The sequence below is a fragment of the Oncorhynchus mykiss genome, chromosome 4, assembly GCF_013265735.2.
Source record: "Oncorhynchus mykiss isolate Arlee chromosome 4, USDA_OmykA_1.1, whole genome shotgun sequence".
Classification (NCBI taxonomy): Eukaryota; Metazoa; Chordata; class Actinopteri; order Salmoniformes; family Salmonidae; genus Oncorhynchus; species Oncorhynchus mykiss.
Genome location: NC_048568.1, coordinates 33,340,576 through 33,627,083, shown reverse-complemented (window position 1 = coordinate 33,627,083; position 286,508 = coordinate 33,340,576). Strand labels below are relative to the sequence as shown.

The 286,508-nt window shown below is 42.7% G+C and overlaps 10 protein-coding genes, 2 long non-coding RNA genes and 1 pseudogene across 18 annotated transcripts; 7 read left to right on the top strand and 6 right to left on the bottom strand.

Moving 5' to 3' along the window:
* Positions 1-36,737: 36,737 nt before the first annotated feature.
* Positions 36,738-49,634, top strand: LOC110522520 (lactoylglutathione lyase). The gene is made up of 6 exons (XM_036976142.1): positions 36,738-36,902; positions 38,522-38,604; positions 38,851-38,991; positions 48,559-48,626; positions 48,749-48,838; positions 49,022-49,634. The coding sequence occupies exons 1-6, from the start codon at positions 36,834-36,836 to the stop codon at positions 49,111-49,113; spliced, it is 543 nt and encodes a 180-aa protein (XP_036832037.1). The 5' UTR covers positions 36,738-36,833; the 3' UTR covers positions 49,114-49,634.
* LOC110522521 lies at positions 40,698-42,139 on the bottom strand. Its single transcript, XR_002473336.2, has 3 exons — positions 42,040-42,139; positions 41,180-41,275; positions 40,698-41,094 (listed from the first exon to the last, which is right to left on the bottom strand). It is a non-coding gene; the product is annotated as an uncharacterized LOC110522521 (long non-coding RNA).
* Positions 49,635-50,812: 1,178 nt separating the features above from the next.
* On the top strand, positions 50,813-60,521 carry LOC110522518 (BTB/POZ domain-containing protein 9). Its single transcript, XM_021600966.2, has 11 exons — positions 50,813-51,004; positions 51,988-52,206; positions 52,400-52,763; positions 52,969-53,236; positions 54,612-54,831; positions 55,496-55,615; positions 55,706-55,815; positions 58,016-58,205; positions 58,332-58,439; positions 58,534-58,612; positions 58,716-60,521. Exons 2-11 carry the CDS (start codon positions 52,019-52,021, stop codon positions 58,896-58,898), a joined length of 1,830 nt encoding a protein of 609 aa, XP_021456641.2. The 5' UTR covers positions 50,813-51,004; positions 51,988-52,018; the 3' UTR covers positions 58,899-60,521.
* A 933-nt stretch (positions 60,522-61,454) lies between these two features.
* On the top strand, positions 61,455-74,958 carry LOC110522517 (AN1-type zinc finger protein 3). 3 transcript variants are annotated; one of them, XM_021600964.2, is made up of 7 exons: positions 61,455-61,730; positions 61,826-62,184; positions 64,782-64,822; positions 67,031-67,237; positions 72,916-72,984; positions 73,065-73,241; positions 73,353-74,958. In XM_021600964.2, exons 2-7 carry the CDS (start codon positions 62,120-62,122, stop codon positions 73,505-73,507), a joined length of 714 nt encoding a protein of 237 aa, XP_021456639.1. In that variant the 5' UTR covers positions 61,455-61,730; positions 61,826-62,119; the 3' UTR covers positions 73,508-74,958. The 3 variants fall into 3 exon arrangements, with proteins under 3 accessions (XP_021456639.1, XP_021456640.1, XP_036832036.1); XM_021600965.2 differs by lacking the exon at positions 72,916-72,984; XM_036976141.1 differs by lacking the exon at positions 61,826-62,184 and having other exon boundaries at positions 61,463-61,730.
* A 22,024-nt stretch (positions 74,959-96,982) lies between these two features.
* LOC110522516 (phospholipase B1, membrane-associated) lies at positions 96,983-134,768 on the top strand. Of its 2 annotated transcripts, none has more exons than XM_021600962.2 (42): positions 96,983-97,259; positions 98,389-98,442; positions 98,711-98,774; positions 99,139-99,170; positions 106,179-106,260; positions 106,349-106,400; positions 106,503-106,580; positions 106,698-106,763; positions 106,854-106,912; positions 107,206-107,281; positions 108,763-108,873; positions 109,133-109,198; positions 109,318-109,389; positions 110,546-110,620; positions 110,747-110,807; positions 111,000-111,058; positions 111,240-111,319; positions 111,476-111,519; positions 113,625-113,733; positions 113,914-113,965; positions 114,892-114,972; positions 115,112-115,177; positions 115,419-115,525; positions 116,196-116,277; positions 116,399-116,503; positions 116,638-116,733; positions 119,509-119,580; positions 119,791-119,868; positions 120,599-120,659; positions 123,500-123,558; positions 123,710-123,777; positions 124,166-124,209; positions 124,720-124,822; positions 125,020-125,071; positions 126,978-127,058; positions 127,174-127,239; positions 127,333-127,427; positions 127,556-127,637; positions 129,705-129,809; positions 129,944-130,039; positions 133,898-133,972; positions 134,193-134,768. In XM_021600962.2, the coding sequence occupies exons 1-42, from the start codon at positions 97,001-97,003 to the stop codon at positions 134,457-134,459; spliced, it is 3,492 nt and encodes a 1,163-aa protein (XP_021456637.2). In that variant the 5' UTR covers positions 96,983-97,000; the 3' UTR covers positions 134,460-134,768. The 2 variants fall into 2 exon arrangements, with proteins under 2 accessions (XP_021456637.2, XP_021456636.2); XM_021600961.2 differs by having other exon boundaries at positions 99,136-99,170.
* Positions 134,769-137,280: 2,512 nt separating this feature from the next.
* Positions 137,281-150,250, top strand: LOC110522515 (serine/threonine-protein phosphatase PP1-beta catalytic subunit). Its single transcript, XM_021600960.2, has 8 exons — positions 137,281-137,431; positions 140,170-140,301; positions 141,109-141,339; positions 141,491-141,595; positions 141,681-141,752; positions 141,842-141,993; positions 148,430-148,564; positions 148,654-150,250. Exons 1-8 carry the CDS (start codon positions 137,380-137,382, stop codon positions 148,756-148,758), a joined length of 984 nt encoding a protein of 327 aa, XP_021456635.1. The 5' UTR covers positions 137,281-137,379; the 3' UTR covers positions 148,759-150,250.
* Positions 150,251-151,312: 1,062 nt separating this feature from the next.
* LOC110521085 lies at positions 151,313-157,555 on the bottom strand (annotated as a pseudogene).
* A 102-nt stretch (positions 157,556-157,657) lies between these two features.
* On the top strand, positions 157,658-216,027 carry LOC110521084 (dynein heavy chain 8, axonemal). The gene is made up of 92 exons (XM_036976478.1): positions 157,658-157,813; positions 158,058-158,192; positions 158,343-158,427; positions 158,635-158,786; positions 158,975-159,164; positions 160,497-160,660; positions 160,795-160,971; positions 161,089-161,202; positions 161,291-161,398; positions 161,568-161,669; positions 161,757-161,903; positions 161,996-162,193; positions 162,336-162,412; positions 162,724-162,823; positions 162,929-163,048; positions 163,159-163,294; positions 163,391-163,578; positions 163,655-163,735; positions 163,854-163,970; positions 164,067-164,186; positions 164,763-164,904; positions 165,019-165,116; positions 165,210-165,316; positions 165,464-165,563; positions 165,645-165,774; positions 165,986-166,155; positions 166,594-166,720; positions 166,886-167,121; positions 167,217-167,321; positions 167,449-167,562; positions 168,493-168,555; positions 168,698-168,798; positions 171,477-171,614; positions 171,798-172,038; positions 172,222-172,421; positions 172,539-172,692; positions 175,559-175,722; positions 175,792-175,894; positions 175,981-176,085; positions 176,529-176,690; positions 176,853-177,077; positions 177,197-177,369; positions 177,462-177,640; positions 178,244-178,431; positions 178,546-178,632; positions 178,758-178,865; positions 178,965-179,099; positions 179,186-179,347; positions 179,526-179,772; positions 180,032-180,273; positions 180,583-180,723; positions 180,946-181,177; positions 181,411-181,553; positions 183,100-183,234; positions 186,992-187,114; positions 187,977-188,190; positions 188,779-188,888; positions 192,986-193,149; positions 200,939-201,131; positions 201,360-201,482; positions 201,636-201,766; positions 204,007-204,160; positions 204,496-204,660; positions 204,864-205,090; positions 205,275-205,393; positions 205,532-205,635; positions 205,786-205,962; positions 206,187-206,354; positions 207,289-207,504; positions 207,887-208,024; positions 208,151-208,278; positions 208,442-208,613; positions 208,853-209,008; positions 209,227-209,382; positions 209,553-209,735; positions 209,877-209,982; positions 210,162-210,414; positions 211,753-211,943; positions 212,057-212,178; positions 212,287-212,405; positions 212,564-212,766; positions 212,853-212,926; positions 213,027-213,179; positions 213,358-213,513; positions 213,615-213,731; positions 213,815-213,916; positions 214,035-214,195; positions 214,306-214,462; positions 214,719-214,871; positions 215,051-215,240; positions 215,445-215,566; positions 215,664-216,027. Exons 1-92 carry the CDS (start codon positions 157,658-157,660, stop codon positions 215,949-215,951), a joined length of 13,812 nt encoding a protein of 4,603 aa, XP_036832373.1. The 3' UTR covers positions 215,952-216,027.
* Position 216,028: 1 nt separating this feature from the next.
* Positions 216,029-217,971, bottom strand: LOC110522514 (SAYSvFN domain-containing protein 1). Its single transcript, XM_021600959.2, has 2 exons — positions 217,231-217,971; positions 216,029-217,110 (listed from the first exon to the last, which is right to left on the bottom strand). The coding sequence occupies exons 1-2, from the start codon at positions 217,369-217,371 to the stop codon at positions 216,796-216,798; spliced, it is 456 nt and encodes a 151-aa protein (XP_021456634.1). The 5' UTR covers positions 217,372-217,971; the 3' UTR covers positions 216,029-216,795.
* Positions 217,972-221,114: 3,143 nt separating this feature from the next.
* Positions 221,115-222,675, bottom strand: LOC110522513 (SAYSvFN domain-containing protein 1). Its single transcript, XM_021600957.2, has 2 exons — positions 222,248-222,675; positions 221,115-222,020 (listed from the first exon to the last, which is right to left on the bottom strand). Exons 1-2 carry the CDS (start codon positions 222,464-222,466, stop codon positions 221,703-221,705), a joined length of 537 nt encoding a protein of 178 aa, XP_021456632.1. The 5' UTR covers positions 222,467-222,675; the 3' UTR covers positions 221,115-221,702.
* A 16-nt stretch (positions 222,676-222,691) lies between these two features.
* Positions 222,692-224,963, top strand: LOC118964467. The gene is made up of 2 exons (XR_005051522.1): positions 222,692-222,821; positions 223,188-224,963. It is a non-coding gene; the product is annotated as an uncharacterized LOC118964467 (long non-coding RNA).
* On the bottom strand, positions 224,929-237,212 carry LOC110522512 (cytospin-A). Of its 3 annotated transcripts, none has more exons than XM_021600954.2 (12): positions 236,633-237,212; positions 235,733-235,899; positions 232,680-233,168; positions 230,900-230,973; positions 228,710-229,344; positions 228,418-228,511; positions 228,201-228,276; positions 227,032-227,071; positions 226,844-226,940; positions 226,612-226,728; positions 226,470-226,529; positions 224,929-226,190 (listed from the first exon to the last, which is right to left on the bottom strand). In XM_021600954.2, exons 2-12 carry the CDS (start codon positions 235,785-235,787, stop codon positions 226,101-226,103), a joined length of 1,827 nt encoding a protein of 608 aa, XP_021456629.2. In that variant the 5' UTR covers positions 235,788-235,899; positions 236,633-237,212; the 3' UTR covers positions 224,929-226,100. The 3 variants fall into 3 exon arrangements, with proteins under 3 accessions (XP_021456629.2, XP_021456631.2, XP_021456630.2); XM_021600955.2 differs by having other exon boundaries at positions 224,930-226,190; positions 235,748-235,899; positions 236,633-237,211; XM_021600956.2 differs by lacking the exon at positions 236,633-237,212 and having other exon boundaries at positions 235,569-235,875.
* An 8,901-nt stretch (positions 237,213-246,113) lies between these two features.
* LOC110522510 (4-galactosyl-N-acetylglucosaminide 3-alpha-L-fucosyltransferase 9) lies at positions 246,114-268,128 on the bottom strand. Of its 2 annotated transcripts, none has more exons than XM_021600953.2 (2): positions 267,948-268,128; positions 246,114-247,377 (listed from the first exon to the last, which is right to left on the bottom strand). In XM_021600953.2, exon 2 carries the CDS (start codon positions 247,367-247,369, stop codon positions 246,251-246,253), a length of 1,119 nt encoding a protein of 372 aa, XP_021456628.1. In that variant the 5' UTR covers positions 247,370-247,377; positions 267,948-268,128; the 3' UTR covers positions 246,114-246,250. The 2 variants fall into 2 exon arrangements, with proteins under 2 accessions (XP_021456628.1, XP_021456627.1); XM_021600952.2 differs by lacking the exon at positions 267,948-268,128 and adding an exon at positions 266,752-267,056 and having other exon boundaries at positions 246,117-247,377.
* Between the last annotated feature and the right edge of the window lie 18,380 nt (positions 268,129-286,508).

The window sequence follows — 286,508 nt, the reverse complement described above, 5'->3', positions numbered from 1 at the left end:
CAGTGGTTGTGGTTCCTTTTGTATAGTCTCCTAAACAGGTCTTCTTTTGCCCGACAAAATAACTCCAGTACAGGGAAGTCCAACATTGAAACATCAGTGTAACAAAACAAATAAACAAACTAAGCGTTTCACCAAAAGGCTGTGGCCAAATTGGAAAGCAAAACAACAAACGGCTACTACTGTCTTAGACTATCGTCTACACATAACAGTTACAGAAGGAACGCTTCTCTCTACCTAAAGCCTGCCTTGGTTAACAGAGAGACAAGGTGCCCAGTCACAGAAGCTTTCTCTGAAGTAGGCAATACCTACATCCTCACAGGTCCCCGTCTCTACTCCCAATCCACCACCAGCTCCTCTCCTGGCACACCTATATAGAGGAAGACACAAAGCAATTAGTTGGCCCAGCTCTGTACGAATTGGCTTTACACTGAGTACCTATCCCCTGAGGAGGGTGCTGTCGTGTTGTCTTCCTCCAGCTGGTTACTGATCTCTCACAACATGTTGTAGGCTAAATGTCCATGCCAAGTCTGGGTTCCAACGGGTCATTGCTGTAGCCGACAGAAAATGACATCTTAGTCATCAAAAAGTTATAATATAAGGGGCTCACGTGAGGTTATAAATTACTACTAAAGGACAATAGGAGACACAAGACAGTATAAATTAGTCAACAGTTGAGTCCTCTATTTTTATGAATTTACAGCCTGGTGGGCAGTGAATTAAAAGCTTTCATGTGTCCCGTTTACAGAGAGCAGTACAGACACATGCCACAGTCCAAGCTCGGTTTTTAAAGCTTAACAAGAAATTACAAACAAAAAAAACCTGCAACAAAACACCATGCAAAGGAGAAACGTGCCGAACTATTACTAATTTGAACTTCTACTTTTAAAAATCCACCTCTCTAAAAACACGTCTCTCACCGTTGCCGCCTGCCATTGACCATCCTCTGTCCCCAGCTGTGCTCTGGACACCACATATGAACTGATTGCCCCCCATCTATCTTCAGAGCTCGTGCTGCTAGGTGACCTAAACTGGAACATGCTTAACACCCCAGCACTCCTACAATCTAAGCTTAATGGCCTCAATCTCACACAAATTATCAATAAACCTACCAGGTACCTCCCCAAAGCCTTAAACACGGGCACCCTCATAGATATCATCCTAACCAACTTGCCCTCTAAATACACCTCTGCTGTCTTCAACCAAGATCACTGCCTCATTGCCTGCATCCGTAATTGTTCAGCGGTCAAATGACCTCCCCTCACCACTGTCAAACTTTCCCTGAAACACTTCAGCGAGCAGGCCTTTCTAATCGACTTAGCTGGGGTATCCTGGAAGGATATTGATCTCATCCCGTCAGTAGAGGATGCCTGGTTATTTTTTTTAAATACCTTCATCGCCATCTTAAATAAGCATGCCCATTCAAGAAATTTGGAAGCAGGAACAGATATAGCCCTTGGTTCTCTCCAGACCTGACTGCCCTTAACCAACACAAAAACACCCTATGGCGTTCTGCCTTAGAATCGAACAGCCCTCGTGATAGGCAACTTTTCGGGGAAGCTAGAAACCAATTTACACAGGCAGTTAGAATAGCCAAGGCTAGCTTTTTCAAGCAGAAATTTGCTTCCTGCAACACAAACTCAAAAAAGTTTGGGGACACTGTAAAGTCCATGGAGAATAAGAACACCTCCTCCCAGCTGCCCACTGCACTGAGGATAGGAAACACTGTCATCACCGATAAATCCACTATAAATGAGAATTTCAATAAGCATTTTTCTACGGCTGGCCATACTTTCCATCTGGTTACCCCTACCCCGGTCAACAGCACTGCACCCCCCAGCAACTCGCCCAAGCCTTCCCCATTTCTCCTTCTCCCAAATCCAGTCAGCTGATGTTCTGAAAGAGCTGCAAAATCTGGACCCCTACAAATCAGCCGGGCTAGACAATCTGGACCCTTTCTTTCTAAAATTATCTGCCGAAATTGTTGCAACCCCTATTACTAGCCTGTTCAACCTCTCTGTCACGTTCTGACCTTAGTTCCTTTGTTTTGTCTTTGTTTTAGTTTGGTCAGGGTGTGAGTTGGGGTGGGCAGTCTTTGTTCTTTTTCCTATGGTTTGGGATTTCTGTTTTTGGCCTGGTATGGTTCTCAATCAGAGGCAGCTGTCAATCGTTGTCCCTGATTGAGACCCATACTTAGGCAGCCTGTTTTCACGCTTGATGTGTGGATGATTCTTTTCTGTACTGTGTTTTGTGTATTCACCGTACAGGACTGTTTCATTTCGTTCTTGTTATTTAGTTTTTTGTGTTCATGATAATACATTATCAATATGGACACTTACCATGCTGTGCATTGGTACTCCTCTTCTTCTACCACCAACAATGGCTGTTACACTCTCTTTTGTGTCGCCTGAGATTCCCAAAGATTGGAAAGCAGCTGCGGTCATCCCCATCTTCAAAGGGGGGACACTATTGGCCCAAACTGCTACAGACCTATATCTATCCTACCCTGCCTTTCTAAGGTCTTTGAAAGCCAAGTCCACAAACAGATTACTGACCATTTCGAATCCCACCATACCTTCTCCGCTATGCAATCTGGTTTCAGAGCTGGTCATGGGTGCACCTCAGCCACGCTCAAGGTCCTAAACGATATCTTAACCGCCATTGATAAGAAACAATACTGTGCAGCTGTATTCATTGACCTGGCCAAGGCTTTCGACTCTGTCAATCACCACATCCTCATCGGCAGACTCGATTGCCTTGGTTTCTCAAATGATTGCCTCACCTGGTTCACCAACTACTTCTCTGAGTTCAGTGTGTCAAATCGGAGGGCCTGTTGTCCGGGCCTCTGGCAGTCTCTACGGGAGTGCCACAGGGTTCAATTCTTGGACAGACTCTCTTCTATGTATGCATCAATGATGTCGTTCTTGCTGCTGGTGAGTCTCTGATCCACCTCTACGCAGACGACACCATTCTATATACTTCTGGCCCTTCTTTGGACACTGTGTTAACAACCCTACAGACGAGCTTCAATGCCGTACAACTCTCCTTCCGTGGCCTCCAATTGCTCTTAAATACAAGTAAAACTAAATGCATGCTCTTCAACTGATCGCTGCCTGCACCTGCACGCCCATCCAAAATCACTACTCTGGAAGGTTCTGACTTAGAATATGTGGACAACTACAAATACCTAGATGTCTGGTTAGACTGTAAACTCTCCTTCCAGACTCACATCAAACATCTCCAATCCAAAGTTAAATATAGAATTGGCTTCCTATTTCACAACAAAGCATCCTTCGCTCATGCTGCCAAACATACCCTTGTAAAACTGACCACCCTACCGATCCTCGACTTCGGCGATGTCATTTACAAAATAGCCTCAAATACCCTACTCAATAAATTGGATGCAGTCTATCACAGTGCCAATCGTTTTGTCACCTAAGCCCCATATACTACCCACCACTGCGACCTGTACGCACTCATTGGCTGACCCTCGCTTCATACTCGTCGCCAAACCCACTGGCTCCAGGTCATCTACAAGACCCTGCTAGGTAAAGTCCCCTCTAATCTCAGCTCGCTGGTCACCATAGCAGCACCCAACTGTAGCATGCGTTCCAGCAGCTATATCTCTCTGGTCACCCCCAAAACCAATTCTTCCTTTGGCTGCCTCTCCTTCCAGTTTTCTGCTGCCAATGACTGGAACGAACTACAAAAATCTCTGAAACTGGAAACACTTTTCTCCCTCACTAGCTTTAAGCACCAGCTGTCAGAGCAGCTCACAGATTACTGCACCTGTACATAGCCCATCTATAATTTAGCCCAAACAACTACCTCTCCCCCTACTGTATTTATTTATTTATTCTTCTCTTTTGCACCCCAGTATTTCTATCTCTACTTTGCACATTCTTCCACTGCAAATCGACCATTCCAGTGTTTTATTTTCTATATTGTATTTACTTCTCCACCATGGCCATTTTTTTTTGCCTTTACCTCCCTTATCTCACCTCATTTGCTCACATTGTCTATAGACTTATTTTTTTACTGTATTGACTGTATGTTTGTTTTACTCCATGTGTAACTCTGTGTTGTTGTATGTGTCGAACTGCTTTGCTTTATCTTGGCCAGGTCGCAATTGTAAATGAGAACTTGTTCTCAACTTGCCTACCTGGTTAAATAAAGGTGAAATAAAATACATAAATAAATAACATTACAGTAGCCTTGGCTGGCAACAACTACAATATATTTGAAGTATTTCTTATTTTGTTTTAATATGTTAAAATGCTATATATGTAAGCACGCAATGGTATGGTCTCTGTTAACCAATCCACATGGTGAGTCCAGATAAATGTTTAGAATTGTTTGGTTTAATTCAACCCATTCACATAAAGTGTATCAGTCTCTTATATTCTTCCTTTAGTATTATAGAATGTTTCACATAAACAATGTTCATCCACTAGTGGTATAGTCTTGATAGTCAACACACCAAAACAAAAGCAACAGTATGGTGCCTCAATAGTTAATGTATACAATCAAACACTGATATACTGTAGATTCAGTCTGATAACACTCAGTGGACTGATTTCTCCAACCATCAGCATTAAAGACTCAAAAAGGAAAAGTAGTTTCACAAAACCACATACTGTACAGTACTCAAAAAGGCGTAGCAAAGTATTTCTCACACTCAGTAACCCTCAATAACTAATAGCAAAATAGTTCAACACTAGTTGGTGGAATATCCAAACAGTCACCCAATCCATGACATTGTAGATAATCAACCTCTGATTATCAGATAACTTGAAAGTATGTCACAAATAAAAAAGTAAATAAAATAAAGTTCATTTTGTTTAGACTCAGTCCCGTTTAACAGAATAAACCAGCGACTCAAGCCTAAACTATCTTCCTTGTCAATGTCATTTCATCTCCCATCATAGAACTCCTTTCTTCCATTAGATAAACATGTTCTTTCTTTTAGAGTCACTGTGAAACAATCTCAAGTCTGCTTCTTTCATATCTGTTACCAAACTAATGATCTTCAGCTTCAATGAGTTAGTAATCCGCATCTCTAGTCAGAGTTAGCGATATGCTCCAGCTCATGAGTTTCCAAAATAGCTGAATTTGCTTAAGCTGCACTGTCTGCTACTGTGGCTAATTGTTATTTGTTGCCAACTTCACACCATCTCTGTCCATTCACACTGCCACTATCCTGTTCTATGAATGACGTTGAGTCTAAGTCCAACAGTGACAGTTTTTACTTCCCTTTGCTGTAGTTCAATTGTAACGGTTCTCTTGTTGTGGAGTAGAGGCGGACCAAAACGCAGCGTGGTGGTTGTTCATTGTAGTTTAATGAAGACACTATACATGAACAAACTAACGAAAACAAGAAACGTGAGAACTCAAAACAGCCCAATCTGGTGTAAACACAAAGACAGGAACAATCACCCACAAACACACAGTGAAACCCAGGCTACCTAAATATGGTTCCCAATCAGAGACAATGACGAACACCTGCCTCTGATTGAGAACCATATCAGGCCGAACATAGAACTAGACCAAAACATAGAAAAACAAACATAGACTGCCCACCCAACTCACGCCCTGACCATACTAAATAAATACAAAAACAAAGGAAATAGAGGTCAGAACGTGACAGTACCCCCCCCCCAAAGGTGCGGACTCCGGCCGCAAAACCTTGACCTATAGGGGAGGGTCTGGGTGGGCGTCTGTCCGCGGTGGCGGCTCTGGCGCGGGACGCGGACCCCACTTCGCCATTGTCTCAGTCCGCCTTATTGTCCGCCTCCGTGGCTTACTCACCATGCCCACCCCTCTCAATGACCCCACTGGACAGAGGGGCTGCTTGGGACAGAGGGGCAGCTTCTCGGGACAGAGGGACAGCTGCTCGGGACAGAGGGACAGCTGCTCGGGACAGAGGGACAGCTGCTCGGGACAGAGGGACAGCTGCTCGGGACAGAGGGACAGCTGCTCGGGACAGAGGGACAGCTGCTCGGGACAGAGGGACAGCTGCTCGGGACAGAGGGACAGCTGCTCGGGGCGGAGGGACAGCTGCTCCGGGCGGAGGGGCTCTAGCGGCCCCTGGCTGACTGGCGGCACTGGCGGCCCCTGGCTGACTGGCGGCCCCTGGCTGACTGGCGGCACTGGCGGCCCCTGGTTGACTGGCGGCGCTGGCGCTGGGCTGACTGGCGGCACTGGCGGCCCCTGGTTGACTGGCGGCACTGGCGGCCCCTGGCTGACTGGCGGCACTGGCGGCCCCTGGCTGACTGGCGGCACTGGCGGCCCCTGGCTGACGGGCGGCATTGGCGGCTCCTGGCAGACGGGCGGCACTGGCGGCGCTGGGCAGACGGGCGGCACTGGCGGCGCTGGGCAGACGGGCGGCGCTGGCGGCGCTGGGCAGACGGGCGGCGCTGGCGGCGCTGGGCAGACGGGCGGCGCTGGCGGCGCTGGGCAGACGGGAAGCTCCGATGGCGCCGGGCAGACGCGAAGCTCTGGCAGAGGCGCCGGGCAGACGGGAAGCTCCGGCAGAGGCGCCGGACAGGCGGGAGGCTCCGGCAGAGGCGCCGGACAGGCGGGAGGCTCCGGCAGAGGCGCCGGACAGGCGGGAGGCTCCGGCAGAGGCGCCGGACAGGCGGGAGGCTCCGGCAGAGGCGCCGGACAGGCGGGAGGCTCCGGCAGAGGCGCCGGACAGGCGGGAGGCTCCGTCAGAGGCGCCGGACAGGCGGGAGGCTCCGGCAGAGGCGCCGGACAGGCGGGAGGCTCCGGCAGAGCTGGAGAGGAGGAAGGCTCTGGACGGATGGGCCGGAGAGACAGCCTGGTACGGGGAGCTGCCACCGGAGGGCTGGGGTGTGGAGGTGGTGACGGATAGACCGGGCCGTGCAGGCGCACTGGAGCTCTTGAGCACCGAGCCTGCCCAACCTTACCCGGTTGAATGGTCCCGGTCGCCCTGCCAGTGCGGCGAGGTGGAATAGCCCGCACTGGGCTATGCAGGCGAACCGGGGACACCGTGCGCAAGGCTGGTGCCATGTAAGCCGGCCCAAGGAGACGCACTGGAGACCAGATGCGTAGAGCCGGCTTCATGGCACTTGGCTCGATGCCCACTCTAGCCCGGCCGATACGCGGAGCTGGAATGTACCGCACCGGGCTGTGCACCCGCACTGGGGACACCGTGCGCTCCACAGCATAACACGGTGCCTGCCCGGTCTCTCCAGCCCCCCGGTAACCACAGGAAGTTGGCTCAGGTCTCCTACCTGGCGTAGCCATACTCCCTGTTAGCCCCCCCCCAAGAAATTTTTGGGGCTGACTCCCGGGCCTCCATCCACGACGCCGCGCTGCCTCCTCATACCAGCGCCTCTCCGCTTTCGCCGCCTCCAGTTCTTCTTTGGGACGGCGATATTCTCCTGGCTGAGCCCAGGGTCCTCTTCCGTCTAATTCCTCCTCCCATGTCCATACCTCCTCGCGCTGCTCCTGCTGCTGCTTTTTCCGTTGCCCATTACCACACCGCTTGGTCCTGTTGTGGTGGGTGATTCTGTAACGGTTCTCTTGTTGTGGAGTAGAGGCGGACCAAAACGCAGCATGGTGGTTGTTCATTGTAGTTTAATGAAGACACTATACATGAACAAACTAACGAAAACAAGAAACGTGAGAACTCAAAACAGCCCAATCTGGTGTAAACACAAAGACAGGAACAATCACCCACAAACACACAGTGAAACCCAGGCTACCTAAATATGGTTCCCAATCAGAGACAATGACGAACACCTGCCTCTGATTGAGAACCATATCAGGCCGAACATAGAACTAGACCAAAACATAGAAAAACAAACATAGACTGCCCACCCAACTCACGCCCTGACCATACTAAATAAATACAAAAACAAAGGAAATAGAGGTCAGAACGTGACATCAATGTCCGCTTTCCTCCAGCTGCAACTTCCTGCGCTATTCAATGTCACGATCCTTGACATTGCTGTTCCCGATCCCGTGCTGCTGCTAACTCGCCTCTCTGTAGCCGAAGGCTCTATGGTCCCAGCGCCATTGGTAAGCTCACTAATATTGCTTGCCGCCGCAAAACATTTGTGGTCTCCTCGCTCCACTTGTAGCGCCGATGAATGAAAATAGTATTACACAGAAAGTCTCTCATCCGTTCTCCAGTACACTCTTAGAAAAAAGGGGTCCAAAAGGGTTCCTCAGCTGTCCCAATAGGATAACCATTTTTGGTTCAAGGTAGAACTCTTTTGGGTTCCATATAGATACCTATCTGGAAAAGGTTCTACATGAAACTTAAAAGGGTTCTACCTTGAACCAAAAAGGGTTGTTCAAAGGGTTCTCCTACGGGGACAGCCGAAGAACCCTTTTAGGTTCTTGATAGCACCTTTGTTTCTAAGAGTGTAAACCACTGATTTGAGGTAAGTCACGTTATTTCTAACTGTATTGATTGTCTTCTTCTTTGGAATCTATAGGCTATACTGTACATTTCTGCTTCATAATGCCAATTGCATTTGCATTACATTGTTATGTAATTCATGAGATTATTGTTATATAGCCTTCTCTATTGTACCGATGTGGAAGAGGAGTCTGGCGTATTACAGGCTGACTTCACCGCTCGCATCGCGTGCACGAGCATAGCAAAATAAATTTTGAAATCTATATTATTCAATTATTACACCCACACTGCTCGCGCGCGCCAACAAGCGTCTGTGTTGCCAAGGGCTAAAATTGAAGTCAGTTCTATTTGTGATGCATATCGAGCTGCAAGTCCCGCCTCTCCCATCTCCTCATTGGTTTATAGAAGCAGGTACCCACGTGCCATCTCCTCATTGGTTATACCCAAGTGGGTGACTAAAAGATAAATGAGGTCAGGGGCGGTAATGCACCTATTTTATGAAAGTTGGCAATCGCAATATAAAGTCCAGAGAAGAAAAAGCCTGGAAAGAGGAGAGATGACTAGAAACGATTCGGTTGACCGTTTTATGTGTGGATTAATTGTCGGAGTAGAGGACCTTGTGCATTTCAGGTAAAATAGCAACTCAATGTTTATATCCCAGGACAAATTAACTAGCAACAGCAAGATATCTAAATAAGACAAATTAGCTAGCAAGTGCAGGCTATCTAGCTAAATTGCCATAAATGTTTAATGCTTTTCGACCTGTCCCCAAATTAATGTAATTGGTTCAGAGTTTGTTTTGATATTTTAACCTGCGTGTCGTGATCTCATTTGGTGTGGGGGGACAAAATACATTTATGTACAATGGCGCACGCGCGAAGCCGGTTTGGGTTCCGTGTTAGGGCAGCACTATGTTTGTTCATGGAAGTTATTCCTGTCGTTGTCAGAGAATAAAAGATCAACACCAAGCCTGATCCTTTTGTTGGCGGATCGCGTCCAACTTAAAGGTACATACACCACCACCTACTGCTCTAAAGTGTGAGGCCAGTCACGTCATACATACATTCAATTATCTTCCTTATTCCTGTTCCTAAAATAAATGTAAAAAATTCACAACCAACTAACCCTACACTTATATACCACTATTTTATATAAATATAAATCACCACCCCATGAACTCTTCTGCAGTAAAATCTCATACACCCAGATACTTCTCAGGAGTTGCCACATACACTCATTAAAAATCCATCACCCCATTCCACTACTTTGACCCTATCTGCTCGTTCACCAGGCCAACAGCCTGGGAGGACGGGACACCACCACTCAACACACCCTGTAACTCTTCTGGAGTCAAATCTCGTATACCCAAGTACCTCCCTGTGACTTCCACCACAACATATATTTTCTGTGATTTACTTTCCATTTCTGCGGTACAGTTGATAACCATTGCTATGAATGCTAAGAAGCCAACCTTACTGAAGCATAACTCACTCATTACCCTATCCTTCTGTACTGGCACAGATCTACTGCTCACAGGGATCCTCTCAGCATCCCTCACCCTTTACCCATCCTCCTCCACTTTCGTCACTGCCTCAGCATACAACCCCCTCTGCACTACTCTGACTCTCTCGCACCGGACACTTTAATCTGCCTCTCTCGCACCGGACAATTCTGATCCCCAGCAACATGAGCACCCCTACAATTGACAGACACAACTTTATCAACTGAAACTAAACAATCATCTGTCCCATGCCCTCCTGCACACTTCCCACATCTTAGAATCTCCCTCCTTCACACTGCTGCAACATGACCATAAATGTTGCACCTGAAACAGTGGAACAGTGGATTCTGCACAAAAGCTCTGGCAGGATAACTGATATATCCTAACATCGTCGCACTAAGCACCAAACACCAGGAATGTTCAACTTCAATTGGTCCATCTCCACACTTAACGATACCCCAGAAATCACTCCTTTCAGTGGTGCCCTGCTCCTAAGATCAAAGCAAGAAACAGATCTTGACCCAAGTTGGTCAGAAGAAACACAAACAAATATCACAAGTCCAGTACTGGTTACCTATACTGATTCAACTACACCCAACTCCTTTCTCACCCACCCTGAAACCACAAATGGATCATCCAAAAGACAAGGGTCCACTTTCTCTCAGAGATGTCACAGATTCTTCTTTATCATGTCTGACGCCAGTCTTCCTCAACACACATCTTCCCACTACACTCGGCTCTTCTTCTTCCTCACTGTCAATAAACATGTCTATCCGTTCACCACGCTGTTGCAGAGCACACACTGATGTCATTTCTCCAAAACCCAACTTCGGTTCCCAAGGCCACTTTACAAGACTGGCTATCTCTGACTTCTCCATGCTTTCCCAAACCCATCGTCTCTTCCGCAGTTCCTCCTTTTGTTGCCTTTGCTCTGTGGGCTTTATCATATCACTCTATTCAACATGTGTTTTACATCTGTTCCGCATCGTGCAGAACTTGATCGTTAGTCCCGGTTCTTCTGAATAAAAATGAGTTTTATTGGACCTTGTCACGACTTCCACCGAAGGTGGTTCCTCTCCTTGTTCGGGCGGTGCTCGGCGGTCGGCGTCGCCGGGCTACTAGCCATCACCGATCCATTTTTCTTTTTCTGTTTGTTTTGTCTTTGGTTGGTGTTCATTTGAACACCTGGTGTTGCTTTACTTTCTGTGTGTATATTTACCCCTGTTTGCCGCTTAGGTTTGTGCGGGATTATTTTCATGTTGCTCGTTGAGGTTTTCCTCAGGTTATTCACGTGTGTACAGTGTTGTAGGAAATGTAAGGAGCGTTGTTTTTTCTCCTTCCGTGAGTGACTGTGTGTTCCTATATCTTGGGCGTTTATTGGTATTGCACCTGACCCATTTTGGACTTGCCTATTAAAGACGCTACTTTGACATCTCTGCTCTCCTGCGCTTGACTACCTTAGCTACCTCAGTACAAAGATGCAACAGACCTTCCTTAAAATGTCTTGGTTCTGTTTAATGATTGACTGGTTCAGCAAAGAGACAATGATCTTAACCAATCAACTATTCCTAACATACTGTAGATATATTCCTCTTTTTTTACAGTGTGCGTGTCTCCATCTCTTTCATTAAAATGCTATATAAGTGGACAATATAAAGCGCCATATTTTTTCTAATAAAACAATCGACAGTTTGGGTCACAGTTGTATGCAATTATTTTCTTTTAAACAAACAAAATAGGCTACGTATGGCCCACAAATTCTTGGTGGTTTTTTTCAATATGGCCCATGCACTGATAGAGTGATTAAGGTGACAGAGACACAGGCCCAAAACAAGTTAAGCTACCATAGTATCCCCTTGACCATTTTAGATCACAAAGAGACACACCAGACAATAAACAGAGAGCGGAGCAGAAGAATAGGATATGATGGAGAGAGACACCAGAAGAACAGAACAAGCCATAACAGAAGAGGATAGACATAGGAGACAGTAACAAACAGGAACCTGAGATGGCAACAGACAAAGACACAGACGGTAACATACAAGACACAGACAGAGAAAGTGCCAGAAGAGGGCAGATGGAGAGAGAACAGAGGTGGATTGAGCACGAGAGAGAGAGAGAGAGAGAGAGAGAGAGAGAGAGAGAGAGAGAGAGAGAATGGTATGGAAGGTTGGCAATACACTGTAGTAGAGGTCTTCACGGGCCCATATTTGGTCCCATCATCAAATATGATTACGTAGTACCTGCCTTAGACTGCATAATGTTAGCTAGCTAGGCTAACTGAGGCTGCAGTGCATGTGACTTTTCATAAAAAGTCTAACAACTCCATTCAGTACATTAAGTAGCAGTTGGTTGGTTCTTGGTCGTTGCAACCTATCCTTCTCCTTTAATTTTTAATTCCATCTTCCATTGATTAGAAATCTCCTAACTTCCAGCTGGATGCAAAGACAACTGGGATGTGCATGGCCTATCAGGAGATGTTGCCACACTACCTGGACAACGAGCACAGCAAGAGGCGCATTTTTAATTCCATATACCATTGATTAGAAATCTCCTAACTTCCAGCTGGATGCAAAGACAACTGGGATGTGCATGGCCTATCAGGAGATGTTGCCACACTACCTGGACAACGAGCACAGCAAGAGGCGCATTTTTAATTCCATATTCCATTGATTAGAAATCTCCTAACTTCCTGCTGGATGCAAAGACAATGGGGATGTGCATGGCCTATCAGGAGATGTTGCCACACTACCTGGACAACGAGCACAGCAAGAGGCGCATTTTTAATTCCATATTCCATTGATTAGAAATCTCCTAACTTCCTGCTGGATGTAAAGACAATGGGGATGTGCATGGCCTATCAGGAGATGTTGCCACACTACCTGGACAACGAGCACAGCAAGAGGCGCATCAAGGAGGTACCGTGGAAAATCAGTCTGCCTGACCCTCAGCAGGCTGATGATGACTTCCTGGTCCATGCAGTGGACACAACTGAAGCTTACACAGAGTCAGTGTCTGTGTATGTCATAGTTTAGGCCATGAGGGAGCTGCTCAAGTGCAATGACACCAGGACAAAACAATTCCCCATGATTAAAAACATTCAAATAAAAAAATAAAACATGTAATGTAATTTACTTTCTGATAATTGAGTGTTGTCAAGATCAAACATAATTTTAAGCAAGATTTATTTTCACCTAAAACCAATTATATTTTCTTATTCCTTGTAGATTTTGGAAAAATAAAAAAAACGTATGTTTTGAACTTGACAAATGAAACTTTCTCCTTCGACAAATGTGCTGACTTTGCGGATGGTTATGATCTGATAATGTGGGAAAAATATGGAGAAAAAAACAAGGGGGATATTTCACACATGAGCTAAAAATAATTTGGGTTGACGCATAAAATAAACAATTGGCTTTCTACGCAACAACATGGTAAGAGAAAAATAAAACAATTGCCATATTACCACAAAACAAAAACAAATGTGCTCTATGCATAGCTGTGGGAAGAAGGGGTGCCCCTGATAAATCAGATTTTTTAAAGATTTATTTTTAAATAAAAAATAAATTTGTGCACTGAGCCTGTATTACTCCTGTATGAGTGGACAAAAATAGTTGTCATCCATGCAGGGACAACACAATTCTCAGTACCCCCAGCCCTAAACATCTTTCCCTAAGCCATGGCTCTATGCACATCTTGCCATGGTTGTTATTGCTGCAATGCGTTGAATGATTTTCTATCTATCCCACACTCCCACATTCCCCAGTTTAGAAGCTCAGAATCTTGCGCCGGTGGTTTTATTAAGAAAGTCTTCCATGTGTCCTGCTGCTACAACTGTATCCCCTTTGTAGAGGAGACTTTTACTGTCAGCAGAGGTAAGTCTGGAGTCAAGACGTTTCTTCATTAGTCAAGTTGTCCTCTGTACACTATTTTTCCAAGGTATTAAACCTGTTGAATTATTGCCTTCATGTTGTTGTCTATCTCATGTCTCATTCAGGCACTTCATACCTGAATATTTAAATGTATCCCAACGGTGCCAAATTTAATCTCTGACTTTGTTTCCCTGCCTCTCATACATCCGCATGGCTGCGTGTGTTTCCAAATGGCACTTGGTCCCATAAGGCAGGGTTTCCCAAACTCGGTCCTGCCCTGTGTCATGACGGCTGGGCTAGCAGCAAGCTTTGCGAGTGTGATTGGATTCATACACTCTTAGGAAAAAGGATTCCAAAAGGGTCCATCGGCCCTCCCCATCGGAAAACACTTTTTGGTTCCAAGTAGAAATTTTTGGGGTTTTATGAAGAACCCTCTGTGGAAAGGGTTCTACAGTCGTGGCCAAAAAGTTTTGAGAATGACACATATATTAATTTTCACAAGGTCTGCTACCTCAGTTTGTATGATGGCAATCTGCATATACTCCAAAATGTTATGAAGAGTGATCAGATGAATTGCAATTAATTGCAAAGTCCCTCTTTGTCATGTAAATGAACTGAATCCCCCAAAAACATTTCCACTGCATTTCAGCCCTCCCACAAAAGGACCAGCTGACATCATGTCAGTGATTCTCTTGTTAACACAGGTGTGAGTTTTGACGAGGACATGGCTGGAGATCACTCTGTCATGCTGATTGAGTTCAAATAACAGACTGGAAGCTTCAAAAGGAGGGTGGTGCTTGGAATCATTGTTCTTCCTCTGTCAACCATGGTTACCTGCAAGGAAACACGTGCCGTCATCATTGCTTTGCACAAAAAGGGCTTCACAGGCAAGGATATTGCTGCCAGTAAAATTGCACCTAAATCAACCATTTATCAGATCATCAAGAACTTTAAGGAGAGCGGTTCAATTGCTGTGAAGAAGGCTTCAGGGCGCCCAAGAAAGTCCAGCAAGTGCCAGGATCCGTCTCCTAAAGTTGATTCAGCTGCCGGATCGGGGCACCACCAGTACAGAGCTTGCTCAGGAATGGCATCAGGCAGGTGTGAGTGCATCTGCATGCACAGTGAGGCGAAGACTTTTGGAGGATGGCCTGGTGTCATGAAGGGCAGAAAAAAAGCCCCTTCTCTCCAGGAAATACATCAGGGACAGACTGATATTCTGCAAAAGGTTCATGGATTGGACTGCTGAGGCCTGGGGTAAAGTCATTTTCTCTGATGAATCCCATTTCCAATTGTTTGGGGCATCCGGAAAAAAAGCTTGTCCGGAGAAGACAAGGTGAGCGCTACCATCAGTCCTGTGTCATGCCAACAGTAAAGCATCCTGAGACCATTGATGTGTGTGGTTGCTTCTCAGCCAAGGGAGTGGACTCACTCACAATTCTGCCTAAGAACACAGCCATGACTAAAGAATGGTACCAATACATCCTCCGAGCTCAACTTTTCCCAACCATCCAGGAACAGTTTGGTGACGAACAATGCCTTTTCCAGCATGATGGAGCACCTTGCCATAAGGCAAAAGTGATAACTAAGTGGCTCGGGGAACAAAACATCGATATTTTGGGTCCACGGCCAAGAATCTCCCCAGACCTTAATCCCATTGAGAATTTGTGGTCAATCCTCAAGAGGCGGGTGGACAAACAAAAACCCACAAATTCTGACAAACTCCAAGCATTGATTATGCAAGAATGGGCTGCCATCAGTCAGGGTGTGGCCCAAAAGTTAATTGACCACATTTTTTTCTAATAGTTTAGGCTAACCAAGCCTCCAACTTTGTCGGGCTCGCCAGACCCTGCAGGGCCTGGGCTTCACACTGTGTCTCCTGCTCTCTAATCAAGGCCTTCACATATATATTTCTGGCCTTTCTAGCCTTTGATCCTGCAAAAGAGGAGCGGCTGCATAAGCTTTACAAGCCTCCACTAATCATCATACTCCTACTAATCATCATCATCACTGCTGTCCAGGGGATCATTTGCACCCTCTGGCCAATATTTGAATCTCCCAAGGTAGGCCACACAACATCCCCACAGAGCATGCAAATCCAGCTCCAGTGTGATATGTGCCTCCAACAGGGCTGGAAAGTACACCACCAGGAGGGTAGCTCTCCAGGTACAGGGTTGGAGAGTTCACCACCAGGAGGGTAGCTCTCCAGGTACAGGGTTGGAGAATACACCACCAGGAGGGTAGCTCTCCAGGAACAGGGTTGGAGAGTACACCTCCAGGAGGGTAGCTCTCCAGGTACAGGGTTGGAGAATACACCACCAGGAGGGTAGCTCTCCAGGAACAGGGTTGGAGAGTACACCTCCAGGGGGGTAGCTCTCCAGGTACAGGGTTGGAGAATACACCACCAGGAGGGTAGCTCTCCAGGAACAGGGTTGGAGAGTACACCTCCAGGGGGGTAGATTTCCAGGTACAGGGCAGGAGAGTACACCGCCAGGAGGGTAGCTTTCCAGGTACAGGGCTGGATATTACACCTCCAGGAGGGTAGATTTCCAGGTACAGGGCTGGAGAGTACACCTCCAGGAGGGTAGCTCTCCAGGAACAGGGTTGGAAAGCCCTGGGCTATATTATCTTTAGCATGCTAATGTAGCTTGTGGGTGGGTGGGTTTCATCCCCAACTACTATACATCTTCAGGAGTGAACAGAGCGCCACCACCAAGAAAGGCCTCTGCTATTCTAGTCTCCAACTACGGCATCATCTTCTGACACTTCCTCCCCAGGGGCTCTGAGGTAGATCTACCCTGCACCGGGTCGGAGGGAGGGAAGATTAGAGGATTTTCAGGGGGTTGCGTATCTTTTCCACTAAGTCTGCAGGACATGAGTTGGGTAATACCTCCAGGGACTTTGGAGTCACTCAGCACTAAGATCAGAGGGCCATTCCCTCTCATAGCTCCACCTCAACTCTAGACAGCCCTTGGTGAGGGCCATTGGGCCCACTCAGCCAGAGGTGAGAGGTTAGAGGTGTTCTTTCTGTTGCACCTACTTTAAAATGATAACATCTTATAAAGGCTTCATAAATTGATCATTCAAATACAATAGTGATAGCTTCCAATAAACGTTTTTATAATCAGCATTATACTGTATTTTCATATTGATTGTAAGTAGAGGGGGCTGTTGCCTTTTGTTTAGGGGGGCCATGGATATTGTTTGTATTGCTTCTTTGAATTTTCTCTGTTTCTCTTTTGAAAAGAGTTAAGAAATGTCTTCGTAAGATGACTGACCTGTGCTAGTACATTAAGTATTGTGAAAAAAGAACACATCAGGATTCCCCCTATATGGACATCTGTATTGTAAACAGCTAACTGGGTATCTGTCAAATCAAAATACTTATTCAATAAAGTCATGGTTATTATCCTTAATTTTGGAGACCTACTTGCTTCATTCTATGGTGTAATTCGCTTAGTAACAAAGTCACACTTCTACCTGATTGAGCCTCAAATACAACAGAAAAACAAGTATGCTATTATATAATGGACACCTCCACCTGTATCAAAAACATTAATCTCTGCCTCTCTGTCCTTAGACTCCATTAATACATCAGGCTAATTGTATTGGTTGGCCAGGATTGTGGTGGAGCCAAAGCTTTACACACTGAATGGTTGGCCAAAGCACAGATCAGGATGAAAACAGCTGAGAATAGCCATACAGCATAGCTTACACAAGCACCAGTCACTGCTGTCGAAACAGGGACAGACGTGCTAAATACAAATCGTCCTAACCTAAACTCCAAATTGTAACAGCACACTGACTGCATGTCCTGATGGGAGCACATACTGTAGTTCCCAGAAGACAACATAAAGACAATACATAGGTAGTTATACAAGTCATTATATTTAGAAGAACAATGCTATTTCAGATGCAGTTACTTCTTACGGGTTGATGGAGCCATGCTAAGAGGCTAAGGAAATAACACAAATCGAATCAACATAAATCATGAAAACTCCCATAACAAGGAAGTGAATGAAAAGATAAATGAAAATATATAACGCAAGTTACAACAACAGGCCTGGCACAGGCTAAGCTTGATCTGCTCCCCTAACAGAGAGGTACAAACAGGTCATTTCTCTAAGTCTGTGTTGTACACCTGACTGACCGGGGTTGGCAGGGATTACAGTGGGACACTAACTGCTTGGAGACAGAGCTCAGACTGGGCACTTAGTTTGATTACCCTCGCCTCTTAGCCCTGACTAGGGTTGCAAAGGTATCGGTAATTTACCAATGTCACCGGATTCTTTGGTCATTTTTGTTGATTAACAGAAAATCTATGACAATCTATCGTCACTTTGGTCATTTATACTTGAATAATAAAATATAAAAAATATTGATATACACTGTGCATACCAACCCCCCCCCCCCCCCCTTTGGCCCTCGGAACAATCTCAATTTGTCTTGGCATGGACTCTACAAGGGATCGAAAGCGATCCATAGGGATGCTGGCCCATGTAGATTCCAATGCTTCCCACAGTTGTGCGCCTGGCACCTACTACCATACCCCGTTCAAAGGCACTCGCATTTTTTGTCTTGCTCATTCACCCTCTAAATGGCACACATACACAATCCATGTCTCAATTGTCTCAAGGCTTAAAAATCCTTCTTTAACCTGTCTCCTCCCCTTCATCTACACTGATTGTAGTGGATTTAACAATTTACATCAATACGGGATCATAGCTTTCACCTGGATTCACCTGGTCAGTCTACAGTGCATTCGTAAAAGTATTCAGACACCTTGACTTTTTCCACATTTTGTTACATTACAGCCTTATTGTCACACCCTGATCTGTTTCACCTGTCGTTGTGATTGTCTCCACTCCCCACCAGGTGTCGCCCATCTTCCCCATTATCCCCTGTGTATTTAGACCTGTGTTCTCTGTTTGTGTTGCCAGTTCGTTTTGTTTGTTCAAGCCAACCAGTGTTTTGTGTCTCAACTCCTGCTTTTTCCAGTTTCTCTTTTCTCACCCTATTCGTTTTGACCCTTGCCTGTCCTGACTCCGAGCCCACCTGCCTGACCATTCTGCATGCCCCTGACCCTGAGCCTGCCTGCTAACCTGTACCTTCGCCCCCCTCTGGATTACCAATCTCTGCCTTACCCTGACCCTGCCTGCCGCCCGGTACTGTTGCCATACCTCTGGTTTACTGACCCCTGCCTGCCTTGTCTTGTCTATTGTCTGCCCCGGTTGGAATATTAAACTATTGTTTTTTTGACGGGGTCTGCATCTGGGTCTTACCTTCATACTTGATAGTACGAACTTGCCATGACTGACCCAGCAGACCTGGACTAGCTGCGCAACGCCATCTCCTCCCAAGGAGCCTCCACTGATAGGCATGAGGAATTTCTTCGTGGACTGATGGAGGGGGTCCAAACATTGGCTGAGCGCCATGACCGGGCATTGGACATGCTGCTGAAAAACTTATGCGGGACATCTGGGGGGCAGCCTGCCATGGTGGTAACCCCACCGCCCCTCAGCAACTCGGCGGTTAGCCGCGCCACCCCACCGGCCACTCCACCTTCTCGGGAGCCCCGGTTACCTCCTCCAAAATGCTTTAATGGGGAGCTGAGCACCTGTTGGGCGCGTTTAGCTCAGTGTGCCCTAATTTTCTAGCTTCACCCCTCCCTTCCCATAGGATCGCTCCAAAATAGCCAACCTCATCACGCTGATGACTGGAAGGACTCTCACCTGGGCTACCGCCATATGGGAACAGCAGCCAGCCGTTTGCACATGCCTGGAGGGGTTTGTAGGAGAGGTGAGGAAGGTCTTTGATGCCCCTTTCTCTGGGAGAGAAGCTGCCCGGAAGCTAATACAGCTCCAGGAGAACGCCCGCACTGCGGCCAACTATGCGGTGGATTTCCGTACGTTGGCAGAGGAGAGTGTGTGGAACCCGGAAGCACTGTTTGACATGTACCTGCACAGAGTCTATGAGGAGGTTAAGGACGAGCTTGTGGCTCAGGAGTTACCCACAGATTTGGACTCCCTCGTCGCTTTGACCATCCACATCGATGGGAGATTGCTGGAACAATGGATGGAGAGGAAATTTGATTTCACTCTGTCATGGCGTTGGCCTGGGGGAGGTTTATGACCCCCATAAATACCTTTCCCCTTTTTCCTCTCTCTACTCTACCGATGTGACTATTGAAAATCCCTTTGTGGACATAGAGAGTCTGGTAACATCAAAAGGTGGGAAACTGAACCATATTTCGGTAATCCAACAGTTGAAAATATGCGTTGGTACTTAATGAATATGATGTCAGATCAGTTGGCGTCTGAGACATTATTACTGGTGATAGGACAACATAAAATGTATCTTGGAAAGTCTACACATTCTAGTTATCAGATGCACATGGAATTGTTGTGCAATTTAAATGTTTAAATATGAAACTATTTGTGAAAAGATAAAATGTAATTTTAGCTTCTTAAATGAAAGAACAGTTTGTCATAGAGAAACTCTGCTCACTCAGAGGCCCCGCCCAAGTGAACAGACACTGGTTGTAAACTATGAAACACGCCCTTCTTTCACCACCATATAAACCCGTTGACGAAAATTCAACTTCCTGTTTCAAGGACGTGAGGACTTGCGGTCCCCACGTTAAAAAGGCCAAGGTTACCTACAGAACTAAGCCAACCTCAGCGTGAGCTCTGGTTGAACAACAAGAACCTAACGAAATTAGCATCGAATTTCAACGTGAAGATGACGATCCGCACACCGAAAGGATGAATTTCGACTATACCCGCCAGAATATAGCATGAGCTTAAAGTATGGCAACTTAGTATGAACTTTGAACTCTTATTCACTAAAGAAGTGATACCTCCTAGCCTTTGCGTTAGCGCAGCAACTGTAGATGTGGGCTAGGAGAGGACGGACAGAGTATCTGAACGTACCAAACGACGACGGTACTACCAAGTACCCGTTTTACCACCAGACATTCTTTTTAAAAATCTTTTTTTAAATAATTATTTATTACAAAATACACAAGGAAGGGGTAACATTAAAGTATTAGAACATGAAGGACAAACAATACAGCATCAAGACACTATCAAACATGTATCAGTCTTTCCGCAACAGAGCCATCCTTAAGTGTCAGGGTGCGTGTGCATGATAGTGATATAAAATATATCTAATAGTTTTCATGATCACAATCTTGTGAAGCCCGAACCCTCCAAGATCCCCCCACAGTTCCCCAATAGCTGTCCCTCAACCATTCGAGCACTATTATGTGTGTGTTCTTGTATGTGTTTATTTGAATGGGAGTGTGTGTATATGCATGGGTACAAACACCTGCACGGCATCAGCCTCAGGCAAACCGGCATTAGTTGTAAAAACACTGCCACTTAGTGTCATTCAAATGTACTTTTATTATGTTTTATTTGGACTTTTTCCCCCTTTATCTTCTGACCATTATTCTCTCACCTAGCAGCTCCACTCCCTCTTGTCTCCAATTCCACATACCAACCCTCAGCTTCCCTCAGCCCATCCCATCTATCTCTGCTGGCCATCCACTTGTTTCTACGCAACACATATCTTTCAACTATGCTATGATGTTTAACGTACAATTTCAATCTATATGATCGAATATAATCTACAGATTGCGTGTTGAAGATAAATACTTTTACTAAGAGTATTAGCATATTAGTAATTGACTGACATGGTCTCCCCAGATCTCCTAACAGTACTATTTCTAGGGTCAATTTTTATGGCACAGTTGTCAACATCCTGGTCCTCAAATGAAACTGGTATACTTTCCTATTTATGATCTTTTTATTCCTCCGCCAGTTTTGATCCTTTATATTGGGCAGACAGACTAGTTCCCTACCACCTCCCACTGCCACCCTCCTCCTCCAGTTTTGATCCTTTATATTGGGCAGACAGACTTGTTCCCTACCACCTCCCACTGCCACCCTCCTCCTCCAGTTTTGATCCTTTATATTGGGCAGACAGACTAGTTCCCTACCACCTCCCACTGCCACCCTCCTCCTCCAGTTTTGATCCTTTATATTGGGCAGACAGACTAGTTCCCTACCACCTCCCGCTGCAACCCGCCTCCTCCAGTTTTGATCCTTTATATTGGGCAGACAGACTAGTTCCCTACCACCTCCCGCTGCCACCCTCCTCCTCCAGTTTTGATCCTTTATATTGGGCAGACAGACTAGTTCCCTACCACCTCCCGCTGCAACCCGCCTCCTCCATTTTTGGGGTAATTCTGTAATCAATTGGTTGTACTCTTGGAGTGAGCAGACCTTCCCGTACAATGGCCATAGTGGAGTTTGGAGTGTGACTGTTTGAAGTTGTGGACAGGTGTCTTTTATACTGATAACAAGTTCAAACAGGTGCCATTAATACAGGTAACAAGTGGAGGACAGAGGAGCCTCTTAAAGAAGGTCTGTGAGAGCCAGAAATCTTGCTTGTTTGTAGGTGACCAAATACTTATTTTCCACTATAACTTCCAAATAAATTCATTAAAAATCCTACAATGTGATTTTCAGGATTTTTTTCTCATTTTGTCTGTCATAGTTGAAGTGTACCTATGATGAAAATTACAGGCCTCTCTCATCTTTTTAAGTGGGAGAACTTGCACAATTGGTGGCTGACTAAATACTTTTTTGCCCCACTGTACCTCTACCAGTATGCCATCAAGCCCTGTGGTTTAACCAGACTGAAAGGATTTAATAGCCTCAAAAAGTTATTCCTCTGTAATTTGGCCTTCGCACTGATCTTTCTGTGTATTTGTTCATTTTAAATTTTTTATATTATTTGGAAAGAATTCCTTACCGTATTCTTCATTCAGTGGGAGAGGATGAGATGGAAAAGAGAACATCTGCCTAAAATAATTTGCTTCCTCTTTTAGAATATCATTCGGAGAATCATAGATGACTCCGTCTTCAGTAACGAGTTTCTGCAAATCATTTTTTTAGTGTTCCTGTATTGGAGATTCAGGAAGAATTTGGTGCATTTTTCTTCATATTCCATCCAGTTTGCTAAATTTTTGGAATAGATTACATTAGATCGTTCTTGAATAAGTTCCTCAAGTTCTTTTTGTTTTTCCTCTAACTTATTTTGTATCTCTGTAGTTTCGTTTTTATTGATGTTTCACATGATCATGAAAGAGACCTTGCATTACTCTAGAGATGGCTTCACTACAGTACAAATGTATTCCGTACAATATGTTACTATTCCCCAATGCCCCTATTCTGATATCTTCCCATTGCTTGTTGTAAACATATATAAACTTGTAGACAAATACATAAAAAGATAGATAAACAATTAACATATTAAATTATAAAACAGTTCTCGACAATAAAGAGAGAGGAAGAGAAGAGAAGAGAAAAGAGCGAAAGAGAGAATGAGAGAAGAGAGCGAGATCAGGTGTGTGTGTGTATGTATAAGTTCGTATGTGTAAGCAAGAAAGTAGTTGAGTACGTGTGTGTTCATATCCACTTCATAATGTTCAGATATTTTAAACAGTTCCCATACCTTCTTTTTTTCGTAACCTAAAGTCCCTGTAGAATTTAGTACAGCCGCGGTGTTATGGAGCTGTTTCGGAATAGCTGTCCATCTATAAAGAGTATGTCCACAATGATAAAGGCACACCTACCATCCATCCTTTGTTGTCTTTGTACCGGATACAGTCTCTTACGACATTCGTTTATCTCCCTTGGAAATTGGTCATTTATACCGAATTTGGACCCTTTAAGCTCCTTTCCTCTGCTTTTTGATCAGCTCCTTTTGTTGGTAGTGTTCAAATTTTGCGATGATCGGTCTGGGAAATTGGTCTTGTCGCTCCGAGCTCCAAGTCTGTGTACTCGGTGGAAAGTCACCTTGTTTACAGTCTCTATAGGAAGTTTCAATGTGGATTTCATGAATTCTCTGACCGCGCCCTCTGGATTATTGTATGTGTCGTCAGGAATACCAGAAACAATTTGATTTTCACACATGCTACAACATTATATGTCTAGTAGCGTCTCCTTCATCACCTTGTTTTCCCTGAGTAGACAATCCATGTTGGAATCGTGTATTTTTACCTTGGCTGTGAGTGTCTTCTTTTTTCTTTGGAGCACCAGACATTCTTCAAAAGACAAGCCGGCCTTCCATCTACGACCAACCGATCGAAGCGCAGCTCAGAGTAAATATTTATTGCATATTCCTTTTCCAAATGGGTGGTTATTTAGAATGCATAAGATTCTGTATTTACGATAGATTTGCTGCATACGGCCCGATAGAGACACAAAATCTTTTTGTTCCTCAGTCTTCCCGCTCTTTCATTCAAAACCCAACCCCCTTTCTTTGTGTAACCAGCCGTCATGTCTGTTCCGTCCGCCAGGGACGTTTTCCTTTATGACATCATTTGTAATCAACATATGATCCATTCTGTGTAGATGTAATTCTGTGTGATTATTTAGGTATTTAGTAAATAAATAACTAAACCAAATGTTGTATTGCTGATTCAACTTGTTAGCCAGGGTTCGTGAAGATAACCAATACTTTACAACTTTCAGATGAGACTAAGTAAGGTGACAATTAAATATTGACTGCTATTGAGGTAAAAGATTACCAGGTCTTTAAGGGTTTATTCGGAAGACAACAGCTCTATTAACATTATTTTGTGGTGCCCCAACTTTCTAGTTAATTACATTTACCTGATTAGCTTAACTCGCACGTCTAGGGATTCCAACTCACCTCCGAGTCATCTCGGAAGTCCCCGACGGTCCCGTGGCCGAGAGCACACAAGATTTCATGACTTTCCTCGAGAGTCACCGGGGAGGGCCGAGGCACTGTTTCCCGAGCCCGTGCAACTAGCCAGGGCTGGGCTGTCGCCAGCGGAATAGCAACACCGGATCAACACAAGGAGCTGTCGGTATTGCGGGACTTTTGGTCATTTTGTGTCCTCCTGCCCGATAAAAGACCAGGCTCACCGGTAGGAGTGAGTACTCTGGTGGGCCATATGGGGAACTTTTCTGCTCCCCTTACTCGCACCCCTTTTCATGTCATTCATGGCTTGGTTTTTGCTTTTTTATTTTTCTTCTTTCCGCTTTGTCATTATGGGGTATTGTGTGTAGATTGATGAGTAACATTTGTTATTTAATCCATTTTAGAATAAGGTTTTAACATAACAAAATGTGGAGAAGGTTACTTTCCAGGTGTTCTTAATGTTTTGTATACTCAGTGCGTAGTATTAGTTTGTTATATCTGTGTCTATATTGTCCATGGGTTTCTAGTAGATAGACCATATGGTTCAAGAGAAAATACCCTAATTAATGAAAAAAGCATCTAACCAACAATTACATTATTTTCAATTAACTCTGTAACTCTTACAACTATTGACTTTTTCCACAACTGCCACCAGTTTAACATCAAAACATTGACAATGACTACATGTTGACATATTAATAAATAAGTGTGAAAAATAATGGAAATTATATTTCATGCTGAAACCCTCATACTAAACACCAATGGTATTCACTGAGTTGATGGTTTGTATTTAAGTTGTATTTTTTACAGCTGTCGTTCTATTTTAAAGTCATCTTATTGAATTATTGAATATATTTGACATAATACGGCCACACAGAGGGCCAGCCAGAATTAGACACCTGGACATAGACACCTGGAAGTACCCAAAAGGGCCATTAGATGTCTTGAGATACATTACATAAAATCCATGAAAGATATCAAAATGCTGGTAGTTTACTGGTAAACGTATAAAGCTTCCAGTAATATACCCTCCCTTTTCAACCTTAGCACTGTCATATGCCCAAATGTATGGCCTGATCGAATGCCCTGTCATATGCCCAAATGTATCACCTGATCAAATGCCCTGTCATATGCCCAAATGTATGGCCTGATCAAATGCCCTGTCATATGCCCAAATGTATGGCCTGATCGAATGCCCTGTCATATGCCCAAATGTATCACCTGATCGAATGCCCTGTCATATGCCCAAATGCATGGCCTGATCAAATGCCCTGTCATATGCCCAAATGTATCACCTGATCAAATGCCCTGTCATATGCCCAAATGTATGGCCTGATCAAATGCCCTGTCATATGCCCAAATGTATCACCTGATCAAATGCACTGTCATATGCCCAAATGTATGGCCTGATCAAATGCCCTGTCATATGCCCAAATGTATCACCTGATCAAATGCCCTGTCATATGCCCAAATGTATGGCCTGATCAAATGCCCTGTCATATGCCCAAATGTATGGCCTGATCGAATGCCCTGTCATATGCCCAAATGTATGGCCTGATCGAATGCCCTGTCATATGCCCAAATGTATCACCTGATCAAATGCCCTGTCATATGCCCAAATGTATGGCCTGATCGAATGCCCTGTCATATGCCCAAATGTATGGCCTGATCGAATGCCTTGGTATATACCCAAATGCATGGCCTGATCGAATGCCCTGTCATATGCCCAAATGTATGGCCTGATCGAATGCCTTGGTATATGCCCAAATGTATGGCCTGATCGAATGCCTTGGTATATGCCCAAATGTATGGCCTGATCGAATGCCTTGGTATATGCCCAAATGTATGGCCTGATCGAATGCCTTGGTATATACCCAAATGTATGGCCTGATCGAATGCCCTGTCATATGCCCAAATGTATGGCCTGATCGAATGCCTTGGTATATGCCCAAATGTATGGCCTGATCGAATGCCTTGGTATATGCCCAAATGTATGGCCTGATCGAATGCCTTGGTATATGCCCAAATGTATGGCCTGATCGAATGCCTTGGTATATACCCAAATGTATGGCCTGATCGAATGCCCTGCCATATGCCCAAAGGCCTTGATATGCCCAGTGTATGAAATACAATATGTCGAAACATATATGATCCAAGCATGTGTTTTTGTATGCTTTGTTATCAGTATATTAGGCACTGAGAAAATACAGTATGCCCAACTAAGCAGAATGATAATCTGTTATGGTTATTTTGCTTCAGTCTGTGTAGAGTATCATTGTAATCACAATGATATGCCCAATGTATGACAGAGGCCTTAATATGCCCAGTGAATGACAGAGGTCTTGATATGCCCAATGTATGACAGAGGTCTTGATATGCCCAATGTATGACAGAGGTCTTGATATGCCCAATGTATGACAGAGGCCTTGATATGCCCAATGTATGACAGAGGTCTTGATATGCCCAGTGAATGACAGAGGTCTTGATATGCCCAGTGAATGACAGAGGTATTGATATGCCCAATGTATGACAGAGGCCTTAATATGCCCAGTGAATGACAGAGGTCTTGATATGCCCAGTGAATGACAGAGGTATTGATATGCCCAATGTATGACAGAGGTCTTGATATGCCCAATGTGTGACAGAGGCCTTAATATGCCCAGTGAATGACAGAGGTCTTGATATGCCCAATGTATGACAGAGGTCTTGATATGCCCAATGTGTGATAGGGGCCTTGATATGCCCAATGTATGACAGAGGCCTTGATATGCCCAATGTGTGACAGAGGCCTTGATATGGCCAATGTGTGATAGGGGCCTTGATATGCCCAATGTGTGACAGAGGCCTTGATATGCCCAATGTATGACAGAGGCCTTGATATGGCCAATGTGTGACAGAGGCCTTGATATGCCCAATGTATGACAGAGGCCTTGATATGGCCAATGTATGACATACAGTATGTCGAAACATACATGATCCAAGCAGGTTTTTTGTATGCTTTGTTATCATTATATTAGGCACTGATAAAATACAGTATGCCCAACTAAGCAGAAAGATAGCTGTTGTGGTTCATTAACTTCAGTCTGCGTAAAGTTTCATTGTAATCTCAATAATGCGTATTCTCAATGATGTGCATCTGTCTGAAAAACTTTATCATACTGTATTTATAAACATACTGTTATACACCTGTATGTTATGACTTCTGTCTGCTGATCATAGACTTATACATGTCATCTTAAACTCTGAAAATGTATTGCAATTCAGTATAGACACTTGGCTTGATCAGTTGGTTTGATGTATTATCAAAATTAACTTTTAGATGACTTTATAGCAGTCCTATTCAATTAGTTTTTCAATTCAGTAAATCAAAATGTAAGTAACTTAACATAGATGTGTACATAGAGAAACCTATGACAAGGTAACCATTACAGGACTCCAGGAGGAAAGCATGGTATATGGATAATAAATGGATAATTGGGAAACAAAAGCAAAGTAACTGAACTAGGGAACACAGGTAGCTTCCTGTCTTTGATATTACCTACATCTTGCCTGTAAACAATCCTTAGACAAGGCTAAAAAAGACACCTGATGATGTGGGCCCTGATTACCTTGATGAGCTTAAAGTCTTATGTGTCTGTGTGTGCGCGCAAAATTCACTTAATTTGACCATCTGTGCATGCTAAGGGAGAGAGAAGAAGAGTCCTCCAATCCTATGTGATCCTTTCAGCTACTCAGTCTCTCTGGCTCTGTTACTTGGGTAGGACCTCGTAGCTTCCAGAAGCCTCATCTACGAACCCCATAAGAAATTTGCTTTGATCCTTCTATTCAAGAACCCAGTAAAGAAGATTGATTTAGAGGCTGAGTTTTCGTAAGGTATGCACCCTGCTGAACACCCACGTTTTCAACGGTAATCAGACAGAAGCACCGATGGATGAGCAGGTCTATCCACACTTACTAGGCTAAATATTTGGTTTTGTATCTCTTTATTGAAATCACATCACAAATTTACATTTTTAATCTAAAGTCTTTTTCAACGTCTGGACATAAAAAATGGGTTGTTCCCCATCCAAAGGTCATCTCTTCCTAGGGATCCCAGATGGGGTACACAAGGCTCTGCTGCCAGTACCACCAGAGGTGGCTAACATCAAGCCTGTTGAGGGAGAAAACCAAGATATTGACAATACGGATATTGACGAAGAAGTGGAGGAACTCCCACTATCAGCTGAAGAGGATAATCCTATGGCCGCCCTGGGAAAAGTGGCGGATATGGCCCCCAACAAAGCCATTATTTCAAACCTAGGGGCCGTCTCTCAAATAGAGGTCAAAATGACATCACAGGTGAGAGACACACAGAGTGAGGAGTTACCGGAAAAGCAGGCAAAAAAGGTCAAGAAGCGAAGGAAGAATAAGGGCGTGAAACGAGGCTGCCGAAAAGAAAAGGAGATAAACACCTCAATGATCCAGGGGAAGGTGGACCTTCCCATGCACATGGTGAGAGCTCACCAGGCCGCCTACGAATACCTGACCCCCAACATCTCCAAGTGTGAGACCCTGCTGGGGCTGCTGGACCAGGCCGCCCAGACCCAGCTCTCCCTGCAGCCCATGATGACAGCCATTGTGATGCGCTTCGAGGAGGTCAACCAGGCCCTGGAGGAGATGGCTGAGGAAGGAGAGCTGATGCTGAAGGAGCATGGCAACCACATGGCCTGGCCTTCCGAGATAAGAGACCCAGCTCCCACTCCCTCCAAGCCCAATTCTGACCCATCAGAAACCCCCCCAGACCTGCTGCAGCTGCTGCTCCAGCATTCTACTGAAAAGATGAAGCTGGTGGGGAGCTCGATCCAAGGCCTGGGAGACACCACTCTGGAAGAGGCGGCAGACTTCTTCGCCTCGCTATCTAGACTACTGGGAGAGAGGCTGCAGGCCAAGCGGGCAGTAGAGGAGCGTCTGACCCAGGTGCTGGCGCGCGTGGAGGCAGCTGCCAAGTGCAACCTCGATGACTTGTCCCTGCACAGCGAGGACAGTGGAATCGGGGGAGAGAACGAGTCACTGATGGGATCAGAGCGCCACCGTCGTCAATGTGGGAGTTCTGGGTCCAGTGGCAGTGCACGCCCCACACCCCCAAGCCATTCACCTGACCAGGTATGCCTTAATGAAGGTGAGGAGGGGGAAGAAAACGAGGAAGAGGATGATGATGATGATGACGATGAGGAGGATGAAGAGGAAGAGAGGTCAGGGAGGGTGCGGTCCAACTCATCTCCGCCAGACCCCATACAAAACACCAAGCACAGCAAAGGGCAGCCACCCAAACGACCCCAGACAGCTGCCCCCTTGGGCAGGCCGGTGAGACTACCACGGTCACTGTCCATAGAATCTCTACATGTTCAGGAGCTGCAACAGAAAGACCTGGACCGACGGACGGGAAACAACTCTCTGAGAAGATACTCTTCAGGGGGGCAGAGGGTTGCTAGATATGGACTCAAAGGGTCCACAAAGGCAAACCAAGCACCAAATTCACTACCAGCGATAGCACCACAACCTCCTGGCCGCAACTCCGTCAAAAGACTCATAAACACATTCAGTGGCGGGGTGGACGGCAGACCAGGCCAAAGTCTCCCTAGTGCACACCTTAGGGGGTCTAGGAGCAGTGGAACTCCCCTCTTACCCGACATTGTCAGTGGTAACAACAATAAGAACATCTGGGCAGCAGAAGGTGGGGAGGGCCTGGATGATGACAACCTGCCCCCGCCTCCCCCTGAGGTCCTGATGGACAATTCCTATGAGAGCAATGAGGAAAACCCGGATGATGAGGAAGGGGAAGAGGAGGACACCGACAGTAGGGGCCACCCTGTGCCACGCCAAAGGAGCACCGCCTCTCAGCGCCTGAGGGCTTCGTTGCAGAACATGACGGTACTGCCCAACCGTGGAAGTGTCGGACCAATCAGACAAGATCCTGAGACGAGGGGTGGACAGCATCCAGCATCTGAAGGCGACCAAGAGAGTGAGCAGGCCGCCTCTCTCTACCATAAGGCCCGCAAGATCATCCACTTGCGCAACGCAGCTGAATCCGCTGCAAACAGATCTGACCAGGGGGTTCGAGGACCCCTTAGAGCTGGGGTGAGTCTCAGGCAAGGAAGCAGCAACCCCTATGAGGGGGCGTATTACCCCACCAGCATGCCACCAACCGTCCCACCAGTCTCCAGAGTTCGCCTACCACCCTCTTGTCCCTCTACACACCACAGACTACCAAGCCCCCCTGCTTTCGAACAGCCTAATCCACCCTCACGTCCATCCTCTCCCCGGGTCTTGAGATGGAGCAAGGAGGACAGTGGTGAAGACATGTCACCCTCAGTGTCCTTCAACGATGCCCGATCTGTGTTCTGTCAAAATAGCCAATCCAACTCCCAGAGCTGGACCCCCCACTATAGCTCTACGCTCCCCAGGCCCTATGGTGAGCCCTCCCGGGGAAGGCTGTCCACACGCGGGTCCCAGACTGTCAGTCGGCGCAGCCAGTCTGACCAGAGACCCAGCCTGACAACACAACAACAGGATTTGTCCAACCCAGGCACACCACGGGGCCGGACACGAGGAAGTGAGCCAAATATTTCCAAAAGCAGTGAGAGGTGAGTGTTTCCCTTTACTCCCTTTGTCTAGCTACCAGTTTAGTGGGTATTAGACCAAAGGCTTCCAAATTCATGTAAATGCAGAATTATGATCATATGTTAGAAAGTAGCCAAACAGAAAATGGCAGATAAGAGTGAATAGAAAAAGAAACAGATACATGAGTTAACATACAAAAGTAGAAATTCAACTTGATAATATCTCAATGAACTACAGTATCTATGATCAAATCAAACTTTATTTATATAGCACATTTCTTAAAAGGTGAGAGATAAAAACACAAGACGGTTTCTAAATTAGGAGACAAATACTATAACAACAACTGTGAAACTATGAGCTTGTTTGTTTTGCATGGCTTCTTCCAAAGGTCAATACTTTTGACTCCAAGTAGATGGTATCTGATTCCATCAGCTGTCACTCAGTGGGTGGGTGTATGTACTGTAGCAAGGCTCAAGCCATGCCCACCAGTAGTCTGTGACGCTAACAGACCTAGCCATCACCCATAGACAGTGATAGAGGCATCTAGCGGCCAAAAGGCCGTATTAGCATGGCCAGCACCTTTGAGGGCTTCCACCATTTTAATGTTTTCAACTGGGTGGGACTTCCAACTTCATTGGCTGATCCATCATGGTGACCCTGTGTTGGAGTCATGTCCAACTTATCGTGAAGGAGAAAATGTACTATTTTGAAATGGAGATAGCCTCAATGGCGCTGCCCATGCTGTCACAGACACTATATATGGAACAGATTCAGAGAGTAGTCCTCTATCTATCTCTATGCTATCACCTTCAGTTTAGAACATCATTCTAAAACAGAATGTGAATCCACAGTTGGTAAATTAATTTGAGCAACAATTTAGAATTACCATTCAGGAATTTAAATGCTCAATATTCAAATGAAAAGACACATACACACTTTATTTTGGATTTCTATAAGTAAAAAAAAAAGTTGATACAAGAGCCATTCAACTAGAAATAATCACAACAACCTAGCTAGAAGTGTTTACTTGATACAAGAGCCATTCAACTACAAATAATCACAACAACCTAGCTAGAAGTGTTCACTTGATACAAGAGCCATTCCGTAAAATTAAACATATGTACACTTTAGTAGCCCTAACCATTTTGATAAACAGATGTGACATGAGATTTAACTTAGAGGCAAAACAAAATAAGTAGAACAACAAATACGTGACACAGCTTACACATATGGCAGCCTGCGCAATTTTCAAGCTTCTTTCAATTCCTACAGACGCCTGAGGATTCTTCATAGGTGTGGTAACTGGTGTATTCAATGGCAACTAGAGCGAAACAAGTTCAGTGGCATTTTGATGGATCAGTTTTCCAGGTAGTGGGTGTGATCATCTGATTATTTCAGATTCATCAACTTTGTCTATGTGGGTAAATAATCATCATGTCACAGTAAATTCCAAAGTCTGCATAACAAACGTGTGCTTAACAAGTTAGTCAATGGTCAAGTATTGAGGAACACAATCGTCAAAGCAGAGTGCTGATTATCGAGATTGGATGTTAACATAGCAGTTGAGAGCGTTGAGCCAGGTGATAAAAAAAAATGTTTTAAAATCTAATTTGGTCGATGTGCCCTTGAGCAAGGCACTAAACCCTAATTGTCCATTTAAGTCGCTATGGATAAGAGCGTCTGATAATTGACTTAGATGTAAAATATATATATACATATATATATATATATATACAGTGGGGCAAAAAAGTATTTAGTCAGCCACCAATTGTGCAAGTTCTCCCACTTAAAAAGACGAGACAGGCCTGTAATTTTCATCATAGGTACACTTAAACTATGACAGACAAAATGAGGGGAAAAACCCCCAGAAAATCACATTGTAGGATTTTTAAATTCATTAAATTCATTAAAAATCCTACAATGTGATTTTCTTCTCATTTTGTCTGTCATAGTTGAAGTGTACCTATGATGAAAATTACAGGTCTCTCTCATCTTTTTTAAGTGGGAGAACTTGCACAATTGGTGTCTGACTAAATACTTTTTTGCCCCACTGTATATTAACACAGTAGGCCAGAGAGTATCACAGGAATGTGGACACTTCTTACTGTAAAAAACTGAAGTGACACTTCTCAGCATATGATGAGGTGCTATAAGTTTAGCCTAATGTTACAGCAGACGATCAATGTCAACAATGTATTTTATTGGTACATTTACCCTTCTTGAGTGTGAGTAATTAAACATGGGGGGACTGAGGACTGCAAATTGCAAGAACTTTAAAATCTTTATTTGAACCCTTGTTATCAGTGTTTCCATCACCATCACTCACTTATGCTACGTACTGCCTCCAGATTTACACTGAGACAAACCACCTATTTGGCCTAATCCTGGGTAGATTAGCTCTCCTTCCTCACTGCATCTCTCAGCTACCTGGTCCGCTACCCCATAATCCACGAAGACATCCACAACTAAAGCCTCTCCTTTTCCTGTTGTCTTATAGGATGGTCAATGGTCTTGTGATGGAAGGGGACAACCAATCAGATCCAAGTGCTGTTGATACTGATTTGGATCCTGAGCAGTAGTGCATGGCAGTCTGCCAGGGCAGAATCTACCGAGCGAATTAGAGGGTGAGGACTGAGCATAGAAAGGGATTATGGATTAAGAGGACTCTTAGCCTTAAGACTTCCCTTCTAATGAGAAGAGAAGGGGCTTATTCTAAGAAAGTGTGTTAGGTAATTGACCATGCTTCTCCCTCAGATTGCTTGACTGCAATGGAGAAAAGGTTGAAATACATTGTACATGTTTTGGTCTATCTATTACGTCCTCTGATATTATGTTTTGTAATACAATAATTACTGAAAACAAAAATCTATTTTGGCATATGTAAAATCAATGTAATATACTGTATTGAGGTCTCCCGGGTGGCGCAGAGACTCTGGGTTCGCGCCCAGGCTCTGTCGCGTTGTGTATCGGAGGACGCATGGCTTTCGACCTTCGTCTCTCCCGAGCCCGTACGGGAGTTGTAACGATGAGACAAGATAGTAGCTACTAACAATTGGATACCACGAAATTGGGGAGAAAAAGGGGGTAAAAATTCAACAACAACAAAAAAAATATATATATATATACTGTATTGACAATGAATAATTATATATTGGTGAATAGGTCAAATGATTTGTTTCTTGTCCATGTCATACTGTTTTTGAATTAGCATTTTGTGTTTGAACTGTTGGTATTTTTGTTATACAGTAACTACAGTGTTTGTTTACAAATGTTGTTTTGTTATTATTTCGTAGTTTCACCTTTGTATTTTGTTTATTTCCGTTTTTTTCTACCTGTTCCCAATAAAAAAAATAAAAAAAATATTCTGCCAACAGAGAGGTGTAACTTGAACACATTACGTCACCCAGCTATAAATAGCTCCCCAAATCGTCTCACAATACAGTTCTCTCTGAGCATTAAAATAATTATAGGTTATATTCTGTGTTATTATGTTAGGCCCATTTTCTTTGGGGGAGAAACGAGCATGTATTACAAGGGAAATAGTCAACTGCTCATTTGAAAAAAACATTTGCATCGTTACTGATTCCCACACCCTTGCTGTGCATAAAGGATAAACTCATTAGTTGAGTCAGCTATGAGATAATAAACCTGTTGTCCCACTGGTCCATTTTTTATAGAACTACACCCAGAAACGTGAAATACTGTAGCAAATTGCAGATTGTAGCAGACTGTATTTTCATAAAAAGTCAAGCTAGTCTGCACCAGAACATGAATTTGTCTGACTGTCTACAGTAATGATTTACAGAGAGAATGCAAGAGAAAGAGTATGTGAGAGAAAGAGAAGTAAAAAGGTTAGACATCAGGAATTTACAGTACATACTGTGCAATCGGGAAGAATTCAGACCCCTTGACTTTTTTCACATTTTGTTACGTTACAGCCTTACTCTAAATTTGATTAAATAATCCCCCCCCCCTCCCTCATTAATCTACATACAAGACCCCATAATGGCAATGTTAGGAATGTTTGCAAATTTAAATAAGAAAACGGAAATATCACATTTATATAAGTATTCAGACCCTTTACTCAGTACTTTGTTGAAGCACCTTAGGCAGCGATTACAGCCTTGAGCCTTCTTGGGTGTGACGCTACAAGCTTGGCACACCTGTATTTGGGGAGTTTCTCCCATTCTTCTCTGCAGATCCTCTCAAGCTCTGTCAGGTTGGATGGGGAGCGTCGCTGGTCAACTATTTTCCAGATCTCTCCAGAGATGTTAGATCAGGTTCAAGTCCGGACTCTGACTGGGCCACTCAAAGACATTCAGAGACTTGTCCCGAAGCCACTTATGCATTGTCTTGGCTGTGTGCTTAGGGTCGTTGTCCTGTTGGAAGGTGAACTTTTGCCCCAGTGTGAGGTCCTGAGCGCTCTGGAGCAGGTTTTCACAAAGGATCTCTGTACTTTGCTCTGTTCATCTTTCCCTCGATCTTTATTAGTCTCCCATTCCTTGTCACTAAAAAACACCTGCACAGCATGATGCTACGACCACCATGCTTCACCATAGGGATGGTGCCAGATTTCCTCCAGGCGTGAGGCTTGGCATTCAGGCCAAACAGTTCAATCTTGGTTTCATCAGACCAGAGAATCTTGTTTCTCATGGTCTGCGAGTACTTTAGGGGCCTTTTGGCAAACTCCAAGCAGGCTGTCATGTGCCTTTTACTGAGGAGTGGCTTCCGTCTGGCCACCATACCGTAGAGGCCTGATTGGTGGAGTGCTGCAGATGGGTGTCCTTCTGGAAGGTTCCCCATCTCCACAGAGAAACTCTGGAGCTCTGTCAGAGTGACCATCAGGTTATTGGCTAAGGTTCCCTGACTAAGGCCCTTCTCCCCTGATTGCTCAGTTTGGCCAGGCGGCCAGCTCTAGGAAGAGTCTTGTTGGTTCCAAACTTCTTCCATTTAAGAATGATGGAAGCCAATGTGTCCTTGGGGACCTTCAATGCTGCAGACATTTTTCAGTACCCTTCCTCAGATCTGTACCCTAACACAATCCTGTCTCGGAGCTCTATGGACATTTCCGTCGACCTCATGGCTTGGTTTTTGCTCTGACATGCACTGTCAACTGTGGGACCTTATATAGACAGGTGTGTGCCTTTCCATTCATGTCCAGTCAATTGAATTTACCACAGGTGGACTCCAATCAAGTTGTTGAAACATCTCAAGGATGATCAATGGAACAGGATGCACCTGAGCTCAATTTCGAGTCTCATAGCAAAGGGGCTGAATACTTATTTAAATAAGGTATTTCTGTTATAATTTTCTTTATATATTTGCACAATTCCTAAATACCCTTTAATAAAGCGAAAACAGGGTGTTTGTGGATTGATGAGGAAAACATTTGTATTTAATTAATTATAGAATAAGGTTGCAACGTAACAAAATGTGGAAAAAGTCAAGGGGTCTGAATACTTTCCGAATGCCCTGTATAAAGTATGAACCCGATTAGACTTTCTGCCAGTTGTAGCCTCCACTGCAATGCACACTTACTTGACACGCATTCGTTTTACACAACTCTGGTGCTTTCGTTTCAAAATGTTTGTGAACCCCTCCTACCTACCAACTTTAGGGAGTGTCATGCTTCGCTGTGAACTGTCTCAACTTGCCAGTCGGCTTTAGGAGCGCCTTTCCCAAGCTACTCAAACAGCCTGTGAATTTCCCTGCTGTCAATTGGGTCTTTCAACACAAAATGACAGACAAAGGACTCACAGATGAGGCTGCATCCGCAGCATGCAAAGAAGGGGAACCTATCACCCAGGTGAGTGTCACACGGATGGAGCGCAAATTAAATAGAATATGTAAGCTAGCATTAATGTATCACTTATTCACAGTAGGCCTATTTTACTTGCTTGACAGTCTGTATCAGCAAACCTGTTGTTGAGCAGGCTATGTTAGTTGTAGGCTACATAGCCAAGCCCTGTGCTCCTTTAGCAAAGAAAAGTGTTTACTAGTAGCTCCAGACATTAGAATGCCATTATTTATACAGAGTAATGTGTTGCCTCTAGTTTGAGTTCTAACTTATCTTCTAGAGTTGTAAACTGAGAACATAGCTGAGGAGGCCAGGGTCAAAACACATTTTGCAATTGACCTCTCTTTCTCTCTAATTCAATTTCAATTCTATTTCAATTTAAGGGCTTTATTGGCATGGGAAACGTATGTTTACATTGCCAAAGCAAGTGAAATAGATAATAAACAAAAGCGAAATAAACAATAAAAAAATGAACAGTAAACATGACTTACAAAAGTTCCAAAAAAATAAACACATTCCAAATGTCATATTATGTACTGTATATATAATGTTGTAATGATGTGCAAATAGTTAAAGTACGAAATAGAAAATAAATAAACATAAATATAGGTTGTATTTACAATGGTGTTTGTTCTTCACTGGTTGCCCTTTTGTTTGTGGCAACAGGTCACACATCTTGCTGCTGTGAAGGCACACTGTGGTATTTCACCCAGTAGATATGGGAGTTTATCAAGTATGGATTTGTTTTCGAATCCTTTGTAGGTCTGTGTAATCTGAGGGAAATATGTGTCTCTAATATACATTTGGCAGGAGGTTAGGAAGTGCAGCTCAGTTTCCACATCATTTTGTGGGCAGTGTGCACATAGCCTGTCTTCTCTTGAGAGTCAGGGCTGCGTATGGCGGCCTTTCTCAATAGCAAGGCTATGCTCACTGAGTCTGTACATAGTCAAAGATTTCAAAGATCTTTTTGTTTTCTCATGATTTGGTTGGGTCTAATTGTGTTGCGCTCTCCCCCCCCCCCCCCCCCCCCCCCTCTCTCGCTCACTGTCTCTCCCCATCACTCTCTCTGTCTCTCTCTCCCCCTGTCCCCATCTCTCTCTCTCCACCTGTCCCCCCTCTGTCTCTCCCCGTCACACGCACACTCTCTCTCTCCCCATCGCTCTCTCTCCACCTGTCCCCCCATTTCTCTCTCTCCCCTCTGTCTCTCGTTCACTGTCTCTCTCTGTCTCCCCATCACTCTCTCTGTCTCCCCGTCACTCTCTCTGTCTCCCCATCACTCTCTCTGTCTCCCCGTCACTCTCTCTGTCTCTCCCTCTCTCCCCACCTGTCTCCCCCGCTCTCTCTCTGTCTCCCCGTCACTCTCTCTGTCTCTCCCCACCTGTCTCCCCCGCTCTCTCTCTCTGTCTCCCCATCACTCTCTCTGTCTCCCCGTCACTCTCTCTGTCTCTCCCTCTCTCCCCACCTGTCTCCCCCGCTCTCTCTCTGTCTCCCCGTCACTCTCTCTGTCTCTCCCCACCTGTCTCCCCCGCTCTCTCTCTCTGTCTCCCCGTCACTCTCTCTGTCTCTCCCCACCTGTCTCCCCCGCTCTCTCTCTCTGCGTCTGTGTGTGTTTCCCCGTCTCTCCCCAGGACTACATGATGCAGCAAACCATGCTGAGGGTAAAAGACCCTCTCAAGTCTTTAGACTTCTACACCCGCATCATGGGCATGACGTGAGTCCCATACTACTCTCTCACACACACACACAATGGGGTTTCATGCCTAGTACCTTACCCCTCTAGAAGATGTCTCACTCTGTGAGTGGAACGAGGAAGGACCTAACTGAATTTGTCTAAAAGAAAGTTTCATTTTCATTGCAAAACCTTTTCCATTTGTAGTAAATGGTTTCTGTTGCTAAATGTTTTGCAAGAGAATCGGCATAATGAATACACCCCAATTGCGATTCCTATTTGCCTCAGGTTGCTGCAGAAGATAGACTTCCCATCAATGCTCTTCACACTCTACTTCCTGGGTTATGAGGAAAAGAAGGAGATCCCTACAGATGTAAAGGAGAGGACAGCATGGACTTTCTCTCGACGAGCCACCATCGAACTCACACAGTAGGCACCCCACTTAAAACCTCAGCACACACAAGCACATAGATTCCAGATCTGCTAGTCGAGCTATGAAGTGCCCTGTAAAAATTGTATATAATAGAAAATGATCCGGTAACATCTAACCAGGGGTCTCCAACAGGTCGATGAAATGATCCTGTAACATCTAACCAGGGGTCTCCAACAGGTCGATGAGATGATCCTGTAACATCTAACCAGGGGTCTCCAACAGGTTGATGAGATGATCCTGTAACATCTAACCAGGGGTCTCCAACAGGTCGAGGAGATGATCCTGTAACATCTAACCAGGGGTCTCCAACAGGTCGAGGAGATGATCCTGTAACATCTAACCAGGGGTCTCCAACAGGTCGAGGAGATGATCCTGTAACAACTAACCAGGGGTCTCCAACAGGTCGATGAGATGATCCTGTAACATCTAACCCAGTGGTCTCCAACAGGTCGATGAAATGATCCTGTAACATCTAACCAGGGGTCTCCAACAGGTCGATGAAATGATCCTGTAACATCTAACCATGGGTCTCCAACAGGTCGATGAAATTATCCTGTAACATCTAACCAGGGATCTCCAACAGGTCGATGAAATGATCCTGTAACATCTAACCAGGGGTCTCCAACAGGTCGATGAGATGATCCTGTAACATCTAACCAGGGGTCTCCAACAGGTCGATGAGATGATCCTGTAACATCTAACCAGGGATCTCCAACAGGTCGATGAAATGATCCTGTAACATCTAACCATGGGTCTCCAACAGGTCGATGAAATGATCCTGTAACATCTAACCAGGGATCTCCAACAGGTCGATGAAATGATCCTGTAACATCTAACCAGGGGTCTCCAACAGGTCGATGAGATGATCCTGTAACATCTAACCAGGGATCTCCAACAGGTCGATGAAATGATCCTGTAACATCTAACCCAGGGGTCTCCAACAGGTCGATGAGATGATCCTGTAACATCTAACCAGGGATCTCCAACAGGTCGATAGCAAGCTATAAGTAGTATGTGTGCTGTCAACGAGTAGCTCGCAAGTTGATACTGATAAATAATCAGTAGCCTACTATTACATGATTAAATCAAATAAATAATTGTTCTAATCAAACCACAGGTTCTAGGCCCATTTATAGGGAACAGTCGAAGGCAGATAGCTTAGCACCCCGTATTATCGGCATATATTACCTTCAACAGTGATATCTTGTGATCAAGCCATCAATGTTTTGTGATTATTCGTGTTGTAAAAATGTTACCCAACGGGTTATCAATTAGTAGTATTTCCACTGAAATGTCAAACATGCTATCAGCTTTTTGTGGCTTATCAAAAAAGTGGCTTATCAAAAAACATAAGTTCCGTATTATTGGCAATACGGTCCCCAGTCATTGGCCACCTTACTATTTGGTTCAATTACAAGATATATCCATTAAAATTGTGTTCAAAAATGAGACACCAACCTCGTATCCAAAGTGTTTACTAGATAGTTGGCTAGCCTTCCTGTAAAAAAAAGAAAAAAGACTTGCCTGTCAACTTTTCATGGCGTAGCCCGGTGCGCCCTCCTGTGGACTCTTTAAAAAATGGTTCTTCACCAACATATTCAGTGTTGTAACCAAATAATGTCTCATAATTTGTTTTACAGAGGAATCTTATGTTTTGAGAAAGTAGATAACAGTTTAATATTAAAATATAAATGAGTATGAATAATTTACATAAAATAAAACTTTAATTTCAGTCATTTGCATTGAAAAACAATTAAAACAATGTTGGAGTTTGTGTTGCAGAGATGCACTTGGAAAGTAAAGGAAGATGGGTTGAATAAATATATATTTTTGACATGTACAAATAAATCATTTTATATGAAAACAAACAAAACAATTAAATCTCGATCTCCATCCCTATCTTGTCACAAAAAATGTCAATAGAATAGAAAATTATCCAACCAGAATGAAAATGTTTGTTTTGTTTTTTGGTAGATACAGTACTGCACCAGAGACTTTTCATCCTCTGGTGCAAGCGATGTGGCTGGTCCACTGCAACAACCATGGGTCACCCTGCCGCTCAGCCTGTCCGCCCGGGTCTGCCGAGGTACACCATGCACCTTGGTAGATAAGAGAATAAAACTGTTACTAGCAGATTAAATTTGCATACACGTGGTAATCTCCTAAAAACAACAGATGCCTAACCTTGGCAGCCTGGCGGATAAACATCCCTGCCACCGCAGTCCTCCACTGCATGGACCATGTCCACCTCACCACTGCTTCCTCTTGACTTTCTCCATGCTGTGGTGGTAAATTCATGTAGCTAAATAACTTGGCATACTATACACATTTTATAAAGATAACTCAATCTGAATATGTATAAACATTTACATTTCAAAGTTAAGGCAATTGAAAGGTGATGAACGTTTTCACAATAACTGAAAGTGTACCCACGTTTTTTATTTGATGTTATCTGTTTATCTGTTATTAGTTTAATATTGATGCATACATTATAACACTTGACTAAATACTGCCTCTATGTAACGTTAGCTGTTGTAAGATTAAACATAGGTGTCAAAAAAGTTCATGGTTCAAAGTTTAAAATTAATTTTTGCAGATGGTACAAAACGCCCCAGAGGACTCTAATTTTCATAAGGTAAAGCTTGACAACTTTCAGTTGTTTACGTGATATGTATTATCTAAAGCTTAAAATGTCTTTCCTTTTTGCTTACTTAGCAGTTCTATCAACATTTGGCAACCAAGCTAGCAACAACGTTAGCAAATCCGTAAACTATATTTCGGAGGTAAAAAATTGGATATTAATAAATTACGTGTTGTCAGTCGCGAATTCGGATTTTACGATATACAGCGTGTCCCACAAAATGTATATACATATTACTTTTTTGAAAACTCTCAAAACCTAACTTGCATAAATTGCAATACAAATCGGTAGTCAGTTAGCTAGAAGGGTGTCGTTCATTTAAATGTTGAGCTCGAGGTGATTTAGATCTCCAACCGCTAGAGAGTGTCCGATGTTGGGGGAAAATTAGCTAACGTAAACTCACCCCATTCCGTACCAATGTGCGTAACCCCAACATTCAAACGAGGCTACAAAGAAAACTAATGGGACTGTAGCGACTGTGTTGACTTCAAAATCGGGGGTGTGAACTAGGTTTCTATTCAAGCGTTGATCGACATGGTAATGGCTCTATAGTATTGGAGAAAAGTTGAAAAAACTGACCCTCCGTTACATCTTGACGTTTCATGTCGTAACGTACAGCGCGCATAAAGCAACTATTTCTGTCTTACAATCTCTCTCCACCAGGTGTAGCACTTCTCTCATCCTTTAAAAACAAGAAATGGACAGTGACTGGGGTAAGGGGGGGGGATACCTAGTAATTTTTTTCATCATCATTGCATGCGATCATCATTCTCAAAGCCGCTGTTTACTTCTTAGATCACTTTAGCACCGTCCTAAAAACCCGATTCAAATTCGACACAAGCCTTCAAATAGGTATATAATGACACATTATATAAACTCTTTATAGTGTTTTATTTACATTTTAGAGGCGATAAGGTGATAAATTGGACAGATGTAGTGAAAAAAAGCTATTTTCCCACACAACATCTCTCCTTCTCACTACCAAACATTAGTTTAGCTTCCCCACCAGTCATTTAAAAAAAAGACCCGACGGGGCTCATTGCCTGCTTGAATTATGCAGAAACGGGTAGCGTGGGGGTCATGTAATTGATTATGTTGGAAAGGGGAGAAATTGTGCTTTACAATGGTATTGACATTACAGTTGATCTGGAAGTATTACGTTTTTGGGGCGCTAAAATAAGGTTAATTGTACGGACCAAGGCAATGTACAAAAGTGAGTGAGTTTACGTTATAACAAATGAAAAAGTGTAGAAGTTTGCTTGTTTGAAACAGGATTAACGTTACTGTCAAATACATTACTTCTACCGGACAGATAGTAGTGATGGGCATTCCGGCTCTTTCGGCTCAGCTCACCAAATAGAGCCGTCTCTTTTGGTTCCCAGACTGCTCTTTAAAAATAAATATGTTTTGTATTTTTTCAAGTCAAACAGTTTGCAATAGTTTGACTATGATTGGTGTTAAAACAATTCTAATTAAATTATTAAATGAAATCATACTCTAACTTAACCACAATGTACTTAAAAATGCATTGGTTTGTCATGAAAAATAATGCTATTAAACATTTGCATTTAAAGTATAACTTTTGAATATATAAACAAAGTGCATATAAATCTAACCATTACAAAACTAATACAATCTGAACAGCATCATAGAATATTGCACCATATCAAAGAAAAATAAATACAATTTGCAAAACTGCAGCATCCCACAAATTGAAATAAATGTAACAAAGAAGGATGATATTACACATGTGCATTTAAAGTATAACTTTTTTAATGTATAGAAACAAAGTGCATATAAATGAAACAATTCAAAACAAATACAATCTGAACAACATAATAATAGAATATTGCACCATATCAAAGACAAATCAATAACAATGTGCAAAACTGCAGCATCCCACTTAAAACATTAAACTGGTCCCTCTTTTCTCTCTCTTCTTTATTGCCATGTTATAACCAGCAGCACACAGCAATGCTGACCATATTTTGCTTTTATGATAGATTTGAATTCAGAAATGCAAGCTGCCACACTTTCAAGGGGCTGATGCGGTTTCTTCTCTCAGTAATTATTTGTCCCGTTTTCGAGAAGACCCTCTCAGAGGGAAGGATATGGCCACTATGCAGAGTCTCCCTGTCATGACTTTAGTAAGCCGTGGGTAGACAGAGGCCTTGTTCTTCCACCAGGGGCTCCTCCAAATAGGATCGGACCTCCATTGTGGCGTCTGCAGAGGGATTCCTTTGTGCTGCATCCCCAGTTGCTCTCTCGTCAAACGGCAGACGTTTGTGGCACTACTGCTGGTGGTTCTTCTCCATCTGATCCCTCTTCTTCCTGTTGCTCTGGTGCCTGAGCCAGCTGACTGCTGGGGCTGTCCCTCCCTGCTGCGGAGGTTATTCTTTGAAGAGCCTAATCAATCGCTCTGGCATCACTGAAGGCTAACTTCTTAAACCTGGGGTCAAGTGCAGTAGTTTCTGATAGCACGTGATTATATTCCATTCTGTGGAACTTTCTGTCCATTGATGAACATAGGGTGCCCATCAACTCTATCACATGTCCTATGGTTACATTAGCTTCACTCTGGCGACTGGCTGTGATTCGCTGCAGACCCTTACACAGGAGTTAAATTTTTGAGGCTGTCACATAGCTGAAAAAAGAGAACAGTAACTTATTAGTTCAGGTTCATGTTTTGTCTACGGATACTACATTCTCATCTACTACTCATATACATATACAGTGCCTTGCGAAAGTATTCGGCCCCCTTGAACTTTGCGACCTTTTGCCACATTTCAGGCTTCAAACATAAAGATATAAAACTGTATTTTTTTGTGAAGAATCAACAACAAGTGGGACACAATCATGAAGTGGAACGACATTTATTGGATATTTCAAACTTTTTTAACAAATCAAAAACTGAAAAATTGGGCGTGCAAAATTATTCAGCCCCCTTAAGTTAATACTTTGTAGCGCCACCTTTTGCTGCGATTACAGCTGTAAGTCGCTTGGGGTATGTCTCTATCAGTTTAGCACATCGAGAGACTGACATTTTTTCCCATTCCTCCTTGCAAAACAGCTCGAGCTCAGTGAGGTTGGATGGAGAGCATTTGAGAACAGCAGTTTTCAGTTCTTTCCACAGATTCTCGATTGGATTCAGGTCTGGACTTTGACTTGGCCATTCTAACACCTGGATATGTTTATTTTTGAACCATTCCATTGTAGATTTTGCTTTATGTTTTGGATCATTGTCTTGTTGGAAGACAAATCTCCGTCCCAGTCTCAGGTCTTTTGCAGACTCCATCAGGTTTTCTTCCAGAATGGTCCTGTATTTGGCTCCATCCATCTTCCCATCAATTTTAACCATCTTCCCTGTCCCTGCTGAAGAAAAGCAGGCCCAAACCATGATGCTGCCACCACCATGTTTGACAGTGGGGATGGTGTGTTCAGCTGTGTTGCTTTTACGCCAAACATAACATTTTGCATTGTTGCCAAAAAGTTCAATTTTGGTTTCATCTGACCAGAGCACCTTCTTCCACATGTTTGGTGTGTCTCCCAGGTGGCTTGTGGCAAACTTTAAACGACACTTTTTATGGATATCTTTAAGAAATGGCTTTCTTCTTGCCACTCTTCCATAAAGGCCAGATTTGTGCAATATACGACTGATTGTTGTCCTATGGACAGAGTCTCCCACCTCAGCTGTAGATCTCTGCAGTTCATCCAGAGTGATCATGGGCCTCTTGGCTGCATCTCTGAACAGTCTTCTCCTTGTATGAGCTGAAAGTTTAGAGGGACGGCCAGGTCTTGATAGATTTGCAGTGTTCTGATACTCCTTCCATTTCAATATTATCGCTTGCACAGTGCTCCTTGGGATGTTTAAAGCTTGGGAAATATTTTTGTATCCAAATCCGGCTTTAAACTTCTTCACAACAGTATCTCGGACCTGCCTGGTGTGTTCCTTGTTCTTCATGATGCTCTCTGCGCTTTTAACGGACCTCTGAGACTATCACAGTGCAGGTGCATTTATACGGAGACTTGATTACACACAGGTGGATTGTATTTATCATCATTAGTCATTTAGGTCAACATTGGATCATTCAGAGATCCTCACTGAACTTCTGGAGAGAGTTTGCTGCACTGAAAGTAAAGGGGCTGAATAATTTTGCACGCCCAATTTTTCAGTTTTTGATTTGTTAAAAAAGTTTGAAATATCCAATAAATGTCGTTCCACTTCATGATTGTGTCCCACTTGTTGTTGATTCTTCACAAAAAAATACAGTTTTATATCTTTATGTTTGAATCCTGAAATGTGGCAAAAGGTTGCAAAGTTCAAGGGGGCCGAATACTTTCGCAAGGCATTGTATAATACTGGATTAAATAATGATGTAGTAACTGCTTACTGTACTGATCTCCACAGTGACCTGCTCAAAGGGTTACAGGACTCTGCACACCTCCTCCACCACCTCCCATTCCTCTTGGGTCAGAGCATCAACAGGTGCATTGACAATGGCCAGGGTAGAGATGATGGCATCCTTTGACTCAAGAAACCGCTTCAACATATAAAATGTTGAATTCCACCTTGTAGTGCAGTCTTATTTAGGCCTCAGCTCAGGCATCCCCATCTGGCATTGTGTAGACTTTAGTTTTTCTTACAATGAGGTTGATTGTGTGGGCAAGACATGGATGGGTCCGTTTTAAAATTTTCATGACTTTGGTTATGTTAGCTGCATTGTCGCTAACACAACAGATCACTTTTCCATCTACTTGCCATTCTCTGGCCACTCTCAACAGTTCCTCTGCCAAGTTCTCTGAGGTGTGTCTGTCACTGAACTCAAAGCAGTCCAGAAGACAGCTAGACATCGAAAAATCTTCAATTAAGTGACATGTAACCGACATGTAAGAAGTGGTTACCCTTGATGTCCAGGAGCAAACTGCAGTAGCTTTTTGGACTCCTTTCCCGCCTGCCTGATCATCCTGCCTGGCCTGACCTTGAATCTGTCTGCCCTTCGGTACCTTTTGGACTCTGAACTGGTTTTGACCCTTTTGCCTGTCCACGACCATTCTCTTGCCTTCCCCTATTGGATGAATAAATATTGTAAGACTCCGACCATCTGCCTCCTGTGTCTGCATCTGTGTCTTGATAAGTGTAGGTTGTGCGGCTTTATATGAGATTTTGTTTTGGCAAATTCTACACTGTGCTCCTACATTGTCTACGTTATTAAAATGAATCCAAATGCTACTATGCTTCCAACTCATTTTCCAGCTGTTGTTTTCACAGCTGCCCTTCCTCGGCTGCTAAGTGTGTGACTGTGAGTGAGTTGGCTCGGCCCTCCCTCACGCATCTTTGGTTCATTGGTTGACACTGCATGTCTGATTGACAGGAACAACAGGTGAGGCTGTTAGTCTGAGCAGACAGTCAAAACAAATGTGTGTGCACTTCAGCATTTAGACCTATTTTATATATATTTTTGTTCTTTGAATTAGTTCATTCTATTCATTTAAATCTTTTGATTATTCCTATCTTAATTTTTATTTTATTTTTAGAAATAGATTCGGCTCTTCTGATATGCGAGCCGGCTCCCAACGATCACCTTCAAGAGCCAGCTCGTTCGCGAACGACCCATCACTAACAGATAGCCATGACACGTGTTGAAGTAGGCCTACAACAGTGCTTTCAGAGACTTGACAGAGGTCACATAAAAAGGGCCCAAACACATGGAATACTGAACAACTGAAAACAAAAGACATTACAAAAGACATTACTGCATTGGCAAAACTTGGTCAAACTTATATAAATAAATAAAAACTGAAAAAAACAAACAAACCTTATTACACCATAGCCCAAACATTTCTCAAGGCTGCATGTTTCATATAATGGTTGTGCTCACAAAGACTTGCACAGACTCTACACTGGACATTCAGGGCAAAGCAAAGCGAGAGGGTTTACTCCTCCCAAAAATTTGACAATGAAAGTAAGACCACAAAGTGAGGAATTTTTGTATGACGACCAATTTGGGAAACAAAAAATGTAATTGCTAATTTGCTACCTGAGGCTTATTTGATCAAATACAAGTTTTGTGATGGATAGGTTGTTACGAATGTACTGATATAAGTGGACGCATGTGGCATTTCGGCAACAATACTACTTTATATCGGAGTTGTACATGTTGTTCATACAAATATTTGTAATGTTTTTATTTAACCAGGCAAGTCAGTTAAGAACAAATTTTTATATACAATGCTGGCCTACCGGGAACAGTGGGTTAACTGCCTTGTTCAGGGGCAGAACAACAGATTTTTTACCTTGTCAGCTCAGGGATTTGATCCAGCAACCTTTCAGTTACTGACCCAACGCTCTAACCACTAGACTACCTGCTGGAGTGAATGGTGGCCCTGGCTAGAATGGTCCCACCCCATCTCGCCTCCTCCAGCCTGCTATCTATCTTTTTGGACATGTATTTCCATTGTTAGAGCGGTCACTCGACTATATTATAATAGAACATTTTTGACAACGCTCTCATCTGAGCAGGTTTAAGAAGGGGTGCTTCATGTGATTCATGTTTTTTTGTATTACATACATTTTTCGAAATTCACAAAAAAATGACATTAGCTGATGAAGATAATCTCATAGAAAATAACGTATAAGATCTCCACGGACCTTATTTTCGGCATTTATCCAAAAACCTTCCAAAATTCCATTAATTTTCCTCATAGGCTTTATCCAAAGAACCATGGCGGAGTTGGTGTCTAGAAAAGACGCCATCAATATTTCTCTCTATACCTGTTTAATGTTCTTCACTAATTACTTTCTCCTCGGAAACATGGACCGAAACTATGGTTCCTACCCTGTCACAATACCATGATGGTGAAGATGATATACTGTATTTCTCACTTGACTTTTCTCACTTCTCTTTTCTCTGTTCTCTATAAGCAACTGGGGCTCTGAGTCAGATGAAAAATTATCTCTTCACAACGGAAACTCTGAACCGAGGGGTTTTGGTGAGAAAACGATATGATCTTTTTAATTCAACATTTGAATGTGGTACAGCCATTGTGTTTTTCAACCATGAGACAATTCCACATTATTTAAATTGTCCCACTCCACTTTCTCTATTATGCAGGGCACATCGGCATTGCTGTACCTGATGTTTATGCAGCCTGCAAAGTATTTGAAGAACAAGGAGTAACATTTGTTAAGAAACCGGATGATGGTATATTTTTTTCCCCTCTTCTTTTCCCTCTCTCACATTATTTTGTGTTTATGTTTAGGGTCTCTGAGAAAAACAAATTTGTGTATAGACTATATTACAGTTGACTAGTCATCTTTATCAGGCTGTTTCATTTGTATTTTCTCAATTTGTAAATGTAACATTCCATTGTATTTTTCCACACAGGTAAAATGAAGGGAGTGGCCTTCATACAGGATCCTGATGGATACTGGATTGAGATTTTGAGCCCAAACAACATGTTCTCCTTAACATCATAGGGAGGCAAAACTGGGCCAGCACAAACTGACTGGGTTCGGAAAAAAGGAGGTGATATAAAAATAAGAGGGAAACTGAATAAGGTAACAAAGGGGGTTATGTGAGGAAATTAAGAAGTGAAGATTGAGTTTTTGCTTACGATTGGGATCATATGCAGGTTCCCGCAGTACTATGGACACTCGAGACAAAAGACGAGATAGCCGTAATATAAAAAAGAGACAACACTGTTGGAGCAAAGAACACAAGCATTTCGCAACACCCGCAATAACATCTGGTAAAAATGTGTATGTGACCAATAACATTTGATTTGAGATGTTTGGAAAGGACAAACTGACAATGAAGATGACCAGGGTAAATCACTGCTCCTAATGTGGTCTGACTGAGATTGATATTATCCCAGCCTGGTCAACATATTTGCAATAAACAGATGTGGATCATCCTCGTATTTTCAATTCCTCTGTCTTTCTATTGAAATTGTAAAGGTTTAGCCAACGAGACCACTCAGCCTATTTACTTGGCTGAACATTAGAATTTGGAGCAGTAATCCCCTTGGATTTACACAAACAGATAACCAAGGTTGTCTCGTCAGCACCATTTCCTCAGTAAAATATGAGTGACTGTGGAAAATAAGGCTGGCAGACAACCATAGCTGCTAAAAGAAGTAACCATAGCGTCAGTAGGTCATATATATATATATATATATATATATATATATATATATATACAGTGCCTTGCGAAAGTATTCGGCCCCCTTGAACTTTGCGACCTTTTGCCACATTTCAGGCTTCAAACATAAAGATATAAAACTGTATTTTTTTGTGAAGAATCAACAACAAGTGGGACACAATCATGAAGTGGAACGACATTTATTGGATATTTCAAACTTTTTTAACAAATCAAAAACTGAAAAATTGGGCGTGCAAAATTATGGAATAGCCTTAATTTCTCAGAACAAGAATAGACTGACAAGTTTCAGAAGAAAGTTATTTGTTTCTGGCCATTTTGAGCCTGTAATCGAACCCACAAATGCTGATGCTCCAGATACTCAACTAGTCTAACGGTGCTAACATAATTGCAAAAAGGGTTTTCTAATGATCAATTCGCCTTTTAAAATGAGAAACTTGGATTAGCTAACACAACATACCATTGGAACACAGGAGTGATGGTTGCTGATAATGGGCCTCTGTACGCCTATGTAGATATTCCATTAAAAAAATCTGCTGTTTCCAGCGTCAATAGTCATCAACAACATTAACAATGTCTACACTGTATTTCTGATCAATTTGATGTTATTTTAATGGACAAATAATGTGCTTTTCTTTCAAAAACAAGGACATTTCTAAGTGACCCATAACTTTTGAACAGTAGTGTATAAATATTTATTGTTGTACTTTTAACCCCTTTTTCTCCCTAATTTCGTGATACCCAATTGGTAGTTACAGTTTTGTCCCATCGCTGGTCGAGAGCCATGCGTCCTCCAAAACATGACCCTGCCAAGCCGCACTGCTGTTCTTGTATAGAATTGCAGGAATTTGTTCTCGTGGTACACTTTTAAAACTATTGTATTGTTGGATTAAAATACATTTGAAAATTGTTGATCATTTTTGCAAGTGTCAGATTCACCACCTGCATGTACACGGCTTGTCCTATTCCTATACACAAGGGGCGCTGTTTTTTCTTTGAACATTACCGTTTTTCCCACCCAAACAACATCCGGGTTGTGACCCAATCCATTTGTGTTTGTGATGGTGGATTTTTTTCAGTCCGATTGCAAATTATTAATTTACCATTAATTCCCACGATTTTGATTGAATAAAGGGGAAAAGAACTTCAGGAAATAGTTATCGTGGAAGGGAGGACGAAAGGGGATAGCTAGCTACGCTTATTGTGCTGGTATGTCACACAGGTGAAAGTGAAACCCAAGCGTTTGTGTCTTTGACTGCGTCATACAGCTAATCTCACGGTTTTGATTGATTCGCTAGATTATTAGTGTAATCTATGTATGGTTATAAACCATGTGGTTCTAGCCCTGAATGCGTATTGGCTGAAAGCCGTAGTATATCAGACTTTATACAATTTATTTAACTAGGCAAGTCAGTTGTGAACAAATTATTATTTTCAATGACTGCCTAGGAACAGCAGGTTAACTACCTTGTTCAGGGGCAGAACGACGGATGTTTACCTTGTCAGCTCGGTGATTCGATCATGCAATCTTTCGGTTACTAGTCCAACGCTCTAACCTGCCGCCCCAATGGGTACCTATGAACAGAAAAAATACTACTTACTGGTATAATTAAGTTGGTAACCAGTTTATTAATAGCTATAAAGCATCCTCGGGGGTTTGTGATGGAAATATGGCCAATGTCCAACGGTAAGGCCTGTATCCAGGGAGGTGCGTCGTGGGTAAGAACAGCCCTTAGCCGTAGCATATAGGCCATATACCTTATTGCTTAATTATCTAACTACCTATTAAATGGACAATATCATTGTTGCATTACACAGTAGATAACGTTACACAGCTAGTTATGTCCAAGTTTAGCCACCTGCAGTTATGGAATGCTCACAAGTATGATTCAATTGGCTGATGACCCGATGGAATCATGTGATCCTTCCTTAACCCATAGAAAATCACAGGCCACCAGTTGACTACTTAAACATGGTGAAAGTCCTCAATGGTGCTGCCCGTGCTAAAACTGTCTTTTGGTCACCTGAGGCCTCATTCTCTATGGAAGGGTTTGAATTTGACAAATATAAACTATTGTTTGCGGTTTCCAAATTTTGGAGTAAACTGTTTCTGTTGCAAAATGTTTTGCAACAGAAGCGTAATGAATACACTCCAGGTTGTCAAACTATGTTTTCTTCTCTTCTTGTGTCAGATGTTAGTGAGACACCTCCAGTCAAATCACAATGAGTAACAACAGCCATCCTTTGCGTCCACTGGCCTCTGTGTCAGAGATTGACCACATCCACCTGCTGTCAGAGCAGCTGGGCGCCTTGGTTCCAGGTGAAGAGTACAGTGATGTCACCTTCGTTGTTGAGGAAAAACGCTTCCCCGCCCATAGGGTCATTTTAGCAGCACGATGTCACTACTTCAGGTACACCTGTTTGAATGCTTTTTTTCTTGTTCTTCTTTGCAATGCATGAGGTCTTTGGCTTCCCATGAAATGTCAGATGACTGGCTCTGTCGGACAGTTGGCGATTAAATATAACCTTAAAGTTATTTTAGGTAATAGTGTACAATGAAGACTAGGTAACAGTGTATGAAATGTCTAACAACCTTTTCCCCAGAGCTCTGCTGTATGGAGGGATGAAGGAGTCCCAGCCGCAGGCGGAGGTGACACTGGAGGAGACCCGAGCCGAGGCTTTCTCCATGCTCCTCCACTACCTTTACACGGGCCGGGCTAGCCTCAGCTCAGCCCGCGAGGAGGTGCTGCTGGACTTCCTGGGTCTGGCCCACCGCTACGGCCTCCAGCCACTAGAGGACTCCACCTCTGAGTTCCTGCGCACCATCCTGCACACGCACAACGTGTGTTTGGTGTTTGATGTGGCCAGCCTGTACTGTCTGGGTGTGCTCAGTGAAGCATGCTGCGCCTACATGGATCGGCATGCCCCGGAGGTCCTGGCCTCGGACAGCTTCCTCACGCTGTCCAAGGTGAGTAGGAAGGTTCACGTTCATTAAAATCTAATAGAAGAACATGGATCGAAACAGGAAGGGGACTACCTGGACTTGCTATAAAAAATCAGTTGCAAAATGTTTTCAAACGATTTTCATTGTGTGTGCCCCAATGAACAAAACCCAGATGACTGAATCAAAAGAAGTAGTCTTAACTGAATCTGCTTCTATCCTCTCTGTGCAGACTGCTCTGCTGACTGTGGTACGGAGGGACTCGTTTGCAGCGAGCGAGAAGGAGATCTTCCAGGCGCTGTGTCGCTGGTGCCGGCAGAACGGCGAGGGTGGCGCCACGCAGGAAGTGATGTCGGCCGTGCGGCTGCCGCTCATGAGTCTGATGGAGATGCTAAACGTGGTGCGTCCCTCGGGACTTCTCAGCCCAGACGACCTGCTGGACGCCATCAAGATGCGCTCAGAGAGCCGCGACATGGACCTCAACTACCGCGGCATCCTCAGTGGGTCTCAGTCTCTGCTGGTCCTGTTCTAGTAGTCAGCAACTAATAGTTTTGTGTGTGTGTGTGTGAGAGAGACACACAGTTGAAGTCGGAAGTTTAAATAGACTTAGGTTGGAGTCATTAAAACTAGTTTTTCAACCACTCCACAAATTTCTTGTTAACAAACTATAGTTTTTGCAAGTCGGTTAATTTATAATTCACTGTATCACAATTCCAGTGGGTCAGAAGTTTACATGCAGTAAGTTGACTGTACCTTTTAAACAGCTTCGAAAATTCCAGAAAATGATGTAATGACTTTTCTGATAGGCTAATTGACATAATTTGAGTCAATTGGGGGGGAACCTGTGGATGTATTTCAAGGCCTACCTTCAAACTCAGTGCCTCTTTGCTTGTCATCATGGGGAAATCAGCCAAAACCTCAGAAAAATAAACCTCCACAAGTCTGGTTCATCCTTGGTAGCAATTTCCAAATGCCTGAAGGTACCACGTTCATCTGTACAAACAATAGTACGCAAGTATAAACACCATGGGACCACGCAGCCGTCATACCGCTCAGGAAGGAGACTCGTTCTATCTCCTAGAGATGAATGTACTTTGGTGCGAAAAGTGCAAATCAATCCCAGAACAAGAGCAAAGGACCTTGTGAAGATGCTGGAGGAAACAGGTACAAAAGTATTTTTATCCACAGTAAAACGAGTCCTATATCGCCATAACCTGAAAGGCCACTCAGCAAGGAAGAAGCCACTGCTCCATAACCGCCATAAAATGCCAGACTACGGTTTTCAACTGCACATGGGGACAAAGATCGTACTTTTTGAAGAAATGTTCTCTGGTCTGATGAAACAAAAATAGAACTGTTTGGCCATAATGACCATCGTTATGTTTGGAGGAAAAAGGGGGAGGCTTGTAAGCCGAAGAACACCATCCCAACCGTGAAGCACAGGGGTGGCAGCATCATGTTGTTGGGGGGCTTTGCTGCAGGAGGGACTGGTGCACTTCACAAAATAGATGGCATCATGAGGATGGAAAATTATGTGGATATATTGAAGCAAAGTCTCAAGAAATCAGTCAGGAAGTTAAGGTTTGGTCACAAATGGGTCTTCCAAATGGACAATGACCCCAAGCATACTTCCAAAGTTGTGGTAAAATTACTTAAGGATGACAAAGTCAAGGTATCATCAAGCCCTGACCTCAATCCAATAGAGAATTTGTGGGCAGAACTGAAAAGGCGTGCGCAAGCAAGGAGGCCTACAACTCAGTTACACCAGCTCTTTCAGGAATTGTGAAAAACTGAGTTTAAATGTATTTGGCTAAGGTGTATGTAAACTTCTGACTTCAACTGTATGTATTCAATGTGATGCCTTTTGTGTTACAGTCCCAGAAGAGAATATTGCCACTATGAAGTACGGGGCCCAGGTGGTGAAGGGAGAGCTGAAGTCAGCGCTGCTGGACGGAGACACCCAGAACTACGACTTGGACCACGGCTTTTCAAGACACCCCATAGAGGAGGACGGCTGCGCTGGCCTCCAGATTAAGCTGGGCCAGGCCTACATCCTCAATCATATCCGCATCCTGCTCTGGGACAGAGACAGCCGGTGAGAGAGACATCCCGTGTGTTTTAGGGGATCCGTTTGAGCAAAGCACAATCTCTTATCTTTATGAAGGAAGTTATTTGGGATGCAAGGTGATTTACAGATCAGTGATTTTGATCAGTTTTACTGCCTTGTAATCAATCACGCACATTCCTTTCTCTCTGAAGGTTTCGCTCAACTGATGAGCAATGTTTTCATAGTGTTTTATATATTGAAGTAATGTTCATATCACATTACTGTCATAAAGATAGAGATACTCTTCAACATTGCTTTGGGGCAATTCCACGTTAACAGAGTGATGCTGTATGTCAAACAGAAAAAGTATGAAATGGAAAAGAGCATCTGCTAAATAACTAAAATGTCAAATATAAACAAAAACCAATGATTGCGAAGTTTAACAAATCATACAATACTTTGCATAATGACTACTTTTAATAATCTCCACAGAAAATTTTACAAAAACACATCGACTTGAAGAACAGTGCAGATGCAAAGTTTGGTAACGGAATGATGGTTTGTACTTTTTGTGCCGTCATTCTGTTACCAAACTTTGCATCTGCACTGTTTGGTGAAAAATCTGAGTCCTAGTATCACTCTGTTACTGTGGAATTGCCCTTTGGTCACTGCGATATGTATGGCCCATCACCCTCTCTCTGTATTTGAGCAGGTCTTATTCTTACTATATTGAAGTGTCCATGGATGAGCTGGATTGGATGCGTGTTGTAGACCATTCCAAGTATCTGTGTCGCTCTTGGCAGAACCTCTTCTTTACACCACGTGTGGCCAGGTAAATCTTTACCTATGGTTTTCTTATGGTTGGCACCAATTTTGACTTTTGGTTCCACAACATAGGCGTGATTGTGTCCTTGTGTCCCAGGTACGTGCGCATTGTAGGGACGCATAACACTGTCAACAAGGTCTTCCATCTAGTGAGTTTGGAGTGTATGTTCACACACCGCTCATTCACTCTGGAAAAAGGTCTTCTCGGTAAGGCAAGAATATCACCCAGTATACCAGTGTTATACAGTGCCTTCAGAAAGTATTCAGACCCCTTGACTTTTTGTACATTTTGTTACATTACAGGCTTATTCTAAAATTGATTAAATAAATAAAAATCCTCAAGCAATCTACACACAATACCCCATAATGACAAAGCAATAAAAGGCTTTTACTTTTTTTTTGTAAATTTAGAAATAAAAAACAGATCCCTTACTTAAGGATTCAGACCCTTTGCTATAAGACTCGAGATTGAGCTCAGGTGCATCTTGTTTCCATTGATCATCCTTGAGATGTTTCTTCAACTTGATTGGAGTCCACCTGTGGCAAATTAAATTGATTAAACATGATTTGGAAAGGCACACACCTGTATGTATAAGGTCCCACAGTTGACAGTGCATGTCAGAACAACAACCAAGCCATGAGGTCGAAGGAATTGTCCGTAGACTCCAAGACAGGATTGTCAAGGTATAGATCTGGGGAAGTGTACCAAAACATTTCTGCAGCATTGAAGGTCCCCAAGGACACAGTGCCCTCCATCATTCTTAAATGGAAAAAGTTTGGAACCACTAAGACTCTTCCTAGAGCTGGCCGTCCGGCCAAACTGAGCAGTCAGGGGAGAAGGGCCTTGGTCCGGGAGGTGACCAAGAACCCGATGGTCACTCTGACAGAGCTCGAGAGTTTCTCTGTGGAGATGGTATAACCTTCCAGAAGGATAACCATCTCTGCAGCACTCCACCAATCTGGCCTCTATGGTAGAGTGGCCAGATGGAAGCCACTCCTCAGTGAAAGGCACAAGACTGCACAAACCTGGCACCATCACTACGGTGAAGCATGGTGGTGGCAGCATCATGCTGTGGGGATGTTTTTCAGCGACATTGACTGGAAGACTAGTTAGGATTGAGGCAAAGATGAATGGAGCAAAGTAGAGCAAGATCCTTTATGAAAACCTGCTCAGGATGTCAGACTGGGGCGAAGGTTCACCTTCCAACAGGACAACAACCCTAAGTACACAGCCAAGACAACACAGGAGTGGCTTTGGGGACAGAGTCTAACACGGAACCCAAACCGGCTGCGCGCCTGCGCCATCGTGCGCTATCGTGCATAAATTTGTTTTATCCCCCTACACCAAACGCGATCGACACACAGGTTAAAATATCAAAACAAACTCTGAACCAATGACATTAATTTGGGGCCAGGTCGAAAAGCATTAAACATGTATGGATATTTAGCTAGCTAGTTTGCACTTGCTAGCTAAGGTTCATTTGTCCTATTTAGCTAGCTTGCTGTTGCTAGCTAATTTGTCCTGGGATATAAACATTGAGTTGTTATTTTACCTGAAATGCACAAGGACCTCTACTCCGACAATTAATCCACACATAAAACGGCCAACCGAATCGTTTCCAGTCATCTCTCCTCCTTCCAGGCTTTTTCATCTTTGAACTTATTTGGTGATCGGCATCTAAACTTTCATAGTATTACCACGACGACCGGGAAAACAGTTTGTCTTTCAATCACCCACGTGGGTATAACCAATGAGGAGATGGCACGTGGGTACCTGCTTCTATAAACCAATGAGGAGATGGGAGAGGCAGGACTTTAAGCGTGATCTGCGTCAGAAATAGAAAGGAGTTCTATTTTAGCCCTTGGCATCGCAGAAGCTCGTTGGCGCACACAATAATTGAATAACATGGATTTCTACATTTATTTTGCGATGCACGCGACGTGTCCGGTCTGGTCAGCATGTAAGAGGATTTGCAGAGAAGAATGGGAGAAACTCCCCAAATACAGGTGTGCAAAGCTTGTTGCGTCATACCCAAGAAGACTCGCGGGGGAGTCTCTGCCGGAGGTGCTTCAACAAAGTACTGAGTAAAGTGTCTGAATATTCATTTTTTTTATTTAAAAAAATAAATACATTTGCTGAAATTTCTAAATTTGTTTTTGCTTTGTCATTACAGGGTATTGTGTGTAGACTGGGGGGGACTAATGAATCCATTTTAGAATAAGAATAACGTAACCAAGTGTGAAAGTCAGGGGGTCTGAATACTGAATGAATGCACTGTATATGATTTAGAAAATACATTGATCAACATTTTAGACTACATTTATACATATTTAAATTGCTAATAAATATTTCAAAACTTCTCTCGCCCAATTCTCTCTTTCTCTCCCATCACTTTCATGTCTGCAGTCCCCAATGAGAACGTGGCTACCATCGCGGCCTGTTCCAGTGTCATCGAGGGGGTGAGTCGGAGCAGAAACGCCCTGCTCAACGGGGACACCCGCAACTACGACTGGGACTCTGGCTACACCTGTCACCAGCTGGGCTCTGGGGCCATCGTCATCCAACTGGCTCAGCCTTACTCTATAGGCTCCTTAAGGTGTGTGTGTGTGTGTGTGTACGTACACGTGTTTTTATTTGTGTGTGCGCTTTAACTGTTGCTGAGTTTTTGTATCTGTCTGCACAGTTGATACATTTTTTGTTTTGTTTTCTTCCATCTGGACAGACTACTGCTGTGGGACTGTGATGAGCGATCCTACAGTTACTACATTGAGGTCTCCACCAATCAGCAGGAGTGGACAAAGGTGGTGGACCGCACCAAGGTGCCATGTCGGTAAGACTCCCAGTCTCCCTTTCCCATACTCTTCAGATAATCTTTGTACAAATCAAATTTTGAGATCTTTTAAGTCTTGTTTTTCTTCCAATAGGTCGTGGCAGACACTCAAATTCGACAAGCAGTCTGCCTCTTTTATCCGCATCGTAGGAACTCACAACTCCGCAAACGAGGTGAGAGGATTGCGAATATGCCATTTTTTTTTATCTGCTGTCATTTTTGTGTTTATACCCTTTGTGTTTATAGCCTCATTCTCTGTTTGGCTTTGTTTTTCAGGTGTTCCATTGTGTCCACTTTGAGTGTCCTGCCCAGTCTGACGCGGAGGTGAAAGAGGGCAGTCCTGGGCAGGAGTCCAGTTCCACATCCCAGAACCCCAGACCTGTTCGGCCCTCCCGTACCCACAGCCTGCTCCCCTCCCTGCCCTCCTCATCCTCCACCTCCTCACAACCCCACCTCTGAGAGAAAAGGAGAAACCCTCAAGGCCACCATTTTGCACAACCTTTATCTATCACACAGGATGCACTGCTAAAATGCTGCTAAGCATACTATCCATTTTGATAAAAGATTGGCTTCTATTGCAATGATGAACATGTTTTTAGGGCGCTCATACAGTCCTCCCTGTCTGAAATTATAGGCAATGTTGGGGAAAAAAGGCTATGGAGTAAATTTGTCCATGCATTTTCCATGAAGATATTGGCTAAAATTTGCAGCCAGTTTAAGGGAACTCAATTAGAACCTTTCAAAGCCTATGGGCCAGGTGCTATCCAGACAGTGGAGGTGTAAGCAGTACTGCAGTACAGATTAACCAATGGAATACAGCAGTGATGTTGGAAATAATATCACATTAATGTTTTTCTTCTCATTTAAAAAAATGAACAATCACAATTGGAACAAGTTTTTACATTTGTCATAATTTCTATGCTTTTTAAGTAGTTTATTTGCACTTGTTGGTTAACTAGAATTATCATGTTTACCTATGGTTTTTATTTGCTGAATTCATTCGCTTCACCCCCCTTGGGCTAAAAGACTATTACTGTCTTGGCTTACAGTAGTATGGCTGAGCAGCACTTCAATGTCTTGGTTCAAATTGTTTGGTATATTCCTAAGCAATATTTATGGTTTATTTGCAGAGTCTAACTATATTTGTCACTTTATTGTTCCCCATATTTACTGTAAGAAAGTTGTCTAGGTCTACTAACACAGGAGAACTGTACAGTGCGGGTAATCGCTATTTCCATTAATGGATTTGTTTTTGTCATTTTATTATCCTGACCTTTTGATTAACATTTCAATTGCTGCTTGTGTTTACTGCTCACTTGTCAATGATTTTGTTTGTGTAGTTTTATTTTGGCTCAACGATTTATCAATGCTATGCTTCCTATCCTCCCTCACATTTTCCCTCTTTAGTTTCCTAGCTCTTAATATGGCTCTTTCCTCTTCCATCTCCTTTGCTATTTTTGTAGCTTTCATGTAAATTTGACCAATCTTTTTGATATTTTCACAATACTGCTATTGCACAATGGATGAACATTGACTTAAAGTAAATTACTGTTAGTAGAAAGCAGATTACCTTTCTCATATCTATATTTTCCGTTCTCGTTCCTGAATAGTTTTGATTGCATTTTGTTGTATTTTCTTAGAATAATAACGTCATTACTGTCGGTTGCTTGTGTGTTATTCTATATCACTGCCATTACCATAGTGGTATTTCTTTTCAAAAGAGGTCTCTTTTGTAGATGTTGATAGAAATTCAGCAGAAAGGTCTCAATGTTTCACTGTTCAAATAATGGTGATTGATTTGTAAAGTAAAAAAAGTTTGCACTACTGTAGTGGGCACCAAGAAATTTTTTTTTTCAAATATTGCGTATGGAAAAATGTATGGAAACGGCATTATGTCCTACGACTTATTTTGCAGTACTTAGCGTTAGCAACCCTCAAACTTGAAAGACCAAATGTTTTTAACATTGCTGATTAATACAGGTGTTGAATGCAGCCTTGGACATCCATCCTCATGACACCCTACCAGCAGGCAATCAAGCTTTTAAACAATGCTGTATTAAACTTGTCATCGTGACTCATGTATGTCTTTGTTTTTTGACATGTTTTACACGACACTAATATAATCAGAAAGCTGTCCAACTCTCTTAAGGGAGGAGTTAGACCAGTGTTTCTCAAACCTCTCCTCAGGGACCCCAAGAGGTTTCACAATTTAGTTGCAGACCTGAACTAGCTCATCTGATTGGCCTAGTCAAGAGCATGATGATTAGGTGGCAAATTGAATCAGTTGTGCTAGCTGTGGAATAGATCGAACGTATGGAAAGGCTGGGATCCCCAAGGAGAGGTTTGACAACCACTGCGTTAGACTACAACTGGGAGGGAATCAATTATTTATATCAGGGATGGGAAATTCCAGTTTTCTGGGACTTGATTGGTGTCACACATTTTCTCCAGCCTTATTGCTAACACACCTGATTAAACTAAGTATGTTCTAAACTGAAGACCATGATTAGTTGATTATTGGAGTCCGGTGTGTTACCTGGGAGTAAAAGTTTGTCGCCAATCAGGCCCAGAGGACTAGTTTCCCATCCCGTATTTATATATACACACACACGTCATTGGGGGGAATAGATTCCAACACTTTCTCTGAAGAATGCATTTCAAGCACTGCATTTACAACTTTCACAATATATTTTTTTATATACTTCGAATAATATGTGTTGTGTAATTACTACTCTGACGTGGAATTGATTTTGTGATCCTCCTGCTTCAAAGCTGATCGATGTTTTGGGTTGTCCCAAACAGACCAAGGGGGTTGGAACATATTAAATATCGCACTTCGTAATACTTATTGTTCAATTTAAACCGTGAAATAAATAAACTGTTTTATATTACGTGTGTTTAAAATGCATAAATGTAAATAGTTGCTTCTGTGTCGGCGAGCATACATTCGTTATCCCCCCCCCCCCATAATGACCATAATGCCTCTCGTCCCAGTTGGTTCCTATATAGTTCATTGCCCTCGTTACGCATGAATCTGAAACACTGGGGATTGTGTTCAAAGCACGCCATTTTGATTCTATTGATAGGGCACAGTGCACGTTTTATTCTAAATGTGAGCCATAATGAGGGTCAGGTACCCGTAGTTTCCTGATCTGATTACTTTGTACATGTCGGCCCGCTGTATAATACGTATCGTCTTTGAGGCCAGACTGCCCCCACAGGCAAGATAAATAGGGTGGTCCCACGGAGAGGGACACAGCACACGGTGTATTATAGTGGAATGATAACGAGGTAACTGTTTATACGCTGTGTCGAATACGTGTGATAATATTGAGATTGTTGGAAATATTTATTGTAATGTTGAATTTGTGTGGTTCATGTTACAGGTTGGATAAAGCACTGACACCCCCTCTGGCTATTCGTAGTAGCCGAGCGCCAGCTGATTACGTTGAGTCCGGTGTGGACACTTGAATGCTCAATTAATCCAAACTGAGCCCTTTATGACTATTCGGATCCCTGTGGCCGCTCGTGTCGGCAAAGCCATCCACCTTCTTTGTCCAAATTGACCGAGGACTATTTATAGAAGCGGATATCATATATTTGAGTTGGCTGAAGATCCTTGACAAAGACAAGGCCCCTGTCTCCTCCCCAGCCTTGCGTACCATCATTTTATTGAAGACATGGGGGATACTGGTAGTGAGCGCAGCAAACCTTTACCAACTCGGTGTCCCTGTGGATTTTGGGGGTAAGATCTCGTTATTTGTTGTGGAGATGGGTTAATGTGGGGATGGTAATTAATGTCGCCTAGACTAAATCCATTGTTGTTCTGTTGGGCAGATCGGGTGGGGGTTGGGGATAAGTTGATATCTGAGCTAGCTAAACAACTGATCTGAATGGTTTTATACATCTCCCCTCTGTCCGTGAGTGTAGTTCTATCAAAGCGTGAAATCTCCAGAGCAGGACTTTACAACTGTGGTTTTGAATGTTTTACGTTTTCTGGTTAGAATCTGACGTGGTCTAGGTTATTATTCGGTCTCGTTCGTTTAGCTATGTCTCCTTAAATGGAAATGTAGCCAGTCATATAGCTGTGATATCCTAACTGAAGATGAAACGTTGGACACTTTATCCAATGTTCTCCCGACTGTCATTACAGTGTAAACACAATCATCGAGTTACAGCACGTTCCTCCCTCACATTCCAGTCTCCTTTGTGAAATAGAGGGACCAAGCAAAGATTATAGGCAATGCTAGGAATAAAAAAAAAATAATTGTTGATTTGTTTGAACTGGGCAGTCAATCCTGTATGTGCAATGATGGGGAATTTTATTACCAAAACCCTGCCCATCTCTTTCGGCCCATGCACTCTACTAGTCACACTGATGCTCTTCAGGGCAGGTAGCCTAGTGGTCTGCTGTTTTTCAGCGGAAAAGGAAGCTAGGTTGAAAATGGTTGTATCCCTGAACCGGAACATCCGGTTGTTGGCAACTTTGCTTAGGCTACATGTGAGCAAACTGAATTACTCACATCTGTCAACGTCAGGTGACGCAATCGGCAGCCTGTTTACTGCTCCTGCAGTCCACACCCGGTTTGAGGTGTCTGAAGCTTGTCAGTTTTCCCCTCTGAAGGCCTCTCAGGCGTTATTTCCTTGTAGGCTTAACACACAAGGGAAGGGCTATCTCTTTTTAGAGTATGTCTGCTTACATCCAGAGCCATGAACACATCCTGTTCAGTTTGAGTATTGCTGTTGAGTATGCCTCATTAAACATTGGGAGGGGTGTCTATCTCAACACTGCAGGATATAGGCTTTGCATTTAGAAGTTGGCTAGTTTCAAGAAATCCGGGATGAATTTGCAGCGCCTTTCTGTTTTTGGTCAGTTCTTACCTGGTGCATAAAATTGTGACTGACTGAGTGCAAAGGACAGTCTTTGATAATGACAGGCCCATAGATTTCTATGGACACTGTCCATTGGACAGACCATTCTAGACTGATTATGTTTTCATCATGTTAGCTCAGCGGAAGCCCGTAGGAAGACGAGGCATTCGGTTATAATGCGTAAACTGAAAGTGGGTAGGCAGACAAGTCTTCAATGTAGTGAAAGGATTCAAGGATTAAGCTAGCATGGGGCTGGTCATAACTCACTTCTATGATGGAGGCTTTTCTAGGTATAGGCTTAGACACTGCCGCTGAATGACACGTGATGTACGTGGGGAAATTGCTGTTAAAGTCATGGTAGGATGAGTTCTAAATGTATCCTAAGTCAATTGGAACACTGCATTGGTCACGTTCCCTCCAAAGGGTACAATGGGCTGAATACCTTCCCAGCCTCTCCCATATTGACAGTGATCACAGAGCCCTAAACAGAAACGTCCCAGCATTGTGAGTGTCAGAGATGTCCAGAATGAGAACAACCATTAGCCAACCTCTGGAAACATGATGTCATTGAGGGAGGGATTCAAAGGAAAGCCTGAGAAAATGTTGCATGTTTAGTGGGAGATGTATTTTTTTGTTGGGTTGAACATGTTTTTGATATTACATGGAAGGGTTTGGTTTGTTTGCATGCATGTGTCATGGAGTTTAGTCTGCCATGTGTTGAGTTGGACTTATTCTACATGATTAGGATTGTGAGAGGAGAGAACCTGCCTGCTTTGATGTTTGGTTTTCTATATATGCCTAGATTTTGTCTAGCCTATTTCTGACCAAAACATCTTGTAATGTATACAGTATTGCAAAAATGTGATTGATCCACAACGATCTTGTGTAGTTGTTGGGCCTATCCATGTTGAGTTAACTAGCCTACTCCAGTCAATAATGACCCCTCACTGGCCAGGTTGGTCAGTTGTCCTAAAAGTCAAAGCCTGTCAGGATGGCCTCTCCACACATCTGCTTAGCCTGGACTGATTAGCTTCTTAACCAATGAGGGATAAGATCAAAGGGATGTTGGTCTACCTGTCACTCATTTGTTGCTGTAAAAAAGATCCACTGTATTTTGTGCTCCTTCCATTTTGAACGATTTGTGACGCCCTTTACATTCCCCTCCCCCATAGCCTTTGTTTGTTTCCCCCTTCTCTTCTTCCCTGCCATGACTTTCTGTCATCTGTCACCCCTGCCATCAGCTTATTTTCACTCACTCTGTAGCTATGGCAACCTCGTAGGTCTATAAGACTGTCTGGGTACAAAACATAGCTCATGTTTGAGTGTCCTGAGAGGAATTGAAATAGTCATGCATGTTTTTATGTTGTTTAGCTGCAAATAAGAGGGGCAGATTGCGTTGACAAATTGTTTAGTGGGCTTGGTACCATCTTTCTGTGACTGATTTTTTTTACAATTTTTATCTCTCCCCAGGTCCAGTAAAACCATGAACCTCTGCTCAAAATGTTTTGCTGGTAAGCCTTCCCATATGTGTGGACAATGGGTTTCTGTTATGTGGCAGAGCTCTGTGTGTACCTGAGACATCAGGAGGGGGTCTCTGCTGTTTCTAACACTTTCGATTAGCCAACTTAGTTCGTTAGACATATTTTGTAGAAGTAAAGTGTTTCCCCTTATGGTATAAAAATCCCTATGAAATATTCCATAGGCATGCTGTAAAAAAACATTAGGCTATTTTCAGAATCCAGAAAGGGCCAAAAACCTATTTCCAGATGGATTTCTTACTGGCATAATAGTGATCTCTCAAGAATGAGTAAGATGGGTGTCAGGGAAAATATTCACCCAGGTCTGATATCATGCCTGTATGTCAGGGTGTTGACTCCCAAGCCTGCTGTGGTAAATGATTGCAGCTCTAAAATTGAGATTTTGACTGAAGTTTTGTGACTGGCTTCGGTAGTCCTTTTTGGGAGGCGTGGAAGAGAGAAAGTATGCTGGAACTCTGGCAGTGTCCATGGAAACGAGTGAGCTCGGTGAAGACGGTACCTAAAGGGGCAGCATTGCTTAGAATATATTTGATACACAAGAGCACAGCAACAGCAGAAATGAGTTCTATGGAGGATTAAGATATGACCCAGCTGCTTTTTGAGCTTGTGCTGTTATGGTATGGGGAGTTGATGGATAGACTCTGGTAGCCTAAAACACGGTCATTCTGAGCCATTCCATCTGAGTTTATGATTGGTGTCTTGGGGGTGGTGATGCATGCCCCGACATGTATGTTTGTGTGCCAAATCAAATGTTTTGTCACGTGCTGAATACAACTGGTTTAGACCTTAATGTGAAATGCTTACTTACAAGCCTTTAACTAACAATGCAGTTCAAGAAATAAAGCTAAGAAAATATTTACTAAATAAACTAAAGTAAAACAATTTAATAAAATCTAGAAGTTAACACATTAACATTACTTAACAAATACGAGGCTATATACAATGGGTACAGGTTAGTCGAGGTAATTTGTCAAGTGACTGCATAGATAATAAACGAGTAGCTGTAGTGTATAAAACGAGGGGGTGGCCATTTTGATTAATTGATCAGCAGTCTTATGGCTTCGGGGTAGAAGCTGTCAAGGAGCCTTTTGGTCCTAGACTTGGCGTTCTGGTAGCGCTTGCTGTGCGGTAGCAGAGAGCAGTCTGACTTGGGTGACTGGACTCTTTGACAATTACTTTGGTCCTTCCTCTTACACCGCCTAGTATATATATCCTGGATGGCAGGAAGCTTGGTCCCAGTGATGTTCTGAGCTGTACGCACTACCCTCTGGAGCGCCTTACGGTCAGATGCCGAGCAGTTGCCATACCAGGCGGCGACGCAACCGGTCAGGATGCTCTTGATGGTGCAGCTGTAGAACTTTGAGGATTTGGGGACCCATGCCAAATCTTTTCAGTCTCCTGAGGGGGGGAAAGGTGGTGTTGTACCCTCTTCACGACAGTCTTGGTGTGTTTGGACCATGATAGTTTGTTGGTGATGTGGACACCAAGGAACTTTAAGCTCTCAAACCCGTTCCACTTAATCCCTGTCGATGTTAATGGGGGGCCTGTTCGGCCCTCCTTTTCCTATAGTCCATGATCATCTCCTTTGTCTTGCTCACATTGAGAGGTTGTTGTCCTGGCACCACACTGCCAGGTCTCTGACCTCCCTATAGGCTGTCTCATCGCTGTCAGTAATCAGGCTGATTACTGTAGTACAAACGGAGTTTGTCATCAGCAAACTTGATGGTGTTGGAGTTGTGCTTGGCCATGCAGTTGTGGGTGAACAGGGAGTACAAGAGGGGTCTAAGCACACACCCCTGAGTGGCCCCAGTATTGAGGATCAGCATGGCAGGTGTTGTTGCCTACCCTTACCCCCTGGGGGGCAGCCAACCAGGAAGTCCAGGATTCAGTTGCAGTGGGAGGTGTTTAGTCCCAGGGTCCTTAGCTTAGTGATGCGCTTCATGGGCACTATGGTGTTGAACGCTGAGCTGTAGTCAATGAACAGCATTCTCGCATAGGTGTTCCTTTTGTCCTGGTGGGAAAGGGAGGTGTGGAGTTTGATTGTGTCATCTGTATGCGAATTGGAGTGGGTCTAGGGTTTCCAGCATGATGGTGTTGATGTATTGAAGCAGCTGGTCTGTCAAGAGCTGACGTATGTGGTGCTTTGGGGCTCTAAAAAGCATTATATTTAATCTCTTTCAGATATCGAGAAGAAGCAGACAGATGAGGACTGTGCCCCAAAACCCAGCCCGAGCACTGGGAGTACCCAATCGGCTGTCTTCAATAGCGAGATGAGTAGTAGCAGCAGCAAAAGTAGCCAATCCCTATTGTCGTCGCCACTCACTAACTCCGAGCAGCCATCTGCATCAACCGAAGACCCTGTCCCCATGTTATCCAATACACAGGACGGTAAGATGAAGGGTCCACAACTTAGTTTTGAGATGTTGCACTTTCTGGAACCTTTGAATGAATTACTATAGCTGAGTTCATTTTCAGTCATTCAATCTGACCTGGGTTCAAATACTATTTATGGTATTTCAATACGTTCACATTTTGAAGGAAGTATTTTAATATTCTTTTTATTTGAAAATGCAAGTAGTTGAATATTTGGAAATTTATTAGGAAATACTTAAGTGTATTTTTAAATACTCAGATTTGAACCTAGGTCTGTTTGGTCCTAGGGATATTTGGAAACATTTATTTAGAGTTTTGAATAGTATTTTATATTAACTTATTTAAATACTTAAATTGAGGAGACAGACACACACACCCACCCTTCAAACCCCCTATGCCCTGTTTTAAATCTCTTTCAAAGTCACTGAGATCTCTTCTAGCCATGCTAGCCAAGATAATGGTCAACTGACCATTTTTATGCATGACACCACCCTGCATCCTACTGCTGGCTTGGGTGTTATGAGGTGGGTGTCAATGTAAACAGTGGCCATCTGGGTGGCCATTTGATTCATTGTTCAGCAGGCTTGTGGGTAGAAGTTGTTAAGGAGCCTTTTGGACCTAGACCTGGTTCTCCGGTACCACTTGTGGTGCAGTAGCAGAGAGAACAGTCTGACTTGGATGATTGGAGTCTTTGGCAATTACTTTGGGCCTTCCTCTGACACTGCCTAGTATATAGGTCCTAGATGGCAGGAAGCACAGTGATATACCTCTCCGTTTGTACTACCCTCTGTAGAGCTCTACGGTCGATGCCAAGCAGTTTCCCTCCTTTTCCTGTAGACCACGATTGGCTTCTTTGTCTTGTTCGCATTGAGGGAGAGGTTGTTGCCCTGGCACCACACTGCCAGGCCTCTGACCTCCCTATAGGCTCTTTTCGGTGATCAGGCCTACCACTGTTGGGTCGTCAGCAAACTTGATGATGGTGTTGAAGTTGTGCTGGGCCATGCAGTCGTGGGTGAATGGAGTACAGGAGGGGACTAAGCACGTACCCCTGAGGGGCCCCAGTGTTGAGGATCAGCGTGGCAGATGTGTTGTTGCCTACCCTTAACACCTAGGGGTGACCCGTCAGGAAGTCCAGGATCCAATGGCAGAGGGAGGTGTTTAGTCCCAGGGTCCTTAGCGTAGTGATTACCTTTGCGGGCACTATGGTGTTGAATGCCGAGCTGTAGTCAATGAATAGCATTCTCACATAGGTGTTCCTTTTGTCCAGGTGGGAAAGGGCAGTGTTGAGTGCGATTGAGATTGCGTGATCTGTTGGAGCGGTATGTGAATTGGAGTAGGTCTAGGATAGAGGTCAACGGATTATGTTTTTAACACCAATACCGATTTATTGGAGGACCAAAAATAGCTGATACCGATTTAATCGCCTTTTTTTAAATATTTTTTTGTAATGACAATTACATCAATACTCAATGAACACTTGTTTTTACTTAATATAATAGATAAATAAAATCATTTTGGTTTAAATAATGCAAAAACGGTGTTGAAGAAGAAAGTAAAAGTGCAATATGTACCCTGTAAAAAGCTATTGTTTAGGTTCCTTGCTCAGAACATGAGACCATATGAAAGCTGGTGGTTCCTTTTAACGTGAGTCTTCAATATTCCCAGGTAAGAAGTTTTAGGTTGTAGTTATTATAGGAATTACGACGCATAGACTATTTCTCTATACCATTTGTATTTCCTATACCTTTGACTATTGGATGTTCTAATAGGCACTTTAGTATTGCCAGCCTAATCTCGGGAGTTGATAGGCTTGAAGTCATAAACAGCGCTGTGCTTCAAGCATTACAAAGAGCTTCTGGCAAACGCAATGCTGTTTGAATGAATGCTTGCGAGCATGCTGATGCCTACCACCCCGCAGTCAGACTGCTCTATCAAATCAGACTTAATTATAATAAACACACGGAAATACGAGCCTTAGGTCATTAATATGGTCAAATCCAGAAACTATCATTTCGAAAACAAAACGTTGATTCTTTCAGTGAAATGCGTAACCATTCCGTATTTTATCAAATCTTGCTGTTACATTGCACAGCCTTCAATGTTATGTCATAATTATGTAAAATTCTGGCAAATTAATTACGGCCTTTGTAAGGAAGAAATGGTCTTCACACAGTTCGCAACGAGCCAGGTGGCCCAAACTGCTGCATATACCCTGACTCTGCGTGCAATGGACGCAAGAGAAATGACACAAATTCCCAAGTTAATATTGCCTGCTAACATGAATTTCTTTTAACTAAATATGCAAGTTAAAAAATATATATATTTGTGTATTGATTTTAAGGAAGGGATTGATGTTCATGGTTAGGTACATTGGTGCAACAATAGTGTTTTTTTCGGCAATGCGCTTTTGTTAAATCATCACCTGTTTGGCGAAGTAGGCTGATTCAATGATAAATTAACAGGCACTGCATTGATTATATGCAACGCAAGACAAGCTACTTAACCTAATATCAACCATGTGTAGTTAACTAGTGATTATGTGATTGTTTTTCATAAGATAAGTTTAATGCTAGCTAGCAACCTTTTCCTTTTCTCTTTAGTTCATTCTCTTGGTTGTTGGTGCTTTTTTTGGGGGGGGGGGGGGGGGGGGGGCTGTGGGAGGGACGTCAAATGGTTGAGTGACAGCTTTTGGGAGAGCAGGGAGGGAGATCTTGGAGGGTTCGGGTTCACATTTTTTGGCCTGGTGGTAGATTCGTCAACGTGCCCTTGAGCAGGGCATTGACTCTGGATGCTTCTGTGTGTCGCTTTGAATGGGAATCTGTTGGATGACTGGTATGATGTAGTTGTTGAGCGGCTTCAGTGCAAGTATATTGTATGTTTCGGATATACAAAAAAAACTATAAACCTACCGTGGCTCCTTGCTGCACTCATGTAACATGTGGTCAGCCTGCCACAGTCTTCTCGTGGATTGCAACATAATTGGCATCCAAAAATGCTGATTACCAATTGTTAAGAACTTGAAATCGGGCCTGATTTAATCCGTCAACCTCTAGTCTAGGGTTTCCGGGATGATGGTGTTGATATGAGCCATGACCAGCCTTTCAAAGCACTTCATGGCTACCGGACGTGGGTGCTACACGGCTGTAGTCATTTACGCAGGTTACTTTCACTTTCTTGGGCACAGGGACTATGGTGGTCTGTTTGAATCGTGTAGGTATTAGACTCGGTCAGGGAGAAGTTAAATGTCAGTGAAGACACTTGCCAGTTGGTCTACGCATGCATAGAGTACACGTCCTGGTAATCCATCTGGCCCCCGCGGCTTTGTGAATGCTGGCCTGTTTAAAGGTCTTGCTCTCATGGGCTAGGGAGAGCGTGATCAGTCATCCAGAACATCTCATGCTCTCATGCATGCTTCAGTGTTGCTTGCCTTGAAGCGAGCATAAAAGGAATTTAGCTCATCTGGTAGGCTCGTGTCACTGGGCAGCTCGCGGCTGGGTTTCACTTGGTAGTCCGTAATAGTTTGCTAGCCCTGCCACATCTGACGAGCCGGTGTAGTAGGATTCAATCTTAGTCCTGTATTGACACTGCCTGCTTGATGGTTCTTCTGAGGGCATAGCGGGATTTCTTTTAAGCATCCGGATTAGTGTCCCACTCCTTGAGAGTGGCAGCTCTAGTCTTTAGCTCATTGCAGATGTTGCTTGTAATCCATGACTTCTGGTTGGAATATGTACGTACTAGAGGTCGACCGATTTAATTGGGGCCGATTTCAAGTTTTCATAATCTGCATTTTTAGACACAGATTGTGGCTGATTAGATTGCACTCCACGAGGAGACTGCGTGGCAGGCTGACTACCTGTTATGCGAGTGCAGCAAGAAGCAAAAGGTAGGTAGCTAGCTAGGTTTAATGCTAGCTAGCTAGCTAGATATCTTATAAAAAAAACTATCAATCTTAACATAATCACCAGTTAACTACACATGGTTGATATGACTAGTTTATCTAGCTTGTCCTGTGTTGCATATAATCAATGTGGTGCCTGTTAATTTCTCATCGAATTACAGCCTACTTCGCCAAATGGGTGATGATTTTACAAGCACATTTGTGAAAAAAAGCACTGTCGTTGCACTGTGTACCTAACCATAAACATCAGTGCCTTTCTTTAAAATCAATACACAAGTATATATTTACCGCTAACATCAATGACAGGTGGTATACTCCTGAGTGGTGCAGCGGTCTAAGGCACTGCATCTCAGTGCTGGAGGCATTCACTACAGACCCTGGTTCAATTCCAGGCTTTATCGCAGCTGGCTGTGATTGGGAGTCCCATAGGGCAGCGCAGAATTGGCACAGTGTTAGGGTTTGATGGTGTAGGCTGTCATTGTAAATAAGAATTTGTTCTTAACTGACTTGCCTAGTTAAATAAAATGAATGCCATTGGATGAATCCCGGAACATGGCACCTATCGTAAGAGTGTTAACCCGGGTGTCCTGGCTAAATTCCCAATTTAGCCCTCATACCATCATGGCCACCTAATCATCCCCAGCTTCCAATTGACTCCTTTGCCCCCTCTCCCTGGTAGCTATTCCCCAGGTTATTGCTGTAAATGAAAATGTGTTCTGTCAACTTATCTGGTAAAATAAAAACAATTAAGAAATTAGCATCCCAAAATGAACTCAGTAACCACACGTGTGGAAGCACCTGCTTTCAATGTACACTTAGTGTACAAAACATTAGGAACACCCTCCTAATATTGAGTTTGCCCTCTGAACAACCTCAATTTGTTGGGCATGGACTACAAGGTGTCTAAAGAGTTCCACTGGGATGCTGGCCCATGTTGACTCCAATGCTTCCCACAGTTAAGTTCTCTGGATGTCCTTTAGGTGGTGGACCATTCTTGATACACACTGGAAACTGTTAAGGGTGGAAACCTCCACCCAGCAGCTTTGCAGTTCTTGACACAAATCAGTGCACCTGGCACCTACCATACCCAGTCCAAAGGCACTTAAACATTTTGTCTTGTCCGTTCACCCTCTGAATGGCACACAAACAATCCATGTCTCTGCTTAAAAATCTTTCTTTAACCGGTCTCCTCTCCTTCATCTACATTGCTTGACGTAGACTTAACATGTGACTTCAATAAGGGATCATAGCTTTCACCCGGTGTCTGTCATGGAAAGAGCCGGTGTTCTTAATGTTTTGTACACTCAGTGTGTATTTCATGATCTGTGTTGGCAGAGGTCTGTCAGGTTGGACTGACAGCTTACTTCTATTTCTGCCTCTGGAGGAGTGGTTCTGTGTGTGTCTTACTCTACTGGCAATGCATGCACTCAGCCTGGCCTAGATAGGACGCATAGTGGGGCAACATAGTTGTACTGACCATCTTAAGATCTGCTTGCTTCTCCCAGGATTTCATTTAAGGTTCCCAGTTTTAAACCAACTGCAGTATCTTGTGTTGTTGTATGTTGATATAAACAGAGACTTGGCATGTCAGGATTTTTATATGGATGTTGAAGTTACTTGAGCTTATCTTATTACATAACATTGCCACAAGGTCTTACATTCAAGATTGTTTTGTCTTCAAAGCTGTATCTAATTCCCTGCTTCTTGGTCTAGGTGACACATCTGGGCTCTTGATCAATGAGGAATGTTTCCTGTCTTACACTTTTTTTTTCCTTTTTTTTTTCTCTCTCCACAGAACTATTATCATGCACAGAAACAGCCCAAGGTACCCTCTGTACGCCCCAAAAACGTCCTTGCGAATCAGGTACAGCCTTGCTCCTGCTCCCTGTGTTTGTGCAAAACTGTACGTCGGACTCTGACACGTGTAACCTTCTGTTCTTTCAGCTTCAGGGCTGGAGAGCGAGGCGTCACCGGAGAAACGGGCACGGGGGGACTCTGAGGAGGGGGAGGCGGTTAGCGAGGAGCCTAGCCCAGGACCCAAGCAGAAAAACCGCCGGCGCTGCTATCGCTGCCAAACCAAACTGGAGCTGGTACAGCAGGAACTGGGCTCCTGTCGCTGCGGTAAGTACTGCATGGGAACGACAAACACATCTGCCCTTAGTTTTCATGTCTCCTAACTGCGACTTCAGTCATTTTAACATTGTTCTCCTTCTGTCTTTCTTCCTCTCTTAGGCTACGTGTTCTGCATGCTGCACCGTCTACCTGAGCAGCACGACTGCCTGTTCGACCACCTGGGGCGTGGGCGCGAGGAGGCCGTCCTCAAGATGGTGAAGCTGGACCGCAAGGTGGGCCGCTCATGCCAGCGCATTGGAGAAGAGTGCTCCTGAGTTGCTCCCATTGACCGCCCGTCTCCACACTAGGCACTTCAAGAGAGGGTGAAAGGAGGGAGTGGGGAGAAGGGAAAGTGAGCAGGGGTAGAAGGGAGAGCGAGCATGGTTGAAATAGACTCACAATTTGCCCCACCATTCTGGATCTGAGTATTGTTGATCCACTCCTGTTAGTCTTGACAGTTTGGACTCTGACTTGGACACTGTCACCACGGCAACCTCTGGAGCCACACTGTCACTATCGCATGTTCATTTTCACAGCCTTAACTCGCCCAGTCTTCAGATTCAACAAGGACCCTGTAAAGAAAGAACGGTCAGATTATTTATTTTAGCACACAGCAGCGCCACCATAGCGCACCACTCTTTTTCCCCTCTGCTTCACCGATCACAAAAGAAGACTGTCTGCAACAGTACTTCCTATATGAAACTGACCTCTCTCTCCTTACCGGCTCCTTAGTTGTCTTTGTCAGCAGGTTTTCACTATGTCAATGGTCACTAAGGAACGGAACATAGATCTGTCTGTCCCTAGACCACTCCTCAGGTTGTAGGAGGGTGGGATATCGACCTTTAACTCCCCCACCTTATTTTCTCTTTTCCTTGCCCAATGGCTCTGCATGGCATTGGATTGAATTGGCTTGTGTGTTGAGTGAGGACATTGTTCCCCAGGTCCTGGGTCAGTTGTTGTGGCCGTGTTTGTTCCTACGAGTCTCTGCCAGAGTGGTTTGAATCCAAACCAGACCACTAACCTTTGTACTGCAGCCAACCTCCTCCTCCGCTCCTCTGTTGGATCAGTCTGAACAAATGGACTGGAGACACACAAGCAGAAGCTCTTCTCTGCCTGCTGCCCTTTGAATGAGTGATGCTGTTCCTGCTCTTTGTTTTGTAATGCACTCTACTCCCTCTTCTGTACATACAAAATCCCTGACTCCTTGGACTATTGAACCATGGCTCTGTTCATATGGCCATAATAGAATACCACTTAGAATGCATGCCTGATACGTTGGTTCATTCTAAGTAGTATACTGCTAGTCTGTTCCATATTTTCTCCTACTACCCTAGTCACACTACTTGACTGTGCTGGTCCCAATGCTCATCTCATTCTTCACTCCATCCCCCTCTCCTCTGCTTCCTTCGACTCTCACTGGTCCCCTTCTGGTGCGAGGGATGATTTGAAGGATGGAGGGAGTGATGTGTAGTGGTCAACAACAAAAAAGGAGCGTACCGTTGTGGCTGGTTTTATTTTGATATTTTGCAATCTGTTCTCGCGAGTGCTAATGGAAGAAATTAATATCTTTCTGTATCTTAAAAGAAATTGTATTTAACCATATGGTTTTGATTTACTTACACACTAGCATAGCGCTGCATATTTAGTTAAATGTATAAAAAATAACTTTGTTTTCTCTTATTGTATTTGGCCTTTTTGCTGAGGATGATTAAACTGGATTAGAGGAGCGGGTCGTCTGTGTGATCTTTAAAGTTGATGTGTATAATGGGTGACTTTATAAGGAGTCCGTCAAACAACGATGTGCAAACCTTATTGTCAATGTCCGTAATGGGAAAAAAGCTCAAATTGACACTTTTTACATGCAACTTGTGTGAAAAGTAGGTATACTTTTGACTGACAAAGGAACAATAAATATCATAGGCTTGCGTCTATGCCCATACCCTTCCGATTTGTGTTGATAACTTAATCTAGCCCTTGTTTTGAGGATTGGCCAAAACCTTTCCCTGTATTAATGTCCTCTATTGCCCCACTTCTCTGCTCGCTGAACATCTCATTCCAAGATCATGGGCATTAGTTTCCCAATACATCTCAGGTGCCGAAACAGTGCCCAAACCCCATCTTGCTTAATGAAACACAGCAATTAAAATGTGATCCCTGTTCAAAATGAGATGCACATCAAATGAATTTAACTTAGGATTTGAATGTCAGTGTGATCTGTCACTATTTCAGTGTAAAGACTAAGAGTGTTACTCTGTACATAGTGCAAGTTATGTATTTCAACTGTATGCAAAAACACAGTAAATATTTTTCATATGTAAAGGAAGAAAAATAAGGCTATTTGCATGGAATAGATAAATAACCTGTCAAAACAGTCACAAATACTCCATTTCGAAAACAATGTAATTTCTGTTTTGGTCCGGCCACAGATAATCAACATCACAGCCGGTATTCTCCTTGGTCCGGGAGAGAATATCTTCTGGCAAGGACTCTGCTGGAATGTCACCACAGGCAGCTTCCATTGCCTAGAGAAGGGCCATATGTTCATGGGGTTTGCGATCATACCACCACCACCATGCTGAAAACGCAATGGGGTTGAGAAATTGAGAATTGTAAACCTGGTATGGTCATGGAAACCGTTGCGAGCCTGATGGAAACTCACATTGTCCCAAATTCGAACATTTGCTGCTCAGGGTCACCTGACCGTCTGAAAAAGATGAATGTAAGGTGTTCAGGAAATTAGAGATGGGCAGTGTTGTATGATCCAAAGGGTGTCATGGCAGTGGAGGACTCCATTGTGGCTCATAACTGCGCATATGGTATAATTTCCCCCACGCTGACCAATGATGTTCCTACCTCTCCTACTAGTCTTTGCTAAATGAATCTATGAATAGGAGTTCATGGGGGATGGGACTTGAATCCAACTTCATGATTCTCTGAAATGAGAGTAAATACTGTACAGTAAATTTCACTGGCAACATCATTGAGTCTGTTTCAAAAGTGTAATACTAGTACATTATTTGTACCGCTTTATCCTTTCAAATGGGACTCAGTAGATTTGCCTCATGATGATTAAGAATGCGGGCTATGGTCGATAAGCTCACTCTGATGTTATGTAAGAGTTTTCAATCATCCGTTGCTGGATTTCCCACATTCTTATGGCATTTTAAACTACCATTTGAACAATGGCAGCCTCCTATTCATTTTTAAATATGTGGTTGTCTTTCAGTTCTCCAAAAACAAAAAATAGCATACATTACAGTATACAAGATTTAACATGTTAAAGTAGTATAGCTCCTAATTTCATACAGTAATACATTAAACATTTGTTTGCCCTTACAGTATGTATTAATCTTTCTTTACTGTGCTTTGTTATACTACTGTAAAGTAGTAGAGGTCCAATGTCTGCAGTACATACAGTTGAAGTCGAACGTTTACATACACTTAGGTTGGAATCGTTATTCAACCACTCCACACATTTCTTGTTACCAAACTATAGTTTTGGCAAGTCGGTTAGGACATCTACTTTGTGCATGACAAGTAATTTTTCCAACTATTTTTTACAGATTATTTCACTATCACAATTCCAGTGGGTCAGAAGTTTACTTACACTAAGTTGACTGTGGAATTTTTCAAGCTGTTTAAAAGGCACAAACTGGTGTCATGGCTTTAGAAGTTTCTGATAGGCTAATTGACATTGAGTCAATTGCCGGTGTACCTGTGGATGTATTTCAAGGCCTACCTTCAAACTCAGTGCCTCTTTGCTTGACATCATGGGAAAATCAAATGAAATCAGCCAAGACCTCAGAAAAAAAATTGTAAACTAAAAAATAACTATTTGGCCATAATGACCATCTTTATGTTTGGAGGGAAAAGGGGGATGCTTTGTTGCGGGGTGCTTTGCTGCAGGAGAAAATAGATGGCATCATGATGGTGGAAAACTGTGGAAATATTGAACCATCGTCTCAAGACGTCAGTCAGGAAGTAAAAGCTTGGTTCCAAATGGGTCTTCCAAATGGACAATGACCCCAAGCATACTTCCAAAGTTGTGGCAAAATGGCTTAATGACAACAAAGTCAAGGTATTGGAGTGGTCATCAGAAAGCCCTGACCTCAATACCATAGAAAATTTGTGGGCAGAACTGAAAAAGTGTGTGCGAGCAAGGAGGCCTACAAAACTGACTCAGTTACACCAGCTCTGTCAGGAGGAATGGGCCAAAATTCACCCGACTTGTGGGAAGCTTGTGGAAGGCTACCGAAACATTTGACCCAAGTTAAACAATTTAAAGGCAATGCTACCAAATACTAATTGAGTGTATGGAAACTTCTGACCGACTAGGAATGTGATGAAATAAATAAAAGCTGAAATAAATCACTACTATTATTCTGACATTTCACATTCTTAAAATAAAGTGGTGATCCTAACTGACCTAAAACAGGGAAATATTACTGGGATTATATGACAGGAATTGTGAAAAACTGAGTTTAAATGTATTTGGTTAAGGTGTATGTAAACTTCCGACTTTAACTGTGCCTATTCTCATTTTGGAACGTCCAGATGATGGATGCTACGGTGAAGCGGCTCAGATTGGGCAGCACTCTCTGCCTCTCTCAAGGTCAAACCATTGTCATGACGTTGGCCTGGGGGTAGGTTTATGACAGTCATAAATACCTCTTCCCCCCCTTTTCCTCTCTCTACCCTACTGATGTTACATTTGCAAACCCGTTGGTTAACATAGAGATTCTGGGAACATCAGAAGGTGGGGGGAAATTAACTATATTCAGGTAATCCGACCAATTGAACATATGCGGTGGTACTTAATGAATATGATGTCAGTTCGGTTGTCATTCTGAGTCATTCTCATCAATGATAAGATGACAAACTATACAGTGGAAAGTACACATCAGAGTTATCAGATTCACATGGAATTGTTGTTCAATTTAAATGTTTGAATATGAAATTATTTGTGATGGGATAAAATGTGAGATTTGGGTTTTCATGCCAAATCAGTGGCCTGCCCCTGTGAAGGGACATGGGCTATAAAACTTTTCAAACACGCCCTCCTCTCCCTTCCTATATAAAGCCTTGATGACAATGTAACCTCCTGTTCCGAGGATGTGAGGACGACGGTCCGATGTCAGAATGGTTCAGATAATAACTACAGAACGAAGCCAACATCAGCTTGAGCTTTGGTTGTGAATGGTAATTTGCAAATAAATTCATTAAAAATCCCACAATGTGATTTTCTGGATTTTTTTCTAATTTTGTCTGTCATAGTTGAAGTGTACCTATGATGAAAATTACAGGCCTCTCTCATCTTTAAGTGGGAGAACTTGCACAATTGGTGGCTGACTAAATACTTTTTTGCCCCACTGTATCTACAGTACCAATGTTTGTTTTGCTTCACAGTCCCCGCTGTTCCATAAGGTGTTTTTTAAATCTAATTTTACTGCTTGTGTCAGTCACTTGATGTGGAATAGAGTTCCATGTAGTCATGGCTCTATGTAGTACTGTGTTTCTCCTATAGTCTGTTCTGGACTTGGGGACTCTGAAGAGACCTCTTGTGGCATGTCTTGTGGGGTATGCATGTGTGTCCGAGCTGTGTGCCAGTAGTTTAGACAGACCTGTCATAAATAAAAGTGGTGATGAAGTCAATCTCTCCTCCACTTTCAGCCAGGCGAGATTGACATGCATATTATTAATATTAGCTCTCTGTGTACATCCAAGGGCCAGCCGTGCTGCCCTGTTCTGAGCCAATTGCAAAGTCCTTCGTTGTGGCACCTGACCACACAACTGAACAGTAGTCAAGGTGCAACAAACCCAGGGCCTGTAGGACCTGCCTTGTTGATAGTGTTGTTAAGAAGGCAGAGCATCACTTTATTAAAGACTTCTCCCCATCTTAGCTACTACTGTATCAAATCAATATGTTTTGACCATAACAGTTTACAATCTAGTGTTACTCCAAGCAGTTTAGTCATCTCAACTTGCTCATGTCCACAGTATTTATTACAAGATTTAGTTGAGGTTTAGGATTTAGTGAGTATTTTGTTCCAAATACAGTGCTTTTAGTTTTAGAAATATTTAGGGCTAACTTATTTCTTGCCACCCACTCTGAAACTAACTGCAGCTCTTTGTTGAGTGTTGCAGTCATTTCAGTCGCTGTAGTAGCATTGAGTCATCCGCATGCATAGAAACTCTAGCTTTACTCAGTCAGTGGCATGTCGTTAGTAAAAATTTAAAAAAGCAAGGGGTCTAAACAGCTATCCTGGGGAATTCCTGATTCTAACTGGATTATATTTGATAGGCTTCCATTAAAGAACACCGTCTGTGTTCTGTTAGACAAGTACAGTTGAAGTCGGAAGTTTACATACACCTTAGCCAAATACATTTAAACTCAGTTTCTCACAATTCCCGACATTTAATCCTAGTAAAAATTCCCTGTCTTAGGTCAGTTAGGATCACCACTTTATTTTAAGAATGTGAAATGTCAGAATAATAGTAGAGAGAATGATTTATTTTAGCTTTTACTTCTTTCATCACATTCCCAGTGGGTCAGAAGTTTACATACACTCAATATGTATTTGGTAGCATTGCCTTTAAATTGTTTAACTTGGGTCACACATTGGTGTAACTGAGTCAGGTTTGTAGGCTTCCTTGCTCACACATGCTTTTCAGTTCTGCTTACACATTTTCTATAGGATTGGAGGTCAGGCTTTGACGGCCACTCCAATACCTTGACTTTGTTGTCCTAAGCAATTTTGCCACAACTTTGGAAGCATGCATGGGGGGTCATTGTCCATTTGAAAGACCCATTTGCAACCAAGATTTAACTTCCTGACTGATGTCTTGAGATGTTGCTTCAATATACCCATATAATTTTCCACCCTCATGATGCCATCTATTTTGTGAAGTGCACCAGTCCCTCCTGCAAAAAAGCACCCCCACAACATGATGCTACCGCCCCCGTGCTTCACGGTTGGGGTGGTGTTCTTTGTCTTACAAGCCCCCCTTTTTCCTCCAAACATAACAATGGTCATTATGGCCAAGCAGTTCTATTTTTGTTTCATCAGACCAGAGGACCTTCCTCCAAAAAGTACACGCTTTGTCCCCATGTGCAGTTGCAAACCATAGTCTGGCTTTTTATGGCAGTTTTGGAGCAGTAGCTTCTTCATTGCTGAGTGGCCGATCAGGTTTTGTCGATACAGGGCTCATTTTACTGTGAAAAAATATACTTTTGTACCTGTTTCCTCCAGCATCTTCACAAGGTCCTTTGCTGTTGTTCTGGGATTGATTTGCACTTTTCGTACCAAAGTACGTTCATCTCTAGGAGACAGAACGTGTCTCCTTCCTGAGCAGTATGACAGCTGTGTGGTCCCATGGTGTTTATACTTGCGTACTATTGTTTGTACAGATGAACGTGGTACCTATTTCTGACCCACTGGAATTGTGATACAGCGAATTAAGTGAAATAATCTGTCTGTAAACAATTGTTGGAAAAATGACTTGTGTCATGCACAAAGTAGATGTCCTAACCGACTTGCCAAAACTATAGTTTGTTAACAAGAAATGTGTGGAGTGGTTGAAAAACGAGTTTTAACCTAAGTGTATGTAAACTTTCGACTTCAACTGTAACTCTTTTATCCACATAATCAAATCAAAGTTGTATTCGGCGCACATGACAAATAAACAGTTGTAGACCTTACAGTGAAATGCTTACTTACAGGCTCTAACCAAGTGCAAAAAAGGTGTTAGGTAAGTAAATAAATAAAACAACAGTGAAAAGACAGGCTATATAAAGTAGTGAGGCTACATACAGACACAGGTTAGTCAGGCTGATTGAGGTAGTATGTGGGGGGGGGCCACACAATGCAAATAGTCCGGGTAGCCATTTGATTATCTGTTCAGGAGTCTTATGGCTTGGGAGTAAAAACTGTTGAGAAGCCTTTTTGTCCTAGACTTGGCACTCCGGTACCGCTTGCCATGCGATAGTAGAGAGAACAGTCTATGACTGGGGTGTCTGGGGTCTTCGACAATTTTTAGGGCCTTCCTCTGACACCGCCTGGTGTAGAGGTCCTGGATGGCCGGCAGCTTAGCCCCAGTGATCTACTGGGGCGTACGCACTACCCTCTGTAGTGCCTTGCGGTCAGAGGCCGAGCAATTGCCGTACCAGGCAGTGATCTCAATGTTGCAGTTGTAGAACCTTTTGAGGATCTCAGGACCCATGCAAAATCTTTTTAGTTTCCTGAGGGGGAATAGGCTTTGTCGTGCCCTCTTCACGACTGTCTTGGTGTGTTTGGACCGTTCTAGTTTGTTGTTGATTTGGACACCAAGGAACTTGAAGCTCTCAACCTGCTCCACTACCCATCGATGAGAATGGGGGAGTGCTCGGTCCTCCTTTTCCAGTAGTTCACAATCATCTCCTTAGTCTTGGTTACGTTGAGGGATAGGTTGTTATTCTGGCACCACCCGGCCAGGTCTCTGACTGTCTCGTCGTTGATCAGGCCTACCACTGTTGTGTCGTCTGCAAACTTAATGATGGTGTTGGAGTCGTGCCTGGCCATGCAGTCTTGGGTGAACAGGGAGTACAGGAAGGGACTGAGCATGCACCCCTGTGGAGCTTCAGTGTTGAGGATCAGCATGGCAGATGTATTGCTACCTACCCTCACCACTTGGGGCGGCCCGTCAGGAAGTCCAGGATCCAGTTGCAGAGGGAGGTGTTTAGTCCCAGGATCCTTAGCTTAGTGATGAGCTTTTAGAGCACTATGGTGTTGAACGCTGAGCTGTAGTCAATGAATAACATTCTCACATAAGTGTTCCTTTTGTGCTGGTGGGAAAGGGCAGTGTGGAGTGCAATAGAGATTGTGTAAAGGGGGTGTAAAGCCATAACAATTTTTTTCCAGCAGCAGACTATGATCACAGACAAACCACAGACTTGGTCCACTCACACAGACAGCATCGTGAAGAAGGCGCAGCAGCGCCTCTTCAACCTCAGGAGGCTGAAGAAATTCGGGTTTGTCACCAAAAGCACTCACAAACTTCTACAGATGCACAATCGAGAGCATCCTGGCGGGCTGTATCACCGCCTGGTACGGCAACTGCTCCGCCCACAACCGTAAGGCTCTCCAGAGGGTAGTGAGGTCTGCACAACGCATCACCGGGGGGCAAACTACCTGCCTTCCAGGACACCTACACCACCCGATGTTACAGGAAGGCCATAAAGATCATCAAGGACATCAACCACCCGAGCCACTGCCTGTTCACCCCGCTATCATCCAGAAGGCGAGGTCAGTACAGGTGCATCAAAGCTGGGACCGAGAGACTGAAAAACAGCTTCTATCTCAAGGCCATCAGACTGTTAAACAGCCACCACTAACATTGAGTGGCTGCTGCCAACCCCCTGACACTGACTCAACTCCAGCCACTTTAATAATGGGAATTGATGGGAAATGATGTAAATATATCACTAGCCACTTTAAACAATGCTACCTTATATAATGTTACTTACCCTACATTATTCATCTCATATGCATACGTATATACTGTACTCTATATCATCGACTGCATCCTTATGTAATACATGTATCACTAGCCACTTTAACTATGCCACTTTGTTTATATACTCACCTCATGTATATACTGTACTCGATACCATCTACTGTATCCTGCCTATGCTGCTCTGTACCATCACTCATTCATATATCCTTATGTACATATTCTTTATCCCCTTACACTGTGTATAAGACAGTAGTTTTGGAATTGTTAGTTAGATTACTTGTTGGTTATTACTGCATTGTCGGAACTAGAAGCACAAGCATTTCGCTACACTCGCATTAACATCTGCTAACCATGTGTATGTGACAAATTTGATTTGATTTGAATCAATAATGTCAAAAGCTGCACTGAAGTCTAACAAGACAGCCCCCACAATCATTTTATCAGACAATCATCAGTTATTTGTTTAAGTGCTATGCTTGTTGAGTGTCCTTCCCTATAAGCATGGTGAAATTCAGTTGTCAATTTGTTTACTGTGAAATAGCATTGTATCTGGTCAACAACAAAAAAATCCAGAAGTTTACTGAGGGTTGGTAACAGGCTGATTGGTCAGCTATTTGAGCCAGCTTTACCAGGCCTGAGGGCACACACACTCTCTAGTAGGCTTAAATTGAATATGTGGCAAATAGGAGTGGCAATATCGTCTCCTATTATCCTCAGTAATTTTCCATCTAGATTGTCAGAACCTGGTGGCTTGTCATTGTTGATAGGCCATTTTTTCACCTCTTCCACACTGACTTTACGGAATTCAAAAGTACAATTCTTGTCTTTCATAATTTGGTCCAATATACTTGGATGTGTAGTGTCAGCGTTTGTTGCTGGCATGTCATCCCTAAGTTTGCTTATCTTGCCAATGAAAAATTAATTAAATTAGTTTGCAATATCAGTGGGCTTTGTGATGAATGAGCCATCTGATTCAATAAATGAAGGAGCCGAGTTGGCTTTGAATGTGCCGCAATTTTTTTTTACTATCATTCTTTACATAATTTGTTTCATAGTGTAGTTTATTTAGTTTAGTCACATGATTTCTTAAATTAAATTACATTTTTCAATTCCTCATCAATCCAAGGGGATTTAACAGTTTTTTTCTTAATGGGTGGGTGCTTATTACTAACTGGAATAAATAGTTTCATAAATGCGTCAAGTGCAGCACCTGGTTGCTCCTCATTACACACCACAGACCAGCAAATATTCTTTACATCAACAACATATAAATCACTACAAAACTTATTGTGTGACCTCAGGTTCACCCTCCTGACTCTCCCTCCTCTGTTCTCGTCCTCCTAGATGTATCTGCTGCCTTCAACACCTGGAACCATCAGATCCTCCTCTCTACCTTCTCATGGCTGACATCTCAGGCTCTGCACACTCTTGGATTGCATCCTACCTAGTAGGCCACTCCTACCAGTTGACATGGAGAGGATCTGTGTCTGCACCACGTACTCTCACTACTGGTGTCCCCCAGGGTTCGGTTCTAGGCCCTCTCCTCTAAATACACCAAGTCACTCTGCTCCGTCATACTATCATTGCTATGGGGTTTTAGGCTGGGTTTCTGTACAGCACTTTGAGATATCAGCTGATGTACGAAGGGCTACAGTGGGGCAAAAAAGTATTTAGCCAGCCACCAATTGTGCAAGTTCTCCCACTTAAAAAGATGAGAGAGACCTGTAACTTTCATCATAGGTAAACTTCAACTATGACAGACAAAAAGAGAAGAAAAAGAATCCAGAAAATCACATTGTAGGATTTTTAATGAATTTATTTGCAAATTATGGTGGAAAATAAGTATTTGGTCAATAACAAAAGTTTCTCAATACTTTGTTATATACCCTTTGTTGGCAATGACAGAGGTCAAACGTTTACAGTAAGTCTTCACAAGGTTTTCCACACACTGTTGCTGGTATTTTGGCCCATTCCTCCATGCAGATCTCCTCTAGAGCAGTGATGTTTTGGGGCTGTTGCTGGGCAACACGGACTTTCAACTCCCTCCAAAAATGTTCTATAGGGTTGAGATCTGGAGACTGGCTAGACCACTCCAGGACCTTGAAATGATTCTTACGAAGCCACTCCTTCGTTGCCCGGGCGGTGTGTTTGGGATCATTGTCATGCTGAAAGACCCAGCCACGTTTCATCTTCAATGCCCTTGCTGATGGGAGGTTTTCACTCAAAATCTCACGATACATGGCCCCATTCATTCTTTCCTTTACAAGGCTCAGTCGTCCTGGTCCCTTTGCAGAAAAAACAGCCCCAAAGCATGATGTTTCCACCCCAATGCTTCACAGTAGGTATGGTGTTCTTTGGATGCAACTCAGCATTCTTTGTCCTCCAAACACGACGAGTTCAGTTTTTACCAAAAAGTTACATTTTGGTTTCATCTGACAATATGACATTCTCCCAATCTTCTTCTGGATCACCCAAATGTTCTCTAGCAAACTTCAGACGGGCCTGGACATGTACTGGCTTAAGCAGGGGGACACGTCTGGCACTGCAGGATTTGAGTCCCCGGCCGCGTAGTGTGTTACTGATTGTAGACTTTGTTACCTTGGTCCCAGCTCTCTGCAGGTCATTCACTAGGTTCCCCCGTGTGGTTCCGGGATTTTTGCTCACCGTTCTTGTGATCATTTTGACCCCACGGGGTGAGATCTTGCGTGGAGCCCCAGATCGAGGGAGATTGTCAGTGGTCTTGTATGTCTTCCATTTCCTAATAATTGCTCCCACAGTTGATTTTTTCAAACCAAGCTGCTTACCTATTGCAGAATCAGTCTTCCCAGCCTGGTGCAGGTCTACAAGTTTGTTTCTGGTGTCCTTTGACAGCTCTTTGGTCTTGGCCATAGTGGAGTTTGGAGTGTGACTGTTTGAGGTTGTGGACAGGTGTCTTTTATACTGATAACAAGTTCAAACAGGTGCCATTAATACAGGTAACGAGTGGAGGACAAAGGAGCCTCTTAAAGAAGAAGTTACAGGTCTGTGAGAGACAGAAATCTTGCTTGTTTGTAGGTGACCAAATACTTATTTTCCATCATAATTTGCAAATAAATTCATTAAAAATCCTACAATGTGATCTTCTGGATGTTTTTTCTCATTTTGTCTGTCATAGTTGAAGTGTACCTATGATGAAAATTACAGGCCTCTCATCTTTTTAAGTGGGAGAACTTGCACAATTGGTGGCCGACTAAACACTTTTTTGCCCCACTGTATATAAATAAATTTGATTTGATTGCTATGACCTCTCTATCCTGGTTGACAACTCCAGTGTCGCTCTCCCAAAGTGCAAAGAACCTTGGCGTGACCCTGAACACCCTGACGTTCTCTGCAAACATCAAAGCAGTGACCCGCTCCCGCGGGTTTATGCTCTACAACATCCGTAGATTACCTCACAGGAAATGTTGCAGGTCCTAAATCAGGCACTTGTCCTCCCCCGCCTGGACTACTGCAACTCGCGGTTGGCTTGTGCCATCAAACCTCTGCAACTTATCCAGAATGCTGCAGCCCACCTGGTTTCAACCTTCCCAAGTTCTCTCATGTCACCCCGCTCCACCACACACTCCACCGGCTTCCAGTCAAAGCTCGCATCCACTACAAGACCATGGTGCTTACCTACGGAACAGCAACAGGACCTGCTCCTCCCTACCTTCAGGCTATACTCAGATCCTACACCCCAACACTCCGTTTTGCCACCTCAGGTCTCTTGGCACCCCAATAGTGGAACCAGCTTCCCCCTGAAGCTAGGACAGCAGAGTCCCTGCCCATCTTCCTAAAACATCTGAAACCTCTTCAAACCATATCTTAAATAATCCTCCTACTCACCTTGACCCCCCCCCTGAAGAAATAATAATAATAACAACAACCTAACACTTGCATGTGACCCCCCCCCCCCCCCCCCCCCTCCCCCTCCTTACTTTCTATGACTGTGGCATGTGGTTGTCCCACCTAGCTATCTTAAGATGAACTGTAAGTCGCTCTGGATACGAATTTCTGCTAAATGACTAAAATGTTAAAAAATATATATACAAAAGTACAGTGCATTCAGAAAGTTTTCAACCCTCTTGACTTTTTCGTCCCTCATCAATATATACACACACACACACACACACACACAATACCCCATAATGACAAAGCAAAAACGGTTACTTTTGTATTTTTGCTAATGTATTAAAAATAATAAACTGAAATATCACATTTACCTTAAGTATTCAAACCCTTTACTCAGTACTTTGTTGAGTCACCTTTGGCAGCGATTACAGCCTCGAGTCTTCTTGGGTTTGAAACTATAAGCTTGGTACACCTGTATTTCGGGAGTTTCTCCCATTATTTTCTGCAGATCCTCTCGAGCGCTGTCAGATTGGATGGGGAGTGTTGCTGCACAGCTTTTTTCAGGTCTCTCCAGAAATGTTAGACCGGGTTCAAGTCTAGGCTCTGGCTGGGCCACTCAAGGACATTGAAACTTGTCCCGAAGCCACTCCTGCGTTGTCTTGGCTGTGTGCATAGTGCCGTTGTCCTGTTGGAAGGTGAACCTTCCTGAGGCTGAGGACCTGAGCACTCTGGAGCAGGTTTTTGTCAAGGATCTCTGTACTTTGCTCCGTTCATATTTCCCTCGATCCTGACTAGTCTCCCGGTCCCTGCCGCTGAAAAACATCCCCACAGCATGATGCTGCCACCACCATGCTTTACCATAGTGATGGCACCAGGTTTCCTCCAGACGTGACACTTGGCATTCAGGCCAAAGAGTTCGATCTTGTTTTCATCAGAACAGAGAATCTTGTTTCTCTTTGTCTGTCCTTTAGGTGCCTTTTGGTAAACTCCAAGAGTCTGTCATGTGCCTTTTACTGAGGAGTGGCTTTCGTCTGGCCACTCTACCATAACGGCCTGAATGGTGGAGTGCTGCCGAGATGGTTGTCCTTCAGGAAGGTTATCCCATTCCCAAAGAGCAATTCTGGAGCTCTGTCAGAATGACTATCAGGTTCTTGGTCACCTCCCTAACCAAGGCCCTTGTCACCCAATTGCTCAGTTTGGCCGGGCAGCCAGCTTTAGGAATAGTCTTGGTGGTTCCAAACTTATAAACATTTAAAAGGGTCGAGGCCACTGTGTTCTTGGGGATCTTCAATGCTGCAGACATTTTTTGGCACGCTTCCCAATATCTGTGCATCGACACAAACGTGTCTCAGAGCTCTACAGACAAATCCTTCCACCTCATGGCTTGGTTTTTGCTCTGACATGCACTGTCAACTGTGGGACCTTATATAAACAGGCATGTGCATTTCCAAATCATGTCCAATCAATTGAATTTACCACAGGTGGACTCCAAGTTGAAGAAACATCTCAAGGATGATCAATAGAAACAGGACGCACTTGAGTTCAATTTCGAGTCTCATAGCAAAGGGTCTGAATACTTAACTAAGGTATGTTTTTATTTTTCATAGTTTAGCAAAAAGTTTGTTTTCGCTTTGTCATTATGGGTTATTGTGTGTAGATAGTTTTTTTCCCCTCAATCATTTTAGAATAAGTCTAATGTAAGAAAATGTGGAAAAAGTGGAGGGGTCTGAATACTTTCTGAATGCACTGTATGTGGACACCCCTTCAAATTAGTGGATTCTGCTAATTCAGCCACACCGTTGCTGACAGGTGTATAAAATTGAGCACACAGCCATGCAATCTCCATAGACAAACATTGGCAGTAGAATGGCCTTACTGAAGAGCTCAGTGACTCAACGTGGCGCCGTCGACGGATGCCACTTTTCCAACAAGTAAGGTTGTCAAATTTCTGCCTTGCTACTGCCCCGGTCAACAGTAAGTGCTGTTATTGTGAAGTGGAAACGTCTAGGAGCAACAACGGCTCAGCTGCGAAGTGTTAGGCCCCACAAGCTCACAGAATGGGACCGCCGAGTGCTGAAGCACAGAGCGTAAAAATCGTCTGTGCTTGGTTGCAACACTCACTACCGAGTTCCAACTACCCCTGGAAGCAATGTTCGCACAAGAACTGTTCGTCGGGAGTGTCCTTAAATGGGTTTCCATGGCCGAGCAGCCACACACAAGCCTAAGATCACCATGCACAATGCCAAGCATCGGCTGTAGTGTTGTAAAGCTCACCGCCTTTTGGACTCTCGAGCAGTGATGAATCACACTTCACCATCTGGCAGTCCAACAGACTAATCTGGGTTTGGCGGATGCCAGGAGAATGCTACCTGCCCCAATGCATAGTGCCAACTGTAAAGTTTGGTGGAGGAGGAATAATGGTCTGGGGCTGTTTTTCATGCTTTGGACTAGGACCCTTAGTTCTGGTGAAGGGAAATCTTAACGCTACAGCATACAATGACATTGTAGCAGATTCTGTGCTTCCAACTTTGCGGCAACAGTTTGGCTAAGGCCCTTTGTTTCAGCATGACAATGCCCCATGGACAAAGTGAGGTCCATACAGAAATGGTTTGTCAAGATCGGTGTGGAAGAACTTGACTGGGCTGCACAAGAGCCCTGACCTCAACCCTATCTTACTACACCTTTTGGATTAATTGGAATGCAGACTGCGAGCTAGGCCAAATCGCCCAACATCAGTGCCTGACCTCACTGATGTTCTTGTGGCTGAATGGAAGCAAGTCCCCGCAGCAGTGTTCCAACATCTAGTGGAAAGCCTTCCCAGAAGAGTGGAGGCTGTTATAGCAGCAAAGGGGGGACCAATTCCATATTAATGCCCATGATTTTGGAATGAGATGTTCGACGAGCAGGTGTCCACATATATTTGGTCATGTAGCATACCTACTGTAGTAGGAGTAGAAGACTATCACCGGGCTCATCATGGTGAAGTGGAAGGCTCAGCCCGTTGTGCCGGTGAAGCTTGTGGAGATGAGCTCTGAGCGGTTGGTCAGGATGGTGTCACAAGTGGTGCAGGAGAACAGGTATGTTCCACCGATGTGGTCCAGGAAGATCCTTCCCATAGTGGTGTTGTCAGCAGTGACCAACCTTCAGGAAAGGAAAAAAAAAATCTCTATAAAAAAAAAATGGAAAGTCATGTATGACACTAATTCACACACAGCAGCTGAGGAGAGCAGTGAGGTGGGGATGGCTCATAGGAAGCAAACGAAACAGGGAGCGACCTACCCGAATTTGTCCAATAGAAACTTGTTTTGCAACTGTTTAGGCTAATGATTACGGCCTGGTTCACATAAGACAATTACTCACAAAGACACATATACAGTGGGGCAAAAAAATATTTAGTCAGCCACCAATTGTGCAAGTTCTCCCACTTAAAAAGATGAGAGAGGCCTGTAATTTTCATCATAGGTACACTTCAACTATGACAGACAAAATGAGAAGAAAAAAAATCGCAAAAATCACACTAGGATTTTTAATGAATTTACTTGCAAATTATGGTGGAAAATATGTATTTGGTCAATAACAAAAGTTTATCTCAATACTTTGTCATTGCCAACAAAGGGTATATAACAGAGGTCAAACGTTTTCTGTAAGTCTTCACAAGGTTTCACACACTGTTGCTGGTATTTTGGCCCATTACTCCATGCAGATCTCCTCTAGAGCAGTGACGTTTTGGGGAAGAATAAATACTTCAATAAAAACTTTAAAGTACTATGTAAGTACTTTACATCACTAGAAATTACTCAAGTAAGAGTAAAAAAGTATCCAGTCAGAAAATGAATTAAGTACTAGTTACAAATGTAGTTTGGTCATGGTAAATTGGTCAATTGTGAGTGACAGCTAACATTTTTTTTTTGATAACTTACTGCAAATGAATAGACATGCATGTATTATTTAAGCCTAACAGCATCATCTTTCAGATGTCCTCAGCACAGGTAGGCTGTACAGTTTAAATTATTGAAAGTTGACTTTATCTATCAATGTGCTCAATTTCATAAAACAGTACTTAAGACATTGGAATAATTTCACAATTTCAATAGCATTAATGAAAATGAATTTAACAATAGAATTCCAATTACTTGTGATGGTGAATGCGTACTAAAAAGATTTAAACCAAGTGTGATGTTGAATTTTTTTTATTAAGAATTAAATATCCACAAGGATCAGGTAAGTGTTTCAACAGCCAACCAACAATCAATATTGACATTTCACTATCAATCCTGTTACTGGTATGCAAATCAGACAAATTCAGCATGGAATTAAACATCAAGGTAAGAATCATGTAAGTAATAAATAATCAAACCGTGCAGATACTGTATCAATTGCCATAGTTAACTCATATTTTGTTCTACTACGCTCCCATTGGCTAGCTAGCGTTGTCTCGCTCACAGGCGATCGGCACAGAGACAGTGGTCTTCCAAGGTAAGGATGGAAAGTGTAATTATGCTTATTATTCATAATTTTTCATATTTATTAGCTAATCATTCAGTCGAATACTATGCTACGGCCACTGAATCTGTCTTTGAGCGTTTAAGGGACATTATGTTATTATATTTTTCAAATATTGAAAATGTTATTAATCAGGGGCTGAAATTTCACACAACGTGATATTCACTTCCGGAATTGGAGCGCTCATAGCGTTGTAGATAGCCTATCTGAATAACGGGGCGTGGTTTTGGCTTAACTGTGTTGGGGAAAAAGAAAGACGCACGCTCTCCAAGTCCGGAAGTGAGTAGCGCGAAATTTCAGTCGGATCCTTAAGATTAAGTAGTCTAGGTAAATTTAGCTGACCTTCAATTGCGGGAATTCAGAGTTGAGACATTTTACAACTCATTGAAACTCTGAATATAAAAACATGGGCAAACATGATAATAATAGGCAGCTAATTGTTAAATTACACTTTCCATCCTTAAATTGGAACGCCACTGCACTGATCGCCTGTGAGTGAAACAACGCTAGCTAGTCAATGCGAGCGTAGTCGGACGCTCCCATCGGATAATGGGTGTGGTTTTGGCTTAACTACGTTAGGAAAAAGAAACTCATTTACGCTCCATTGTAATTATTTTCCGAACCGTTCCTTTCCACTTCATTCTTCCCCTCTCGGTTCTGTCGCTACACGCTGTAAATAAAATAAACAAATATGGCACAAAAAGCTTCCTGAGATTTTTCATGATATAACATGTGCTTACTAGCTAGTTAGCTTCCTAGCCATTTCATTTGCACTCACATCAAAACACAATTTCAACAGCAAAAGTACATCCGAGAAATACTTATTTTACTCCAGAAATACATAATATTAGAAAGGCAGACGGTAATTAAAGGGGGTTTGACGACAACGAGAGCCAACGGACTTGAGGTGACGTTCTATTTTAAATACATTTCATTGGTCAAGGGGTTGTGACATGTTCATACAGACACATAGGGGAACCAATTGTATCGATTAATAAAATAAGAACCTCATCATTCAATGTGATTTCCATCTGACAACAATGATATAATATAAATATATTGAACTGACATTTTTTGGTAAAATGTAACGAGTTAAGTTACTTCCTTCAGAAATGACATGAGTAAAATAAAAGTACTAGTACCTCAAATGTATCTAAGTACATTACTTGTAACGAGTTACTACCCACCTCTGACCATGAATTCTGCAGTCACTGCCACTAATTTATTTCTCAACTATAAATGGTTTAAGATAAGCTAGGAAACATACCACATTTTCTAAAGAAAGTGTATTTCTGTCATTTAAAAACTAGCCGTCCTTGGTGTAACAGTTGGTATAATGGGACAATTCGAAGTACAACGCATTTCTCACCCCTGGACTGTGGTACTTTTCCCGAGGCATGTCTCGCCCCGACTCTGCAGTGGCTTAATCTAAACAGGAAGCCTGTTCAACTCCTGTGCAAGTGCATAGTATTAATCTATTATGTCTATAATGTGTGATAGCTAACCTTATAATACAAAGCCATCATGTATGTTGATCTCGAAGACACATCGCATACCCAACTTTTTCTCACCGTGAATCTGTGATTTTCGGAGTTCTGTGTCTACACGAATGTTAAAACCTGCTTCGTTGTATTTCCCCCTTGTTTTTGTCGTCGACCCTGTCGATGTGGCGTAACCTTTGTTGTTCTTTCACAGCTGTTCCACAGACTGTATCAACATCCGGTACATGTGACCCCGCCCCCTACTGGGTAGGGGAGCTGTCAGAGAGATCCAAAGGGTGCTGCCGAAACTAAACTGGGTGAGGACCAATCTGTGGAACCACTGTCTTTGAAATTACACTCCCAGTAAAACCATAGACATTAAAGGAAGCTGATAAAACTACACTTTTGCTTTTCAAAAATATATTTTTTAAATGTTTTGAAAGGAGATGAAATGATGAAGCTAAGGTCAGGCTTCATTGTACATTGTGATGTGTAGGATATCAGCTAGTCAAATCAAACTTTATTTGTCACATGCAACAGGTGTAGTAGACCTTACAGTGAAAGGCTTACTTTACAAGCCCTTACCAACAATGCTTTAAGAAGTTGAGAAAAAAACAAGTGTTAAGTAAAAAATAGATCAAAGTAACAAATAATTAAACAGCAGTATGAGAAACTCCTGGATCAGAACCCAGGTAGACTAGCAACATAGCCTACTGACGGTCAGGTAGCAAAGTTTGCATCAAAATACTTTCTGTGCTCAAACAACGCAGGGCAATTTGTGCTCCTGAGTGGCGCAGCGGTCTAAGGCACTACGTCTCAGTGCAAGAGGTGTCACAGTCCCTGGTTAGAATCCGGGCTGTATCACATCCGTCTGTGATTGGGAGTCCCATAGGGCGGTGCACAATTATCCCAGCGTCATCTGGGTTTGGCCGGGGTAGGTTGTCATTGTAAACAAGAATTTCTTCTTAACTGACTTACCTAGTTAAATTAAAAAATGATTGGACATACAGTACACACCATGACAAGAACACAACAGTAAGATCACAGAGAAGATCAAAAAATGATTAATCTCACTCCCATACACTTCCGCCCGATGAAGGTCTGTTGGATCAACTCGTCAATCTTGACCTTTGTTAACCCAAGTATAGGAAATTGTTGGGCATGAGATTACATCGAGAGTCTACTGGCATCTTGAGCTGCACAAACTGTAAAGCCAAAGATAAGCTGGGCTCCTATTGAAGATGATAGCTTGAGAGGACAGTGTCATGAGAATTGTGTGTCCTTGGGAGATAGATAAAGTATTGTGTAAGTACTCTGCAGTTATCAGGATTGAAGTGAGATAGTGATCATTGTGTCAAGTGTCTCAGATTAGGAGTGCTGATATAGTTCAAACTGATCTGAAATCAGCATTCTATATGGTAAGGTTTTATGTGAATTGGGGCACTTGAGTCCAGGCCACTGCAGCAATCATGTCTCAGATTGATAGTATTATTACTGCCACAGAACAATAAGGCACAGAAAGACACATCCAGGTGTTCACATGTCCTGGCCATCTTATGTCTGTCAATAGAGCCCCCCAGTGGAGGTGTCATAATACCCAGAAATCCTAGCGATCAACAGGGAAATGGTTCCAATCGTTTTTCCACCAATCATTTTTCCCATAGAGAATTTCAGAAACACTTAAAATAGGGGCTGGGTTCCATGTAGGCTTACTCTAGTGTGACGTTTTGATAACCTTGTAAATCTCTCTCAGACAAGGTGACTTTAATCAATATATTCGGCTCCATTGACTCTCTGATTCGAAAATGCTTATTAGCATCAAAGTATACACCATACAAGACTACAAATCCCTACAAGCTCCTGCAAGTCATCTCTAGCTGACACGTTTGCTAATAGGTATTGTGTAAATTTAAAACTTGCACAAGAAATTATGCCAATTTATTTATTACTAAATTTAGCTAACATTAGATAGTTAATCCAGAGATTCTTACCTTTGCCTCGATTCAGCAGTCTCGTCCAGATCATCATGGCATTTGTAGTAATTTATGATAGCCACATTAGCAGCTAATAATTATTTAATTACTGGGCGGGGGGGGGGGTAAATATAGTAAAATATATTGATTAAAGTCACCTTGCCCTAGAGAGATTTACATGGTTATCAAAACGTCACACTAGGGTAAGCCTATGCGAAACAGCCCTTATTTTAAGTGTTTCTAAAATCCCCTATAGGGAAATTAATGTTAGAAAAATGATTGGAACCATTTACTTGTTGATGTAGATTTCAGATCTACATTACATTTACAGTACGGTGAATCAAGAAAAATAATGGACTGGATCTTGTTGTTGTGGTGCATGATTGTACAGTCCAGTCAAGCAATTTCATACATTTCAGTTCAGTAATCTGTTAATCATTTTTGATAGAAGAAACGGATAACAGGTTATAAACATATTGTAATCAAGTATAACATATCTCCCTCACCTTTCCTTCTGGCAGTCCATCACCTCTGTAATCAATAGAGACTGATCATGAAGATAAATTATCAAGCAATTTAACAACACACTGTCACTGTTATGAAGCACATATGGCTGGCCAAGAGATGTGCCCTTAGGACAATCTATAAAGAAATTAAATGTGCGCATATTCATATCACCATCAAATGGTTGCCCATTCGTATTACCCATTTATGATGAAACCATGAAACCATGCTCTTTACATTGCTCTTGCACGATACACTATATATACAAAAGTATGTGGACACCCCTTCAAATTAGTGAATCCGGCTATTCCAGCCATACAATCTCCATAAAAAGTGGAAGTGGAGTGGAAGCCTGTTTTCTGGAGTGAATGGATGAATCCGGGTTTGTCGCTACCTGCTCGAATGCATAGTGCCAACTGTAATGTTTGGTGGAGGTGGAATAATGGTCTGGGGCTGTTTTTCATGGTTCGGGCTAGGCACATTAGTTCCAGTGAATGGAAATCTTAACGCTACAGCATGCAATGACATTCTAGAGGATTCTGTGCTTCCAACTTTGTGGCAACAGTTTGGGGAAGGCCCTTTCCTGTTTCAGCATGACAATTCCCCCATGCACAAAGTGAGATCCATACAGAAAGGGTTTGTCGAGTTCGTGGTGGAAGAACTTGACTGGCCTGCACAGAGCTCTGACCTGAACCACAACGAACACCTTTGGGATGAATTGGAATGCCGACTGCAAGCCAGGCCTAATCGCCCAACATCAGTGCCTGACCTCACTAATGTTCTTGTGGCTGAATGGAAGCAAGTCCCCGCAGCAATGTTCCTACATCTAGTGGAAAGCCATCCCAGAAGAGTGGAGGCTGTTATAGCAGCAAAGGGGGGACCAACTCCATATTAATGCCCATTATTTTGGAATGAGATGTTCGATGAGCAGGTGTCCACATACTTTTGGTCATGTGGTGTAGCTATTTCATCAGCCAGCCATTCAACGCCTGCACTCATAATTAATACAAATTCTTATTTACAGATTTATTTTCATACAGTTTGAAATACAGTATGTTTTGTAACAGGTAGTCATTATAGGTTAAGCTCCCTGTCCTTGTAGCAGGAAGTCAGGGATATCACGTATTTCACATATCTCTGTTAGTTATATCACTAGCAATCACTAGAAATCTTTTACCAAGGAAGCTTTTCCTGAAGAGATTGCATAATACAAGATTGTGATTGTGATTTGCATCTATTGTATAAAACCATTGTCAAAGCAGTTAAAGGTGTAGAATAGATGGATAAATACAAATAGGATGCTCTGAAGTAAAAAATAATAATACGACATTGGAAATTGTTCATGTAAAAGTGGGGCACACCAACAGTTACGTATTGTCTTTGTTTTCTAACTACTGCCCGAGTACACATATTTATTTTTGTGAGAACTGGAAGCATACCTGTGAGGGGAGTCTAACTGGTAGTAGTTACTGTTGTAGTTGTTTACCAGTATGTATTCCAAGCATGTGATTTTATTTGACCATAGGGAAAAGAGCTAGTGTATAAATATCGAAATGCAGAATTATTTGAATTGAGCTTCAACTCTTACAAATTCCATCCCTCTGCTGGTGCTGTGCCAGCTCAACTTTTCTAGGTGATACATTATGTCACAAAACACACTTTGTCACAATACCAATAAGTTACTCACCCCACTTATATATTTAGCCTAACCCCCAATATTTGCTCGTCACATGGCATGATATGTTGTTAACAATGATTTTCAGTCAGTTTTATGAAACGTTGTGCAGCGATTACATTTGAAACATAAAAGCAACCCCCATCTTTTCTCTCCCTCTCTCTCTCTCTCTCTCTCTCTCTCTCTCTCTCTCTCTCTCTCTCTCTCTCTCGTCCGTGCTTTCATTTTCTTCCATCCATTCCCTTGAATGTGAGCCCAACCCCTCCCACTATGCATATACATGATGTGTGTGCTTTACCATGGACAGGTATATCTGTAAATCACATCAAACATCAAGGTAGAGGGAAGCAAGACGGTAATGGACAATACGCCAAGACAACGGAGCTGTTAGACAAACAGACAGACAGTCAAACAGAAAGACAGACAGACAGAAGACAACTGGTGGCTGGCTATATGAGGACAAACTTTGGCAGACAAAGGATGCTTCCATTACTGGTTATAGCTTTGCTGGGGTTCCCCACGGCAACAGGTTTCTATACACTTCTATAGCCTATTCAAATGATCTGAACATTTTATATATAAAAGTAACTGGGTAAAGTGAAGAATATCAGTGTATTTTTGTCTTAGGTTTGCAGGAATGATATTGAAGAACATTTGCAAGTAGAGTCAAGTTGTATTCTTGCAGTGATTATTGTCATAAAGTAACATCTTAGGGACCTTGTCAATTAAAACCAGGCTTTCAGGGGTGAGACAAGAATTGTATACTTCATGTTTGGATTCTGGCTGTGCAAGAAGAATGTTGTTTTTGCCTCACCTCAGAAATGTGCTCACTAGTTCTGACTAGGCCCTTCAATGTTTTTAAGGGGTAATTCTGACTACGTAGGTTCACATTGATTCTTCTGTATGGCAACATCATAGGGGGCAATGAACTCTCTTGTTTCTACTGTATGGCAACATCATAGGGGGCAATGAACTCTCTTGTTTCTACTGTATGGCAACATCATAGGGGGCAATGAACTCTCTTGTTTCTACTGAATGACAACATCATAGGGGAGGATTCCTGTTGAATGTGTTCTGTTAAAAACTGTTTCTCTTTTCTAAGAAGATAACACTCATCGGGCAAATTTTTGAAAAACTACAGTGTTAAACTCATATTCGTGAATGCATTGTGTCAGTATTTATAACATAGAGAGAGAAGAAATAGATACTTTATTCATCTCTAAAGCAGGGGTCCCCAATTACATTCAGCCGTGTGCCGATTTTTCCTTGAGCGGATGGTAGAGGGGAAAAAACATAGTTATAAATAATTTGTACACTGCAAATTGACCGCTAGAATCCAAAAACGGATATAGTATTGGAAAAAAACAGAATAATTTCAAACTTTGATGACATTGGGATACGATCACGTCTTTCTATTTAAGTGTGGGAATACTTATTTTAATCACTTTGAGCAGATTTTATGGTGATTTTCCAGTCTTTTATGTCCAACAACAAAAATTATTAAAACATTTTGCTCATAAAACTTGGGAGACCAAATAAAGTCGCCCTCGGGCCAAATTCGCTCCCACAGGTGACTTTATTTGGTCCCCCAAGTTTTCATAATTGTTGAACCCTTCTCAATAGTATGTGACCTGTAAAATCTCCTCTGTTATTCCCAGCCTCTGCAATGCCTTGCACCCACACCTCTCTCTCCGAGACCCTTCCGTCCTCAGGTGAGTGTTCACTAACAATCAGTCATTAGTGATATACATTGGCTTGACTGCTGAGGATGTAAAGTACATCTTAACAGATCTAAGAGCCATATGGTCTGGTCTTGTAGCCGGCATGATCTGTCTGGGTTCATTCAGCTCTATATCTGGACACCTAGAATACGAGATCTATCTTCAGTCTCTTTAGTCCTTTTTGAGTTGAGTTGGCTGTTCTGAACGATCAACCAATGCGGTCTTTAGCGGTCTCCTAATTTCACTCCATTCTCTCCAGCTCACAGTGTCAGACCCTCAGATGTGGCTGTGATCTCGGCCATTGGACTGCCCCACACACAAAGGTAAGCAACACATACATTTCTTTAACCTTGATAGATAAGGGGACACTACCAGGGCCCCCAAGTTGTGCAGCGGTCTAAGGCACTGCATCTCAGTGCAAGAAGCGTCACTACAGTCCCTGGTTCGAATCCAGGTTATATCACATCCGGCTGTGATTTGGAGTCCCTTAGCGCGGCGTACAACTGGCCCAGTGTCGTCCGGGTTTGGCCGGGGTAGGCTGTCATTGTAAATAAGAATTTGTTCTTAACTGTCTTGCCTAGTTAAATAAAGGTTAAATAAAAACTAAAACCAGGTGTCACTAGGGATGATTCAATGTGAACACAGAAAGGTTTTCCAGACTTCTGTTTTTCTTTCTCCCTGAAGCAGTGAGCTGTCCAGAGTGTTATTGAGACTTCATGGTAAGCCTGCTTGGGGGGTTTGAGGGGATCCTTGATGTATCAAATCAGTTATCTGAACCAGAAGACAACAAACGCAGGCTATTAACACAGACAGACAGGCAGACAGACACAGACACGCACACAAGTACACACACAAAAATAGCTGACAAATTCTAAAGCATCCTACCACGTTGTCAATTTCCTGTGACCTTAAGCACTAAAATTACAGTCTCAGTCAAATAAAATCTCAATAAAACACACTTTGATTGGTTGATAAGATTGTTTGATAAGAGATATGATTAGTTGATAAGACATGTTGGTCTGCTGACAGATCCTCCTCCATCCCATGCCAAATTTCCTCCCTTTGCAATCTGACCCTCATCAGCTGAAGTCAGAAGTTTACATACACCTTTAGCCAAATACATATAAACTCAGTTTTTCACAATACCTGACATTTAATCCTAGTAAAAATTCCCTGTCTAAGGTCAGTTAGGATCACCATTTTATTTTAAGAATGTAAAATGTCAGAATAATCAAATCAAATCAAATTTTATTTGTCACATACACATGGTTAGCAGATGTTAATGCAAGTGTAGCGAAATGCTTGTGCTTCTGGTTCGGACAATGCAGTAATAACCAACAAGTAATCTAGCTAACAATTCCAAAACTACTACCTTATAGACACAAGTGTAAGGGGATAAAGAATATGTACATAAGGATATATGAATGAGTGATGGTACAGAGCGGCATAGGCAAGATGCAGTAGATGGTATCGAGTACAGTATATACATATGAGATGAGTAATGTAGGGTATGTAAACATAAAAGTGGCATAGTTTAAAGTGGCTAGTGATACATGTATTACATAAAGATGGCAAGATGCAGTAGATGATATAGAGTACAGTATATACATATACATATGAGATGAGTAATGTAGGGTATGTAAACATTATATTAAGTGGCATTGTTTAAAGTGGCTAGTGATAAATTTTTGACATCAATTTCCATCAATTTCCATTATTAAAGTGAGCTGAAGTTGAGTCAGTATGTTGGCAGCAGCCACTCAATGTTAGTGGTGGCTGTTTAACAGTCTGATGGCCTTGAGATAGAAGCTGTTTTTCAGTCTCTCGGTCCCTGCTTTGATGCACCTGTACTGACCTCGCCTTCTGGATGATAGCGGGGTGAACAGGCAGTGGCTTGGGTGGTTGTTGTCCTTGATGATCTGTATGGCCTTCCTGTGACATCGAGTGGTGTAGGTGTCCTGGAGGGCAGGTAGTTTGCCCCCGGTGATGCGTTGTGCAGACCTCACTACCCTCTGGAGAGCCTTACGGTTGTGGGTGGAGCAGTTGCCGTACCAGGCGGTGATACAGCCGACAGGATGCTCTTGATTGTGCATCTGTAGAAGTTTGTGAGTGTTTTTGGTGACAAGCCGCTGTTGTGCCTTCTTCACCACACTGTCTGTGTGGGTGGACCAATTCAGTTTGTCTGTGATGTGTACGCCGAGGAACTTAAAACTTACTACCCTCTCCACTACTGTCCCGTCGATGTGGATAGGGGGGTGCTCCCTCTGCTGTTTCCTGAAGTCCACAATCATCTCCTTTGTTTTGTTGACGTTGAGTGTGAGGTTATTTTCCTGACACCACACTCCGAGGGCCCTCACCTCCTCCCTGTAGGCCGTCTCGTCGTTGTTGGTAATCAAGCCTACCACTGTAGTGTCGTCCGCAAACTTGATGATTGAGTTAGAGGCGTGTATGGACACGCACACAAGTACACACACAAAAATAGCTGACAAATTCTAAAGCATCCTACCACGTTGTCAATTTCCTGTGACCTTAAGCACTAAAATTACAGTCTCAGTCAAATAAAATCTCAATAAAACACACTTTGATTGGTTGATAAGATTGTTTGATAAGAGATATGATTAGTTGATAAGACATGTTGGTCTGCTGACAGATCCTCCTCCATCCCATGCCAAATTTCCTCCCTTTGCAATCTGACCCTCATCAGCTGAAGTCAGAAGTTTACATACACCTTTAGCCAAATACATATAAACTCAGTTTTTCACAATACCTGACATTTAATCCTAGTAAAAATTCCCTGTCTAAGGTCAGTTAGGATCACCATTTTATTTTAAGAATGTAAAATGTCAGAATAATCAAATCAAATCAAATTTTATTTGTCACATACACATGGTTAGCAGATGTTAATGCAAGTGTAGCGAAATGCTTGTGCTTCTGGTTCGGACAATGCAGTAATAACCAACAAGTAATCTAGCTAACAATTCCAAAACTACTACCTTATAGACACAAGTGTAAGGGGATAAAGAATATGTACATAAGGATATATGAATGAGTGATGGTACAGAGCGGCATAGGCAAGATGCAGTAGATGGTATCGAGTACAGTATATACATATGAGATGAGTAATGTAGGGTATGTAAACATAAAAGTGGCATAGTTTAAAGTGGCTAGTGATACATGTATTACATAAAGATGGCAAGATGCAGTAGATGATATAGAGTACAGTATATACATATACATATGAGATGAGTAATGTAGGGTATGTAAACATTATATTAAGTGGCATTGTTTAAAGTGGCTAGTGATAAATTTTTGACATCAATTTCCATCAATTTCCATTATTAAAGTGAGCTGAAGTTGAGTCAGTATGTTGGCAGCAGCCACTCAATGTTAGTGGTGGCTGTTTAACAGTCTGATGGCCTTGAGATAGAAGCTGTTTTTCAGTCTCTCGGTCCCTGCTTTGATGCACCTGTACTGACCTCGCCTTCTGGATGATAGCGGGGTGAACAGGCAGTGGCTTGGGTGGTTGTTGTCCTTGATGATCTGTATGGCCTTCCTGTGACATCGAGTGGTGTAGGTGTCCTGGAGGGCAGGTAGTTTGCCCCCGGTGATGCGTTGTGCAGACCTCACTACCCTCTGGAGAGCCTTACGGTTGTGGGTGGAGCAGTTGCCGTACCAGGCGGTGATACAGCCGACAGGATGCTCTTGATTGTGCATCTGTAGAAGTTTGTGAGTGTTTTTGGTGACAAGCCGCTGTTGTGCCTTCTTCACCACACTGTCTGTGTGGGTGGACCAATTCAGTTTGTCTGTGATGTGTACGCCGAGGAACTTAAAACTTACTACCCTCTCCACTACTGTCCCGTCGATGTGGATAGGGGGGTGCTCCCTCTGCTGTTTCCTGAAGTCCACAATCATCTCCTTTGTTTTGTTGACGTTGAGTGTGAGGTTATTTTCCTGACACCACACTCCGAGGGCCCTCACCTCCTCCCTGTAGGCCGTCTCGTCGTTGTTGGTAATCAAGCCTACCACTGTAGTGTCGTCCGCAAACTTGATGATTGAGTTAGAGGCGTGTATGGCCACGCAGTCGTGGGTGAACAGGGAGTACAGCAGAGGGCTCAGAACGCACCCTTGTGGGGCCCCAGTGTTGAGGATCAGTGGGGTGGAGATGTTGTTTCCTACCCTCACCACCTGGGGTCGGCCCGTCAGGAAGTCCAGGACCCAGTTGCACAGGGCGGGGTCGAGATCCAGGGTCTCGAGCTTGATGACGAGTTTGGAGGGTACTATGGTGTTAAATGCTGAGCTGTAGTCGATGAACAGCATTCTCACATAGGATTTCCTCTTGTCCAGATGGGTTAGGGCAGTGTGCAGTGTGGTTGCGATTGCGTCGTCTGTGGACCTATTGGGGCGGTAAGCAAATTGGAGTGGGTCTAGGGTGTCAGGTAGGGTGGAGGTGATATGGTCCTTGACTAGTCTCTCAAAGCACTTCATGATTACGGAAGTGAGTGCTATGGGGCGGTAGTCGTTTAGCTCAGTTACCTTAGCTTTCTTGGGATGAGGAACAGTGGTGGTCCTCTTGAAGCATGTGGGAACAGCAGACTGGGATAAGGATTGATTGAATATGTCTGTAAACACACCAGCCAGCTGGTCTGCGCATGCTCTGAGGACGCGGCTGGGGATGCCGTCTGGGCCTGCAGCCTTGCGAGGGTTAACACGTTTAAATGTTTTACTCACGTCGGCTGCAGTGAAGGATAGTCCGCAGGTTTTGGTAGCGGGCCGTGTCAGTGGCACTGTATTGTCCTCAAAGCGAGCAAAGAAGTTATTTAGTCTTTCTGGGAGCAAGACATCCTGGTCCGCGACGGGCTAGTTTTCTTTTTGTATTCCGTGATTGACTGTAGACCCTGCCACATACCTCTTGTGTCTGAGTCGTTGAATTGCAACTCTACTTTGTCTCTATACTGACGCTTAGCTTGTTTGATTGCCTTGAGGAGGGAATAGCTACACTGTTTATATTAGGTCATGTTTCCGGTCACCTTGCCCTGGTTAAAAGCAGTGGTTTGCACTTTCAGTTTCGCGAGAATGCTGCCATCAATCCACGGTTTCTGGTTTGGGAATGTTTTAATCATTGCTGTGGGTACGACATCGCCGATGCACTTTCTAATGAACTCGCTCACCGAATCAGCGTATTCGTCAATGTTGTTGTTGGACACAATGCGGAACATATCCTAATCCACGTGATCGAAGCAGTCTTGAAGCGTGGAATCAGATTGTTCGGACCAGCGTTGAACAGACCTGAGCGTGTGAGCTTCTTGTTTTAGTTTTTGTCTGTTGGCTGGAAGCAACAAAATGGAGTTGTGGTCAGCTTTTCCGAAAGGAGGCCGGGGGAGGGCCTTATATGCGTCGCGGAAGTAGAGAGAATAGTAGAGAGAATGATTTATTTCATATTTTCTTTCTTTCATCACATTCCCAGTGGGTCAGAAGTTTACATACACTCAATTAGTATTTGGTAGCATTGCCTTAAAATGTTTAACTTGGGTCAAACATTTCGAGTAGCCTTCCACAAGCTTCCCACAACAAGTTGGGTGAATTTTGGCCCATTCCTCCTGACAGAGCTGGTGTAACTGAGTCTGGTTTGTAGGCCTCCTTCTTCACACACGCTTTTTTAGTTCTGCCCACAAATTTTCAATAGGATTGAGGTCAGGGCTTTGTGATGGCCACTCCAATACCTTGACTTTGTTGTCCTTAAGCCATTTTTCCACAACTTTGGAAGTATGCTTGGGGTCATTGTCCATTTGGAAGACCCATTTGCGACCAAGCTTTAACTTCCTGACTGATGTCTTGAGATGTTGCTTCAATATATCCACATAATTTTCCACCCTCATGATGCCATCTATTTTGTGAAGCGCACCAGTCCCTCCTACAGCAAAGCACACCCACAACATGATGCTGCCACCCGCTTGCTTCACGGCTTGCAAGCATCCCCCTTTTTCCTCCAAACATAACGATGGTCATCATGGCCAAACAGTTTTATTTTTGTTTCATCAGACCAGAGGACATTTCTCCAAAAAGTATGATCTTTGTCCCCATGTGCAGTTGCAAACCGTAGCCTGGCTTTTTTTATGGCGGTTTTGAAGCAGTGGCTTCTTCCTTGGTGAACGGCCTTTCAGATGATGTCGATATAGGACTCGTTTTACTGTGGATATAGATGCTTTTGTTTCCTCCAGCATCTTCACAAGGTCCTTTGCTGTTGTTCTGGGATTGATTTGCACTTTTTGCACCAGAGTACGTTCATCTCTAGGAGACAGACTGAGTTTCCTTCCTGAACAGTATGACGGCTGCGTGGTCCCATGGTGTTTATACTTGCGTACTATTGTTTGTACAGATGAACGTGCACCTTCAGGCATTTGAAAATTGCTCCAAGGATGCTCCCAAGGATGAACCAGACTTGTGGAGGTCTACAACTTGGAAGGTTTTCTTTGATTTTCCCATGATGTCAAGCAAAGAGGCACTGAGTTTGAAGGCAGGCCTTGAAATATATCCACAGGTACACCTCAAATGGACTCAAATTATGTCAATTAGCCTATCAGATGCTTCTAAAGCCATGACATCATTTTCTGGAATTTTCCAAGCTGTTTACACTCTAGGCAGTCTCTTCTGCTGATGTGTGTGGGTCTGGTAGTGGTACTCTCTATTCTACTATTTTCCTTTTGGCATGGTTAATACCTGCCTGGCGCCCGAACAAAATCTTTCTTTACCCCTCTCTAATAAATACCGCTACAAAGGCACAGTCAATTTAGTGTATGTAAACTTCTGACCCACTGGAATTGTGATACAGTGAATTATAAGTGAAATAATCTGTAAACAATTGTTGGAAAAATTACTTGTGTCATGCACAAAGTAGATGTCCTAACCGACTTGCCAAAAACTATAGTTTGTTAACAAGAAATTTGTGGAGTGGTTGAAAAACAAGTTTTAATGACTCCAACCTAAGTGTATGTAAACTTCCTACTTCAACTGTAAGTAGAACGTTTATTTAATTTCATCCAGATAATCTATGACCAGACATAATTTAGGCTTTTTAACCCTTTTTGAAGATATGATTGTGCTTGAAAATGATAAATGCATTGAAAAGAGGGTACATTTGGAGGGAAATTAAATCAATTCAGTTACCTACTTGTAATAATGGGAGTGTCAGGCCTGCTCTTATATAACTTACTGTAACTATTGAACACTCTTCCTTGTCTAATAGGTTATTGTAGATTACTGCAGTATCAATTAGTATCATTGAGAGTAATTGGTTTTAGAAGAGGTTAATATAAGTTAACCTCCCACTACTGTGTGATATCGTTATTGGTCTGATATCAGGACCAACCCTGATACCACTAACAATAAGCCAAGATAGAATCACCAAATTGCAACTTTGCTGCCAACAATTTCCACAGAAAGCATTTCACACGGAAGAGATAAAGACTATTGTACCTCTCACACAATAGAAAAAGGACATTAATAAAGATGAATGCGATCAAACAGATGACATGTGTATCCATTTATTTTATTGTATAAGGAACCAACTAACTCTACCTGTGTGTCAGAGTTAGTGGATAGTAAAAACCTGTTAGCCATTTCTAATAGTGCTTTTTTCACCCCATACTAAAGTGCTATGTAATGTGCATATGACAATGTTGATTTCACTAATAATCAAGCAACTTCCTCCCCTCTCTCTGTCACTTCAGAGCTGCTGACCATGTTTAACCCTGAAATGACCAGGAGTCTTCCTGGTCAGACAAATCTGTATTCTGAATCCTCACAGCACAGGTAAACCACAGCTACACTCAGCTCCCTGTGGGAGCATGAAAGAAAGAAAGAAAAAAATGTATTTCAGACATGTTTCATTCATTTGCAGAGCTCTTGTAGAGCAGGCAAAGGAACTGTCCCTCACCCTCAGGAGGAACCAGGTATTCTAGTATCTCTCCTTCTACATAACCCAACACATTGTCCTAACAGCCTCCCTGTACTGGTTTTCATCTCTGACTGTGTCTTGTACTTCTCTCTAATAGGCCATTGATCTAGACACAGACTGGAAGCTGGTGATGCTATTCGTCCAGGTGGATGAGCTCTGTTTATGTCATGACCAGGTCATTAGCCAAACGCTCATACACGTCTGGATTTAAGTGAAAGTCTGCATTTCATGACACTCCAGTGTTATTAGCTGCATTCCTTTGAGTGAGTGTTGTGTGTTTGTGTCTATGCAGTTCAGCGAGACTGTCACAGCTGCTGTCCAGGAGGTGGATCTTGCTCTGCAGGTGCTGCAGTCACAGGTGCGTTTTGGACACTTGTGTGACACTCTTAGCGATGCTACAGCACATGAATTTAGGTGATCACTAAGATTGTTCACAATGTATTTGCAGTTGAAGCAGACCATTGTCAATGTTGCAGTGTGGGATGGAGAATATGTTCATCAGAACAGGTGATTCTCTCCACCAATAGCATATCTTCTTAATCAGTCAGTGCACTCTTTCCCTGAGTTTATTCTTTTTATTTTATTTGACTGATTGCAGTGCAATAATTATATTGATTATTGTACTGTTATGTTGAGGGTGCTAGCACACAAGCATTTCACTGCACTTTTTATACCTGCTGTGAACTGTGTACATAACAAATATAATTAGATGAGATTTCCTGGATTTTTAAACGATTCTGTGAATCTATAGTGACTAGCTGGTAGATGTTTGGTTTGATTGCTTATATGTCTATTGCCAGGATGTGTCAATGTATGGAGGAAAGACATGAATGGGAGCTCAGACTGCTGAGGGCCATGCTCACTCAAGTCCTGCAGGTTCAATGTCTTGCATCATCAATGTCTTGCATCATCAATGTCTTGCATCATCAATGTCTTACATCATCAATGTCTTACATATGTTTTACATCATCAGTCTTACATCATCAATGTCGTACACCATCAATTTCTTACATCTGTCTTACATCATCAATGTCTTACATTATTCATGTCTTACATCATCAATGTCTTACATTATTCATGTCTTACATCATCAATGTCTTACATTATTCATGTCTTACATCATCAATTTCTTACATCGTCAATGTCTTACACATGTCTTACATCATCAATGTCTTACATTATTCATGTCTTACATCATCAATGTCTTACATTATTCATGTCTTACATCATCAATGTCTTACATTATTCATGTCTTACATCATCAATGTCTTACATTATTCATGTCTTACATCATCAATGTCTTACATCATCAATGTCTTACATCGTCAATGTCTTACACATGTTTTACATCATCAGTCTTACATCATCAATGTCTTACATCATCAATGTCTTACATTATTAATGTCTTACATCATCAATGTCTTACATTATTCATGTCTTACATCATCAATGTCTTACATTATTAATGTCTTACATCGTCAATGTCTTACATTATTAATGTCTTACATCGTCAATGTCTTACACATGTTTTACATCATCAGTCTTACATCATCAATGTCTTACATCATCAATGTCTTACATTATTCATGTCTTACATCATCAATGTCTTACATTATTCATGTCTTACATCATCAATGTCTATGTCTTACATTATCAATGTCTTACATCACCAGTCTTACATCATCAATGTCTTACATCAATAACTTACATCAATGTGATCTCCCCTATCTCCCCAACATCTATGTCAGGGTCGAATTTGGCCCCACTGTGGTTTTATCCCCCCCCCCCCCAAATTGTTTGGACAAAAAAAACCTACCAGTTAATTTAATTTTGGAAATCTTTTCCCAAGTATTCCCACGCATAATAGAGAGACACGTGATCATATACAAATGTAAGCAAGGTTTGAAATTATCATGTTTTTGTCAAATATTATATCTGTTTGTGGTTCTTGCAATCAAATTGCAGTCTACAAATGATTTGTAACGATGTTCTGGCCCACCGACCATCCTCTTATAAAAAAATTGTCCCGCGGGTGAATCTGGTTGATGGTCCCTGACCTATGTCCTGTTTATACTCTTGTCCACATATAAATAAGATAAGATAAGATTAGATTGCATTTTATTGTCTGATTTCAACCAAAAAAATGGTATCATAAAAACTCCTTACAGGACATACTGCAAAATAGAATAAACAACATATGAACAGAAGAGGTTGTAGCACAGGGGACTATACAAGTGAAAAATAAAGTTGTACACTAATCTCTCCTGGCTGTGGATTTAGTGGACAAACATTTCAGTTAAATAGGTGTATTGTACATAGTTCATTTTTACCTAACTCTATTTCATGGTGGTCAGTAGGAGTCCCTTGACGGACACCTGGTGGAGAAGCAGTGGTACAGCAACAAAGATGACTTCACCGTCCTACTGCAGGATGTCCCCTTCATCACAGCAGACCCAGCCTCCTTTATTGTGAGTGACAAGCCATTGAAGCTTCCCCCAATTTTTTATACATTAATGTGACTCTCTCACTGTGTGATGCAGAGCTGAATTGTTATTGGTGTGTGTGTGTGTGTGTGTGTGTGTGTGTGTGTGTGTGTGTGTGTGTGTGTGTGTGTGTGTGTGTGTGTGTGTGTGTGTGTGTGTGTGTGTGTGTGTGTGTGTGTGTGTGTGTGCGTGCGTGCGTGCGTGCGTGCGTGTGTGTGTAACACAAATGTTAATCTATGTACAGAGCGCTGCCCCCAGAGCGGGTGCATTACACACAGACAAACTAGCCGTACAGATGTGGGCCAACTTGGTGAGTCACACCATATACTCCCCATGCTGCTAACACACTGTGGCATTGTCTCTGCTCTCAGTCCTAGTTGAGGCAAACAAAGGAGAATTGACTCTGTTTTTTTTTATTCTGTTTTTCAGCTGCAGCCCACCATAGGCCAGCAGAACATGGAGAACAATGATATGATCATCTCGGTGCCATGCCCCAGTGAGGTGAGAGAGCGCGGCAAGCCTCCAACACATACCTGACCCGGGGTTGTTTTTCTTTCAAATACTTTCTGCGTTTAACTGGGCCTGTCTGGACTGCCAGATGAGCGGGGTTTGCACTTGGGGATGATGCGTTGGTTCCATTGGACTAGACAAGCTCAATGAACTGCAGCTAAGGTATTTGAAAGAAAACAAATACTATTTGAACCCAGTCCTGAAATCTGTCACGTACAGTACATTTGTGGGATTAATAGAATAGAATGTACATACAGTATATGAGTGTAAACCTGAGTGTAATATGAATTTCCAATAGAACAAAAAGGACATCAGTCGTTTGTCAAGTCAATCAGGGAGACACATGCAGAGAAAATGTCTAACTGGCCTCTTGGAGACGGGCCTTTTGTATCCAAATCAGATGTTCTATAAACACCAGCCTGACGGACAGTGACTTTGTCAGCTGCTACAGAATCATAAAGTGTTCATAGAATGCCATCGATACAACACTGAATAATCAGTGTGTCCTTGGTCCTTGTACCTCCAGTCTGGCGTCAACCACTATCATCAGATATGATAATAATCCATAACAAGTCTAGTGACCATCAACCTGCGCCTTGAGTTTTACAAATAGAACACTGGCAAGTATGTGTATTACAGAAATTCCAAATATGCTAAACATTGTGTTGATCACTAAATTAAATATGAACTTTATTCATCTTAAATATTCCCATTACAGCAAACTACTCTAGATGAACGTCTCAACACACAATATAGTATGATTAAGCAATAAGGCCGAGGGGGTGTGGTATTTGGCCAATATACCACGGCTAAGGGCTGTTCTTAGGCGCGACACGGAGGGCCTGGACACAGTCCTTAGCCGTGGTATATTGTCCATATACCACAAACCCCCGGGGTGCCTTATTGCTATTATAAACTGTTTACAAACATAATTAGAGCAGTAAAAATACATGTTTTGTCATACCCGTTTGATATACCATGGCTGTCAGTCAATCAGAATTCAGGGTTCGAACCACCCAGTCAATGATATGATTTAACCCTACTGATCCTCATCTTCCACCCTCTATACATTCATCTGTCCTCCTCTCTGTCTCTCTTTATCTCTCTCTGTCTCACTCTTTCTCTCTCCCCCCCCTCTCTCCAATAGGACCGGCCTTTCTTGAGAACAGAGCGGAACTCTCCCTCAGATCACACCAATGAGCTCTCTCCTCTTTTCGACCCTGTGAGTTATTGTTGTCAGGCCTGTTGATCACGGCTGATGTACTGTAAGGCCCTGCACATTGTGGTGTCTGTGTACACATTATACATGGTAATGACTCTGGATGTCCTCTGCGTGTCTTGTCATCAGATCATGGGCACTCATATGCCCTGCCAGGACCATAGCCCTTCCAACTCCACACCCACCTCAGGTAAGATGAATCCTCTCAATATACAGTATACAGCTTTTAGAGTTATTTGTTGAAATTATCTTACTGAGTTATGGAACATTTAACTTTCCGAGAAAGGACAGGTAGGTGTTAACAGGTTTCTGATAGGGCTATCTGGATAAAGTTTGCCTTACGCCATTCTCATCACCTGATCCATCTTCTATGCATTCACAGTTCACGCCCTTCGGCCTGGCGATATCAAAGTCGTAGCTGCAGTGGGAGACTCTCTGACAGTAAGTCACCTACTCCTTGTTTACCTTTTATCTGTAGTACATGATTGAGTTACTTTACATACTGTGAGCTAATCTACATTACCCAGTTGTAGGGCTGTCACTTATCATATGTGATTTCTATCTGTATTATTAAACTCATGCTATTGCTATCTCCATAACACTCTCTTTGACTGGTCGGCAGGCGGGCAACGGTGTTGGATCGGGATCCAGTGTTAACAACTTACTGGATGTTACGACGCAGTACCGGGGTTTATCATGGAGGTGGGTCCTTATCACCCCTGTAATAAAACAATAGTTCAGAGTGGAGTGTCAATGTCAGTTCATCTTCCTGTGCTGTGTGTTACCTGGGAGAGGTGAACACTAATCTATATGGTGGGCATCCCTACCCAGTCTATATTCTGTCTTTGTGTTTCTCAGTGTGGGTGGAGACGAGAACCTCACCACTGTCACCACTCTTCCCAGTGAGTCTCCTTTTCTTTTAACGCTGTCATCTTCTTTTAGTTATCAGGCTGCTCATGTAGCCAAATTGTTGCCAAAATGTTACCAAAATGTAGCCAAAATATTGATAAAATGCTGGAATTCACATTTACACATGTACAATAAGTAAGTAAAATACCGTTCTCCTATGTGTATCATTATCAAATCACATTTTATTTGTCACATGCACCGAATACAACAGGTGTAGATCTTATGGTGAAATGCTTACTTACAAGCCCTTAACCAAACATGCTTTAAGAAGTTCAGAAAAATAAATAAAAATAAGTGTCAAGTAATTAAAAATAAATAAAAGTGATAATTAATTAAATAGCAGCATTAAAATAACAAGCGAGGCTATATACAGGGGGAACCGGTACAGAGTCAATGTGCTGGGGCCCAGTTAGTTGAGGTAATTGTGTTAGTATGTACTGTACATGTAGGTAAAGTGACTATGCATAGATAATAAACAGAGAGTAGAAGCAGCGTAAAAGAGGGGTCTGGGTAGCCATTTGATTAGCTGTTCAGGAGTCTTATGGCTTGGGGGTAGAAGCTGTTAAGAAGCCTTTTGGACCTCAAATCAAATCAAATCAAATTTATTTATATAGCCCTTCGTACATCAGCTGATATCTCAAAGTGCTGTACAGAAACCCAGCCTAAAACCCCAAACAGCAAGCAATGCAGGTGTAGAAGCACGGTGGCTAGGAAAAACTCCCTAGAAAGGCCAAAACCTAGGAAGAAACCTAGAGAGGAACCAGGCTATGTGGGGTGGCCAGTCCTCTTCTGGCTGTGCCGGGTGGAGATTATAACAGAACATGGCCAATATGTTCAAATGTTCATAAATGACCAGCATGGTCGAATAATAATAAGGCAGAACAGTTGAAACTGGAACAGCAGCACGGTCAGGTGGACTGGGGACAGCAAGGAGTCATCATGTCAGGTATTCCTGGGGCATGGTCCTAGGGCTCAGGTCCTCCGAGAGAGAGAAAGAAAGAGAGAATTAGAGAGAGCATATGTGGGATGGCCAGTCCTCTTCTGGCTGTGCTGGGTGGAGATTATAACAGAACATGGCCAGGACCTCGACTTGTTGTTCCGGTACCGCTTGCTGTGCGGTAGCAGAGAGAACAGTCTACGACTAGGGTGGCTGGAGTCTTGGACAATTTTTATGGCCTTCCTCTGACACCCCCTGACATAGAGGTCCTGGATGGCAGGAAGCTTGGCCCCAGTGATGTACTGGGCCGTACGTACTACCCTCTGTAGTACCTTGCAGTCGAACGGCTGAGCGGTTGCTATACCAGGCAGTGATGCAACCAGGATGCTCTCAATCGTGCAGCTGTTTGGGCGGTATGCAAATTGGAGTGGGTCTAGGGTTTCTGGGATAATGGTGTTGATGTGAGCCATGACCAGCCTTTCAAAGCACTTCATGGCTACAGAAGTGAGTGCTATGGGTCGGTAGTCATTTAGGCAGGTTACCTTAGTGTTCTTGGGCACAGGGACTATGTTGGTCTGCTTGAAACATGTTGGTATTACAAACTCAGTCAGGGAGAGGTTGAAAATGTCAGTGAAGACACTTGCCAGTTGGTCAGCGCATGCTCTGACTACACGCCCTGGTAATCCGTCTGGTCCTGCGAATGTGAATGTTGACCTGTTGAAAGGTCTTACTTACATCGGCTACGGAGAGCGTGATCATACAGTAGTCTGGAACGGCTGGTGCTCTCATGCATGTTTCAGTGTTACTTGCCTCAAAGCGAGCATAGAAGTAATTTTGCTTGTCTGGTAGGTTCATGTCACTGGGCAGCTCTTGGCTGTGCTTCCCTTTGTAGTCTGTAACAGTTTGCAAGCCCTGCCACATCGGGATGAGCGTCAGAGCCGGTGTAATACAATTTGATCTTAGTCCTGTATTGACACTTTGCCTGTTTGATGGTTCGTCGGAGGGCATAGCGGGATTTCTTATAACCTTCCGGGTTAGAGTCCTGCTCCTTGAAAGCGGCAGCTCTCCATGGCTTCTGGTTTTAGTGGTTCAATGTGGGCTACCCAGATCAATGTATCCAGGTTGGACTGATGTGTCGTTTTCTTTTGTGTTACTGCTCAGATATCCTGCGTGAGTTTAACCCCTCCCTGACCGGCTTCTCAGTGGGCAAAGGCAAAGAGCACACCCCTCAGGCCTTCCTCAACCAGGCTGTGGCCGGGGGAAAAGCCAAGTAAGTCTCATCACCCATCCATTTGATCATTTTCTATCCAGACATACCTGCCTTACTGACTGACTATATTTTACTGAATAGGTTTTACTGAAAATGTACTGAATAGGTTTTATATTGAATAGTTTTTTTTGTTTTTATTTGCTGAATGGTGATGTTGGATTGTCTGTGTTTGTTTTGAAGAGACATACCAGAACAAGTGCGAGCATTGGTGGCCAGGATGAAGAATGACTCGGTTAGAGACTATCCTGAATTATATTTGAATCTTGGTGGGAAAAGTACCCAATTGTCATACTTGAGTAAAAGTATACATACCTTAATAGAAATGTACTCAAGTAAAAGTGAAAGTCACCCAGTAAAATACTACTTGAGTAAAAGTCCAAAAGTATTTGGTTCTAAATATACTTCAAAAGTAAATGTAATTACTAAAATATACTTAAGTATCGAAAGCAGGCCTCCTGGGTGGCGCAGTGGTTAAGGGCGCTGCACTGCACGCGCTAGCCAAGGTTGCCAGGTGCACGGTGTAGCCTCCGACACATTGGTGCGGCTGACTTCCGGGTTGGATGCGCGCTGTGTTAAGAAGCAGTACGGCTGGTTGGGTTGTGTATCGGAGGACGCATGACATTCAGCCTTCGTCTCTCCCGAGCCCGTACGGGAGTTGTAGCAATGAGACAAGATAGTAGCTACTACAACAATTGGATACCACGAAATTGGGGAGAAAAGGGGTAAAAATATATATATATTTTTTTTATAGTATCGATAGCAAAAGTAAAAGTATAAATATATTTTCTTGTTTTTTAAATTTATGGATAGCCAGGGGTACATTGCAACACTCAAACATGATTTACAAACAATGCATTTGTGTTTCGTGAGTCTGCCAGATCAGAGGTAGTTGGGATGACCACGTGTTCTCTTGATGTGAATTGGACTATTGTAATGAGTAATTTTGGGTGTCAGGCAAAATGTATAGAGTAAAAAGTACATTATTTTCATTAGGAATGTAGTGAAATAAAAGTTAAAAAAATAAATAGTCAAGTACAGATACCCCAAAAAACGACTTAAGTAGTACTTTAAAGTATTTGTACTTAACACCACTGTCTACCACACATAGATTGATATGATACACAAGTTCATATTATCTGAACATGTCCCCTTACACAGCTTGTTAATTTCCAAGAAGACTGGAAAGTGATCACTTTGTTCATTGGAGGCAATGACATGTGTGACTACTGCCACAGCTCTGTGAGTACCAATACGATGTGTATACGTTACAATAAAATGCGACACCATTCTATATCGTGACCTTCTCTAACAACTCTGTCTGCAGTGATACTGTAATGTTCCATTGCTCTGACTGTCACTACCTGTTATTGCCCCACAGCTGTTTTATTCCACTGAGAACTATGTGCGACACATTCGTGAGTCTCTGGATTACCTTCATAAACAGGTAGGAGCTGAAGGCGTGTCACAGTTTTCTCTTAATTTGTCCCTTTTCCACCTTCTTGCATTTACAGATCAGATCAGATAGCACAAGCTTTCCTCTGTTTTCAATTACTTTTTTCAATTTGAAAAACATTCTCTCTCTCTCTCTCTCTCTCTCTCTCTCTCTCTCTCTCTCTCTCTCTCTGTCTCTCTCTTTCTCTCGGTCTCTCTCCTTCTCTCGGTCTCTCTCCTTCTCCCCCTCAAAGGTCCCTAGAGCCCTGGTCAATCTGGTGGAGCCACTCTACATCCCCGTCCTGAGACAGATGCACACAGACTTAAATGCAGATCTCAAGTGCCCTACCTGGCTTGTCAAGTAAGTGTCTGTCCCTGCAGGTGTAGAATCTAACTAGAGCATTTGCTGGAAGGAGTTTTCACCATTGTAAAATCCATGATGGGGAATGTGCAAGTGCACACTTTGAATCTAGATGCAGCCTATCTATAATCCTCCTCATCAAGCCACCACTTTCATATGTTTGCCATATGCAGGGAAATGTGCCAATGTGCCGTCTCTGAAATAACACCTGATCTCTGAAATGAAGATCAATAACACCTGATCTCTGAAATGAAGATCAATAACACCTGATCTCTGAAATGAAGATCAATAACACCTGATCTCTGAAATGAAGATCAATAACACCTGATCTCTGAAATGAAGATCAATAACACCTGATCTCTGAAATTAAGATCAATAACACCTGATCTCTGAAATGAAGATCAATAACACCTGATCTCTGAAATTAAGATCAATAACACATTGATCTCTGAAATGAAGATCAATAACACATTGATCTCTGAAATGAAGATCAATAACACCTGATCTCTGAAATGAAGATCAATAACACCTGATCTCTGAAATGAAGATCAATAACACATTGATCTCTGAAATGAAGATCAATAACACATTGATCTCTGAAATGAAGATCAATAACACCTGATCTCTGAAATGAAGATCAATAACACCTGATCTTGTATCTCTCCTTCAGTATTCTGTGTCCCTGTGTCATCTCGCCAAAGGAGGGTTCTGAAGCACTTCGTCAACTCAATGGTCTAAACAGAGATTATCAGGTATGGCAAAGACTAATTCTGCAGTGCATGTGGGACCACAATATTATACTTGACTCTATGGTAAATACTATAGTGCGTGATGATGAATTACCAATAACAAAAACAAACTAACCTCTTTCAGCGTGGACTGCATGAGCTTGTGGAGTCAGGACGGTACGACACTCATAACAACTTCACGGTGGTCCTGCAGCCTTTCCTACGAGACATCATCGTTCCCCAGACAGAGGTTAGGCACACTGCATTGTCACTCCTCTTAACTGTGAATCAACAATAGGTTAACTGATCAATCTGTGTGATTCCAATGCCCTTTCATGGTGCCACACACATACACTCAAACTGTCCCCTCTGTCTCACCCACAGAATGGACGTCCAGACCGTACTTACTTCAGTCCTGACTGCTTCCATCTCAGTCAGAAGACCCATACTCTGATAGCCCGCGCTCTCTGGAATAACATGGTGAGACTCAATAACACTATCACAATGTATCCATCTATAAATTATATAGAGCCTGACATGTCATCAATATATGTGACATGTCATATATGTACAGTGTGTATGTATGTATGTATGTATGTATGTGTGTGTGTGTGTGTGTGTGTATGTATGTGTGTGTGTGTGTGTGTGTGTGTGTGTGTGTGTGTGTGTGTGTGTGTGTGTGTGTGTGTGTGTGTGTGTGTGTGTGTGTGTATATACACTGCTCAAAATAAAGGGAACACTTAAACAACACAATGTAACTTCAAGTCAATCACACTTCTGTGAAATCAAACTGTCCACTTAGGAAGCAACACTGATTGACAATAAATTTCACATGCTGTTGTGCAAATGGAATAGACAACAGGTGGAAATTAAGACCACCCCCAATAAAGGAGTGGTTTTGCAGGTGGGGACCACAGACCACTTCTCAGTTCCTATGCTTCCTGGCTGATGTTTTGGTCACTTTTGAATGCTTTCACTCTACTGGTAGCATGAGACGGAGTCTACAACCCACACAAGTGGCTCAGGTAGTGCAGCTCATCCAGGATGGCACATCAATGCGAGCTGTGGCAAGAAGGTTTGCTGTGTCTGTCAGCGTAGTGTCCAGAGCATGGAGGCGCTACCAGGAGACAGGCCAGTACATCAGGAGATGTGGAGGAGGCCGTAGGAGGGCAACAACCCAGCAGCAGGACCGCTACCTCCGCCTTTGTGCAAGGAGGAGCAGGAGTAGCACTGCTAGAGCCCGGCAAAATGACCTCCAACAGGCCACAAATGTGCATGTGTCTGCTCAAACGGTCAGAAACAGACTCCATGATGGTGGTATGAGGGCCCGACGTCCACAGGTGGGGGTTGTGCTTACAGCCCAACACCGTGCAGGACGTTTGGCATTTGCCAGAGAACACCAAGATTGGCAAATTCGCCACTGGCGCCCTGTGCTCTTCCCAGATGAAAGCAGGTTCACACTGAGCACATGTGACAGACGTGACAGAGTCTGGAGACGCCTGCAACATCCTCCAGCATGACCGGTTTGGCGGTGGGTCAGTCATGGTGTGGGGTAGCATTTCTTTGGGGGGCCGCACAGCCCTCCATGTGCTCGCCAGAGGTAGCCTGACTGCCATTCGGTACCGAGATGAGATCCTCAGACCTCTTGTGAGACCATATGCTGGTGTGGTTCCTCCAATTGGAAGACAATGCTAGACCTCATGTGGCTGGAGTGTGTCAGCAGTTCCTGTAAGAGGAAGGCATTGATGCTATGGACTGGCCCGCCCGTTCCCCAGACCTGAATCCAATTGAGCACATCTGGGACATCATGTCTCGCTCCATCCACCAACGCCACGTTGCACCACAGACTGTCCAGGAGTTGGTGGATGCTTTAGTCCAGGTCTGGGAGGAGATCCCTCAGGAGACCATCCGCCACCTCATCGGGAGCATGCCCAGGCGTTGTAGGGAGGTCATACAGGCACGTGCAGGCCACACACACTACTGAGCCTCATTTTGACTTGTTTTAAGGACATTACATCAAAGTTGGATCAGCCTGTAGTGTGGTTTTCCACTTTAATTTTGAGTGTGACTCCATATCCAGACCTCCATGGGTTGATAAATTTGATTTCCATTGATAATTTTTGTGTGGTTTTGTTGTCAGCACATTCAACTATGTAAAGAAAAACGTATTTAATAAGAATATTTCATTCATTCAGACCCTAGGATGTGTTATTTTAGTGTTCCCTTTATTTTTTTGAGCAGTGTATATATATATATATATATATATATATATACCATTCAAAAGTATGGGGTCACTTAGAAATGTCCTTGTTTAGAAGGCCAGCATCCCGAAGTCGCCTCTTCACTGTTGATGTTGAGACTAGTGTTTTGCGGGTACTATTTAATGAAGCTGTCAGTTGAGGACTTGTGAGGTGTCTGTTTCTCAAACTAGACACTCTAATGTACTTGTGCACTTGCTCAGTTGTGCACCGGGGCCTCCCACTCCTCTTTCTATTCTGGTTAAAGCCAGTTTTGCGCTGTTCTGTGAAGGAAGTAGTACACAGCGTTGTACGAGATCTTCAGTTTCTTGGCAATTTCTCGAATGGAAAAGCCTTCATTTCTCAGAACAAGAATAGACTGACGAGTTTCAGAAGAAAGTTATTTGTTTTGGGCCATTTTGAGCCTGAAATCAAACCCACACATGCTGATGCTCCAGATACTCAACTAGTCTAAAGAAGGCCAATTTTATTTCTTCTTTAAACAGAACAACAGTTTTCAGCTGTGCTAACATAATTGCAAAATAGTTTTCTAATGATCAATTAGCCTTTTAAAATTATAAACTTGGATTAACTAACACAATGTGCTATTGAAACACAGGAGTGATGGTTGCTGATAATGGGCCTCTGTTCTCCTATGTAGATATTCCATGAGAAATCCGCCGTTTCCAGCTACAATAGTTATTTACAACATTAACAATGTCTACACTGTATTTCTGATCAATTTGATGTTATTTTAATGGACAAAAAATGTGCTTTTCTTTCAAAAACAAGGACATTTCTAAGTGATCCCAAACTTTTGAACGGTAGTATATATACTGTGTATATATACTGTATAAATGGCTCTGACTGTTACTACCCAAAGCAGAATACTGTGTTTTGTCATTGAGGGACACACATTACATATTCAGTTGATCCAGGATATCATAGCATCACCCCAGTTCTTTTGAATTTACTGAGATGTTAGTAAATCATTCTCCTTGCTCTTGTGTTCCCTTAGCTGGAGCCTCTGGGCAAGAAGACTGTCAAACTGTACTTTGATGATGGTATCCCTGTGAAATGCCCCTCTAAGGTACAGTCTTATGGCTCCACATGTTTACAATTGTAGCAACTACAGAAGTACTGTGTTGTCTACACATCACTTCATGCCATTAACTGACTATATTTCGGTCACTCTTTTACAGAGAAGAGTGCGATAAGAACATAAGCCAGTTAATGAATATAAAGTGTTGATAGTACTATATGTTTAGCTTATGCAAATGTATCTCTGTCTTCCCCCAAGATCTCACCATTCGTGCGGACCTATGTCAACAGCAATTACACCTATGAGGAACCCGCCCCAACACCTCCACCAATCACGGTAGGCCACCCACCCAGGTTCAAATCTTTGTGACTTCTAGTAAAACATGTGTTGATAAGGTAGACCAGGCTAATACTTGTGATAATGGATAATGACAGCTGTTATTAAATAACTGTGTTCATCATTAATTTAGGTATGGTGGCATTGAACTGTGTTCATCATTAATTTAGGTATGGTGGCATTGAACTGTGTTCATCATTAATTTAGGTATGGTGGCATTGATCTGTGTTCATCATTAATTTAGGTATGGTGGCATTGAACTGTGTTCATCATTAATTTAGGTATGGTGGCATTGAACTGTGTTCATCATTCATTTAGGTATGGTGGCATTGAACTGTGTTCATCATTAATTTAGGTATGGTGGCATTGATCTGTGTTCATCATTCATTTAGGTATGGTGGCATTGAACTGTGTTCATCATTAATTTAGGTATGGTGGCATTGATCTGTGTTCATCATTAATTTAGGTATGGTGGCATTGAACTGTGTTCATCATTAATTTAGGTATGGTGGCATTGATCTGTGTTCATCATTAATTTAGGTATGGTGGCATTGATCTGTGTTCATCATTAATTTAGGTATGGTGGCATTGATGAATGAAATGTGTTAAAATACTGTCTCACTTTGATCTGTCTCCCTGTCTCTGTCTGTCTGTCTGTCTGTCTGTCTGTCTGTCTGTCTGTCTGTCTGTCTGTCTGTCTGTCTGTCTGTCTGTCTGTCGTCTCTCCCAGAGCTGGGGAAGTGACTTCTCTTGTGTGGTCTTGGCTCCATCCACCTCTGTGCCTACATCAGGTGAGAGTGAGTGTGTTAAGAGATGACAAGGTTTCATAAGAGGAAGTGCATAGCTAAGGGAAGGACAATGACCTGGTTGCATACATTTGTCCACCCCCTTACCAGACCAATCAGATCAAATTGTATTGGTCACATACACGTGTTTAGCAGATGTTATTGCGGGTTTAGTGAAATGCTTGTGTTTCTAGCTCCGACAGTGCAGTAATACAGTTGAAGTCGGAAGTTTACATACACTTACTGTAGGTTGGAGTCATTAAAACTCGTTTTTCAACCACTCCACAAGTTTCTTGTTAACAAACTATAGTTTTGGCAAGTCGGTTAGGACATCTACTTTGTGCATGACACAAGTAATTTTGCCAATAACTGTTTACAGACAGATTATTTCACTTATAATTCACTGTATCACAATTCCAGTGGGTCAGAAGTTTACATACTCTTAAGTTGACTGTGCCTTTAAACAACTTGGAAAATTCCAGAAAATGATGTCATGGCTTTAGAAGCTTCTGATAGGCAATTTAAATCATTTGAGTCAATTGGAGGTGTACCTGTGGATGTATTTCAAGGCTTACCTTCAAACTCAGTGCCTCTTGTCTTGACATCATGGGAAAATCAAAAGAAATCAGCCAAGAAAGACCTCAGAAAAAATGTTTGTAGACCTCCACAAGTCTGGTTCATCCTTGGTAGCAATTTCCAAATGCCTGAAGGTACCACGTTCATCTGTACAAACGATAGTACGCAAGTATAAACACCATGGGACCACACAGCCATCATACCGCTCAGGAAGGAGACTCGTTCTGTCTCCTAGAGATGAATGTACTTTGGTGTGAAAAGTGCAAATCAATCCCAGAACAACAGCAAAGGACCTTGTGAAGATGCTGGAGGAAACAGGTACAAAAGTATCTATATCCACAGTAAAACGAGTCCTATGTTGACATACCCTGAAAGGCCACTCAGCAAGGAAGAAGCCACTGCTCCAAAACCGTCATTAAAAAGCCAGACTATGGTTTGCAACTGCACATGGGGACAAAGATCATACTTTTTTGGAGAAATGTCCTCTGGTCAGATGAAACAAAAATAGAACTGTTTGGCCATAGTGACCATCATTTTGTTTGAAGGAAAAAGGGGGACTCTTGGAAGCTGAAGAACACCATCCCAACCATGAAGTACGGGGTGGCAGCATCATGTTGTGGTGGTGCTTTGCTGCAGGAGGGATTGGTGCACAAAATAGATGGCATCATGAGGATCAGTCAGGAAGTTAAAGCTTGGTCGCAAATGATTCTTCCAAATGGACAATGACCCCAAGCATACTTCCAAAGTTGTGGCAAAATGGCTTAAGGACAACAAAGTCAAGGCATTGGAGTGGCCATCACAAAGCCCTGACCTCAATCCTGTAGAAGATTTGTGGGCAGAACTGAAAAAGCGTGTGTGAGCAAGGAGGCCTACAAACCAGACTCAGTTACACCAGCTCTGCCAGGAGGAATGGTCCAAAATTCACCCAACTTATTGTGGGAAGCTTGTGGAAGGCTACCTGGAACGTTTGACCCAAGTTAAATAATTTAAAGGCAATGCTACCAAATACTATTTGAGTGTATGTAAACTTCTGACCCACTGGGAATGTGATGAAAGATATAAAAGCTGAAATAAATCATTCTCTCTGCTATTATTCTGACATTTCACATTCTTAAAATAAAGTGGTGATCCTAACTGACCTAAAACAGGGAGTTTTTACTTTGATTAAATGTCAGGAATTGTGGGAGAACTGAGTTTAAATGTATTTGGCGAAGGTGTATATAAACTTCCGACTTCAACTGTATGTAACAAGCAATATCTAACAATTTCACAACATATACCCAATACACACAGAGTAAAGGAATGTTATTGAGAATATATAAATATATGGACGAGCAATGTCATAGCGGCATAGACTAAGATACATTAGAATAGTATAGAATACAGTATATACACATGAGATGAGTAGTGCAAGATATGTAAACATTATTACAGTGACTAGTGTTCTGCTTTTTAAAGTGACCAGTGATTTCAAGTCTATGAAAAAGACAGCAGCCTCTATACATAGACACTACATGTCTGAGATAAGTGTCCAATCACACTACAAGTCTGAGATGGGTGTCCAATCACACTACATGTCTGAGATGGGTGTCCAATCACACTACATGTCTGAGATAAGTGTCCAATCACACTACATGACTGAGATAAGTGTCCAATCACACTACATGTCTGAGATGGGTGTCCAATCACACTACATGTCTGAGATGGGTGTCCAATCACACTACATGTCTGAGATAAGTGTCCAATAACACTACATGTCTGAGATAAGTGTCCAATCACACTACATGTCTGAGATGGGTGTCCAATCACACTACATGTCTGAGATGGGTGTCCAATCACACTACATGTCTGAGATGGGTGTCCAATCACACTACATGTCTGAGATAAGTGTCCAATCACACTACATGTCTGAGATGGGTGTCCAATCACGCTACATGTCTGAGATAAGTGTCCAATCACACTACATGTCTGAGATGGGTGTCCAATCACACTACATGTCTGAGATGGGTGTCCAATCACACTACATGTCTGAGATGGGTGTCCAATCACACTACATGTCTGAGATAAGTGTCCAATCACACTACATGTCTGAGATAAGTGTCCAATCACACTACATGTCTGAGATAAGTGTCCAATCACACTACATGTCTGAGATAGGTGTCAAAACCCAACAAATGATAGCAGTGTATGATAACTATGTTGTAACATTATGGACTATGGGAAGTGGAGTGTATTTGTGTTTATTGATCAATTCGTGCCTCTGTCCCCAGTTCATAAGCTGCGACCAGGAGACATCAAGGTGGTGGCAGCACTGGGAGACTCAAACACGGTAAGTGTGTGTATGCATGTGCCTGCATCCGTGCATGTGTGCGTGTAGAACAAAACTTGCCTGTCAGACTTTTATATTATCCTTTGTGCTGAGAGGACATATTCTTTACATGGTGGGTTGTTCATGTGCTTTTGTTGTCATCTGTTTGCAGGCAGCTGTTGGAGCCAAGGCAAAGAATGTGTTGCAGCTCAACACGCAGTACAAAGGAGTGTCATGGAGGTACAGTGTATTTGGAAAGTATTCAGACCCCTTGACTTTTTCCAAATGTTGTTACGTTACAGGCATATTCTAAAATTAATTAAATAGTTTTTCCCCCTCATAGATCTACACACATAAATTCCCATAATGACAATGCAAAAACAGGTCTTTAGACATTTTGGCAAATATATTAAAAATAAAACAGAAAAAACTTATTTACATAAGTATTCAGACCATTTGCTATGAGACTCAAAGTACTGTACATACATTCTGTAATAAATCATGCACCAACACAGTCCAAATGCACAGCATACATGTTATGGACCACTTGCAGAGCACATTGATACTGCCAGATTGTTTGAACACTGGTCAACAGGGAAATGGACTAAATGTGTGTGTATTTCTGCAGCATCGGAGGAGATCAGGCCTTGGACACTGTCACCACACTACCAAGTGAGTCACTATTTTCTCTTGTCTCTCTCATCCTATTGGCTCATCTTATCTGCCCATTACAATTATCCAAATGAGCCATAACTTCACATATGACTATTTCTGTAACATTGTTGGAGAAAGGCTGCAATGAATACATGGGAGGTTGGTGGCACCTTAATTGGGGAGAACGGGCTCATGTTAATGACTGGGGCGGAATTAGTGGAATGGTATCAAATACATGTTTTTGCTCTGTTCTGGACATTATTAAGAGCTGTTCTCCCCTCAGCAACCTCCTGTGAATACCCAGTGCAAATGATTTTGTAGATTTTCAGCATTTACAGATACATCCACAAGATGGCAGTCTCATATGATCTCATGACATTCCTCTGGAGTGCAGCCTCCTTGCATAGAGGAAACATGGTTCATCCAGCTGGCAGCGCTCTCTCTGTAATAAAGCTAAAATGGACCATTTGATAATGAAACGTCTGCTTATTTTCCAGCTCTAGTTTTTTTCTTCTCTCTCTCTCTCAGACATCCTGAAGAAATTCAACCCTTCCCTCTATGGCTTCTCCAAGGGTCAGGGCTTCCTGCAGAATAGTGGCTTCAACATGGCGGTGCCTGGAGCCAAGGCCTTGTGAGTAGAGAGATAAGATTAGACCTCTCTGTGCCCTCATCCACTCACTGTCCTCTTTTTCCAGTAACCCTATTTCCAATCCTCTTTTTTTTTTAAGTATCATCACCTCCCCATCAGTTTCTCCTGTCCTGTCTTCTCATTTGAACAAAGGCATAATAAACACTATGTTTTAACAAACTTTTATTTTTCTCTTCTAGTGAGATCCCAGCCCAAGTCCAAGCTCTCATCAAGGCCATGAAAGATGACGAGGTGAGACTGGTCTATGCCCCATTGGCACCTATCCCTACATAGTGCACTACTTTTGACCAGAGCTCTATGGGCCCTGGTCAAAAGTAGTGCACTACATACAGTGCCTTGCGAAAGTATTCGGCCCCCTTGAACTTTGCGACCTTTTGCCACATTTCAGGCTTCAAACATAAAGATATAAAACTGTATTTTTTTGTGAAGAATCAACAACAAGTGGGACACAATCATGAAGTGGAACGACATTTATTGTATATTTCAAACTTTTTTAACAAATCAAAAACTGAAAAATTGGGCGTGCAAAATTATTCAGCCCCTTTACTTTCAGTGCAGCAAACTCTCTCCAGAAGTTCAGTGAGGATCTCTGAATGATCCAATGTTGACCTAAATTACTAATGATGATAAATACAATCCACCTGTGTGTAATCAAGTCTCCGTATAAATGCACCTGCACTGTGATAGTCTCAGAGGTCCGTTAAAAGCGCAGAGAGCATCATGAAGAACAAGGAACACACCAGGCAGGTCCGAGATACTGTTGTGAAGAAGTTTAAAGCCGGATTTAGATACAAAAATATTTCCCAAGCTTTAAACATCCCAAGGAGCACTGTGCAAGCGATAATATTGAAATGGAAAGAGTATCAGACCACTGCAAATTTACCAAGACCTGGCCGTCCCTCTAAACTTTCAGCTCATACAAGGAGAAAATTGATCAGAGATGCAGCCAAGAGGCCCATGATCACTCTGGATGAACTGCAGAGATCTACAGCTGAGGTGGGAGACTCTGTCTATAGGACAACAATCAGTCGTATATTGCACAAATCTGGCCTTTATGGAAGAGTGGCAAGAAGAAAGCCATTTCTTAAAGATATCCATAAAAAGTGTTGTTTAAAGTTTGCCACAAGCCACCTGGGAGACACACCAAACATGTGGAAGAAGGTGCTCTGGTCAGATGAAACCAAAATTGAACTTTTTGGCAACAATGCAAAACGTTATGTTTGGCGTAAAAGCAACACAGCTCACCACACTGAACACACCATCCCCACTGTCAAACATGGTGGTGGCAGCATCATGGTTTGGGCCTGCTTTTCTTCAGCAGGGACAGGGAAGATGGTTAAAATTGATGGGAAGATGGATGGAGCCAAATACAGGACCATTCTGGAAGAAAACCTGATGGAGTCTGCAAAAGACCTGAGACTGGGACGGAGATTTGTCTTCCAACAAGACAATGATCCAAAACATAAAGCAAAATCTACAATGGAATGGTTAAAAAATAAACATATCCAGGTGTTAGAATGGCCAAGTCAAAGTCCAGACCTGAATCCAATCGAGAATCTGTGGAAAGAACTGAAAACTGCTGTCCACAAATGCTCTCCATCCAACCTCACTGAGCTCGAGCTGTTTTGCAAGGAGGAATGGGAAAAAATGTCAGTCTCTCGATGTGCAAAACTGATAGAGACATACCCCAAGCGACTTACAGCTGTAATCGCAGCAAAAGGTGGCGCTACAAAGTATTTACTTAAGGGGGCTGAATAATTTTGCACGCGCAATCTTTCAGTTTTTGATTTGTTAAAAAAGTTTGAAATATCCAATAAATGTCGTTCCACTTCATGATTGTGTCCCACTTGTTGTTGATTCTTCACAAAAAAATACAGTTTTATATCTTTATGTTTGAAGCCTGAAATGTGGCAAAAGGTCGCAAAGTTCAAGGGGGCCGAATACTTTCGCAAGGCACTGTAGGGGACAGGGTGCCGTTTGGGATGCTAGCCTCTTCCATGACTCTATCACTGTGTTGAATAGTTATACTGGACTCAGTTTCTAAGGATAATGACATATTGTTGTATTATGAGTGTATGATCATCTATAGCTACAGTATGTCTCTCTTGTCATTGTCTCCCTCTTTACACGCACACAGAAGGTGCATTTTGAACATGATTGGAAGCTAGTGACCTTATTCGTTGGCGCCAGAGATCTTTGTGATTATTGCATGGACCAGGTATGTATTCTTATCTTAAAGTCAAACATACAGTGGACAATTATTATAGTTTTAATAGTGGTAGTGTCCAAAAATAGTGTTTAAAAAAGTGTTATTTATGCTCTACTTTACACAGAACAACCTTACACCCAAGAACTACAGTGAGAATCTGATGTTGAGCTTGGACATGCTGTACAAAGAGGTTAGTGATGGAAGGCTTGGTGTTCAGAATCATTTTCAGAATTTTAAGATCTTAAGCCAAATATCATGCCATCTCCATCCATCTCTCTCTAAGGTACCGAGGGTAATGGTCAATGTTGTCGAGGTTCTGGAGATGGATCCATTGAGGAGAGTGACTAAGGATGCTCTGGTCTGCACCCTTATGCAGAGGTTTGTATGAAAACTCCCCATTTTCCTACGAAGACGGTAGCTACACCCACTGTATCATATGCCTGTAGAATATGTATATTCACAGCGTTAGTGAATGTTTTCCGTTCAAGTGTCTTTGTTATGCACAGAAATGCTTGCCCCTGCTTTTTCAACCCTGAAGAGAACTCTCCTGAGCTTACAGAGGTCAATCGGATCAACCAGGAATACCAGGTAAGGGCAGAACAGGGTCTGAACACAGGAGGTTGGTGGCACCTTAATTGGGAACGACGGGCTCATTAAAAATATATATATATATATATATATATATTTCACCTTTATTTAACCAGGTAGGCTAGTTGAGAACAAGTTCTCATTTACAACTGCGACCTGGCCAAGATAAAGCAAAGCAGTTCGACACATACAACAACACAGAGTTACACATGGAATAAACAAACATACAGTCAATAATATAGAAGAAAAAGTCTATATACAGTGTGTGCATATGAGGTAGGATAAGGGAGGTAAGGCAATAAATAGGCCATGGTGGCGAAGTAATTACAATATAGCAATTAAACACTGGAATGGGAGATGTGCAGAAGATGTATGTGCAAGTAGAGATATTGGGGTGCAAAGGAGCAAGATAAATAAATAAATACAGTATGGGGATGAGGTAGTTGGGTGGGCTTTTAACAGATGGGCTATGTACAGGTGCAGTGATCTGTGAGATGTTCTGACAGCTGGTGCTTAAAGCTAGTGAGGGAGATATGAGTCTCCAGCTTCAGTGATTTTTGCAGTTCGTTCCAGTCATTGGCAGCAGAGAACTGGAAGGAAAGGCATCCAAAGGGGGGGTTGCCTTTGAGGGGTGACCAGTGAGATATACCTGCTGGAGGGCGTGCTACGGGTGGGTGCTGCTATGGTGACCAGCTGAGATAAGGTGGGGCTTTACCTAGCAGAGACTTGTAGATGACCTGGCCAGTGGGTTTGGCGACGAGTATGAAGCGAGGGCCAGCCAACGAGACCGTACAGGTCGCAGTGGTGGGTAGTATATGGGGCTTTGGTGACAAAACGGATGGCACTGTGATAAACTGCATCCAATTTGTTGACTAGAGTGTTGGAGGCTATTTTGTAAATGACATCGCCAAAGTCGAGGATCGGTAGGATGGTCAGTTTTACAAGGGTATGTTTGGCAGCATGAGCGAAGGATGCTTGTTGTGAAATAGGAAGCCGATTCTAGATTTAATTTTGGATTGGAGATGCTTAATTTAAGTCTGGAAGGAGAGTTTACAGTCTAACCAGACACCTAGGTATTTGTAGTTGTAGTTGTCCACAAGTCAGAACCGTTCAGAGTAGTGACGCTGGACGGGCGGGCAGGTGCAGGCAGCGATTGGTTGAAGAGCATGCATTTAGTTTTATTTGCATTTAAGAGCAGTTGGAGGCCACGTAAGGAGAGTTGCATGGTATTGAAGCTCGTCTGGAGGTTAGTTAACAAAGTGTCCAAAGAAGGGCCAGAGGTATACAGAATGGTGTCATCTGTGTAGAGGTGGATCAGAGAATCACCAGCAGCAAGAGCTACATCATTGATGTATACAGAGAAGAGAGTCGGCCTGAGAATTTAACCCTGTGGCACCCCCATAGAGACTGCCAGAAATCCGGACAACAGGCCCCCCTCCGATTTGACACACTGAACTCTATCAGAGAAGTAGTTGGTGAACCAGGCGAGGCAATCATTTGAGAAACCAAGGCTGTTGAGTCTGCCAATAAGAATGTGGTGATTGACAGAGTCGAAAGCCTTGGCCAGGTCGATGAATACGGCTGCACAGTAATGTCTCCTATTGATGCAAGCGGCAACGGTGAGAGACTTGTTTCTGGAAAGATGGATTTTTAAAAGTAGAAGCTCGTATTGTTTGGGTACAGACCTGGATAGTAAGACAGAACTGGTAATGGCTGGAGTGGAATGGTTTTTAAATTCATTCCACATGGTTTCCATGTGTTTGATGCCATTCCATTTACTCCGTTCCACCACTTATTATGAGCCGTCCTCCCCTCAGCAGCTTCAACTGGGTCTGAACTACCATTCTGAACAACTGGGATTTTAACTCTATAAGGAATTGTCATGTGTTACTGGTATGTAAGGTCTTGGCCAATGTTCCAATGTGTGGAGTAAAGTGTGTTACTCACAGATACATGAGTTCTACAGGTAAAGATACAGGCATTCAATGTGATCAGATCAATCTAGCGTAACTCTACAATACTTAACATTCTCTTTGTTCACTCTACTCTCTCTGTGCTTCTGTCCAGATGGAGACTGAGCGACTGGTCTCTGGGGGGCACTATGATGGGCGAGAGGACTTCACTGTCATCGTACAACCCTACTTCCGAAACGCCTTTGTCCCTTTCATTGGGGTGAGTGTGGTTTAACTGCACACACACACGCAAACACGTACGTGCAAGCAAAGACACACACACACACACACACACACACGCACACACACACACACACACACACACACATTGACACTGTTCTCTTGTCTCCACAGGATGGGAAGCCTGACTTGAGTTTCTTCTCGGTGGACTGTTTCCACATCAGTGAGCGAGCACACGCTGAGATGGCCATCGCTCTCTGGAACAACATGGTGAGGACAGCCACTTAGAGAGTAGTCCAGTCCCAGATCTGTTTGTGGGGGAATGCAAAAGGAGAAGGAAGTGTGCAACATTAAAAAGGGCACTTACAACAAGAAAATGAATGTACACTAATGTCAGGTATGGAACTAATCAGATTTTGTGTGATTATACAACATGAAATTCAACACTTGTTGCATTGCCAACTCCTATGGTCGTTGTCAAGACAGCACCCACAGATCTGGGACCAGGCTGCATAGAGTGCACTCTGAGACATAACTCACAACACATGAGCTATGGCCATAGTATTTCATGTTTATGTAGGTTACAACACATGAGCTATGGCCATAGTATTTCATGTTTATGTAGGTTACAACACATGAGCTATGACCATAGTATTTCATAATTATGTAGGTTACAACACATGAGCTATGACCATAGTATTTCATGTTTATGTAGGTTACAACACATGAGCTATGGCCATAGTATATCATGTTTATGTAGGTTACAACACATGAGCTATGGCCATAGTATTTCATGTTTATGTAGGTCACAACACATGAGCTATGGCCATAGTATATCATGTTTATGTAGGTTACAACACATGAGCTATGGCCATAGTATATCATGTTTATGTAGGTCACAACACATGAGCTATGGCCATAGTATATCATGTTTATGTAGGTCACAACACATGAGCTATGGCCATAGTATTTCATGTTTATGTAGGTCACAACACATGAGCTATGGCCATAGTATATCATGTTTATGTAGGTCACAACACATGAGCTATGGCCATAGTATTTCATGTTTATGTAGGTTACAACACATGAGGTATGACCATAGTATTTCATGTTTATGTAGGTTACAACACATGAGCTATGGCCATAGTATTTCGTGTTTATGTAGGTTACAACACATGAGCTATGGCCATAGTATTTCATGTTTATGTAGGTTACAACACATGAGCTATGGCCATAGTATTTCATGTTTATGTAGGTCACAACACATGAGCTATGGCCATAGTATATCATGTTTATGTAGGTTACAACACATGAGCTATGACCATAGTATTTCATGTTTATGTAGGTTACAACACATGAGCTATGGCCATAGTATTTCATGTTTATGTAGGTTACAACACATGAGCTATGACCATAGTATTTCATGTTTATGTAGGTTACAACACATGAGCTATGACCATAGTATTTCATGTTTATGTAGGTTACAACACATGAGCTATGGCCATAGTATTTCATGTTTATGTAGGTCACAACACATGAGCTATGGCCATAGTATTTCATGTTTATGTAGGTTACAACACATGAGCTATGGCCATAGTATTTCATAATTATGTAGGTTACAACACATGAGCTATGGCCATAGTATTTCATGTTTATGTAGGTTACAACACATGAGCTATGACCATAGTATTTCATAATTATGTAGGTTACAACACATGAGCTATGGCCATAGTATTTCATGTTTATGTAGGTTACAACACATGAGCTATGGCCATAGTATTTCGTGTTTATGTAGGTTACAACACATGAGCTATGGCCATAGTATTTCATGTTTATGTAGGTTACAACACATGAGCTATGGCCATAGTATTTCATGTTTATGTAGGTTACAACACATGAGCTATGGCCATAGTATTTCATGTTTATGTAGGTTACAACACATGAGCTATGGCCATAGTATTTCATGTTTATGTAGGTTACAACACATGAGCTATGGCCATAGTATTTCATGTTTATGTAGGTCACAACACATGAGCTATGGCCATAGTATTTCATGTTTATGTAGGTTACAACACATGAGCTATGGCCATAGTATTTCATGTTTATGTAGGTTACAACACATGAGCTATGGCCATAGTATATCATGTTTATGTAGGTTACAACACATGAGCTATGACCATAGTATTTCATGTTTATGTAGGTTACAACACATGAGCTATGACCATAGTATATCATGTTTATGTAGGTTACAACACATGAGCTATGGCCATAGTATATCATGTTTATGTAGGTTACAACACATGAGCTATGGCCATAGTATTTCATGTTTATGTAGGTCACAACACATGAGCTATGACCATAGTATTTCATGTTTATGTAGGTTACAACACATGAGCTATGGCCATAGTATTTCATGTTTATGTAGGTTACAACACATGAGCTATGGCCATAGTATTTCATGTTTATGTAGGTTACAACACATGAGCTATGGCCATAGTATATCATGTTTATGTAGGTTACAACACATGAGCTATGGCCATAGTATATCATGTTTATGTAGGTTACAACACATGAGGTATGGCCATAGTATTTCATAATTATGTAGGTTACAACACATGAGCTATGACCATAGTATTTCATGTTTATGTAGGTTACAACACATGAGCTATGGCCATAGTATATCATGTTTATGTAGGTTACAACACATGAGCTATGGCCATAGTATTTCATGTTTATGTAGGTCACAACACATGAGCTATGGCCATAGTATTTCATGTTTATGTAGGTCACAACACATGAGCTATGGCCATAGTATTTCATGTTTATGTAGGTTACAACACATGAGCTATGGCCATAGTATTTCATGTTTATGTAGGTTACAACACATGAGCTATGGCCATAGTATTTCATGTTTATGTAGGTCACAACACATGAGCTATGGCCATAGTATTTCATGTTTATGTAGGTTACAACACATGAGCTATGGCCATAGTATTTCATAATTATGTAGGTTACAACACATGAGCTATGGCCATAGTATTTCATGTTTATGTAGGTTACAACACATGAGCTATGACCATAGTATTTCATAATTATGTAGGTTACAACACATGAGCTATGGCCATAGTATTTCATGTTTATGTAGGTTACAACACATGAGCTATGGCCATAGTATTTCGTGTTTATGTAGGTTACAACACATGAGCTATGGCCATAGTATTTCATGTTTATGTAGGTTACAACACATGAGCTATGGCCATAGTATTTCATGTTTATGTAGGTTACAACACATGAGCTATGGCCATAGTATTTCATGTTTATGTAGGTTACAACACATGAGCTATGACCATAGTATTTCATGTTTATGTAGGTTACAACACATGAGCTATGGCCATAGTATATCATGTTTATGTAGGTTACAACACATGAGCTATGGCCATAGTATATCATGTTTATGTAGGTTACAACACATGAGCTATGGCCATAGTATTTCATGTTTATGTAGGTCACAACACATGAGCTATGGCCATAGTATTTCATGTTTATGTAGGTCACAACACATGAGCTATGGCCATAGTATTTCATGTTTATGTAGGTTACAACACATGAGCTATGGCCATAGTATTTCATGTTTATGTAGGTCACAACACATGAGCTATGGCCATAGTATTTCATGTTTATGTAGGTTACAACACATGAGGTATGGCCATAGTATTTCATGTTTATGTAGGTTACAACACATGAGCTATGGCCATAGTATTTCATAATTATGTAGGTTACAACACATGAGCTATGGCCATAGTATATCATGTTTATGTAGGTTACAACACATGAGCTATGGCCATAGTATATCATGTTTATGTAGGTTACAACACATGAGCTATGGCCATAGTATTTCATGTTTATGTAGGTCACAACACATGAGCTATGGCCATAGTATTTCATGTTTATGTAGGTTACAACACATGAGCTATGGCCATAGTATTTCATGTTTATGTAGGTTACAACACATGAGCTATGGCCATAGTATATCATGTTTATGTAGGTTACAACACATGAGCTATGGCCATAGTATTTCATGTTTATGTAGGTTTGTGGCCTGACAGCTGTAATGTTTTGTTTTTACAGTTGGAGCCGGTGGGCAGGAAGCAGGTCTACAACAACTTCACATACGACCGCACCAAAATCAACTGTCCTTTTGAGGTATGTTAACATGAACACAACCTTTATTATGGACAATTTTGGTCAGGTGTTTGCTGAAATGGCAATCAGTAAGTCAGTCTCGACAGTGCATGTGGGTTGTTGAGTGTGTTGGTTGAGCAGCAGTTATATCACCTACTGAAAGCTACTTCTTACAATGTAGCAGAACAAGATCTATTCTCATGTTAGTTTCCCTTAATCTGACATTTTCTCTCTTCTTTAGGATCAACCCTTCATCTTCACTAAGGTCAATAGCCTCCCAAGCCCACCTGTAACCCCCACCTCACCTGTCCCAAACCCTGGCACCACCACCCCAAACCCTGTGGCACAGTGTGACTCCTTCATGCCTGTGTGGGTGCCCGTGGTGCTTGGTATCACCGGCTTACTGATCGGCTGGGGAGTCACCTGGCTATTTATGTCCTGCAGAGAACGGCAGAATAAGAGGAAAATGGTAGAGGGATTGTTTGAGATGAAAGGGACTGGTTTCTAATGATATTCTGAGAGGGAGTTTGGAGATGGTCACAAAGGCTTGAATACACACGCACAAGCGCACACACACATGCATACACACACACACACACACGAGTGTATAGCACTGCATCAAACAAACATATTTTATATAAAGTATGTAATAGATGTGCTAATTGTTTTGTAAATACACACTGGTTATGGCATATTTTCTTCCTATGAATAAGGTATGATTTGTACACCTTGCATTTCCTAAGAATGTACCATATTCCTTTGTATTTAAACAATAAACATTGTTGATGAACATTCCATTCACCAACCGATAAATAAATACTTTCTTGTAGAGATTCTATTCCATAAGTCTGAGTGTGAAAATACAGTATAAAAATAATTTACGTGACATGGACAATAGCTTAGTATTAACCACAACCAATACATTTTCAGTAAATATGTCATCGGATATTTCAATTGCATCAGGTGAACCCCTACGAATTACCAGGATGAGGTCAATGTAAACCAAGCGTATTGCAATAGAAATAGGAACAAACCATTGTCATGGAGGGGGCTAGGGTGGTTATTTCATTGAGGGGACACAAGTAGTCTCACCCGTTCTTATTATACCTCAGTGGTCTCACCATTTTAATATTTGACAGAGCCACATACAAAAGGGAAAGTTATCAGTATCTGTGGTAGTGATATGAGGGTCACAATAAAAGTAATGGACTGGTTATATCACCGAATTATGTTGTTAACTTTGAATTTACTGTGTCATCAAGCAGGTCAGCTTCCATATAAGGTAAAGAAACAAGTCAAAGGCTTTGTTCGATCACATACAAATACAAAATCTAGTTAGCTGGTTTGTGGTTACAAATCTTTGCCAAAAGACAGAACCCCTGACTGAACCTAAATAAACGGTGTAGCCGTGTACTGCATTAGCATCGAATAACCCCTGCGATATGGAACTTTTCAGGGAAGTTAGGAACCAATATACACAGGCAGTTAGGAAAGCAAAGGCTAGCTTTTTCAAACAGAAATTTGCATCCTGTAGTACAAACTCCAAAAAGTTCTGGGACACTGTAAAGTCCATGGAGAATAAGAGCACCTCTTCCCAGCTGCCCACTGCACTGAGGCTAGGAAACACTGTCACCACTGATAAATCTGTGATAATTGAGAATTTCAATAAGCATTTTTCTACGGCTGGCTATGCTTTCCACCTGGCTACCCCTACCCCAGTCAGCAGCTCTGCACCCCCCACAGCAACTTGCCCAAGCCTCCCCCATTTCTCCTTCACCCAAATCCAGATAGCTGATGTTCTGAAAGAGCTGCAAAACCTGGACCCCTACAAATCAGCTGGGCTAGACAATCTGGACCTTCTCCATCTAAAATTATCCGCCGAAATTGTTGCAACCCCTATTACCAGCCTGTTCAACCTCTCTTTCATATCGTTTGAGATCCCTAAAGATTGGAAAGCTGCCGCGGTCATCCCCCTCTTCAAAGGGGGTGACACTCTAGACCCAAACTGTTACAACCCTATATCTATCCTACCCTGCCATTCTAAAGTCTTCGAAAGCCAAGTTAACAAACAGATTACCGACCATTTCGAATCCCACCATACCTTCTCCGCTATGCAATCTGGTTTCCGAGCTGGTCATGGGTGCACCTCAACACGCTCAGATCCTAAACGATATCATAGCCGCCATCGATAAAATACAATACTGTGCAGCCGTATTCATCGACCTGGCCAAGGCTTTTGACTGTCAATCACCACATTCTTTATTGGCAGACTTAACAGCCTTGGTTTCTCAAATGACTGCTTTGCCTGGTTCACCAACTACTTCTCAGATATAGTTCAGTGTGTCAAATTGGAGGGCCTTTTGTCCGGACCTCTGGCAGTCTCTACGGGGGTGCCACAGGGTTCAATTCTTGGGCCAACTCTTTTCTCTGTATACATCAATGATGTCGCTCTTACTGCTGGTGATTCTCTGATCCACCTCTACGCAGACGACACCGTTCTGTATTCTTCTGGCCCTTCTTTGGACACTGTGTTAACTAACCTCCAGACGAGCTTCAAATCCATACAACTCGCTTTCCGTGGCCTCCAACTGCTCTTAAATGCATGCTGTTCAACCGATCGCTGCCCGTTTATCATCACTACTCTGGACGGTTCTGACTTAGAATATGTGGACAACAACAAATACCTAGGTGTCTGATTAGACTGTGAACTCTCCTTCCAGACTCACATTAAGCATCTCCAATCCAATATTAAATCTAGAATCGGCTTCCTATTTCGCAACAAATCATCCTTCCCTCATGCTGCCAAACATACCCTTGTAAAACTGACTATCCTGCCGATTCTTGACTTCGGCGATGTCATTTACAAAATAGCCTCCAACACTCTCCTCAGCAAATTGGATGTAGTCTATCACAGTGCCATCCATTTTCTCACCAAAGCCCCATATACAGTGGGGCAAAAAAAGTATTTAGTCAGCCACCAATTGTGCAAGTTCTCCCACTTAAAAAGATGAGAGAGGCCTGCAATTTTCATCATAGGTACACTTCAACTATGACAGTCAAAGTGAGAAAAAAAATCCAGAAAATCACATTGTAGGATTTTTAATGAATTTATTTGCAAATTATGGTGGAAAATAAGTATAATACTTTTTTGCACCACTGTATATAGACTTTTCTATTGTGCTATTGACTGTACGTTTGTTTATCCCAAATGTAACTCTGTGTTGTTTGTGTCGCATTGCTTTGCTTTATCTTGGCCAGGTCGCAGTTGTAAAAGAGAACTTGTTCTCAACTGGCCAGCTGGTTAAATATAGGTTAAATAAAAAATAAAATAAATAAATAGTTTGTACTGTACAGTAGTAAACCACGACCCCGGGTGGTGAGTAGGAGATAGTTCTCTCTGCGTAGTAGTTTTCAGTTTTTTGAAGAAAATGGCGGAAAGCGAGCTCAACGTTGACAGCATCATCTCCCGATTGCTTGAAGGTATGTATATCATGTTATTTTGCAATTAATCCTGCGGTTATATGGTGGAGACAGTACTTACACGTAACATGATGTCATGTTATTTTCAGGTGTCAAAACACGAATGTAACCTCATATTTGGCATTGGCCAGTTGAGTTTGCGAGATAGCTAGCTAACGTTAGCGCGTCAGAGGAAGGTGGTTCAATAAAGTACAGTGTCTGTGGCTAGCATTAGCTAGGTACCCTATCTAGTTTGAGCTAGCTACAATTTTAACAGCAACTAGCTAGCCACCCTAGCTAGCTGACTAGACATGTCGAAGAGAAAACACATTTATTTTCAAAATGATATGTTTGATTTGTGTTGCGCTGTCATGCAAGCCATTGACAACGTTAACTAGCTTACCAAACTAGCTAGCCAACTAAGTTAGCCAACTAGTTAAATAGATGTTGACCATTTAGCTCAAGTTATGGATGTTGCTGTTTTTTTGTATACATTTTAGTGGCTAGCTACCGACTAACTCGCTAACGTGAGTTTTTACACCTTGATGGGAGAGGGGATTTTGCGAGCAGACCGCTTGGTTTGCCAGCTGAAACCCCCTTGTGGATTGCAATGTAATCGGCGTCCAAAAATGCTGATTACCGATTTGTTATGAACTTGAAATGCCGATTAATCAGTCATCCTCTGGTTGGCATCTAGTTGGCATCGTTCAACCTCTAGTTGGCATTGGTCAACCTCTAGTTGGCATCCGCTAAACCCAGATTTGGCCAATGGACTACAAGATGGTGAAGTGTGATTAATCACTACAGAGAATGTGTTTCCAGATTCCAATGGTGTCAAGCGTTACACCACTCCAGCTGACGTTTTGCATTGTTATCTTAGGCTTGTGTGCGGCTGCTCGGCCATGGAAACCCATTTTATGAAACTCCCGACTAACAGTTGTTGTGCTGATGTTGCTTGGAACACAATAGTGAGTGTTGCAACCAAGGACAAACTATTTTTACGCACTGTGCTTCAGCTCTCGGCAGTCCCGTTCTGTGAGCTTGTGTGGCCTACCAGTTAGTGGCTGATCCGTTGTTGCTTCAAGATGTTTACAATTCACATTAACAGCACTTACAGTTGACCAGTGCTGAACTGACTTGTTAGAAAGGTGGCATCCTATGACAGAGCCACATTGAAAGTCACTGAGCTCTTCAGTACTGGCCATTCTACTGCCAATGTTTGTCTATGGAAATTGCATGGCTGTGTGCTGGATTTTATACCTGTCAACAACGAGTGTGGCTAAAATAGCTGAATCCACTAATTTGAAAGGGTGTCCATATACTACACGGACAAAAGTATATCTATCACTCCAATAGCCCAGCACATTTTACACTGAACAGAAATGTGAAGGCAACATGTAGTGTTGGTCCCATGTTTCATTAGAGAAGTTGATTTCTCTCACATTTTGTGCACAAATTTGTTTACATCCCTGTTAATGAGCATTTCACCTTTGCCAAGATAATCCATCCACCTGACAGGTGTGGCATATCAAGAAGCTAATTAAACAGCATGATCATTGCACAGGTGCACCTTGTGCTGTAAACGATAAAAGACCACTCTAAAATGTGCAGTTTTGTCACACAACACAATGCCAAACACAATGCCACAGATGTCTCAAGTTATGAGAGAGTGTCCAATTGGCATGCTGACTGCAGGAATGTCCACCAGAGCTGTTGCCAGATAATTGAATGCTCATTTCTCTACCATAAGCTGCCTCAACTTCGTTTTAGAGATGGGTTGTCCTGGCTCCCAAGTGGGTGGGCCTATTTCCTTATATGAACTGTAACTCAGTGAAACCGTTGCAATTGTTGCATTTTAACAATTTTGTTCAGTCTAAATATGCTATTGGAACTGACCCTGTATATAGCTTTTTACTTTCTTGTGTTATTTTTATTTATTGTGTTTTTGTCCTACTGTTGTTATTTTGTAGTACTACATTGATTACTGCATTTTTGGGTTTACAGGCATTTCACTGTATTTGTGCACGTGACTTTAACTTGAAACTTACAAAAAATACAGTCAGCCTCATCTGTATTTATTAGCCAAAATAATACATATTATGAATGAATAAAAAGCATTTTACCATCAAATTATACATAACACGCTGTCAAGACACTTTATCCCCACTTGGAACACTGCACACAGCAGCAGTGACAATCACTTGCTGTCTCACTCCTTTCATGTTGCCAGCACATTGCTGAACCCGAAATGGCAAGTCTTAAAAATAAAATAAAAATCCCAACTCAATGTCATCCACGTCCTAGCGGTGACTCCCTAAAAACCATTAGCCAATCGATTACTGTTAATGAAAGTCAAATGGCTGTGACCTGCAATCCTCTGTCATTTGTGAAGTCGAGCAGAAGGCCTTTTCTAAATGTCCATTAGGTATGCGGTAGTCGTCATCCTATTAGAAATCGGTTAGGGCCTTGGAAGTTGTTTTTGTTTCAACAGTGTTATTATTATTATTATTGGTCAAAGTGTAAATCTATGCCATCTGATGATCTGAATGAAATTACATTGAAATTTGAGATTTTGCAACGATATCAAAAGGATTTGGTCCGACTTGTTTCTTCTTTTAGGACTTACACGGTGGTTTCATATTCTGCACTGATTTGAAGGCCATAAAAAAAGAATGTGAAACGAAGTCGGCATGATTACAATGGAGAGCAGGGTCATGACTCATGGTTGTGATGATTGATCGCCCTATCTTTTTGTCAAGTGCGAGGATGCCGTCCAGGGAAGATAGTCCAGATGACGGAGGCGGAGGTGCGGGGGTTGTGCATCAAGTCCCGGGAGATCTTCCTCAGCCAGCCCATCCTACTGGAGCTGGAGGCGCCGCTCAAAATTTGTGGTCAGTCCAATTACTTCTCCCGCTTGCTCTATCTTTACTCTGGAGCTGTCTCTCTCTCTCTTGCTCTGTGTATCTTAGAGCACAAATAGCATATGAGAAATGAGTCATTCCAGGGTTAGAAAAATATAAAAAGCTGACGTAGGCCTAAGGTGAGTGATTTTACATGGCCAAGAAAGCTGTCCAGAAGCCTACCTAAATCAAATTACATTTTATTTGTCATGTGCCGAATATAGCAGGTGTAGACTTCACCATGAAATGCTTACTTACTAGCTCTTTCCCAATGATAGAGTTAAAAATAAGGAAATTAAAACTCATGGAATAAAATACAGAATTATGAAGCTATAAACAGGTACCCATACCTGTCTTCATAGAAATCTTCAGGCAAATAAAACCACAGATGCCTATAAATTAACTTGTGTCCTGGCACTATCCATACCATTCTATACATTTTTATGGTTCTGGCACTATCCTTACCACACACAGTTGTCTTTAAGCCAAAATGTCAGAGAGAAAGGAGAGGATAGAATAACACATTGGAGAGACAAAGGCCTAGCTCAGTAAGTAGAGCAGGAGGATATAAATGCTGTCTCCCTCGAGTGTCTGCGGCTCTGCCGGATGGGGCCATCTCCCTTCCAGCAAGGACACAATCTGGCTCAAGTCTAGTCGCTCACTCTCTTCTCCACTCCTTCCAGGTGTCCAGGGTGCACTTTAAAAAAGAAAGGCAATGTCAATCTCAATGTGACTTGCCTGGTAAAATAAAGGGCACATCAAATAATGGTCGTCTCCCAACCCCTCTGCTCTCTCTAGGTGATATCCATGGCCAGTACACAGACCTGCTGCGGCTCTTTGAGTACGGGGGCTTCCCCCCGGAGGCTAACTACCTGTTCCTGGGGGATTATGTGGACCGAGGCAAGCAGTCCCTGGAAACCATCTGCCTACTGCTGGCCTACAAGATCAAATACCCTGAGAACTTCTTCCTGCTCAGAGGAAACCACGAATGTGCCTCCATCAACCGCATCTACGGTTTCTATGACGAGTGTAAGACCGGAAGCAGTGTCACACACACATACACACACGCTGAATCAGTTATCTTTCTCCGTGAGGATGGTGGATCCATAATAGTATTGCTTTTGTGATCTTTACTAATTCTTAGCATAATTCCATGTCCGTTCTATGTTGTGTTCCTCAGGCAAACGCAGATTCAACATAAAGCTGTGGAAGACCTTCACAGATTGCTTCAACTGTTTGCCCATTGCCGCTATAATCGATGAGAAGATCTTCTGCTGCCATGGAGGTAGTATGCATGGGGGCTTTTCTATCAATTCAATCCCTATTATTATTTTAAATATTATTCATTAACAATCATCCCTTTTCCTCAGGTCTCTCTCCTGATCTGCAGTCCATGGAGCAAATCCGACGCATCATGAGGCCCACTGATGTCCCTGACACAGGTGTGTTAACGTGTGTGTCGGGAGTTACATGTTTTGTGATATATTTGTGACCGGCTCTGACTGTGCTGACCGTGCCTTCTCTGTGCTAGGCCTGCTGTGTGACCTGCTGTGGTCAGATCCAGACAAAGACGTGCAGGGCTGGGGGGAAAACGACCGGGGCGTCTCCTTCACCTTTGGGGCCGACGTGGTCAGCAAGTTCCTCAACCGCCACGACCTGGACCTCATCTGCAGAGCCCACCAGGTAGAGCCTTTATACTGAAACAATGTAGGAGATACTGAGTAGGGCTGTGACGATACCAGTATCGCAACAGGAAGAAGACCTTTAAAACCTGCTGTAAGTAAAACATTGTGTGCTGAAACTTGGAAAATAAATGTGACTGGATGATAGGGCTGCACGATTTAATCAAATTAAAATCGTAAGTGCGATATTGACATGCACTCACTATCCATGTCGCAAGAGGCTGCGATTTTTCACTTTTCTTTGAAACTTCATTAATACAACAAACTACACTATGGTACCTCCTCCAATGAGATGCGCATTCACTCTACATGAACAAAGGATGCTGACCAATCACAAGCGGGCTCTCTCACTCTGCATGGTGTGCACATGCAGGCGATTCACAAGCATCCCTGTTTCAGGCGCGCAGTTAGATGGTGATGAGAAGAGAAAGGGCTTCACCAAAGACCGTACAGTAGGATGTTTAGAAACTCTGTGGCTTGACCTCAGTGTGTCGGAAAAATGAGTCCTGCTAGTGCTAATGAACGTTGATTTGGTGCCAAAGAGCACATCTTCAGTGATTTGGCAGTATTTTAGCGACAGGCAAACCAATGTCAACCAAATGCAAGTGCTGTGCAAAAAGTGCCTCAAAGTTGTGGTGACAGCAAGAGGCAACATGACAAATAGTTCATATAAGGAAATCAGTCAATTGAAATAAATTCATTCGGCCCTAATCTATGGATTTCACATGACTGGGCAGTAGCGCAGCCATGGTTGAGCCTGGAGCCAGGCCGACCCACTGGGGAGCCAGGCCCAGCCAGTCAGAATGAGTTTTTTTGCCACAAAAGGGTTTTATTACAGACATGTGAAGGTCCTGGGCTGACATGGTTACATGTGGTTGGTTGGATGTACTGCCAAATTCTCTAAAACGACGTTGTACATTGTTTATGGTAGATAAATTAACATTAAATTCTCTGGCAACAGCGCTGATGGACATTCCTGCAGTCAGCATGCCAATTGCAATATCCCTCAACTTGAGACATCTGTGGCATTGTATTGTGACAACTGCACATTTTAGTGGCCTTTAATTGTCCCCAGCACAAGGTGCACCTGTGCAATGTTCATGCTGTTTAATCAGCTTCTTGATATGCCACACCTGTCAAGTGGATAGATTATCTTGACAAAGGATAAAATGATCATTAACAGTGATGTAAACACATTTGTGCACAACACCTTTAAGCTTTTTGTGCTTATGGAACATTTCTGGGCTCATATTTCAGCTCATGAAACATGGGACTAGCACTTTACATGTTGCGTTTATATTTTTGTTCAGGGTACATAATTACTCAATCATAAGCTTCCTATTCTATCTGCAGCCTATGGCTGCCTGAATAAATAACTAACTTAGCTTATTTAATTACTCATAATGGTAATATACTATATATACACACTTACTTTAGTGTGTGTATATAGATGCATACAAAAGTATGCGGATTCGGCTATTTCAGCCACACCTGCTGCTGACAGGTGTATAAAATCCAGCACACCGCCATGCAATCTCCATAGACAAACATTGGCAGTTGAATGGCCTTACTGAAGAGCTCAGTGAGTTTCAACTTGGCACCGTCATAGGTCAGTCAGTTCTAGAGCTGCCCCGGTTAACTGTAAGCAATGTTATTGTGAAGTGGAAACATCTAGGAGCAACAACAGCTCAGCCGCGAAATGGTAGGCCCCACAAGCTCACAGTTGCAACGCTCACTACCGAGTAGGGTTGCACATTTTGGGGAATATATAGAGGTGGAAACTTTCCGTGGGAATATATGTGAATTAATGAAAATATGCAAATTAATATTAATACCATTTAAATGTAGTTGTTTTTTGCATTGGATATATTTACCATATCATATGTAAACCTTTTACCTTATCATAAGTAGACATAATTGCAAATGATTAAATCCTTCCATTAGAAAATAAATAAATAAATACATAATCATCTCCAGCTTCAGTGATTTTTGCAGTTCGTTCCAGTCAGTGGCAGCAGAGAACTGGAAGGAAAGGCGACCAAAGGGGGAATTGGCTTTGGGGGTGACCAGTGAGCTATACCTGCTGGAGCGTGTGCTACGAGTGGGTGCTGCTTTGGTGACCAGCGAGCTGAGATAGGGCGGGGCTTTACCTAGCAGAGACTTGTAGATAACCTGTAGCCAGTGGGTTTGGCGACGAGTATGAAGCGAGGGCCAACCAACGAGAGCGTACAGGTTGCAGTGGTGGGTAGTATGGTGACAAAACGGATGGCACTGTGATAGACCACATCCAGTTTGCTGAGTAGAGTGTTGGAGGCTATTTTGTAAATGACTTCGCCGAAGTTAAGGATCGGTAGGATGGTCAGTTTTACGAGGGTATGTTTGGCAGCATGAGTGAAGAATGCTTTGTTGCGAAATAGGAAGCCAATTCTAGATTACATTTTTGATTGGAGATGCTTAATGTGAGTCTGGAAGGAGAGTTTACAGTCTAGCCAGACACCTAGGTATTTGTAGTTATCCACGTATTCTAAGTCGGAGCCGTCCAAAGTAGTAATGCTGGATGGGCGGGCAGGTGCGGGCAATGATCGGTTGAATAGCATGCATTTAGTTTTACTTGCATTTAATCAAAACTTACCAGAAAGCATGTACAGTCGTGGCCAAAGGTTTTGAGAATGACACAAATATTAATTTCCACAAAGTTTGCTGCTTTAGTGTCTTTAAATATTTTTGTCAGATGTTACTATGGAATACTGAAGTATAATTACAAGCAAAGGCTTTTATTGACAATTACATGAAGTTGATGCAAAGAGGCAATATTTTCAGTGTTGACCCATCTTTTTCAAGACCTCTGCAATCCGCCCTGACATGCTGTCAATTAACTTCTGGGCCACATCCTGACTGATGGCAGCCCATTCTTGCATAATCAATGCTTGGAGTTTGTCAGAATTTGTGGGGTTTTGTTTGTCCACCCACCTCTTGAGGATTGACCACAAGTTCTCAATGGGATTAAGGTCTGGGGTGTTTCCTTGCCATGGACCCAAAATATCGATGTTTTGTTCCCCAAGCCACTTGGTTATCACTTTTGCCTTATGGCAAGGTGCTCCATCATGCTGGAAAAGGCATTGTTCGTCACCAAACTGTTCCTGGATGGTTGGGAGAAGTTTCTCTCAGAGGATGTGTTGGTACCGTTCTTTATTCATGGCTGTGTTCTTAGGCAAAATTGTGAGTGAGCCCACTCCCTTGGCTGAGAAGCAACCCCACACATGAATGGTCTCAGGATGCTTTACTGTTGGCATGACACAGGACTGATGGTACTGCTCACCTTGTTTTCTCCGGACAAGCTTTTTTCTGGATGCCCCAAACAATCTGAAAGGGATTCATTAGAGAAAACGACTTCACCCCAGTCCTCAGCAGTCCAATCCCTGTACCCTTTGCAGAATATTAGTCTGTCCCTGATGTATTTCCTGGAGAGAAGTGGCTTCTTTGCTGCCCTTCTTGGCACCAGGCCATCCTCCAAGTCTTCGCCTCAATGTGCGTGCAGATGCACTCACACCTGCCTGCTGCCATTCCTGAGCAAGCTCTGTAATGGTGGTGCCCCGATCCTGCAGCTGAATCAACTTTGGGATACGGTCCTGACGCTTGCTGGAGTTTCTTGGGCGCCCTGAAGCCTTCTTCATAACAATTGAACCGCTCTCCTTGAAGTTCTTGATGATCCTATAACTGGTTGATTTAGGTGCAATCTTACTGGCAGAGATATCCTTGCTTGTGAAGCCCTTTTTGTGCAAAGCAATGATGACGGCACATTTCCATGGTTGACAGAGGAAGGACAATGATTCCAAGCACCACCCTCTTTTGAAGCTTCCAGTCTGTTATTTGAACTCAATCAGCATGACAGAGTGATCTCCAGCCTTGTCCTCGTTAACAAGAGAATCACTGACATGATGTCAGCTGGTCTTTTTGTGGCAGGGCTGAAATGCAGTGGAAATGTTTTTTGGGGATTCAGTTCATTTGCATGGCAAAGAGGGACTTTGCAATTAATTGCAATTCATCTGATCACTCTTCATAACATTCTGGAGTTTATGCAGATTGCCACCATTCAAACTGAGGCAGCAGACTTTGAAAATTAATATTTGTGTTTTTCTCAACTTTTGGCCACGACTGTACTCTTTGGCTCAGTGTAGTAGTGTGGGCTCAGTAGCATCTCATTCGTGTGCAAGATCTTGAATCAGCTGTATGTGTGATGGACGAATGTACTGCACATGTAATGGACGAATGCACTATGCATGAAGAGGGTTGCAATTCCATTGAATTGAGGTTAGTTTAACCAAAATATGCCACAAGACCTAGAATTTCCTTATGTGTATCCCACAAAAAAGGTTCACTGTTAAGTTATAACGTTTGATTTTAAACAAAATTCCCCAAATTCCCGGGCTTAACTTCCCATGGAAAATATCCGGAAAAATTCTTGAAATTTACCGGAAAGTTTCCGACCCTTTGCAACCCTAACTACCGAGTTGCTTCCAGAGGCAGTTTGGAACGTCAGCACAATAACTGATCGTCGGGAGCTTCACGAAGTGGGTTTACATGGTCGAGCAGCTGCACACAAGTTAAGATCACCATGCACAATGTCAAGCGTTGGCTGGAGTGGTGTAAAGCTCACTGCCATTGGACTCTGGAGCAGTGATGAATTCATCTGGCTGTCCGCTGGACAAATCTGGGTTTGTCGGGAGAACGCTACCTGCCCGAATGCATAGTGCAAAGTTTGATCTGGGATTGTTTGTCATGGTTCGGGCTAGGACCCTTACTTCCAATTAAGGCAATTCTTAACGCTACAGCATACAATGACATTCTAGATGATTCTGTGCTTCCAACTATGTGGCAACAGTTTGGGAAAGGCCCTTTCCTGTTTCAGCATGACAATGCCCCCGTGCACAAAACATGGTCCATATAGAAATGGGTTGTTGAGATCAGTGTGGAAGAACTTCACTGGCCTGTACAGAGCCCTGACCTCAACTCCATCGACACCTTTAGGATGAATTGGACCGCCTACTGCAAGCCAGGCCTAATTGCCCAACATCAGTGCCTGACCTCACTAATGCTCTTGTGGCTGAATGAAAGCAAGTTCTAACATCTAGTGGAAAGCCTTCCCAGTAGAGTGGAGGCTGTTATAACAGCAAAGGGGGGGACCAACTCCATATTAATGCCCATGATTTTGGAATGAGATATTTGACGAGCAGGTATCCACATACTTTTGGTAGTATAGAAAATAGGGGCTCAATGTTAGTCATGAATTAATAAGTGCTGCACTTATAGTACACTATTGGTCATGTTCATGTGTTTGTTAATATGTAGGTGAAATAATCCTGTCTCATATGTTCAACAATTTTTTGGGGGATTTGGTTTTGTATTCAGTTAGCACAGAATGTATTCATATGATATAAATATATAAGTGATCTTCTCTACCTGGACACTTGTTTTAACCATGTCTTATGAAATTAGCAAGTGTTTGAAAATCACAATTGCAATATCTGGCCCCAAAAATCGTAATTTGTTATTTTGTGCAACCCTACTGGATGACAACATAATGGTGTTTGTTTCCAACATTTGGGCTGTTTTCCTAAAGAAGTTGAATTTGTTTTGTGTGTTTCTTTGCAACGATACTAACAAGTATCGATACTGTTATTGTCCCGGACCTAATACTGAGGGCTATTGGTTCGTTAGGATGTATGAGATACTGAGGGCTATTGGTTCGTTAGGATGTATGAGATACTGAGGGCTATTGGTTCGTTAGGATGTATGAGATACTGAGGGCTATTGGTTCGTTAGGATGTATGAGATACTGAGCGCTATTGGTTCGTTAGGATGTATGATACTGAGGGCTATTGGTTCGTTAGCAGTGGTGGTAAAAGTAAAGCTACCTTAATAGAGAGTGACTCAAGTAAGTCACCCAGTAAAATACTGAAGTCAGTCTAAAAGTATTTGGTTGTAAATATACTTTTTAACTATCAAAAGTGTAAATATTGTCTAATTCCTTTATATTAAGCAAACCAGATGGCATAATTTCCTTCATTTACGGATAGCAAGGGTCACGCTCCAACACTGTCAGAATTTACAAACAAAGCATGTGTTTAGTGAGTCCGCCAGATCAGAGGCAGTAGGGATGTTCTCTTTAAGTGTGTAAATTCGACTTTTCTATTACTGCTAATCATTCAAAATGTAAGGAGTACTTTTTGGATGTCGTGGAAAATGTATGGAGATTAACTTAATCATTTTCTTTAGGAATGTAGTCAAGTTGTAAAAAATACCCTAGACTAAAGTAGTACTTTTAAAGTATTTTTACACCACTGTTCATTAGGATGCATGAGATACTGAGGGCTATGTTCATTAGGATGAACCTCTAAAGGATGTTCGTTAACTTAAGTGTTGTTCTGTACCTGAAGGTTGTTGAGGACGGCTATGAGTTCTTTGCCAAACGGCAGCTGGTGACGCTGTTCTCAGCTCCCAACTACTGCGGGGAGTTTGACAACGCTGGGGGCATGATGAGCGTGGATGAGTCCCTCATGTGTTCCTTTCAGGTGAGAACAAACACGCACGCACACACTCACTCACTGTGGATGAGTCTCCCAGTGCTGTTAACACTAAGTATTAATACATTCTCTCTCAGATTTTGAAGCCGTCAGAGAAAAAAGCTAAGTACCAATATGGGGGAGTGAACACGGGACGCCCTGTAACCCCGCCTCGTACTGCCCAAGCCCCAAAGAAGAGGTGAGCGCCTGGCCCCCATCTCGCCTCCTCCTTGCACCATTTCCTCTATTGCCCCCTGCAACGTCCTGTCCCCTCCCTCCCATCTATGGGAAGCGCTCTAGCCCCCCTGACGCCCACTCACCTATTTCATGTGTAAAATATTAAATCTTTGCTGTGAACGTATTTTTTTTCTTTGCTTGTTTGTTGGTATTTTTATTAATAGTGACATGTGGTTTTTCAATGCTATGAAATGGGTTGCTAAGGTGCAGCAATACGATACACACCTTTTGTGGAAAGGGGCAATGCATTCTGAAGGGACGCTTTTCTGCCTTCAGGTATAGAAAAAAGTATTGAATAATATGAGTGTGTGCGTGCGCGAGTGAGTTGGGTTCTTTACCCCAGCCTTGACTCTTCAAGACCAATAACGTGAGTGATCCTCTCCACCCAGTCTCACAATTTACCCTGCTAATGTGTAACCTTCTCACAATATTACTAATAACATTGGCTGTTTTGGCTACAGTAACTGAGTGGAATGGTTTAGCCTCTTGAGTTTGGAGCAAGTCATTTTCACCCCGTTGGACTCATTTCTCTCTTTATGGAGACACTAATGAACTATTAACAACTTTGAAAGTACTTGTACAAATGCATATTATCAAAACCATACAAAATGACAGTATATACACACTGGGCATGTATTGTATACACATTCTGTACATTTAACTGTGTATAAATGTTAACAGTTAACAACTAGTACAGTTAAGGTCATGTGTCCTCAACTCAAAGGGTTCACAACAAATGGGTGTTTAAAATGCCTGTTGGTTTTGAATCAATCTTGTCCATCACACCAGCCCTCTCCTCGTATCCACCGAACCTGCTTCAATTGCTGAAGACTGTTTATGGACATTGCTTTAACTGTGTGCCTGTATAGATGGGGGTGGCTTGGAAAGTTAAGGCAAGAGTCAAAGGCACCGGATTTCTATTGGTGTTGAATATTATTTCTCAAACACGGCCAGTTGGTCACACTAGACGATTACAAGTTTTTAACTTTACACAAGCTGTTTTCAGCATTCCCCATTGCCCCTGCAGTTCTTGTAAACATGGCATATTACATCACACGGGGGTCAAGCACATGCTTACCAAGCTCGGGGTGAGGCCGAGATGGCACTTTGTAGCTGGATCACTTACTTAGACATTGCTACCCCTTAGTGGTAGATCTTAGGACAGCCGAAAGAGGCTGACGATGTCAACGACCAGCAAGGCATCAGAACGTGAATAGTGAATACAGTATGTGTACCTTTTCAAGAGGAGATGATTCCAATATCTGGTTCAGAATTGTCATCCAACTAATGAGCTTACTAAGGAATATTCAAATAATATTTTAGGTTTTTGAAGTTGGCTATATCTCGCCCTTTGCCTTGTTCTGATCTAAGTTGGAAACTCAGTGTTTTAAACAGTTTTGAGATTTGTAAAATTTTCGTTTCACTCTTTGAATGGAATAAATGGAACAGTGCTGTTGACCCTGCCTCTCGTGTCTGTCATTATTCTTTGGGCTGCCTTAAAACGCAGCTACTCAATGTGGGAGCAGTGTTGGAGGGCCTAGTGTTGTTCCACTGTCCATCAAAGGTAATAATTACATATCTGTCAACCAATTGTAAATGTAGATCAGCAGTTTTATCAAATCATTTGGACATGCGTTTCATATGTTTTGAAGGCACCCTTGGCCTACTATGTCAGTTTCATGATTATTGTGCCATTCATTTGGGTAATGAATCAGTCTGGGCTGTTTAGAAATATTTTGTACAAATGTGATTCTTTACCAGAAGTGTCAAACATGGCATGATTTTTGTAGCCCAAAAGTATCTATACAGTAAAACATTTTTTTTTACACTTATGACCTCAGATGTAATGTCCCCTGTTCAGGGGACCAGCGTGGTTCTGTTACCGGGTTCCGACTGACATTTTCATTTATGTGGACGCCGTAGATCTAAATGGCTTGCATTGAGCAATAGCCCTGCTTCCCAAAGACAGTGGTATATTTTCTGAGCCTGTGTAAAGTAGAATGTGAAATCTGAAACCACTTGGTGCTGGGATGTTCCTCCTACCATTTAATTCCCTCTGACTGTTCAACTCCTGGCTGAACCCTAATTCACAGCCACAAGCCTGCAATCCTTAGATAACGTAGCATGAGTGGTTTTATCACTATAGCACAGATTGATTTATAGCCATTAAAATAATACTTTGAATTTAAACAAAAGTCAGACTGACAAGATTAAGGTGAGTTCCAAACGCGTTAAGGAAGCCAAGCTAGTGCTCAGACGTTCACAGCGATCAGGTCAGACGCTTTAATCGAGACCTTTAGAATGTGTATATTTTCTAACATTAAACATACTATAAGATTTCACTTTTGTTGGCCATTTTGTGGTTATACTATATTTAGAAAGCATGTCATTTCAATCCTTGTTCATAGTTTTGAATTGGAAATACCACATTTTATTTGTTCTGCTTGTGTCAAGTGACTACACTTCATAACAATTTTTACCAGAAAGGTGAGATTTGAACCTTTCTTGAAGTATGCCGCATTACTAGTTGTTTGTCTCAAGATTAGTTACTTTGGGGTACAACAGATTATTTTATACAAGTAATTATGGAAATTAAAACATTCCATTTATGACTAGGTGCTAGAAATGTTTTAATTTGGCAGTGTTTTTGGACAATAAGAGTTGTAAAATTATATTTATCAATCAGGGCCTGCAGGACTGACTGGGGCACTTGTTGGTGCTGGTGTAGTACTGGAGGTTGCGTAGTGTGGCCAGCACCCCAGCAGAATTAATGTGCTTAACATTAGCATCGTAACACAACGCACTGCCATGCATGTCTGTCAGCTTACCTGCAGAGGGATGGACAAGAAAGAAAAACAGCAGACACTTATTTTTTCATTACTCATTAGAGGTACTTTCAGTATGATCAAGAGGATGTTGCTTACCTCCTAATGCATGCAGGATGGCTTCAGGGGCACAAGTGCCCCACTTTTTAGTTCCTAGACTGGCAAAGACACAGGCTGAGGCCTTCCCCTCCACAAGCTTAACAATCTACACAAAGAAAGGGTTCAGAGAAATAAGACATTTTATTGATATCTATGTACCCCCACCATACCTTCTCATTTCACTTTATTTCATGCTCCGCCAACTTATCACATCATGAGGTACCATGGCATCCACGGTGTCTGTGACAAGTTTGTTGCTCTGGGAACGGGTCATGGTGACTATGCGGCGGCCATCCGGAACCTCCTGTAGCTCGAACCCAAAGGCGCCCAGTCCTGGCATTCCCCACATGTCTGCTGTCTCCGTCCCCAACTGTGGATACAAAACACAGGGCATTACACACTCACGGACCAAGGTCGTGTTCAATTGGGCACAATGTAGCAAAATGTTTTGCAACTGAAAATGAAGAATTTGTTAGCTCCCTATTTCTAAAATCTTTTCTCCCTACTCAACGTGCCCTGATAGGTGAGAGGGTATAAGGCAAAAATATTATTTGTCGATCACTTGTTGGTACCTGGTAATTGAAGAAGGGCTGGTTGATGACCCCGGCAATGGCCTTCCCTCCATATGAAATGCCGATCAGTACAGTGTCACCATACGGAGAGTCGTGCTGAGAAGCTGGGCGTCCGACCCCGTATGACACATCTGGACCTGATGTGGCAGGTAAAGACACTTGGCCGACTGCTCAGCAGGGATAACAGGAGAGAGAGTGAAAAAGGGAATCAGCACTGATGATTAGGAGATAACTGAATTAAATGTTCCCCAGGTTTTTGTCAAAGAGGACAATGCATAGGTCTAAGAGGAAGTGTAAGAGAAGAGTGACACTGAAATACCTGGTAGTAATCGAGGGTGTGTGTTGGAAGCCTGTAATGAGTGATCTAAACAAAAGACTGGCAAAATAACAACGCCGTAGTAAGCTTACCTTCAGTGTATTCTTTAGTGCCATCAAGGGGGTCGACCCACACAACCAGCTAAAATTCAGACACCGGGACATTCAAACACAGAAACACAGCTGGAATGAGAAGTCAGTACCCAGAAAATGATCCAAATCAGTACAGTAGGTTTCAGTTTCAGCTCTGAAGTCCCTGCGTCTCACCTCCTCTTTCAGGGCACTGTATTCCAATGGACAGGACTTGTAGGATTTCTTCAGACTGACTGCTCTCAATCAGGTCTTCTTTGACAGCCTCCTCTGGCAGATCCTGATGTGAGAGATGTTCACTGTTAAGACAGGGATGTTGTGCAACATGTGTTGTGTACTCTAATCTTTACATCAAAATGAATTGGTCAGTAACATTAGGACAGATCCTATTCATGCAAGTTGCATGGATTTACATTAAGGTCTGAAAATACTTGCCAATCGGACAAGTCAGCTGTATTTTTTTAGGTTGCCCAAAGATTAGTCACTTTCCTGAAAATGTAAAATAACATTTGTTTACATGCAAAACTGCAGGGAGGGCACTTAAACAACAGGGAGGAAGCAGAAAAATCTGTTCTACTGGCCTGCTACATCGGACGCATAACTTTTGCAGAGTGTGAGACACTCCAATTAATTTCAGAGAAAACTGGCGTAAGCATGCCAGCTCATTGAAAGGCTTGCGCTGCTCCAGTGTAAAAGTAAGTTCTGGTTCTATTTTCAAGAATTCTAAGCGCAGCTCACGCCTGAGAGCAATCTGACATAGCGGCTAGCGCTCTGCTCCCACTGACTAAAAGTTACACTTCCAGTGTGGCCCCAATGTTAGAAAAATATATATAATAACCTATCTAAATGGGGCAACCACAATTTACCCAGCTGCCATAAATTGTCCATCTTTCACTTAAACAATAGGGATGAACCAAAAAGATCCGTTTTAGGCTTCCTGGAAAACTTTGCAGTTTTGTTGTTTAAAAAAAAAAAAAATCACCTTGGGCAACCTCAACTTGCCCGACTGCTGAGTTCACTTGCCACAGACAATAGTGCAACCCTTAAGCGCAATACCTGATGTTATACACACCCACCTCCTCTCCGATGATGGTGATTTTGGGGAAGCTTTTGGATAGGGGGGCACATATGCTCTGCTGGACCAGCCTGTCTGCCAGTGTCTGTAGATCGTTAGCCCCCGTCTGTCCACATAAGAGAGAGTGAGACATCATTTATAAACAACATTCAGCCTCCATCTCACTGTCTATCAATCTCCATCAATTCAGCACTTTGCCCCACTCTACGTTCAGTAAGTCCAACTTTTTCCACGATCCCTCCGTATGATAGCTCCTGCCTTCTCTGCCACTGCGTAAGCCGAAGCCACCAAACGCATCACCACTGCTGGATTTCCCGACATTGCTGATGGAAGGAGAGATACAAAAGTGTACAGCTCAGAGAAAAGAATATATACACTATGTACCCTCAAGGCATATAGACCTATATGATCACTCACGTTAGTCAACTGAATGAATCAACACACCCTCTACCTGTAGGAGAATGGACAGTATTTGTGCTGTCAGCATCACTTGGGCTAAAGCACACCTTTAAGCACTTATAGACTATCTGTCTGTCTGTCCACACACACACACACACACACACACACACACACACACACACACACACACACACACACACACACACACACACACACACACTTAAGTAGCTACAGCAGGCATCCCTGATCCTGGAGTGCCGCATGCACTTCATGTTTTTAATTTAACCGTCCTGGAAGACCAGGTGTTTTGAATTTAGGCAACCATTGAACTGATCAATTAGCTCAGTTGGTCAGGTGTGGTGCCTAGTTGGAACAAAATCCTGCAGTATCGTCCGCACTCCAGGAACAGAGTTGCCTACCCCTGAGCTACAGTAACAAGCATAAGGCTCATTTATTGAAACTGAGTATATGTCCATGATTCCACAGAGTACCCAACTGCCAAAGGTTACTAGCTAGTTGTGTGTGTATTATAGTGCTACTGCTTGAAACCTGCTGATATTTTGAAGCAAATCAGTCTATTCTCTAACTTCTATTCCCCATCCATTAGACAACTAGCTAGCTAACAAGTGTCACAAGTCTGCAGTGCTGGTTAGCTAGCTAGCTAGCTAATCGTATCTAGTTCATATCGAAAGCAATCTCCATTGAGCTAATAATAACATAACAGCATTGAAGACACTATTTTCCCTGAAGATTACCAATGCACTTATAGCTACCACGATAGCTAGCTAACGTTATCTCCATGAAAGAAGAGAATGGTACTTACTAGTGTCTACTGTAGATGTTAGTGCTCAGGACTGGTCGTAAATGTATATCCTGGAATACCAGGAAATGTTAAGCAATCTCAGCAGTAGCAAGAAATTATGGGTCCAAGTGCCTGACGGATTCATGCTCGAGCCGGTTGTATCATGCATGTTCGATCGCGAGCCTTAGGCTGTAGCTCGAGAGAGTGGCAGTTGGATTTTGAAAATTTGTTCTGAAATAATGGAGTCAAACTGCTGAAACGGGCTAAACGGTAATTATGATATTTTAATGTATTTTAGTTTGAATATTAAAACAACAGCCAGTAAATTAGATGAGACAATGTTTATGTACCTTTTATTTAACAAGTTCAACTGGCCAAACATAATGTTACATACCGGTGTTAATGGTGCAACCTGATCGTTATGCTAACGTTAACAAACGTTGGCTAGCTAATGTATTGTTGGTAATTGTCATACGCATTACCTAGCTAACGTTAGATACCTTTATCTAGCTAACATTACATAGATAACGTTAATGTTAGTTTCATGTTTTTAAGTATGTTGTTGTTGTAGCGCGGACAGTAGCTTAACATTAGTAATTTCATGGAAAATGTTTTTATACATTTTAAAAATTTTAATTTGTATGTTTTGCTCACATAATATACAGTGCATTCGGAAAGTATTCAGACCCTTTGGCTTTTTCCACATGTTGTTATGTTACAGCCTTATTCTAAAATGGATTAAATACAAAAAATCCTCATAAATCTACACAAAATACTCCATAATGATGAAGCAAAAACAGGCTTTTAGAAATGTTTGTAAATGTATTAAACATAAAAACAGAAATACCTTATTAACGTAAGTATTCAGACCCTTTGCTATGAGACTCGAATTTGAGCTCAGGTGCATCCTGTTTCCATTGATCATCCTTGAGATGTTTCTACAACTTGATTGGAGTCCACCTGTGGTAAATTCAATTGATTGGACATGATTTGGAAAGGCACACACATGTCTATGTAATGCCCCACAGTTGACAGCGCATGTCAGAGCAAAAACCAAGACATGAGGTCAAAGGGATTTTATGTAGAGCTCCGAGACAGGATTGTGTCGAGGCACAGATCTGGGGAAGCGTACCAAAAAATGTCTGCAGCATTGAAGGTCCCCAAGAACATAGTTGCCTCCATCATTCTTAAATGGAAGAAGTTTGGAACCACCAAGACTCTTCCTTGAGCTGGCCGCCCAACCAAACTGAACATTCAGGGGAGAAGGTCCTTGGTCAGGAAGGTGACTAAGAATCCGATTGTCACTCTGACAGAGCCCCAGAGTTTCTCTGTGGAGATGGGAGAACCTTCCAGTAGGACAACCATCTCTGCATCACTCCAACAATCAGGCCTTTTGGTAGAGTGGCCAGACGGAAGCCACTCCTCAGTAAAAGGCACATGACAGCCCGCTTGGAGTTTGCCAAAAGGTCCCTAAAGACTCTCAGACCATGAGAAACAAGATTCTCTGGTCTGATAAAACCAAGATTGAACTCTTTGGCCTAAATGCCAAGTCTCACGTCTGGAGGAAACCTGGCAACATCCCTACAGTGAAGCATGGTGGTGGCAGCATCATTCTGTGGGGATGTTTTTCAGCGGCAGGGCCTGGAAGACTAGTCAGGATCGAGGGAAAGATGAACGGAGCAAACTACAGAGAGATCCTTGATGAAAACCTGATCCAGAGCGCTCAGGACCTCAGACTGGAGCAAAGGTTCACCTTCCAACAGGACGACAACCCTAAGCACACAGCCAAGACAACGCAGGAGTGGCTTCGGGGACAAGTCTCTGAATGTCCTTGAGTAGCCCAGCCAGAGTCTGGACTTGAACCCGATCTAACATCTCTGGAGAGACCTGAAAATAGCTGTGCAGCGACGCTCCCCATCCAACCTGACAGAGCTTGAGAGGATCTACAGAGAAGAATGGGAGAAACTCCCCAAATACAGGTGTACCAAGCTTATAGTTTCATACCCAAGAAGACTCGAGGCTGTAATCGCTGCCAAAGGTGCTTCAACAAACTACTGAGTAAAGGGTCTGAATACTTATGTAAATGTGATATTTCAGTTAATTTTGTATACATTTGCAGACATTTAAAAAATATCTTTGTCGTTATGGAGTATTGTGAAAAAAAAATGATTTAATAAATTTTAGAATAAGGCTGTAATGTAACAAAATGTGGAAAAAGTCAAGGGGTCTGAATACTTTCCGAATGCAGTGTAATTTTAAAGTATGCATTAAGGTTTCTGTAATAGAATAAATGTGACAAAAATAAATGTAGACATTAATCAATTAATTTCTATAACGTCCAAAAATATTTTTTACATTTGTGGGGAGTGCCAAGATGGAGACATGGTGGCTACATCACAGCGCCCCCTATTTGTGATCTAGTGTATATTTAAATCATTGACACTAACATTACCAGTGACCCCTATCATTCAATAAAGCTAGTTAAATTAACGTTATTATTACCAACAATCTAAAGGTAGTCCTCAAGTGCAGGGATGGGATTTTTCCTGATTAATCTGGAATTTCTTATTTTCTGACATTTATCATCCCTTCAAATAAAGCAACAGACCTATCTTCTAGCCAAAATCCCGATTTTGTTGATTGACTATGTTTTCCTGACTCCTGAATCACATCCTTGCAGATGAAAAGATGAGTGGAACCAGTCACCCAGATAGCACAGGTGACCCTAGCCCCATGGCTGACAACGTGCCCACAGATCGAGGTGCTGTAGGCCGGCGGGGCAGCAAGTTCCATCGATCTGGTAGTTGTGTCCAGGCTGTGCAGGAGACCATGAAGGAGAAGCAGGTCTGTTGGATGAATAGTCATGGAGGAATTTGAGTTGAGAACAAGAAGTGATGAGAACTTGCTCAATGAAGGTTCAGCTGCCCAGGGCTATGTGCTCACAAAGTCACAATTGTAGCTGCTATCACTTCATAGTATAATACATTGTTTTACTGTGGGCTGCTACAGTCCCACCTTACACTCTGTTTGCCTGATGTGCACAGTACACCACCCCATTTAGAGTAACGTTGACACTTTGTCCTTTCAGGCCAGGTACAAGGAATCAAGAGAAGCTCGAAAAAAGCTACTTACCTCTGGGCACAAATACATCTTTGAGATCTTGGCTGACAGGCTCTCCCTCGAACTACAAGCAGTAGAAGAGTTTGTTTTAGATGCTCCTTCTGTGAGTAGAACTGTAATTGATATGAATCCCAACAAGCTATTGAGGTTCCCTATGAATTGTTGTTGTTTGGTCAAATTCTTTAACCTTTACCTGCTTGATGAACAACAAAGATCTGAAATATCTTGTAGACACTCTGCTCTCCCCCCACAGTTGGCACCATTTGATGATTTTTTTGCCAAAGGAGGAAGTAAAACCATCGCATTTGTCTACCAAGAGACAGAAGTCCCAGGAATAGGTTAATGAAGGATGATTACCTCTGTATTTCTTCATGACATAAAATGCATACTATAGAGCCACAGTGGCACCAATACATTATTGTTATTCATAGATTTTTGTGAAATAGATATGAAACATTTTATTGTCTGTTTATGTCACCTTTCACTCTGACCCAGACCTTTTAAACGGCGCAAGTTCAATTCAACTGAATTTTATTTTGTTTTAGAGTGTGGACGCACCTTTCCTGGAACTGCAAAAGGAGCCATAATAATGAGACTATTTTTAGCCAATTTGTCTGAGACATGTCTGACAGGATTGTGCCCATTCTTTGTACGAACTAAAATTGACGTTCCTGTCAATATAAAAAACATACATGAGGTGAGATATTCTATGGAAGATCTACGGAAGGTAGAGATTTCTGAACTGAAGGACTAAGATTTTGTATTTTGTACATATAATCTATGATAGCCTCATAATAGGTCCATATTGAATACAAAGGAATGCTCTAATCATGAGTTTTCTGACTGTTAATGCTTGGTCAATTTCCATTCCCTTTCTTTTTGTAGGAGATTTATTTTTCTATGCTAGATGCCGCTGAGGGTCTATTAAAAGGCACCAGGAATCTGTTGTCAAAGATTATGATGCCAGCTGTCTGTGCAACAGAAAACTGGGGTGCCTTGAATCAGTCGAAACATGGAGAGAAGGATAAACAAAACTTCAAAGACACAATCACTCGTTATATTCATTTCCTAGATGGTGAGAGAGTTACAATAATAAAACAAAATTGTGCACACGCACTACTGTTCAAAAGTTTGGGGTCACTTAGAAATGTCATTGTCTTTGAAAGAAAAGCAAAAAAAAATGTCCATTCAAATAACAACAAATTGATCTGAAATACAGTGTAGACATTGTTAATGTTGTAAATGACTATTGTAGCTGGAAACGGCTGATTTTTAAAATGTAATATCTACATAGTAGTACAGAGGCCCATTATCAGCAACCAAGAAATTTGCCAAGAAACTGAAGATCTCGTACAGCTCTAACCAGAATAGAAGTCCTCAACTGGAAGCTTCATTAAATAGTACCCGCAAAACACCAGTCGCAATGTCAAAAGTGAAGAGGCGACTCCGGGATGCTGGCCTTCTAGGCAGAGTTGCAAAGAAAAAGCCATATCTCAGACTGGCCAATAAAAAGAAAAGATTAACATGGGCAAAAGAACAGACATCGGACATAGGAACTCTGCCTAGAAGGCCAGCATCCCGGAGTCGCCTCTTCACTTGACGTTGAGACGGGTGTTTTGCGGGTGAAGCTGCCAGTTGAGGACTTGTGAGGCGTCTGTTTCTCAAACTAGACACTCTTATGTACTTGTCCTCTTACTCAGTTGTGCACCGGGGTCTCCCCCTCCTTTCTATTCTGGTTAGGGCCAGTTTGCTCTGTTCTGTGAAGGGAGTAGTACACAACGTTGTATGAGATCTTCAGTTTCTTGGCAATATCTCACATGGAATAGCCTTCATTTCTGAGAACAAGTATAGACTGTTCTTTGTTTCTGGCCATTTTGAACCTGTAATCAAACCCACAAATGCTGATGCTCCAGATATTAAACTAGTCTAAAGAAGGCCAGTTTTATTGCTTCTTTAAGCAGAACAACAGTTTTCAGCTGTGCTAACATTATTGCAAAAGGGTTTTCTAATGATCAGTTAACCTTTTAAAATAATAAACTTGAATTAGCTAAAACAACGTGCCATTGGAACACAGGAGTGATGGTTGCTGATAATGGGCCTCTGTACGCCTATGTAGCTATTCCATATAAAATATGCCGTTTCCAGCTACAATAGTTATTTACAACATTAACAATGTCTACACTGTATTTCTGATCAATTTGATGTTATTTTAATGGACAAACAGTTTGCTTTTCTTTCAAAAACAAAGACATTTCTAAGTGACTCCAAACTTTTTAACAGTAGTGTACACACACAGTAGGCCTACAGCATCATTCAATTATTGTTTTCTGCATGCTTTTGAGCTGACAACAAGTCTAATCAGTTTGTTAAACGTAGGCAACACTTTGATTTGTATGATGTACTGCAGGAATGCAAGCATGCATTGAAGGCACTGTTCAACTGAAGACGGCCTCAAACATTGAATTCGCCAGGCTGGTATCCTTTGAAGACGTAAAAGCAGCAGCAGCAGATGTTGACATGGTGCATCAACTCGAGGAAGCGTTGATGATGTGGTACAAACAGATTGAGCAGGTACTACACAGTATGACTGTCTATGTACTATGAACCTACACATACTGTACCACGGCACAAATGTGAAAAAATTACTTGCCAATCCATAGTACTTCAAGTCTTCTGTTCTTCAACTCTATTTCTATGACCCCCAGGTCCTTACAGAGAGTGATCAAATGAGGAAAGAAGCTGATGCCTCAGGACCTTTGACTGAGTTAGAGCACTGGAAGAGAATGTCGGCCAAGTTCAACTCTATCATTGAGCACATCAAGGGCCCCGAGTGCAAGGCCGTGGTCAATGTACTCAATATCAACCGCTCCAAGACTCTAAAGGTACTATCATCACTTGGCTGTCTTCCTGAAGTGGCAATGAAAATGAAATGTTTACCATTACATGCTCCAACAAAATGTTGACATGTTCCTGTTGTTGGTACATATTATTTACTTTAGTTGTGGAGAGAGCTGGATGCCAGAATAACCGACTGTGCCAACGAGGCAAAGGATAATGTGAAATTCCTGTACACCCTCGAAAAAGTCTGCCAACCTCTCTACAACTGTGACCCGGTAAATAAGATGATTAATTAGTCTTCATTATTCTGATTTGAAAGGTTTTATTCTAATTGATTTCACAAGTGAACATATTTTATTTCAGGTCACCATGGCCAAGAGCATTCAGAACCTTATCAATGCCATTCGAATGATCCACAGTGTGTCACAATATTACAATACATCTGAACGAATGACTTCACTCTTCATCAAAGTAAGTACTTTCTCTGTATTCCATCAGAGATAATAAAAAAGTTAATGGAATTATTAATTCTTTAACAAATTACCCACATGGCTTTATCAGCTATGGGAACTGACATGGAATTGAATTGAATTGGAGCACATGTATTTAAAGCTTGGTTGTTGTAATATTTGTCACTCAGGTCACAAATCAGATGGTTACAGCATGTAGAGCATACATTACTGACAACGGCACCTCTGGAATTTGGGAACAGGATACACAAGACATCATCAAAAAGATACAGGTGATTGATGATGGCATCAAAAATATGGTCAATTCTACCCCTGATTTACACTAGGTTTGAGTTTTGACCATTTTGGGGGGTTGATAGGACTGTATCTACTTGTTCCGGGAGTATCAGTCCTGCTTCCACAAGACAAAGAAACAAACCCTGGAGAGGCCTGGGGAGAAACCCTTTGAGGTGTCAGAGATGTACATCTTTGGCAAGTTTGAGGGTTTCTGCAAGAGACTGGAGAAGGTGTGTACATCATTAATGCAGCCAACCTTTTCCATAAAAAAACAGAAGGCCTGTTGCTATACATTTGAGATTAATTTCTTTCTTGTTTTCAGATCACTCGGATGATCACTGCAGTAAAGACCTTCTCTGTCCTGGGACAGTCCACCATTGAGGGTATAGACACTCTGGCTTCCAAGTTCCAGAACATCTACTTGACCATGAAGAAGAAGCAGTATGACATCCTGGCCCCCAGAAAAGCAGAGTTTGAGGTGGACTTTGCAGAGTTCATGGTTCAGATAAGCAACCTCGAGGCATGTTTTATTCAACTTGGTTTGAGTAGATGAGTCTAAACTGCTTTGTTTTGTTTGTAGGCAAAGAAAAGCTCACAGCTCAACATGTTGTCAGAGTTCTAATTCCTAATTCTAGGATGTTGTCGTCCTTTATCTTCTTTAGAACCAGCTCCAGATGTTCATGAATTCCTGTTTCTCCAAAATCCTCTCGTCTCAGCATGCCTTGTTCTTTCTGAAAAGGTAGAAAATATCACTCAAACTATTTTAATAAAAATACGTCCGGGTTCTCCCCAGGAATTTAGGGGGCAGTGCCCTACTTTCGACTCAGATATTTAAAAGTTTTTTTTAACAGGTGTAACCGCCATTCCCTGCAATCTAGACCCTTAAGTGATAGCAAATATAGTATGTACCAGCACCACTCTTACATTCGTTGGGTAGAGCCATGTAAGAGTAGTCTACCTCACAAATGGAATTAGCATGCTGGTATATTTAACATTTTCAGAACCAACTCTGGAAATGTTACTTTGACATATATTTGTTATTGTCTGTAGATTTCAGAAGCTGAACATGCCCTGTCTAAAGACAGAAGTCTCAAGCACAGTTGGGCTTATTCTTCAGCACTACGTCTCAGAGCTGGAGTCTGTCAAGAAGGTATGTTTATAAATGTAATCCTTAGTCCTAAAAATGGTCAGGTAGCCTATAGGCACAGATGCATTATGGATCAGACTTGAGCACAGTTTTTCTTTATCCATGCAGCTCTACCAGATTCACAGAGAGGACCCTCCATTGGCAAGGAACATGCCCCCTATAGCTGGCAAAGTCCTCTGGATCAGACAGCTCTACAGGAGCATACAGGAACCTATACACTACATCGAGGTAGGTTCAAACTTCACAACATGACCTGTAAGATTTCTCTTACAGTTTCAGAAATCTACTAAGAATTTAATCTACTGAAAAACAACACTAACTGCGAACACATTCTACAGAAAAACTCAGAGATCCTGTCGAGTCCAGAGGGAAAGGACGTGGTGAGAATGTACAACCGGACTGCAGCTGTGTTTGTGGAGTTTGAGCTTCTCTATCACAGAGCCTGGATGAGGGAGGTCTCACAACTCCAATACGGTCAGTAGCCTATCCATTTGTCTCATCTGATCTGAATTCATTTATTTTTCTCATATTTCACAAAATATGCACATCTTTCCCCTTCTTTGCTAACAGCTTTACAAGCAACCTTATTAGTCCGCCACATGGACACAGGAAAACTACTCGTCAACTTCGATCCCAAAATCACGGAGATAGTGCGAGAGACAAAGTGCATGCTGAAGATGGGTCTGGAGGTTCCTGATCAGGCTCTGCGTCTGGTCAAGACAGAGTGGTCGATGAAAGCCAACAAACTTCGACTGGAGGTAATATCCTAGACAATGCAGAGTCACAGACATTCAATGAATTGAAGAACCATATTGCCCAGATTTATTATTGCAGACTTTACTGTGCAACTACGAGGTCACCTGTGAGAAAATACCTGCAGTTTTCTACAACCTGATGGCATCCAAGATAAAAAATGTAAGAAAGTTAAAATGGTCTAAAATACAGTATGATCCCTTGAAGGAGAAATGGCACTGTTTGGAGACTAGCTAGTATTACCTCATAAAGTCATTTCTGTTGTTTGTGGTCACTTTAGGTCGAGTCTGTGCTTCGCCACGGCTTGGTGTTACTCAACTGGTCATCTCTCATCTTGGACAACTTCTTTCATAATGTTGACACCGCCATGTCTGAACTTAACCATCTCCTAAAGAAGGTACACTGAAAATACTGCTGTAATCATTGTGGAGCATTTAGTTCAAATTAAATACTTGTTGCTGAGTCGTGCGCTCTGCTTTGTGTTTCTCTTCAGGTGCGAGACATCTGTGAGATGCACATTGATGCCGTCCTTCAAGACATCTCAGAGACTGTGCTGATCGATCTCCCAGAGGACAGGCCCTCGTCACTGCAAGGCCTCATCAGCACCAATGAGGTATGCCCATCTAATGGGCGGCAGGTAGCCTAGTGGAGTTCAAACCCCCGAGCTGACAAGGTACAAATCTGTCGTTCTGCCCCTGAACAGGCAGTTAACCCACTGTTCCTAGGCCGTCATTGAAAATAAGAATGTGTTCTTAACTGACTTGCCTGGTTAAATAAAGGTCAAATAAAATTTAAATTTAAATTTATGAGCATTGGGCCCGTAACTGAAAGGTTGGCTAGTCGGCTAGGGGATTCGAACCAGCAACCTTTCGGTTGGTGAAAAATCTGTCGATGTGGTCTTGGAGCAAGGCACTCAACCCTAATTGCTCATGTAAAGGATGTAAATGCAATGGGGAGACCTCAGTGTGCAGCTTACTTTAGTTTATTGGACTTTCAACATTATTGCAGGTTTTTAAAAACAGTTGTTACATAAATATTGAATAAATAAGACAATAGTCTGATCCAAAGTTTTTATAATTCCTAATCGTTAATTGCAGCTTTAATCAGTTCCTATGACCGCCCCCTAAGCACTACCTGCTTGTCAGATTTCTTATTCTTACCATGAAATTGCTATGACTCTGTTTTGTAGAACCAGTCAAAGGAGTGGGCAGACATTTTGGACCACAAAAGCAGACATGTTGAAGAGGCAGTGAAGGAGCTGATTGAGATATTCAATACTATTTACGAGTCAAAAGAAGTCAAGAAACCTGTGGAAGTACCAATTGTTAAAGGTATTTTATGAAAAACCCTGTAAAGAACCAGAAACTCTTAACATCTCATCCCATCAACATACTCATACATAAACATCCTCATCAAATTTAAATGTAAGTCATTTTGTATTCCAGAGCGGAAGAATGTGGCATTCTCAGAAGAAGTTAACACCTCCATTGATGATGATCATAGTGATGACAAAGAATCTGAGAAAGAAGATGACTTTGAGAAGGTAAGTATCTAACTGCACTGACTCCACCAAAATATACTGTACATTTGTGAGAACAGGACACTTCAATGCTTTTAACAACAATCCTGATCCTAGGAGTGCAAAGAGATGTACGCCTGGTTCAGCACAAAGCTACTTGACGCCTTGGTCAAAGCAACAAGGTTATCTCTGGACACTTTGAAAAGAAGAATCTTCGTTGCGACGTAACTATGCATGAGTTGTCATGTAGAGTATTATCCCTTGGTTTAGCTAAAAGAAATGCATTGCAGCTGTATAGTGCAAAATGTTGGCCTGATATTCTAATTTGAAGGAGTGTAAAGATTTTTAAAGAGTCTTACTTCTCTGTTCAGCTTGTCAGCAAGAAAGGGACGTTTCAGCCAATCACAACCAAGCACAGAGGAGCTGGTGACTTTTATCAAATCCGAAGTCCACCTGACCATACCCAACGTGGTGAGTTCATTTTAGATTCAATTTGAAATAACAAAGTCCCAAATCAATGTTATATAATTACATTTTTACATTTTGCACCAGGTGATGGTGCCCAGTTTGGATGACATCCAGCAGGCCATCAACCGACTGGTCCACCTGGTGCTGGAGGTGAGCCGGGGAGTGGCCCGTTGGGGACAGGAGCACCACCATGAAGACAAGCGCAAGTCTGGCAGTAAGATTCAGCCACCATCTTATCTTACCACTAAACACAGATTGTACATATCTCCACTTGGGAAAATTCACTGTTAGAATTAGGAATCATACAACTTCCCAGGATATCGAATACTGTATTTTGCAGAGTTCTTTGAATTGTGTTGACATTGATTACACAATGAGTATTGATGACATGAATGAGTATTTAACTTGAGTTGTTTTCTCAGCAGGGAAGCTGAAGAACTTCTATCAGAGCGTAGCTGAACACAAGGACATTTGTAAGCTGGTGGTCCTCCTCACATCAGCAGTCAACTCTCTGAGGAAACCGGCCAGTGATGTTCTCAAGCAGTTCCATCCCTTCAAGGTGGTCTGGGCCGAGGACAGACAGATTAAGGTCAAGGTGTGTCAATGCAAGTCACAAACTTTTTTTTCTAGTTACTATTTGCTTGTTTACTACTAAGTAAGTTGGCATGTAATAATATACTAATTTGGTGGGTGCTGATATTTATTTATCTATTTCACACGTGCAAGTTTGTATTATACGCATGTGTGAACTGGAAAGTTTTTTTTTGTATATCCCAACTTCCTCTGAGACACCTTCAGAGATTGGGGTCACGGCCAGGATCAGCCATTATCAACGTAGACCCTGGAGTAATTAGGGTTAAGTGACTTGCTCAAGGGCACATAGACAGATTTGGGAATTCGAACAAGCAACCTTTCGGATACTGGCCCAACACTATAACGCTAGGCTACCTGCCACCCATATTCGGTGCAATTGTTTTTTGTTGTTTTTTTCCCTTCTCACTAACCTTTTGAATCTTAACTATTCTCTGAATAGGAGTTCATGGACAGCAACCCCTACCTGACTCAGATCAAGTCTGAAATCCTGCACTATGTGGCATTCGAACAGGAGATTGATGAAATCAAGCCTACCATTATTTTGGGGTGCATTGAAATGTCAACAGGTATGGCGTTTACGAACTAGGCCTTTAACTCTTGAAGGCTTAATGAAACCTTCATAAGCCCTTTATAAGGCCTACATACTGTAAATGCTTCACAAGTCTTTGATACTTTGTGAACCACAAATAATTAGCCAGCTATCTTTTTGTGATCATTTCCCTTTCTTGTAGCTCCGCTGAAGATGTCTCTGACAGTCGAGGCAAAGGCCTGGAAGAAGCTCTTGTGCAAGTACCTGAATGAGCAGTACAAAAAGAAAATGATGGAGATCATGACTTTCACTGGAGAACACCTGAAAAAGCTCTCCAGGCCTATCGCAGACCTGGAGGATGTGCGTTTCGCCATGGAAGCCCTGTCCAAAATACGAGACTCCGAGATCAAGATAGACATGACCCTGGGACCCATTGAGGTATAAGTCAAACTACGGCTTGTGATTTGTGGATTGCAATGGTAGAAGATTTCACAGACACATTTGTTAAGTACTTTTCTCATACTATCTGCTAGGAAGCCTATGGGATTCTGAATAGATTTGAAGTGGAGGTGACCAAAGAGGAAGCGGAGGGGGTGGATACTCTCAGATACTCCTTCATCAAACTGCAGTCCAAGGCGGTCCGTTGTAATGGTTTACCACTATACATTTATCCTATGGAATAACTCATGTTTGCAACTCAGTTGTAGATGTTTGACGAATTACCTACAGTATTATGGCGTCAAAATAGCAATTTTGCTTCCCCAGAGATCAGTGCAAGACGAGCTGGTTCGTGTGCAGCCCAAGTTCAAACGGAACCTGTTGGAATCAGTCACCGTTTTCCAAAAGGATGTTGTGATGTTTACAGATCAGTATGAACTGGTAAAGAAGAAATAAACACATTGTATTTATTTACCTCAGTTACCATACAGTAGATACATTGCATTCGGAAAGTATTCAGACCCCTTCCATTTTCCCACGTTTTCTTATGTTACAGCCTTATTCTAAAATGGAATTAAATCGTTTTTTTGACATTTTAGCAGATGTATTAAAAATAAAAAACGGAAATACCTTATTTACATATGTATTCAGACCCTTTGCTATGAGACCCGAAATTGAGCTCAGGTGCATCCTGTTTCCATTGATCATCCTTGAGATGTTTCTACAACTTGATTGGAGTCCACCTGTCCCACAGTTGACAGTGCATGACGTTGAAGGACAGAATTGTGTTGAAGCACAGATCTGGGGAAGGCTACCAAAAAATATCTGCAGCATTGAAGGTCTCCAAGAACACAGTGGCCTCCATCATTCTTAAATGGAAGAAGTTTGGAACCATCAAGTGCTGGCAGCACGGCCAAACTGAGAAATCGGGGACGAAGGGCCTTGGTCAGGGAGGTGGCCAAGAACCCGATGGTCACTCTGACAGAGCTCCAGAGTTCCTCTGTGGAGATGGGATAACCACCCAGAAGGACAACCATCCAATTAAATTGTAGAAAAATCTCAAGGATGATCAATGGAAACAGGATGCTCAGGAGCTCAATTTCGAGTCTCTAAGCAAAGGGTCTGAATACATATGTAAATATGGTATTTCTGTTTTTCATTGTTAATACATTTTTTTTTAAATTGAAAAAACAGTTTATGCTTTGCCATTATGGGGTATTGTGTGTAGATTGATGAGGAAAATGTTTCATTTAATACATTTAATACATTTTAGAATAAGGCTATAACGTAACAAAATGCTGAAAAAGTCAAAGCGTCTGAATAATTTCCGAATGAACTGTAGGTCATTCTTGGGGTCATTGTTTGTTGCAGGAAGGCCCAATGGTGCCTGGGATAATTCCCAACGAGGCCAGCACCCGGCTGCAGATCTGCCAGGTAACACTAACACACATATCACTACATCACACACACACACACACACGTCTTTCACATGACGCGTATAAACACACACAAAAGGGTTTTACAGCAAGTAATCTTCACAGATGTGTTGCATGCGTCTTTTCCTCCATATTTTCAGGCCAGATTTGACGACCTGTGGAGGAAATTCATCACCTACTCGTCAGGAGAGCAGCTATTTGGTTTACCAGTCACAGATTATGAGGCTCTGCAAAAAACACGGTACACTCTAATGGATGTTATTCACCATAGACTTACACTCAGTTGCCAATTTATTAGGTACACCCATTTAGTACTGGGTAAGACCCTCCTTTGCCTCCAGAACAGCTTGAATTCATCAGAGCATGGAAATGTTCCTCAATGTGTACCTTGGGAACTAACTTGTGACAGGAGGAAAACATTCCCCACACCATTACACCACCTCTACCAGCCAGTACCATAGACACCAGGCAGGATGGGGCCATGGACTCATGCTGTTTACGCCGAATATTGACTCTGCCATCAGCATGACGCAACAGGAACCGGGATTCGTCAGACCCGGCAATGTTTTTCCACTCCTCAATTGTCCAGTGTTGGTGATCTCCTGCCCACTGGAGCCACTTCTTGTTTTTAGGTAATATGAGTTGAACCCGGTGTGATCGTCTGCTGCAATAGCCCATCCGTGACAAGGACTGAGTTTTTGCATTCCGAGATCCCGTTCTGCACACCACTTGTACTGCGCCCACCTGTTAGCTTACACAATTCTTGCCATTCTTCTTCGACCTCTCATCAACGAGCTGTTTTTAGTTTGTCGCACCATTTTCTGTAAACCCTAGACACTGTTGTGTGTGAAAAACCACGGAGGCCGGATGTTTCTGAGATACTAGAACCGGTGTGCCTGGCACAGACGATCATACCGCTCTCAATGTTCAATCGAACAGTAACTGAATGCCTAAATGGATCTCTACGTGCTGTATATAGCACGCCACGGCCACATGACTCACTGTCTGGAGCTAACCATTTTCGTAAACTGGGTGGTGTACCTAATAAACTGCACACTGAGTGTATATACAGTACACCACATATTTAGACATACTTATTTATTTTATTTTACCTTTATTTAACCAGGTAGGCAAGTTGAGAACAAGTTCTCATTTACAATTGCGACCTGGCCAAGATAAAGCAAAGCAGTTCGACAGATACAACGACACAGAGTTACACATGGAGTAAAACAAACATACAGTCAATAATACAGTATAAACAAGTCTATATACGATGTGAGCAAATGAGGTGAGAAGGGAGGTAAAGGCAAAAAAGGCCATGGTGGCAAGGTAAATACAATATAGCAAGTAAAACACTGGAATGGTAGTTTTGCAATGGAAGAATGTGCAAAGTAGAAATAAAAATAATGGGGTGCAAAGGAGCAAAATAAATCAATAAATTAAATACAGTTGGGAAAGAGGTAGTTTTTTGGGCTAAATTATAGGTGGGCTATGTACAGGTGCAGTAATCTGTGAGCTGCTCTGACAGTTGGTGCTTGAAGCTAGTGAGGGAGATAAGTGTTTCCAGTTTCAGAGATTTTTGTAGTTTGTTCCAGTCATTGGCAGCAGAGAACTGGAAAGAGAGGCGGCCAAAGAAAGAATTGGTTTTGGGGGTGACTAGAGAGATATACCTGCTGGAGCGTGTGCTACAGGTGGGAGATGCTATGGTGACCAGCGAGCTGAGATAAGGGGGGACTTTACCTAGCAGGGTCTTGTAGATGACATGGAGCCAGTGGGTTTGGCGACGAGTATGAAGCGAGGGCCAGCCAACGAGAGCGTACAGGTCGCAATGGTGGGTAGTATATGGGGCTTTGGTGACAAAACGGATTGCACTGTGATAGACTGCATCCAATTTGTTGAGTAGGGTATTGGAGGCTATTTTGTAAATGACATCGCCAAAGTCGAGGATTGGTAGGATGGTCAGTTTTACAAGGGTATGTTTGGCAGCATGAGTGAAGGATGCTTTGTTGCGAAATAGGAAGCCAATTCTAGATTTAACTTTGGATTGGAGATGTTTGATATAGGTCTGGAAGGAGAGTTTACAGTCTAACCAGACACCTAAGTATTTGTAGTTGTCCACGTCAGAGCCGTCCAGAGTAGTGATGTTGGACAGGCGGGTAGGTGCAGGTAGCGATCGGTTGAAGAGCATGCATTTAGTTTTACTTGTATTTAAGAGCAATTGGAGGCCACGGAAGGAGAGTTGTATGGCATTGAAGCTTGCCTGGAGGGTTGTTAACACAGTGTCCAAAGAAGGGCCGGAAGTATACAGAATGGTGTCGTCTACGTAGAGGTGGATCAGAGACTCACCAGCAGCAAGAGCGACCTCATTGATGTATACAGAGAAGAGAGTCGGTCCAAGAATTGAACCCTGTGGCACCCCCATAGAGACTGCCAGAGGTCCGGACAACAGACCCTCCGATTTGACACACTGAACTCTATCAGAGAAGTAGTTGGTGAACCAGGCGAGGCAATCATTTGAGAAACCAAGGCTGTTGAGTCTGCCGATGAGGATGTGGTGATTGACAGAGTCGAAAGCCTTGGCCAGATCAATGAATACGGCTGCACAGTAATGTTTCTTATCGATGGCGGTTAAGATATCGTTTAGGACCTTGAGCATGGCTGAGGTGCACCCATGACCAGCTCTGAAACCAGATTGCATAGCAGAGAAGGTATGGTGAGATTCGAAATGGTCGGTAATCTGTTTGTTGACTTGGCTATATAGGTAATGTAGGTTTATATACAATACATCATTGGTTGTAACTTGTAGAACAATGATATCACTGAAATAATGAATGTCTATGATGTTCAACACTCCTTGTTTCATCAACAGTGTAGATAGATGACACGATAAAGATGATCCTATTTCTTTTTTCACCATAGAAAAGAGTTGAGTTTACTCCAGAAGTTGTATGGACTCTACGACACAGTGATGGCCAAAATTAGTGGATACTATGACATTCTGTGGACAGAGGTGGACATTGAGGCGATCAATGCAGAGCTTTTGGACTTCCAGAATAGGTACTGTACTTTTGCTGTCATGTTATATTTCTGCTGATTCAGAATGGCCTTGTTGTTTCCTTTCCGTATTCATTAGGGCGTGAAATGAACATTTGTTTGTTTTATTGGACAGTACCTTCTTGTTTCACTCTGTTTTTTTTGTGTCTACTGTTGTTGAGATGTAACAGATCGTTTGACCACTAGGTGTAAGAAGCTGCCCAAAGGCCTGAAGGACTGGCAGGCATTTTTGGACCTGAAGAAGAGGATCGATGACTTCAGCGAGTCTTGCCCCCTGCTGGAGATGATGGCCAACAAGGCCATGAAGCAGAGGCACTGGGACCGCATCACCGGCCTGACGGGCAAAAAGTTTGAGGTGGAGTCAGACACTTTCGCCCTGCAGAACATCATGGAGGCAAACCTGTTGAAATACAAGGAGGATATCGAGGTTAGTGTTATAATACACAATTCAGTTAAATATTTATTACAGGAAAATCCATGATGATGCAAGTTTGCTTATATTTGTTATTTACAGGCTTAAAGCATGATTTAATCTTTGATGTAGGGTTTCTGTAGTGGTCTTCCCCACTGTTTGACATGTTAACTGTCATGTCTTGTTGTGCCGCCTCAGGATATCTGCATCTCGGCGGTCAAGGAGAAGGACATCGAGGCCAAGCTGGCCCAGGTGGTGGATGTATGGTCCAGTCAGTCTCTGAGTTTCATGACCTTCAAGGGCCGAGGAGAGCTGATGCTAAAAGGTACAGAGACCTCTGAGATAGTCGCTACCATGGAGGATAGTTTGATGCTGCTGGGATCATTGCTGAGCAACAGGTATGAACAACTGACTTGGCTATAGATAATGACCTTCAGTTGATCAAAGTCAGGTTTTGTTGTTGGTAGAATGGTAATGCTGCCAGAATCTTACCTTGCCCTTATATCTTTGCATAGATACAATGCTCCGTTCAAGAAAGACATTCAGAACTGGGTCTTCAAGCTGTCTACTTCATCTGACATTATTGAGCAGTGGCTTATCGTCCAGAACCTGTGGGTGTATTTGGAGGCTGTGTTCGTGGGAGGTGACATTGCCAAACAACTGCCACAGGTACTGCACAACTGCCCATCTGCAGATTAGCAAAACATTTGATTTATGCATCTTGATCATATAAAAGATCTCCACACTTTATGAACTCAGCTCTTGTCTAGCAAAACATAAGGAATATTGCACAATATTCAAACATACGGTCAAAAGCTTGGACACACCTACTCTTTAAAGGGTTTTTCTTTATTTTTTACTATTTTCTACATTGTAGAATAATAGTGAAGACATCAAAACTATGAAATAACACATATGGAATCATGTAGTAACCAAAAAAGTTTTAAGCAAATCAAAATATATTTTAGATTCGTCAAAGTAGCCACCCTTTGCCTTGATGACAGCTTTGCAGAATCTTGGCATTCTCTCCACCAGCTTCATGAGGAATGATTTTCCAACAGTCCCTAAGGAGTTCCCACATATGCTGAGCACTTGTTGGCTGCTTTTCCTTCACTCTGCGGTCCATCTCATCTCATCCCAAACCATCTCATCTGATGCAGCACCATCACTCTCCTTCTTCCTTCTTGGTCAAACAGGCCTTAAACAGCCTGGAGGTGTGTTTTGGGTCATTGTCCTGTTGAAAAAATAATTATATTCCCTCTAAGCGCAAACCAGATGGGATGGCGAGTCGCTGCAGAATGCTGTGGTAGCCATGCTGGTTAAGTTTGCCTTGAATTCTAAATAAATCACTGACAGTGTCACCAGTAAAGCACCCCCACACATCACACCTCTTCCTCCATGTTTCACGGTGGGAATCACACATGCGGAGATCATCCGTTCACCTACTCTGCGTCTCACAAAGACACAGCGGTTGGAAACTAAAATCGCACATTTGGATCCATCAGACCAAAGCACAGATTCCTCCTGTCTAATGTCCATTGCAAGTCTCTTCTTCTTATTGGTGTCCTTTAGTAGTGGTTTATTTGCAGCAATTCGACCATGAAGGCCAGATTTCCACAGTCTCCTCTGAACAGTTGATGTTGAGATGTGTGTGTTACTTGAGCTCTGTGAAGCATTTATTTGGGCTGCTATCTCAGGTGCAGTTAACTAATGAACTTATCCTATTCAGCAGAGGTAACTCTGGGTCTTCCTTTCCTGTGGCGGTCCTTATGAGAGCCAGTTTCATCAGCGCTTGATAGTTTTTGACTGCACTTGAAGAAACTTTAAAAGTTCTTAACATTTTCCGGATTGACTGACCTTCATGTCTTTTCTCTTTGCTTATTTGAGCTGTTCTTGCTATAATATGGACTTGGTCTTTTACTAAATAGGGCTGTCTTCTGTATACCACCCCTATCTTGTCACAACACAACTGATTGGCTCAAACACATTAACAAGGCACGCTTGTTAATTGAAATGCATTACAGGTGACCTCATGAAGCTGGTTGAGAGAATGCCAAGATTGTGCAAAGCTGTTATCAAGGCAAAGGGTGGCTACTCTGAATAATCTCAAAAATAAAATATAGTTTTTGGTTACTACATGATTCCATATGTGTTTTTTCATAGTTTTGAGGTCTTCACTATTATTCTAGAATGTGGAAAATAGTAAGATTAAAGGACAACCCTTGAATGAGTAGGTGTGTCCAAATTTTGACTGGTACTGTACAGTCGTGGCCAAAAGTTTTGAGAATTACACAAATTTTAATGTTCACAAAGTTTGCTGCTTCAATGTCTTTAGATATTTTTGTCAGATGTTACTATGGAATACTGAAGTAGAATTACAAGCATTTCAAGCATTTCATTTCAAGTGTCAATGGCTTTTATTGACAATTACATGAAGTTGATGCAAAGAGTCAGTATTTGCATTGTTGACCCTTCTTTTTCAAGACCTCTGCAATCCGCCCTGGCATGCTGTCAATTAACCTCTGGGCCACATCCTGACTGATGTCAGTCCATTCTTGAATAATCAATGCTTGGAGTTTGTCAGAATTTGTGGGTTTTTGTTTGTCCACCCCCCTCTTGAGGATTGACCACAAATTCTCAATGGGATTAAGGTCTGGGGAGCTTAATTGTGAGTGAGTGAGCCCACTCCCTTGGCTGAGAAGCAACCCCACACATCAATGGTATCAGGATGCTTTACTGTTGGCATGACAAAGGACTGATGGTAGCGCTCACCTTGTCTTCTCCGGACAATAAGCTTTTTTTCCGGATGCCCCAAACAATCGGAAAGGGGATTCATCAGAGAAAATGACTTTACCCCAGTCCTCAGCAGTCCAATCCCTGTACCATTTGCAGAATATTAGTCTGTCCCTGATGTTTTTCCTGGAGAGAAGTGGCTTCTTTGCTGCCCTTCTTGACATCAGGCCATCCTCCAGAAGTCTTTGCCTCACTGTGCACTCACACCTGCCTACTGCCATTCCTGAGCAAGCTCTGTACTGGTGGTGCCCCCATCCCGCATCTGAATCAACTTTAGGAGACGTCCTGGCACTTGCTGGACTTTCTTGGGCACCCTGAAGCCTTCTTCACAACAATTGAACTGCTCTCCTTGAAGTTCTTGATGATCCGATAAATGGTTGATTTAGGTGCAATCTTACTGGCAGCAATATCCTTGCCTGTGAAGCCCTTTTTGTGCAAAGCAATGGTGACGGCAGGGCTGAAATGCAGTGGAAATGTAATTTGCATGGCAAAGAGGGACTTTGCAATTAATTGCAATTCATCTGATCACTCTTCATAACATTCTGGAGTATATGCAAATTGCCATCATACAAACTGAGGCAGCAGACTTTGTGAAAATGAATAGTTGTGTCATTCTCAGAACTTTTGGCCACGACTGTATGTCTTCAATTTTAATACATTTTCCCAGCAATCATGTGTTGCATGCCAATATACTCAAATTTTCTGTTTCTCATTCTGATTCTGACATTTTATTTTGCTTTAGGAAGCCAAGCGCTTCCAGAACATTGATAAGTCGTGGATCAAGATCATGCAGCGTGCCCATGAGATCCCCAACGTAGTGCAGTGCTGCGTGGGAGACGAGACCATGGGTCAGCTGCTGCCTCACCTCCAGGAGCAGCTGGAGCTTTGCCAGAAGTCTCTCACTGGGTACGGATAAAGACTGTTTAGCATTAGCAGCTTACTCTTTCAACTGACTACGTTACTTGAACTCAACAGGTACCTGGAGAAAAAGAGGCTCCAGTTCCCCAGGTTCTTCTTTGTGTCTGATCCCTCCCTTTTAGAAATCCTGGGACAAGCTAGCGATCCACACACAATTCAGGTAACAACAGCTCTTAGAACAGCAGAGATTTGTCTAAATAATAAGAGATGCACAATGTCTCAGATAAGGGAAACTCTCTTTTCCAGCCTCATCTCCTTGGTGTGTTTGACAATGTCAACGAAGTGGAATTCCACGCCAAAGATTATGACAAGATTTTGGCTGTCATTTCACAAGAGGGAGAGAAAGTGCCGGTATGCAACATTATCAGTATGATCAAATGCAATACTCACTATGATCGTGTGTGTGTGTGTGTGTGTGTGTGTGTGTGTGTGTGTGTGTGTGTGTGTGTGTGTGTGTGTGTGTGTGTGTGTGTGTGTGTGTGTGTGTGTGTAATAATATTATTTGGTAGGTGCTTATTTTTGTCCTATTTCATAGGTGTGAATTGGAAATCTGTTTTTTTGCATATTCCAACTCTCCCTCAGAGCGTGGGGCAAGGGCCAGCCATTATCAACAGAAACCCTGGAGCAATTACGGTATAGTGCCTTGCTCAAGGGCACATCAACATATTGTTTCCCCTTTTCAGCTCCGAGATTCGAATGGAACCTTTCGCCACCCTCTGTGTGTGTGCGTGCATATGCATTTGTGTGTCTGTGTGTGTGAGTGACAGCTCACGTGTCTGTCCATGCGTTTGCAGCTGGACCACCCAGTGATGGCAAGGGGGCCTGTGGAGCTGTGGCTGGGAGAGCTGCAGATGCAGCAACAGTCCTCTCTACACTCTGTCATCAAGGCTGCTGATCTCCAGATCAACGACTCAGGCTTTCAGCTCCTCACCTTCCTCAACCAGTTCCAAGCACAGGTGGGGAGAGCAACCTAGAAATCCATTATATGAAACAGAATGATGAAGAATATCTAGGATCAATTGTCAACTCAGTATCAATTGTTGAATCATAGGATCGATCAGTTGTCAAAAATATATGTAATTAGAATAAGTGTATTGTTGATAACTTTGTTTTCTCAGGTGGGCCTGCTTGGCATCCAGATGCTGTGGACACGGGACTCGGAGGAGGCGCTGCGCAACGCCAAAGACGACAAGAAGATCATGCCAACTACCAACCAGAAGTTCCTGGATCTGCTTAACACACTGATTTCACAGACCACCCATGACCTGACCAAATTTGATCGTATCAAGTTCGAGACACTGGTCACAATCCATGTGCACCAAAGGGACATATTTGATGACCTAGTGAGTCGCTGAAAGATAAAACCACATTCTTATGTCTCTAAGTTACATTTTAGAACATTTACATTTTGGGTTTTGTGTTAAAACACAAAATATTTAAATTCTTTGCTATTCCTTATCAGGTCAAAATGCACATCAAGTCAACCACTGACTTTGAGTGGCTGAAGCAGAGCAGGTTCTACTTCAAGGAGGACTTGGATCATGTCTTAGTGTCCATTACCGACGTCGATTTTGTTTACCAAAATGAATTCCTGGGTTGCACTGACCGTCTGGTCATCACCCCTTTAACTGACAGGCAAGAGAAGATGGTTTGTGTTTGTGTGTGTGGTGAAGATCTTTCCTTAGTGAAATGTTAAATAACCATGATGTCAAACCATCCATTTATAGGTGCTACATCACACTGTCTCAGGCTCTGGGCATGAGCATGGGCGGCGCCCCAGCTGGGCCAGCCGGTACAGGGAAGACTGAGACCACTAAAGACATGGGCCGCTGCCTGGGGAAATACGTGGTGGTCTTCAACTGCTCTGACCAGATGGACTTCAGAGGACTTGGTAGAATCTACAAAGGTGAACAATCAATGCAATTGAGTTGATTTCATTGTGTCAACTCAATGGCAACAATTTGGAAGTGTGCCCTCTTCTCTATGGGCTAGCTATCATTTTGGGATGCTAATGTTAGTTGTCAATTGTCCAATGCAGTGGTTCTCAAACTGTGAGGCATGAGGGGGGGGGGGGGGGGGGGGGGGGCTCAGTCCGGGTTTAAACTTACTCTTGAAAGTTGTAATAGTCTAAATTGTGTAGTGCATAATCAGTTCCTCTTGTCACGTTAGTCATTGCATACTTTCGAGAGCTATTTATAACTTTTCCAGAAATGTCCAAATCAGCTAGCCCATGTCAGCTGTTTTTTTTATTTAAGTTTTCTTTGCACCCCATGACAAAATGTGTAGAATTGCAGGAAATAAGTTTTAAACCTGCAAAATTCTCTCCACCAACAATGGGGTGTGAACAGTTTGTCATGCTTGTGCCCATAGAAGTAGATGTGGCATGTGCGTGCGCAGTGGGGGCACGGGATGTTCCCCAATGCTGGAAGGGGGCCCCCCCCGAGTTAAAAAGTTTGTGAACACCTGGCCTAGTGTCAGTTGTTAATGTCGGTCTTCTGCTTACTTCCAGGTCTTGCCCAGTCTGGCTCTTGGGGCTGCTTTGACGAGTTCAACAGAATTGACTTGCCTGTGCTGTCTGTAGCTGCACAGCAGATCTACATTGTTCTCTCATCCCGTAAAGACCGCAAAACACAATTCATCTTCACCGACGGAGACTTAGTCAGTCTGAACCCAGAATTTGGGCTGTTTATCACCATGGTGAGTGGGAGGCAAGACAGAACAGCTTTGCCATTAGTCACTGAGTACAATCACTTTGACAAGCAGCATGTATAAAGCTTTTGAATACCAACATGTTTTCTTGTTATTTCATAGAACCCTGGTTATGCTGGGCGTCAGGAGTTGCCAGAGAACCTGAAAGTTCAGTTCAGGACTGTGTCCATGATGGTGCCGGACAGACAGGTGGGTTGAGTTCCCTTCCCTCCAGTCAACTACCATACTGGGCAAAGAGTTCCTTTAACCATATGGGATTGCAACCTACTGTGTCTTAGCTGTCGGTCAACAATGTGTTCCTCATTGTTTTCCAGATCATCATGAGGGTGAAATTGGCCAGCTGCGGTTTCATTGAAAACGTTGTCTTGGCACAGAAGTTCTTTGTGCTCTACAAACTGTGCGAGGAGCAACTGACAAAGCAGGTGAATGCAGAGGCAGTCATTCCTGTCTGTACTGGCCTTTGAAAGAACAAGAATAAATTAACTGCTACACTGAGACTGATAGTCAATCCATCCTATCAGGTCCACTATGACTTTGGTCTGAGGAACATCCTGTCTGTGTTGAGAACCCTGGGGGCCAATAAGAGAGCCCGACCTCAAGACACCGAGTCCAGCATTGTGATGAGAGTTCTGCGTGACATGAACCTCTCCAAACTGGTATGAAAAGAAACATCATCAACAAAATTATTGATCCTCATTAGTATGCTAACATATTTTGTCTCTTTGGTGCTTCTCCCTGCCAGGTGGATGAGGACGAGCCTCTCTTCCTCAGTCTGATCAGTGATCTGTTCCCGGGGATCCAGCTGGACGGGAGCACCTACGCTGAGCTGCAGGTTGCTGTGGCCAACCAGGTGGAGCTGGCAGGCCTTGTCAACCACCCTTCGTGGAACCTCAAACTTGTTCAGGTGACACTTTTACTTCTGTGTTTAGTCACAAGTGCTGAATGCACTGGTGTGTAACCAAAGATATACAGTATATACACAATGTGAATGTATGTTTAAATGATTGATAAAAAAAAAAAATACAGTAATAAAGTTACCCTCCAGAGAGGCTGAAATAAAAATGTGCTGTTGTGTGTGTCAGCTTTACGAATCGTCGCGTGTGCGTCACGGCCTGATGACACTCGGCCCCAGTGGGGCCGGGAAGACCGCAGTCATCAACATCCTGATGCGGGCCTTGAGCGAGTGCGGAACGCCCCACAGGGAGATGAGGATGAACCCCAAGGCCATCACGGCCCCCCAGATGTTTGGGCGTTTGGACGCCGCCACTAACGACTGGACTGACGGCATCTTCTCCACGCTGTGGAGGAAGACTTTAAAAACCAAGAAGGGTACAACTGTCTGACTCTGAATGCACCTTGGGATACAATATTGATATGGTTTTACCATCTGTGAGAACATTGTTAGATGAAGCAGTGTTCAAATGGTCCAACCTCTGAATAAGGGTTTTCTCTCGACGACCCAGCCAAAGAGCTTCCAAGAGAGTAACAATTAGAAACATTTATGTTGGCTAGTCAATCTTCTGTGGGTGAACAAACTAAGTACCATGTTAAATATTATGTTTTTGGGAAACACCCCTTTTTGTTGTAGGAGAGAACATCTGGATAGTCCTGGACGGCCCTGTGGATGCCATCTGGATTGAGAACCTCAACTCTGTTCTGGATGACAACAAGACCCTGACCCTGGCCAACGGTGATAGGATCGTCATGTCCCCGGCCTGTAAGCTGGTGTTTGAGGTGCACAACATGGACAACGCCTCCCCAGCCACCGTATCCCGCGTGGGCATGGTCTTTATGAGCTCCTCGGCTCTCAGCTGGAGGCCTATACTGCAGGTATAGGGCTTACGCAATAACACAAACCATCCATGTTACGGTCAAAGTGTTCCATATTAATATACTCTGTGTGGATAGTGTAAGACTTTCTTCAATAATCCAGTGAAATTGTGAACAAATCTATCTAATTGGCCATTGTGTTCAATATCAGATATGTGCCAAATGGCAATATGCTTTGTGTTATAGACAGAGTGTCAGGGTGGGGTAACTTTACATTACCGCAGTAAAAAAAAGCTTCAGATTCCCCTAATGTGCTTAATCCTCATGATGACCTAGTTATGACTAAGTATAATGTTCTGTATGCTGTAGGGATGGGCTTACAAACGCAGTGCAGTTGAGGCAGACAATATCATGAGTCTATACGACAAAGTCTTTGAGGATGCCTACGTGTACTTGAAGCAAAGCCTCAAGCCCAAAATGGAGCTTTTGGAGTGCAATTATATCATGCAGGTATGAATTAAATGCCTTCAGTATTTTGTAACCTTAATTTAACCATCACTTTGTTCCAATATCGACACTAGCATATCACTTAGAATGAAGCCTTGTATTGGGCATGCATTCTAAGTGCTATTCAAGAGACTCTTGAGATAAAGAATTTTGCATTTTCCCTTTTTTATATACATATTATTACATATGATAACTGACCCCATGTCTGTGACTATATGTGTTCAGTCAGTGAACCTGCTGGAGGGCCTGATCCCCACCAAGGAGGCGGGGGGCCTGGTCAGCAGCATGCAGCTGGAGCGCCTCTTTGTCTTCTGCCTGATGTGGAGCGTGGGAGCCCTGCTGGAGCTGGAGGACAGGGAAAAGCTGGAGGCCTTCATCAGGGCCCACGAGAGCAAGGTGGACATTCCCAAAACACAGCCCGGAGAGACCATCTTCGAATATATGGTCAACCAGAACGGTACGTTTATACATAGCCCAAAAGGTCAGAAATCATACAAATATATTGACAAAATTCCTTTTACAACCTGACCATGACGTCAAAAAAGAGTCATAATGACATCATTGCACTGTTTTGGCCCATGCCCACTGGGGCTGTTTTTCCTGGATCCCTATGTGCTTTGGTTGCTGCACAGTAGTACCGTACTGCATGTGGACAGGGCTCTGTATATGATGCAGGCGTTTCTGTTTCAGGTGACTGGGACCATTGGAATAACTATGTGGTGGAGTATATCTATCCCACTGACTACGTGCCAGATTACGCCGCCATCCTGGTTCCCAATGTGGACAACACCAGAACCAGTTACCTTTTGGAGACTATTGCAAAACAGCGCAAGGTACTCTACACACACACACAGACACATTGGGTCAATTGGGTTAAGTCGTCTTGAAAACATTGTTGTGCATTTGGCATCATTAAACTGAAGATTCATCTTTATCAAATGACTCTCTGTAATTATTATTACGCGATTAAACTGATTAATCATGTAACTGTAATTAACTAGGAAGTCGGGGCACCAAGGAAAATATTCAGATTACAAAGTTATACTTTTTCTAATATAACTTTTCAGATATTTTCATATCTGATCAATAGTCTTCTGATTAATGAATTCTTCTTTATTTTACCTCACGTTAGTCTCATTCCAAACGTTGTAAATTGTTGGTTATCTGCACGAACCCAGTCTTCACTATGAGTCATCCATACATCAATTGTCTTAAAATGATTTATTTACTAACTAAGCAATTCACAGAAATGCATAAACAAACAGTAGATAGTTACAAAGAAATGATAACGGAGTTTCTCTAGTGGGATAAACCGGCATCGCGGCTTCGTGTACAAAAGGGAAGTGGGGGTGGACTGAGATAAGACAACACACAGTTCATAATTATAACAATTGAAATGCTAATCCTTTGCACATGAACGCTCACTCATTCGGGAACAATTGCAATCAATATATACATTTACGCTCAGTGTGTCGTCGGGGTCTCTGTTGAAAAGTTTGTTTCTGTTGGAGAGTTTGTCCACCCTCTCCGTCGTGGTTAGAATGGATAGTTCAGAGTGACATTCATTCATGTCGTTATGGATAGAAGTTTCGGCGGTTGTCGGTCTTCGCGTTCAATGATACCGAATTCCTAGCTGCAGACTAGTAACTAATATTAAAGACTTGTTCTTATTCTGTCGGTATCGATAGTCTAAGAGTTTAACCACGTGGGATGGTTAAAATATTCAGCAGTCTAGTCTCAAACCTTGGCCCTCTCGTTATCAAGGTACGCTGGTCTGCAACCTTTGTCCGCTCGTAATTGAGAGCAACATGGTATGGTGATAGAAAACACAGGTAGGGTTTTATTCGGAACATCGAAAAGGGCCGTCTCATGACGCCCGGTCCTGTCTATGCCCCTGGGGGCGTGCCAAGGACTTAGTGAGACTTTTTTCAAAATCACATCACACAATTTCACAAACAATATCATCCACACTCATTAATCTTATATAACAATTAGATGTAAGCCTCATATCTGAGGCTATTATATAAACAGCTTTATGGTAATGTGGCCGTATTGTCTCCCATGAGTTTCACAAAATTGTACCAAACGGACCAGTTAGTAGCTGGATTCTTCACCGATCTTTTATACATTCTCCAGAACACAAATGTTGTTTGGACCTCAAGTTCTGTGAGGTGGAAGAAATTCCTTTGTTCTCTATGAAAATTCACTCTGTCTCTATACTGTGGCCATGAGGAGATAATTTACGACCTCTCTCTGACCACAGCAGCCTGGGTGTAGGAGACAGGGAGAGGGGGATGGGGCTTGCTGTACCCAAAGAGGGCAACGTCATGACAACATGTTGGTGTAATCAACGTAATTTTTTTTTCTCACTTTTGACAGGCTGTGTTGCTTATCGGTGAACAAGGAACTGCCAAGACAGTGATGATTAAAGGCTACACCAACAAGTACGACCCTGAGACAGACCTGTCCAAATCACTGAACTTTTCTTCTGCTACTGAGCCTACAATGTTTCAAGTGAGATATGTATACATTATATACATTACCCAGTATACATTACACCATATAGTACAGTATTACATAGCCTACATTACATAGAGAAGATGATTCAGTGCTATTGCTCAACTAATTTGGAGGAAGGATTGTTTAAATATATTTTACATTTGTATCTAAAAGCATAATAAAAGCATAATTTAAATGCATATTTATGAAATTTTGGCCTTACCCAGGCCTTATTTAAGACTCCTTAATGTTTGGTGTCATATGAAGCTCTACCGCTCGTTCTGTAATATGAGTATTTGGATTTGATATATATATATTTTTACATTAATTTATGAATATTGGAAAATATAAACATGAATATAGAAAAAACTATTTGATTTGGCTTTTTTTTTATTTATATACAGTGCCTTGCGAAAGTATTCGGCCCCCTTGAACTTTGCGACCTTTTGCCACATTTCAGGCTTCAAACATAAAGATATAAAACTGTATTTTTTGGGGAAGAATCAACAACAAGTGGGACACAATCATGAAGTGGAACGACATTTATTGGATATTTCAAACTTTTTTAACAAATCAAAAACTGAAAAATTGGGCGTGCAAAATTATTCAGCCCCTTTACTTTCAGTGCAGCAAACTCTCTCCAGAAGTTCAGTGAGAATCTCTGAATGATCCAATGTTGACCTAAATGACTAATGATGATAAATACAATCCACCTGTGTGTAATCAAGTCTCCGTATAAATGCACCTGCACTGTGATAGTCTCAGAGGTCCGTTAAAAGCGCAGAGAGCATCATGAAGAACAAGGAACACACCAGGCAGGTCCGAGATACTGTTGTGAAGAAGTTTAAAGCCGGATTTGGATACAAAAAGATTTCCCAAGCTTTAAATATCCCAAGGAGCACTGTGCAAACGATAATATTGAAATGGAAGGAGTGTCAGACCACTGCAAATCTACCAAGACCTGGCCGTCCCTCTAAACTTTCAGCTCATACAAGGAGAAGACTGATCAGAGATGCAGCCAAGAGGCCCATGATCACTCTGGATGAACTGCAGAGATCTACAGCTGAGGTGGGAGACTCTGTCCATAGGACAACAATCAGTCGTATATTGCACAAATCTGGCCTTTATGGAAGAGTGGCAAGAAGAAAGCCATTTCTTAAAGATATCCATAAAAAGTGTTGTTTAAAGTTTGCCACAAGCCACCTGGGAGACACACCAAACATGTGGAAGAAGGTGCTCTGGTCAGATGAAACCAAAATTGAACTTTTTGGCAACAATGCAAAACGTTATGTTTGGCGTAAAAGCAACACTGCTGAACACACCATCCCCACTGTCAAACATGGTGGTGGCAGCATCATGGTTTGGGCCTGCTTTTCTTCAGCAGGGACAGGGAAGATGGTTAAAATTGATGGGAAGATGGATGGAGCCAAATACAGGACCATTCTGGAAGAAAACCTGATGGAGTCTGCAAAAGACCTGAGACTGGGACGGAGATTTGTCTTCCAACAAGACAATGATCCAAAACATAAAGCAAAATCTACAATGGAATGGTTCAAAAATAAACATATCCAGGTGTTAGAATGGCCAAGTCAAAGTCCAGACCTGAATCCAATCGAGAATCTGTGGAAAGAACTGAAAACTGCTGAGTCTCTCGATGTGCAAAACTGATAGAGACATACCCCAAGCGACTTACAGCTGTAATCGCAGCAAAAGGTGGCGCTACAAAGTATTAACTTAAGGGGGCTGAATAATTTTCCACGCCCAATTTTTCAGTTTTTGATTTGTTAAAAACCTTTGAAATATCCGATAAATGTCGTTCCACTTCATGATTGTGTCCCACTTGTTGTTGATTCTTCACAAAAAAATACAGTTTTATATCTTTATGTTTGAATCCTGAAATGTGGCAAAAGTTCGCAAAGTTCAAGGGGGCCGAATACTTTCGCAAGGCACTGTATACAGTGGGGCAAAAAAGTATTTAGTCAGTCACCAATTGTGCAAGTTCTCCCACTTAAAAAGATGAGAGAGGCCTGTTATTTTCATCATAGGTACACTTCAACTATGACAGACAAAATGAGAAAAGAAATCCAGAAAATCACATTGTAGGATTTTTTATGAATTTATTTGCAAATTATGGTGGAAAATAAGTATTTGGTCACCTAAAAACAAGCAAGATTTCTGGCTCTCACAGACCTGTAACTTCTTCTTTAAGAGGCTCCTCTGTCCTCCACTCATTACCTGTATTAATGGCACCTGTTTGTACTGTTATACTGTTATCAGTATAAAATGTCCACAACCTCAAACAGTCACACTCCAAACTCCACTATGGCCAAGACCAAAGAGCTGTCAAAGGACACCAGAAACAAAATTGTAGACCTGCACCAGGCTGGGAAGACTGAATCTGCAATAGGTAAGCAGCTTGGTTTGAAGAAATCAACTGTGGGAGCAATTATTAGGAAATGGAAGACATACAAGACCACTGATAATCTCCCTCGATCTGGGGCTCCACGCAAGATCTCACCCCGTGGGGTCAAAATGATCACAAGAACGGTGAGCAAAAATCCCAGAACCACACGGGGGGACCTAGTGAATGACCTGCAGAGAGCTGGGACCAAAGTAACAAAGCCTACCATCAGTAACACACTACGCCGCCAGGGACTTAAATCCTGCAGTGCCAGATGTGTCCCCCTGCTTAAGCCAGTACATGTCCAGGCCCATCTGAAGTTTGCTAGAGAGCATTTGGATGATCCAGAAGAAGATTGGGAGAATGTCATATGGTCAGATGACACCAAAATATAACTTTTTGGTAAAAACTCAACTCGTTGTGTTTGGAGGACAAAGAATGATGAGTTGCATCCAAAGAACACCATACCTACTGTGAAGCATGGGGGTGGAAACATCATGCTTTGGGGCTGTTTTTCTGCAAAGGGACCAGGACGACTGATCCTTGTAAAGGAAAGAATGAATGGGGCCATGTATCATGAGAATTTGAGTGAAAACCTCCTTCCATCAGCAAGGGCATTGAAGACGTTTGACCTCTGTCATTGCCAACAAAGGGTATATAACAAAGTATTGAGATACAATTTTGTTATTGACCAAATACTTATTTTCCACCATAATTTGCAAATAAATTATTTAAAATCCTACAATGTGATTTTCTGGATTTTTTTTCTCATTTTGTCTGTCATAGAAGTGTACCTATGATGACAATTACAGGCCTCTCTCATCTTTTTAAGTGGGAGAACTTGCACAATTGGTGAATGACTAAATACTTTTTTGCCCCACTGTATATCATTGCACATCCTGCCAATCACCAGCAGAGGGTGACCATTTTGAATACATTTTCACATTCACTCTTGGTAATGCTCACAAATTGGATCGTAACTCTAAAATGAACTTTTATATGTCTGTGTAGAGCTTATTATGTTCAACAATATATGAAAACAAAAAATACTACTCATTACAGAGCAAGCGGAAAAGCTTCATATGACACCAATTTTTGTTCTGTAGCACATACAGATGAAACAATGTAGTCTTAAATTAAAGGAGGCCTGAGTAAGGCCAAAATGTTAGAAATATGCCAACTTTGATAAATTATTTCTCAATTATGCTTTTGGATACAATGCCAAATATATAACAATCCTTCTTCCAAAGGACCATTGTATGGATAAAATTTCATGAAAATACCCCAAATCATGGTCTTTTTTGTCCTGGTTTCGTGAGGAATCACTTTATTGTGTTTCTGTTGAGTAGTAATAGAAGTGTTGTATCATAGCGCACAGTGGAGAGCTACATTGAGAAGCGAATGGGTAGCACCTACGGACCTCCTGGAGGACGCAGAATGACCATCTTTGTGGATGACATCAACATGCCCATTGTCAATGAGTGGGGCGACCAGGTACTGTAGTCATAGCATTTCAATTCAACCCATCCATATAGCAGTGGTGTAAAGTACTTAATTAAAAATACTTTGAAGTACTACTTAACTAGTTTTGGGGGGGTAAATGTACTTTACTATTTATATTTTTTACAACTTTTACTTTTACTCCACTACATTCCTAAAGAAAATATTGTACTTTTTACTCCATACATTTTTCAACCAAAAGTACTCGTTACATTTTGAATGCTTAGCAGGACAGGAAAATGGTTAAATTCACACACTTATCAAGAGAACACTTGTTCATCCCTACTGCCTCTGGTCTGGCAGACTCACTAAACACAAATGCATCTTTTGTAAATAATGTCGGAGTGTTGGAGTGAACCTCTGGCAATCCATACATTTTAAAAACAAGGAAATGGTCTTGTCTGCTTTGCTTAATATAAGGAATTTAATATGATTTATACTTTTACTAGTATATTTTTTCAATTACATTTACTTTTGATACTTAAGTATATTTAAAACCAAATACTTTTAGACTTTTACTCAGTAGTATTTTACTGGCTGACTTTCACTTTTACTTGAGTAACTTTCTGTTAAGGTATCTATACTTTTATTCAAGTATGACAATTGGGTACTTTTTCCGTCACTGCCATAATGCCATCACTGAAGCAGGGCTCTGGACTAACTTTTTCCCCTGGTGGTACTGATGCCACTAACTTTTCAGTTAAAGGGACTGGCCCATGATTTGGTTGCACACAAAATAAATTGCGGTGTCACACAATAGAAAAAATGTGTAATCAATTCAAAGTGACAACAGTCATTTACAATGGTTTGCAGAATAACTGATTCCCTTGTTTGTGTTTGTTTATTTTGCACACAGATCACCAACGAGATAGTCCGTCAGATGATGGAGATGACTGGCATGTACAGTCTGGACAAACCAGGAGACTTCACCACCATTGTGGACATGCAGATGCTGGCTGCTATGATTCACCCTGGGGGAGGCAGGAATGACATCCCCCAGAGACTGAAGAGACAGTTTACCGTGTTCAACTGTACCCTGCCATCCAACACCTCCATTGACAAGATCTTTGGTAAGCTACTCACCTCTGAATTAATAACCGACTGGCTGTGATGCAGCAATCAAATTATGCAATATCACACTGTTAGGTTCTAAATCAACCTTATAAAATTTCACAGGCGCATAATAAAGCTCAAACCAAGTTTATTGCCCATTGGGTCATACAGCTGCATAAGGCAAATACATATTTCCACCAGTGGTAATATATATATACCCCAATTTGGGTGGAGTCTCCTCCTCTCTAAACATTACATCTTTATTACTAGGCAGGAAGTTAAGTGATACGGGCCACAAACTGTTCCTTCTCCCGTAAAGTCACCTGACCTCGACCCCCTTCCTCACTAATCCACATCTCTCAATCCTTATCAGTGCATGCCACATGTGATTATCTTTCTTTCACTCGGTACATTCCAAGCTTAATTACATCCACAATATCCATTCCTCCTACAGATAACCATTAACTTCTGGTGTAGACCCTAGACTATGGCACCCCTCATGTCTCAAGTATAACTGATGACTAACAATATTTAAAGTTTAGAAATCCGAACCCATCAACACACACACGCACAAAAGAGTACTTTATGTGTCTCTATTCCCACAGGTATCATGGGCTGTGGATACTTCCACGAATGCAGGGAGTTCAAGTCTGAGATTTCTGAGACAGTGAAATATCTGGTCTCCGCTGGTAGGATCCTGTGGCAGTGGACCAAGGTAAGCACTGTCCCAATATCAGAATTAATGCTTTACTGAATATATTTAACCTGGTCCCAGATCTATTTGTGATGTTTGGCATACTAACGACCATAGTAATTGACCCTTCGCTAAGCCCCGCCTCCTTGGTTACCGTTGCAACCTCGGACAAAATTCCCCACTCAAACCACTGGAGAAAACCCCTCAAAATTATCTCAGGATGTGTTTTTAATAGACAATGAATTTAAACACAGACTACACTTGCTCAGGTATGTGGTGGTGGAATATCATTACAATTGCTTCACGGGAACCTGGTAAAATACGTTTGTAGTGTGGCTAGCCACAAGATGGCTCTGACTATGCACTATCAGAATGCAGTCAACTCAAATGAAATGTATTTATATAGCCCTTCTTACATCAGCTGATATCTCAAAGTGCTGTACAGAAACCCAGCCTAAAACCCCAAACAGCAAGTAATGCAGGTGTAGAAGCACGGTGGCTAGGAAAAACTCCCTAGAAAGGCCAAAACCTAGGAAGAAACCTAAAGAGGAACCAGGCTATGAGGGGTGGCCAGTCCTCTTCTGGCTGTGCCGGGTGGAGATTATAACAGAACATGGCCAAAATGTTCAAATGTTCATAAATGACCAGCATGGTCAAATAATAGTAATCACAGTGGTTGTCGAGGGTGCAACAGGTCAGCACGGCCAGGTGGACTGGGGACAGCAAGGAGTCATCATGCCAGGTAGTCCTGAGGCATGGTCCTTAGGGCTCAGGTCCTCTGAGAGAAAGAAAGAAAGAATTTGAGAGAGCATACTTAAATTCACACAGGACACCGGATATGACAGGAGAAATACTCTAGATATAACAGACTAAACCTAGCCCCCGACACATAGGGCAGGATATAACCCCATCCACTTTGCCAAAGCACAGCCCCCACACCACTAGAGGGATATCTTCAACCACCAACTGACCATCCTGAGACAAGGCTGAGTTTAGCTCACAAAGATCTCTGCCACAGCACAACCCAAGGGGGGGCGCCAACCCAGACAGGAAGACCACGTCAGTGACTCAACCCACTCAAGTGGCGCACCCCTCCTAGGGACGGCATGGAAGAGCACAGTAGGCCAGTGACTCAGCCCCTGTAATAGGGTTAGAGGCAGAGAATCCCAGTGGAGAGAGGGGAACCGCCCAGGAAGAGACAACAACGGTAGTTCATTGCTCCAGTGCCTTTCCGTTCACCTTCACACTCCTGGGCCAGACTACACTCAATCATATGACCCACTGAAGAGATGAGTCTTCAGTAAAGACTTAAAGGTTGAGACCGAGTCTGCGTCTCTCACGTGGGTAGGCAGACCATTCCATAAAAATTGAGCTCTATAGGAGAAAGCCCTGACCAGCTGTTTTCTTAGAAATTCTAGGGACAATTAGGAGGCCTGCATCTTGTGACCGTAGCGTACGTGTAAGTATGTACGGCAGGACCAAATCAGAAAGATAGGTAGGCGCAAGCCCATGTAATGCTTTGTAGGTTAGCAGTAAAACCTTGAAATCAGCCCTTGCCTTAACAAGAAGCCAGTGTAGGGAGGCTAGCACTGGAGTAATATGATCACATTTTTTTGTTCTAGTCAGGATTCTAGCAGCCGTATTTAGCACTAACTGAAGTTTATTTAGTGTTTTATCCGGGTAGCCGGAAAGTAGAGCATTGCAGTAGTCTAACCTAGAAGTGACAAAAGCATGGATTAATTTTTCTGCATCATTTTTGGATAGAAAATGTCAAATTTTTGCAATGTTATGTAGATGGAAAAAAACTGTCCTTGAAACAGTCTTGATATGTTCGTCAAAAGAGAGATCAGGGTCCAGAGTAACGCCGAGGTCCTTCACATTTTTATTTGAGACGACTGTACAACCATCAAGATTAATTGTCAGATTCAACAGAAGATCTTTGTTTCTTGGGACCTAGAACAAGCATCTCTGTTTTGGCCGAGTTTAAAAGTATAAAGTTTGCAGCCATCCACTTCCTTATGTCTGAAACACAGGCTTCCAGAGAGGGCAATTTTGGGGCTTTACCATGTTTCATCAAAATGTACAGCTGTGTGTCATCCGCATAGCAGTGAAAGTTAACATTATGTTTCCGAATGACATCCCCAAGAGGTAAAATATATAGTGAAAACAATAGTGGTCCTAAAACGGAACCTTGAGGAACACCGACATTTACAGTTGATTTGTCAGAGGACAAACCATCCACAGAGACAAACTGATATATTTCCGACAGATAAGATCTAAACCAGGCCAGAACTTGTCCGTGTAGACCAATTTGGTTTTCCAATCTCTCCAAAAGAATGTGGTGATCGATGGTATCAAAAGCAGCACTAAGGTCTAGGCGCAACAGGACAGATGCAGAGCCTCGGTCTGACGCCATTAAAAGATAATTTACCACCTTCACAAGTGCAGTCTCAGTGCTATGATGGGGTCTAAATCCAGACTGAAGCATTTCGTATACATTGTTTGTCTTCAGGAAGGCAGTGAGTTGCTGCGCAACAGCTTTTTCAAAACATTTTGAGAGGAATGGGAGATTTGATATAGGCTGATTGTTTTTTATATTTTCTGGATCAAGGTTTGGCTTTTTCAAGAGAGGCTTTATTACTGCCACTTTTAGTGAGTTTGGTACACATCCGGTGGATAGAGAGCCGTTTATTATGTTCAACATAGGAGGGCCAACCACAGGAAGCCGCTCTTTCAGTAGTTTAGTTGGAATAGGGTCCTGTCACACAGCCAGGAGTGGTGGGTGCAGAGTCAAGCGCAGAGAGCAGAGGAAAATGGGGGAAACCGAACTTTATTGCGGTGTCCACAATTAACGCCAAAAACAACAGGCGAAGACAAAAGTGTCCAACCCAAAACTGGGCACAAACAGACAGGGAACACAACATGCAACCAACCTAGACTAACAGAAAACAAGCCTGCACAAAAGCAGGCGGGCCTAACAGGCTTAAATAGTCCTGAACCAAAACTCAAATAAGAAACTGGTGCAACCAATAAGACATAACAAACGGAAAAGGAAAAGGGGATCGGTGGAAGCTCGTAGACTGGCGACGACGACTGCCGAGCGCTGCCCGAACAGGCAGGGGAGCCACCTTCGGTGGAAGTCGTGACAGGTCCAGTAAGCAGATTGAAGGTTAAGAGGCCATTATTATTTTTCATCAATGTGTCAAGACATATAGTACTAAAAAACTTGAGTGTCTCCATTGATCCTAGGTCCTGGCAGAGTTGTGCAGACTCAGGACAACTGAGCTTTGGAGGAATACTCAGATTTAAAGAGGAGTCCGTAATTTGCTTTCTAATGATCATGATCTTTTCCTCAAAGAAGTTCATGAAGTGAAAGCCATCCTCTCTTGGGGAATGCTGCTTTTTAGTTAGCTTTGCGACAGTATCAAAAATACATTTTGGATTGTTCTTATTTTCCTCAATTAAGTTGGAAAAATAGGATGATCGAGCAGCAGTGAGGGCTCTTTGATACTGTACGGTACTGTCTTTCCAAGCTAGTCAGAAGACTTCCAGTTTGGTGTGGCGCCATTTCCGTTCCAATTCTCTGGAAGCTTGCTTCAGAGCTCGGATATTTTCTGTATACCAAGGAGCTAGTTTCTTATGACAAATGTTTTTCGTTTTTAGTCAAAGTTACTAACCACTTTTGGAGCTAATTATTGCTCTCAAATGTATCCTGATGTTGACAGCAGATGAGTTTATATTAATAATATAGTTAACTTAGCTAGCTAACATACATACTCTAGCACTTGTGCACTGTTCAATTATTTAGCCATTTCAACAATCTTTTTTTTTTTTGATAAACCCTCTGTTGTCGTCACTGCCCTTATTGGCTTCCATGCATTTGAATCTAGAGATTGTCCAAGGCTGGTTGGTCTCGAGCATGGTAAGCGACAGTTGCTATCCAATGGAGTGCTGCAATTGGTTGGCCAAAATTCTGTGGCGGGGCTTAGCGAAGGGTCAATTTTCTATACAGCACAAACAGATCTGGGACCAGACTAGTATTTGATCAGTCAGTGCATGAACACATCTCTGAAGTTCCTAAATGTTTATGTATCCCTGTACTATGTATGACCTTTCAGGTGAAAATGCTGCCCACACCCTCAAAGTTCCACTACATCTTCAACTTGAGAGACTTGTCAAGGATCTGGCAGGGCATGCTCATCATCAAGGCAGATGAATGTGACGATATCCCCACCTTGCTGGCGCTGTTCAAGTGTGAATGCACCAGGGTGATCGCAGACAGGTACAGTACTGGAATGAACGGGGTCCCTGTTATGAACAGAACACTTTGCATTCACAGTGATAAAGTCACAATCCTTAATACATTTTTCAACCCAGTGGCAGCCCTGCCACTTGGTTTCCTCTAACGCTGAGGGATGGGTCTGGAGAAATTACGTAAACATTGATGTAGTACAATTTCTTTAGCTACCGGAGCACCAAAAACATGTACGGCATAATTTCTCAATCAGAGTTTGTACAAATTGATGTAGCCTTGTTACGCACGCCTCAATGAAGAGGGAACGAAACACCCTGCTACAACTCAACTCTCCGTGAAGCGAAAGAGGTATGGACGACTGTAGGTGCGAGTAAGGATGACAAAAGGCAGAATTTTTAACGTTTACTAGGAATTTATTCCTTCACACGGTAATATGGGGAAATGGGGCTGGACGGAACCAAAGCAAAGAAAGTAAATATCAAAGTCCCCTCTCCTATCTTAACTGCCTAACCACTACTTACCTAATAAGGCACCACCTGGTGCTCTAACCAAAATACAGGGAGTGATCTGCCCAGGTCTTACCTAGTGTGCCTAGACAGTGAATATACTACGGGTATATGTATGCCCGCGGGCCTCTTGCCTAAGCACTCCCTAGGTGCCTTCCCCTTCCCCCCCTGGGAACAAATGAAACAGGATAACAAACCATTTCAATAATCAAAACAGTGCGTCCTATTGACACATACCAGACAACCAATCAGCTCCCTCAGCAACAACTAACATAGTATATACCAAATTGCTTTCTGAGAAACAACCAACACAGCTCTCAGCAATTGAATTCTCTATATCACAATCAATCTCTCCAGCAATGATCTCCCAGCAATCTCTTTCTGCAATGATCTCCTTTTTGAACAACAGAACACTGGCTTTTATAACTGGAGAAGGAGTCTAATGGAATAGAGCTGTAACTTGACGAGGGGGCGAGGTCAGCTCCAATTAGCCGTGGAGTCGACTAATCAGCTGCTGTGGGATTTCAGGAAGCCATCTCCTGAAATACACTCAAATACACAACCTACCACACAGAAACTGGGGAACGTAACAAGCCTATTGAATATCATTAAAGCATATGCATTATATTCACCCTCCAAATGCAACGTCTGCCTATACCATCACATAATGTCTAAAGAAATTGTTCTATTTTTAACCCATTGATGTCCATAAAGGAAAAAAAATACTCTGTTATACTTGTTCTCTGAGCTTACTGATGGACAAATCTGAAGCAATGTGTCAAATCTGCAAAAGCGTCAGTCGACAGTGTGAGTTTTTGATATTGTACTATATTTAGTCATTGGACACATGGGGTTACTGTTATTTCATGAATCAAGTCATGTGAATACATGTTCAAATGATCAGATCTTAATAATGTTTTGTATATATATTGCCTGGACCATTATATACAGTACCGTGAAAAAGTATTTGCCCTCTTTCTGATTTTCTGTATTTGTGCATATTGTTTTACACATATTATACCAACACAAGTATAAACACAACATGCAACAATTTCTAAGATTTTATTGAGTTACAGTTCATATGAGGAAATCAGTCAATTAAAATAAATGGTATCAATAAACTTAATCTATGGATTTCACATGACTGGGAATACAGATGTGCATCTGTTGGTCACAGCAACAAAAAAATGGGCCTCACAATGGGCTTCAGGATCTTGTCAGGGTATTTCAGTGCATTCAAATTGCCATTGATGCAATTGTGCAATTGCAATTGTGTTCGTTGTCCATAGCTTATGCCTGCCCATACCATAACCCCACCGCCACCATGTTCACAACGTTGACATCAGCAATCCGCTCGCCCACACAACGCCATACATGTGGTCTGCGGTTGTGAGGACGGTTGGACGCCAAATTCTCTAATACGATGTTGGAGGCGGCTTATGGTAGAGAAATTAACATTAAATTCTCTAGAAACTGCTTTGGTGGGCATTCCTGCAGTCAGCATGCCAATTGCACACTTCCTCAAAACTTGATACATCTGTGGCATTGTTGTGTGACAAAGCTGCACATTTAAGAGTGCTATTTTATTGTCCCAAGCACAAAGGGCACCTGTGTTATGATCATGATGTTAAATCAGCTTCTTGATATGCCACAACTGTCAGGTGGATGGATTAAATTGTTTTAATGAACAAAGTTATGCAACATCCAATGCCCCTTTTTGAAAAGTGTTTTTTTATTTAACCTTTATTTAACTAGGCAAGTCAGGCGCCCACATGACGAGTACATGTGGTGCCACTGGTTGTGCCATCTTTAGCTGTCATGACAGCAACCAAATACTTCCTGTAGTTGTTGATCAGTCTCTCTGAGGAATTTTGGCCCACTCTTCCATGCAGGACTGCTTTAACTCAGTGACATTTTTGAGTTTTCGAGCATTAACTGCTTGTTTCAGGTCCTGCCACAACATCTCAATCAGGTTTACAGTTGAAGTTGGAAGTTTACATACACTTAGGTTGGAGTCATTAAAACTAGTTTTTCAACCACTCCACACATTTCTTGTTAACAAACTAGTATAGTCGGTTAGGACATCTACTTTGTGCATGACACAAGTAATTTTCCAACAATTGTTTACAGACAGATTATTTCACTTATAATTCATTGTCGGTCAGAAGTTTACATACACTAAGTTGACGTGCCTTTAAAAAGCTTGGAAAATTCCAGAAAATGGTGTCATGGCTTTAGAAGCTTCTGTTAGGCTAATTAACATAATTTGAGTCAATTGGAGGTGTACCTGTGGATGTATTTCAAAGCCTACCTTAAAACTCAGTGCCTCTTTGCTTGACATCATGGGGAAATCAAAAGAAATCTGCCAAGACCTCAGAAAAACAATTGTAGACCTCCACAAGTCTGGTTCATCCTTGGAAGCAATTTCCAAACGCCTGAAGGTACCACGTTCATCTGTACAAACAATAGTACGCAAGTACAAACACCATGGGACCGCACAGCCATCATACCACTCAGGAAGGAGACGCATTCTGTCTCCTAGAGATGAATGTACTTTGGTGCGAAAAGTGCAAATCAATTCCAGAACAACAGAAAGCACCTTGTGAAGATGCTGGAGGAAACAGGTACAAAAGTATCTATATCCACAGTAAAAATTAGTCCTGTGTCGACATAACCTGAAAGGCCACTCAGCAAGGAAGAAGCCACTGCTCCAAAACCGCCATTAAAAAAAAGCCAGACTACGTTTGCAACTGCACATGGGGACAAAGATCGTACTTTTTGGAGAAATGTCCTCTGGTCTGCTGAAACAATAATAGAACTGTTTGGCCGTAATGTCCATTGTTATGTTTGAGGAAAAAGGGGGAAGCTTGCAAGCCAAAGAATTACCATCCCAACCGTGAGGCACGGGGGTGGCAGCATCATTGTTGTGGGGGTGCTTTGCTGCAGGAGGGACTGGTGCACTTCACAAAATAGAAGGTATCATGAGGCAGGATAATTATGTGGATATATTGAAGCAACATCTTAAGACATCAGTCAGGAAGTTAAAGCTTGGTTGCAAATGGGTCTTCCCAATGAACAATAACCCCAATCATACTTTCAAAGTTGTAGCAAAATGGCTTAAGGACAACAAAGTCAAGGTATTGGAGTGGCCATCACAAAGCCCTTACCTCAATCCTATAGAAAATGTGTGGGCAGAACTGAAAAGGCGTGTGAGAGCAAGGAGGCCTACAAACCTGACAGTTACACCAGCCCTGTCAGGAGGAATGGGCCAAAATTCACCCAACTTATTGTGGGAAGCTTGTAAAAGGCTACCCGAAACGTTTGACCCAAGTTAAACATTTTAATGCAATGCTACCAAATACTAATTGAGTGTATGTAAACTTCTGACCCACTGGGAATGTGATGAAAGAAATAAAAACTGAAATAAATAATTATCTCTACTATTATTCTGACATTTCACATTCTTAAAATAAAGTGGTGATCCTAACTGACCTAAGACAATTTTTACTATGATTAAATGTCAGGAAAAACTGAGTTTAAATGTATTTGGCTAAGGTGTATGTAAACTTCTGACCCACTGGGAATGTGATGAAAGAAATAAAAACTGAAATAAATAATTCTCTCTACTATTATTCTGACATTTCACATTCTTAAAATAAAGTGGTGATCCTAACTGACCTAAGACAATTTTTACTATGATTAAATGTCAGGAAAAACTGAGTTTAAATGTATTTGGCTAAGGTGTATGTAAACTTCTGACTTCAACTGTAGGTTTGGACTTTACATTTGTGGTTTTTCTGCCATTCTGATGTAGACTTGCTTGTGTGTTTTGGATCATTGTCTTGCTGCATGACCCAGCTGTGCTTCAGCTCACAGACGGATGGCCTGACATTCTCCTGAAGAATTCATGGTTCCTTCAATGATGGCAAGTCGTCCAGGTCCTGAGGCAGCAAAGCATCCCCAAACCATCACATTACCACCACCATGCTTGACCGTTGGTATGAGGATCTTACTGCGGAATGCAGTGTTTGGTTTTCGCCCGACATAACGGGACCCATCTCATCCATAAAGTCAAGCAAGTCAAGATCAGAATGTCTGAAAAGCAACACATTTAAAAAAAATTGTATGGCCTAGTCAAAGTCCAGACCTAAACCCGATTGAAATGTTGCAGTTCATGCTCGAAAAGCCACTAATGTGCTAAGTTAAAGCTGCTCCGGATTGATTAGTGTGGTCCCAAATTCCTCCACAGTGATGTTAGTGACTGATCAACAACTACAGGAAGGGTTTGGTTGTAGCCATTGCAGCTAAAGGTGGCACAATCAATTATTGAGTGTAAGGGGGCAAATACTTTTCACACAGGGGGATTGGGTGTTGCATAACTTTGTTTATTTAAGTGACAATTCCAGAGAAGCCGGTGTTTGGAGGATATATTGGTATGGGTGTTGAAACCAGGTTACCAACAATATTCAAATAATGATTGACATATTTTCATTAAAAACGCTATTTTTATTAATTTATTCATACTATTTCATCCTTCCACGAGATATAGTCCCAACACAAATCTGGGGTTGCTACCCAAGCCGGCTGGTCGTTAGGTTCAGTTGCCAGAGACGTGACCCAATCGTTAAGTCTTTTTGTTTTAAATCTATGTACCCAACCCAGTCGTCTGTTCTAAATGTTCCTCATTAGACCCACCCGTTATATAATAAATAAATGAAATAAGTATCACATTTTTGTGTTATTCGGTCACTTTATCTAATATTAGATTTTAGTTGAACATCTGATAACATTCAGTTTCAAAAATATGCACAAATAAAGAAAATCAGAAAGGGGGAAAATACTTTTTCACGGCTCTGTATATAAAAACAGTATCTAAAGAAATCCACACACACTCTCTCTTTCTCACACACACACCCCTGAGAGTATATGCAGTTTAAACACATTCAATGAGCATTTTCTCTCTTTCTCAGATCTTAAACATGTTCAAAAATATTAGTCATTGTCTGTTCCAATATATATATATATATATATATATATATATATATATATATATATACATACAGTGGGGCAAAAAGTATTTAGTCAGCCACCAATTGTGCAAGTTCTCCCACTTAAAAAAGATGCGAGAGGCCTGTAATTTTCATCATAGGTACACTTCAACTATGACAGACAAAATGAGAAAAATAAATCCAGAAAATCACATTGTAGGATTTTTAATGAATTTATTTGCAAATTATGGTGGAAAATAAGTATTTGGTCAATAACAAAAGTTTATCTCAATACTTTGTTATATACCCTTTGTTGGCAATGACAGAGGTCAAACGTTTTCTGTAAGTCTTCACAAGGTTTTCACACACTGTTGCTGATATTTTGGCCCATTCCTCCATGCAGATCTCCTCTAGAGCAGTGATGTTTTGAGGCTGTTGCTGGGCAACACGGACTTTCAACTCCCTCCAAAGATTTTCTATGGGGTTGAGATCTGGAGACTGGCTAGGCCACTCCAGAACCTTGAAATGCTTCTTACGAAGCCACTCCTTTGTTGCCCGGGCGGTGTGTTTGGGATCATTGTCATGCTGAAAGACCCAGCCACGTTTCATCTTCAATGCCCTTGCTGATGGAAGGAGGTTTTCACTCAAAATCTCACGATACATGGCCCCATTCATCCTTTCCTTTACACGGATCAGTCGTCCTGGTCCCTTTCAGAAAAACAGCCCCAATGTTTCCACCCCATGCTTCACAGTAGGTATGGTGTTCTTTGTATGCAACTCAGCATTCTTTGTCCTCCAAACACGACGAGTTGAGTTTTTACCAAAAAGTTATATTTTGGTTTCATCTGACCATATGACATTCTCCCAATCTTCTTCTGGATCATCCAAATGCTCTCTAGCAAACTTCAGACGGGCCTGGACATGTACTGGCTTAAGCAGGGGGACACGTCTGGCACTGCAGGATTTGAGTCCCTGGCGGCGTAATGTGTTACTGATGGTAGGCTTTGTTACTTTGGTCCCAGCTCTCGGCAGGTCATTCACTAGGCCCAGATCGAGGGAGATTATCAGTGGTCTTGTATGTCTTCCATTTCCTAATAATTGCTCCCATAGTTGATTTCTTCAAACCAAGCTGCTTACCTATTGCAGAGTCAGTCTTCCCAGTCTGGTGCAGGTCTACAATTTTGTTTCTGGTGTCCTTTGACAGCTTTTTGGTCTTGGCCATAGTGGAGTTTGGAGTGTGACTGTTTGAGGTTGTGGACAGGTGTCTTTTATACTGATAACAAGTTCAAACAGGTGCCATTAATACAGGTAACGAGTGGAGGACAGAGGAGCCTCTTAAAGAAGAAGTTACAGGTCTGTGAGAGCCAGAAATCTTGCTTGTTTTTAGGTGACCAAATACTTATTTTCCACCATAATTTGCAAATAAATTCATAAAAATCCTACAATGTGATTTTCTGGATTTTTTTTCTCATTTTGTCTGTCATAGTTGAAGTGTACCTATGATGAAAATTACAGGCCTCTCATATTTTTAAGTGGGAGAACTTGCACAATTGGTGGCTGACTAAATACTTTTTTGCCCCACTGTATGTATATATATATATATATATATATATATATATATATATATATATATATATATATATATATATATAACAGCAATAACTCTTTGAGCATATTATACAGTATAAGCAAATCCAATGCAACAGGGCTGCACGCTGACCTTTTTTACAAGGAGCACAGTTAAAAAAAATACTTGAGGTAATAAAGATAGAATCTTTCAATTTTTCAAGGTGATCCTAAATTAAAATTCCAGGTCGCACAGAAAAATGTTTAGGCGCATATGCAAGTGAAATTGTTGCGCTGTAGAGCCCTGTGCAAGTCAGTGGAGAACAGGCCTCACTCTCCATTGACTTGCACAGGATCTGCTTATACTTTATAATATACTCTAGGAGTGCGTGTGAGTGGATTTCTTTAAATACTGTTTTTATATATGTGTTTATTGGTGAGCTGTTGAGTTTGGCCGAATGATAAACATTTCTTTACCATTCAGCTAATCATCCCAAAATCTCATAAGAAATTAGGTGGTGTTTTGGTCTAACTGTAACACTATACTATGCTATTATATTTGGTTATGTTATGTAGAATACTAATTCATCATTATGTGATGAATCGAGATCTAACTTTAGTAAACAAGCACTTTTGTGAGAATTGGTGGGCGGTAGCACTACACCCCTGGACGTAACCATTCTCAAATTCATAGATGGATGACTGACCGTCCATGAGAATGAAACCAATGGTGGTCATTGTGTCCCTGTGCTGCAGGTTTGTCTGCTTTGAGGACAAGGTGTGGTTTGAGAAGGCCATATCCAGGGTGATCCAGGAACACGTGGACCCCAGCCTGGTCCCTGACCTCCACCCTGACCCCTACTTTGTGGACTTCCTGAGAGAGGCTCTCGAGCCCACGGGAGATGAGGCAGATGACGTCTGTTTGGACGCCCCCAAAGTTTACGAACTGGTAGAGAGCCAAGGCACATTGTAGTCTTATGTTGTTCAAACTAGACATAAGGGCTGGTTTACTGGACACATATTATGCAAAATCCTGGACTGAAAATATACAGTATTTCCTGCATACTTTTCAGTCCAGTACTAGGCATAATCTGTGTTTTTGGAAGCAATCCCTGAAGGTTTAGATTTCATCCATTTGCAAAATGTGTATCTAACCAAAGTAAAATTTCATCATTAGGTGCCCAGTTTTGAGTTCCTGCGAGAGAAGCTGATTATCAATCAGAGCCAGTACAATGAGAATGTTAGAGGGGCCAGTCTGGACCTTGTGTTCTTTACAGATGCCATGACTCATCTCATCAAGGTTAAACTAACATCCTGGCTGCCATGTTATTCAAAATCACTCAATATTACACTGTCATCTGTTTTTCGAACATTTGTTTAATTAAAATAAGGGTTTGTAACAACATCTTTAGATAAGGTGAGAATCTTTATCTATCCTGTGGTCCCCCCACAGATTTCACGTATCATCCGGACAGACTGTGGCAACGCTTTGCTAGTGGGAGTGGGAGGATCAGGAAAACAGAGTCTCACCCGACTGGCTTCCTTTATAGCCGGATACAGTATATTCCAGATCACCCTGACCAGGTAAGTACGAGGGGTTATGTGGTTGATTGTCAATAAATGTTAGGTAAAGTAGGTCACGATGGATCATAGAACCTCAAAGTTCCAGAATAAGATGATAATTGCCATCATTGTGGTAAAGGAAATCCAAACCAGTCTAATTGGAATGAATGACATTAGAGGCATAGGTGATGCCTTTCCTGTTTTTACTAAAGCAGGATTTTTAGTTAAATAAATTTTATTCTAATTCCTAATTATATATGAGCAAAGGATTTGGAAAATATGAAAGTAGCATAGTAAGGGCAGCAATTAGTGTTATGCAAATCAAATCTAATTTCATTAGTCACATGCGCCGAGTACAACAGATGAAATGCTTACTTACGAGCCCCTAACCGACAGTGCAGTTAAAAAATATATGGATAAGAATAAGAGATAAAAGTAACAAGTAATTAAAGAGGAGCAGTAAAAAAAAACATATATATATATACAGGGTGGTGCTGGTACAGAGTCAATGTGCGGGGACACCGGTTAGTTGAGGTAGTAGGTACATGTAGGTAGAGTTAATTAAAGTGACTATGCATAGATGACAACATGGATGGCAGGAAGCTTGGCCCAAGTGATGTACTGGGCCATTCGCACTAGCCTTGCGGTCGGAGGCCGAGCAGTTGCCACACTAGGCAGCCATTCTCTCGATGGTGCAGCTGTAGAACCTTTTGAGGATCTGAGGACCCATGCCAAATCATTTCAGTCTCCTGAGGGGGAATACGTTTTGTCATGCCCGCTTCACGACTGTCATGGTGTGTTTGGACCATGTTGGTGATGTGGACACCAAGGAACTTGAAGCTCTCAACCTGCTCCACTGCAACCCCGACGATGAGAAGGGGGGCGTGCTCGGTCCTCTTTTTCCTGTAGTCCACAATCATCTCCTTTGTCTTGATCACGTTGAGAGGAGAGGTTGTTGTCCTGGCACCACACGGCCAGGTCCCTGACCTCCTCCCTATAGGCTGTCTCGTTGTTGTTGGTGATCAGGCCTACCACTGTTGTGTCATCGGCAACTCTAATGATGGTGTTGGAGTCGTGCCTGGCACTGCAGTCATGGGCGAACAGGGAGTACAGGAGGGGGCTGAGCACGCACCCCTGAGGGGCCCCTGTGTTGGGATCAGCGTGGCGGATGTGTTGTTACCTACCCTTACCTGCTGGGGGCAGCCTGTCAGGAAGTCCAGGATCCAGTTGCAGAGGGAGGTGTATTACAGACTCGGAGAGGGAGAGGTTGAAAATGTCAGTGAAGACACTTGCTAGTTGGTCAGCGCATGCTCGCAGTACACGTCCTGGTAATCCGTCTGGCCCTGCGGCCTTGTAAATGTGGACCTGTCTAAAGGTCTTACTCACATCGGCTGCGGAGAGCGTGATCACACAGTCTTCCGGTACAGCTGGTGCTCTCATGTATGTTTCAGTGTTATTTGCCTCGAACCGAGCATAGAAGTAGTTTAGCTCGTCCAGTAGGCTCGTGTCACTTGGCAGCTCTCGGCTGTGCTTCCCTTTGTAGTCTGTAATGGTTTGCAGGCCCTGCCACATCCGACGAGCGTCAGAGCTGGTGTAGTACGACTCGATCTTAGTATTGACGCTTTGCCTGTTTGATGGTTCGTCGGAGGGCATAGCGGGATTTCTTATAAGCTTCCGGGTTAGAGTCCTGCTCCTTGAAAGCGGCAGCTCTAGGCTTTAGCTCAGTGCGGATGCTGTCTGTAATCCATGGTTTCTGGTTGGGGTATGTACGTATGGTCACTGTGGGGACGACTTCATCGATGCACTTATTGATGATGCCAATGACAGATGTGGTGTACTCCTCAATGCCATCGGAGGAATCCCAGAACATGTTCCAGTCTGTGCTAGCAAAACAGTCCTGAGGTTTAGCATCTGCTACATCTGACCACTTTTTTATTGATCTAATCACTGGTGCTTCCTGCTTTACTTTTAGCTTGTAAGCAGGTAACAGGAGGATAGAATTATGGTCAGATTTTCAAAATGGAGGGCGAGGGAGAGCTTTGTATGCATCTCTAAATGTGGAGTATAGGTGGTCCAGGGTTATTTTCCCTCTGGTTGCACAGGCATTTAAATTAGGCAAGTCAGTCTAAAAACCGGCTGTATTGAACATGTATTTATATTCCTGTCTGAAGTATAATGGTAATTAATTGATGCTCCATATACTAAGGAGATAATGGGAGTCCAGCTGAGAATTGGTCCCTAATGCCCCTGTTTCCTACTAGGACGTACAACATCAGCAACCTGATGGACGACCTGAAGGTCCTTTACAGAACAGCCGGGGCAGACGGCAAAGGCATCACCTTTATCTTCACAGACAACGAGATCAAAGATGAGGCCTTCCTGGAGTACCTCAATAACGTGCTCTCATCTGGGGAGGTGATCCATTTATTTTTATTTTTTTGCAATTTCTTAGGGGGTAGATCAGCTTTAATCAGCTTTAATAGTATGTGTTATTTGATTGTGTTGATGTCTTCACCATTATTCTACAATATAGAAAATAGTAAAAATAAGAAAAAACCCTTGGAATGAGTAGATGTCCAAACATTTGACTGGTACTGTATATATACATATATTTAAAAAAAAGTATTTTCCTTTATTATTTTCCCCTGTGATCAAGTTACTCTAATGTTATCTAACATTATTCTAATGCTACTCTAGTAAAAGAACATTTCCAATTTGTCATTCTTAATTATTATGCTTGTTGTGTGCAGGTGTCCAACCTGTTTGCTCGTGATGAGCTGGACGAGATCACTCAGAACCTCATTGGTGTAATGAAGAAAGAGTTGCCTCGCGTCCCGCCCACCTTCGACAACCTGTACGACTACTTTATCTCCCGAGCCAGGAAGAACCTGCACGTGGTTCTTTGCTTCTCTCCGGTATGATTTAGTAATACCGGAAACATAAAAACATCACCTCCATGATTGTCACTCAAGAATTCAGGAGTTTGTTATGTAGTGTCCCATTGATAGTATTTTCCAGAGTAGTTCCATAGAGAGGTTTGCTGACATCAGCCGTTGAGGGCAGAGTGAAATGACATTTGTTCATATTCATCCATCCATCCCTTTATTTCCCCTGACAGGTTGGTGAGAAGTTCCGTTCGCGCTCCCTGAAGTTCCCAGGTCTGATCTCAGGCTGTACTATGGACTGGTTCACTCCCTGGCCCAGCGAGGCTCTAGTAGCCGTGTCCCAGTACTTCCTCTCTGACTTCCACATGGTGTGCTCCCCTGAGGTCAAAGCCGCGGTGGTACAGACCATGGGTATATACCATGACAAAGTGTCCGTCACCTGCGAGAGCTACTTTGACAGGTATTGTAGTTGACTGAAGTTGGGAACTCAAATACAAATCTAGTCTTAAATCCACATTTATATTTATAAATGACAAGAATGTACATGTCAGATAGTGCGGTTATGTCAAATAAATGGCATCAATTTCTTATACCCAAAGCCTGTCGTAATAACCAATGTGTGTGTTTTAATTTTTCCACCCCAGGTTCCGAAGAAGAACTCATGTGACCCCTAAATCCTACCTGTCTTTCATCAATGGATACAAGACGGTATACAGTGAAAATTACAACTTTATCAACACACTGGCTGAGCGCATGAATGTTGGTATGGAAATCCAATTGAGTGGCTACTAGCTAAGGCATAATAATGAACTTCGAACTAACTGCTTATTATATTGTAAAGAAAATAAATGTTGGGATTTCTTGTCAGATTGCAGTGTTGTGTAAATGCTTTGTATTGCAGGTCTGACAAAACTGTTGGAGGCTAGCGAGTCTGTGGCTCAGCTGTCCAAAGACCTGGTGGTTAAGGAGAAAGAGCTGGCTCTGGCCTCCATCAAAGCAGACAAGGTAACTGGGAAATAAAATAGAAACCATAAAAATAGAAACCATAAAAATAGAATTTCATTATATTTCTATGTAGAAATCACCCTTTCACATCCATTCACAGAATACATGCATGTAAAGTTTGCCTGCTGATTTGTTGTCTTGTCTGTACAGGTGCTGGCAGAGGTGACAGTAAGCGCTGAAGCAGCCACCATCGTAAAGGCTGAGGTCCAAATTGTAAAGGACAGAGCCCTGAAGATTGTGGAGGGCATTGAGAAGGAGAAAGCCTTTGCAGAGGTCAAGCTGAAAGCAGCTAAACCGGCTTTAGAGGAGGCAGAGGCCGCTCTGAATGTGAGTCTTACTGTACATGAAAAGATCCATTTGAAAAACAAAAAATATATATATTTTGGGCCATTTGAAATTGTTTCTTGTCATTTCGGGTCATGTTCAGTAGGTAACAAAACAGAAGAAAAAGGACTGAAATAGGGAGGGTACTACCGCCACTTTTTTCCTTTTGCAAAATGTTTTCTGTTACATTCCCCAATGATCTCAACCCTGTTATATATTCTCTTTAGACCATTAAAGCGGCTGACGTAGCCACGGTGAGGAAGCTGGCCAAACCTCCCCACCTCATCATGAGGATCATGGACTGCTGTCTGCTGCTCTTCCAGAAGAGGCTGGACACCATCACCATGGACCCAGAGAGGCCCTGCCACAAGCCCTCCTGGGGAGAGGCACTCAAGGTCAGAAAGCCTCCATTCTAGACTCTACCAGACTCATAGATCTCTACATCTCTCTATGTATGACTCCGGTAATAATAGTAGAACAAAATAGAATAGAAGAGGCCTTGATATATTGTCCTCGGAGAAGGATATACTTTTTACACTATACACCACATCAAACAGTCAGATAATCACTCAAACGTTACATTTACATTCCCAGTCCCGTCTCTGTATATTGAATTGATTTGTTGTAGCTAATTGTTTGGTTTGTTGTAGCTAATGTCTTGGTTTGGTTTGTTGTAGCCATCTTGGTTTGGTTTGTTGTAGCTAACGGCTTGGTTTGGTTTGTTGTAGCTAATGGCTTGGTTTGTTGTAGCTAATGCCCTGGTTTGGTTTGTTGTAGCTAATGCCCTGGTTTGGTTTGTTGTAGCTAATGCCCTGGTTTGGCTTGTTGTAGCTAATGCCCTGGTTTGGCTTGTTGTAGCTAATGCCCTGGTTTGGCTTGTTGTAGCTAATGCCCTGGTTTGGTTTGTTGTAGCTAATGCCCTGGTTTGGCTTGTTGTAGCTAATGCCCTGGTTTGGCTTGTTGTAGCTAATTTCTTGGTTTGTTGTAGCTAATGCCCTGGTTTGGTTTGTTGTAGCTAATTTCTTGGTTTGTTGTAGCTAATGCCCTGGTTTGGTTTGTTGTAGCTAATTTCTTGGTTTGTTGTAGCTAATGCCCTGGTTTGGTTTGTTGTAGCTAATTTCTTGGTTTGGTTTGTTGTAGCTCTATTCTTGGTTTGGTTTGGTGTAGCTCAATTCTTGGTTTGATGTAGCTCAATTCTTAGTTTGGTTTGTTGTAGCTAATGTTTTGGCCAAAGCCCACATCCCCCTCTATGTACTTTGGCTTATGAGCTGTGTCCTTTGTTTTACTTCAATTGCCGGCCTTCTGTATTTTCTTTTTTTGCCTTTTTAGCTGATGAGCGGCAGTGGTTTCATGGCGTCACTGCAGCAGTTCCCCAAGGACAGCATCAACGAGGAGATGGTGGAGCTACTGCAGCCCTACTTCCAGATGGAGGACTACTCGTTTGAGTGTGCCAAGAAAGTGTGCGGCAACGTGGCAGGCCTGCTCTCCTGGACCTCCGCCATGGCCACCTTCTTCGGCATCAACAAGGAGGTTTTGCCACTCAAGGTACGGGGAACATAAGCTGAATGATTCTACCCTCCATGAAGTAGCATGGGAACACTATTTGTGTTTGTGTGTGTGTGTGATCCGATATATTGGAGTGTTGGGCCAGTAACCGAAATGGACCTGCTGGTTTGAATCCCCGAGCTGACAAGGTAAAAATCTGTCGTTCTGCCCCTGAGCAAGGCAGTTAACCTGCTGTTCACGGGGCACCGATGACGGATGTCGATTAAGGCAGTCCCCCACACCTTTCTGATTCAGAGGGGTTGGGTTAAATGTGGAAGACACATTTCAGTTGAATGCATTCAGTTCTACAACTGACTAGGTATCCCCCTTTTCCTTTAGATAAGCATTGTGAACAGTAGTTTTTCTCCACGTGTGTGGACAGGCTAACTTGATTATCCAAGAGGGCAGACTGTCAATAGCCAATTCCGAGCTAGCCAGTGCTCAGTCTCAGCTGGATGAGAAACAGGCAGAGTTGGACAAAGTACAGGCCAAGTTCGATGCTGCTATGAAAGAGAAACAGGTGAGGTCCAATCCTTAAAAAATAATGTATTCTTAAAATAGGAATATTGCAAAATAAATATAAATATATAGATAGAATAGCAGAATAAAATGTTGTTCAAATAATTGATTTTGTGATGCTTTACAGGATTTGCTGGACGATGCAGAGATGTGCAGGAATAAAATGGTGGCAGCGTCAGCACTCATTGATGGGCTTAGTGGAGAGAAAGTGCGCTGGACAGAGCAGAGCAAACAGTTTAAATCACAGATCAACAGGCAGGGATAGCATCAAGTTTCTTTACTTTCAGTGTTCTGTTACTATGTACCAAGATTTAATGCAATGTAATACAATAAACTACAGACAATATCAATGCTCAGTTCTTTCCATCAGAGGCTTTTCAATGTGACCCTTGACCATCTGTTGTCTTCTCTTGGATAGACTCGTAGGGGATGTCCTCCAGCTCACTGGCTTCCTGTCGTACTGTGGACCCTTCAACCAGAACTTCCGCAACATGCTCCTAAAGGACATCTGGGAAGCAGAGCTCCGGAAGAGGAAAATCCCTTTCACTGATAACCTCAATATTATCTCTATGCTGGTGGACCCACCTACTGTAAGAAAATATAATGAACGCAGTAGTGAATTTAATTTTACTTTTGAGTTGCAAACAAAACAGTCATCGACAAAATTTTCATTTGAATCCCAGAGGATAACACGTTAAAATATTAATGAAAACACTTATTTCCAAAGTGGTTCTTAGTATCCATTTCCCTGAACTAGAAGTTGTACGAAATGTGTTTTGTTATGTCCTAAAGCACCACACTGAAACATCATTCCTTTTCTGTGTGTCAGATAAGCGAGTGGAACCTACAGGGACTGCCTGGAGATGACTTGTCAGTGCAGAACGGCATCATCGTGACCAAGGCCACGAGGTTCCCTCTCCTCATCGACCCTCAGACCCAGGGCAAGGCGTGGATTAAAAAGAAAGAAAAAGCCAATGATCTGCAGGTAAGCCACTCACTTCTCACATTCACACTCTTACAAACAAACACACCAGTGTGAAAACTACATTTATTGGTTCAATGTATTCCCAAGAACTGGCCATGTTTAGTAGGTAGAAAGTGTTGTAAAACAGACTGAAACTAGGAGGTACTACATGAATGTATCCAATAGGAACACACCTTTTTGTTTTCCCCTACTGAACACGACCATGATATCTCTTGCAGGTCACGTCCCTCAACCACAAGTACTTCCGTACCCACCTGGAGGACAGTCTGTCGATGGGACGACCGCTGCTCATCGAGGACGTCCGAGAGGATCTGGACCCCGCCCTGGACAACGTGCTGGAGAAAAACTTCATCAAGTCCGGCTCCACCTATAAGGTACATACCACCGCTCTCAGATCAGTTTGACTTGAACAGCAGTGTTGTGAAATAGCCTGGTTAAACCAGACTGAACACTGTGTTCACCATGAAATGTAGCAAAATCAGTTTGGATGCCAGGGTAATTGGGAAATTAGGCTCCCATTCAAACCTGTGCTCATTGGTTGTAGGTGAAAGTGGGAGACAAGGAGACCGACGTGATGGATGGCTTCCAGCTCTACATCACAACCAAGCTGCCTAACCCGGCGTACACGCCCGAGGTTAGCGCCAAGACCTCCATTATAGACTTCACTGTCACCATGAAGGGTCTGGAGAACCAGCTGCTGGGCCGAGTCATCCTCACCGAGAAATACGTAAGCCTTCATTAACACTTTATAAACCATTCATAACCCCTTTATAAAACCTATGTGAACATTTCCCTCAGGACTTCAGAGGCATTGGTTTGGGTGTTGTCAGCAATACGTTACATGGATGCTCTGATGGTACTGTAACAGGAGCTCGAGGCAGAGAGAGTCAAGCTAATGGAGGATGTGACGGCCAACAAGAGGAAGATGAAGGAGTTGGAGGATAACCTGCTGTACAAGCTCAGCTCCACCAAGGGTATTGACTCCTAGGATAAACAAATCATATTAAGTGTTACATCTGATGTTGGGTAATGTCTCATACTCAGACTGCTCAATCTGCATGTTTGTGTGTGTGGTGTCTGTCTGTGTTTGTGTGTCTTTCTGTGTGTTTCTGTCTATGTGTGGGTGCATGCGTGCATCTGTGTGTGTGTCAAGGTTCCCTGGTTGATGACGAGTCCATGATTGGCATCCTGTCGGTAACCAAGCTGACGGCGGCCGAGGTGAGCGAGAAGCTGCACGTGGCAGCCGAGACGGAGGTGAAGATCAACACGGCTTCAGAGGAGTACCGGCCGGCTGCCTCACGTGGCAGCATCCTCTACTTCCTCATCACTGAGATGAGCATGGTCAACGTCATGTACCAGACCTCCCTGGCACAGTTCCTCAAGATCTTTGACCTCTCAATGGCCAAGTCAGTACCAGGGATGGGATTTTTCCTGATGAATCAGGAATTCCTGCTTTTCAGATATTTATCCTTCATTCAAATATAATAGAAATGGACCTATCCCAAAATCCAAATTTTCCTGATCAAATCCCTCAGTACACAGAACACATGGCAAATTCACCCACTTGTTTACCCTTTAATAAAAAAATGTATCAAGTTTGTGTACACTCACATTATATCAGTCCATACCAGGGGTCTCCAACCTTTTCTAGCAAGAGAGCTACTTTTAAGAAATAAAACATGTCGCAAGCTACTCTTTTTCTTCTAGCTTTCAAATAGGCACATTCTTCTCTTCTCCTCTCCCCTGTAACTCTTCCCCAGGACCTTAGTGTACAAGAAAAAGCCGTGCACTATGTTTTATCCCAATATACCTGGTAAAATAAGGGTTCATAAGCAACTCTGCTTTTCTTTCCCCAAATTATGTTATCAGTTTTAAAAAATCCTGGTTTTTGATTTTGTTTTGTTTTTCACTTTAAAAAATTACGCTTGTTCATGCAGGTTTGACACAAACCAGTCCACCTGGCACCTACTACCATACTCAGTTCAAAGGCACTTAAATCTTTTGTCTTGCCCATTCACCCTCTAAATGACACACATACACAATCCATGTCTCAATTGTCTTAAAAATTAAAAATACTTCATCTATACTGATTGAAGTGGATTTAGCAAGTGACATCAATAAGGGATCATAACTTTCACATGATCAGTCTATGTCGTGGAAAGAGCAGGTGTTCTTAATGTTTACTGTACTTCTGCCAGGTAAGCCTACTTTGCAGTTAGCATTTAATTGAGAATGTTTTAGGGAAAGTATTTCAGTCAACCCAGAAGACGGTTATCACATCAACTGGCAACACACGGAGTGATAGACATACGCGCACATCACACAGACAGTTTTGCTGAAAGTAATTGGCAGATATTGCGTTAGGTTTGGCTTTTTAAGCCAATAGTGGTTAACCAGGGGTGGGATAATGACAATGCTGTGTTGATTAGATAGACACCGCAAGCTCCTAGCTACTGTCTGATATTTGTGCAATTTTTTTTATGCCCGTTTGTGGTGGAACGCGTGAAGATTGCTTGTACTTTCAGAATTGTTTGCCGAGCTACTCATAGGTGGGCTGCGAGCAACTGGTAGCTTGTGATCAACCTGTTAGAGACCCTGGTCCACCCAAATGGAAAAAGATGAGCCTGACAAATGGCATAGGCCTAAATCTAAATACACAACAGCGTTTATAAATGTATAAAAGAACAACCTCTAGATGCCTCTAACAATCCTCACCTTTTATTGTTTGCTTTTTCCTCACACAGGTCAGACAAGTCTCCTCTCACTCAGAAGCGTATTGCTAACATCATCGAGTACCTGTCCTTCGAGGTGTTCCGCTACACAGTCCGAGGGCTGTACGAAAACCACAAGTTCATCTTCACCCTGCTGTTGGCACTCAAGATCGACCTGCAGAAGAACAACGTCAAGCAGAACGAGTTCCAGATCCTCATCAAAGGTATCAGATCCTCACTACTGATCCTAGTTAACAGATCTCTGTATAGGTAGCAGTGTAGGAATAAAGTAATGGTTTAGTAGTAGTACATATGTAATGTTCTCTGTGTGTTATAGGGGGTGCTGCTTTAGACCTGAAGGCGTGTCCTTCCAAGCCGTTCCGTTGGATCCTGGATCTGACCTGGCTCAACTTGGTGGAACTCAGCAAACTGTCACAGTTCACTGAGATCATGAACCAGGTGGGGCTGAACACTACAGTACCCTTTATTAATTATATCATTAGCAATGGTCACAGCTTTGTCTGAGGAGTACACTGCATTGACTTTACTTCTCTATTCATTTTATAGGTGTCTCGTAATGAGAAGGGCTGGAAGGTGTGGTTTGACATGGACAACCCTGAGGATGGTGTGATTCCTGATGGATACAATGACTCCTTGGATGTCTTCCATAAACTACTGCTCATCAGGTGAGCTCCTGCTTCTGAACATCAATATTTTACACTTTTTATTTTTTTTTACTAAGGCCTTTGTAAGCCTCTTACAAGCCTGTTGTAAACAGATCTTTCCTGAGGTTGTGGCTAGCGCATTCGGGTCGAACCCAGGTTTGGTTGTACTCTCCTCACAGATCATGGTGCCCTGACCGCACCTTGTCCCAGGCCAGGAAGTACGTTGGAGACTCGATGGGCATGAGGTTCGCTGAGCCTGTCATCCTGAACCTGGAGAGTACCTGGGAGGAGAGCGACACCCGCACCCCCCTCATCTGCTTCCTCTCTATGGGCTCTGATCCCACCAACCAGATCGACGCTCTGGCAAAGAAACTCCGGCTAGGTTAGCCCCATGCCTATCACCCTGAATGAATCACAAACAAGTCACTGACAATACTGTCATTGTGATATTGTGTTTATTTGTTGCAGAGTTCAGAGCGATATCAATGGGCCAAGGTCAGGAGATCCATGCAAGAAGGCTCTTACAGATGTCAATGACACAGGTGAGGGCTTCTGACATTCAACTCTTTGTAAATAAATGTAGTGTACAGCATATACAAATGTTTTCGCATAGCTAAAAGTGTTTGTGTGTGTACACACAAGGGTGGCTGGGTCCTGCTCCAGAACTGCCATCTGGGCCTGGAATTCATGGATGAGCTGCTGGAGACTGTCACCACAGTGGAGACCATGCACGACAGCTTCAGAGTGTGGATCACCACCGAGCCCCACGACCGCTTCTCCATCACCTTGTTACAGGTAAAGGCCCTGTATACACCTACACAGACAAGATCAGTAATCTCCCCAACAATATTACATTCTCCATGTGAAACGGACCTATCCCCTAGCCAAATTCCAGAATTGCTATATTGTCCTAATCACATCCCTTATGTCTAAGAATAAATATTTACTGACATGATTGTTTTCTTTCTTCCAGTCCTCTATCAAGTTCACCAATGATCCCCCCCAGGGGGTGCGGGCTGGCTTGAAGCGTACTTTTGCCGGAATCTCTCAGGATCAGCTGGAAATCTGCAACCTGCCCATGTGGAAACCCATGCTTTACAACGTAGCCTTCCTACACACTGTGGTGCAGGTACAGACTCAGCCCACTGTCTTGATAAATTCATATTTCTAGATATATACTGTATTTAATGTAATTTACAGATTTTTGCCTTGTCTGTTACTCTGTTGTAGGAACGTCGTAAATTCGGGCCCCTGGGTTGGAACATCCCATATGAGTTCAACTCGGCTGACTTCACAGCCAGTGTGCAGTTTGTCCAGAACCACTTGGATGAATGCAGCCCCAAGAAGGTACTATCAAAATAGTCTAGGTCTATCTGAAGCTACAGTGACTATAGTGTGCTCACAGACCTACATGTAACGTTTTTCTCCAGGGTGTCTCATGGGTCACGGTGCGTTACATGTTAGGGGAGGTGCAGTACGGAGGAAGGGTCACTGACGACTACGACAAGCGGCTGCTCAACTGTTTCTCTCGGGTAATGTAATTTTCCTTTTCAGTTAACAGTAACTGTCCTGATAAATCTGTTGTATATGTGGGTAATCGTGTGGGAAGCACAGACTTTGTGTTCTAAGCATCATGCGTTCACCCAACAGGTGTGGTTCAATGACAAGATCTTTGAACCGACGTTCTGCTTCTACACAGGATACAAAGTGCCTGTGTGTAAGACAGTGGAGCAGTACATGGAGTACATCGCCACCCTGCCTGCACTGGACACACCTCAGGTCTTTGGTCTGCATCCCAACGCAGACATTACGTAAGACACCGTAGATCATCACAACGCTTCTCTCTTATCATGTCTATGCTGCGTGTTAGTCTTAATACTCAATATGAATACATTAATATTATATACCTATTCTTGTTCAGATATCAGACCAACACGTCTGCTGAGGTGCTGGACACCATCACCAACATCCAGCCCAAGGAAAGTGGTGGAGGAGCAGGGGAGACTAGAGAGTCCATTGTCTACAGACTGGCAGAGGACATGCTGGAGAAGTTGCCCCCCAACTACGTACCCCATGAGGTCAGTGCTCACTCTGTTAATGAAGGACAGGAACACAATGTAGCAAAATGTTTTGCAACAAATAATACAGATCTATGTTCTCATTGTACAAATTCTGGTAATAACTCCCTTTTTAAAAATGTTTTCCACTTACTGAACGGTATGGTTCTAATGATGGACTTAGCCTTAAGATGCTTTTGGGAAACCAGCCCTTGGCTGTACAGAGTGAATACACTGTATGCTCACACAACAAATTCTATTGTGATGTGTACTGTAGGTGAAAGGTAGGCTGGTGAAGATGGGTGCCTTGAACTCCATGAACATCTTCCTACGCCAAGAGGTGGATCGCATGCAGCGGATCATCGGAGTGGTGCGCACCAGTCTGGTCGACCTCAAACTCGCCATCGACGGTACCATCATCATGAGCGAAGTAAGAGAACTGGCTAGAATGACCGCAATAATGTATTACATGTTAACACTTTAATTGTGTTATACTTCAAATTAATATTTATAGGTTTATAGCTTATAAATCTGTAATAACAATGTATGAAATTGTGTGTTATTTTGATGCTTGAATATTCAATGTCATATTCATGTTTTACCTCCTAGAACCTGCGTGACGCCCTGGACAACATGTTTGATGCGCGCATCCCCAACATGTGGAAGAAGATCTCGTGGGAGTCATCCACTCTGGGCTTCTGGTTCACTGAGCTGCTGGAGAGGAACACACAGTTCTACAGCTGGGTGTTTGAAGGCAGACCCAAGACCTTCTGGATGACTGGCTTCTTCAACCCTCAGGGTGAGTCTCGTTCAAAACGTGAATTAGGCTAACTGATCAAACTTGCAGGGTAAGTTCAATTTACTTGTAATATTCAAAATATAGTTCGGCATAAATTAGCTTGTCATGTCTTCATCCTATTACATCACTGAAGATATGATTATAATGACATATCTAACAATTGTTATCTATCTCTTTATGTTTGCGCCCTCTGTATGGCTATAGGTTTCCTGACCGCCATGAGGCAGGAGGTAACCAGGGCTCACAAGGGCTGGGCTCTGGACACAGTCACCCTGCATAATGATGTGCTGAAGCAAAGCAAGGAGGAGATCACTGCCTCTCCTGCTGTAAGTAGCCTCATGCAAAACACTGTCATTGACACCACATGTACAAGATGCAGCTTTCCATTTTTACCTCAATGCCATCCATCATTCTCTGTCTCAGGAGGGGGTCTACGTCTATGGTTTGTACCTGGACGGGGCCGGCTGGGACAGAAGGAACTGCCGTCTCATCGAAGCCACTCCCAAGGTGTTGTTCTGTCCCCTGCCTGTGATTCACATGTTTGCCATCAACTCCACCGCCCCCAAGGACCCCAAGTTCTACATCTGCCCCGTCTACAAGAAGCCTCGGCGCACAGACCTCACCTACATCACAGGGGTTGTGATACGCACGGTGCAGTCACCCGATCACTGGATCTTACGTGGTGTTGCCTTGCTCTGTGACATCAAATGATGGACAACTACTCAGTATTTTTTTTGGTGTTTGTGTAACCCGCAAGTAACACAAATAAATGTTTTTAAAATTCCAACTAGTGAGATGTAGTAATTTTAATGGAATTAACAAGCAGTTTTACATCACAACCAATACTAGTGTTTCGTTCATTGAAAGAGTCGAGGGGCATCTAAGCATCATAAGATAATTAACAGAAAAATCACAACTCGTTCACATTTCAAAAAGTTCCTTAACTAGCTACATATTGTAACTCCAGAAAATGTGATTTAACCCAAAAAATGTAGTATCCATTATACTGGGAGTTCCAGGTTAGGTACTGTTTGGTGTAACACAGAATTTAGCTTGGCGATACTATCTTCGTCCTCGATTCGTGGAAAAGTCTCAATGTCCTTGTCCAGTTGCAGGGGGTCCCTTTGAATTAAGAAAATGCACCGTTATTAAAATACATTTTTTTTTTGCTCCATGAAGTAATCCAACTATGTGTATGTTGCCATCTTGTCTATTTCAAGTCTTCTCTCATTGATCGAGACAGGTGGGTTTGTCCACCCCAAAGTGCTGCATGTCATGACAGACACCGGTCTTGGTCAATGAGAGAACTTGAAATAGACAAGATGGCGGCGTACACATTGTTGGATTACTTCATGGAGCAAAAAAGTATTTTAGAAATTCAAACGGACACCCTGCAACTAGACAAGGTCATTTTATGAGACTCCCGTTTCCACGAATCGAGGCCGGAGGCAGCATCAAAGGTTGGTTGAAAATTCAGTGCAGTACCAACCTGTAACTCCCAGTATAATGGATACCAATTCGGGGGGTTTAAATCACATTATCTGTAGCTATTCCTTTACATGGTTAGCTGAAGTATTCCCATTTCACAGTCCAACTGCTCTGCTGTGAGGGTGCCCATGAGAGGCTGACAGTCAGGGTTAAATACTGAGTAAGCGCTCAGTTCTCCAGGTTGACGTTTAGCTGGGCTCCGCAGCCCCTGGTACAGCCAGTAGAAGAGGGAGATTAGGAAGAAAGGCAACCCGAAGGCCAGCTCAGCGAACAGCCCAAGCAGAACCAGCCAAAGCAACACCTTCAGCAAAGTCCGGTTTGCAAAACCAAGTTGCCTTGAACCAAGCCTTCGACCCAGAATGCAGTCCAGCAGACAGTCATCCTAAAAAAGTGGAGAGAATCACGAGTTAGCTAACACTGAGGGGTGGAATTGAAATAAACGATCTATGCCATGACGCTACCTCAGTGAGGGTTGAAGTCAGGGTTTTTGTGTTTAGCCTACCCCACACTGTAAAGTCCCTGTAGCCTGAGGGACAGCAGGCATCTGATGTTTTGTCAACTCCTGTGCGTCTTTATCAGCTGTTGACTCCCAACTGGCGGACTTCAAAGTGCTTCCACTGCCAGGTGATGTTATGGGCTGCATCTCACCAGCCCTTGTACGGGGCTCTGAACTTTGCAAGCTTTTGCTAATGCTAACAGCTTCTGATTCATACTCATGCAGAAATGAGATACTGCTTGACAATGTATGCACTGTGCACGACGGGTATCAAGCACTGATAGCTGGCGAACTAGCTAGCTAGACTGATTTGAGACGTCATTTTGTTCTAGCAAATTACCCCTCGATTGTGTGAAAGGTGATCTAATCAAAAGCGGAAATGTTATTATAAGGTGCTTTCAATGCATTGATAGAATTCAAAGTTTCACTGTCACAAAGAGTGACGTGAGAAATCCGTAGAAAACAGATCTTAAAATATGTTGTTCTACTTCGGCAAAGGTATTTATAACTAACCCCGGGTTGTTTACTTCCGGTTCGGGCGTAAGTAATGACGTCTGTTGTGTCGTAAAGCGCAGGGAAATAAACTTGACTCAACCGATAACTCAGGGTCGTCACTAGTTAAACTTTAACCACCTTATGCCTAACCTTAAATTAAGACCAAAAAGCTAATTTTAGTTATTTATTTTTACGGTATAGTCCATTAAGATATTTTAACTAGTGGAAACCAACAGCCAGGGTGCTAGGGTGTATTCATTACGCCGATGCAACAGAAACCGTGTACTCTAAACGCTGTTGAGTTCCGTATGGTTCTTAAACGGAAGTTCAGTCATCTGTCAAAACAATTAGGCAGTTTATGTTGAAACAGAATCAGTGTAATGTTGTATTTTTTTATTTTATTTTTACTAGGCAAGTCAGTTAAGAACAAATTATTTTCAATGACGGCCTAGGAACAGGCCTGTTCAGGGGCAGAACGACAGATTTGTACCTTCTCAGCTTGGGGATTTGAACTTGCAACCTTTCGGTTACTAGTCCAACACTTTAACCCTGTCATATTTTCCTCAGTAAGTGGGGGAAAGAAGAGGCCCTCTTTGGAACTGTTTTTTTCTTCTGTAGGGTTTTATGGCAGACTACATCCCCAAAAGGTATATTGCCGTAGGGTAAATATTGGCAATATAGTAAAAATGTATGATAACAATGTTTTTTTTTTTTTTTTTTTTTGGTCGTCATTTAAGGTTAGGGATAGGCATAAGGTTAGCAGTGTGTCTAAGGGTAGGGTTGTGGTTTCAAATCAGATTTTAAGAAGATAAATTGTAGAAATAGGCAAGATTTATGATTGTGGTAACAAGTGACGACCCCTGAAACGTGCGTGCGTCTTAAAAAATATATAATAATATTAGTTTTACTTTTATTTATTCAGGGTAGCCCAATTGAGATCAGTGTCTCATTCCCAATCACGTCATTATTCTCTCTTTGTAAACAAAAAGGGAGTTATGGTAGACAGCAGACAAAGGTTTAAGTGTAGGCGGCAGCTGCAATCTGTTAAATGGTTTCACCACAGTCAAGAGCTGGAAGGAAACAATCTGATTCCTGCTATTTAGGCAAGATCTACAGTGCATTCGGAAAGTATTCAGACCCCTTGACTTTTTCCACATTTTGTTACGTTACAGCTTTATTCTAAAATGGATTGAATTGCATTTTTTCCTCATCAATCTACACACAATACCCCATATTGACAAAGCGAAAACAGGTTTTTAGACATTTTTGCAAATGTATTAAAAATAAACAAATACCTTATTAACATAAGTATTCAGACCCTTTGCTATGAGACTCAAAATTGAGCTCAGGTGCATCCTGTTTCCATTGATCATCCTTGAGTCCACCTGTGGTAAATTCAGTTGATTGGACATGATTTGGAAAGGCACACACCTGTCTATATAAAGGTCCCACAGTTGACAGTGCATGTCAGAGGAAAAACGAAGCCATAAGGTCAAAGGAATTGTCTGTAGAATGCCAAAACAGGATTGTGTTGAGGAAGCATTGCAGCATTGAAGGTCCCCAATAACATAGTGGCCTCCGTCATTCTTAAACGGAAGACGTTTGGAACCACCAAGACTCTCCCTTGAGCTGGCAGCACTGCCAAACTGAGCAATCGGGGGAGAAGGGCCTTGGTCAGGGAGGTGACCAAGAACCCGATGGTCACTCTGACAGAGCTTTAGAGTTCCTCTGTGGAGATGGGACAACCATCTCTGCAGCACTCCACCAATCAGGCCTTTTTGGTAGAGTGGCCAGACGATAGCCACTCTTCAGTAAAAGGCACATGACAGCCTGCTTGGAGTTAGCCAAAAGGCTTCTAAAGGACTCTCAGACCATGAGAAACAAGATTCTCTGGTCTGATGAAACCAAGATTGACCTCTTTGGCCTGAATGCCAAGCACCATGTCTGGAGGAAATCTGGCACCATCCCTACGTTGAAGCATGGTGGTAGCAGCATCATGCTGTGGGGATGTTTTTCAGCGGCAGGTCTGGGAGACTAGTCAGGATCAAGGGAAAGATGAATGGTTCAAAGTACAGAGTAATCATGATGAAAACCTGCTACAGAATGCTCCGGACCCCAGAAGGTAAACCTTTGCCCTAGTCTAAAAGGACAACGACCCTAAGCACACAGCCAAGACAGATGGCGCCGACAGATATAGCAGCTCTGCTTCTAGCTCCTAAGCAACTTTGCAGTATTTTGTTATTTTGTGTTAATTCTTACATTATTAGCCCAGAAAATGTTTGTGTTATTACATACAGCCGGAAACTAGGAATAAGACCAGAAATACGACTTTCCAGAATTAGATCCTTTGTTCATACCCCCCAGAGCAATTTAACTTATTCCAGAGGGTGCTCCAAAACCCCGCCGGTGGAGAAGAGGTATTTGGAATGGACCTATAGTCCGACTCAGGAGACATGTACATCATCCACCGCTTCCGAGTATATTACTCGCTAATGTTCAGTCTCTGGATAATAAAGTAGACAAGATCAGGGCAAGGATTTCCTTCCAGAGAGACATTAGGGATTGTGGCATACTCTGTTTCACAGAAACATGTCTCTCTCGGGATACAGACAATCATGGACTACAAAGGCAAAACCAGTCACATCACGGACACCGAAGTCTTGCTTCCGGACAAGCTAAACACCTTCGCCCGCTTTGAAGACAATATACTGTTTTCTATTCTACTGTATTTTAGTCAATGCCACTCTGACATTGCTCAATCTAATATTTATATATTTCTTAATTCCATTATTTTACATGTGTGTATTGTTGTGAACTGTTAGATACTACTGCACTGTTGGAACACAAGCATTTTGCAACACCTGCTAAATATTTGACCAATAAAATTTAATTTGACAACGCAGTGGCTTCAGGACAAGTCTCTGAATGTCCTTGAGTTGCCCAGCCAGAGCCTGGACTTGAACCCGATCTAACATCTCTGGAGAGACCTAAAAATAGTTGTGCAGCAAAGCTCCCCATCTAACCTGACAGAGCTTGATAGGATCTGCAGAGAAGAATGGGAGAAACTCCACAAATACAGGTGTGCCAAGCTTGTAGCCTCATACCCAAGAAGACTCAAGGCTGTAATCACTGCCAAAGGTGCTTCAATAAAGTACAGAGTAAAGGGTCTGAATACTTGTCTAAATGTTATCATTTTTTATTTTGTATAAATTTGTAAAAATAACAGTTTTTGCGCTTTGTCATTATGGGGTATTGTGTGTAGTTGGAGGGGGGGGGGGGACAATTTAGTTACTTTTAGAATAAGGCTGTAACATAACAACATGTGAAAAAAGTCAAGGGGTCTGAATACTTTCTGAAATGCACTGTATTTAAAAAAAAAAGAAGCCCACTTTAAATCTCAGCTTTTTAATTAGCTCACCCATAAGTGTATATATATATTTTTTTACATTAGATCTTTGTCAATCCGAATGCCCAGATATTTATAGGCAGGAACCCGATCAATAGGAGAACAATCCAATGAATAAATATGTAGTTCATCTGAATTTTTTTTGCTAGAATTAGAGAACACATATTTCGTCTTGCCCACATTAAGTACAAGTTTTAAACCAACCAGGGCTTTCTATAAGGCAACAAAATCACATTGCAGCTCTAGCCTGGTCAACAGTTTGCAATGGCATACATAAGTGTCATCTGCATACAGATGACTATTACATGTTTTAAGACCAAAATAGTAAAGAGCAGGTCCTAGTACAGTAATACAATTTTACAAGCGGATGGTGCTTTTCCAGCATCATCAATGTGCACTAGTGGTGAATGATCTTGTAGTATGGAATAGGCTCCATTTGACTTCAAAATCAATACCAGCAATGTGCTTCATTCAAACAAATACATTGCCAGTTCCTTTTTAGTACAATGGGAAGCTTAAAGTACAGTAGCTATTCCATTTCAGATTAAAGTCAGTTGTTTGAGTGTCTTGAGGGATTTCATCTGTTGGCCAGTGGTCTGTAGCCCATCTCTCCCTCTAGCTGCTCAGCTGTAAGTGCACCCAGGAGAGGCTGACAGTCTGGGTTGAACACTGAGTAAGCACTCATTTCTCCAGGTTGGCGTGCAGTTGGGCTCCGCAGCCCCTCATACAGCCAGTAGAAGAGGGAGATTAGGAAGAAAGGCAACCCGAATTCCAGCTCGGCAAACAGCCCAAGTAGAACCAGCCAAAGCAACACCTTCAGCAAAGTCAGATTCGTGAAAGCCAGTCGCTTTGAACCAAGCCATTGACCCAGAGTGCTCTCCAGCAGCCAGTCATCCTAAAAAAACGGGGGGGGGGAATAAATAAAGTTACAGTAGCTAACATTGACAAGATGGAATCAACGTTTATTACTATCTGGTTTTTCAGACACATATTAAGAATAGTCCTGGTTGACTAACAAGCATGGTCAATGAATCTCCAAAGAAAGTGTTTATTAGTCCAGGACTAGGCTTAAACAGTGTAGGGTAACCAACCCCTAGTATTTTAAGTAGATTTTTAGCCTACCCCCCAATGTTTAGTCCTTATAGCCTGATGGACAGCAGAGATTGGATTATCTGTCAACTCCTGTGTGTCTGGATCAGTTGTTGATGACTGGCAACTGTCTGACTTCAAAGTGCTGCCATTGTCCGAATATGTTATTGGTTGTTTTTGAAAAGATTCGCTCTTCCTAGCGGCCACATCAGCCCTTCTTCGGGCCCTGAACTCCGCAAGCTTTTGCTCCATATGTGTAGAGCTTCTGAGTCATGCAGCAATGAAAGAATGCGTGGCAACTTGTGCACGACAGTTCGCTAGATTTTTTTGAGAGGTCCCAAAAAGATTGTTCGAGTGAAATCCCGTCTTCCCAAACGCGGAAATCTTGTCTAAATTGTGTTATGGTAATAATTGAATTGACTGTCACAGGAAGTATGAAAATATTTTCTTTAACAAATCTGTTTCACTTCAGTTTGTTTATCTTCCGGTTCAGCTAGGCGTACGTAACGACGTAGATTGTGTAGTAAATCGTCAACCCCATCATCCACCTGACAAGCCAAACTAGCTTTTCTTGGTAGACTGTTTGTCTTTATTCAATTTATATATTGTAAGTAACCAAATATGCAATTGACTGATTATTTAGGTATTTAATTGAGTATTCCAGAGCATTATAGATTCAAAAAGTGTACAGAAGTTAGCTCTGCTCAGCTAGCTAGCTAGTTTAGCTACAATCCTACTCATGTCAAAATTCTCCATCCATAGTTCTGGATGAATCGAATAAAGGTAAATATATAGCTAGATCAATATGCCCTTTTAGATATGTCCCTTTTCTGTTTGTATAAGAAATGGACACAGGAAAGTATTAGACTCACTGACACACTACATAAAAAAGCAGGAGTCAGCTAGATAAGTATTTGAATCTGATTCACATATGCAATATCCTCTCTAATATCCCATTTTTTTCCCGACACAGAATGGACAGCCCCAGCCCACCCTCACCGTTGAGCATGCCAGATGTAAGAACAGTTGTCACATACTTTTGTCTTATTACTAATGCCCAGTAGTGGAACAGATCTCTTCAAACTGCTTGTGATGCAGTGGTGCTGAGTGTGATCATCCAAGTCTTCTCTGTGCCAGAGAATTTAGTGTGGATGGAGGAGGCACGGGAGTCGCCTACAACATGGGGAAGATTCGATAGCTGGTGCTCCCCATGGCCACCCAGATCCAACAGGTCATCAAGGCTTATGGCTTCAACAACGAGGGAGAGGGGGAAGTCACTTTGTGAAACCAGTTCCATACAGAATGAAGGGGTAGAGAGAGACAAATCTATTGTCACTTGTCAGTGGCATTGTTTTGTGTGAAGACTGAATGCTATCTTTTTGCGTCATGTTCAGTTTGACCTATACTGAACAACAATATAAATGCAGCAATTTCTAAGATTTGACTTAGTTAATATAAGGAAATCAGTCAATTAAAATACATTCATAAGGCCCTAATCTATGAATTTCATATGTTGGTCATAAATATCTTTTAAAAAATGGTAGGGGTCGTGGATCAGAAAACCAGTAAATATCTGGTGTGACCACCATTTGTGTCATGCAGCTCGACACCTCCTTCACCTTGAGTTGATAAGGCTGTTGATTGTGGCCTGTGAAATGTTGGCCCACTTCTCTTCAATGGCTGTGCGAACTTCCGGGGTATTAGCGGGAACACACTAACACGTCAATCCAGAGTATTCAAAACATGCTCAATGGGTGACATGTTTGAGTATGCGCTGGTGGAAATTCCTGCAGTCAGCATGCCAATTGCCCTCAATTTATGGCATTGTGTTGTGTGACAACTGCTCATTTTAGAGTGTGCTTTTGTCCCCAGCACAAGGTGCACCTGGGTATTGATGCCATTTAATCTGCTTCTTGATATGCCACACCTGTCAGGTGGATGGATTATCTTGGCAAAGGAGAAATGCTCACTAAGAGGGATGTAAAATGTGCACATACTGAGAGAAATAAGCTTTTTGTGCGTATGGAACATTTCTGGGATCTTTTATTTCAGCTCATGAAACCAACACTTTCATGTTGCATTTATATATTTGTTCCGTGTATTTGTGAAATCATGGTGGTCAATCATAGTAGTCATTGCTTGTTTTAGCTATTTTTCAGGTGTTCTTAAATTTGCCCGTCTGGTGAAGATGTATGAAACTCAGGATCCAGAGATAGCAGCCATATCAGTCAAACTGGGGTCTCTTCTCCTGCCTCCTCTGTCCACTCCACCCATTGGTGGTGCAATCCCAGCCTCCTCGCAAACTATTTTATTGTGGACTGCCTTGTTTTTCCAGAAGGGACATCTACAAAATGTTACTGTACTTTCATCAAGTACGTGCAAACCTGGAATTCAGCTCATGATATTTTCATTCAGTCTTAGGTGAGAGTGAATAGGTTACCTTATTTCTAATGTCCTGAGATAATACACACAAAGCACATCTTTATTGGTTGAAATGAAAACACTGTCAGAAACACAAGCACTGACCATGGTTTTGGTTTTGACTTGTCATTTATATCATTAATTGCTGTTTGAGAGGACAATGATTTTTTGGGTATAAAACATTTTATACTGCTATTGTATAAAATGTCAATCTCAGTTGTCACAGCTAGATACATTGTATTAATATAAAACTCAAATTTGACATTTTTTTAATTAAAGAAAACAGCAACACAAACAGATTAAAACAACCTTTATTATGGCAGTAATGCTTTGGCAACTGTTTGTCATTTATCATTCTCGTACAGTACCATTATCACAGTAAAACTGTTTAGGGTGGGCCTCTGTGTCTCAATTTATACTTGAGACACATACAATACATCACTCTTATTTCTCACCTTCTCCCTCAATCACAGAGACAAGCAAACATTGTAGGATCCAGTACTTATATGGCCTCATTGTTGCTCCTATTATCAGACAAAACCTCATGACAGTTCATTCCCATACTCCATAACAGGAGACAAGTCCCTCTGTTGGATAGTCCACCATATGGCACTTCTGTTTGCATACTACATTTAAAATTAAATTCAAATTTTAAAAAAGTTTTTCCAAACAAAACGTACATTAAAAATATTACTAGTTAGACAGCACAGTACACACATTTTTTCAAAGGCAGTCACTCTTGGTTGATTGCAGTTGTGATGCACACAATGCCATTGAATGAACTCATTCAAGTTGTCCAGACCTTTTTTCTGCTTTGAGTTGGGTTGTATACAGACATTAAAATACTACTTCTGGCTACATTAATATCACAACGGGTAAGAGTTTTCTAAGGGTATAAAATCAGATACATGGGGAGAGCGTGTCTATAACATTCAAATCATCCAGTTAAAAACTTGTGACAGACTTCATATTGTTGATAAAATTAAAAGGCATCAAAATAAGTGCACAACAGAGTGAACAGCAGTAGAACCCTAAGTGAAGAACTTAAAGTCATTGTTCATTTTTCCTGGTGCAAATAGTAACATCCTTCCCATATCCACAATTTCCTAATTTATGGTTCTCCTTGTGGTCATTTCCAATGGCTCCTCATTTAGTGCAATCACTGTGTATGTACCAAAAAACCCAGCTCTCAGCCCAAAACCCCCATGGTCAGCGCTTTCTGAAATCAAGATCGACCCAGGTCATAGTAGCTCCATCCACAGTGCACCTACAACAAATGGCCAGCAGCAGGAGCCTCTGCACAAGGAGTGAGGCTGAAGGAGAATTCCGTTCCAACAGTAGTCCTAAACCCCCTAGTGGTATATCACTCAAGAGTCCAGTTCATGATGCAACAAAAATAACCAGACTGGTGGTGGCAGACCAGTTAGACGTAGTGCTTGGTATGGAACCCAGAAGGGAAATGACCTTACATCTCAAAGTGACGAAACATGCTTTCAACGTACCCCAGGACCCTCTGCCAGTCGGGCCCACCTGGTCTCAGCATCTCCTCCACAGTCTGTCAAGCAAACACAAACACTGTTGAAGAATAATAACTCCATACTCTCCGTCATGGACAAACTCTATTCTCATTCAAAGGTGCCCACTGAGGAGTACTACGCAAGGCCCCAATCACAAATACAAACATCAGTGACACCTTACATTTTAGTCACAAGTCAAGCTCCCTACCGTATGTTCCCAACAGCTGTGTTCCATGTTCATGGTGACGTGTTAGTACAAGTAATATGCATGTGAAATTCCCAGTAGTTAGCCCAGTTAGTTTAAATGTGGGTCTCACCAAAGTGGCTGGGATTCCAACACTCTCCCCTGTCTGGAAGGCTAGGTCCAGGTTCTCGCTCTGCACAGAACAAGTTAGGACTTAACTGTAGGGTCAATATAACAGTATGTGCTGTATGTGAATGGGTATGCATTCCTCTTACTTTGTCTCCTGTGCTGAGACTACTGTAGGGGATGTGTGTGGGCAGATAGGTGTGGTACACGGCACAGAAAGCCAGACCATCCTCCCAACTGCTACTGAAGTTGGTGATCTCAATATTCTGTAAAAATTTTTTTTTTTAAATCTAAGGTTTGTATGGGTCAGAATACAGACCGATGTTTTACAAATATGAATGGTAAGCTTGAGTTATTCTAGAAAACTTGGCCACTTCTGACCTTATAGCCCTGGGTGCGGCTTTGACACCAACGCAAGAGTGAGTTCCGCCTGGAGCCTCCATGACATCGCAGCAGCATGCTGAAACCATCCTGAGGTCTGGAAGGTGGATAGCAGACAAAAGTTATGTAGATAGAAGGCTTTATTTGGGCATATTTCTTAGGTATCTCTAGAGGGCCTGTCTACTCACCTGAACAATGGGTCTGCGTTCTGGTCCTCCTCCTGTTTTTCTGCCGGACATGAGCAATTAGTCAAGAGCACAGTAACTTTAATGCGGAAGACACATTTCAGTTGATTGCATTCAGTTGTACAACTGTCTAGGTAATAAGAAAGCAGTTGTGGATTAACTCATTTACAGTGCCTTCAGAACGTATTCATACCCCTTGTCTTATTCCACATTTTGTTGTGTTACAGCAGTAATTCAAAATGTAATATGTATTAAAAAAAAAAAATTCTCCACATCCCGGAGTCGCCTCTTCACTGTTGACATTGAGACTGGTGTTTTGCGGGTACTATTTAATGAAGCTGCCAGTTGAGGACTTGTGAGGCATCTGTTTCTCAAACTAGACACTAATGTACTTGTCCTCTTGCTCAGTTGTGCACCGGGGCCTCCCACTCCTAATTTACATTCTGGTTAGAGCCAGTTTGCGCGGTTCTGTGAAGGGAGAAGTACACAGCGTTGTACAAGATCTTCAGTTTCTTGGCAATTTCTCGCATGGAATAACCTTCATTTCTCAGAACAAGAATAGACTGACGAGTTTCAGAAGAAAGTTATTTGTTTCTGGCCATTTTGACCCTATAATCAAACCCACAAATGCTGTTGCTCCAGATACTCAACTAATCTAAAGGCCAGTTTTATTGCTTCTTTAATCAGGACAACAGTTTTCAGCTGTGCTATCATAATTGCAAAAGGGTTTTCTAATGATCAATTAGCCTTTTAAAATGATAAACTTGGATTAGCTAACAACGTGCCATTGGAACACAGGAGTGATGGTTTCTGATAATGGGCCTCTGTACGCCTATGTAGATATTCCATTAAAAATCAGCCGTTTCTAGCTACAATAGTCATTTACAACATTAACCATATCCAAACTGTATTTCTGATCAATTTGATGTTATTTGAATGGTCTAAAAATGAGCTTTTCTTTCAAAACAAGGACATTTCTAAGTGACCCCAAACTTTTGAACGGTAGTGTATATAAATGAGAATTCATTTTCAATACATTTGCAAACATTTCTAAAAAAAGATGGGTGAGAATTGTTTTTGGAATTCAGGCTGTAACAACTAAATGTGGAATAAGTCAAGGGGTATGAAAACATTCTGAAGGCACTGTAGTTAATGAATGAATTGACACACACTTGTATAGAAGCTAGACCAGCTGTCCTGTCGTTGCAGTATGCGGTCCATCCTTTTCCCTTTGGCTGGCTCTTCTTTCTAGTAAGAGATAGAGAGAAGAGACAGACAGGACATACTGCATACATGCATGACTGATCCCAAAATGGACCCTTGAATTTTAAGTCCAGGCTTTCTGATAGCATTTCAAAAACAAACTTGTTGGTTCAATATTAGTGTTACCTTATAGAGAGGCAGTGTTGTACTGGTAGGGTTCTGGGAGCTACCATTCTGTGCAGGGAGAGAGTCAGTGGGCAGGGGAAGTCGAGAGAGGCTCCTGGAACAGATAAGATAGGCTTTAGTTGCCACAGATAAATGTAGGATATGTGTGTCTATAGCATGGCCTTGCGCAACAAGGTCAAAGGTTGCTCCTACAGAGACACAGGCTGGCTAGCTTACATGCTCCAGATAACAACAAACAGATGCCTCACCCCTGAAATGCTAGTACATTATACGGGCATGAGGCGGCACTCACCTGGAACGCTCTGACATCACCACAATCCTTGGTGAATCTCTCAAGCCGCACCTCTTCTCCCCGGCTGCCAAATTCCGTAGGTACGCCTCCGCCACCCCCTTCACTTTGAGCAAGTTCTCCCCTCCTCTAACAAGCTCCTTGGGAAACTGCCCTCCCATGTCAACATCCTCTCCCTCACTCTTCACCCTTTTCTCTCCTTCCACTTCTCTTTCTGAATCCTCTCTTTTCCTCCCATCCAGTGCCTCCATCGTGCTTATGTCTTCACTAGTGTCTTCTCCCTCCGTGTCTCTTCCCTCTATCTCTCTGTGTGAGTCCTTCTCTCTTTCCCTCAGTGAGTCCCTCTCGCTCTCCCTGAGTGTGAGTCTCCGTGTGTCCAGCTCAGCCCTAGTCTGTTGGTGCTCCATGGTGAGAGCAGACAATCTGTGACAGGCCTCTCTGTGTTCAGCCCTCAGGCCCTCCAGCTCCCTGTCCGTGTCCTGCTGTCTGCACTGGGCCTGGTCCAGCTGGCCCTCCACATTCCCATGGCTCTCTCTGAGCGTGCCTAGAGTCTCTTCCGCTTCCACGCGCAGCCGGTCGGCCACAGACACTGCCACCTGTAGATCACACTGGAACTGGAGCCACTCAGCTCGCTCAGTCTGCCAGAGAGAGAGAGAGAGAGAGAGAGAGATCCAGACAGAGAGAGAGATCCAGACAGAGAGAGAGATCCAGACAGAGCGAGAGAGAATCAAACAGAGAGCGAAAGCGAACCAGAAAGAGCGAGAGTGAACCAGATAGAGAGCGAACGCGAACCAGACAGAGAGCGAACGCGAACCAGACAGAGAGCGAGAGAGAGAACCAGACAGAGAGCGAGAGAGAGAACCAGACAGAGAGCGAAGGCGAGAACCAGACAGATAACGAGAACCAGACAGAGAGCGAGAGCGAGAACCAGACAGAGAGAGAGAACCAGATAGAGAAAGATAACCAGACAGAGAGCGAGGGAGAGAACAAGACAGAGAAGAGAGCGAGATAGAGAACCAGACAGAGAGCGAGAGAGAACCAAACAGAGCGAGAGCGAGAGAGAACCAAACAGAGCGAGAGAGAGAACCAGACAGAGCGAGAGAGAGAGAACCAGACAGAGAGAACGAGACAGACAGAGAGAGAGAGGAGAACCAGACAGAGAAGAGAGAGTTAAAGATCCTGTACACTCAAACCAGAACCATACATCAGAAGAAAAAAAAACATTGCATCAGAAAAACTATCATAAAGAAGAGACAGAGGAACTTGCAGGTGAGAAGTAGATGTATAATTGTATATCCAGGCCAGCAGAAAGACATGCATACATCCTGTCACTGTCTCAGAAAATCTATAGTGCTGTTGATACAGTCTACAGAAAACATGTCTGACAAGCAGGGACTTTGCTTTAGTCAAGTAAAAAAAAAAATCAATAGGTTACCAAGTTCAGAACCTGTTTTAGCTAAACTAGCCAACCCAATTCAGGTGAACGCATAAACAAGATATGCCAGGAATGCCTGCAATGTTCCTTGTGTACAGTTAATGACAGTAATATAGAGATTGAGGGACAAACTCCCATATGGCAGGGCCTTCACACTGCTTATCCCTGGCTCATGTACACTAGTTGTTGCACCATGTTTGCAGATGGAGTTCAACAGCGATACATATTCTCTAACAGAACATCTTAGAAATAAAGTCAAAGTGCATCACATTTTTTAACCACTGATAAGCGTGCTTAGGTTAGCACAAATATTTCCGTTTCATTCAGGCAGTAAGTGCAATGTTCAGGCTAGTTGCAGGGTTTGTGGAAGGCAGGGTTTCTCAATATTTGTGCTAACCTAAGCAAGCTTATCAGTGGTTCAAAAATGTGATGGGGCTTTGACTTCTTTTCCTAAAATGTCCTGTTACGGAATATGTATCGCTGTTGGCCTCCACCATCTGCAAACATGGTGTAAGAACTAGTGTACATGAGCCAGTGATAAGCAGTGTGAAGTCTAAAATATCTAACATAGTACAGTACAGGGTAGAGAAGGGAAAAAGCAATCCACATCAAAGTAATAAGGATGGATTTGTGTGTGGTCTTAAAATGTCCTCCTCTTTGCCCGTCTCTGCAGTGACCGAGAGAGAGGGAGGGAATGCAGTGGGAGAGAGAGGTATAGGGAATGCAGTCGGGAAGAGAAGGAGGAGCGTCTGACTCACCCTCAGTGTGTCCTTCAAGTTGCGCACCTCCTCGACCAGCTCCTCTCTCTCCACCAGCAACCGCCTCAGCAGCTCTGACACACAAACATACAGTAAACTTCAGGATGTATTTTACACCCCTTGACTCTTTCCACATGTTGTTGTGTTACAGCCTGAATTCAAAATTGATTAAATCGAGATATATTGTCACTGGACTACATACACACAATACCCCATAATGTCAAGGTTGAATGACGTTTTATGACATTTTTACAAATTAATTTAAAAAATGAAGAGCTGAAATGTATTGCCTCAATAAGTATTCAACCCCTATGGTCAGCATAAATACGTTCAGGAGTAGAAATGTGCTTAACAAGTCACATAAGTTGCATGGAGTCACTCTGTGTGCAATAACAGTGGCTAACATTTTTCATAATCATATTTTTGAATGACTACATCTCTGTACCCCACACATACAATTGTAAGGTCCCTCAGTGGAGCAGGGAATTTCAAACAAAAATTAAACCATAAAGACCAGGGAGGATTTCCAAAGCCTCTCAAAGAAGGGCACCTATTGGTAGATGGGTGAAAATAAAAGGCAGACATCAAAAATCCCTTTGAGCATGGGGAAGTTATTAATTACACTTTGGATGGTGTATCAATACACCCAGTCACTACAAAGATACAGGCATCCTTAACTCAGTTGCCAGAGAGGAAGGAAACTGCTCATGGATTTCAGGGAGGCCAATGGTGACTTTAAAACAGTTACAGACTTTAATGGCTGTGATAGGAGAAACTGAGGTTGGTTCAACAACATTGTACACTGAACAAAAATATGAAGGCAACATGTAAAGTGTTGGTCCCATATTTTATGAGCTGAAATATAAGATCCCAGAAATGTTCCATACATACAAAAAGCTTCTTCCTCTCAAATTTTGTGTACAAATTTGTTTCCATCCCTGTTTGTGAACATTTCTCCTTTGCAAAGATAATCCTTCCACCTGACAGGTCTGGCATGTCAAGAAGCTGATTAAACAGCATGATCAATACACAGGTTCACCTTGTGCTGGGGACAATAAAAGGCCACTTTAAAATGTGCAGTTTTGTCACACAACACAATGCCAGATGTCTCAAATTTAGAGGGAGCATGCAATTGGCATGATGAATGCAGGAATGTCCACCAGAGCTGTTCCCACGTTTCTGAGAGAAATACACTTTTTGTGCATATGGAACATTTCTGGGATCTTATATTTCAGCTCATGAAACATGGAAGCAACACAACATTTTGCATTTATATTTTTCTTCAGTATACTTTAAAATCCATGCAAAACCTGAAAATTGATGTCTAGCATTGATCAACAACCAATTTGACAGAGCTTGAAGAACTTGAAAAGAATAAATGGGCAAATGTTGCACAATCCAGGTGTGGAAAGCTCTTAGAGACTTACACAGAAAGACTCACAGCTGTAAATAGCTGCCAAACGTGTTTATACAAAGTATTGACTCCGGGGGGTGATTAGCTATTTTTGCATTTCATTTTCAATACATTTGCAAACATTTCTAAAAACATGTTTTCCCTTTGTCATTATGGGGTACTGTGTGTAGATGGATTAGAATTGTTTTAATCAATTTCAATTTGGGTTTAACAAAATGTGGAATAAGACGAGGGGTATGAATACTTTCTGAAGGCACCGTCCATACTGTAAGAACCTGCACGCACTCTCTGTTAAGTAGAGACAAGACAAACAAACTATTATGAACCGATTGGGTTGCTATGGCCACGCAGATGCAGAGTCCTTACCGGCTGCTCCTGCTGGTGCGTCCAGGCCTGGACTGAGCCCCAGTGCAGACCTGTGATGTTCCAAAAGGCTAAACAGTGCCAGGGCCATCTCCTCCCCAGCTCGCTCTGGCCTTGCATGGGGCTCCATCCCACTGTCCCGCTCCTGCCAGCTAGGCTCCAAAGGGCTACCCTCAAACTGGGGCTGCTGGCCTGGGGACACAGGGCTGCTGGTGTGGCTGTTAGAGCACCGCACTGTCTGCCTTCCACCTTCCATCTCAATCCCAGTCCCCTGCGGAGACACTCTGCTCTCCACTGTAATCACAGCCCATTCTGGGGGGACGGACAGTGTGTGTCTACAGTTGGAAATGGGGGAGGCTCCACCCTGGCAGACGATGCCCCGGGTGGTCCCGGAGGACGGTGTCCCCTGCTGCAGCAGCTGAGCCGCGGCTGGTGCCAGATCAGAATCAGAGAGGGAAGAGGGAGGAGTTTGGAACAGATCTAAATGAGATCCTGGAGAGAGAACAAGGGAGTGGAGAGAAAGAGGGGAGGATTAGAGAAAGCTGATATAGGGGAAGGAAGAGATGGAGGGAAGAGGAGAGATGAAGAGGAACAGAAAAGCGAGAGAGAACTGCTGTCCTGAGCTATTTTCTGTCTATAAAAACAATACAGAAGAAGACCACAGTTGGCTGCGCCTCTTGGAGGATGCCGGTTGGCTGCGCCTCTTGGAGGATGCCGGTTGGCTGCGCCTCTTGGAGGATGCCGGTTGGCTGAGCCTCTGGGAGGATGCCGGTTGGCTGCGCCTCTGGGAGGATGCCGGTTGGCTGCGCCTCTGGGAGGATGCCGGTTGGCTGCGCCTCTGGGAGGATGCCGGTTGGCTGCGCCTCTGGGAGGATGCCGGTTGGCTGCGCCTCTGGGAGGATGCCGGTTGGCTGCGCCTCTGGGAGGATGCCGGTTGGCTGCGCCTCTTGGAGGATGCCGGTTGGCTGCGCCTCTTGGAGGATGCCGGTTGGCTGCGCCTCTTGGAGGATGCCAGTTGGCTGCGCCTCTTGGAGGATGCCAGTTGGCTGCGCCTCTTGGAGGATGCCAGTTTATTCTCTAGTGCGCATTCACACAGACAGGTCCATAAGGATGTGTGCTTGGCCAGCCTATACAGTGCCTTGCGAAAGTATTCGGCCCCCTTGAACTTTGCGACCTTTTGCCACATTTCAGGCTTCAAACATAAAGATATAAAACTTTATTTTTTTGTGAAGAATCAACAACAAGTGGGACACAATCATGAAGTGTAACGACATTTATTGGATATTTCAAACTTTTTTAACAAATCAAAAACTGAAAAATTGGGCGTGCAAAATTATTCAGCCCCTTTACTTTCAGTGCAGCAAACTCTCTCCAGAAGTTCAGTGAGGATCTCTGAATGATCCAATGTTGACCTAAATGACTAATGATGATAAATACAATCCACCTGTGTGTAATCAAGTCTCCGTATAAATGCACCTGCACTGTGATAGTCTCAGAGGTCCGTTAAAAGCGCAGAGAGCATCATGAAGAACAAGGAACACACCAGGCAGGTCCGAGATACTGTTGTGAAGAAGTTTAAAGCCGGATTTGGATACAAAAGGATTTCCCAAGCTTTAAACATCCCAAGGAGCACTGTGCAAGCAATAATATTGAAATGGAAGGAGTATCAGACCACTGCAAATCTACCAAGACCTGGCCGTCCCTCTAAACTTTCAGCTCATACAAGGAGAAGACTGATCAGAGATGCAGCCAAGAGGCCCATGATCACTCTGGATGAACTGCAGAGATCTACAGCTGAGGTGGGAGACTCTGTCCATAGGACAACAATCAGTCGTATATTGCACAAATGTGGCCTTTATGGAAGAGTGGCAAGAAGAAAGCCATTTCTTAAAGATATCCATAAAAAGTGTTGTTTAACGTTTGCCACAAGCCACCTGGGAGACACACCAAACATGTGGAAGAAGGTGCTCTGGTCAGATGAAACCAAAATTGAACTTTTTGGCAACAATGCAAAACGTTATGTTTGGCGTAAAAGCAACACAGCTCATCACCCTGAACACACACCATCCCCACTTTCAAACACGGTGGTGGCAGCATCATGGTTTGGGCCTGCTTTTCTTTAGCAGGGACAGGGAAGATGGTTAAAATTGATGGGAAGATGGATGGAGCCAAATACAGGACCATTCTGGACGAAAACCTGATGGAGTCTGCAAAAGACCTGAGACTGGGACGGAGATTTGTCTTCCAACAAGACAATGATCCAAAACATAAAGCAAAATCTACAATGGAATGGTTCAAAAATAAACATATCCAGGTGTTAGAATGGCCAAGTCAAAGTCCAGACCTGAATCCAATCGAGAATCTGTGGAAAGAACTGAAAACTGCTGTTCACAAATGCTCTCCATCCAACCTCACTGAGCTCGAGCTGTTTTGCAAGGAGGAATGGGAAAAAATTTCAGTCTCTCGATGTGCAAAACTGATAGAGACATACCCCAAGCGACTGACAGCTGTAATCGCAGCAAAAGGTGGCGCTACAAAGTATTAACTTAAGGGGGCTGAATAATTTTGCACGCCCAATTTTTCAGTTTTTGATTTGTTAAAAAAGTTTGAAATATCCAATAAATGTCTTTCCACTTCATGATTGTGTCCCACTTGTTGTTGATTCTTCACAAAAAAATACAGTTTTATATCTTTATGTTTGAAGCCTGAAATGTGGCAAAAGGTCGCAAAGTTCAAGGGGGCCGAATACTTTAGCAAGGCACTGTAGCGTCTCATGTTCCCCCTCCCTGTCCTTGCATTGAGCAGCAGAATTCTGCAGACTCCTCATTACGCTATCAGATGTGTTGCATGTGACTAGCGGTGCACACACAGTATGCAGTAAGATATTCTCACCCCAGTCTGAGTCCGTTTCCTGCATACTGAAAACAGCTAGAAAGGATAGGAACGGCCAGGGTTTTAAACAGGCGTAGAGGGGAGGGATGCGTGTCAGAAAAAGAGAAGACGATGCAGGTAGGATGCATGACGTTCAACATCAAGCCAGGTGTGTGTGTGTGTACGTTCATGTAGGGAACCTGTAGGTCCATGGCCGTCCTTTCCACCGACGTTACCCATGATGCAGCAGGTGCAGGGAGACAGCAGTGTGACTGTGCTTCCCAGCACCCCTCACATTCCCCTCTGGTGCTCTCTCTTAGGTCCACCGCAGATTGGATAGGGCATAATACACCTAGAAGTACAGAGAAAGCTCAGACCATTCATATTTTAATACAAATATGGTTAACACTACTAAATTCCCCTTTAATAGAGTGGGTACCCTGACTACAGTGGAAAACAATGTTGTTGTTTTTTGTTTTTTTTCTCAAGTGATGGGAGCTTAACTTAAAATGCTGCAAGGTAATTGAGCAGGGATGACTGCTGGTATATGTGCTTATCCCTGCAGGATGTTCACCATCATCATGCCTGACTCCCTGTGTCCAGTGTAGCATTAGATTAATAACACAAGTAGGTGATGAGAGGGAGAAAACCTGACAGTCCCCAGGGTTTAATGTGGAATTAATAGGTTGTTAAATTGATTAGGCCAGCCTGATCAATGGAAAGGCAGCTGCTTAGTTTTATGGACTGATTGTGTGTGTGTTCTTGCAGAAAAAAATACCTTCCGAATACTAGTGTCTAATACTTGTAAGGCATGTTAATAAGGCTACGGCAAAACTCTGAACATTTACAGACATTACACATCGGATCCTGAATAAAATAATCCCTGTGATATACAGTATCACCGGTTACTAATGGCATAAACTCGGTTCTGTAAAGGTAGACTAGACACTCGAGAGGGATACAATAACAAGACAAGAAATACACATACTATCTCGGTGTCTAGTCACTGCACAAAAATATCACCGTGCGAGCTATTGGAATCAGGCAAACACAAACACTGTATTCTCTTGTAATCAACCACCCACCTTGATATATATTCCCACGACCACGTAGCCTACCGCCCAATAAATACTGTTTTAGTCTATCTTCTCAGCTTTCCTCATCGCCGCATTTTTCTCCGTCTTCAATAGTCTGATACAGGTTTGGGGGGCTGTTTCCTGCTGTTGAAACGTTATGTAGTATGAGCGGAGAAAGATAATTGTGGAACCTGCTTGGAAGAAACGATGCGGCAAACTGCGAGACAGACGGAGACAGTCTACTGTCCTACTGTGAGAAATTGTATCCTAGAACACTGGATATATTTAACTATGAATGTGTGTATAAAAAGCTCAACGTCCAGAAGTGTTGAGCGAGGAGAATATCATGAATTTGGATTAAATTCAAGTTGATAATGACAGATGCCTAGGATACATTCAGTAGCTCGTGTTGGAAGTTCCGATGTAAATATCATTTGGCAGAGAAGGTAGCGTAAACCTATTTAATAGAATACATTTATTTTTCCTGAAGGAAGTTCAGTTTTTCTTCAAGAGATTCTCCAAGTATTTTAGATCAACGAAGGGACCTATAGGATTTCCCGGGGGTCTCTGACTATATACCTTTACTTGGCCCAACCAACCTTTGAACGGCGCTATTATCCTTTTACGTCGTTTGTCATTGCGTCTCTCTCTTGTCCCCCGCGTCCGGCTCGTACATAAATCATAAATCCCGCCTATTTCGATAATCTCTCTTCTTAAAAACTGAAACTAACCCTCAACCCCAATTTCAGCCTTTGCCCAACCCCTACAAATGTAAAAAATAAATAAATGCATTCAGGTGAGATGTTGTGGGTGGAAGAAATTGTGCAAAAATATTCATTTTGAGGTGGGTAAATGTAGTTGAACCTGATCCCAACACTTTCTCTCTAAAGCATATTTACCAGACGTCCACTGGCATATTCTGATAATACAATTATGGGCATCGCATGCATTTATGGCTGTGAACAGTTAGCTCACAGCGATATGCGCCGAGTTCCTGACATCTATCCCACTTGCTGGGCGCTTCCCCAAAATATTTCGCGGTATTGTTTTGGGAAGAGAAGTGCAATCATCGCCTAGAAATGGAAGATTATGGGCTCAATTCAATCCAACACGCATTGCAGTGTTTATGCAGTAGTCTTTTTTCCAATGGTCTAATTAAAGCACAGATTGGTTTTAGGTACTGTATAAAAAAAACTACTACCAGGGCAACCCTTCTCACAGGTATGTTTTCACTTTTCAGAATTATAACAGAGTTTTTGCACGGGATGAATATTGTAAATAAAGGGTTAAAAGAAGAAGAAAAAAGATATCCAGCCCATGTGGGATTAAAACTCACAACCAGTGAGACCATTGTTATTAGCGGACTGCGCCACCAAAAAGTTTTTATTCATTTTTACAACAAAAAAAATAAAAAAATATGAGTACTGTCTTAATAAAACAATTTACACCACCATGCTAGAGTACACTGGCTAATGGTACTGCCTCATGTTCAGCCAATCAGGTTGTAGCAGTCTGTTTACCCCTGGCTGAACGCTGTGTGCAACATCAGGAAGTAACAGACATTCTATCAACTACCTCATCCCCATATTATTATTATTTTTGCTCATTTGCACCCCAGTATCCCTACTTGCACCATGATCTTCTGCATATCTATCACTCCAGTGTTTAATTGCTCAATTGTAATTACTTCCCCGCTACGGCCTATTTATTGCCTTAATTCCCTAATCTTACTACATTTGCACACACTGTATATATATATATTTTCTATTGTGTTATTGACTGTGCTTTGTTTATCCCATGTGTAACTCTGTGTTGTTTGTGTCACACTGCTTTGCTTTATCTTGGCCAGGTTGCAGTTGTAAATTAGAACTTGTTCTCAACTGGCCAGCTGGTTAAATATATGTGAAATAAAAAAAATAAAAAGTGGTGGAAAATTGTGTTTTATTAACACATTTTCCCATTTGTTTCCCTGGCAGCTCGGCGTTAAAGCTAGTTCAGGAGGAAAGCGACGCCCTTACAGCCTGAATCGAGGATGTTTTATGTCGGTAGATTAGTAGCCAAAAGGCAGTTTTCCCATGGGCACCGCCATTGAGGGATTCCACCATGCTTCCACCATTTTAAAGTAGTCGAATGGGTAGGAATTCCTATGGGTTGTAGCCTCAATGGCGCTGCCCATGCTGTCACAGAAGATATAATAGCACAAATATAAAGTCCTCTATCTTTCTATATGAGCCGGCTGCATACATTCCAGTTGGACACAGATGACAAACAATGTAAAAGGAATACTAGCTCAATCTGCCGGCTCATTGGGCTATTCTCTACTACTGTGTAAAACTAACAAGACATACCAAGTTTAAAACTTTGAGGTAGGCCGCCGTCTACTAGGGGCTATTGTTAGTTTAATGTCGCTTAACCCAGAACAAACATCTAATTTGGTTGTTCATTCTGTCCACAAGATTTTACTGTTAGTATGATATCCTTGAGTGAAGTACTAATTGACCACTGGAGGGCAGAATAAATCAACATACTGAACAAATAGACTGATACAAGTGAAATATATTCATAAAAAACATACAAGAAAAGTCCAATTGACTTGATTTAGTGAATGGGTTATTTCCCCCATCTAGGTGGGGTTAGCCTATCTGTTAAAGGAACATGATGCAACTTTTCAATCCTCTCAAAACTACACTAGTGCCTAGGGCCTGATTTGGGATTCTCACAGGACCTGGGTACAAGTGTACAGAGGGATGCTATTAGCAGTTCTTGAAAAACATCCAGCTCTTAGAACAGGAAAGTTACCAACAGTCACCCAAAGTTACCAACAGTCACCCAAAGTTACCAACAGTCACCCAAAGTTACCAACAGTCACCCAAGTTACCAGCAGTCACCCAAAGTTACCAACAGTCACCCAAGTTACCAACAGTAACCCAAAGTTACCAACAGTCACCCAAGTTACCAACAGTCACCAAAGTTACCAACAGTCACCCAAAGTTACCAACAGTCACCCAAAGTTACCAACAGTCACCCAAAGTTACCAACAGTCACCCAAGTTACCAGCAGTCACCCAAAGTTACCAACCGTCACTTGATCAAATTTGTCAACACAAGGTTTGAAATTTGTAAGTGCCAAACATTTAGTACAGAAAAAAGGTTAATTGTAGAACAAAAAAAAGGTTCTATCGCTTGCTTCAAATCAAACTTTGTCACATGTGCCAAATACAACAAGTGTAGACCTTACTGTGAAATGCTTATTTACAAGCCCTTAACGCTTCTTGAACTGCACTGTTGGTTAAGAACATATATACCAATCAAACTAAAGTAAAAAATAATAAAAAGTAACACAAAATAACAAGGCTATATACAGGGGGTACTGGTACTGAGTCAGTGTGCGGGGGTACAGGTTCAGGGTAATTTGTACATGTAGGTAGGGTGAAGATAATAAAACAGAGAGTAGCTGCAGTGTACGAAACAAATGGGGGGGGGGGGGGGGGGGTGTCAATGTGAATAATTATTGATTAATTGTTCAGCAGCCTCATGGATTGGGGGTATAAGTGTCACTCCAGAAAGGTTTTATATAGAATCCCCAAACCCTTTTCTTGAATCATGAAGCGCCCAGAGCTCCATGACGGGTAATAGGATACAGAATCGTAAGTAAGCGTTTCAATCTACACCTGTTGTATACGAACCATGTGAACAATTACATTTTATTTGGTAATATACTGGGTTGGGGGAAGAGTAGTATAATGTAAATATTGAGGAATTAAATAAAATAACATGTATTTCTAGTTGTTTTTATATGGCTTAGACCGTGAAAAACAAACGACTCAGCAGTCCAAAAAAAAAATATCAATATATCATTTTTTTCACACTATGAGGATGGAATAATACTGTGACATTTAGATCATGATGATGATGCCCTTTCGGTGTCAGAGCTGCTTGAAAAGACCGCCTGAAATATCAGCCTGTTTTGGTGGGATGGAGTTTGTCTGGCTGGTGACATCACAAGACGGTAAGACCAATAAGAATCAAATCAAATTTTATTAGTCATATGCGCCGAATACAACAGGTGTAGATTACAGAGAAATGCTTACTTACGAGCCCCTAACCAACAATGCAGTTAAAAAAATAGGATAAGAATAAGAAATAAAAAGTAACAAGTAATTAAAGAGCAGCAGTAAAATAGCAATAGCGAGACTATATAAAGGGGGGTACCGGTACAGAGTCAATGTGCGGGGGCACCAGTTAGTTGAGGTAATATGTACATGCAGGTGGAGTTATTAAAGTGACAATACATAGATGAGAACAACAAAGAGTAGCAGAGGTGTAAAGGGGGGGGGGGGGGGGGGGGGGGGGATGCAAATAGTCTGGGTAGCCATTTGATTAGGTGTTCAGGAGTCTTATGGCTTGGGGGTAGAAGCTGTTTAGAAGACTCTTGGACCTAGACTTGGTGCTCCGGTACCGCTTGCCAAGTAGTAGCAGAGAGAACAGTCTATGACTAGGGTGGCTGGAGTCTTTGCCAATTTTTAGAGCCTTCCTCTGACACAGCCTGGTATAGAGGTCCTGGATGGCAGGAAGCTTGGCCCCAGTGATGTACTGGGCCATTCACACTACCCTCTGTAGTGCCTTGCGGTCGGAGGCCGAGCAGTTGCCATACCAGGCGGTGATGCAACCAGGATGCTCTCGAAGGTGCAGCTGTAGAACCTTTTGAGGATCTGAGGACCCATGCCAAATCTTTTCAGTCTCCTGAGGGGGAAAAGGTTTTGTCGTGCCGACTTCACGACTGTCATGGTGTGTTTGGACCATGTTAATTATGTGGACACCAAGGAACTTGAAGCTCTCAACCTGCTCCACTGCAGCCCTGTCGATGAGAATTGGGGAGTGCTCGGTCCTCTTTTTTCCTGTAGTCCACAATCATCTGCTTTGTCTTGATCACGTTGAGGGAAAGGTTGTTGTCCTGGCACCACACGGCCAGATCTCTGACCTCCTCCCTATAGGCTGTCTCGTCATTGTCCATGATCAGCCCTACCACTGTTGTGTCATCGGCAAACTCAATGATGGTGTTGGAGTCGTGCCAGGCCGTGCAGTCATGAGTGAACAGGGAGTACAGGAGGGGACTGAGCATGCCCCCCTGAGGGGCCAGTGTTGAGGATCAGCGTGGCGGATGTATTGTTACTTACCCTTACCACCTGGGGGCGGCCCGTCAGGATGTCCAGGATCCAGTTGCAGAGGCATGTGTTTAGTCCCAGGGTCCTTAGCTTATTGATGAGCTTTGAGGGCACTGTGGTGTTGAACGCTGAGCTGTTGTCAATGAATCACATTCTCACATAGGTGTTCCTTTTGCCAATGACAGATGTGGTGTACTCCTCAATGCCATCGGAGGAATCCTGGAACATATTCCAGTCTGTGCTAGCAAAACAGTCCTGTAGCTTAGCATTTGCTTCATCTGACCACTTTTTTATTGATCTAATCACTGGTGCTTCCTGCTTGAAGGAATCAGGAGGATAGAATTATGGTCAGATTTGCCAAATGGAGGGTGAGGGAGAGCTTTGTATGCATCTCTGTGTGTGGAGTCAAGGTGGTCCAGAGTTTTTTTCCCCTCTGGTTGCACATTTAACATGCGGGTAGAAATTTTGTAAAACCGATACAAGTTTCCCTGCATTATAATCCCCGGCTACTAGGAGCGCCGCCTCTGGGTGAGCGTTTTCTTGTTTGCTTATGGTGAAATACAGCTCATTCAATGCGGTCATAGTGCCAGCCTCTGACTGTGGTGGTATGTAAACATCTACAAACAAATACAGATGAAAACTGATTTTATAGTTTTGAATGTCCTGTTTAAACTACAATCTTCCGCATAGGTCATTATTTTATTGTCCAAAGATTGCACGTTTGCTAGCAGAATGGAAGGAAGTGAGGGTTTATATGAACGCCTACGAATTCTCAGAAGGCAGTCTGGCCCCTTTTTCTCCGCCTCCTCTTCACGCAAATCACGGGGATCTGGGCCTGTCCCCGAGAAAGAAGTATATCGTTCACGTCGGCATCGTCACATTCGTTAAAGGAAAAAAAGGATTCTGCCAGTCCGTGATGAGTAATCGCAGTCCTGATGTCCAGAAGTTGTTTTCGGTCATAAGAGACGGTAACACCAACATTATGTACAAATTAAGTTGAACTTTTTTTTGTTAAATGCTAATAACAAAAAAAAATACAAATTGGTTGGGGGCACGTAAAATGAGTTTGAAGGGTTCCAACCCACTCTGCCAATAACAGATAGTTTTCAGTTTGCCTTCCCCACTCCCAGCAAAATTATTTCTTGAGAAATTGCTTTGCCAGTGGTGGAAAAAGTAACCAATTGTCATACTTGAGTCAAAATAAAGATACCTCAATAAAAAAATTACACAAGTAAAAGTCACCCAGTAAAATACTACTTGAGTAAAAATAAAGTATTTGGTTTTAAATATACTTAAGTATCAAAAGTAAATGTAATTGCTAAAATATACTTAAATATTGAAAGTAAATGTATAAATCATTTCAAATTCTTTATGTTAAACAAATCAGATGGCACCATTTTTTTTAAATTCACCATTTATTTACAAATAACCAGGGGCACACTCCAACACAGACATCATTTACAAATAACCAGGGGCACACTCCAACACAGACATCATTTACAAACGAAGCATGTGTTTAGTTAGTTAGCTAGATCAAAAGGCAATAGGGATGACCAGGGATGTTCTCTTGATAATTGCGTGAACTGGACCAGCTGTCATGCTAGCCATTCAAAATGCAACGAGTACTTTTGAGTTAAAGGAAAAAAAGTACATTATTTTCTTTAGGAATGTAGTCAAGTAAAAGTAGTCAAAAATATAAATAGTAAAGTACAGATACCTCCCAAAACTATTTAACTAGTACTTTAAAGCATTTCTACTTAAGTACTTTACATCACTGCTCTTTGCTAAGACACTGTTTATTGTTTTCTGAAAACATTCAAATAGAAACAAAATCACAGCAAGGCCTTTCCTGCAGTCTAAGGAACAAATTGCCCTCATGGGTGGCATGTTATTCATTTTTTCTTTAACTTTTTTTTCTCTTTCCTTTTACACATAAAATCCAGTGTGGCTTTGTCCAACAGTTTCGTTATATTTCAGTCTTCTATGATGCGTGTCTGACATGGCACAGGTGTCCTTTTATTTTAAACCCACAACCATGTGTGAGGTGTATACTTCTGTTTCAAAGTAGATTTGTTTAAGACTACCAAGAATCACTCTTTGACCCTGATTTCGCCTACTGCTGTAAAAGGTAAATTGTTAACCAGAAATTATAAGACATGTAGATAAAAACACCTTCAGTAACTGATAGGTTGCTGGATCGAATCCCTGAGCTGACAAGGTAAAAATATGTTGTTCTGCCCCTGAACAAGGCAGTTGCCCGGTAGGCCGTCATTGTAAATAAGAATTTGTTCTTAACTGACTTGCTTAGTTAAAATAAATGATATATAAATGTAATATATATTACATTTAACACAATCACCATTTCCCTCCAGTGGTACCAAACTTCACAACGTAGAAAAAGAGGCATAGCATTTATAGGATGTTTTACAGTACACTGCAGCTGCTCTTCAAGCCAAACTCAGTTTCAAGTCTCTATGATGTGTAACTGTCTCATTTCATGGACAATTTTCATTACATTGATCACTTTATTACATGATTATTTCAGCTCAAAAAACATGTAAAAGATAAAACAATCAAGTAGTATTTCAAACAGGAAAGAATGCAGAGGTTGTTGCATAATATTGTGAATGGTTCCGGGTGTCATATTTTTACAACGGGCACTTAAAAACCTAGCAAGAACAGGTCGACATCCAGGTACACTTCTCCTACAGGTAGTGTGTACACAGGTAATAGGTCATAAAGGCACTGTGAGAACATTGCAATGGTGGGTTGCTGGGTGTGACCAAATTCCACCCTGGAACATGGTACATTGACAGGATAATATGGTGGTAATAGACATACAGTGGGGCAAAAAAGTATTTAGTCAGCCACCAATTGTGCAAGTTCTCCCACTTAAAAAGATGAGGCATGTAATTTTCATCATAATTTTCATCATAGGTACACTTCAACTATGACAGACAAAATGAGAAAAAAAAATCCCGAAAATCACATTGTAGGATTTTTAATGAATTTGTTTGCAAATTATGGTGGAAAATAAGTATTTGGTCACCTACAAACAAGCAAAATTTGTGGCTCTCACAGACCTGTAACTACTTCTTTAAGAGGCTCCTCTGTCCTCCACTCGTTACCTATATTAATGGCACCTGTTTGAACTTGTTATCAGTATAAAAGACACCTGTCCACAACCTCAAACAGTCACACTCCAAACTCCACTATGGCCAAGACCAAAGAGCTGTCAAAGGACACCCGAAACAAAATTGTAGACCTGCACCTGGCTGGGAAGACTGAATCTGCAATAGGTAAGCAGCTTGGTCTGAAGAAATCAACTGTGGGAGCAATTATTAGGAAATGGAAGACATACAAGACCACTGATGATCTCCCTCGATCTGGGGCTCCACGCAAGATCTCCCCCCGTGGGGTCAAAATGATCACAAGAACGGTGAGCAAAAATCCCAGAACCACACAGGGGGACCTAGTGAATGACCTGCAGACAGCTGGGACCAAAGTAACAAAGCCTACCATCAGTAACACACTACGCCGCCAGGGACTCAAATCCTGCAGTGCCAGACGTGTCCCCCTGCTTAAGCCAGTACATGTCCAGGCCCGTCTGAAGTTTGCTAGAGAGCATTTGGATGATCCAGAAGAAGATTGTGAGAATGTCATATGGTCAGATGACACCAAAATATAACTTTTTGGTAAAAACTCAACTCGTCGTGTTTGGAGGACAAAGAAGGCTGAGTTGCATCCAAAGAACACCATACCTACTGTGAAGCATGGGGGTGGAAACATCATGCTTTGGGGCTGTTTTTCTGCAAAGGGACCAGGACGACTGATCCGTGTAAAGGAAAGAATGAATGGGGCCATGTATCATGAGATTTTGAGTGAAAACCTCCTTCCATCAGCAAGGGCATTGAAGATGAAGCGTGGCTGGGTCTTTCAGCATGACAATGATCCCACACACGCCCGGGCAACGAAGGAGTGGCTTCGTAAGAAGCATTTCAAGGTCTTCGAGTGGCCTAGCCAGTGTCCAGATCTCAACCCCATAGAAAATCTTTGGAGGGAGTTGAAAGTCCGTGTTGCCCAGCAACAGCCCCAAAACATCACTGCTCTAGAGGAGATCTGCATGGAGGAATGGGCCAAAATACCAGCAACAGTGTGTGAAAACCTTGTGAAGACTTATAGAAAACATTTGACCTCTGTCATTGCCAACAAAGGGTATATAACAAAAGTATTGAGAAACTTTTGTTATTGACCAAATACTTATTTTCCACCATAATTTGCAAATAAATTCATTAAAAATCCTACAATGTGATTTTCTTTCTCGCATTTTGTCTGTCATAGTTGAAGTGTACCTATGATGAAAATTACAGGCTTCATTTTTTTAAGTGGGAGAACTTGCACAATTGGTGGCTGACTAAATACTTTTTTTGCCCCACTATACACAGAAGAGTATGTAAGTCTGATTAACCAAAATACCATTTGTAAATATTGTGCACAACCCTGTACTCCTTATGTTTGCCTATATGGTCACAGGCATAACAAATAGATTGGATGAACTCTTGACTCAGTTGAATTAGATGTTGCTGAGCAAATAAGTTTCTACGCCACTGAAAGTAGCGCAGATATGCCTCATCATCCTTGTCCAACTTCAGGAGGAATTCAGCCAGGGCTTTTGCATTGGGAAAGTCATTAACATGGATGAAGGAATCTCCCGGGACAAAGTCCTCATAGTTCTGTCTCGGTGGGCCCAATACTACTGGCACTGTTCCTGCTGCAAGTGGTCCGTTAAGCTTCTCAGTGATGTAGTCTCTGTGGACTGAGTTCTCAAAGGAGAGGTAGAACTTACAGCTGGAGAGTGTTGAGAAGTAGTCCTCATATCTCAAGAATCTTGCAAAGGCTTTTCCATAGACATCCACCTTAATATGTTTGACAAGTTCTGTGTAATAGTTATCCCTTACTGCTGTTCCAGTTGCAGGGTTATTGTTACTCACAATCCAGCAAACTAATTTATCCTTCTTGGGCAGCACAAAGTCCTCACCCTGGCCTTTCCTTGCAGTTAAGCGCCAACGTACAGGGATGTCTGCATCTTCCCTATAACTCAAGGTCAAGTTGAAAAGGTTCTCTAGACCAGGTATTCTAATTGTGTTTGTAGGTGATTCCACATGATACCAGATCCACTTCTGGAATGGTGGTCGAGGTGATTGAGGCAAGTTGGATAAATCATGTTTGATGGATTTGTGAAAGATGAGCACCCCGTCTGCCTTGTTGTACAGAGACCGGTCATCTGTCAGTTGGCAGCCATCAATGTTGAAGAAAGTGGTGCAATCTCTAAAATCAAACCTGCGGTTTTCAGGCCAGAACCACAACAGCATGATGGGCTTGTCTGGCTCTGGCTGCTTCTTAGACAAGGAGTTGTTCTCAGGTGGCTTTGAGTAATGACGTGGCAAAGCAGGTTGGGGAGGGCAGATCTGAGATGGAGCTGATTGATAGTACATTACAAACAGCGTCAGAAATCCTCCTATACCAAGGATCCCGACCAAGATGATACGCAAAGGTCCAGTAAGGAATGTACTAGGCAGCATTTTGGCTCCTGTAAAGAGCAAAAGAAAAACATTACATTCACACAAAGAAATGCAACTAAATGAAGATTTTTTTTTAACTGTTATAAAACAGCTTGTGTGTACACACAAAGTAAAATAAAATAAACTGGTGCAGATTAAAAACACATATTTAACATTTCATATATTTGCCCTCATCCTGTGCCCGAAAGACAACTCTCTCATAAAAGCGATAGAGCTAATACCCAGGAGCGGCAGGTAGCCTAGCGGTTAGAGGCAATCCTGGACAAATTCCGTGTCTGACGGTTCAAATCTGGCAGTAAGTGAGCTGGCAACCGGAGGGTTGCTGGTATCAAATCCTAGATGTCATTGCCTGCCGTTGTGCCCTTAAGCAAGGCACTTAACCCCCCACAACAACAGCTCCCCAGGCACCCAGTGTGGCAGCCCCCCCACACCTCTCCAAAACACACATATTTTGTAGGGGTTAGGTTAAAAGCAGAGGTCAAGTTTCAGTTGGACCTTGTGTGCAATTGATCAATAAAGTGATCTTAATATTGCCCCCCCCCCCCCCAAAAAAAACCTTCGGTCAAATTCTGATTGGAAATAGAAACAACGAGGAAACGTCTACCTGGCTACCTCAAGATTGTGTTAAAGTTTATTTCAGCACAACCTGTTGGAAATATATTTTTTTGATAATGGTGGGTGAGGTATACTTTAAAACAAGTGATCTCATACCCTTATGCTTTACCAATCTAGGCCTAGTTTTAAGTCACATTGATATTTTCTTTTGCTAAAATTATTCTAGAATATGGGCTAAAGAGCTCGCTGTAGCCCTTAAAATGATCTATGGCTATTCATTTTTAAAAAACATTTTTTTTACACAATACAATTTTCCCATCAAGAGAATAAATGTGTAGCCAATTATGCATTTGAGTGTTTGTATTATACTGTATGTTTGCCATGTGTTATGTATTTTCTCATACTATTGTGTATGCAATGTTTGAGTATGTAAAATTGTGCATAATTCAGTGTGTGTAAACTTTGACCAAAAACAAGTAAAGCCGAAGTCACTCGTTCCCTCTTTTGCTATTGATATTTTCTATGTGACCTAAAAATAGGTTATTTCGCAATTGCTCAAATCATTGTAGCCTAATGAAAGGCAGGAATTGAGCATCAATGAGGCCTACAGAATCTACAATTAAAACAATTAACCATGAAGTAGCAAGTGAAGCGACGTTGTCATAGATCTAATATGTTGACCTGTAGATTATTGGTTAGGCTACTGTGAAATGTGTGCGCTTTAAGATAATAGTAGCCTATAGCTGGCCTCATAAATACAAATATTGAAGCAACTGATGTAGCCTAATGCCTTAATACTAGGTAGGTCTATCAATTGAACATACATGAAAGATGTCAATATTTAGCCTAATAATCTAACTAGCTATCATATAATTCATTCATCTTGGTTTTAATTTGTTTTTTTAAATGCATCCTTGCTTCGCTTGTTTATAACATTGCAAACTTTTTAGGCTTTATATTCAACAATTAAGTTTTCGGAGGTCAGAGACAGATTAACATCTTCATTCTATGTTTAGCAGAGGTGTGTGTGTGTGTAAATTGACACAGGAGGGCAAACGGTGGTATAAGACACGTACACCTCGATCCCACCGACAGTGTTGTTTCGCAAAATGGTTGGCAGATATCTGGATATTTGTGCAACAAAAAGTTCAACATTCACCTTCTGATACCACTTCTGTCAAGCATACACTTGAGGCATATGTTTGATAAAGCCAATGTATGCACCACACAGAACGCACTGCAACTGCCTCTGCAAGGCAATGCTGCAAGGCAAAAGCAGCATTCCATTGGAAATGAATGTACTTCTGGTGGACCAAAATTAAATTTTCCCTGTCGGTGTAATTGAGGCGTTAGATGTTCTAATAGTGGTCTGAGGCAGGAGTTAGATTATGAGCGATTTCATGTGCAACGTTTATAAAAGGCTGTTTTGGGAAATGGCTCTGGAATTTAAAGATGCTCTTACGAAGGTTCAAAAAGATTAACTTAGCCTTAAGATGTTTTTGGGAAACCAGGCCCTGGTCTGCGTTCAGTAAAAACAGAAACTGTGATTTACTGAATGACCAGTTGTGTTCAAAATGCACCGCTGCCCTTTAAATATGTCACTCATTGATTAAAGCCACAACCACCAAACATTACAGAGGAGTATAAGAGCCAAGTGAATAATGGCAATATTGAGCATAGTGGCAATATATATTTTTTGAGACGAAAGTAAACATTTTTATAATAAAGTCTCAGTTATACAGCATTTCAATATTAATGTAGGGGATATGGTTAAGGGAATGTCTCCCTGGCTCCCCGTTGCTGTGCGTGCCACCATTGAAATGCCTGAGTTCGATAACTTGGTGAAACTATACTTTAGAATTGACTTTAGTAAGGAAATCCTTGATCTTTTAGCACATAATATTATAAGTATTAGGACCTGGAAAATATTGTCACAGATTGTTTTCAGAAGGACACTGTGGTCACATACTTTTGGTCATGTAGTGTATGTGGACACATGCCCGTCAAACATCTCATTCCAAAATCATGGGCATTAATATGGAGTTGGTCCCCCCTTTGCTGCTAGAACAGCCTCCACTCTTCTGGGAAGGGTTTCCACTGGATGTTGGAACATTGTTGCGGGGACTTGCGTCCATTCAGCCACAAGAGCATTAATGAGGTCGGGCGATTAGGCCTGGTTTGCAGTCTACATTCCAATTCATCCCAATTGTGTTCAATGGGCTTAAGGGCAGTGCTCAGTGCAGGGCAGTCAAGTTCTTCCACACCAATCTCGACAAACCATTTCTGTATGGACCTCAATTTATGCAGGGGGGCATTGTCATCTTGAGACAGGAAAGGGTCTTTCCCAAACTGTTGCCACAAAGTTAGAAGCACAGAATCATCTCAAATGTCCCTGTATGCGGTAGCGTAAAGAGATGTCCCATCACTGGAACTAAGGGGCCTAGCCCGAAACATGAAAAACAGCCCCAGATCATTACTGCTCCACCAAACTTTAAAATTGGCCTTAGTGATTGGCCTTAGTGATTTATGGAGGTTTGGAAAAAAAAGTCAAGGCCATCAGTTCCTTTACCTAAGAAAGCAAAAGGTAATTGAAACAAAATTACTGTACTACACCCTGTAGCACTCACATCTTGGACACTGTGCTATCTAACCTCCAAACGAGCTTCAATGCCATACAGCACTCCTTCCGTGGCCTCCAACTGCTCTTAAACGCTAGTAAAACCAAATGCATGCTTTTCAACCGTTCGCTGCCTGCACCCGCACGCCTGACCAGCATCACCACCCTGGATGGTTCCGACCTTGAATATGTGGACATCTATAAGTACCTAGGTGTCTGGCTAGACTCTAAACTCTCCTTCCAGACCCATATCAAGCATCTCCAATCGAAAATCAAATCAAGAGTCGGCTTTCTATTCCGCAACAAAGCCTCCTTCACTCACGCCGCCAAACTTACCCTAGTAAAACTGACTATCCTACCGATCCTCGACTTCGGCGATGTCATCTACAAAATTGCTTCCAACACTCTACTCAGCAAACTGGATGCAGTTTATCACAGTGCCATCCGTTTTGTCACTAAAGCACCTTATACCACCCACCACTGCGACTTGTATGCTCTAGTCGGCTGGCCCTCGCTACATATTCGTCGCCAGACCCACTGGCTCCAGGTCATCTACAAGTCCATGCTAGGTAAAGCTCCGCCTTATCTCAGTTCACTGGTTGCGATGGCAACACCCATCTGTAGCACGCGCTCCAGCAGGTGTATCTCACTGATCATCCCTAAAGCCAACACCTCATTTGGCCGCCTTTCGTTCCAGTTCTCTGCTGCCTGTGATTGGAACGAATTGCAAAAATCGCTGAAGTTGGAGACTTTTATCTCCCTCACCAACTTCAAACATCTGCTATCTGAGCAGCTAACCGATCGCTGCAGCTGTACATAGTCTATTGGTAAATAGCCCACCCATTTTCACCTACCTCATCCCCATACTGTTTTTATTTATTTATTTTTCTGCTCTTTTGCACACCAATATCTCTATCTCTACCTTTACATAACCATCTGATCATTTATCACTCCAGTGTTAATCTGCATAATTGTAATTATTTGCCTACCTTCTCATGCCTTTTGCACACAATGTATATATAGACTCCCCCTTTTTTTTTTCTACTGTGTTATTGACTTGTTAATTGTTTACTCCATGTGTAACTCTGTGTTGTCTGTTCACACTGCTATGCCTTATCTTGGCCAGGTCGCAGTTGCAAATGAGAACTTGTTCTCAACTAGCCTACCTGGTTAAATAAAGGTGAAATAAAAAAATAAAATAAAAATCTCATCATAAAGTGCTTTGAGAGACTAGTCAAGGATCATATCACCTCTACCTTACCTGCCACCCTAGACCCACTTCAATTTGCTTACCGCCCCAATAGATCCAGACACGATGCAACCGCCACCACACTGCCCTGTCCCATCTGGACAAGAGGCATACCTATGTAAGATAAACACTTATTGACTATAGCTCAGCATTCCACACCATAGTACCCTCCAACCTCGAGGCCCTGGTCCTGAATCCCACCCTGTGCAACTGGGTCCTGGACTTCCTGACGGTCACCCCTAGGTGGTGAAGGTAGGAAACAACACCTCTTCGCTGATCCTTAACACTGGGGCCCCACAAGGGTACGTGCTCAGCCCCCTCCTGTACTTCCTGTCCACCCATGTCTGCATGGCCATGCACGACTCCAACTCAAATCATCAAGTTTTCAGATGACACTACAGTGGTAGGCTTGATTACCAACAACAATGAGACAGCCTACAGGGAGGAGGTGAGGGCTCTGGGAGTGTGGTGTCAGGAAAATAACCTCACACTCAACATCAACAAAACAAATGAGATGATTGTGGGCTTCAGGAAACAGCAGAGGGAGCACCCTCCTATCCACATCGATGGGACCGCAATGGAGAAGGTGGAACGCTTCAAGTTCCACGGTGTACACATCACTAACAAACTGAAATGGTCTACCCATACAGACAGTGTGGTGAAGGCGCAACAGCGCTTCTTCAACCTCAGGAGGCTAAAGAAATGTGGCCTAAAACCCTCAAATTTTTACAGAAGCACAATTGAGAGCATCCTGTCGGGCTGTATCACCGCCTGGTATGACAACTGCACCACCCACAAAGCTCTCCAGAGGGTGGACCGGTCTGCCCAACGCATTACCGGGAACAAACTTTCCACCCTCCTGGACACCTACAGCACCATCAGACTGCTAAACAGCCATCACTAGCACATCAAAGGCTACCTGAAAAAAAAGCTGCCTATTGACATAGATTAGGAATCACTGGCCACTTTAAAAAGATTCCGTATCTAGCATTACTCATCTCATACAGTTGAAGTCAGAAGTTTACATACACCCTAGTCAAATACATTTAAACTCAGTTTCACAATTCCTGACATTTAATCCTAGTAATTCCCTGGTCTTAGGTTAGTTAGGATCACCACTTTATTTTAAGAATGTGAAATGTCAGAATAATAGTAGAGAGAAATATTTATTTCAGCTTTTATTTCTTTCATCACATTCCCAGTGGGTCAGAGGTTTCCATACACTCAATTCATATTTGGTAGCATTGCCTTTAAATTGTTTAACTTGGGTCAAACGTTTTGGGTAGCCTTCCACAAGCTTGCCACAATAAGTTGGGTGAATTTTGGCCCATTCCTCCTGACAGAGCTGGTGTAACCGAGTCAGGTTTGTAGGCCTCCTTGCTCGCACAGGCTTTGTCAGCTCTGCCCACAAAATCTATAGGATTGAGGTCAGGGCTTTGTGATGGCCACTCCAATACCTTGACTTTGTTGTCCTTAAGCCATTTTTCCACAACTTTGGAAGTATGCTTGGGGTCATTGTCCATTTGGAAGACCCATTTGCAACCAAGCTTTAACTTCCTGACTGATGTCTTGAGATGTTGCTTCAATATATCCACATAATATTCTTGCCTCAGGATGCCATCTATTTTGTGAAGTTCACCAGTCCCTCCTGCAGAAAAGCCCCCCCACAGCATGATGCTGCCACCCCCGTGCTTCAAGGTTGGGATGCTGTTCTTCGGCTTGCAAGCCTCCCCCTTTTTCCTCCAAACATAATGTTGGGGAATAATCAGAATTGGTTGGTAACATAGGTAAGATGTTTTTTTATTCATCATATGTTTGTAAGTTACTTCTCATCAGAATGTTATTTTTGTATAATACTGTGGCGGGGTTGCAGTATCTGTTCTATGTCAAGACTAAGTTGTTTGGGCCGGAGAGAGGGGAGAGGTCAAGCGTGTATCTCTTGGCTCCACAATGTCTGTGTGCCAGTCAGTGCGTCTCTGTGATCTTGTCAAGATAGGATGGATTTGATATATGCCTGTTGATATGGAGGATTGGTTTATGGTTCTGAGTTTGAGAAAAGAGACAAAGCTGAACGATTTATTATGTCTATGCTGTCTGACTATGTGTGTTTTTTGCTATTAAAGGATCTCAGCTGCAATGTGTAAGGAGCTCATATAATTAAAAATTGACTTTGTGAACAAACTCTGACGTGTGTGTAGTTTGCTCTCATGATTTGGTAAATAGAGGAAATTTCCACGACATTAACAATGGTCATTATGGTCAAAGAGTTCATTTTTGTTTCATCAGACTAGAGGACATTCCTCCAAAAAGTACGATCTTTGTCCCCATGTGCAGTTGCAAACCGTAGTCTGGCTTTTTATGGCGGTTTTGGAGCAGTGGCTTCTTCCTTGCTGAGTGGCCTTTCAGGTTATGTCGATATAGGACTCGTTTTACTGTGGATATAGATACTTTTGTACCCATTTCCTCCAGCATCTTCACAAGGTCCTTTGCTGTTGATCTGGGATTGATTTGCACTTTTTGCACCAAAGTACGTTCATCTCTAGGAGACAGAACGCGTCTCCTTCCTGAGCGGTACGACGGCTGCGTGGTCCCATGGTGTTTATACTTGCGTACTATTGTTTGTACAGATTAACGTGGTACCTTCAGGCATTTGGAAATTGCTCCCAAGGATGAACCAGACTTGGGGGTCTACAATTTTTAATCTGAGGTCTTGGCTGATTTAATTTGATTTTCCCATGATCTTAAGCAAAGCGGCACTAAGGTTGAAGGTAGACCTTGAAATACATCCACAGGTACACCTCCAATTGACTCAAATGACGTCAATTAGCCTATCAGAAGCTTCTAAAACCATGACATCATTCTCTGGAATTTTCCAAGCTCTTTAATGGCAGTCAACTTAGTGTATGTAAACTTCTGACCCACCTGAATTATGATACAATGAATTATAAGTGAAATAATCTGTCTGTAAACAATTGTTGGAAAAATGACTTGTGTCATGCACAAAGTAGATGTCCTAACCGACTTGCCAAAACTATAGTTTGTTAACAAGAAATTTGTGAAGTGGTTGAAAAACTAGTTTTAATGACTCCAACCTAAGTGTATGTAAACTGCACTCCACACTATCTTAGTCACTTTAATTGTTGTACAATTTCGTCACCCATCTCATATGTATATACTGTACTCTATACTATGCCACTATCTTAGTCCAATGCCGCTCTGAAACACACATATTTCTGTGTATATGTTGTGAAACTGTTCGATATTTCTGCACTGTCAGAGCTAGAAGCACAAGCATTTCGTAACACCCACAATAACATCTGCTAAACACATGTATGTGAGCAATAAAATTTGATTTGACATGGTGATTTTAGGCTTGTGTGAGGCTGCTCAGCCATGGAAACCCATTTCATGAAGCTCATGTTCTGACGTTGCTTTCAGAGTCCGTTTGGAACTCGGTATTGAGTGTTGTAACCAATAACAGACGATTTTTACGTGCTACAGCACACGGCGGTCCCGTTCTCTGAGCTTGTGTAGTCTACCACTTCGCGGCTGAGCAGTTGTTGCACCTAGACGTTTCCACTTCACAATAACAGCATTTACAGTTGACCCGGGCAGCTCTAGCAGTGCAGAAATTTGACAAACCGACCTGTTGGAAAGGTGGCATCCTATGACGGTGCCACGTTGAAAGTCACTGAGCTCTTCAGTAAGGCCATTCTACTGCCAATGTTTGTATATGGAGATTGCATGGCGGTGTGCTCGATTTTATACACCGGTCAGCAATGGGTGTGGCTGAAATAGCCAAATCCACTAATTGGAAGTTGTGTCCACATACTTTTGTATATATAGTGTAGGTAGAGATAGCGGGTAGTGTGTGGGTAGTAAAAAGTAAGGTCAAAAACAAACAAATGACCTAATACTGGTTCAAACATGCATCATTGCGTACCTATGCTTATCAATGGAATGAGTTAATAACTCCCATGCCAAATTTACCACTGACAATTTCAGATTATAGGCATACACTAAACGGCAATGGTGGGTTATGAGCATTAAAAAAATGTAAAATCAAAAAAATTACTGCCGCTGGTCACTAAATACGAAGAGAAGTGTGGTCGAGTTCCTGTCATCTGCTACAACGTTCTGCTGCGTAGCCTAGGCAAACACCTTGCAAAAAAAATTGCATAATGGCAACTATTATCAACTTTATCCATGGTGCTTTACTAACAGTATTATTTCCCCCTTACGACTATAGGCTAGTTGGCTGTGAGCACGCCCAATAAAACAAATTATCTTGGGATCCTGGAGACCAGTATGCCCCATTTCAAGCTGCTCTCCAAATTCGCTCCAACACCGCTATTTTGCAGCCCATTATAAATCTATAGCGGCACACTAGATTACCCACTAATCGTACAATAGTGGGTAAGTGAAAGTAAATTACAGGAACATCCAACGGCTGCCGGAAAAATGAACAATGAAGCAGGGGTTATAGCAAGAGTCTGTGGGAGGAGAGGCAACTCAAGTAATAAGCATATGAGACTACTTCATTGGAAGTGTAGCCTACATAAAACACCATGCCATTACGACGTATAGGCTGCTGGCCTAGCTGTTACTCTAAAATATACTATGCAGTGTTGGCATACACAGGGGATTGAGAATAACATTGTAGCGAATTCGAAGGGCACCATGTCTGCAGGCAACTCCACGCCTCTTCGCAGTCTGACAATGCACAACAGCCGGTAGAATGGTGTTGCTTTGGGGATAACCGTGTGTGTGTGTGACGCCTGTTTGAATGACTGTTTGACACACATACCTCCCGCAATCGCCAAAATATAACAGCCACAGGACAACTTTGGTTGAACGTCGTAAAGGACCAGTCGCCGAAACTGAAGAGATATAGCTAGCTAACGACCCCCTTTTCCACAGGAAAAAAACGAGACAGAGGCTTGCTAGCTACGATAGCTAGCTAGCTGGGATTTTCTATAAGGAATCTGCCTCCCGAAAAAAAGCTTCTCCCAAGTGGGTGTGACCTACCCCCATTGCCTGCTGCACTGCTTTTTGGATTCCACCTGACAATGTGTTGACCGTCTGCCCTGTCTCTCCTTGTCTGGTACAGGTACCCCCGAGCTTTTGCTCGCCTCCAGCACACACGCACTGTTGGGGCGAGTGATGCTTTGAACTTACAATGGCCCCTAGTGGTTATATATTTTTTCTTGTGCTTTATGCTATTTGTCTCATGACTCCAGTGTGCTTTGTGACTATAAACTTGCTTGTTTACCAAATGTGGGGCAGACTGGTTGTTCCCACACTCGGGACCCCGACTTACACGGCCTACCATCCTATTTTAACCACCTCTCACCGGCTTTGTATTCATGTTACCTGATTAAATTGTTGTACAATATGATCTTGTTGCCATCTGATGCACATTCAAATGTCAAATCAACACTGCAGAGCTCTCCCTGTCCTCTGCCGTGCCCTGATTGTATTACTGATGATTATATCTGGAAATGTGCATGTACACACTGGCCCATCTACTGTTGCTAGTCCCAATTCTCCTCTGATTTCGGCTTCACTGATTTCTGCTCTCGTAAAAGCCTGGGTTTTCTGCACGTTAAACCTAGAAGCTTATTACCTAAAATGGATCCATTGAAAGTGTGGGTTCACAGCTCCAATCCAGATGTGTTGTTCATTACTGAGATGTGGTTAAGGAAGTGTGTTTTGAATACTGATGTTAACCTTTCTGGTTTTAACTGCTTTTGGAAAGACAGATCTTCCAAAGGTGGTGGAGTGGCAATCTTTACCAAGCAACACCTTCAGTGCTCAGTTGTCTCCACCAAGTCTGTCCCCCAAAAATTAAAATTTGCTGGTTTTAAGCATTAAATTTCAAATAGCTCTTTGTTGACTGTTGCTGGGTGCTATCGTCTTCCATCAGCACCAGCCTGTACCCTTCCTGCCCTAAACTCTCTCCTGGCCATTTACACTAAGTCTGAATTTGTCCTGCTAGGTGACCTAAACTGGGACATACTTAAACCACCTGACCAAGTCATAAAGCAATGGCACTCCCTAAATCTCTCAGATTATTACCAACCCGACTCAGTATGATTCCAAACACCCAGAAAAGGCTACTCTTTGATGTTATCCTCACAAATAATCCTGATAGGTATCAGTCTGGTGTTTTCTGTAATGACCTTAGTGACTACTGTTTTACAGCCTGTGTTCGTGATGGCTGCTCAGTGAAACGGCCGGTCCTGATTTGTCATAGACACTTGCTAAAAACTTTAATGAGCAAGACTTCCTTCATGACCTGGCCTCTGTAAAATGGTATAGAATAAGCTTGATCCCCTCTGTCGAAGATGCTTGGACCTTCTTTTTTGATATTTTCAGTGGTATGTTAAACAAGTCCCCATAAAGAAAATGAGAATTAAATACAGGTTCAGCCCCTGGTTTGGCTGTGATCTGTCAGAGTTACTCCACTTCAAGAATTCCATTTGGCGAAAGGCTCGGCACACGCATAAATCAGGCTGACTGGCTCACGTTCAGGCGAATTAAAAAAGTGCACTCAGGCTATCCGGAAGGTCAAAGTTAGTTACTTTAAGGAGCAGTTCTCCAAGAAGTTCTAGGAGGTTAAAGACCTGGAGAATAAACCCTCCTCCTCAAAGCTGCCCATGTCCCTTAATTATGTGGTTGTTACTGACAAAGAGCACATGGCTGAGCTCTTTAAATCACTACTTCATTAACTCAACCATGCCTCCTTGTCTGTCCAACATTTCCTCATCTCCCACCCCTTCGAATGCAAATAGCCCCGATGCTCCTCCCTCTTTTTCCCCTGAGGTTACAAAGTTTCTCCCTGCAGTCACTGAGTTCAAGGTGCTAAAGGAGCTCCTTAAACTTGACCCCCAAAAAACATTGGGTCAGATGGTTTAGACCCTTTCTTCTTTAAGGTTGCAGCCCCTATCATCGCTAAGCCTGTCTCTCCTGTCTGGCGAGGTTCCCATTGCTTGGAAGGCAGCCACGGTGCATCCTTTATTTGAAGGGGGATATCAAGCTGATCCTAACTGTTATAGGCCAATTTCTAATTTTCCCTGTTTATCAAAAGTGTTGAAAAACTTGTCAATAATCAACTGACTAACTTTCTTGTCTATAGTATTCTCTCTGGTATGCAATCTGGTTTCTGCTCAGGTTATGGATGTGTCACTGCAACCTTAAATGTTCTCAATGATGTCACCATTGCCCTGGATTCTAAGCAATATTGTGCTGTTATTTATACTGACTTGGACAAAACTTTTGATACGGTAGACCATTCCATTATTGTGGGCCGGCTAAGGAGTATTGGTGTCCGAGGGGTCTTTGGCCTGGTTTGTTAACTACCTCTCTCAAAGAGTGCAGTATATAAAGTCAGAACATCTGCTGTCTCAGCCACTGCCCGTCACAAAGGGAGTATCCCAAGGCTCGACGGTAGGCCCCACGCTCTCCTCAATTTACATCAACAACATAGCTCAGGCAGTAGGAAGCGCTCTCATCCATTCATATGCAAATGCTAGTCTTATACCCCTCCCCGGATTGTGAAAAACACTCTACAACAACGCTTTCGTAGTGTCCAACAGGCTTTCTCTGCCCTTTACCTTTTGTTTTGGAGGTGTTCAGACCAAGGTAATGTGGTTTGGTAAGAAGAATGCCCTTCCGCCCACTGGTGTGATTACTACCTAAGGATTTAGACCTGGAGGTAGTCACCTCATACAAGTACCTGGGAGTTTGGCTACACGGTACACTGTTTTTCTCAGCGCATATCAAACCTGCAGGCTAAAGTTAAATCTAGACTTGGTTTCCTCTATCGTAATCGCACTTCTTTCACCCCAGCTAAACCTGATACAGATGACCATCATACCCATGCTAGATTACAGAGACGTAATTTATAGATCAGCACAAAAGGGTGCTCTCGAGCGGCTAGATGTTCTTTACCATTCGGCCATCAGATTTGCCACCAATGCTCATTATAGGACACATCACTGCACTCTATACTCCTCTGTAAACTGGTCATCTCTGTATACCTGTCGCAAGACCCACTGGTTGATGCTTATAAAAACACTCACCCCTATCTGAGAAACCTATTGCAACCCTCATCCTCCACATACAACACCTGTTTTGACAGTCACATTCTGTTAAAGGGCTCCAAAGCACACACATCCCTGGGTCGCTCCTATTTCCAGTTCACTGCAGCTAACGACTGGAACGAGCCGCAAAAAAGCTTAAACTGGACAGTATTGTCTCAATCTCTTCATTCAAAGAATCAATCATGGACACTCTTACTGACAGTTCTATTGTTGTGTCTACCTGCTTGCCCTTTGTGCTGTTGCCTGTACCCAATAATGTCTGTACCATGTTGTGTTGCTACCATGTTGTGCTGCTGCCACGTTGTGCTGCTGCCATGCTATGTTGTCGTCTTAGGTCTCTCTATGTAGTGTTGTGGTGTCTCTTGTCGTGATGTGTGTTTTGTCCTATATTTAAAAATAATATTAATCTCAGCCTGTCCCCACAGGGGCCTTATTCCTTTTGGTAGGCTGTCATGATAATAATTTGTTCTTAACTGACATGCCTACCAAATAAAGGTTCAATCAAATCAGATTTCAAATGCGATTTGTGGCAAAATTGGGAAGAAGTAGAATAATAAAATAGGTGTGGATAATAACAGTAGTGTTCTTTCTGACAAGCACAGTAATTACCCTATATTAGCCCATTGTTAATGACAATAGTTCCGCTGTTAAGACTAAATTAAGTAAATAGATAAGTCTCCTATAGACAAGATTTCAAATCTACCCCCTAACCAAATTATTTTTATATTCATTGTCCCCCCCCCCCCCCCTCCTAGAATCAAGCTTACACTTTTCAGTTCACAATTATTTTAATAGTTACAAATCAGGTCACCCTACCAAACTTCCCTGCTAAAACATACTGTAGGTCTGTCAGCTGCCTTTTCGTTGTTGCTTCCTAAATGTCAATCACCAAACGAGGGGACTAATGCAAGTGTGGATTAAATCAACTTTACTACATGCTGTCAAATGTCTGCAATAATAGGGACGGGAGTAATAGCACTAATTGTGTTAACATTGTACATAAAACAGCACTACCGTTCTCCTCTTTTTTTAAAGTTTAATAAACTCAGCGGAGAACATTCTCTCGCTCCATTCAGCTCCACTAACTACAAATACTTAGGTGTCTGGTTAGACTGTAAACTCTCCTTCCAGACCCATATCAAACATCTCCAATCCAAAGTTAAATCTAGAATTGGCTTCCTATTTCGCAACAAAGCATCCTTCACTCATGCTGCCAAACATACCCTTGTAAAACTGACCATCCTACCAATCCTCGACTTTGGCGATGTCATTTACAAAATAGCCTCCAATACCCTACTCAACAAATTGGATGCAGTCTATCACAGTGCAATCCGTTTTGTCACCAAAGCCCCATATACTACCCACCATTGCGACCTGTACGCTCTCGTTGGCTGGCCCTCGCTTCATACTCGTCGCCAAACCCACTGGCTCCATGTCATCTACAAGACCCTGCTAGGTAAAGTCCCCCCTTATCTCAGCTCGCTGGTCACCATAGCATCTCCCACCTGTAGCACACGCTCCAGCAGGTATATCTCTCTAGTCACCCCCAAAACCAATTCCTTCTTTGGCCGCCTCTCCTTCCAGTTCTCTGCTGCCAATGACTGGAACGAACTACAAAAATCTCTGAAACTGGAAACACTTATCTCCCTCACTAGCTTTAAGCACCAACTGTCAGAGCAGCTCACAGATTACTGCACCTGTGCATAGCCCACCTATAATTTAGCCCAAACAACTACCTCTTTCCCTACTGTATTTAATTTATTTATTTAGCTCCTTTGCGCCCCATTATTTTTATTTCTACATTGCACATACTTCCACTGCAAATCTACCATTCCAGTGTTTTACTTGCTATATTGTATTTACTTTGCCACCATGGCCTTTTTTTTGCCTTTACCTCCCTTCTCACCTCATTTGCTCACATCGTATATAGACTTGTTTCTACTGTATTATTGACTGTATGTTTATTTTACTCCATGTGTAACTCTGTGTCGTATCTGTCGAACTGCTTTGCTTTATCTTGGCCAGGTCGCAATTGTAAATGAGAACTTGTTCTCAACTTACCTACCTGGTTAAATAAAGGTGAAATAAATAACAAATAAATAAAAATAATCTTGGGGGGGCGTTTCTTTAAAACATGCATTCAATCCCCTTACATAACTAGACCAATGTGCCACAATGACAGTGACAGAGGTGCCGCTCATGATGTTAAATAAATTGAGCACAGTTGAAAAGTTAATGCTCTGACTATAGAATGGACTAATTCAAAAAATAAAAGCACTACTTTTCAAACGAGGTAAAGACAGTTTCAGGTTGGCTAGACAACAGATATTCATGCTTTCAAATCTTAATAGCCCTCAAACCACTTGTGCCACAGACTCCAAATAAGTGTCATGATGTTGGAAAAAAATTGTGCACATTGCACAGGACTTATTTTCACGATTTGGACACGGATTCCCTTTCCAAAGATAATAAACATGTGGAGAAGTGAACAGCATTTGGTATTCCTAGTTGAATTAGGGAGCGTAACCAAAGTAAAAAAAAATTTTAACATTAGAATTTCAATAGCTCCTTGGTCATGTGACCTACTGACCTCAAAACTACTTTCAGAATGTCCACGGACTGGCAGAGACGGGAGCAGTGAGGTGTCCAATGCAGAAACGCAACAGATCCCGGAGAAGCTGTCTGGAGCCCCAGGGAGAGTTCTCTTTTCTTTGTGAAGGGCAGGGCACCCTGGAATGGGTTCGCTACGGCACATGCCGGCCCCGTTCGCGCGGCGCATAGCAGCTGACTTAGAACTGTTGCGGACCAGGGGAATCCGACTGTTTAATTAAAACAAAGCATTGAAGACCCAAGGTGGGTGTTTACGCAATGTGATATCTGCCCAGTGCTCTAAATGTCAAAGTGAAGAAATTCAATGAAGCGCGGGTAAACGGCAGGAGTAATTATGACTCTTAAGGAGTCCTTAGCCCAGGACATTGGGTGTCTATGCTTCCCAAAATAATGTGAAGTCGAATACGGGCTACTCCAAACCATACATTGTGTCACCTGCTTGCAGGTAGCCCTAACATAACAACAAACTGGAGCAAAAGGCGTCTTCAGGTCAAACGAAACCCTGGTCCGGCTGAGAGTAACTACCTCAGATAGGTTAAGACATGGGAGGTAAGGGAAGACGGCAAAGTCAGATCCATAACTTCGGGATAAATAGTACCGTAGCCCTTGGAGGGCTCTTCCAACCCCTAATCTGTCACTTGTTTGAAGGAGTCTCTCCAACGGCTAGGATACATACTGTCGCTAGCATGTTAGTACAGGGGGTAAAGGGAGATAATGAGGTAGCCCTCTAGCAGTTCTCTTCCAATCTCTCCCTGTATGTCACCTGTTTTCAGGTGTCGCTAACGATGCAAACCAAACAGGAGTTAGCTGCAGATGGTGACCGCTGTTGATTGTTTACAGAAGGCGGCAGTCAGTCCTGGAATACAGGGCTTTCGGTCAAGCATGAAAATGTGAGGGCAGCTCCACCAGACTCAATGATTTTCTGCTCTTGTAAACTAATCCTGACCTTGACAGGAAGACAATCTGATAATAATGGCTCGAATGCATCCCTGGCTTTGTCTGGGGGGGGGTTAAAGTCCTGGGAGACAGCTGTGTTTTAACACGCGCACCCCGCACCCCCCCCCCCCCTGAACAAGGCAGTTAACCCACTGCTCCTAGGCCATCATTGTAAATAAGAATGTGTTCTTATCTGACTTGCCTAGTTAAATAAAGGTTCAATAAAAACTTAGCTAACTCTAAACCGAAGGTTTGAATCGAAAGCTGGCTTTGGCTGGACCCTCTAACAGTGGGCACTAAATGGAGATGGAATGTGCCTAGTGGTTATGGACACTGCCAGGTCTCAGGTTCGCAGGGGTGCGGGACTCTACACATTCTATGTGGGAGCTCTCCTCCACGCTCTTTGGAGCATGTAGTGGAGATGACATGTGCCTTACCATTAGCTGACACTACCAGGCCTCAGGCTTGACTATGTGGGACACCACACATTGTATGTCTCCTCTACGCTCACTAGACTCGAGGCGGAGACTAAACCCATTGGCCCCGCAGTGATAGGGCAATGCATGGATCTGGCTCATGCCCTACGAAGTGAGGAGAGGCATCTCCAGCTTGTCTGGGGAGAAAGTCCTACATCTGATGTGGGTAGTACCATCAACACCCATTGATTTTCTGTGGACCCATAAAATGGACAGAAGCAGCCTAGGATCACTGAATGTCAACTTGATGAAATTCAAAGGAGCTGTAGTACTGTAAATTCAAAGGAGCTGTAGTAATCCTGCTCAGTACGAGGAAGAACAACAGGTTCAGACATTTGGTGTATGTGCTTGGCTGAGTAGCCAATGGTGCGAAGCTACTATCTGTGGGATTATGACTGAACGCCTCTAAGTCAGAATCCCCCCCCCCTAAACGTAATGATACCTTAGCGGCGCGGATCTTTGGTTGGCCCAGGACAGCCTGCCTCTTTTGGCAGATGAGTAGAGCCGTCCGTGACGGAGTTGGGGTGCGGCCGGGTGAGTTGCTGCCCTTCTCCTGATGCGCACCGCATGTTTGTGGGGAACCTGGTGCTAAATTTCTTGTAGACGACACGATTCTGGGTTAACGTTTCATACGTAGCAGAGCAGCTCACTCGCTGCGATCTATTGAAAGTCAGCCCTCGATCCAAGCTTTTGTCAGGGACGGAAGGCGTCTTCCTCCACCATCCTCCTTCTTTACTTACCAGGTGCACGCAGAAGGGCCAGAGGCCAGACACCGAGTGTGAGGGGGCACAGGCAGGCGGGTAGAAGGCATAAAACATTGGGCTCTGGATAGGTAGGGGGCTAGGTGGTGGTCGCCCATCCACCCGGACCCGTCCTCTGGTGGGACTGTGAGTCAGATTGGGAAGTCAGCTGTGGAAGTGAAAGGGTCCCCAGGTGCACGAGGAGGCCTCCCCCAAGGCGGGGGGCACTCAGAGTCCGAGCAGGGGCGGCCGGACTCGGGGGGGCTGGGAGAGGAACTCAGGCTGTGGAGGTTGGAGTAGGGACTTTGTCTCTGAGCGTAAAAAAGTAGGTGGGTCACTAGGTGCACAGAGCCTATTTCACGGGGTTCCTGACAGCGGGACTATACACGTCTTAGTAATTCCAGATAGTAAACTATACTTTAGGCCAAAGGAGAGGGGTGTTGACCAGGTAGGTGTGGAGGCCTGTAGTTCCAGGGAGTAAGCTCTCAGGCCCAGGGAGAGGGCGGGCGGGCAGGCAGGGAGTGTAGGCCTAGAGGCCAGGAGACAGAGGTCACCAATCCCCACCCTCCTCTATATTCCTTACATGTTGTGGCTAGTCAATTACTCTCTATAGAACAAACTTCAAGTCAACAACAAAATTAATAACTAATGTATGTGTGTTATATTAAACAGAGGGAGTAAAATGTAGGCAAGCAATAAACATTTCTGAACTATTAGACAAATAAGACATGTGAGAGATTTATTTATAGACTACACTTGAAACAAAGAGCGAAACCGAAAACTGCAGACATTACTAGTGCCTCCCCATCAGAGGCGGAAATCAACGTAACTGCGCATTCGTAATATGGTACATCTAGTGGACTAAAACTCCGCTAGGAAAACCTAGTGTGATGATCTGTTGCATAGGTTGCCTTTACACAGGAAGCACAATTCTGATCTTTGCCCCTAGACTAATTATTTTCACAATTAAAGCTGCCTGTCTAAACGCAGCCTAAGGAATCCGTTTTTACAAAAAAGTAGGCAGCCTTCTAAATAGTAGCCTAAAGTATGATTAGTAAGCTTGGGGGACCGATTTCACAAAACACATTTTAGGGCTAAATTCATAGTTAGAACCTTCGTATGAGGTTCATTACATCTCCGAGCTATTTTCCAAAACCATCGTTTTTAACGTTGCATTTAACATTCGTAATCTAGGGTCTGTCCCAGACCACTCGTAGAACAGCTAAATGCATAGTTAATGCTTTTTTTGCCGTCACTTTATACACAGACCTCCGCTAAACATATAATCACATTTTTTACCCGTCTTCTCTGTGACCGCCGATTATTTAGGAAGTTGACGACAAAAAGTAGCACGTCTTTGCAATTGATACAAACAAGCGACGCATACAAATATGCTTAAAATGAAATCCGAGAGGACAACAAAAATATAAACACTAGACTATAGGCCTATTTCAATCATATTGAAATATATTTCGTGGTCAATCAATTGAGTTCTATTTTGTTAGTTGTAGGCGACTAATTTGTCTCAATACATTTCAGGATGTGTAGCCTAACATATGCACAATGTGCCAAAATCGGTGATTTAGTGCATTTTCATTGGCAAACGGAATAAGCCCCTCTATTTGCAGTCGTAGGTGGCCTATTAATCTATAGCAGCTGATTAGTTGTCAGTATTGTGAACGAATTATAGAGTTAAGAAAATATCTAAATTGAGAAAGCGGATACGAGTGCTCTTCTTGAGATCCTATCACTATTGACACATGCTCCAACCACGCACCTAGCGACCGTTCTTTCTACGTGGTGTTTTGAGAAACGCATGTTAGGCCTACATCTTCGGCTGCTGTAGGAAAACTGCATCGTTAAAACACTCGTAAACCTAAATTATATCGCTATCGGGAAACTGGGCACAGCACACGATGTAGTTTGAGTGAGTAGTAGACAATACATTTCGGACACAGCCTCAGACATATAAAAGTCAATCCTGTAAAATATACAAGTACATTTGCATGTATTATTTTACTTGACAATTCAAAACGGAACTCAACAAAGGCACCAATAAGGGAAAGCCTGTAAGACAAAAAGATAATGCCTCACCGGTCAACAGGTTGTTCTTGTCACGCCGTATTCAGAGCTTCTGGTCAAGTCATTCATACACACGCCCGATGAGAACTATGTAGCTGTTACTTTGGTAGGCCTACTCATCAGTTCAATAAAGCGATAGGAAACCACGAGAAGCTGTTTCACAAGATCCTCCAACTACACTGGGTGTGAGAAGGGGGAAAAAACAACTTCTGGACACCCTTATAGTTGGAAAACATAGCATTATTGTCAAGGTGAAATAGAGGTTTGCCTCAGCGGGGAGGGGCAAGCCAGATCGCGTTACTTCCTTCTAAGCCACGCCAATAAACGGTAAAGAAAAACATCCTCCATCGGGTATCTTTGGAAAGTGTTGATGCAAGAAGTTCTACTTCATACATTTCAGACGTTAGTACGGTTGAAAGTATTGATAATATCGGGTAATAATAACAATAGTCACGCCGTTGACTTGACAGCGTGGGAGGAAGTGTGCGGGGTTCATATAAAACCGTACACCAGACACTCATTGTCCATTCTTCTCGCAAAGTTATTTTAGTTGTATCAAGCAAGTTGACTGCTCCCCATTTTTCAGATTGTATCTTCCCATGTCCTGTTTTTAGGATATGTTGTTTCTTAACATGACAGCGCATGATTTATTTAATTGGCCGTCAAAATAAGTTAGGCTATTTGATCGGAGAAACCTGCATGATGTAAAAGGTGTCCGTCTCATTACATTGCCATACATTTTATCTCCAGCCTGTAGGCTACAGAAAAGGCCACATACTCTTTCTACCATATCCTATATCTGCTACATGATTTATTTTTTAGATTTTCTTTTTGACCGAACTTTGGTGGAGCGCCCCAGCTATGCGTCTCTCCAACAGCACCCTGGAGAGGCGAGCTGGGAATGGACTAGCAAAATATTTTGTGCCCCTCCCTTTGACAAAGTGGGAACTGTTTATCACAGGGTGGCATCATCACTCACATAAAAAGGCCATAAGGCACTGGTTGAGAGAAATTGTCATTGTTTTTTAAGCAGAATTATGTTTTATGTGTTGTTGTTGGTGTGACTTGATGAGTTTGTCTCAGAAAATGCCACCCTCGCCGCTCTCCCCTACCTATCCCCTTTATCGGAGGACATCGGGCTTCCTTGTCTTGTGCTGACTTAGCCCCCCAGCTAGTGTGTGTGTTGGCCACTGTACTCCGGTGCTAACCTTGTCAAGATATCCTCCACTGCTGTGCTCGTTATCGAGGCCACCGGGCACTGTCGTCCTTCGATTATTTAAAACTTCAAAGGGCCACTTCCCTCAATAACCACGTCTAGGAAGGATGTTAGTTTAGCCAGCTATAAATCGTGAGATTCGGATTGCCTCTGTAACAGGGTGGTTATGTTTCCACTTGCCTCGAAAGAAAGGTGTATTTAATGTTCAAGCATTCTTATTGGTTGGTTCAATTCCGATGAAAATAAGGCGTGTTGTGATTGGCCCCGCTTGCAGATGGGGGAGATCGCGAACGTCAGGTTTAGCCAGCTATAAATCGTGAGATTCGGATTGCCTCTGTAACAGGGTGGATATGTTTCCACTTGCCTCGAAAGAAAGGTGTATTTAATGTTCAAGCATTCTTATTGGTTGGTTCAATTCCGATGAAAATAAGGCGTGTTGTGATTGGCCCCGCTTGCAGATGGATTACCAAATGACCGCCATTGTTGCGTTTCACATATATAAGCCTACATTTCAACATGATATGTCTCCTGTTCCAGCCCTGTGGTCATAGCTAGGCTCACCCAAAATTATTTTGCAGGAGCTGTACAACTCCCGCCAGATTATTGTAGCTCTATACCTTTACTGTGTATTGTGGTAGCTGTTGTAATACAGTCTCCTATTACTATTATGTTAGTTAATTTGATTAATAAGTATGTTGCAAAATACATATTTTTATATATATACTTTTTGAGCTGAGAAAACACTGCATCACCATGATGCTGGGCATGCATGGCTGCGCCTCTTGTGGAGCTGAACTACAAGTAGAAGATGGTCATGACCTGTGCTACGCCTGCCGAGGTTGTTGGCCACCTGCGTGTGAGGCCTTTTCTGACCCCTGCATTAACTGCGTCATCCTGTTTGTGAAGGTGAGGGAAGCACGGCTAGCCAGAGTTGATGGCCTGGTTTTCACAGATAATTTACAAGCGTCTGGCATTGTTAGCCAGGACCCATCCAGGGCCACGAAACCGATGGCGGCCCCTCGGTGAAATTGTAAAAAAAAATAAGCACCTCAGATCGATTCTTTATCCTCTGAGATAGAGCAGCTAAAAACGCTTTACGTTCCTTCAAGCCCCCGGAGTCAGGGCCCTATAGCATATTGCATGGGAGATGCAACAGAGGACTCTGATATCCGTGATGATGACCTACTCTCCACTTGGGCATCCATCCAGCACTTTAGTGACCAGGATGATGACACACCCAACATGGTGAAGAAGGTGCCAACCAGTGTTGTGGACCCATTCAGTGTCAATGCTAAAGATGGGTCAGAGGAGTAATTCCGAGGCTCTGATCACACTGAGTCAGAAAAAAGCTCTGCCTCAATACGTGCTGTCCTGCGTGCAGACTTAGCTAGGCTAGAGCTTGATGATCCTCATGCTACAGCCTCTGCAGCTAACCCGTTCTTTAAGAAGGTCCCTGCAGCTACACCGTTCGGTGTGCCACCTTCACCGGACGTAGTTACAGAGCTCTAGAGATGCTGGCCAGACCCGCGGGCTCTCGCCCCCAACGGCAAGGATAGTAAGATGCTATCTGCCATGCACGATACAAAACAACATGGGCTTGACCATCTGCCTAAGGTGTATGTATGCATAGCAGAGCAGATGCTCTCCCCAGCTGAAGCCCACTGCCACAGACCTCACTATAGGGGCACAGATGAGCTACTGTCATGGGCCTACAACACAGCGGCCCGCATTGGAAACTCCCTTTCAGTTCTCGTGCTAGCACAGAACAGGATGCTCCAGCCGAAGCACGCAGAACTGGACCTCTTCAAGCGTTTGCGTTCATGACCAGAGAGCTAGTCATACTGATTTACACCCAAGTTGTGACTCATCGCTAGGTCTGGCTTTCCCAAGCCCCAATGTCCAATGACTCTAGACGGACTCAGAGAAAGCTTCCAGTGGTCGCCGGGCTGATATTTGGCCCCGTGACTGAGCGGGCAATCAAATGTAGAAAACAGCTGAGTCAAGCTACACCACTGTGGAACCCACCGTTCAGAAACCAGGCATCACAGAGTAGTGGCAGAGGGAGGCCTGACCCGCATGAACCTCGCCTCTCTCACTCGGCCCAGCACCACATACGCCCTTGGCCCTACCACCAGCCTAACACAGGCGCTCGCCAGCACTAGACAGCGACGCAGTCACCCCCCAGCCTCCAAGAGGCCGGGGCCATAGCACCCCCCAACCCCATAAATAGGCATGGGGGCAGAAACTGAATGGCAGGTGTCAGCCGTCGGCTGATTTACCCAGCAGCACCTGACCTACTGGGCATCCCACTCCTCAGACCCATGGGTGTTGATGACCCTCTCACAAGGGTACAGGCTGTAGTTCTGACGCCGACTGCAGCAATTCTCAGGGGTCAGAATGACTTCAGTCACAGGCCCCCTTAAAGCTTGCACCCTCAACCAGGAGATTACATCTGTCCTGGAGAAGGGCACGATCACAAAAGTAAAAGCATCAGAACAGCAAGATGGCTTTTACTCAACCTATTTCCTGGTTCCCGAAGAAAGACGGAGGCTTCCGTCCAGGTCTGGATATAAAATGGGTCAATTCTTCCTGAAAGTTCTCCCCTTTCACATGTTGTGGATGGTCAATGTTCTCCAGACCGTAGCCGCAGGGGAATGGTTCACGTCCCTGGACTTAAAGGATGCTTACTTTTAAGTTCCTGTGTTACCAGAACACAGGCATTTTCTACGGTTCGCCTTCCAAGGCTAGGCATATCAGTTCATGGTATTACCCTACGGCCTCTCCCTGGTTCCTCATGTCTTCACAAAATGCGTGAGCGCAGCCCTGAGCTCCTTCCACCTACAGGGGATCAAGATCCTTCCTTACCTCGACGACTGGCTCATCTGCACCCCTCTCGCGAGTGTGCGGCTGAGGGCACAGCGCTGACACTGACCCATGTCACCACACTGAGTCTTACCCTGAACAGCGAAAGAGCATCTTCACATCAAGCCAAAAGGTCACCTTTATTGGCATGGCTCTGAACTCCCACACTATGAGGGCATGTATAACACCTCGGCACGTCTTCTGCAACAATTCCAGTTGAACACGCGGGTGAAGGTTCAAATGTTCCAACAACTGATGGGCATGCTCACGGTGGCCTCCGCGGTGACACTGTTAGGCATGCTGTCTTTAAGGCCACTACAAGTGTGCTTCAAAAACCTTCCACCTCCGCTTGGACCCCAAGCGGGACAGAAACACCAGAATACGGGTGACGAGCGTGCTACTCTACTCTGCAGCCATGGAAGAAGAGAACCTTACTGACTACAGGTGTCACAACAGACACTTCACTAACAAACTGGGGAGCACGGGCAGAGCTGGAGGAAAGAGCACATCAACGTGCTAGGAATTCAGAATCACTTTCGGATGGTTCTCAAACACAAACATGTCCTGATACGATCAGACAATACATTGAGTGTTCCACATCAACCATCAAGGGGGAACAAGGTCTGTACGGTCCCTACAGGTTGCTCAACAACTCTTGACATGGGCTCTACCACATCTGGCCCCCCTATGAGCCATTCATCTCTCAGGCAAAGTGAATGAGATGGTGACTTCTTGTCGCGACAGAAACCGCCTGCCGGGGGAATGGAGACTTCACCCGCAAGTAGTGATGATGATACGGCAGCGGTTTGGAACGGCACATTTGGAACTGTTCGCCTCAGAGCAAACATCCCACTGCTCCCTCTGGCTCTCTCTGGCAGAGTCCAAGAACCCCCTGGACATGGACTCCTTAGACAACACAAGGCCAGAGGGCCTACTGTTTACTTTCCCTCTGATCCCCTGATCATAGCAACGCTGCACATGGTCTCTCAAGCTCAGCATAGGCTGCTGCTTGTTGCCCCCAGATGGCCAGCGAGACCCTGGTTTCCAGTCCTGCTCAGTCAATGGAGGGAGCACCATGGCAGCTCCCTCACAGACAGAACCTGCTCTCACAGATGGATGGCAGGATTTGGCATCCCAGAAAAGACCAATTGCAGCTATGGGTGTGGCCTCTGAAGAGCCCGACCCTCTACTGATCGGCTGTGATCCTCCTTTTATCGAGACGTTACAGAATGGCAGAGCCCCATCGACCAGGATGATGTATGCTGGTCGCTAGAAGCTGTTTACCGAATGGTGCTCTGCCAGGGCGGAGGAACCGATGTCCTGCTCTGTAACTGTTCTACTGAGCTTCCTTCAGAAACTATTGGACTCCGGTCGCTCTGCCTCTATATTGAAGATGCATGCCTCAGCCATATTGGCTAACCATTTACACATCGATAAAAAAATTTAATCTGCCAATTCTTAGGTGTCCGGCGGCTGCATCACCCCAGGGCCTGTCCGCGCGGCATCTTTGGATCTGCCACTAGTATTGGAGGCATTAACAAAACCTCCCTTCGAGCATACGAAGGAGCTGGACATAAAATGGTTCTCTCTGAAAATGACTTTCCTCTTAGCTATTTCATCAGCGAACCGTGTGAGTGAGCTCCACGCACTCTCTGAGTCCTGTCTGCCTACAATGGAAGACAGACAACCTACAGTGAGGGAAAAAAGTATTTAATCCCCTGCTGATTTTGTACATTTGCCCACTGACAAAGCAATTATCAGTCTATAATTGTAATGGTAGGTTTATTTGAACAGAGAGAGACAGAATAACAACAACAAAAAAATCAGAAACTCATGTCAAAAATTTTATAAATTGATTTGCATTTTAATGAGGGAAATAAGTATTTGACCCCTCGGCAAAACATGACTTAGTACTTGGTGGCAAAACCCTTGTTGACAATCACAGAGGTCAGACGTTTCTTGTAGTTGGCCACCAGGTTTGCACACATCTCAGGGGGGATTTTGTCCCACTCCTCTTTGCAGATCTTCTCCAAGTTATTAATTTCGAGGCTGACGTTTGGCAACTCGAACCTTCAGCTCCCTCCACAGATTTTCTATGGGATTAAGATCTGGCGACTGGCTAGGCCACTCCAGGACCTTTATATGCTTCTTCTTGAGCGACTCCTTTGTTGCCTTGGCTGTGTGTTTTGGGTCATTGTCATGCTGGAATACCCATCCACGACCCATTTTCAATGCCCTGGCTGAGAGAAGGAGGTTCTCACCCAAGATTTGACAGTACATGGCCCCGTCCATCGTCCCTTTGATGCGGTGAAGTTGTTCTGTCCCCTTAGCAGAAAAACACCCCCAAAGCATAATGTTTCCACCTCCATGTTTGACTGTGGGGATGGTGTTCTTGGGGTCATAGGCAGAATTCCTCCTCCTCCAAACACTGCGAGTTGAGTTGATGCCAAAGAGCTCATTTTGGTCTCATCTGACCACAACACTTTCATCCAGTTGTCCTCTGAATCATTCAGATGTTCATTGGCAAACTTCAGACGGGCATGTATATGTGCTTTCTTGAGCAGGGGGACCTTGCGGGCGCTGCAGGATTTCAGTCCTTCACGGTGTAGTGTGTTCCCAATTGTTTTCTTTGGTGACTATGGTCCCAGCTGCCTTGAGATCATTGACAAGATCCTCCCGTGTAGTTCTGGGCTGATTCCTCACCGTTCTCATGATCATTGTAACTCCACGAGGTGAGATCTTGCATGGAGCCCCAGGCCGAAGGAGGTTGACAGTTCTTTTGTGTTTCTTCCATTTGCGAATAATCGCACCAACTGTTGTCAACTTCTAACCAAGCTGCTTGGAGATGGTCTTGTAGCCCATTCCAGCCTTGTGTAGGTCTACAATCTTGTCCCTGACATCCTTGGAGAGCTCTTTGGTCCTGGCCATTCCATATTAATGGCCATGATTTTGGAATGAGATGTTCGACGAGCACGTGTCCACATACTTTTGGCCATGTAGTGTATGAAATGAAACCCCCACAAAAAAATTCTCACAAGTGTAGCAGGTTGTGAACTCTGCAAACAACGTTTCCACTCCGAGAATGAGAATGGTAAATGACTGTAGGCTTCATTAATCCTTGTATTAACAGAAATGTATGTAACAAAATTTCAGGGATTAATGGTAAATGAGGACATACAGTACCAGTCAAAAGTTTGGACACACCTACTCATTCAAGGGTTTTTCTTTATTTTTTTTTTACTATTTTCCACATTGTAGAATAATAGTGAAGACATCATTACTATGAAAGAACACATGGAATCATGTAGTAACTGAAAAAGTGTATTCTTTGCCTTGAAGACAGCTTTGCACACTCTTGGCATTAGGTGTTGTGTGTGTATTCATGCACACACACACACACACACAGTACTACATAGAGCCATGACTACACGGAACTCTATTCCACATCAGGTAAGGTAGATCAGGTAGATCTACAAAACAGGTAAAAATACACATTATGGACTGTGAAGAGACACATGTAATATTGTTGTATGGTGGTATTATACATTTTATATTGTTCTTATGTAGTGATGTATGATGTACTGTTTTATATTTTGTTTAATGTGTGATGCAAGTTCCTTAATGTGTTTGGACCCCAGGAAAAGTAGCTGCTGGAGATGATCGTGGACTACAGGAAAAGGAGGGCCGAACAGGCCTCCATTAACATCGACGGGGCTGTAGTGGAGCAGGTCGAGAGTTTCAAGTTCCTTGGTGTCCACATCACCAACAAACTATCATGGTCCAAACACACCAAGACAGTTGTGAAGAGGGCACGGCAACACCTTTCCCCCACAGGAGACTGAAAAGATTTGGTATGGGTTCCGAGATCCTCAAAAAGTTCTACAGCTGCACCATCGAGAGCTGGTTGCATCACCGCCTGGCATGGCAACTGCTCGGCATCCGACCGTAAGGCGCTACAGAGGTTAGTACGTATGGCCCAATACTTCACTGGGGCCAAGCCTCCTGCTATCCAGGACCTATATACTAGGCGGTGTCAGAGGAAGGCCCCAAAAATTGTCAAAGACTCCAGTCATCCAAGTCATAGACTGTTCTCTCTGCTATCGCATGGCAAGCGGCAAGGCTAGGTCGAATAGGCTCCTTAACAGCTTCTATCCCCAAGCTATAAGACTGCTGAACAATTAATCAAATGGCCACCCGGACTATTTACATTGAACCCCCCCATTTTTACACTGCTGCTACTCGCCGTTTATTATCTATGCATTGTCACTTTACCCCTATCTACATGTACAAATTACCTCGACTAACCTGTACCCCCGCACATTGACTTGGTACTGGTACACCCTGTATATGGCCTCGTTATTGTTATGTAATTTTGTTGAGTACTTTTTATTACATTTTTTACCTTAGTTTATTTAGTAAATATTTTCTTAGCTCTTTCTTGAACTTCTCTGTTGGTTAAGGGCTAAGGGCTTGTAAGTAAGCATTTCACGGTAAGGTGGTAAGGTCTACACCGGTTGTATTCGGAGCATGTGACAAATAACATTTGATTTGATATATTTGATTTACTACCTTGGCAGCATCTGATGGGATCCCTAATAAATACAAAAAATATATATAAACAGTATACACAGTATATTATACTGTATATATTGTGTGTGTGTGTGAATCTGTGTGTGCATGTGTTCCTACTGAGACGGATGGCGTCTCCAAATTAAGAATATGCCACTGACTTCAGAGCAACTGTTTTGGTTAGGCAGGGAGCTTACCTCCAGCCAGATTTTATGAGCAGAATCAGAGAGCCTGACCTCCGTCTGTCTGTCTGTCTGTACGTACCAACCACCAACTTGTCTAGCTGGTTAGTTGTTTTTATTGGGTGATGTTTGTTTTCATGAGCAATACATGTGAGATCACGTTACATTGCCGCGGAGCTGATGTTCATTTTACTGTAGGTGTCTTTTCTTATGTTTGTTTTGTGTATGAAAATGCTATTGTCAAAAAATATGTTATTGAGACCTATACATCACTGAGAGTAGGCTAGTTTTGAGGGGCGTGTGTGGGCATTGTCCTCTCAGTATCGGATGCCATTTAAACGGCATTTACGTAAATAACTGGCTCGTTAAAGAGCCTTCCCCTGTTTGTTTGTAAGGTTCCAGAGATGTGGGTGAAAAAATGGTGATTTGCAGCCTGCCAGTCTGTGTTATCAACCCCTCATGTTCTCCACTGACCTAAACATTACTGCAGAATCTTCTCTGCAAAAAGCATCCAATGCATTCTATTCATTAAGTATTGAATACAGATGCCACCTTGTCCTTACTAAGCCATGACTACTGGCTTCCTACATGAAAAAATACTATAGTATTCTCTGTAGTGTTTTTGCTGACTTTACTGTAGTATTCACTGTAGTAACTAAAGTCTGCAAAATGTCTGTAAAACACTAAAGTCAGCAAAAACACTACTGTGGAAACTAGTATATTGTAGTGAACTGTAGTATTTACAGGTAACTATCGTATAAATACTGTAGTAAAATAACTAGTATATACTATAGTAATCCATGTAGTGTTTTTGCAGATTGCAGTATAATGTAGTATTTACTATAGTGTTTTTGTGGACTGTACTACTGAAGTATTTACTGTAGTGCTTTTGTGGACATTACTATAGTATTTACTATAGTGTTTTTATTTTATTATCTTTGACACAAAACTGTAGGCTTTCCGCTTCAGGAAACCTACTGGAGAAATACTAAAGGAGCACATTTTCGATGACCTGTAGGTAGGTATAGGACTTGTGCTGTTTTCCATGACCTGTAGGGAACACAATACAGAATTTTGTCTATTCTTGGCATGTAAGTTTCTCACTTGTGTGGTACAAATTGCGATATGGGGGAGGAAAATGGGCAGGGTATATGTAAAATAACTGTAGTTAAACTGTACTGTTTTTGCAGACATTACTGTAGTATTTTACAGTAAGTACTACACAATCAATGGATAGGACAGTGTGTAGTATACTACAGAATTCTATAGTAAGTACTGTAGTAAACTAGTAGTGAACTTGGGACTTCTGTCTTGCTAGCACATGTGACCGCCCTCCTGAAGTGTCTTACCAGTCGGTGCCACGTGAAAAGCTAGCTATTTGCTGGCTTAAGTGGGGACACTTCAGGCTGAAGAGTTAGTTCCACACATCCCCATGTGCTATGCACAAAGACACACACATGCACGACAAGCACAGTCACCCCTCCCCCCACACACAAACATACACACAGTACCCCTATCCCCTCTCTTCTCTCATCTCCTTTGTCTGCCTCACACACACACACACACACACACACACACACACACACACACACACACACACACACACACACACACACACACACACACACACACACACACACTCTCTGTTAGGTGCATTTATATGGCCGTTTACACAATATGTCCCTGCGGGCTCACAGTGGAGAAGTGCTTTGAGTGCCACAGCTCTGCACGGGACACATTTTAACATGGGAGACTGCACACCTCAACTTGGCATCATCCCACACAGCCTGTGCAACCGCCAACCAGAGCATTTCCATACCCATGAGAACTTAGATGCCTCCATCTAAAGACAAGTCATCCTACAGTATATCACTGGTTAGTTCAACTCTGTAATCACACGTTGTATGACTTTATAGGTCACTAATGGATAGATGTATTTAATATCTTGACATCTTTGCATACTGTATATAGATAGACACAGCTATATTTTGTTGGAATGAAGCTGCAATTATTACCCCATCTAGTGGTTTTAATATATCCATGTATGTACTTTGTCATCAGTTTGACAAAGCATCTCCTCAACATCTTTATCCAGATCCTTATATTGCAAATCAGAAATCATCAGTACGTGTTAAATAATACTTCACATTTGATATTTGTGATGAATAATACTGTCAATTTTAAATGTTGTTTAATATCTTGTATTACAGTCATTGCCTTTCAATAGTTTGATATAACTGAGTGCTTTAGATGGTCTGCTGTAATATTCATTTAAGGGACATATCTGTCTCATTCAATGTTCTGAGTACATTTCGCATGATGAAAATACATATCCATATTAAACTTTTTTTTTATGGGGTTGTGAGATTTATACTGTCTGTTATTGAAATATATGATCAGACATTTAAAAATATGTCACGTTTATATATGAGTTTATCTGAATACCAGTCGAACGTTTGGACACCTCATTCCAGGGTATTTTATTTTTATTTTTTACAATTTTCTACTTTGTAGAATAATAGTGAAGACACCAAAACTATGAAATAACACAAATGGAATCATGTAGTTCTTCAAAGTAGCAACCCCTTGGTTTGATAACAACTTTGCACACTCTTGGCATTCTCTATTATATCCATATTAAAAACTATAGCTGTGTCTATATACAGTATGCAAAGATGTCAACATGAGTTTACCACAGCTTGTCCTGCAGCAGCTTCATGAGGTAATCACATGGAATGCATTTCAATTAACAGGTGTACCTCGTTAAAAGTTAATTTGTGGAATTTCTTTCCTTCTTAGGGGTTGTATACAGAAGATAGCCCTCTTTGGTAAAAGACCAAGTCCATATTATGGCAAGAACAGCTCAAATAAGCAGTCATTACTTTTAAGACATGAAGGTCAGTCAATGCAGAAAATTTCAAGAACATTGAACGTTTCTTCAAGTGCTATGATGAAACTGGCTCTCATGAGGACCGCCAAAGGAAAGGAAGACCCAGAGTTACCTCTGCTGCAGAGGATAAGTTCATTAGAGTTACTGGCCTCAGAAATCGGCAATTAACTGCACCTCAGATTGCACCTCACAGAGTTCAAGTAACAGACATCTCAACATCAACTGTTCAGAGGAGACTGCGTGTGTCACGCCCTGACCTTAGAGATCCTTTTTATGTCTCCTATTTGGTTTGGTCAGGGTGTGATTTGGGGTGGGTATTCTATGTTCTATTATTTCTATTTCTATGTTTGGCCGGGTAGGGTTCTCAATCAGGGACAGCTGTCTATCGTTGTCTCTGATTGAGAACCATACTTAGGTAGCCCTTTTTCCCACCTGTCTTTGTTTATGGCACATAGCCTTTAGCTTCACGGTTTGTTTTGTAGTGTTTTGTTTTGTTTGGCGTCTTTTCTAATAAAAATAATATGTACGCTCACGACGCTGCACCTTGGTCCTCTTCTTCCAGCAACAGCCGTGACACCCTGAATCAGGCCGTCATGGTCTAATTTCTGCAAAGGAACACTACTTAAGGACACCAATAAGAAGAAGAGACTTCCTTGGGCCAAGAAACACAAGCAATGGACATTCGACTGGTGGAAATCTGTCCTTTGGTCTGATGAGTCCAAATTTGAAATGTTTGGTTCCAACTGCCGTGTCTTTGGGAGACGCAGAGTAGGTGAACGGACTATCTCCGTATGTGTCATCGCCACCTGAAGCATGCAGGAGGAGGTGTGATAGTGCTATTGCTGTTGACACTGTCTGTGATTTTATTTAGAATTCAAGGCACACTTAACCAGCATGGCTACCACAGCATTCAGCAGCGATACACCATCCCATCTGGTTTGCCCTTAGTGGGGCTATCATTTGTTTTTCAACAGGACAATGACTCAACACACCTCCAGGCTGTTTAAGGGCTATTTGACCAAGAAGGAGAGTGATGGAGTACTGCATCAGATGACTTGGCCTCCACAATCACACGACCTACACCCAATTGAGATGGTTTGGGATGAGTTGGACCGCAGAGTGAAGGAAAAGCACCCAACAAGTGCTCAACATATGTGGGAACTCCTTCAAGACTGTTGGAAAAGCATTACAGGTGATTACCTCGTGATCCTGGTTGAGAGAATGCAAATCTGTAATCAAGGCAAAGGGTGGCTACTTTGAAGAATCTTAACATCTAAAATATATTTATGGTTACTACTACATGATTCCATGTGTGTTATTTCATAAGTTTGATGTCGTCACTATTATTCAACAATGTAGAAAAAGGTAAAAATAAGAAAAACCCTTGAATGAGTAGGTGTGTCAACTTTTGACTGGTACTGTATATGATAATGTATTTTAAACTGGAGAGAAGGAGTGAGAGAGGAAGGTAGAGAGAGTGGAAGGTAGAGAGGGAGGGGTTAGAAGATGGATATCAAAAAGCAAAGGGCAGAGAGAGAGAGTGTTTGGGCTGTATGAGAGAGTGTTTGGGCTGTATGAGAGAGTGTTTGGGCTGTATGAGAGAGTGTTTGGGCTGTATGAGAGAGTGTTTGGGCTGTATGAGAGAGTGTTTGGGCTGTATGAGATATGAGCGAGTGTTTGGTCTGTATGAGAAATGAGAGAATTGTCACTGGGGGCTAAGTGTACTTTACTTTTGACCAGAACTGCATAGGGCTGGGCGATATATCAAATTAATTTGATTAATTCAAATGTATATTTTTGTGCAATATTCCAAATGCCTGTATAGAATGCCTGCAAGAATCAAGTTCTATATATTATGAGCGTTTGTCTTTTTGGTCTGGTCTCCTTGTCTAACAAGGTGAAAATCTGTCGTTCTGCCCCCTGAACAAGGCAGTTAACCCACTGTTCCTAGGCCGTCGTTGTAAATAAGAATTTGTTTTCCCAGAGATACAAAACAGACAGATCTTGACCAAATACAGGCTCAGCGACCACCAATTGGCTATTGAAAAAGGGAGACAAAAATAGACATGGCTACCCAAAAAGGAGTGTCTGTGGTTACTGGACGACAGGGGATGTAGACCCAGAGAGACAGAGACCTAGAGACAGCATCTCTGTGTCTCTCTGTCTCTCCCCCAGACATGTTGAGTAGCCATACCCTTAACCTACTCCTCCTCTGTTCCTCTGGTGATGTAGAGGTTAATCCAGGCCCTGCAGTGCCTAGCTCCACTCCTATTTCCCCAGGTGCTCTCATTTGTTGACTTCTGTAACCGTAAAAGCCTTGGTTTCATGAATGTTAACATTAGAAGCCTCCTCCCTAAGTTTGTTTTATTCACTGTTTTAGCACACTCTGCAAACCCGGATTTCCTAGCTGTGTCTGAATCCTGGCTTAGGAAGACCATCAAAAACCTTGAAATTTCCATCCCTAACTATAACATTTTCCGACAAGATAGAACTGCCAAAGGGGGCGGCGTTAGCGTGCAGAGTTCTGTCTTACTATCCAGGTCTGTACCCAAACAATTTGAGCTTCTACTTTTAAAAATCCACCTTTTCAGAAACAAGTCTCTCACTGTTGCCGCTTGCTATAGACCACTTTCTGCCCCGAGCTGTGCCCTGGACACCATATGTGAATTGATTACCCCCCATCTATCTTCAGAGCTCGTACTGTTAGGTGACCTAAACTGGGCACCCCGGCCATCCTACAATCTAAGCTTGATGCCCTCAATTGCACACAGATTATCAATGAACCTACCAGGTACAACCCCAAATCCGTAAGCATGGGCACCCTCATAGATATCATCCTAACCAACTTGCCCTCCAAATACACCTCTGCTGCCAAGATCTCATCGACCACTGCCTCATTGCCTGCATTCGTAATGGGTCTGCAGTCAAACGACCACACCTCATCACTGTCAAACGCTCCCTAAAACAAGCCTTTCTAATCGACCTGGCCCAGGTATCCTGGAAGGATATTGACCTCATCCCGTCAGTAGAGTATGCCTGGTTATTCTTTAAAAGTGCCTTCCTCACCATCTTAAGTAAGCATGCCCCATTCAAGAAATGTAGAACCAGGAACAGATATAGCCCTTGGTTCACTCCAGACCTGACTGCCCTTCACACAAAAACATCCTGTGGCGTACTGCATTAGCATCGAATAGCCCCCCGTGATATGCAACTTTTCAGGGAAGTTAGGAACCAATATACACAGGCAGTTAAGAAAGCTAAGGCTAGCTTTGTCAAACAGATATTTGCATCCTGTAGAACAAACTCAAAACAGTTCTGGGACACTGTAAAGTCCATGGAGAATAAGAGCACCTCCTCCCAGCTGCCCACTGCACTGAGGCTAGGAAACACTGTCACCACCGATAAGTCCACTATAATTGATAATTTACAATAAGCATTTTTCTTTGGCTGGCCATGCTTTCCAACTGGCTACCTCTACCCTGGTCAACAGCCCTGCACCCCCCCCCCCCCCCCCCCCCCCCCCCCACAGCAACTCACCCAAGCCACCCCCATTTCTCCTTCACCCAAATCCAGATAGCTGATGTTCTGAAAGAGCTGCAAAATCTGGACCCCTACAAATCAGCCAGGCTAGACAATCTGGACCCTCTCTTTCTAAACCTATCCCCTGAAATTGTTGCAACCCATATTACTAGCCTGTTCAACCTCTTTCTGGAATTGTGATACAGTGAATTCTAAGTGAAATAATCTGTCTGTAAACATTTGTTGGAAAAATGACTTGTGTCATGCACAAAGTAGATGTCCTAACCGACTTGCCAAAACTATAGTTTGTTAACAAGAAATATGTGGAGTGGTTGAAAAACGACTTTTAATGACTCCAACCTAATTGTATGTTAACTTCTGACTTCAACTGTATATTCTGTAGTGACTCAACTTCATTAGCTAGGCCTACTATTTCTAAAACAAATGTATTAATTTGTCACAGGTGTTACCATGGCTACTATGGACACATTGCTGCCTTTTCCTTGACAATAACCCAGGTAAGAGGCATGGGAGGGGAGGATACATCTACCAAATAAGAAAATATTTTCATTATTAGGCTAGAAGCAGCAACCAGCACTTAAGCAGCATTGATTGGACAGAAGCGAAACTGAATGGCGGTGAGTTCTTCAACACTAGCTGACATGCCAGCTTAGATAGCTAGACAAGCTACTCTATCTTGATTGATAGCCTGAAATGGCCTTGGTAGCTAGTTATGAGATTGGGAACCTACTGTATCTAGCTGCCTCGCTAAAGCCAACTTCATAAAATTGCTAGGTGGCTACCCACTGGGCAAAAACTGGTTGAATAAACGTTGTGTCCACCACATTCCAACCCCAAAATGATATGTGACGACGTTGAATTGACATGGAAATCTGATTGGATTTGCAAAAAGTCATTAACACAAGGGAATTAAGTGTTTTTCCACCCATCTTTTAACCTAAATCCAATGACATGATGAGATAGTTAGTTGACCAAATGTAAATCACAATTAGATGTTGAAATGACGTCTGTGCCCAGTGGGTAGTATTACAGAGAAACATACAACAAAATATGTTTTGTTTTATTCATTCATCAAGAATACATACTTTCTCAAATTAAATGGATGAATGAAAGGAGGATAATGTTTCCTAGTAATTATGATTAAATCGGGGGTTTAGTAATTTAACAATTGAAAATAAAAATAAATCAAACAGGACAGATCTGAGGGGGCACAAAGGTCTCTCTTTATGTTGTGGTGTCTTGTCGCTATGTGTGTTTTGTCCTATATTTTTATTTTCCCAGCCCCCCTCCCCTCAGGAGGCCTTTTGGTAGGCCGTCATTGTAAATAACTGACTTGCCTAGTTAAATAAAGGTTAAATAAAAAATGACAAAATAAAGTTAAAAGGGCATGACCCCTCTGTGTACAGTTGCGTCGTGTGTTACTGTAGAATGTATGGTCAATGGTTCAATGCTTTATAGCATTTTTGCTCTACATTTGAATAGAATCTTCGTAAACCGGTTTACAGGTCTCGGTGAATGTGGTGGTTTATGCCTATCATTTATGTTAATATAGTACTTTACATTAACATTTAAAGTGTTGTGAGTAATGGTAATGGAGTGATTATGCATGTGTGGTGCAATAGCCATGCTGCCTTAAATGTCCCTCACAGTGCTGAAGGAGCTGACATTAGACTTTTTACAGGAGAACACACAGACACACACTTTTATACTTTTTACACATTCTAGATGAACTGATTGTTAATCTCTCCTTATACAAGGACGGGTTGCGAGGCTTACATTAAATTGTCCAATCAGCAGCATACCGCCTGTCTTTCACAGTAAGTCAGGGAATCAGTTTTACCATCGTTTTTGATGATCAGAACCAGCGATGGAGGACTATTCTGAGCGTTCCTTATCGCTGCTCCTCAGGCCTTGCATTTTATCTAGGCTGACTCATCAGATTTTCTAAATTGTGCATGTTAATCTCTTCAGTATAGATCATCTAACTAATATTCTTCATCTCCTGCCTGACAAACTGGAGAGGATGGGGACAATATAGGAACGTCGGAGGGCTGTTTAAGCCAATGTGTGTATCTATTGAGGAACTGAGGGTAAAATCAACCAGCAAAGATTTTCAAACAACTTTTTCAATCATATCAACACAGACCTAAATATTTGTACATATGAAATGCTCTTATTTGAAAGATTTGTAACAATGTACTTCGCAATAACTACCTGCACTCTTACGTTACGGGAACTGTCAACCTCTGAGTTACAGCACTAGGTGGCGCTATCGCCTTTGATGATGAACACATCAAATGAACGAAGATACTTACCAGGGTGGGACAAGAACCAGTCAGTGTGGCAGTCAGATTCATTTAGGCCCACATATGTGCAATGTTTGGCTGGTTGGTTTGCACTTCATCAGTGTCCCAATGCAATATGTTTGTGATATTCTAGGTCAGCACTAGTACAAACACATCTGCATGTTAATATCTACATTTACTCAAGAGGGTAATCTAGAGCAGTGTTTCCCAACCAGGAGTACTAGGACCCCTGGGGGTAATTGAGAAGACTATTGAGACCATAGACTTACTGGTAAAATGCACATGAGGGGTACTTCAGGGGTACTCCGGGCAGAGCAAAATTTAGTTGATGGTACGGTAACCGAAAAAGGTTGGGAATGAACCACTGATCTATCCTAATAGACAGTGAGTGTCAATACAGAGACAGTATCTTTTCTCATTCCTTCATCATCTAATTTCTACTGGGGTTGTATTCATTACTGCATGTAACGGAAAACTGAGCTGGAAAATTAGTGTTTCTTATTGGACCAGAACAAGTACTCCGTCCCTGTTTCAGCTGTTTCCCTCCGTTTGGTGAGCGATGAACACAACCTTGCTCTATTGACCTGCCTCTCCCGTGACACCAGCCTACACATCATAATACAACCACATCTCTAATTACCTTCAAATGGATCAAATAAAGACCGGATGCACTTTTAATTCTAACAATTTTTCGCTTTGTTTTTGTGGCTTGGAGAATTGAGCGGCGTTTCTCTGGAGCAGAGCCATTTGTCAAGCGCAACGCTCTTTCCTTGAGCGAGTGCGGAGCGGTTACCCCACCTGCCTTTTCTGCCCCTTGGTGCCATAATTAATGCTCACTTTAATCAAATGAGGAGCATGAACAAAATAATACAGGGCCTTTGAGCTATGCCTCAGGAATTAATGTGCTGTCCCCAGTCCACCTGGCTGTCCCCAGGTGGATCCTCCTTGCTGTCCCCAGTCCACCTGGCTGTGCTGCTGCTCCAGTTTCAACTGACCTGAGCCCTAGGACCATGCCCCAGGAATACCTGACATGATGACTCCTTGCTGTCCCCAGTCCACCTGACTGTGCTGCTGCTCCAGTTTCAACTATTCTGCCTTATTATTATTCGACCATGCTGGTCATTTATGAACATTTGAACATCTTGACCATGTTTTGTTATAATCTCCACCCGGCACAGCCAGAAGAGGACTGGCCACCCCACATAGCCTGGTTCCTCTCTAGGTTTCTTCCTAGGTTTTGGCCTTTCTAGGGAGTTTTTCCTAGCCACCGTGCTTCTTCACCTGCATTGCTTGCTGTTTGGGGTTTTAGGCTGGGTTTCTGTACAGCACTTTGAGATATCAGCTGATGTACGAAGGGCTATATAAAATAAATTTGATTTGATTTGATTTGATAATGTGGGAGAATGGGATTCTCTGTTCCACGTGTGGTGTTTTTGAGGGCAATTATCATATTGTAGGCCTGTAGTTTAGATAGCTTGACTTGTGACCATGGGGACAATTCAGGTCAAGTGTGGTAGATCTAAGATTGTCGTATGGTGCAATGTTGTCTTTCTCTGGAGTAATTATTTCGACCAGTGCAGTACTGTACAAGTGCAGTACTGGATTACAGATAATAAAATATATATGAGATATTGAGGAGGTAACTTTTCACAGTGAACTTATCTATGCGAAATCAACTTTTTTGAGACTTGAATTGTTGAATCAGCAGGATATTTGTGTAGTTATGGCACTGGCTTCTCTTGAGGTGAAGCTGTGCAGGATCTTTATGACCCTGTAGGGCCCTTAGACCTCTTCCAACATCTCCCTCCCTCTTCTCCCCTTTAGCCCAATGCTACATTGTAACCACAGCACAAACTTTTCTGCAGCCCTATTCCCTTAGTAGCATCTCTCCCCTGTCAAGAGGGAGTGCACTCTCATCCCTCAGAAACTAGTGTCCACTCCATGAGACTACCAATAAACGACATTAACTCCACTACCAATGAGAAACATTAACCCCAAAATCAATATAATCCTCAGACAAGTTGTATATATTTTTCTCTTCAAAGATATCTTCTTTTGCCCTGAGAGAGAGCAGATTAATAAAATGGCAAGACGTGAGGTTATTGGAGGGGTGATGGTTTGAGTTCTGGTACAGTAGCTGGACTGTCTATTAATGATGAATCATGGTGATAACTCACACTTTGATTGACAGCAGTTTGAATCCA

Coding starts and splice junctions, on each gene's coding strand:
- LOC110522520 (XM_036976142.1), top strand. CDS start 36,834: ATGACAGACAAAGGACTCACAGATGAGGCTGCATCCGCAGCATGCAAA. Junction 38,992..48,558: donor GCCACCATCGAACTCACACA/GTAGGCACCCCA, acceptor GTTCTCTATAAG/CAACTGGGGCTCTGAGTCAG. Junction 48,839..49,021: donor TGTTAAGAAACCGGATGATG/GTATATTTTTTT, acceptor TTTTCCACACAG/GTAAAATGAAGGGAGTGGCC.
- LOC110522518 (XM_021600966.2), top strand. CDS start 52,019: ATGAGTAACAACAGCCATCCTTTGCGTCCACTGGCCTCTGTGTCAGAG. Junction 52,764..52,968: donor GCTTCCTCACGCTGTCCAAG/GTGAGTAGGAAG, acceptor CTCTCTGTGCAG/ACTGCTCTGCTGACTGTGGT. Junction 58,440..58,533: donor CGCACCAAGGTGCCATGTCG/GTAAGACTCCCA, acceptor TTCTTCCAATAG/GTCGTGGCAGACACTCAAAT.
- LOC110522517 (XM_021600964.2), top strand. CDS start 62,120: ATGGGGGATACTGGTAGTGAGCGCAGCAAACCTTTACCAACTCGGTGT. Junction 62,185..64,781: donor TGTCCCTGTGGATTTTGGGG/GTAAGATCTCGT, acceptor ATCTCTCCCCAG/GTCCAGTAAAACCATGAACC. Junction 64,823..67,030: donor CTGCTCAAAATGTTTTGCTG/GTAAGCCTTCCC, acceptor AATCTCTTTCAG/ATATCGAGAAGAAGCAGACA.
- LOC110522516 (XM_021600961.2), top strand. CDS start 97,001: ATGCATATACATGATGTGTGTGCTTTACCATGGACAGGTATATCTGTA. Junction 109,199..109,317: donor TACAGATGTGGGCCAACTTG/GTGAGTCACACC, acceptor TCTGTTTTTCAG/CTGCAGCCCACCATAGGCCA. Junction 119,869..120,598: donor CAACACCTCCACCAATCACG/GTAGGCCACCCA, acceptor CGTCTCTCCCAG/AGCTGGGGAAGTGACTTCTC.
- LOC110522515 (XM_021600960.2), top strand. CDS start 137,380: ATGGCGGAAAGCGAGCTCAACGTTGACAGCATCATCTCCCGATTGCTT. Junction 141,596..141,680: donor GATCTTCTGCTGCCATGGAG/GTAGTATGCATG, acceptor CCTTTTCCTCAG/GTCTCTCTCCTGATCTGCAG. Junction 141,753..141,841: donor CACTGATGTCCCTGACACAG/GTGTGTTAACGT, acceptor TCTCTGTGCTAG/GCCTGCTGTGTGACCTGCTG.
- LOC110521084 (XM_036976478.1), top strand. CDS start 157,658: ATGAGTGGAACCAGTCACCCAGATAGCACAGGTGACCCTAGCCCCATG. Junction 160,661..160,794: donor GGTACAAACAGATTGAGCAG/GTACTACACAGT, acceptor TATGACCCCCAG/GTCCTTACAGAGAGTGATCA. Junction 168,799..171,476: donor GAGGCTCTGCAAAAAACACG/GTACACTCTAAT, acceptor TTTTCACCATAG/AAAAGAGTTGAGTTTACTCC.
- LOC110522514 (XM_021600959.2), bottom strand. CDS start 217,371: ATGCAGCCCATAACATCACCTGGCAGTGGAAGCACTTTGAAGTCCGCC. Junction 217,111..217,230: donor CAGGGACTTTACAGTGTGGG/GTAGGCTAAACA, acceptor CCACTTTTTTAG/GATGACTGTCTGCTGGACTG.
- LOC110522513 (XM_021600957.2), bottom strand. CDS start 222,466: ATGGAGCAAAAGCTTGCGGAGTTCAGGGCCCGAAGAAGGGCTGATGTG. Junction 222,021..222,247: donor TAAGGACTAAACATTGGGGG/GTAGGCTAAAAA, acceptor CCGTTTTTTTAG/GATGACTGGCTGCTGGAGAG.
- LOC110522512 (XM_021600954.2), bottom strand. CDS start 235,787: ATGGGTAACGTCGGTGGAAAGGACGGCCATGGACCTACAGGTTCCCTA. Junction 229,345..230,899: donor ACTTGAAGGACACACTGAGG/GTGAGTCAGACG, acceptor TCTCTCTGGCAG/ACTGAGCGAGCTGAGTGGCT. Junction 228,512..228,709: donor GTGATGTCAGAGCGTTCCAG/GTGAGTGCCGCC, acceptor TATCTGTTCCAG/GAGCCTCTCTCGACTTCCCC.
- LOC110522510 (XM_021600953.2), bottom strand. CDS start 247,369: ATGCTGCCTAGTACATTCCTTACTGGACCTTTGCGTATCATCTTGGTC.